Raw genomic sequence first — 288,358 nt, 5'->3', positions numbered from 1 at the left:
ATTTATGAACAAAAAGTTGGAAAGAAATTCACAGCATAAGTGCATCTAGAAGAAGGCTAAGAGCAGCAGAAAACCAGATGACACATTCTGGAACGGGAGCAATCAAGGTTCTATTCAATCCATTCCCCCTACCCCTCGTGCATCAGAATAGTTTCCCCTTTGAGACTTCTTGCACAGTTGCACAGGTGTATTGAATTCACACTGCTCCACCAAAAAAAAAAAAAAAAAAAAAAAAAAAAAGGCAAAAAATATGTTCCTCTGTCAACAGCTCTAGAAATTTCAGCAAATTCTTTAAGAGGCAAAGATTAAAAATAATCCACTGAGGATTGTTTCCTACTATCAAGACAATGGCAATGCTTTTCAGCTGTGAAGAGTCTCTTGATCTAACGATAAAGAAAAAAAATGTGTCTACGTTGGTACCATGTACTGGGAAGGTATGTGGCTAGGACAGGAGTCAGAAAACTTTTTGTAAAAGGCTAGCAGTAAATATTACAGGCTTGGCAAGGTACCCAATCTCTGTTGCAACTACTCAACTCGGCCTTGTAGCTGGAAAGCAGCCATAGACACTACATAAACAAATCGGCATGCCTGCATTCCAATAAAACTTTATTAACAAAAAAGCCTGCAGCCATAGTTTGCCCAGGGTTAGACTCTATGTTCCTTGACTGGAGTGATCATCTCTTTCTTAGTAACCATTGCTAAGGTTGGAGCAGAGTCCAGATTGTGTCTGACACATAGTAGGTGCCAAAGAAATACTTGTAAGTACAAAAAATAATTATTTAACATTTTTAAAACATATTTTTTGTCTTCAGCTCACCATCTAGATTTTTGTGGAAGACTAAACGAGGAAAATGTAGAGTAAGAACAAAAAGATCATGGATTGTGGGTTCCGCATCAGTTCTTAATTCAATATCAACTTTTTCTACCAACTTTAATGAGAGTTTATATCTCGACATCTCAGTGACTCAGTTTTCCTAATTATTGAGATAGGATTTAGACTCAGTTCAGGTCATTTTTGTGAAGCTCAGCTCATGTCAGAAATCTGAAAGGAGCCCCAAGAAGTTCACAAGGTAAAAGAGATTGCAGTTGGCCAGATGACCAAGCCCCCCCCAACCCCCCCCCCCCCCCCGCGCTTCTATTCACTTTTATCGATCTCTTTGTCTGTCACTTCTGTCACTGTGCCTATCTCCCATGGCATGGAAGATGGATCAGACCCCATTACTACCATCAGCAAAGCTCTAGCTGGGCTCCTAAAAGGGGCTACCTAAAGGGGATATAGCAAGAATGGAGGCACATTCTGAAAGTTAAGTGTTATTTGATGGGGAATTTTCTCTCTAGCCAGCACAGGTCATCTCTGGGGGCACTGTAGCTGGATCTTGATTTGGACAATGTGAGACTAGTATATCAGTTAGAGTCCCAAAATAAAGTAGATGGCACATTCAGGATAATACAAGGATAGTTAATTTACAAAGATGTGGATGGGGCATAGGAAAAACACAAAGCACGGTGCAACACCCTAAGGTTAATAAGGAAAGAGGGTCATCACCCCTAAGCCCAAAGAGATGAGGGAGGAAGAGTTGTGTGAATCCTGAAGGAAAAAGTCATCTAGAACTGGTCACCATGTGAGGAGCAGTGACCTTGCGTTGGGTAACAGAGCTAGATGGAGGCCCTACAGAAAGATGAGAAGGGAAGTAATTCCTTACCGTCACTTCCCTTCCTCTCTTTGATTCCCTTTGGAGGTCCTGATTGGCTGCACTAAACCATCAAAGTGCAAGGGTGCCTGTTGGTGTGGTCCACACAAGTCAGTCTCCAGGGACAGTGAACAGGGTGAAGACAGTGGAGAGCAGATCTGGAGAGACAAACAGAAGATGTCCAGCACAAATGGAGCCCAAAGGCACAGAAAGCTTATTACACTGAGGCCATCCTCTGTGAGGGTTGTTAGGTACATCAGGGTGGCATCAGATTGATTATTCACACACTCCCATTTTTCTTCTGAATGAGATTTTCACTGTCTACAAGGAAATGAATTGAGCAATTTTTTGTTCCCTGCAGTGTAAGGAGAATCTTTTGCCAACCACCGTCATTTAGCAGATGGTAGGTGACACTGTGAGGCCTGCTTGGCACCTTCCAAGGCAATAACCAGGGAGAGAGCACTGGAGTCAAGAGTCCCAGGTCCCAGCTCTGGCTTTGCTCCTAAGTAACTAAGTGACTGAAGAAAAGTCACTTCTCTTGGGGCTCAGCCTCACTTTCCTAATCTAAAATAAGTGGTTATTGGATCTGATAATCTGTGATCACAGTCCTTAATCTAGAGTCCTCTTGAAAATATTTAAAACCATTGAAAAATTTGCATGGTGCATAAGAGCATTTCCTATCAGAATAATAATGGTTCCCTCTTATCTAACACTTACTACCATCTAGGCACTTAGGTACTACTATGCTTAGCTCGTTCTCTGTCTCTTCTTTCTCTTCTCTCCTCCCTCTAGAAAATCTCATTGAATCCCCACAACAACCTTGAAGCTCATGAGTCTTTTTCTATTTTATCTTTGAGTAACTTGCCCAAGACACATGGTTAGGAAGCAGAAGAACCAGAATTGTCACCACTCTCTTTAACCCCTAAGATCATGGTCCACCTACCCCCATGTTCCCTTGACCCCAGAGTCAGACATGTGTGGTGAAGGATGCCAAATGTGCATTAACTGCTCCTGTAGAAGAGGCCTCAGGCAACATGGGGGCCACTTCCTGGAAAAGGTGTGAGAGTTGGAGTGTTGAGGTCCTCCCTGACGGCCACAGTGTGGGAGAGGTTAAGGAAGGACAGTTGAAGCTGAGGGAGTCAAGTCCTGCTGTGCTGAGTCCTAGGGGTAAAAGAGATGCCTCATAGAGCAAATCCAAAGGCCAAGGGTCTTGGAGCTGAACAGGAGTACTTCCTCTTTCATTGAAGATGTTTTTTCCTGTTAACCATCTATAAATCTTGTTGGCCCATCTGATGAAGGAAGTATTGCCCCATTCTATAGTAGCCTCAGAAGGCTCTGGAGAATAAGCTCCTCCATTCTAAAGGGAGAACCCATCATACTTTCCAGAGAGCAGAGGCAACAGAAGGTTGGGGTTCTTGGGGCCCTGTGATCTGGCACATTCAAGCCACTTAAGCCACCAGAGCTTCATGCTGGGATTGCTGCTGGCTACCCTGTCACCATCTGGAGAGCCTTTCAACCAGGCCTTGGCTACCCTTTGAAAGCCAACCTGTTCTGTTGCTTATTCCAAATGGAGCAAGTGCCTAAAGAGCATCTGTGAAGCCAAGATACCCCATCTGTGAAGCTCCTAAGGTACTCTGAGTCCAAGAAGGACTTTTCGGATCCATCCTCTGAGCTCCAAAGTGGGAGAAATCCCTCTAAGCCAACTTGCAGCTTTTTTTTACGCCTGGTCAGTGCACATCACCTACCGTGGAACCCCAGGGACACAATTCCCCTGAGGAAATCCCATTTCTGGGAGGAAATGATTTGCTGGCCTCTCTGCAAGGGCAATGGGGACTTCAGAGCTCTTCAACACCGCACCTCAAGGTGGGGGACTCTAGTGGGTGCAGGCGGCCAGCCAGCCAGGTTTATTTCCTCTGTGCTGGCACAGCCATAGCAACAGCAAACCTTGGCAGCCCTGCCATTTGACCTGGATCACGAATGCGAAATGCTCTGCACGGCCTGGCGAATCCTCTAGATTCCACTTTGTTCTGCCAGAGGCCTTCTCTGCACACTCCATCAATCCCTGTAATCCCTTCCTTATTGCCTGGCTGCGCGGATGGCTTAACTTGCCTCCGAGCTGCCTGAAGCCTGCAGTCTGCTGCCGCTGCTGGTGCCAGAAACCCCAGTCCAGTACCCAGGGCAGGAGGGACTCTGAAGCTTTCCATCTGGGCACCAGGATGGAAAGGGATATTGGCCCCACTGTTCTTGACCAGAGAAACATGAAGAATTTTTTGAATAGCCCAACAGTAAGGAATCAGTGGATGCAGAATGTAATCCTGCTCCCGATTTGGCCTTGGAGCCTATGCCGATGTGTCAGCAAAAAAGACATGTTTTCCTTTTGCTGGTTTGCTGAATCCCACAACTTCCTACCAATGATAGTGACTTTGAGATACCAGGGAACCTCCTTTAAACTTCGGCACCTGGCTACATGAATTATTTTCGTGGATGGCATTTCACAGATAAAGAAACTGAGATACAGGGAGATGAGCCAGATGCCTCACAGTGGCCAAGCTAGAAAGCCAAGAACAAAACAAGACTGGACACAGCACTTACTATATGATGAGTGACGTGGGACTAGCACTCTATGCACCTTCCCTTCAATCCCCAACTCGCACTTGAGGTGAACATCATCTCCCCTCATTATTGCCATCACTGATGAGAACGTATGGTTCTGGCCTTAAGTTTGCAGTCCGACGTTCTCTCTGACACACCGATTTGTGTTTCTTCCACCTATTTTAAAGACCTGCGTCTTTCATATTCCCTTCTTCTGAAAGCTTCCTTCTTATTCAGGAAATGAAATCTATGGATGATTTATCTTGCACTTCACTTCTTCCTGTAAAGGCCAAATTCAACCAGAAACTCATGAAATTCAATATTAACCAATTTCCTTCCAATGCTTCCCTTAAACCAGCTTTGACCATGCACTCTGTGGGAGGCAATAATAAGCACCCAAGAGAAGAGACCCCATCCTCTAGAAATGTATCAAGTAGATGACAATGATCCAGAAATTTCCCTTTTGCAATAACTCTTGCAATTGGGAACCTGGAGCCAGTTTCAAGAATGGTCAATGAAGCATGCTAATAATTATTTTAAGTGAAATAACCCAAATATATATCAGTAGTAGAATGTACACCTAACGTGTGGGAAAGTGATACTACCCAGCAATGACATCTGAGTGAACTATAACTCTAGGTATCAATGAATATAAACCCCAAAATATACCATAGAGTGGAAGAAGTAAGGCACAAAAAAATGCAGGTGATACACATATTTACATGGAATTGAAATGTAAAAAAAAAAAAAACAAATAGAATAATATTTAGTGTTCATTACATAGGCGGAAAAACTAGAGGGGCACAAGCTACTAGCCAAGGTGATTCCTTCCTTTGGCATCAGGGGAAATGGAAAAGGATGTGACTGAGAAGGGACACATAAGATGCTTCTAGGAGAAAATGTTCTGTGTCTTCCCTTGAGAGGTAGGTACCAAATGGCCTGTCTCATTCTTTAAATTGTATACCTGTTTTTGTAGACATTTTTATGTCTGTGTCTGTCTCATTCCCTAGAATGTGAGCTCCATGAAGGCAAGGTTTTACTTGTTTATCGCCAGACCATCAACATCTAGAAGGGTGCATAAAAAGCCAATATTCAATGCCTATTTTTGAGCAAGTGAGTGAATTCATTACTTAATGAATATTTTCATAATATAACTTTTAGTAAGTTAATGTTTGATATAATAAAACCCATAGACAAGAGTGCTTTTGCAACAAGGTCCACAAATGCTGAGGCCTGAAGAAACGGAGTGAAATGAAGGGAGGGGTGTTCACTGTGACCAGTGTCATCTGGGGAGGATGCAGCCAGACACTGAAGATGAGAAGAGAAGACAGGGGAAGGGAACTCCGAGCCAAATGACCAACACCAGAATTACTACTATTAACTGAATTTTTTACACTGTGCCAAGATCTTATTGGACTTTCACTACAAGTCACTAAGATAAATACCATTATTACGTCCATTTCACAGATGAACTCATGGCTTTCATTGAGCTAGTAAGTGGACTTGTGGTCCAGTATGTCTGACTCTAGTAGATACACAAGCAGAAGAGGGAATATACAGGGAGTCTTCAGTAGGGTCATGGAGACTGGCTTCTGCTGGGCAGGGCTTACCAAGTTCAGCTCTGACTCAGCTCCCAATGAGCTCACTCTCCAACCAGGCCCCATTGCTCTGTGCTGGGAGCCAACTATTTGTGGGGAGCACTGTTCCTCTGCAGTGGAAGTGAGTGAGCAGCAGATGATCAGTAGTGAGTCACCTGCTTCTCATTCCGTGGTGGCAGTGTAAGCACCATTATCTTGACAGAGATCCTCCTCCTACAAAAGGTGGGTACAGGCAGAGGAATTGGGGTTTTGCAGCTCAGATTTCCATTCGATGCATGAACACCACCTGAGGTCAATGGGATTGCAAACCAAGGCCCAACTTAGACATAACCATCGAAACTTCTGCTTGTCAACAAGAAATCCTCATTTTCCAGGGGAAATTAATATTAATAGTCAACATTACTATCATCAAAAAATGGCAGCACTTATCCAATACGAAGCCCTATGCTAAGTGCTTCATAAGAAGAACCGAATTTTCCTAAGAGTAATGTGAGGTATTTAATACCTCCATCTTAGTGATCTGAGATTTTAAATGACTTGACCAAAGTAATACAAACTGTCATCCATGTCTGCAAGACTCAAATCCCTGTTGATGGGCTACAGAACTTAGGTTCTTAACCACCTCACTCTATTGCCTCTTGGGCAGAGCAATGCAGTAAAACGTTCAGGAAATACCTGGGAAGGTGTCGAGAAAGGGCATGACAGTCTTACCCATCATGCTTAGGACTCGGGAAACAGATCTCGTTGGGCATCCTTGGAGCACTTTACCAAGATCTATCTCTCTCTTTCTCCCCTCCACCTGCCCCCAGACCTCAAGAAAATGTGAGCTTCTCTGAAAGTTCATCAGATTAGCAGGAGGAGCCTTAAAGGCTGTACTTCTCCATGCAAGATTAACAAGGATATGTGTTAAATTCCCTCCTCCCCTCTCCGCCCCCCCCCCCCCCAGAGCTCCCTGTGTTTCCCTTTTGTGTCAAGTTAAAATTCAGGCACATTTTCATCTTCATTTCACCTTGAGCTTCTATTGGCAGTGGCTCCTACTGCCTCAGATTTCAGTTTCCCTGTTCTTTCCTTCACACCACCCTAATTCCTGTAAGACTTGAACAGGGACTTAATGCTCTGAAACAGATCTGTAAGGCACCCAGGAGAGTTTGCAGCTTTAAAAAGTTAGAATAAAATTTAGAATCAAATGAAGAAGCAAATCAACACTTTCTGCTTTTATCTTATTTGTAACTTTGGGTTTTCTTAAATCATGACTCCTTCTAAAGCAAGACGGAATTTGAGTTATGAGCAAAATATGATTGGAAAAAGAAATCCTGTAATTAGAGAAATAGGATATTCAAGGTTCATAATGCAAAAATCCTAGCCCCTCTTCTGACTATATCTTTTAAACCTGAAATGCTAAATTCCATTAAATTGCTTCTAATTTATATATTGGAAACAGAACCCAGACAGACTCAATTATCCAAATTAAGATTCATCTAGTCTCCACCCTGGGCTCAGACCAAATTGGGTCTCCTAGCTCTGCCTCCCTCATGCGCATAGCAATCACACCATTTCTCTGGTGGGTTTCGCAGATGTGGTCGGACAGCACTAGGCATTGCCGGCTGCCCCGACTCAGGAAATTAACTCTGCATGGTTTGTCCTGTGCCCTGTCATTGCTGGAACATGGAACACAGGTGAAAAGAAAACAGACCGGCTTGGCCTCATCCTGCCTCTCTCCAGTGCCACAGAGGCCTTTCAGGATGTTTTTGGTATCACATGGCAAGAAAATTGCCAAGAAGAGACCTTCAGAAGTCGCTGGGAGACTTAAAACTGTGGTCGGATGGAAAGCTATAAAAATGAAAGAAGAAAATCAAAACAGAAGGTCAGACAGTACAAACAGGGAGTCTCAAGAGGGTGTTAGATGAAGATTTAAAATATTTGAAGATGGATGGTCCAAAAAAAAAAAAGAGGAATAATTTTAAAGAATAGACAAAACTGAAAATATGTACCATGAGCTGCAGGACAAAGAGAATTTTTCTAACACCTAAATGCTTAATAATACTTGGTGTCTGTTTGACAGGTGCAGGATTTTATAATGAAGTTTCCACCTCTCCCCACCTCTCCCTATACAACACTCTCCCATGCATAGATGAAACAAAAAGAGACATAGGTATTTGACCTTGCTAAGATTTATACCTTCCCTTGCCTGTGTCTAGAGTTTCCACTTTAGTCCATTGATTCTCAGACACTTAGCAGTGTAAATCAAGGACAGATGATACTATTACTACTCTTGACTACTACTGCTAATAACAATAGCAGCTAAGATTGAGTGCTTACTGTGTACCAGGCACTGTTCTAAGCACTGGATGAGTATGAACTCATTAATCCTCATAGCACTTTGCTCACAGGATTAGATTTCCACATTGGATATGAAGAAGCTGGGACATAAACAGTCTACTGCCTGCCTATGGTTACACAGCTTGTAAGCGATAGCATGCTGGAGAAGCTGGAGGAGAGATCAGAAGACGGAGGCAACTGGGCTCAGTCCACATACCAGCGGCCTGCGGTGGTGAGGGAGGACGGGAGAAAAGCTAAATGAACTGGGAATCAAGAAAAACTTCAGGGACGCCAGAGCAACAGCAGGTAGGAAAGAATTAAGGAGGGAACTGCTTTTCAGAAACATTGTGATAGATGATGAATTGGATCAAATTTAATGCTCTTCAGGGGACGTAAGTATAAATTTGAGATTCCTATTAGAATATTCTACGTTTTGGAGCGGGTTCTCAGATTGCAATTCTGCAGAGACTGAAACATTTAAGGACCCTGCTTGTATGGTAGTCACACATGTAAAGTGCTTAATGATTTCACATATGTGATCTCACCAGTTAAGCACAATCTCATGAAGATAAAACGTAGGGATGATGTATATTTTTAGGGAGAGAGCAGGGAGGTGTGAGGTGCTTCCAAACAGCTTGGAAGCAAGATGGCTCCTCTGATAATTAAACTATGAAATCAACAGTGGATTCTTTTAAGGGATATTTATGGAGCACCTACTATGTGGCAGGAATTGCTCTATACAATGGGATATGGCACTTAACAAAATAAACATTTCTTGGAGCTTACGTTCTAGTAAGGAGAGAAAGAAAATAAGCAAATAAATAAATATTTACCATAGTGTCAGTTAGGAGCTGACACAATGGTTCTCAGCAAAGACATGAATGGACATCTCCAGCTCTACAAGCTCCTGCTTTCACCTCCAGGATTGAAGGTGTCACCCACCAGGAGGGGAGGGGGTTGGGAAGTTACAGAAGAATGGAAAAGGGAGTGCTACAAGAGCCCAATACCAGCAGAGTCCATAAAACAATCAAATAAATAAAAACAAAAGTAAAAACTGTAGGAGAGACATATTTCAAATCTAGCTCTGCTCCTTTCTAGCTATGTGACTTTAGGCCAGTTATTCACCCTCCCTTACTTTGGTTCCTTCCACTATAATAATACTGCCTGCATCTTAGGATTGGGGTATGCATTTAAAAAGGCAATATCTATAAAATTTCTACCACAGTGAGCCCAGTACCTGTTGTTCACTATTAACAGTATGCAGTATCCCTACTGATAAAGCTGTTGGTTCTAGGAGAATCAGTGAAACTCCTCAAGTTGACTGCAAAGACTAACATGTATCATAAGAATCCAACCTGGTGACAGTGGATCCTTACTGCTGATGACAGTTGGTGGTCCTTACTGTTGGTGACAGTAAGTGGTCCTTACTGTTGATCACAAGCCCCACTTAGACTGAAGTCTGGCACAGAGCCCAGCATAGACAGAAAATGCCCTCCAGAGATACCAGAATCAGGTGGTCGTACATTTCTCTATATTCAAAATTCTTTCTTTTCTTTCTTTCTTTTTTTTTTTTTTTTTTGAGAGACAGAATGAGAGAGAGAGCAAGTTGGGGAGGAGCCCAGAGAGACAGAGACACAGAATCTGAAGCAGGCTCCGGGTTCTGAGCTGTCAGCACAGAGCCCAACGCAGGGCTCAATCAAACCCACGAGCCATGAGATCACGACCCAAGCTGAAGTCAGATGCTTAACTGACTGAGCCACCCAGGCACCCCTCTATATTCAAAATTTTTATTTAGTTTTCTTATTAACCAAAAGAGGCATCAGTAGTCATTACCAAGCACTCATTGGATGCCAGCACTAAACCCATGTTCTAGAGAATATAAGGGCAAAAATAAACAAAAGGTCAAACTCAGTTTTCTGCCTTAACAAACTGCCAACTAACTTCAAGATTTACATGAACTCTTGGATCAAAAATCTCTAAGCAGCACAAAATAAGGGCAAGCCTTGGGGTTCCCCCCAAGTACCCCACAGGAGATTAAGAAAGATGTTCCCTTCAGAGAAGGCTGAATCATAGGAGGATGAAGGGGGCACACTTTTGTGGAGTACCTCCTATGTGCCAGCCACCAAAACACACATTCTCGTTACTCCTCACATGCGCTGTTGGGACAGATTCTTAAGCCCATTTTATAGATGAGAACATTCAGCTTCAGAGCAGTTGAATGATTTCTTCAAAGTCATCTAGTTAAACAGAGACTGCCCCAGGATGCAATTCATGTCTGACCTTAAACTCTGTTATTTTCTCTGTTACAAGGAGGCAACATAGGGTAAAGGTCAAGAATGCAGTGGGCTCTGGGGACATAGCTGGGATTTGAACTCCTCTAACTATGAGGTTTAGGAATACTATTTTATCTCCTTGTACCTGTTCTCTCAGATACAAACTATTTTTCATGACAAGCTCTCTCATACAATGTTGTTGGGAATTCAATGACATAATCTTTGCTTAGTGCATAGGTGGTGCTCTAAGTGTTATTTGTGATATCAAATAAGATGACACCTGTTTATAAGTCCTCTTCCCACTGGGACTTATAATGACAGCTTGTTTGGTTTCTGAATAGAGCTTATTACACAAACACCCAGTTTGCTTATAATAGGGACTGTAACTGAATCAGTGTCACCAGCCAGATTACCAGTTTTTCACAAATGTTTTCTCCACTGCCCCTAACCTTGGCCTCCTGTGCGGCATGGGGTCCTCACACCCTTGGTTATCCTGATGCTCTTCTCAGGAGAGGACTGGAGAAAGCAGTCAATGTCTATATTATTTCTGAACTAAAAAGTGTTTGAGCCGAGGATTTAGAAAAAACAGATCTGCTGAGTCAGCAAAGGTTTAGGGTAAAGCATCCTTTCACAAAACAACCCACTGAGAATGGACAGCTTCACCGTAGCAGCTTAAGAGATATCTTGGGGTAAGAGACAAGTTGTAATCTTTCTCATTATCTGAGTCTAAGTACTTAGGAAAGTCTTTATGCTGACAACTGGACTTTTAGCATAGTGCAAAACAGCCCTTTGTAAAGGTCTATCAGATGTCATTGATTCATTTAGAAAATATATAATGAGCACCTACTATTTGCCCTGACAGGCACTGATCTAGGTAATGAGGAAAGAGTAATGAAAATAAGCAGGGGCGCCTGGGTGGCTCAGTTGGTTAAGTGGCCAACTTTGGCTCAGGTCATGATCTCACAGTTTGTGGGTTCAAGCCCTGTGTTGGGCTCTGTGTTGACAGCTCAGAGCCTGGAGTCTGCTTTGGATTCTGTGTCTCCATCTCCATCTCTCTCTTCCCCCCCCCCCCCCCCCCCCCCCCCCCCCCCCGCCATGCTCTGGGTGTGTCTCTCTCAAAAATAAATAAACAAACATGAAAAAATTTAAATAAGAAAAGAAACAAACAACAACCAAAAAAACCCATAGTCTCCGCCCTCAGGAAGCTTACATTCTGCATTATCTATGGTTCCATAACAAGTGATACCAAAACTGGCTGGCTTAGAGCAGTAACCATTTGTTCTCAGTTCTGTAGACTAGCAATTTGGGTTCAGCTCGGCTGTCCTTTTTGTCTCGCCTGGAGTCACTCATGTAACTGCAGTCATTTGGTGCTTCTACTGGGGCCGCATGGTCTAAGATGGCCTGACTCACAGCTGACAGGTGGTATTAGCTATCAGCTGTTTGGTCTAGAGTACCTCCACTGGGACACCTTATGTCTGCTCCACAAAGCCTTTCTTCCTCCAGTTAGGCTCGCCTCAGATGTCCTACTGTGTCATGTCTACAACATTCTATTGGCCAAAGCCAATCACAAGGTCAGCCCAGCCCATCTCTTGATGGGAATACTTCAAATTGCGTGTATACGGTTTGGGAAGAAATTTGTTGCCCTCTCCCTTTTTTTTTTTTTTCAATCTACTATATTTTTGAGTAGTTGAGACAAACAGCAAACATATAATAATGCTTAGGCTGAAGTTTGCAATCCTGGTTCCACGTAAGAATTACCTGGAGGGCTTCTTTAAAAAACAAAAACAAAAACAAAAAACATATCCTCCACCACAGACAAATTAAATACCATGGATTGGAACTTGGGGATCCACATGATTGACCAACGCCCCAAGTGATTCCAATTTGCAGCTGATTTTAAGAATCACTGGTTAAAGTGCCCTGAAGGAAACATAAGGAGGGGTGGGGGAATCTAGAACAATGAGAGAGTTGTGTCAGATGCAGAGGCAAGGAAAACCTTTCTAAAGAGGAAACGTTTGAGCTAAGATCTAAATGAAGCAGGAGAGCACTGGAGCCATCGGAAGCAGAGAGGGAAGTACAAATGAAAAGTAACCCAGGGGCAGAGGTAAAGAACCAGCTGGGGCAGCAGGAACAGATTTGGTAGAAAACATATTGGAAGCATGTCCCACGCCACGGAGGCAGTGCCTTGGAGGAATGTTCTACTCGCTTTCCTACAGTCAAGTCCTCATAGTGTGATCACTTCTCTTGGTTTTTGTAAAGAGATGAAGTCATGAATAACTGAGCGGATAATAGACTGTGGAAGAACACACAACTTTTAAGAAGTTACTTTCTTAAGAGAACTCACTAGTTCAGGAAATGGGAAACAAAGCTGGAGGGGAGAATGTGCAATAGGGGGAAGCAAACCACAAGAAAAAGCATTGCGTCAGAGAAGACAAGTGTTGGAAAAAAATAACTCCAGTCCGAGAGTTCACCAACAGTGGGTTCTCTGACTCACAGGAGTGAAGGGAAGCCCTGAGAACAAAGGCTGGTACCCGTCCCACAGCTCGTCAGAAGTTGAAAGGAGATTAGGATGTAGGGACTCTTGCTCCTGCTTCACTTTCAGGTCTTCCCTCCTCCCACCGTTCCTTGCCACCCCCTCTCCCTGCCCAGTCTGTCCTTGTCAGTGCAGGATTATGAACTGCCACCAGGATCCTTGGCATCTTACCTCCCAACACCCTTCTCCAACAAAGTGGCCAACTTACTGCCTAGGCTGTAGCTTCCATGGAAGAAGCCAGCTCAGCGTGGAGTTGCTTCACCCCTCAGCATTTTGTCCTCTCTGGGAAGCAGCAGGATCCATCCCTTGGTAGAGGTGAGAAGGTAATGACAAGGTGGTGTGGCCCAATTCCCAATGATGGTGCCCCTAGCAAGAAGGAATCCTTCTGGAGAAGAGAAAAGGAAGGCCCAAACAAGGAAATCCAAACGCACCAAAAACTGGCCACCAAATGAAAAATGGCCAGTGTCACTTCCTCGAAACTATATGTGTGGAAATTCTACTGGCCTCTTTTCTGCTCATGGTGGGATCCAAGTCAGCAACAGAGTTTTCAACTGCCCTGAGAGCTGCCAGTCCACAGCCTCCCCCAGCCCCCCTCCTGCCAGACTCCTCCCCAAGGGCCCTGTGACCCTGCACCAGAATGAAGCAGGAGGATGACTGTTAAATAGGCAGAGACCCAGGGCCCTCTCCAAACCCACTGCATCAGAATCTATGGGGTTGGGACCTTAGACTACTCATTTTAAACAAGCTTCCCAGGTAACGCTGTTCCAAGTTAAAAATCACAAATGAAGGGCGCCTGGGTGGCTCAATCGGTTAAGCATCCAACTTTTGATTTCAGCTCAGGTCATGATCTCAGGGTTTGTGAGTTTGATCCCCACAACAGGCTCTGCACTGACAGTGTGGAGCTTGCTTGGGATTCTCTCTTTCCCTCTCTGCCCCTCCCCCACTCATGCTCTCTGTCTCTCTCAAAATAAACTTTAAAAAAAATCACAAATGAAATTTTAAATGCAATTCTCAACCTCCCAACAACCAAGCACATTTCTCTCTCAGCAACTTGGTAGGAAATCTCAGAACCCAAACACTTTTCCAGAACATATCACTAAATAGGAGGTCACAGTTGTGAGCCCCAACTCTGGCAGAAAGAGGACATTTTCCCAAGGAAGCACTTTGAATAGGCTTGGAAAACAATTTACTCTCCAACCTACACAGCTCCCCATGGATGAGAAGGATCTTACTAAACTTGAATGCGGAGACCCTCATGACCAGGGGTCTTAGCTGGCTTGAGCCCACTCCCTAGATGTAGGCCTTGACATTGTTGACAGAAATCCCAGAATATAGTTCTGGGAGAGGAGAGAAGAAAGACCTGGCAAGAAAGGAAGACCTTTCATCGGTGAAAAGGCTTAGCTCAAGCCAGTTCTGTTGGAGAGGCCGACTTCAATTAAGTGGTGGTGTTGATGGTGGCGAAAAGCTAGGAGGAAACAGAGAACCAGAGAGACAGGCAGGGCCTATTCTTAACCTCTGCCTGGTTCGAGGCTCACCAGATCTAATTAAATCTTGAATTTCTTCCCCAACACTTTATCCTGACTGGGTGCATTTGGTACCCCTGCCTTCAGATTTGCCTCTCTTCCCTGAAGTCACCCACGCCCTTGGGTTGGACTGCATGGAAGTATTTTGTTTTCCAGTATTTCCAGCCAACATTTACCTAGTGATGCCTCATTACCATTTAGAGAACAAACTTCACAATGTATATTGGGAACCATTACTTATTTTCCCCCTCAGAAAGAGGAGGCGTTTTGATATATTGCACTCTTTTTCAGACTTCGGCTCCAAGTCTGATCCAAAGACACTTTAAACAGATGTATTTAAGAGACATTTGCATACATTCCTACTAATTTCATTGGTCAGGGAGATGATTCCCAGCTGTCAGCAAAGATGGCCTCAAGGCATCAACAGCAATACCTTCCTTCACCTTCACAACTAAAACCAAGGGAAAAGTAAAGGTTGCCTCTCAACATCTTTTTCTTCTACTGCTGAACCTAAAGACAGACTTTGCTCTGATGGAAATCGTATTGACTCAACCTTGCCCAGTGGGGTTCTTTGAAGGAAGGGTTACTTGGCTGTAGAAATGGGATCCTGGAATATTTAGAGAAATTACTATACACTGTTATCTTTGGGGAAGATGCTTTGAAATGTGTGCACTTCATCTTGTTTGTATAGAAGAACCTACCTACTTGTTTGCAATTAGAATAAATGAGGAAAGATATCCGCAAACTTTAAAATCTGCTCTATCCAAAAAGGTAGAAAGAAAAGATGTTTGCCCTCTAACAGGGATGCCTGGTGAGAGAGATGAATACTAGTGCAGCAGCCTGTCCTCAACTACAGAGATGGGGCTGAAAGGCATCCTAATCCCCAGAACCTGGCTGAATATCATAAACACAGAGACTAAGAGAACTAGAAGATTATCCTGCTCAACCTCCGGTTCTAGAGATGAGAAAATGTGGACCCAGTGGAGACAAGTGACTTTCCCGAGTCACGTAGCAAATCAATGGCACTGCTGAGATGAATCCCCAAGATGATGTGATCTTCTACAAAGAACTTTCTTGGCACCAGGATGATCCCTGATTTATTGTCTTTATTTCGTTAATTCATAAGGACTCAGCTCTATGTAGAGCCAGAGAAAGGAAATGACATGGGCCCCACACACAAAGAGCTTTTGATTCTTCTAATCATCCTGAAACAACATTATCACTCTTTTTGAGCTAGCCAACTGACCAGAGGAGAACCCGTTAGACTGTATTTAATACAACACCTCCCTTTTCAATAAAGAAAGAAGCTTACTTCACAACTACTATTTCTTCACCATTTACTGGGATCAGTGGGAAATAATGGTTTTAAGTATGGAGAACAGAAGCTGACAAGAAGGGAGGCACTTTCTTCTCTCTATAACACACGAGAAATAGCAGGCAGGAAACTAAGTTTGCATCCATGTACATGAGTGGTATGATACGGAGTGTGGTGTGTGTGTGTGTGTGTGTGTGTGTGTGTGTGTGTGCGATTTTAGTCTGAAATGGCGCATATCTAACACATCTAACACATGCAGGGATTTTCATTTCAGACAGATTGGGCTCAAATATCAACTCTGACAACATCTACCATGTGATCTTAGCCAAAGTAGGTAACCTTTCTTAGCATCAGTTTCCTCATGTCTGAAGTGGGAATCACAATCTCACAGTCACTGACATGAAGCCTCGGTGTAAATATTCAGGGAGGCAGAGAATGGGAAGTCCCTGCACCCAGCAGATGAAGGAGAGGTCAGTTTCTCTTCAGGAGAGTGGAGAAAGGAGCTGTATACTTTCTCTTTCCCCCATATTCTTTAAATGCTTAGGATTAAGATGTTTTCCATTGTGAAACAGAAGGGAGGAGACAGGAGAGAGACTTTATTAAGGATGAAAAATGGCTACAATTTTTAAAGCAGCCTTGTTGACAGAATGTATGTTTCCAGAATAATTAACAGGAAATCCAGGACTGAGGAAATTAATTACTATTGGTACAACTGCCTTCCAACACTCACTGCACAGTGAGGCCTCAGTTTCTCAATGGGGTCAGGGAAGGCTTCTGTTGATCAGCTGCTGGCTGCCCTGGGAGACAAAGGAGGTGGCTCTGTCCATGACCACAATATCTCCCAAAGATGGGAATGGATATCTGTTAAGCTTCTACTATGCGCTCACCGATACCAGCTGCTTTTGCATGCACAAATTTAAGTATCTTATTGATCTTATCAATTAGGTATAATTAACTCTGTTTTACAAATGAGGGAATTCAGAACTGGGAACTTAACTTGCTTGAGGACATGCGTTTGGAAATTGACAGTCATTTACAACCCAAGCCTGCCTAACTCCAAAGCTTAAGTTCTTTCCTCTCTACAAGACTACTTTCCACAAAATATGTGGTGAATGTGAGGGAGATTAGCTTAGGACACTCAAGGCCAAGGGCTTGTTTTATTGATGATTATTCCATTTGTCCTAGGTTTGAGAACCACCATGTAGTAGCTGGGTGAATTTGGCATATTACTTAACCTGTCTGATTTCCAACCTCAATTTCCACATCCGCAACCATTTTGTGACTTTGAAGATATTGTTGCCATCCTACAGGGATACTAGAGGTTTAGAACCTATACACCGCCCACCCTCACTCAGAATGTGGCCAGAGCCTAACTTCATTGAATAAAGAATGGGTAGGGGCGCCTGGGTGGCTCAGTCGGTTAAGCCTCCGACTTCAGCTCAGGTCATGATCTCGTGATTTATGGGTTCAAGCCCCAGGTCGGGCTCTGTGCTGACAGCTCAGAGCCTGGAGCCTGCTTTGGATTCTATGTCTCCCTCTCTCTGTCCCTCTCCTCTCATGCTCTGTCTCTCTTTCCTTCAAAAATAAAGAAAAATAAAGAAAAACATTTTAAGAATGGGTAAAGATGCATACAGCAAAGTATGTGTGTGTCTCCAGATAGAGGGTGTAAAACTCAACTTTCATATTATTTCCTTGCCTCGGAGTCAACGAGACCCTTATCCACTCACTTGGGGCTAAGCCATCCTTTCATGTTTTGTAAACTTCTCTGTCCAAATTTTCTAGAATCTCCTGTCTGCAGGAAGCCAAGAGAACTGAATAAGTGGCTGAGAGCCTGGTAACTCTCCAGATCCAAGATTTGATGAACAGTAGTGAACTTGAGAAAAGCTACAACTCTGAGTCCAGTCCTTGTGGAAAACACAGAGAGAAGCCCCAGCTGTCAAGGGACTGCCAATTCTAACTAGCAGATGAGAACCTATAGCACCTATTGTAGGATGGAAAAAGCATGGACATTGGAGACTATAGGTTGGAAACTCAATTCCAAAATGACTGGCTGAGTGACCTTGGGCAAGGGCTTTTCTAATGGGCAACTTTGCTCAGGGATTCCTCACTGATCTCGCCAAAAATTCCTCAGAAGTACATGGTCTGTACTCTTTTTGCCTAAGTCCTCATTTCTTCCCTCTCCTTTCTTAGATATCAGCTCCAAAGGCTTTTCCTGCCCTTCATTTCCCCTTCCCTCTCTATCCCTCATAGCTGTTCCTTCCCACAAATTTCCTCCACATATGATCACATCTTTGTATCTGCTTCTCAGAAGACCTGAACAGACCAGGGTATTGGAAGTGGTCTGAAAAAGCCTGAGGATGCACACATTCACTGCCTAGCTGGTAACAAGGATCTCATCCTGAGACATAAGACACGAATAGTCTGGCACAGGGTGGTGGCCCCTTAGCTGAAGATTCACTGAAGCAACCTGAGAAAACATCTTGATGGAGGGAAATGTCCCTGCCAGATTGATCATTCAGGCTTTTTGAAGATATGGTAAAACCGATGCCTACAAGGGTAGCAGAGGTGGCTGGACACTGGTAAGTTGTACTGATGCTCTGCAGAAGGATAAAGAGAAGCTAAAGATGATCAACAAACAGCTAAAGGCTGAGTGTAAGAGCCAGTGTCGGAGTGTAAGAGCTAAAGGATCTATTTGGTAGCTTAAAGGAGGTTCTTATTTCCTGCACAGGAAGCAAAGACAATGCCATTCACTTATGGTTTTGCCCTAGGCCTGTATTAGCTGTCTTTCCCTCTATAATTACATAGTCCAATGAGATCTAGACCTTGTGGATTACCTACCGAATGTCACCTTGATCCATTACACTAATGTCATCGCATTGATTGAGCAGTACAAACAAGAAGTGCCACCAATGCTAGAGACCTTAGTACCACACATTGCTAAGGTTGATGGGAGAGAAATTCTGTATTTCAGGGATCTCCTGCTACAGAAAGGTTTCTAGGGGTTTCGTGGTCAGGGCTACACTAGAATATTCTTCCAAAGTAAAAGACAAATGACTGTGTCTTGCATCCCCTACTCCAGAGAAGCACAGCATCTGGTAGACCTCTTAGAGTTCTGGAGGAAGCACATCGTCCCCAGATTTTAGTCTTGTAGGTGCTTTGGACTTTAGCTGTTGGCAGGTAGCTAGAGTAGGGCCATAACACCTTATTCCAATGAGGAGATTCCCTCCTTTCAGGCTCAACTTTACACATCACAAGGCTTGCCTAGCTTTGATCTGATGCTACTTACTTTTATTTTGTAGTTCTTAAAGGGTCTTACCTGAAGTCCTTGGGTGTTTTCCAGGATCCTTCATCCTTCAAGGTATTGAACTTCAACATTTTTTTTTAAATCTCATTTGTAGTGTTAGGCCATTTAGCTTTTCAGCTACATTCTGCTCTATTTCTCTGTCTCTCTCTCTCTGTCTCTGTCTGTCTCTCCAGCTTAAAAGCAAAATGGCAAATACCTCAAGGGGTTAACTATATCAGATTCACATTCTTGCATCTGAGTCCCTCAAATTCTGATAAACTTAGGCTCTCCCCAGGGCTTTCAAGTATATTTGCAAATTTTATCCAACTTTTCCCACCATTCTTGGTGAGAATATTGATGCTATAAGCCATCCAAATATGCATCATACCGTATTTTTTATTATCTAAAATCTTCATCAACCTAAATAGGAAAATTGAAAAGACTCCACAACCAAGCAGAAGGATATTTTGGTCCCTGCTACACACTGGGAGGGTACAGCCTCTTATGGATAGGCCTTTGTTCCAGAGCTCCAAAGAAGAACTCTACACTGAACCACAGCAGGCCTGGGAGAAACCTGGCACTATGCCTGTTATTAAAAAAGAACTTCAGGGGCACTTAGGTGGCTCAGTGAGTTAAGCATCCAACTTCGGATCAGGTCATTATCTCATCATTCATGGGTTCGAGCCCCATGTCAGGCTCTGTACTGACAGCTCAGAGCCTGAAGCCTGCTTGGGATTCAAGCGGGGGGGGGGGGGGGACTCTCCCTCTCTCTCTGCCCCTCCCTGCTCTCTCTCTCTCTCAAAAATAAATAAATAAATAATAAACATTAAAAAAAAAAAAAAAAGAACTTGCAAGTGCCCAACATAGAACAGGTAATATAAGATCAAAACCTCCCTTTGCTTACCATAGGATACACACACACACCCACACTCACTACATACAGGGGCTGCTCACTCTGAAGGAATGGGAAAAGCCGATGCTTAGATTACATAGTTAATTAATGGAATGTATAATATCTTTCTTGAAATCTGTATTGTGTGTCAAGAGCGTAATCTTCTTGATGGCCAAGACAAACTTGCCTTTGCAACGCTACAATCTGATTAAGTAGCTCGGTGCTTGGCATCTAGTATGCATTCAGTAAATTTTAACTCTATTTTGGAAAGCACAAACAAAGGAAAGGGAAGAGGCAACTTGAAGGGAAAGTGCCCCTTAGAGAAGCAGTAATATAAAAACAAGCCACAATTATCAAAGATTCTTGAAGCTGAATGTGTCTGCACTGAGTGTAATTGTGAGACTGCCCTGGAGTAGAAATCAAGCATTTCTGAAACTTAGCCATCTGTTCATTTTCCATCCTTCACTTTCCATATTCCTCTGTCTCAGTGGAAAGGGGAAGGTAAATCTCCTCCTATTAGAGACTCCTGGCCTCACTGGATTTCATGTGGTATTGAGTGGATTGTCAAAATAAAAATCGAAAGGGAGACCAGGGTATTGGTTTATGGGAAGTAACTGTAATATTCAAATGAAAGCTACAAATCAGCTATGCAAATGAGCCTGTACCCAGGGCAGAATTGCAATCAAACAGCCGGCAGAAGGAAACTTAATAAGCCCTGCCTCTCCTTCTATTACCTTGTGACTAAGTTTCCTGAGAGTCCAGGTCTTGTGAGGGCACTGAAAGAATGTAGCTTCGGGCACTCCACTGGCTGTCACAGAGCTGCACTGGGACCTGGCAGCGCAAAAGCTCCGGGAAGGGCTGAGCAGTTTGCATCTGTGTCTCCATCAAAAGGCATTAAATATGCATTTGATCAAGATAGTAGTTAGGAATAGGAAGCACCTATGGGGGAAATTTGCTTAAAATGATAGCCATATGTACATACTTTGCCTCTGAAATGGCTTTAGGGCTAACATTCTCACAAGAGAGTTGGTTAAAAGAGTGGGAGATTGGGGCACCTGGGTGGCTCAGTCAGTTAAGTGTTGAACTCTTGGTTTCTGCTCAGGTCATGATCTCACGGTTTCATGGGTTCAAGTCCTGTGTAGGGCTCTGTACTTGACCGCACGGAGCCTGCTTGGGATTTTCTCTCTCTTCCTCTCTCTGCCCCCCTTCACTTGTTCTGTCTCTTGTATCTCTCAAAAATTAAAAAAAGAGAAGGCAAGGCAAGGCAAGGGAAGGCAAGGCAAGGCAAAGGCAAAAGCAAGACAAGGCAAGGCAAGGCATGGGCAAAGGCAAAGACGAAGGCATAGGCAAGGCAAGGCAAGGCAAGGAAATTATGGGAGATCATCCAGAGACAATCGATTGGCTGTCAACAGTTTTGGAGAGGGGATAGACCAAAAGTCAGGATTAGTGACCAAGCTGGGACAGAGTCCTACCCATGGAATTTATTTTACCATGTGTTGGTGGCCATGGATTCATAGAAGCCAAGCAACAACACCCCCTGGTTTGCCCAAGAGAGTTCTGTTTTAAACCTATTGTTCTAGTATAATTGCTACTAGCACCCACTTTCGTTCTTAAACGTGTCGTGGTTAAGATGATAAACGATATGGCCACCCTACAAAGTAAACATCTTCAAAATCATTGACCCTTCCGCTAAGTCAAGCCCTAAATCCAGTAGATAGGAACTGTCACTTCTATAGCCCATATCTATGTCCATTAATGATGAGGCTGGTAGGTTTCCCGTCTCTGGAATGATTCAGGCAAAGGCTAGATAAGGAGATGAGGTAAAGGAGATTCCACCAGGAAACAAGGACCTAAGACAATGACTTGATAGGGTTCCTTCTTTCCCTGAGATTCTACAAGAATCAGAGATTCAGCAAGAAACAGACCCAGAGTGGAAACAGTTCCTCAAATTCCTGCAAGAATATGCCAGCTGAGGAAGGGTCCTGAGTGGAAGTTTTCTCCTCTTCTTTACAAGATACTGCTCAGGAGAGAAGAAGTGAGACAGAGGTAAAAAGTGAGAGTGGTTACAAGAACTAGGCACCCACCTCACCTGCAACCCTGATCCAGGCTCTAGCTTCAACTCCAAGAATGGCAAATTCTTGCCAGATGCAAGAATTCATGTATGTGTCCACAAGTAGGAGTTTGTCTTAGTTGGATAGGGCAGGCTTTACTGGAGTATTAAAATTTCAGCGGCTGAAGACAACAGTTTCTTTTCCTCTCTGCCACACTTGCCATCCTGTGTTGGCTGGGCACTCTTGCTCATGTTCTACTTCCTCGGGAACCCCCTATTTTCATAGTTATTGAAGCAGGAAGAGGGGAATGTGGTGACTCACCCACTAGCTCTGAAAGTTTCTGCCCACCATGACACACGTCACTTCTACATCTCGCTGGCCACAGGAAGTCACGTGCACATGGATTCGCCTAATTTCTTACGAGAAGGGAAGTTCATGGAAGTCAGGGGAGAGGAAATACGCGGAGGAAGGCACCAACTACAGGTGTAAAAAGAGCATGCCAAATTGCCTGGTACACAGCAGGAGCCAAGCACATGCCAGCTCCCTCCAGTGAAGTGTCCCTGTCCTTTGGAGTCCTTCACTGCCGGCTCCACTGCTCATCCGTTTGAAGGAGACTGCAATGCAGAGATGGTTTAGCCTGGGGATGCAGAAAGGAGGAAAGAAATCTGGACAGTCCTCCTCCGTCAGGTGAAGAGCTCTTACCTTCATCGTAGGCGAGGCCTTCCTTGTCAGATTCTGGCCCGAGCACATCAAAACAGCAGCTGCAGCAACACTAGTATTTATTTCCATGGCACGAACCATGTGCTGGGCACTGTTCTCCTCTTTTCGCACGTGAGAAAACTGAGGCAAAAGGGGTAAAGTAACATCTCCGAGGTCAGCGGTTAGTAAGTGTCCAAGCTGGGGTGTAAACCCAGGCCTTTTGCTCCAGCGTCCGTGTTCCGTGACCTGTGCACCAGACAGACTGGTTGAGGAACCAAAACATGCCTGTCTCAATGCCATTAAATGCTATTGGATAACAATAGATGCTATTGCCTAACAATAGCTTCTAATGGCATGATGTGTACTAGAAAGTTATTTCCCAGGGAATGGAACTCCTGGAGGCTTTGGAAAGGATTTTATTGATTCCTTAAGGGCATTGAACAGCATTGAATCGCGTGGTGACACGTGCATTGCCTTTTTATTGCTTTTTTCTCTTTGTTTCCCAATCCTTCTGATTATGTCAGAAAGAAAGCTTGGATGTCAAGGACATACTGGCACTACCCATCACTTGTTAATCTCGCTTTGGAAGAAGAAAAGGGCCTGGGGCACAGAGCCTTCTGCGGGCCACAGTGTCCACCTAGAATTAAAGGGCGTCGTTTTGCTTACATTGTATATATTTATACCGTTATTTTTCTATTATTGGAAGGTGACGCTAGATTGCCACTTATGGCAATGATATAGTTTCATTTGAAAACATATTTGTCTAGGTAAAGAAAAAAGTGAGTTGATAACGGGAAAATGGAAAATAAATAGCATGGGTGGTATTCAGACATACCCAAAAGAGCGAGGTGGTGAATCAGTTTGCGGGGCAGCAAGCTGGACTTAAGCTAGACGGTAAGAAACTCTTTTCTTTTTGTTAGCTGCTGCTTGGTGGTCAGTAAACAAAGAAAACAAAAAGAACCTCCTCTTTCCCACCCATGACACATGTTAAAGCGTCCCCACGCCCTACAAATTTAACACGCAATGAACCTAAAAGGAAGCAGTGCCGTGAAGCCTGTTGGATCAGGCCGGGGGAGACGTAGACTTAGATCAGTAACTAGTATCCATGTGACCATGAGCAAGTTTGCTGCCGATCCAGAGCCTCTGAGCTATGGTCTACAAACTGGGAGAAATGAAATCTATGTCCCGGGGTTCTTGAGATTATTAAGTCCGATCATGGGGAAAATATTGCCTGGCTCACCTTGCTGGCTGTCGTGAAGATCAAGCATTCATTCCACGCTTTTTAAGAGACCTACCGCGTGCTGGGCAGTCAGAAGACAGCCTCAGCTTTTGCCCTTGCCGAGCGGGGGTGAGTGGGAATTTACACGAACAACAGCAATAAGAGAAACAAAACCGAGGCACTGCCATTTGTGGAGGATTCACCAGAGGCCAGGTGTTGAGCTAAGTGTCTCACACACATAATCCCGTTTCACCGCAACAATAGCCCCAAGAGCATAATCATTCCCGGCTTATAGAGGAGAATCAAAGACTTGAGGGATAAGGAACTCACTTAAGGTTATGGAATCGGTGCCTGGCAGAGCCGGGACTCACCCCCACAACTGTTCTCTTCTCAAAACAGATGTTATCCAGGAAGGTGGAGGTGGGATGGGTTTTAGCAGAGATGGAACTGTGCAGAAGGCACTTAGAGAGTCGGCCCTGCATCCACCCAAACCCTTTGTGGATTGTGGCGCATTAATGGCGAAAACTTGCTGGCGCTCATTATTCCTACTGCATCATTTTTAGTCAAATCCTCCCCGTGGGGCATTTGAAGTTCTCCAAGTGCCCATGTGAGCATGTGGGAGAATTCCATTATTAGAGCAATGCTCCTTGATGCCTCCCAAGCCTTCACAAATGCAGGAATCACCCCCCGGGGAGCTTGTTAAAGCGCAGATTCGGAGTCTGGAGTGGAGCCTGAGAGTCTGCATTTCTCCTAAGTCCCCAAGGTCTATTCTAGGTCAAGGCCACAGTTTGAATAGCAAGGCATTAAAGCCCTCAGAGCCCACAGAGTAGAGGTCCTTTCCCAACCTTCCCATGCAAGTGAGCCCTACAAAGCTCTAAATCAAGAAGCAGCGTCTGAGGCAGGTGGACATTCTCCCTGGCCTGGTGGAAAATGAGCAGGACCAAGAAGGGCTGGAATCCCAGGTCAGAAGCTTCAGCTCTGAGAGGGAGAGGCGGGTGGGGAGACTGATGGCTCATAAATTCCCAGCAGCAATTAGCCGGAAGGAAGCTGGTCTGAGGAGCCATTAACATTTACAAGTCGCCGCAACAGTCCTCCCCACACTCACTCTAGGGCACCACAAAGGGCATATTATTGAGCCTAATGAAAAAGCCTATAAAATGTGCAGTTAAATTGCTCTTCCTCAGGGACCGGTAGCTTATTCGGGGATAATAAACTCCCTCCACTTCGTGGTGACCTGTTTGCTTGGTTATTTGGTTGTTTTCCTGTCTCTGGCTGGCCAGGTACGGGGCTGGTGCATATTGAGCAGAAAGGGGCATCAGTCTCTCCGTGGGAGCATCTCATTTCATCCTTGCTCCTTCCCAGACTGATAGAGAAGGATGCTGAGCCCTAGACAAGTAGTTGATGACTCAGTTTCACCCCCAGGTTTCTGCACTCCAACCTCTAGCCTGAAAATGGACTGTTCGGGGTGATAGAGGGCTATCTGTGAACTACTGAAATTGTATGCGAAGTTGTATGTGTGTGGGTGCGTGCAACTAGGCTTGTGCGTGTGAAGAGAACAGCTCTGTTTCATCAGATTCTCAAAAGCACCTGTGACTCCCCCAAAGGTAAGCTCTCTCTGGCTAGATGGTCCAACCGAAAAGGAATCTCCCTGAGCTGTGGTTCTCAGTCTTTCTTAATGAGAGGTCCCGGTTTTTAATGTCAAATTTTCCAATCGTTCCCTCAAGTGATAGTCGGGATTTCAGAGTCTATTACTTGAGAAAACACATAATGACAAAAGGAACTCAATTCAGGCCTTCTTTCCAGTGAGTCTGTGTTTTAATCACTGTGCAAGCCTCTGCAGGCACTTGGTAAATAAGAGTAAGCAAATGTGCAAATATTGTTTCTTTTCTTCTCTCTTTATTCTCAACTGGCTTGTGGCAGGGTTGAGTCTAAATGACAGAGATCCCTATCAAATTTTGATCCCTAATCAAAGCTCACACCCTGCTATCACATGCCCACAACAAGCAGCTGCAGGATTTCTGTGTCTTAATCACGAAAGGCAGCTCATGACGGCGATTAAGTGCACCAGCCATGTTCGGAGCCAGACAGACCTGCATGCAAAACACAGTTGTCCTACCGTTGGCCAATCACTTCAGTTTACCAATCCATAAAATGGGGAGAAGACTAGTCAGCAGCTACCTTCTAAGGGGTTTTGTAATGACTAAAGAGAGGATCTACACAAAGCATCGTTACCATTAATCCAACACTTTCCAGGTGCTGGTCCCTTCATATTATCTCCTTTCATCTTGAGGGTTTGAAAGTTTATGTGCCTTGTTCAACATCCCAGGAAGAGCCGTGGTTTGAATCGGGTCTATCTAGAATCCACACCCAAGGGTGGCAAGCATTTCACTGTCTCGATACTTTATGCACTCAGTGCCACGAGCTATGCACACACAGGGGTTTGATAGATAGGTGTTCACTCACATCGGTCTAAGTAAGTTCTAACCCAGTATACTTATTTGGAAATGAAACACCACGAATCAGCCGGAGGCGCTCTCTCGGAAGGTGGGCTTGAGGTACAAACCCGGCGCTGCTGGGAAACAATGTCCTATTGTCACAACAAGGCTTGTTGACAGGCATCATAGAAAAGAATCTGAGGAAGGCACCAGATAATGCAGACCCTTGTCTTGACTGGATAACATGGCCAAGACTTCACCTCTCTGAGCTCAGCTATAAGAGTGTTAATAGCTGCTTTGTCTACCTTTCAGAGCTGGCTGGCTGGAAGGAGTGATGAGATCAATTCTAGGAAAGTGTCTGACATTGTAGATGAGCTTTTCTCATCATTGCTATTACAGGTGTAGTGACAGGTAGAAAAGTCCCAGGGGGGACTCTAAAACAATTCTGCTTTGGAGGAAAGTTGCATTTATTTATTTATTAAAAATCTAATGTTTATTTTTTATTTTTAAAAGAGAGAGAGAGAGAGAAAGAGCTAGCAGGGGAGGGGTCAGAGAGAGAGGGAAACACAGAACCTGAAGCAGGCTCCAGGCTCTGAGCTGTCAGCAAAGAGCCCAACACGGGGCTCGAACCTACTAAACGAACCATGAGATCATGACCTGAGCTGAAGTCCAAATCTGACGCTTAACCAACTGAGCCACTCAGGCGCCCCCTGGAGGAAAGTTGCATTTAAAGAGACAGAGGACAAGAAGGAAACAGGACTATGGAAAGAGTCATTATCTTCGATGGAAATCTAAATGTAGCATTCCTGGTCTTAAGGCCACTATAGGCCAGCGGGTCGGGGGGCGGAAGAGGGTGGCTAAAATTCATGGCCTTCCCAAAGAGTTAAAGTGTTTTAAATAAGAGGTTTCCCAACACTTAAACTTTACTCCCCAAACTGCCCCAGTTTTCCTGACAACATCTGTAGCTTAGCAGCAGGGGGACGGGAGGAGCCCCCTCATATAGACAACCTGTCTAAAAGAACCCATAAAAACTTGGAAGGCCCCATCAGAAGCCCATTGAAAAAGCTCTGAATTGGCTTTGTGCAGCTCACGAGGCGGCAGAGATCAGTAAATGGTTTTCCAACAGAAAACAGCACAGTGAGTCTGCCTTTTCAAGTTGCCTGAGCAAAACCTCCAGCAAAGCTCATCAGAGCTGGACAGCTGTTCCCAGAGAGAAGGAGTAGGGAGGCTCAACTCCAGCTAGGGTCAGCCTCTCAGCACACCCACTTGGGTCCCCAAAGCTGGCCAGGCCACCAGCTTTAGTAATCAGGCTGCGAAAATCGCAAGCGGCCCTTTCCTCGGGAAGCTTTCCTGGCAGTAACAGATCGGTGCCCTGTCTGGAGCCTCAGACTTTCCTGGTAATTCATTTTCCAAGGCATGCTTAGGGATCACAGCAAGTAGATCTGTATCCTCCTCATCCCTCTGTTTTCCAAGCGGAGCTTTCCTTGGAATTAAAAAAGGTATAATTAAAGGACCTTATTTGGGCATGCTGTAATCAGTCACCAATTCAGCGTGCCATCAAATGTAATCCAAATATAAACACCAGGGCTGCGGATGCCAATCCCCTGGTGAGTTCTGGAAGCTAGTGGGCCCTACCTGTCTCTCATAAGACCTTGTCACCCCTGAGTGACTCACCTCCGGAGGCAGAGACTGGCTCTGACCACTGAGAGTGAGCCCCGAGGCAGTCTGTCTTCCCAAATATTTCTAAGCCCTGGGTGGTGGACTTCCAGGGGAGCAGATTTTGTGTCATCACCACAGAGAGAAACTTGGGGTGAAAGCGGCTTCTTTTGTCAACACTGCAAAGGGAGTAGTGTGTCTCCCTGATTAAATGCAAGCTTTGGGGCGACTTTTTATCCATTCAACAAATGTTTACTGAGCTCCTGCTGTGAAGGACACTGGGGATTCAGTAAGGAATAAGACAGGATAATCTGCCAGAAGCTCCATGGGACAGAAACTGTGCACTTAAGCTGTGTGACCTTGGGTAAATGAGTTGACCTCTCTGAGGCTGTTTGCTTGTCAATAAAATGGAGATAATAGCATTCATCTTACAGTGTTGTGGTGAAGACTGAACATGAGAAAAGATGTAAACATCCAGGACTTTGCTCAGCACAAAGCAGAGCTGGGATTGGAAAGTCATTCTCTCCAGTTAAGGACCTGGAACTGTGGGTCAGGGTCATGTGACTGCTCTCTCCTCATTTGGAGCCCGTGAGTTTTTCTGTAGCCGCTGGACAAGCGTAGAGTTGGCCATATACGTGCAGGGCCTGTCCACTTTGTAGAGGGAATACCTCTATCTGACATTACTTACGGGCATGGCTATTTCCTGCGGGACCCTTAGCTCCAGAAACCTCCTCCCCTCTCCTGCTTCTCATCTGTCCAGGCATTTCCCAATTCTGTGGAGAATTTCGCCCACTCAGGGTGCCTGGCTGGCTCAGACAGGAGAACATGTGACTCTTGATCTCTGGGTCATGAATTTGAGCCCCATGTTGGGCACTGAGACTACATACATACATACATACATACACACATACATAAGTAATATAAAGTAAAATAAAATAGAATTTATGCCAATGTCCTGTGCATAATGGAAGCAAGCCTGGCTGTAGTAATTCATTCAGCCAGCCCCAGGAGGCATGTCAACATTTATTCTCAGAACCCCTGGGTAGACTTTTCCTTTCGAGTACGTGTGGTTACCTTTCTGGCCCCAGTACTTAGCTGGCTGCTCAGTCAGTGCATTTCTGCGAATATTTACTGAGGCATCTACTACATTACATACTTCCAGGACTGCTTCACACACTGTAGTTTATTTCCTCCTCAACACATGGCACCAGCAACTCCCAATTATTTAAGTTAAAAAGTTCAGATTCCATCCTTGGTTTCTCTGCCCACAAACATCACATCTAATCTATCAGTATGACCTTCAAAATGCGATCCCCCATCTGTCCATTTCTTCCCTTCTTCACAACCACATCTGTCCAAGTCACCTCTTAGACTCCCTGTTTCTGCTCCTCATGATCTGTTCTCTACAGAGTGACTGAGAGATCTTTTTAAAAACACAGATCAGATCAGAGTATGATGACCCCAGTCAAGATCCTCCAGCGGCTCCCATCACACTTAGAATCAAGTCCAAACCCCTTGCTCTGACCTCATGCCCCAGAACCCTGCTCCTCTACCCCTGCCTTTCATGGCTTCTGCAACCACAGGGTATTTGCCTTAGCTGTTGACTCTGCCTAACTCCTTCACACATCACGACATGGATGGAAACATCCTGAATGTTGACTCCTCAGAGAAGTTTTCTTGGCCAGTCTCTTCCCAACCATTCTCTGCCATATCAGCCTTTTAAATTTTGTACCCATCAATGTCTGATAATCTGTTGATTTCTACACTGGATCTTAGCCAAAAGGCCAAGAAGCGATCTGTTTATTTCTTTAGACTGTCTCTCTCCTGCCTAGAATGGAGGCTCCCTAAAGAAGGTTCTTTCTTTTTGTATCCCATCTCATCGAGCAGAGTCTGGGACACAGTGGACACTTGGTATATTTGTTGAGCGAAGGAATCTTCATAACAGTTTTCTGTAAAATGAGGATAAACCCACCTGAGAGAGGTCAGGTGATTTGTGTGACACATCCAGTATGCCACAGAGCCTCGATTCAAACCTGAGTCTTTGCTACTCTAAACTTGGTACTTTTTCCACACTCGATGACTTCTATTTATTTCTCCTTTCCTGACACTGCCCCCAGCAGCAATGACATTTCAGATTTATGATAAATGCCTGAACATAAGCCTCTGCCTCTTTTTTCTTCACTGGCTTATGGCTCATGCCCAGATGTTTGTATTTTCAGCCCCTACTGCTTTTCTGAATCTTAGAAAACACTCATTCAAAGAAGACCCTGCCAATATCCTTTACCTTTTATCAAGAGATGCCCACCACTCATCAAGCACCTGGCATTTCTGTCCATCATGACTGCAGAAAAGAGGCATCCACCACTCTGCAGATCAGAACGTGGGTGGGAAGTTTATCTCCTTGAGGAAGAGTCAACCAAGATTGCCACCCTGGGGCTAATTGGCCAAGCTTTCTGGAATGGAGGCACCGTGACATAATAGGGGCAGAAAGTTGGGGTGGGAGTATGGGGCCATTTGCACAGAGAACTCATAAAGGGGGAAAGGGCATGCCTTGGGGGAGTGCCCAATATTCCTGTAGAACAGAAGTGAGTGACTGGACACAATCTGCACAAGTCTACATACCTGTACTCACCTTTTACAGCAGAAATGATTAGCTCTGGCCTGGGAGTCACAATATTTACCTGTGAGCACTGTTTATGATTTGCTTGCTGAAGGGCCTTGGACAAGTCTCATGACTTCCTGTCTCAGAATCTTTATCTCATAGGGTTGGAGGGGTGGGGGTGGGGGGGTCAGCAACCCTGTCCTGTCCACCCCAGAGCTTTTGTGGAGACCATTCCAGATGATCAGTGGAACAGGACCTGTGCAAGGGAAACTAATTATTATTGTGGTTCTTGTGCAAATGGATCCCACTCTGCAATTCAACCCACAGGATATAGTGATGGGGGCAGGGCAGGCAGAGGCGGGAATGTTGGGGTTTCATCCCCATCTCTCCATCTATGCCTTTTCATCCCTCAGCCCACCCTATCCACTCCCCAGTACTGAAAGCCTCCAGTCCCCATGCTCTGCCCCACCCATTCTGCCACCTTCCCTAAGACTCTTCACTCATCCAAAATCTGGCTCTTGAAATCACACCTGAAGGTCCCTGAGGGAAAGAAAAACAGTCCTTGCCTCATTCCAATACGAAAGCATTAAAAGAGACTCAGCTACAGAAGAGGGCTTACCCTGAAAGTTGACACCAAATCAAATGCCAAAAACCTAACCCATTCCACAAGACCGAGGCTGACATCTCTGGAGGCAAATGGGAAAGGATGATGGGCAGGAGGAATCTCATCACCATACCAATTAGGCTTATGACGCACAGAAACCTAGCCTTGTATTTTGGGTGATTTTCTTGGCACCACATTTCATGACCCTAAAGTCATTTGGTTAAGAAAGGGTAGGAGATCATATTAGTCACCTTGTTAGGAAACTAATAACAGTACCACTTCTGCCCTGAAAAACACATTTGAACTTCTATGGGAGGTCTGAGAATTCATAGCTCTGGCCCACCTGCATATGAGTCTGTGAAACCATTTGAACAACTAGGGGACCAAAACCATATTCGGGGGAGATATTAAGCCTCTCTGCAGAGGGAACACCCTGTAAAGGGCTGTGGAGGCACAGTTTTGTGTGGGCCTCAGCCTGTCTATAGTGAAGTTATCAACTGCAAACACCTGTGGGCACACACCTGGGCCTGAGGTGAGCCCCCAGACATTTCCCGGACCACAGCCAATGTTGGGGCGGGATGGCCCTGTGGTTCTTATCGTGACTGCAAACATACCTCAGCAATAACCATCAGGGAACTTTGAAAAGATAGGTTTATTACTCACAAGCCCTAGAGGGGTACACACCATACCCGGGGCCACACAGCAAAGTTGAAGAGAGAGCAGGAGAGAGCCTGGACCAAGGGTTCCACCTTTATTGAGGTCAAGGGAAGGTGCCTAGGGTTGCATGGGCTCACTTTGGTGAATTTAAAACGTAAGAGTAGGAATTAAAGCACTGGAAGGGAAAAGCAAGCCATCTATTGGTTCTTTATGTTGGGCACCCAGGACCTTCCAAAAGGGGAACTTCCTGGGTGGGGGTGGGGCAGGCTAGCTCTTTATCTACTTGGGTCAGCTGACAATGAATTTATTCAAGATGGATGCTTTTGAAATGGGTGCTTCGGCAATCAAAAGCTTGATGTCAGGCACTTAAATTACAATCAAAAATGCTAATTGTGAGGCACGAACACTACAAGCACACTGTATTCAGTTCAATTCAACCCATTTTTATTGAGCACCTGCTAAATGTGGCTAGATGCCAGGAAGATGTTCTTACAGCTTTAAGGCCACGTCTTGGTTTTATTGTTTATTACCAATTCCGTAGGATCACCATCACGTGGGTGACTTCCCTTCTCCAAGCCTCAGTTTCCTCATCTGTAAAATTAGGAAAAATAATGAAATTTAACTTGTGGGACTTGGTGTTTCAATAAAAATGCATATAAAAGTGATTGTAGGGGCAGCTGGCTGGCTCAGTTGGAGGAGCATGTGACTCTTGATCTTGGGGTTGTGAGTTTGAGCCCCACGTTGGGTGTAGAGATTACTTAAATAAATATTTTTAAAATGTAAATAAAAATGCCAGTGAGCTGTTAAATAACCCCATAGATGTCAGCAGTGGGAACAGGCTGCATATATTGAGAGGGGAGAGGACGGTGTCTTCCTCAGCCAGTTGAAATGACAGCATGTCTTGAGGAACCTCCTTGATTTCTATAAAATGAATTACCTCCCTTGGTGGGCTATGTGGCAGGCAATAGATTATGCATCACAAACCCTGGGGCCACAATGACTGATTACCTCACCACTACTTACTGGGTGACCTCAGGTGAGTTACTCTGCCTGAGCCTGAGTTTTCTTATCTGTCAAACAGGGGTGTGCAGATTACATACATTAATATATATAAAGTACCAGAACAGTGCCTGACACAGGCAAGTTCTGCATGTGTCTTTGCTATTTGTTATCACGTATTTATTTTTATTTATTTTATTTATTTATGTTGAGAGAGACAGAGACCCAGAGACCATGTGAGCAGGAGAGAAGTAGAGAAAGAGGGAGAGAGAGAGAATTCCAAGCAGGCTCCCCACTGCCATGTGCGGAGCCCCGACTCCTCGGGGCTAGAACTCATGAACTGTGAGATCATGATCTGAGCTGAAACCAAGAGTCGGTCGCTTAACTGACTGAGCCACCCAGGTGCCCCTTATCACATAGACATTTAAAAGGTAGATGGCTCCCAAATTACAAAGGTCTTAAAAGACAGGCCTTCCCTGAGGATCCTATTTGATATTGCACTCACTCACTACCCATTCCTTGGGTTGTCCGATAAAATACAGGATGCTGAGTTAAATCTGAATTTCAGATGAATAATGAATCATTTTTAGTACAAGTTTATCCCATGCAATATTTGGGACATACATATACTGAAAAAATTCATGCATTGCCTATCTGAAATTCAAATTGAACTGAGCGTTCTATATTTTTATTTGTTAAATCTAACAGCCCTCCCAACTCTTACCCTGTTAGATAATTCCAGGCAGTGAAAAGTACCTATGAAAGTGTCATTTTTAAGTTACTTATCATAATGTCTTCCTCCCTAGGGTGTACACTCCACGAGAGCAAGATCTTGTCTGTGTTATTTCTGTCTGAATTCCCAGGATTGGCAGTGTACCTGGCCCATGGCAGTCATTAACGCAAAGATGTTTTTATAATGACTGAAGAAGGGCAACCTTGCAGTGCAAGGGAGAGGGGCCTTGGAAGCATCCAACTTCCTGCTTTTCCGGTCTTTCTCAAATGCTGCTTTAAAACATCTTTCCAAGCAGCATTCCGGTCCTCATACCAAACCAAGTCTGAGCACTTTGTGTTTGCAGTCTGAGGACCCTGATCCTTCTCAGAGCTTAGACTTCGATCCAGGCTTCAGCGTGGGGTTAGGAAACACGTTATATTTTTCCTTTGAACTGTGAACAATCAATTCTCTGCATTCCAATTCTGTCACAGTCCTGGGCTCCACAGACTACAAGAAATGGACTTGCCTTATGCTAATGGCATTTCATTTATCATTATGGTGCTGAATGAGGGGAGACCATTAAGCTGAGAGTGATGTTTTATTAGTGTGTTTTTCTGAGGTCTGTGACTCTGCAGAACACAATGAATAAAAATGACCTAAATTTCTCTTCGTGAGACGTATTCAGGCTACACTTGCTCAGCCACCCAAGCCTGATGACGCCTTTGGTAAATAGCTTCAGATTTCAAGTCTTTCCTGCTAGAGCATTAGTGCAGGTGTGGCTGTAATTCCATTTAATTTGAATGTTTTGTTTTGTTTTTTGTTTTTTTTTTTTTTGCTTTTAGCAATAACTCTGATTTCCCATAAAGTGAAAATCACTCAACTTTTTTTTGACTGCTAATTTAAGACTATCTAGACTTTAGGGACTTAGGCACCAGAATGTCTACCCTATGCCTGAAACTGACAATGTTTGCTGCAGTGTTAAAAATGGTGTTTCTAAGTGTGGTTGAAATGTTCATAGCCCTTTCTGATTCAAAGTGTCATATTTGCTTGTGTCTGACGGACTGCATTTAGACAGAAATGGCTCTCTCTTTACTTTGGAGTTGAGTTTTAAATTGGATGGGTAGTTATTCAAGCAGCGCTGTTATATGTTACAGGGAAACACTGGTTTGTAAGGACCCATGAGGAGTGGGGGAAGGTCCCACTGCCTTGCTTCCTGCATTGGGCATTAGGAGAACCTAATTAGCTACAGAAAACTGATCTACTTTGGCCTTATGCTCCTGTAACATAATTTTTCAAAGAAGAAAAGAAGAGGGACAGTAACATAAATTGCACTTGCCAAAAAGCCTTTGGACGGTTTTCACAGGTCACTTCAAAAGAGACAGATGATAGGAACTGTGGCCCAAGCCTTCCTGTCTCTCTGGTCACAGGAAGGGATATGCAGCTTACACACAACCATATTCTGAGGATGTAAATACTGCTTTACAGCTTCCAGCAGGTAGTTTCAAAACACACGAAGGCTCCCCCTGCCCTTACTAGTCAATAACTCATCAGACGGAAAAAAAGTTATACGCATACAGTGTTAATTAACAACATTATCAACACTGGCAAGAAGAGATTGGAAGCAAGCTGTATGTGCAGCATTCTGGAAATTGTTAAGTAAATTATGGTGTGTGGACTGTGATGAAATGATAATTAGAAAGACTTGGATACATGGAAAATGTTTAAGCTAAAGTATCAAGTGAGAGAAAAATTACTGAATTCTATGAACGTTTTGATTGCAACTATATTAGCATAACTAGGTAGATAAATACAAACTGGATGAGGAGGCAAAAATGAAAAGCATAGTTGTATAGAATTAGGTGGATTAAAGGTAATTAATAACTTTTATTTAAAATTGTTTTCTAGGGGTGCCTGGGTGGTTCGGTCAGTTAAGCATCCAACTCATGGTTTCGGCTCAGGTCATGATCCCATGATTTGTGGGTTCGAGCCCTGCATTAGCATGGAGCCTGCTTGAGATTCTCTGTCTCCTTCCCCCGCCCCTCCCGTGCGCAAGCTCGCTCTCTCTCTCAAAATCAAAAAACAAACATTTAAAAAATAATAATAAATTAAATCATTGTTTAAAGCCAAAAATTATTTTTTAAATAATGGTTTAAAAAAAAAAACACAATGGCAGAAACATGCCATCAGTTTAAATCTGTGAATCTAATGTCTACTCCTTCATTCATCCTGGAGCTCATTATTAAGGTAATATCCAGCTTATAGAATCATTTAAATTCTCCAAATATTTAGAAGAATGAAGTTGAAACTATTCAGAGGTAAAGACTTCCAATAAGGAAAAAAAAAAAAAAAGCCACCCTATTTTAGGATGAGAAGCTCTCAGAGATCACCAAGGATGTGCTCCTTGTATTACTGTTGGGAGAACTCCAGCTCAGGATTGAAGACTCGGGCCTAGGACAACGGGGCAGCCCCTGGTGTGGGACACATCTATCAAGTGAGTCACAGAGGCCTCCCTCTGGTGGGGGATTCCAGCAAGTTTCCTACAGCCCATGGACAAGGCCAGACAAGGGCTCAAGTTCAGCCCCTACTGCCCCCACAGCCAGCACACGCTCTAATTGCACTGCTGTGCTCGGCCTTGATGCCGGGGCTGGGGGAGGCTGGACAGTGTTCCCTTGCCTTTCCTATGAGTGTCGAGTGATCCTTTCTCTTCCCTGTTCAAGGCAAGGTTGCCTGTCTGTCACCTTCTCTCTGCTCTGCCCTTGACCCACAGCTGAGCACAGTCTTCTCAGTCCCTGGAAAGCTTTTCCTCTTCTTTGACAAAGTGCTGTCCTCATAGGTCTGGGCCCCTGGCAGAATGGGCAGGGACTTCTCTTGGGGGCAGCCACCCTTTACTGTCAAGAAATTCTAACCCTAGAGCCTAGGTGGCTCAGTCGGTTAAGTGTCCAACTTCTGCTCAGGTCATGATCTCACAGTTCTGGGCTGACAGTGCGGAGCCTGCTTGGGATTCTCTCTCTCTGTCTCTCTCTCTGCCTTTCCCCTGTTCACTCTCTCTTTCTCTCAAAATAAATAAATAAACATTTTTAAAAATTAAAAGAAAAAAAACTGCAGGACAGTTCCTGGCATACAGTAAACATTTGCTATGAGTTAACTATTATACTTATCCTAATCTTGATGAGGTAGCTTGGGGCAAGCCGAGGGCAAAATATAGGCTGGCACACTGTCCCCACCCCCACCAGGTAGAATATGTGTGATATTCCTCTGACACTCCTGGCTACCCAAGAACAGAGGAAAGGGGTTTTAAGGGCTTGCCATGGTGGCGTAGGGAACTAAGGCAAATGAAAAATTAAATTCCCTTACTGCCTACAGCCCATTGACAAGTCTTTGAAACAGGCAGACTGACCTCCCTCTGGGAGCTCAGCTGCCTGATGATGACACTTTGCTAGGGGCAAAAAGAGAACCTTTGCTCAACATCATCCTGACCCCTTGAGAATCCTGTAAGTCTACTTCCTTTATCTCAACTGTCCCAAGATATATGCTGGCAATCATACTCCAGGCTTATGGCTCCCCTCAATGTACATCTGAAGGATCTCATGACTGAGGTTTCATTAAATGGTAATAAATGGTATTTCCCTAGCAACACCTAGCCCCTCAATGTCCTGGAAACCTTGCTTCCAAAATACCTTAGAGACTTATGCTGTCCCTGACCCTCTCCCAACCTGAGGCTATATAATGAATTACCCATCACAACCCCAGTGCAGCATTTCCTGCCCATGGGTCCTGTCCCCCATGCTTTAATAAAATCACCTTTTTGTACCAAAGACATCTTCAAGAATTCTTTCTTGGCCATCAGCTCCCGACCCCATGAACCCCCATCATCCCCAAACGTCATCAATCTCTTTGCAAAATAGGAAATGTAACACCTGTCTTCACCACCACCTTTAATGGTTGTGGCTATCAAGTATGTTCTAGAGCTGAGCCTGCTTAGGGCAAGAGTAGAGAACTGGGCAGACTCAGCAACATGAGCATCAGGGTGTTGGGTCATGGGGGCTCTTAGCATGAAGCAGCTCCCCCACTAGGACCACTCTCCCCCATCAAAGATGAGGAGACTGAGGCAAGTGGGCCAGAGTGTTGATGGGACATGTCCAAGATCACCAAGCTAATTAGTGACAGGACCTGTTTTAAAACCAGATTTATCCAACTGTAAAGCCCGTATTCTTAGCCACTATTTTGTAGCACCCTTATGCCATCAGTCAAAAAATCAATTCTGCCATATATTACATGAAAAACATGTCAGTTACACTAAATGTCTATAGAATCCAGGGTATATACGACAAATTTTGGTTTTAATATGTGAAGTTTTTGGTTTTTGTTTGGTCTTACTTGATTTGTTTCTATTTGACATCTTTATTCTGAAACAGAGCACGGGTGAAGAGATGGGGATGGCATGGAGGAACCTTCCAGATCATAGAAGACCCTCGTTACCCAGACTCTCTGTGGCTGATGATTACTGCAGACTCTTTCATCAAGACTCCAGGACCCAGGGAGGCCGTGGCTATGCATCTCCTTTGAGGAAGGGCTTGGCATTAAAGAATCCTCATAGCCCATTTGACCCAGTTATCTTGCCCTGGTGGTCAGAGAACATCTTTACCTTAAACTCTACCTCTCCGAGTCCTGTTAGACACTAATGCCATCTCTCTAAATTGCATTCAGAGCCTGTCAGTCATACTGGATTCAGATTTAAAGCTCATATTAATGAAAATTTTATTTTAAGAATTGGAACAGGGGAAATAACATATGCTTGCACTAATGGGAGAAAACAATAGCAATTGCATCTGCACGTTATGGTTGGGTCTCAGATTCAATGAACTCTGGAATGAGATGGAAAATATAATAAGCATGATTCTGAAAATTGAATAATCAGCATTCCATGTGGTTCCAATTGTAATGGATGGAAAAACATAAGCAAAATAAAAGGATTGTTTGCTCTTAAACTTTTCTGAGCCTGTCACCCTGAAGGTAGACTTCTCTCTTCAAACAATTGCCCATTGTACTGTGGGATAAGGAGCACAAACTGCATAGTTGAAATATCACATTTAAAGTCAAATTTTGAAAAAAAAAATCCAGACACTTTTAAATTTATAGGATTAATCTTCTGTCTTTCCTCCAATAACAAGTAAATTGAATCTGCAAAATTACGTTCAGTATATTATTTTCAACTGTATAATTATTGTTTAAAGATACATGTCTTCAATTTCTTCTGTTCCCTTTTGAAACTCAAGTCCATTTCAAATCTTTTGTTAATAAGCAATTTAGTTCTCAGAGAATGGTTTCTTTGTGTTGGTAATTAAGTGTTATATTTACACAAAGGAAATAGTGAAATACAATCTCTTCCAAAAAGAACATTCTAAAACATTCCACTGAATGCAAAAGCATGACCCTACAGTGTCAGAATTTCTTCTGGGTATGCCAAAAAAAAATCCTTGAGCAATTTTACAAGGAACTAAAAAGAAAGTCTGATTCCTCTGAACGATATGGCACTATAGCTGTGATAGTTGAGGAAATACTGACACCCTTCATTAGCAATTGTGAAAGTGAATAAACAGCCAGTACGAGACTTGCCACCATGGCAGGAGTTTGCTTCTTTGGCAGCAAATACCTTCAGTGCAAGATTTTTTTCCTGCACATTTAATATAATCACAGATGTGAATTTTTCCCTAAGGGGAACAATGGATGTTAGTTAATATTCCAATAAGCATGCATAGGGGTACGCCCTGACCATGTGACAGGCATTCTTCCCACGAGCTGCAGAAGCCTTCCAAGTCTGAGTGACATGAGGCCCCCCTCACTGGTATCCAGTCTGGTCAGGGAAATATGGGCAATGGAGCAGCAGGAAATGCAAAGCATGTTTAGGAAAGAAGAAGTGAAATATATATATAGATATATAGATATATATATACACACACACACATATATATATATATACGAAATATATATATATGAAATATATATACGAAATATATATATGAAATATATATATGAAATATATATATAAAATGATTGTTATCATATTTATTATGTGCTAAGTGATGTGGGAAACAAAGGCAGAAGGAAATGGCAGATAAAATTAAATTTCCTTCTGACCTGCAGCCCATTGACAAATAAGGCTGGCAGAGTAAAACGTTTCTCCAGGAACTCCCCACTGCCTTAATGTTAATGTTTTGCTAGAGGGAAAAACAACCTTAGCTTGACAACAGCTAGGCCTCCAGTCTCCTGTGAGTCTACTTTAGCATATGAAAATCCCTTTGGAAACTTCCCCTTGACTTCACCTCCCCCAACTCCATAGTGTATAACCAGTCTCTGCTCATGGTCAGAGGCAGCTCTTTTCTGCCCACGGGTCCTGTCCCTGTGCTTTAATAAAGTCACCTTTTGGCACCAAAGGCATCTTCAAGAATTCTTTCTTGGGGGCACCTGAGTGGCTCAGTTGGTTAAGTGTCTGATTTCAGCTCAGGTTATGATCTCATGGTTCGTGACTTTGACCCCGCGTCGGGCTCTGTGCTGACAGCTCAGAGCCTGGAGCCTACATCGGATTCTGTCTCCCTCTCTCTCTCTCTCTCTCTCTGCCCTCCCCAAATTGCACTGTGTCTCTCTCTCAAAAATAAATAAACATTAAACAAATTTAAAAAAAAAGTTATTTCTTGGCCGTCGGTTCCAAACACCACCATCACCTCAAAACTTCATCCCTAAGCACAGTTGTAAAGGTTTTATTTGTGATATGTCATAGAGAGTGACCAACTCATCCCAGTTTGTGCAGGATTGTCCCTTTTTGGCAACTAAAAGTTCTGCATACTACACATGCCTCTCAGGCCTGGACAAACTGGGACTTCTGGTCCCTATATACAGTCCTTACAACGACCTTATGAGATTTAGCCTATAATCACCCTCAGTTTACAGATGTAGAAATGGAAGGTCAGAAGGCATGGGAACTTATCCAAGATTGTATAATTGCTAATACATGGGGGAGGGGACTGAGATATGAAATACAGTGCTCTGAACTACTAGGGCAAGACAAATCCCTCAGCTAAAATGGAGCGTCTTCATTGCACAGTTCTAAGTGACCAAAAAAAAAAAAAAGTTGGTATGGCATCGTGGTGGGATCCAAATTCAAAGAGTTTTCCTGTGGGTGCTGGAGAGCCATTAAAGGTTTCCAAGTAGCAGAACATGGTGGAAACTTTCCTGATTAACTTCATACAGAAGACACCAAAAAATTAGTTCAAATCAACAATTTGTCCAATCACTCTTCCTGTCTCTAGAAATCTGTAACCTTACCCCCACCCCCCCCCCTTAAGGCTACTTCTCCCAAACAATAAACAAAGCAAAGAAAACATTTTGAAGATGCAATAAATATTCTTCTGTCCCAAATCCACTTCAGGATTGTTTCTCTTAACTTGTTAGAATTTTTCCCATGTTTCCCTCTAGAGCAGAAACTAGAAATACTTGGAAGGCTGTAAGCAGTTTGCTTAAACACACTTCTTTTATAGTTTATCATGCCTCAAATCTCATTTCCTTAGAGAAATAGCAGGTAGAAAAAGTGCTAGATCTAGGTTTTCCTCTGAGAGATGAGAACAGAAGTAAGCAAAGAAATTGTGTGGCGTGATTTAGAGTCTCTGTGTGTGCATGCATCTTTCGTCATTCTACCAATTTCCTGTGAGTCTGCTTATTCCCTTTCATTGCCTTTTATTCTGAACTGTCATATGGTTTATTTTGAGATGGGGACTAAGTGGGGATCTACACATCCTATCTGTTGAGATGTATGTCGTCTGAGATCAGCATAATTCCATAGTCCAGTGCAGGACAGCCAAGCAGAGAAATGTCCATTCAAAGGGAAGGTGGCAATTTTCGTGACATGCCTCCCCCTGTCTGATTTAAGGAGGTACATTGTGCAGAAATCTGAAACAGTGAGCCTTTGTCCTGGGAATATTTAACTACATTCCATAATGTTTCCTGCCAAGTTGCCAGGTTCATACATTCTCAGGCTCTTGCTTGTTGGAAATTGAGATCAGTCCCTTTACAGAAACAACCTACCCTTCTCTGTGAGGTCTTGTCCAATTGGTCAGAACTCCTGTCCCAGGGTTTATTTGATGATACATTATATCAAGAAATTAAACAGAAACATCATTAGTAACGTTGACAATATTCCCCGCACACATGAAATATTTAATGAAAATTAGGAGCTGGGGAGTTGAATTTTGCACGCAGAGAACCTGTGTAAGATGGATGTTCTCTGATTGCAGATGCAAGCATTTTCCCCCCAAAGATCTTTGCAAATGCCTAAGAGCTGTCCCTTGTTTTGCTTTTAGTGACAGGGAAACATCCATTTAGTACTCTCTTGCCTCGGTTGATCCCATCCAGAATAGGATATCCAGAGAGAATTTAAAAGTCCAGGGATGTTTTGAATATGGAAGCACAAGGGTAGAACCAGCCCAAATGGTTGGTGCCATCTGCAAAGGAGTTGGCAGTATGAATGACCAAAAGAATCCTTATTCTTCAGTGGATGAGTGAGCTCTCTCACATTCAAAAGAAGGTTGCTAAAGGAGAGTACACGTAGCTAAAGGAATTATTTACAGTGGGGATAGCTGAGGCTTCAAGTAAGAAATAAGAATTAAAAAACAATGTGGTTTGGTCCCCTAGGTGATTTGATGGGGCAGGTAGGGTTGAGAACCACTGACTACAGAAAGCTATGACTTAGGACTCTGCTCAGGCATTCCTGGTTTGCTTCTGTTTTGCCCCAGTCCCCACTCAGGGGACTGCCCATGATCAGCCTTCTCCTTCAGTCTTCATGTGTGTCTTTGGACTCTTGCCCTTTGGGATCCCACAATTTTCCCAGCTTTGAAAACCTCCAGCCATCATTGGCTCTACAGAACCCAAGGCTAGGCAATTAGAGAAGAGGGTTGGACTTTGATTTCCATGGAGTTTGTTTGGGCTTATGATTTCAGGGACCATATATACCTGGAAGCGAAGCTTTTAGTTCTGATGGCCAGTCCCAGCAGCGGTGTGCTGCCATGGGCTTTGATGAGAGCCTAAATAGGAAAAATCTGTTATCCTGTGAGGTGTGGGTAAATGAAAATGTCAGATGTCATGCCTCTGCTTTTGTTCTCTGGTGAGCCTAATTGGGTTCTTTCTATTAAAGGTGGAGTTCCTCACTTACAAAACACCAACCTGGTTAGATCACAAGAGATATAAGGCTAGTCCTTCTCATGCTGAGGACCTCCCACATACGTGAAAACACTGTAACTCCTCATTCAAACCATTAGAATAACTGTCATCAGGCTTCAGCCATTCATACAACAAATAGATATTCAGCGCCTAGTGTAAGCTAAGTACTGTTATAGGCACTAGAGGTATTGCAGTGAACAAAGCAAAGGTGTTTCCACATGGAAGTCACATCCTACTTGGGAAGAGAGACAATAAGTAAATAAACAAGTAAACCTATAATGTATGAGATGGCATTTTAGTTATGTATTACTGTGTAGCAAATTACCCCAAATTTAGGAAACAAAGATTTATTACCTCAAAGCTCTTGAGAGTCAGAAGTCTGGGAGCAGAGTAATTGCATGGTTCTGGCTTAGGATCTCTCTTGAGGTTGTAGTCAAGTTGTCAGGAGGGGTGCAGTCTTGTCTAAAGCTTTGCCTGGCTTGGGGAGATCTCCCTCCTTCCTTTCCTATCATGTTCCTCACCATGTGGACCTCTCCAGAGAGCTGCTCTCAAGTTGAGAGCTGGCTTCTCCACAGTGAGTGATCCAAGAGAAAGAGGGGTTAAGACAGAAGCCATGGTATCTTTGATAACCTCATCCTGGAAGTGACATGTCACTGATTCTGTTGTATTCTCTTGTCCCTAACCCTGATAAAAGTGGGAGAAGGCAACACGAGGGCAAGAATACCAAGACGCAGAGATCTTCGGGGCTCTCTCGAAGGCTGGCTTCCATGGATGGTAGTAAGTGCTCTGGAGCAAAAAAAGCAGAGTAAAAGGACAGAAAAGGCTGGGGGTTGGGATGGCTACTGATTGTTCTTGAGACAGATGGTCAGGGAGGACCTCACTGATACAGCGCAGAGCCCTGAAGGAAATGAGGGAGTGGTTTTATGACTTGCTTTTTTAAAGGTTTCCACCAGGGTTCACATTTTTGGGGAAGACTTCCCTCAGCTCCTGTCTCACCTATCAGGTTTGCTAGGAACCCCTAGGTATTCTCCCAGGGATCCCACATCTCTGAAAGCTCTTGTCATCCTTTGCTGTCCTCTTTCTTCCTCTTCCCCTACAGGGGGCATTTCTTAGTGCCATGGACAATGTTTTGTTCATCTTTGCATCCCTAGTAAAAGATCAGTAAATGTTTGATGAACAAATGAAATAAATGAAAAGATGCACTTACTCTGCAGTCTTTTTTGGGGATTTAGCTTGAACCCCTCTTTAACAGTACATGGGATTTTTCGGGTTTTTTTAAATTAAACATCAGTTATCTTTTGTCTAAAGCAAAAAAGTCCTTTGACATGGATTGCTATAGCTACTTGAAACATCTAAGTCTCCCCCTCTGCTGCTAAGTCAATTGCATTGCCTACAGACACTGTTAGTTTATAAAGCACCATATGGAACAAAACTATGTGGCAACTTATTGAAAGGGAACATTTTGTGAGAAAAATATTTTTGTTCCCATGCGGTAACGTTTCTATTAAATAGCTTCTAAATATGTAAAAAGGAAAAAAAAAACCCTCCAAGTGGCAATAGAATACCCTAAGGAATCTAGAAAGCATGCAAAACAGCAATATTATTTTATAATGAAAAACAGATATGAGTAATATTATTTCTTCCTACCCTCCTTTCTTTTGGCAATCATTTTCTTTCTAAATATATGTCCTTTGTCCACTAAATCACATGCTCTGATTCACCCACAGCCCTGGGCCAGAGGCAGCCACTTATACAAAAGAAGGTCGGTCACTCACAGAAATATGTCCCCCTTGTGTTTGGGAACTAAACCGTCATTCAGAACATCAGCAGTCGCTCTCTGTGTGGCTCTAGAGGTCTAGTCTGGCATGTAATTTAGGATTGCTCCCAGATTTCAGCCCTGAGAACTCAAAAGTACCAAAGCCATAGAAATTGTAATGCGCATAAGAATCCCAAGAGTACCTTGTGAAAAGCAGATTCTGGGGGGGATCCTAAGAGTCAGCATTTCTAACAGACTCCTGGGTTATTGTAGGTAGCGGGCTGGTGCTCATAACATGCTTTGCATAATATACTAAAATAAGTTTGGAGAGTCCGAAGTTTACCTGTCTGCCTACATCTGTACATGGTTTGAGATTCTTGTTTCCTTTCTTTTACTTTTCTTTTCTTTCTTTTATTATTATTTTTTAATCATCCTAACGAGAGGGGAGCCTGGGTGGCTCAGTCAGATAAGCGACCAACTCTTGATTTCAGCTCAGGTCATGACCTCACGGTTTGTGAGTTCGAGCCCCTAATCGGGCTCTGCACTGACAGTGAAGAGCCTGCTTGGGATTCTCTCTCTCTTTCTCTCTCTCTCTCTCTCTCTCTCTCTCCCTCTGCCCCTCCTGTGTACTCTCTTTCTCTCAAAATAAATAAATAAACTTAAAATTAAAAAAAAATAAATCATCCTAATGAGGAATTCCCTAATAATTAAGAAACAAATTTATTTATTAATTTACAAAGTGGTTAAACCATATATTCTCCACAAGATAATCTATATTTCAGGTCTCTGTTCCCTTAAAAGATTAGTTTGAAAAACGTGTTCTAAAAAACAAAAAAAAAAAGAAAAAGAAAGAAAAGAAAAACATGTTCTGCCATACATTTTCACTGGAACAAATGCCAATGCCAAGGAATCTATACTTTAGAATTCAAACCAAAACTAAATCCTTGCCTCTTATCTCCACATCAAATGTTCTGTGTTTCAAGCAAGCATACACCACAATTTCTCAGTCTTAAGATGTTTTTCTTGGACCAAACACCCAGACTTTAAAATCAGAAAACACATTAGGGTGCCTGGGTGGCTCAGTCAGGTAAGCCACGGACTCTTGATTTCGTCTTAGGTCATCTTGTAGTTTGTGGGATCGAGCCTCGCATCACGCTCTGCACTGATGGTGAGGATCCTGCTTGGGACGCTCTCTCTCTGTCCCTCCCCACTCATACCCTCTTTCAAAATAAATAAACATAAAAAGTTAAAAATAAAAATACAAAAATGAAATCAGAAAATGTATTATCAGAATCCAATTCTGGGGAATCCAGAATCCAATCCTACAGGGGTGGGTTTGGGGAGACACCACAGGAAATAAAGGGGAAACTAAATTTGAAGAGCTCTCAGTTACTCTTTTCAAGTCACTTCCAGCTTTTTTCTATTTTACATGTTGAGGCTCAATTTTTAAATATACCCACTCATAATGTAAAGTGGAGAGGAAGCCAGGAGACTTAAACCTGTGTTTAGCACTAGCTTAGTCCCTATGTCCAGTTAGCCTGGGACACTACCCATGGCCTCCCCATGACTCGGTGTTTGGGAAAATGGACCAAACACTTTCAAACACTTTCACTCAAACTCTTGTGAGAGCAAATGAAATACTACAGCATTACTTGGGGAGTAAGTGCAAAGTATTCTCACATTCATGCCCTTTCTGGGGCAGGGGCAGGAAGGGGGGTGCTGGGGTCATGGTTAGGATGAGAAGAAACAGTCTAGAGCCCAGGGCATGGTAGAACCTGCAGGGAAATTGCCATTGCTTTCCCAAGGATCATCCTGCCCTGGGAAAAAGTTTGAATGGTCCTATAAAGAAACTGGACCCTTTTCCTGTTCCCCATTAGGAAAACTGGCGTCATCAAAAGAAATGGAATCTTTGGGGAAAGGGAGAGTGTTTGGCGTGTTAACATTCAGTTCTTTCCCAGCAGGGACGATGAGAAGACCATCTTAGAATATACCTCGTGGGAATATGCTAGAGAGTGTTTCCTGAACTGATAGCCTGGGAGCAAGCAGGACATCAGAAGCTGGCTTAAGTGAATTCATAACTCATTGTAACTGGAATCATGTCATCTGACTGGGATACTTTTTTTTTCTTTTGGTCAATATAATTTCAACCTGAGGAGGAAGCATGGAAGAATAGAAATACAAGGAGCCTGGGTCGAATCTCCACGTTTAAACTCTGGTTTAATCCCTGCTCTGTCATTTACAAGCTGAATGAATTCAATTTCCTCACATATAAAATGAGCATATGTTGGGATTTGAGCAGGTCAGTAAACAATGCTTTTCTTCTCCTCCAAATGAGAATCTGAATAAAATAAAACCAGACACGAGTGGAATTGAGGGGTCAACGTCAGTTTAATAACTGGCACGTCAGGATTTGGGAATACAGCCTGGATTCATAGCCAGTAATTCCCAAGATTCCTAATATTTCACCCTTTCCAAAAACCAAACCAAATTAGGGCAAAAGAGCTAAACAGTCATAACCATTTACCTTCCCCAAAGGTTACTCTTGGCGACATAGAAAAGGATAATGGGCATCAGACAGATCAAGTCACTTCCAAAACAAGAAGAGAATCAGGGATTCTATGGTCTTAAGTCACCTGGGAAAAAACAGTGGGCCAAAGGCTGTGCAGACCCTTGGCCATCCTACCAACTGAAACAAGGAAGCAGCTTCTGTAAGAGAGAGGCTGGAAGGGTCTGGGATAGAAGCCTGAAAACATGAGGACAGAGGAAAGGGTTCCCCAGATACCATTCCTCTCCCCCACCCACCTCACAGCATTGGTGAAATAAATGCGATCAAGGAGACGGAGGAGTACGAGAAAGCCAGTGAGCGAGGCTTGGTGATCATTCCTTCTTCTTTCTTCTCTCCCCCAACCTGCTTTAGGAAATGAGAGAGGCCAAGTTGCGAAGCAGCTTCCTGAGACCCTTTCCGGAGGGCCGCACCATCTACCTCAGTCTCCCATGTCCAGCTGGAACCAGCACACCTCCTGGTTCCACCAAGCACCTTGGGCTTACACCACCGTGGTCCCCGGTCCTGATTATTTACTGGCCGAAAGAATCCTTGCTGGGTGATTCTTATCCTGCTGCTGTCTTCCCAGCAGGAAGTTTTTTAGGCAGAGAAACAAGTTCTCCTCCCTTTGTTTCCAAATTACTGCTTTTTCTTGCCTCTTTTCTCTTCCCAGTCTCCTTTGCTGAGTTCTTTTTAATGAAGGTCGGCATTTCCCAGGTGTGGTTCTTTCTCTTTTCTTATTTCCTTCTGCTTGTTGCCTCTGGATGGTCCCCTCCCCGTCCCATGTTTTCAACTACACAAGCTGCATTTGACCCAATTCCTAATCTGTGTCCTGCCCTACCTGCCCGGCTCACAGCCTCCCATCTTCAGCGGCTGTGCCCCCACCTTGATGCCCTTCCAACACCACAAAGGTAGCTCCCTTTCTTACCTTCCATCCCTCAAGCTCCTTCTCTTTCTTGTATTTCCCGGCTCTAGTTTTCCACTTTCCCCGAAAAAATATCTTAAAATTATCCTCAGTTGCCAATTCTTTCTTACCCCCTGCCTTTAATAGACACTCAGTTCTGTCAGTGCCTCTTCCATCTGGCGCTTCTCACCATGATGGCTGTCACTGGCTTAGACTCGATCTTGGTCTTGCACCTGCCTCCTTGCAATGGCCTCGGAAATGATCTCCCAGCTACGAGTGTCAGCCTCTCTAGTATATCGCCCACCCTCATCGACAGGTAAGGTTGTCTGCAAAATCTATGTCTCCCCTTCCCTCACACACACACACACACACACACGCACACACACACACACAACTTGCAACACACCCTTGAGTCTCTTCACCTCATGCTCTGAGTCTGAACTTCTCAGAATGACCAACAAGCTTTCTGGCATCCAGTTCCCGTGCCTTGTCTCCCATTTATGCACCCTACACATCTTAGGACCCGACGGCACTGAATTTATATCACCGTTCCCAGGACAGTCCATGCCCTTTAACACTTCTCTGTTTATGACCTTCCTGTGCCCTCCATTTTGAGTGTCCTTCCCCAACACACACCCCTACTCACTGCCTTGTAAACATGTTTTTCTTTTAAGGATAATCTCAGATGTCTCTGCCTTGGCAAAGCCTTCCCTGACTTTCCTGCTGGTTACCTACATGCCTTCTGCATGCCCTCGATATTTAACTGCTGTAACAGTCATGCATAATCAAATTGCTGGTCATCCATTGGCATTTACGATTCTCCCATTATTAATGGTAGCTTCTTGAGAACGGAATCATTTTTTTCATCTCTTTGTTTCCAGCACCTCGATATTGACCCCCTGTTAGGTATAGTCACTCTGTCATTCATTGCATGCGGAGATAAATGGAAGAATGAAAATTGATTTACTTTAGTGTGATAAAGTGTTCCCATTAACTGCAGGTCTGAGAATCAGGAAACACAGCCCCAGGCATTGGTGTTGCCTGCACCTAGCCTTGTGAACTTAGACAAGTCCCTCCTCCAGGTGTTTGGTGTTTTGGTTCTTCAGTCGGAACAATGGTCAAATAATAACTAAACAACTCTTTTTTTTTTTTCTTAACAACTCTCTTAATGGGTATTAATGGCAACATGAGAAATTACATGTTTCAGTATATTTCCATGTGTAATACACAAGTTCAGTACGATGACATATATCAATGTTACATAAAATTCACTCTGGCCAAACATCTAGGTGAGTTATGTGAGATACTTTGTAATAAGTGAGTAAAAAGATGCTATATATGCAGAAAAAGATTTAAAGAATTAAACAGAACTCAGTTTACGGTTTTCTTATTAAGCCATATATATTATCAATTAACAGTCAGTAACATCCTGACTTTATAGATAGGCTTGCTTAGATTCTTTTTTTAATTTACACAAGGATTTATTTTTAAGTCAGACCTCTCCTGGGCTGTGAATTCGGGCCAGCCTGTCTTCAAACTTCTTCCCGACATTCTGAGAAATAAAGAAAATAAACAAAGAGAGAAAATAGAGGCGAATACACTGCTTTGGTACTAGAACTCACTCTATGTTAAAATCTCTCTGAAGAAAATAATTCCAAATACAGAAAACTCTTTAGGCTCTGAGAGTTCATCACAATATTTTCTCCTGCAAGAAGAAAAAAAAAATAGAAACAACCGAAACATCCAACAAGAGAGCAATGGTTAAATGCGTTACAGCATATTTGTGCCACGGAAACAATGCAGCAGTTATATATTCTGTGACAAGATTTGTAGCAACGTAAGCAGTTGTGTTACAATTTTATGTGAAAAAGCCAGGTGAAGAGCATGTGTACAAGATGAGGACAAGCATCTAGAAAATAAGCATAAGAAACCAGAAGTACACCTGCATACCCTTGGCTATTAAGAACCATCTTGTTTTCAGGAGTAGGAACACTGCACCCAGAGCTTTTCACCCATCGGCAGACTCCCTCCGCCAGTTTCCCCTGTGGGAAGAGGATTTCAGTACTCTCATATTCCCAGCCTTACTTCATTTCTCAGAAGGTTTTTTTTTAATAACTCATGTTTGATTACCAAAGTAATTTATGTTCACTTGAAAATCTCCCTCATTTTAAAGTTCCTTAACCATGTCTGGTGTGAAGTGAAATTGGAAAGTGATTGTTCTTTCAGCGACCAAGACTTTTGGCAGCTTGCCTCTGAACAGAGCTCGGCATTACATAACCCTCAGTTTTGTAGAAAAACTTTCTAAAAGAGCCAACTTCTAGAACCCGTCATTTCAAAACGGCTCTTAAGCAGATTGTAAATGTATTTTACCACCACCGTGGTGTTACTTCCAGCATACACACTTGGAAGTGTGATACCATTTATGGGTTGCTTTAATGCCTTGTAGTAGGTGGTGAATTCTAGATCAACAAAGGGATCTTCCTCTCTCCCCCAAGAGGGCTATTGGTGAAAAATTACCAACTAGAGGGAATAAAAAGAGAAGAGTAAAGCCTACTTAAGAAGAAGATGTGGGCCGGGGGATGCCCATCTTCTCGGTGAGTCAGGCAGCAGATGGGTGAATACACCTGACATGTAACACTCATCCCAGCTCTGTCATATGTTCAGAGGCTCTGGGGTCCTCACTGGTCTGAATAAATCTTGCCAGGGCCCCAGTGTAGATAGGCTTTCATACCAAATCACCTGGCATGACAATTATAGTCTGCAGGGCCTCACCCCAAACCCACTCAACTGCAATCTTTGGGGTGGGCTTCAAGATGCTCCATCTTAACAGTGTTTCTCTTCTTTCTACATAAAAGAAATCTGAGTACCAACCTGGGAACTTGACTTGCTTAAGGTCACACCACTGGGTGGTAGCAGGACCTCCTGACCTCCAGGTCAGTCCTTCTCTATGGAGAAATTAGGCCTTAGGACAGACCTGTGTAAAAACAGAGGGCTGCACGTTATGGGTGCCCAGGCCAGACACAAATATATATACCCTAAACATTGGGCTACCACCACTCCCGTCCTCCTTGGTTCACAGAGGTGTCTCTCAGAGGTTTTTAGAGGGAATGAAAGAAGAAAATTGCAAATTGAAGCTGGGCTTCTGCAAACACATGTCTTAGAAAACCACTCCTCACAAGGTAATCCATGAAAACAGAACTCCATCACTGAGGAAGTCACCTTATCCTTTCTTACTATCTTGAATCATCTCGAGAAGTCACTTGTCATGTGAGCCTATAAAGGCACTGAGAAGTCCCCCAATAAATAAACCCATTTAACTTTCCTTATTCTGGTAATTCACTGACATATTTGACAGAAGTGTGTGTGTGTGTGTGTGTGTGTGAGAGAGAGAGAGAGAGAGAGATCGTTAATATTTTTGAGAAACTAGTATTCTAGAGAAACCATCCAATCATCCAGAAGTCTCCTTAGTCAAATCCATGTCACCAACATGAGCTGGCTAGTGTGGTGGGAAAGCACTAAGCTCAGAGTCTGGAGCGCTCTCTAACACTTGCTAGTTTTGAGACCTTGGGAACATCTCTTGCCTCATCTTACAACTGGAGAAGCCGAAACTAAGAGATACATGCCTTTTCTGTCCACTCTATGGGGTTGTTTGTATGACCACACAGAACTGCCCACAGAATAGGCAGCACTATACAAGTAAAGTTCCATCATCGCTTCTCTTCTACCCCTCCTCGTCCTTCTCTTCCTTCTTTCTCACATGCTCATCACTTACGAGGTCATCTCCATCCCGGAGACCTCAACCTGTCTTTAATAGCAGGGCCTTGACAAGATGACACCACGAATTTGTTGTGATACAAGTATGTCACCCAAGGGTGACCAGCTGATTCTGGAGTTGCTATCATATCAACATTCTCTTGTCATTCATGACAAACTCTCAAAGTATCGACTATAAATGGTAGTGACTCAGGGGTCAAATCTTTCTCACTGAATTACAGGTCGGTTATTCGCATAATTGATTTCCTCTCTAGAGACACTGGCATTGCTAACACTGTTCCAGTCAAATGGCAGAGGATAGAATCATTTTCCTTGGTCTGTGTTCCAGTGGGTTGTTCTCTGACCAACACACTTTTATCAGGAGCAGCTCCTTCCCTCCTCCCTAAGGGAGGGACCGTACTATAGAGGAAGGGGATGAAGGCTAGAAATGGAGGCATCAATCTGTCACACACGGACCTTAGGGAAATAGTCACTCATGTGTGTCATTGGCCTGATGAAGTGTGACCAGGCACCATGCTTCATTCATTCCTGTGCCCCTCAATGTTTGGCACGGTTCCTGCTACCTCCTAGGTTCTCAGGAAGTATTCCTGAGTGAACAGACGAATAAATGAATGAACTATGTCCTACAATGCCCAGCATATTTTCTCTGCTTTAATGGGGCCTCCATGAGCCATCCTTCTCACCCATGATTGGCCACACCTTATCATGAGGTTGAAACATTAATACACTCAGAAAACGAGAAAGTAGACGTCCAGAAAGGAATAGAACAATCTTTGGACTCTCAATGATCTCACTGTGCAGTAGGGGAAATTTATTGGGCCGCAAGTATCCCAGGGTAAGGCATGGCAACATGGGAGGTCATTTTATTTCCCCCAATAGATTTTAAGCTCCCGGAGGGTAGGAGTCATCTTCGGTGTCATCACCAACATCTTCATCTTCCTCTTCATCCTCATTGTGTAAACTCCATGAGGACAGGGAGTTGCATGCATTCCAAGCACTCAACACAGCCCCTGGCACATAACAGGTGCTTTTTAATCCTCAGTGAAGTGAATAATTAGTATCAAGTCTAACGTGTTCTGCCTGCTTCTTTCCAGGCACTGTGCCAAGTACTTTATGTTCATTATTTTAACAACAGGAGGAAACTAGGAGCAGAAATAGGTGCAGAAATGTCCTAAGATGGAGACACACTTCTTACCTAGGCAATCTGACTCCAGAGAACATGCTCTTACCCACATCCCTCCACATTATGAATATCCACAGCTCCCTCTCATGCTTTGCTATGTCCCTCATGGTTCCTTGTGGGATGAGTGGCGAATGTCAAGTACATGAAAGGACAAGATTCCAAACCAAATTAACGGCCTTGGACTGTTGACTATACCTATCCCTGCACTCCTGTCCAACACCAAACAAAGGTTAATAAAGGAACAGACACAGGATTAACCAGATAAACATGCCAATCTTAAACCCTGCCCAGTCAGGCAGCTAACAAGATTTTTACTGACAGGAAAATAAAGACTTCAGAGAGAAATATGATGCATTCTGCCCTGTCTTTAAGTGAAAAATGAGTTGGTCCAGGGACGTAACAGATCATTTCCCCTTTCAAAGACACTCTCTCTAGTTTCTGTCCAGTGATACTGATGCAACCAAGCAAACAGCAGGACCACTGGTTCAACTGGGACAGGGGGACAAAAAGCCACTGGGACAGGGGGACAAAAAGCATGATGGCTGGGGACAAAAGGGAGGGAGCTACACAGCTTCCTAGGCCTGGAGAATGCCCATGCCACTGGGAGGGACATCTCTGTATGTGCCAAGAAGTGTGCTGAGCATTTTCCCCTTGAAATGCAAACAAGAATGTACCTGGGCAAGGGCTAATATCTGGTGCCAAGCAATATTAAATAGAAAAATATTAAATAACAAAGCCTCCTATTCTCAATAATTATATTTAATTCATGTCAACAAATATCTACTAGTCACCTACTCCGAGCCTGGCCCTGTGTTAGGGATTTATTTCCTTTATGCCTGAATTACCTAATAATAGTAGAAACACCTAATAGTATGTGACACTTTGCAATTTACAATGTGCTGTTAACATCTGCTCATTTTGATTTGGCACCCAGGCAATGGGATAAGCACGGCAGAATTCACTATGCCTGTTTTACAGTTGAGGACACCAGGGTTCAGAGAACAGCCACTAAGAGCTCACACTTATTGGGTGCTCAACCTATGCCAGGCACCAAGCAAAGAAGTCTGCATACGTTATTTTTACAACGACCCTGTAAGGTAGTTACTTTATTATCTCCACTGTACAGATGAGAAAACTGAGGCCTTAAGTTTCCCAAAGTTGCTCAAATAGTAGGTGACAGAGTTGGTATTTAAACAAAGGAAGTCCTATACCCTTGCTCTGAAATCCAAGGCTCTTCTGTCTTCAGAGGTTAAATAATTAGACTAACATCATGCAAACTTCCAGAGGTAAGGCTCTCCTCCTACTACAGCTCTTTCCTTTATTCCTGCTGGTTGAGGGAGTTATTTATTAATATTGGAAAGGGTCCCTGCTTTAAAGGCATTTGTCATCTGGTAAGGGAGACAAGACAAACGTAATACAGAGATGATATCAAGGCAGGGCCAAAGTCTAGCTTTTCCTCAATTAATAAGATCTCCAGGCATAAAATACTGTTTGTGTTCAGAACAGAAAGAAAATCAATAGGTATGCAGTCGACTAGGAGCAAACCTTCCTTGAGAATTTAGTTGCACTAATATTTCACTTGCCTTGGTGGAGGCATCTGCCCCTAGGGAATACTTAGTTAGATGCCGCCCACACCTCCTTGCCCCCTTTGCATTTAGGCAGAGCCATGTGATTCATTTTGGATAATAGGTTGCAGTTGGAGGTGACATGTATCACTTCCCAATGGAAACAAAAAGAGCACGTGAACTTTCTACATGCCCTTTTTTCCCAGCAACATTCCAGGTTATGAGGGCCTTATCAGCCTATGTTCCTGAGTTTCTTTGAGGAGAAAAGCCTCCTGCTGAACTTCACTGGATATTTATTCTGGAGGAGAAATCACTCTGTTGTGTGTTAGCCCCTGCAATTGGAGGTAAATTTGTTGCTGCAGCAAAACATAGCCTATCCTAACTAATGCAGAGGGATGAAGCCATTTAAAAGGAAAACACACCAAAGAAAGGTTGGGATTTAAGTTATGCCTCAGAAATTCTACACAGGGGTAGGTGAACATGGGAGGCTGGAAGTCCAGAAGAGAGAACAGCCCCCAACACTTAGCAGAGGGTGTGTGTTGGGAACCAGGATTGGCTATAATGGGATTGGGGAAATAGGGTAAGGCCAGAAAGAGCTCTCAGTGCCACACCCGGGGGTTAGAATGATAGCTTGATGAGGCTGGGAAGTGCCTTAAAGATCATCTTATAGTTGAAAAGATATAATCGTGTCATTGCTTATTATCTAATTATAAATCATGACAATGGTGCTGAGCAAGAAGCACAGAGCACTTTGCAGCCCATAAGAGAAGGCCATGGTCAAGTTTGTTGGATAGAGGAAGACTTCCAGGAAGCACTGGGAAGCTGAAAACCAAGGACTAAGCTAAACAGAAAAGTAGCAGCACATCCCAGGCAGAGAGAGAGGCAGTCTGCAAATGCCAGGAGGAAAGGGCAGGACATTGACAGTGCGGAGAGACAGAGTCAGGGAAGATGAGACTGAAGAGGATGGTTTCCCATTCCTTGCCATGACCTACCAGGCTGCAATAACAGCCCCAGTGAGAGCGATGGGGAGGCCCTGGCCAGGTTGCAGGAGCGAGGGCAAAAATGAGCCGTAGATTTGACAGCAAACTAGCTGACCCGTGGGGAACAGATGTGAGGGAGGTCAGACAGCATGGGAACAGTTAGGAGCTACTGGGCTTATCCAGGGAGGGGGTGGCAATGATTTGGTTAGGGGGCTGGAGGGAAAGGTGGGAAGAAGGGGATGGATCTGAATGATGTACATGAAGTTACAAGGTCGATTGGGAATGGAGGGTGAGGGAGAGGAGGGGCCAAGGATATCTTCTAGTTGTACAATCGCACAATTGTGTGGATGGTGTTGATGTTGACTGAAGTAGTAGAAAAGAGAGAAGAAGCCATGTTTGTGGAGAGGGAAGATAGTTAGGTTTTGAGCCAGTTGGAAGAATCCAGATGGCGCTGTATAGATGCCAGCCATCCAGGAGGGCCTGGGGATTGAGGAGAAATGGGTCCCTTCCCAGACTCCCGATCAGAAGAGTGGGAACAAAGCTGTCACACTCACCCTGCTGGCCACATTTCCAATGAGCTGACTCAAAGATCAGAGCTACAGTGTTTGACCCTTTAATCTTCTCAGTTTTGCACATTTTATGCTTTATTAAGCCCCAGTTCAGCAGTTGACTTAAGATCCATAATAAGAACTTTTTACAGGAATAGACACACAGAGATCATACTGAACTTGGGCGCTAGGGCACAGTTAAGCATCTGGGGGTTTCCACTGTTTACAGGAGAATCCCATCAACATCCCAGAGGAACACAGGATTTCAAGGCTCAGGAGGAGGAATAATTGCTTCTGGCTGGGAACATTAAGGAAGAATTTGCTGTGAAATTTGCATTTGAGTTGCATCTTGGAGGATGAGTATGATTTAAACAGATGGAGATAGAAAGGAAGAGTTTCAGCAAAGGCAACAGGGAGGTAGGTAGAAGACATGTTTCCTCTCCTGGGCATCCTCCACTTTGGTGCCTTGTCCTGAGCACAGAGCCCTTATGATCCTTAGTTGGCAAGAGTGATTGCCACCTGGAAAGGGGGCTTCTGATCAATCTGGGGGTGACTCCACTGGCTGAAGCGAAGTGGCTGAAGACAGGAAAGGCAACACAGAAAAGTCATTTCATTGTTCACCCATGTTCCTCTCTTCTACATCCACACATGTACCCTGAGCCCTAGAGTGCCTGTCCATTATCCCCTACATACACACCCCCGCTGTCCTCTGTCTCCCTTTAAATATGCTGTTTCTTCTGCCAGAAATGCCTTCCCTCCTCCATCATCATCTGTCCAAAGTTTCCATATGCTCCGTGAGCAACTCAAAGGCTAGACCAGTACTCCTCCTTCCTTCTCCAGCCGGAGGTGATGCTTCCCTTAGGGCAGCTTCCCTGCACCTCTCATTCGGTACCTCTTACTTTCTGAGCCTACATTCAGCTTCTTTGGGGTCATGCTTTGATGCTCCTTGAGGCAGGGACTATATCTGGCTCCTCTTTGGAGACCCAGAACAGCCTAGGACATGCATGAGAGCTCCACACAGGTAAGACAGAGGACAGAGCCTGAATCTAGAACTCCTGGGTCCACTTTCCAGTTCTGAGTTGCAAAATACACAGGAGCAATGCAAAGCCAATTACACTCACTGAAGAATTTTATTCCATAGCCTGAAACCATGAGAGTGCAACTTTGAGCACCTCAAGGCTCTAGAGCTAAATTTGTTATTGCTTCGTCTGAATCTCACAGCTTTATCTTGTGGGACAAATTGCTTCCTGCCAATATATTGGTAGTTTCTCGAGGGCCCAATATGCTCCACCTGGTGGTAGAGGAAAGATGACTGTGACAAAAAAAAAGTGTTCCTCTGCCCAAGCTGAAGTCCAAAAGCCACTGTGTGAAGGTGTCTGGGCACACCTGTGCATGTGTGTGCACATGTGACCGAGGGCATGGGCAGAGATGTGGGTGTGGACGTGAGCATATGTCATGGCCTTACCAGCTCAATCCTCTATTTCAGAAAATTTTTGCAGAGATGATGAGTGATGAGAGACACAGAAAGAGGGAGAGAGATCTATTCCCCAGGGGTAATCGTGTTACTGAAAACCACCAGCAGTCATCGTGTTTATCTTTCTCATTTATCCAAGCCCCAAACAGCCCTCTGCAGCAAATCGCATTTCAGCAGAGAAGATCATTCTGTCTGTAGCATAAACTTCTCACTGCATCTCTCTCAGGAGCGGCCTCTCTAGGTAAATATAAATCTATTCTAATGGCAACATTTGCAGAAGTAATGTTATTTGCCCTGATTTAGAGAAAACACAACATAGGCTCTGGCAAAGCTGATCTTTTTTCCTTAGAAATTAATCAAAAGCACATAATTCAGAGGCAACACGAATGTTCCATTGGCAGAGTGGAGCACTGCTGTGTGTGTGTGTGTGTGTGTGCACGCGCGTGCGTGTGTGTGTGTGTGTGTGCACGCGCGTGCGTGTGTGTGTGTGTGTGTGTGTGGCGGGAGGGGTGGGGACTGTGATGAATTATTCCAGCCTTCTAACCCCTCCTCTGGGGAAGAGGAGTGGGCTCCCCTTTTATTTGTTTCCTGTCATGCAAGTGGCTTCTGGAGACCCAGTTCATGAGATTCATAGAGTTGAGAGAGTTCAAATGGCTATTTTCCACTGAAGGACCAAGAAGCTGTACATTTTGCCCCAAGGGAATATAAAAGCTCAATCCATCAGTGACCTCTGGTGCCTCTGCAGGAGAGCCTCTGAAGGTGCCGAAGCAGGCAACTACCTGGCGGGGAGAGGGGAGGGGGCGGCAGGGGAGATAGGGTTTAATGCCCACAGCACTGTGGGAGAAGGTGGGGGAGGGAAGGCACTACCTTTCAGGGTCCATTCCACTGCTAGCCCCTGAGGACAGGGAGACAGAATTTGTAATCAATGATTTTTTTAAAAATTACAGTACAGCCCTGTTTTAAAGTGCCATTCACTGCAACCAGGACAGTAAGGCATCATGGCTCCAGAGTCAGACTTACTATCCTCAAATCTCACTTGTACCACTTACAAACTAGGTGATCCTGGGCTAGTTACTTAGCCTTCCTATGCCTCAATTTTCTCATTTGTAAACTGATTTGGTAAGAGTTGTGAGGTTTAAATGAGTTGATGCATGCAAAGGACTTAGAAGGGCATCTGGTACAGTAAGCACATGTGCTATCATATATTATTGTTATTTGCAGTGTTGATTAAACCATCATGTGAACCTCTTGCTGGCCCATGCTCCTGTAACAACCACATGACAGGAGACAACCAAATTTGTGGATTTGCAAACCCCATAGGTGACAAAAACAAAAAACAAGCAAACAAAACAAAACAAAAGCTCAAAGAGCTCAGGACGGGAGGGTGGTAAGAGTTAATCCATCCATCCCTTCACAGTCTAAGATCTCTCTGGATCCAGGCCAGAGACTTGCTGAAGCATTCTATTTTTCTTGGGTTGGTTGTTAAAAATCAGCTTTTATTGTCAGAGGCCATTTTCCATCTTCTGAGCAGAAGCAGGCTTCTAACTACATTTAGTGTTGGAAGGAGAATTCGATGGAGAATCAAGTCCAAATTTAACATCAGTGGGTCATGTGATTTGTCCAATTCCCTTCTCCCCCTACATGGCTTCAGTTTCCCCATCTGTACAACGAGGAGGTAGTGCCAATGGCCTCTAAAGAATCATCCAGCATCACCCACAGTCCATTTACAGCCCTGGTCCTCTGGGTAGACTCAGTGTGGTAAGAGACTTTGGCATGGGCAACGCGTTGGGGGTCACCACTGGCCCAGGACTCAGGCCAGAGAGGTGAGCAGAGTCATGACCTTTTGGCTGTTTGTATCTGAGTGGTTTGGTTTGTGTCTCAGCAGACAGTGGAATCATAATGACCATAAGCCTCCTGACTGATCCTTACTTGAGTGCTTTTATAGTGAGACCCGTAACAATGACCAAAGTAGAGGAACAGGCTTCTGTGGATCAGCCACTTCCCTCCAGAGGGCTGGTGATTATCAGACTTCTTCACTGTGTGACCCTCCAAGAGTCCCCAGAGTGCCTGGGCTCTGGTAATCTCACCTTCCAGAAGACACCGTTCATGGTACAGGCCTCGCCACCACCAACAGCCTCTGGGAACTCGGCACTTCGTCTCCGTCTTGTACTGTGGCCCTTGTCAGTCCCGGAGCTGGTGACCACCCTTGTAGAGCTGAGGCTGGCCCAGTTTCCCCTGCATTTCTGTTTCTTGAAACCACTGGTTTCTCCTCCATTGCAATTTCAGAGCACAGTCTGAGGAAGCCCATGTTTCAAATGCAGCAGGAACAGTGCCATCTAGATAAGGCAAGAGGATTGAATATGTTCTCAGCTATCAGAGAGTGGATCATTCAATAAATCTTCTAATAAGGATGGAGTACTTGCCATGTACTAATAACAGTAGGGGAGCTTTGGAATGTGAACCGGTACTCAATATTGTGGAGACCCTTTACACTTTTTATCTCTTCAAAATTGACAGTAACCTTATAGAAGAGTTACTAGTACAGTTCACATTTCACAACTTGTGACACTGAGTCTCCAAAAGCATTAAGAACATCACCAGGACTTAACCCAGAGATATTACAACACAAAATACAAAGAGGCAGAAAGCGTGGCCTCTGCCTCATAGAATGCACATCCTGTTGGAGAAACAGAATGTGGGCTCTGCCTGGCTTTGTCCTGTGCTGCTATTTGGTGTTTTAATTCCTTTGATAGATAAGATAATATACTATGCAGATTATGAGATATGAGAGCCCACTCGCTGGAGCCTAGAGAAGTGGGGAAAGCTGAGAGGGCTTTTAGGCAAGCTTTGCAGGATAGATGCTCTCAGCAAGAGGAAACAAGATTAGGTGAGAGAAATAGCACTAGCAAAGGCCACCCAACTGGGCCATTCAAGATCCCATTTCCTTCTAGTTATCTTGGCCTGAGGATGCTGATTTGGCTCATGAAAAAGGAGTTCAGAAGCAAATGCTGGGGTATTCCCTCTTGTTCAGAGCTACTGCTGGCCTGGAGAACCAAGGGCTGTCTGCATAGAAATGTGTTCCGGGAAAGAGCACTAAGAAAAGGTCTTAATGATATGTGATAAGGCTCAAATTAAAGTCAAGTGGGATATTCCTAAGAGGCAGCTCTTTAAACATTTGCAGCAAATGTCACTAGTGGTAGAAAATATAAAGTCGCACTCCCAATATGTTTACCTGTTTGGATTTTTAAAATTTTATGCCATGCTTGTGTGATTCTAAAATATATCCATGTTTATTTCAATTGACCTGTTTAATAATTCCACAGACATTTGTTGAGCCCCTATTCTGTGCTGGGAACTGTCCTGGGCACTGGGGGGAAAGCAGTGAATACACAACAGTTCCCATTCATGACATTGCATTCCAGAGTTTCTTCTCACATTTTGGTAGAAAGTGATAGTTCCTTGGAGATGTAGACATCCATCCTGAGCTTCCTGTAACCCCAACACCTTGCCTGTGGGGGTAAGATGAATCTTGGATTAAAGAGGGGTCTGTAAGCAAGGTGAAAGGAGAAATGCCCTCCTGGTAGGCAGCAAAGAGTATCTGATACCTTGGCTTCCTCTTACATGTTGAATTTCAAGATGGAGCTATTAATAAATGTAAAATGAAAGCTCCTGTGTTTTGATTGCCTCCTACCTGACAAACACTGTCCTTGGCACAGTAAAAGCCATTAATTCTACTTGGCCCCAACCCTATGTTTTCTTCAAAATCCCTCTCATATCCTAAGATTACTTGTTGTAGATTACTGCTTGTTTATTGTGTTGCCTCCCCAATTAGAATACAAGCTCTAAGAGAGCAACACTCATGTTTGCCTTGTTCATTGTCCCAACATCTAGCACAGCACATGGCAGGTAATTGGTTCCCTAATGAATATTTTTGAAGAAGTAAATAAATGAGCTCCATTACAAGATGAGAGACTTTCCCAATTCTTCTATAGCCGTTCTTCCTATCTTGCATTTGCAGATAAAGGCTAGGTAACTCTCTCAAGGTCACTTGAGGAGCATGTGACACAATCGAACTTTAAACTTAGTCTGTCAGATTCCACATCCTTGCTCTTGTCCCCAGTGCTATAAACCCTTGTCCTTGTAAGAAGGCACCCTTTGATTTAATGATTTCTCTTCTTAGACAACTACAAACAAGTAACTGCAAATTGTAGCCATTCTTTCAGTCTCCTCTGCTCGTGCTCTTTTCCTGGGTTAGAACCTTCTCTATCCCTCTGTGCAGAGCTTCCCCCAACATATACACATCCATGTCCAGAGTTCAGTTAGCACACCCACCTTTCTGAAGTCATCAATCACTCTATTCCCTGCCTCCACTGTTACACCCTCTACCTGTAGCTTAATTATCCCCACACCTAGACCTCATCTCCCCATGGAGAATGAAAATCCTCATGGGTCAGGAATACCCCATCACCTTGGGAGGTCACATAGAATAATGGTAAAACCTCAGATTCTAGAACCAGACTAGCTGTATGCAAACCCCAGCTCTTCCTCTTGCGGACTGTGTGATCTCAGGCAAGTTTCTTCACTTCTGTGGGCCTCAGTTTCCTCATCCGTAAAGCAGGAATAATAATGGTATGTAGGGCTGTTGTAAAGGTGAGTTAATATGTGTAAAACTTAATGTGAAGCACACAGTAAGAGCATGTAGATGTCAACTATCCCTTCTCACTTATCTTCTTTTCCTTTTCCAAGGAAAAGGCACCTAAAGAATATTTTTAAATTCCTACTAACATGAATCTGCTAATTCTCTGGCCACCTCCTCAGTGTGTAGCATTTCCCCCCTACTACACTGCAAGTTCTAAGGACAGGCATTGCTAGTGTTTTCTCCTTCCTCCCTTTCAGGGTCTACCATAGTGGGAAGAACTCAACAGGTACTTAATAAATCCTTATGGAAATGAACAAACCAAAAAGGCCTTGGGTTTGGGGGGAAAATTCTCATTTGATTTTCTTTTCTGCCTTTCCTCTCTCCTTTAATTGCACACCTCTCCTTTCTTCCTGAAATCAGATTAAGCCCCACTGAGCCTAAACCAATAGTGTTTCACGTCATTTTCCTAATGGATATGAATTGACTGTAATCCTTTTGTTTTGTGGCCACTGGCAGTTGGTCAGGCAGGTGACTGGGATGGAGATTTTAATCACTCCCAAAATATAGTATTAGCTTACAAAATGTCAGCCTTCCACTGCAGTGGAGAGTCATTTATGATGACATTGCAGCTGAGGGAAAGCGCCCCAAGAAACCTTAATTGGCCTTCAGCTGATTTTAGGAACCAGGCCTTCCTTGTAATTTGCTGCAAAACTCATACAATTCTCTGAAATAAGATCAGTCATGGGACACTGCAGTGAGAACATTACAGAAAATAGCTCAAGGACAGATCTGTGCACCACAAATTCATTAGGAAGCTACCACCAGACCCAACCTCCAATGTACTTATCTTTGGGAAGAACTCATTTCTAGTCAAGACTTCACTTTGAAAGGCAATGGAAAGAGGTGGTCCCAACAAGATTTCTCAGCTGCCATTTAATCCACACTCAAGGGAACCCAAACAGCAATATTGATAACAACAGAAAACAGGAAAGCTGATTTCCTTTGGGCAGAAAACGGTTTTCCCAAAAAGATGCATCTGAAATGGAAATTGAAAACGTGAGAGCATTTCAGCTGAGGACATTCCAAGTGCTACCTGTACTCACACACATACAGATCTTATTAACTTAGAACAGGGCTGGCAAACGGGTGCCATTTTGCATAACGTTTCTCTCTTTTTTAAAAAAAAATTTGTTTTTGAGAGAGAGAGCATGAGCAGAGGAGGGGCAGAGAGAAAGGGGGACAGAGGATCCAAAGCAGGCTCCCTCTGACAGTAGCAAGCCTGATGCGGGGCTTGAACTCACGAACTGTGAGATCATGACCTGATCCGAAGTCGGACGCTCAACTGACTGAGCCATCCAGGTGCCCCTTGCATAACATTTCTGATGAATTACAGTGGCTGCTAAGAACACCATATCCAAAAGGATTCTTCTGTTGCATTTCAGCTCAACAAGAAAGAATGCGGTAATCATTCAGCAATGTCTGCTGTGGCAGAGGAAGTGAAACCCATGTATTAAAGGCTTGCCATCTTCAACTTGGAATCATGGGGGCAGGATGGATTTCTGATGCAAGTGTAGAAATATCTATAAAGCTCTGTTTCATTATTATTTTCTATTATTGCTTTTTATTGCAAACAGTAGCATAAATCATAGATATGAATATCCGAAGTTGGAGCACTTATTTCAAAGTTTCAAATCAGTGGGCTCTCCCGTTCTCTGTTTCCTTTTCATGAGAGCCATTTTGACAAGTTTGCCAGTGAGAGAAACAGGTCTATGCTGAGGAGGTATTTTATGGTAATAAAGGAGAGAAACTTAAATGCCAGTGTCACTCATGACAAACAACTCCCTGAGTAAGACTTCCTTGAAGCAAACTTCATACACCCGCCCCCTATTTCCATAGTGGGTTTAGGAAGGCCCATAAAAGAGAGGTCTTGCTCATTCTCACCAATTACTGGAAGAATCAGCTGGTGAGTAACTTACCTGTCCCCTGAAACTTGAGATCTGTGTCACTGGTTCAGAACAGTCGAAGGGGACAGGGAGGAGAAAAGATCATGTCACCAAAGGTAACTCAGGCTCCCTGCTGACACTGCCCCCAGCATTGGCTCTGACAGACATTTGGCAAATCCACCCCTCCAGTACTGTTCTCAGTGACAGCTTGAGAGGGGGCTGGGGCAACCTTCACTTTCTTGAGAGGAGTCAATGCAGCAAGAGTCAACTTCTTTGCACATTTTATGGGGATCTGCAGTCTGATGGAAAAGGCATCATGGATTCAGGACAAGGGCAGGTTTCCCTGTGCATCTGAGACTGGAGTGCCAGAGACCAGCAGCAACTCAGGAATAAAGATGGTGCAAAGATTTCTAAAGACATTTCACTCTTGTCAAAGTTCAGTCCTATAAGTTTCAGTGGAAGTTTTAGATGTAGGGAATGTAGGATGGCTTTTCTGGGAAACAGCTGCCAGTGGTTCCACCTTCTGGCTGAGCAGCTCCCCTTTCTAGCTGATGAAAGCAAGTAGGCTTCTTCGGCATCACCAAGAAAGACATTTGGAAAAAGGCAACAGAGTCGGACTAGATACTGGTTCAGAAAAGTTATTGTCCTCCTTTCCCTCCCCACTGTGACATCAGTAGTCGCAGAATCAGCCCTGGTTTCTAACAAACTTCTTGATGGAAAGCTGAACAATTTTTTCTGTTTTACCTTATGAAGTGGGAAATCCCCAAAGGGGGAAGAAAAGGACTACAGTCTAGTTGGAAATTAAGTTAGACTCAATTAATTTACATAAATGCACTGGCTTGCTTTGGTATTGTAATTAATTCTTGGTTCGTAACCTGGAGTTTGTCCCTGCAGATTGTGTCCCAGAACACGCCATTGCTCTAATCTGGCTGGCAGCCTGGCTTCAAGGGCACCAGTGGATTGATTGTAAGCTCTCTGAGGACAGAGACAAGGCTGATACTGCTCTGTTGGATAAATATGTGTTCACTGGGCAAATATTTATAAAGCATCCACAGTGGTTGTACATCAGCACACGCATGGTGCCTAAAAGTAAATAAAATAGACAGGTGCCTACCTTCATGGATCTTATGTTCTAACTGAGGAGAGATAGATTATAAACAAGTAACCCAATCAATAAACAAGATCCATTCAGGTGGTGACAAATATTGTACTATAAAGAAATAAAACAGGGTATAAAAATAAAAAGCAATGCCACAGAAAGACGTCCAAGAGCTGAGAAGTAAATGATGGGGAATCAGCCATCACTCCTAGCAGGGGCAATGGTGTGCGAAGGTGCCATGGGTAGGCAACCTTGGCATGTTCCAAGGATAGAAGGCAGACCAGAATAACTGGAACCTGGTAAGTGAGAGGGAGAAAGATGTAAGAGGGGACTAGTGGAATAAAAAGGGACTTGGTCATGATACGGAGTCAGGATTCTATCCTACATCCCACGAGAAGCCTTTGGAAAGTTTTAAGTGAGAGAATGACATGATGTGACAAAAGTTCACACTGGCTTTTAGTTGCAAAATGGATTACACAGCATAAGAATGGATGCGTTTTAGATGTATATTCTCATTCCAAATCTGGGATGGGGGTTAGTTGTGGGACAAGAGTAAAGAGGCAAGAAGTTCTGCCATTTCACAGCCATGATAAAAGGGCAATGGGAGGACTACAGGCAGTCGTGTGCTGGTCAGTGTTTAATAACTGGCTTTCTTGGGGGTGGGGGGTTGAGGCCAGTGGAGGGAAGGGGATCCAATTTGTAGAATTTGCTGATGTTCACGGTGTAAATACTTCTACCATGGTTGATTTCAAACTATCAACATGACCTCGCTGAATTCAGAGTTAGAAAGAGATGCATACAGTGGAGTCTCACAGGTCATGATGGATTGATTCTGGCATAGCACTGTCTCCAGTGCAAAAGCTTCTACTATAAACTAATCTCATCTGGGGTCATGACAAGTTATAGCACACCTGAGAACACTAGGCTATAGTGTTTAGGGGAAGTCACACATTCATTAGTGCAAAAGGGTCCAAAGTTTTACTAAAACTCAGAAAAGGAAAACTTTAAATGATCGCTATGGGGGATTCTTATAGCAATAAAACTATTCTGAATGATACTGTAATGGTGTGTGCACGTCATTATACACCTGTGAAAGTTCCATAGCATGTCCAACAGAATGAATCTTAATGCAAATTATGGACCTTAGTTAATAATATCAATATTGGCTCATTTATTGTAACAAACATACCACACTAATGCATATGTTAATATGTATATGTTAATCAGAGGGAAGGGGTATCACGGAGTACGTGGGAACTCTGTATTTTTCACTCAAATTTTGTAAACCCAAAAGTGTTTTAAAAATAGTCTATTAATTTAAAAAAAATATCAAGAAGATATCAACACATGTACTTGTGTAAATGTGAATGTGTATACGTAGGCATTTGGAAAAAATCATCTTTCATGTCTCAAAATATCCCATTTCCTTGCTATTATATTATGGGAGGCTGAATGATGGCCCCTAAAGACTACACCCTAATCCACAGAACCTGTGAATATGTTCTTTACATGACAAAAGGGACTTTGCAAGATGTGATCAAGTTAAGGATCCTGAGATGAGAGATTATCTTGGATGATCCAGTTCAATTCAATGTAGTCACCTTTTATTTTTTTATTTTTTTTAATTTTTTTAATTTTTAATTTTTAAAATTTACTTATTTTTTTAATTTACATCCAGGTCAGTTAGCATATAGTGCTATAATGATTTCAGGAGTAGATTTCAGTGATTCATCTCCTATGTATAACACCCAGTGCTCATCCCAACAAGTGTCCCCCCCTAATGCCCCTTACCCATTTGGCCCATCCCCCTACCCACAACCCCTCCAGCAACCCTCAATTTGCTCTCTGTATTTAAGAGTCTTTTATGTTTTGTCCCCCTCCTTGTTTTTATATTATTTTTGCTTCTCTTCTCTGATGTTCATCTGTTTTGTACTTTAAAATTTTTTTTAATGTTTATTTATTTTTGACAGAGAGAGAGACAGAGCATGAGCGGGGGAGGGGCAGACAGAGAGGGAGACACAGAATCCGAAGCAGGATCCTGGCTCTGAGATGTCAGCACAGAGCCCTACGGGGGACTTGAACTCATGAAACGCGAGATTGTGACCTGGGCCAAAATTGGACGCTCAACCGACTAAGCCACCCAGGTACCCCCATCTGTTTTGTATTTTAAATTACAAGGGTCCTTATAAAACAGAAAGCAACATCATAAGGGAAGCAGAGGGACACAGAGAGAGACTGGAAGATTCGAAGCTGCTGCCTTTGAAGATGGAGGGTGGGCCACTTACCAAGGAACGCGGGCGGCCTCCAACAGCTAGGAAAAGCAAGGAAACTGATTCTTTCCTAGAGCATCCAGAAGGAATGCAGCCCTCCTGACCCATCTTAGCACTTTTGACTTCCCAATTATAAGAGAATAAATTTATATTGTTTCAAAACACTAAGTTTGTGGTAATTTGTGGCAGCAGTTTGTGACACAGTAGGAAGCTAATATATATTCCTTCTACCTGGGATTTGCCCTCTTTGTCCCATCAAACCACCAGGTATCTCTCTGGCTTATCCTGTTCTTTTAGCTCCTCTCTTACATCTGTGCCTCCTGGGCCAAGCCCAAACAGAACACATGCCACCATCTTGCCTCTATTCTTAGTCTGGCACAATTGCCGGCTGGCAGATGACGATACTCAACAAGCATTTGTTAAATGAATGAACGAATGTTGCTTCCAAATTCATCCCACACTTAAAAGGATGATGTGGGGGTTTTTGTTTTTTAGTATTTGTTTTTCAGTTGTGCTGTTTGCTTTAATCTACCCTCTATCCCATAAGAAACCACTCACACACATGGTGACTTCTAGCTGTAAGTACACATGGATTCATTTTTTCTTTTTGGTTTTGACCTGCCCCCGTGGTTTGAGCTCTTTATGGGGCTCCTGTTCCCAGGACTTCCTGCTGGTAAATTCCATCTCAACTTCTTTTTATGTGGGGCATCAATCTAAAGTAGAATCAGATGGAATCTCTATAGAGCCCCAAAATATACAGCTGTGGGTTGGGGTCAAAAAGAGACAGTGACTGATCTGGCTGGGCTAGCACAATGGTTAGCATGTGGAACTAATAAAGAAAACCGGGGAGCTACACAGGCTTGTTGGATTCATAAAGAGGAAAACACTCCCAAGTCACAGATATTACCCGTGACCCAGTCATCCATCTCAGATATGCAATGTCCTCGGTCACAAGGGGACAAGGCGACAAATTGTAAGCAGATGAGACCTCGAGATGAAAAAACCACTCAAAGGATGTCTCCTTCTGAGGGTGGGTCATAGAGTCTAGGAGTACACGAAAATGCATTGCAAAGAAATGTAGATTCCCGGTAGTCCCACTTCTCTTTTGAGTTGGGTGAGTTACTTCTCCTCTCAGACCTTGTTTTGCTGAAGACCACACAGAAAGCAAATGGCAGCATGAATACAACAAAAGAGGCACACTCGTTTTTCCCTCAGGATAAGTCGGAAGGCAGTGAGATGATGAAATGATCACATCGACTCTCTAGATTTTAACATTGAATCATTTTGCTGTTTTAGTTATCTGCAAAATGACTGAATGCAATCAACCAAGAACACACGCCCCCAATTGGGAGGAGCACTCACTGTTCCACTGAGGTGACAGTGGCCATGGGATGATCAGCACTCCTCTCCCTTGCCTCTCTTGGATTCCATCCCATGAAGCTGGGAAATGCCAAGTGTCAAATAATTCCAGTTACCTAAGCCCTGCAAGATGGAGCCTTTATTTCCTGAAGATAACACTAAGAAGAAGACTTCAGAGAAGGTACCATTTAAATGTCCCAAATTGGTTTGCCTGACGACAGGAGCAGAGAAGGAGGAGGAAGATACCAATTAAACGGAACCCTCAGGCACAGATGTCTCATTAGAGGCATCTGTTGAGTAGAAACTGCTCAGGACCACCTCCACTGTGCCGGACCTCATCTCCAGTGATTGCCCACCTCTCGGCATGACCCCCAGGCTAATGACAGAACATTATTTCGGTCATCCCAAATGAGACCCCCACTGCTGTAAGCAACATTTGGCATTTCTGTAGGGGTTCATTTAAGACTGGCTCCCCACAGTTCTAGGCAGAAAAATTTATATCAGCTTAAATACAAGGAAATGCTCCCAGCTCATGCATGTCTAAGGAGGATTGGCAGAGTCCATCTGATAGGAAGAAAGGCACTTGTGGCTTTGTAGTACTGTTTTGTACAGAAAAACCTCACACACTGGTTTTCTCGTGGCACTGAGCTTCCGTCCTAAACTACCACCCATGAAATTATTAGAGGAGAAAGTTCACAGAAGCAGAAATACAGGTTGACAACCATAGGGAACAAGTTTGATCTCACTTGTAATCAAAGACGCCTAAGTTTTACACAACAAGGGGAAACCACTCTTGTCTGCAGGATATGAGGGGATATGTACATATCTTATTTATATATCAGAGCTGTTGAAGTTGGATGTAATAAACATTCTCGTAGTGTGCTAGGGACACTATTTTACAAAGAAAACCAGTCATTTTTATCAAGAACCTTAAAAAAGAACACTCCAAAATCATACCATTTCTGAAAAAAGTATTTGAAGGTAAATACCCAACACTTAATGCACAAAAATCATCAACGAAGTATTATCTACAGCAGCAAAAATAGTAAGAGGAAGCATTCTAGAGAGCCCCTAGATAACTATGGCACACCCACATGATGGAAAACTATGCAGCCCTTAAAGTGGTATCCAAATACCATCTTAAAAACATCTGAAGATGTTGTGAGATATAAATATTGTTGAATTTAAAGAAAAGGATAAAGCTGTATATACAGTCTGCTGAAGACTTCTGGGGGGAATACTGTGTAGTAACGTAAGCACATCGAAACGCAGCTGGGAGGTAAGGTTGTGGAAGATGTCTTTGTTCTTATTACTTGGCATTTTCCAACTTTCACAAGCACATACTATTTTCATAATCAGGAAAAAAAAGGAATTAAAGAAAAACTATACTTCACAACCCAAGTAACAATGAAAGTGCAAGGAAAAACGTTGCACATTTATACCTCTACTCTAGGGAACATAAACTACAGGAAAACCCACATCCTGTTTTAATCCATATGCAAATAAAACCCCTTGTTTTTTATATGCAGATATTCATGAATACGGAGAATCTGGCAGCTGAAGCTAGTACTTTGATGTATGCCAATGCACGCAGAGCTATTAGAAAGAGGATTTGTGATAATCCTGTTGACACAACCCAGAGAACCTTACCTATTCCAGAGCTCAACTGAAGCCCAAAAATATCATAGAAAGCCAAACAGCATGGGGCAATTTAGCAATTAAGGGAATTGCAGTAAGCAGATTGGAGGATGGGCTCATTTATCCCCATTTCCAACGTTTCAATAGCAGATTTCTTTGGAGGCTAAGAGAGAGTAAAATACTGCAAGCTAATATTTGCTTTGAGAAACAGTAAGGGGCAGGAAATGTTTCCTTTGCCAGTTTGGAAAGGTTAGGGTAATGAAAAGCTACCAAAAATGCTTTGGGATCCCACAGAGCGGCACGTATCACAGGACAGATCGTGGCTCTGGCCGTGGAATGGTCCTCTGAGATGAGACCCCATGCACAACCCCAAACAAACTTGCCCACAACAGATTCGGGAAAACTCTTTAGATTGTTTGCAGGAGGCAGTTTTTACTTCCCTGCAAGAGTACTGTCCCATGGAATCTGCTCTGACTTGAGACTTTTGATAACATGTTTTGCCAGAAAATACACAGGATGATAGAAGAGAATATATTTCAGGAAGTTGCCAAAGAAAAAATTCCTACGAAGATGCAATTTTGTTTTAAAGGCCCCGTAAGCAAGTAATGTGAATGACAGTGGGCAGGGGGCAGTACAATGGAGTTTCAGCACTAAATCTGAACATTTCATGGCTTTTCCTCCCAGAGACTTTGTTTCCATAACTATAAAGTGGGAGGCAGGAGTATAGAGGGTCGGGAGCAGGGAGGGGTTTGCATTAGGTGAGTTCTGTGTCCCATTACAGGGTTAACGTTCCGCTGACCCTAAGGAAGAGGATGAGAAATCTTGCTTGGGGTGGAGGAGAAGCATCTCGCAAAGAAAGAGATTATGCAAACCATACAACCAGCCTGGGCAGCGCTGTCCACATCATTGAGTCGCAGTTGATGATACTGCACAGGACCGTGTGGGTGCTATGGTTTAACCACACCAGCACTCAGTTGCCTGATATGAGGCACTTGCCCAGGAAACCAGAATCAATTGCTCTGTCTCCCAGTAAATCTCAAACTGCACATTACTCAGGGAATCATCCCTGAGCTCACAGTTGTTGGTGGTCAAGCTGTCAGCACTGGGTGGCCTCATTCACATTCAGTGTTGGATGCCTGCTCCTTCTGTGGGCAGGGAACAAAGCTGCTGCCCCAGGCAGGTCATGGCCCTGCATGCCCCCATCAGCCTGCTGTCTTACTTAGAAATTCCCCCTGGTGCTTAAGTCTTTCACTGGTTCCCGGGCCTCTTTCCATCTTGGGGCAACAAAGCCCCCAGGTGACAGAGAGAATCATGGATTCATCAAACCAGCTGTGTTCACAGGCAGTTGTTTGTGGTCAATATTTTGAATATAACCCCTGGCTACGCGTCACTAAAAAAACAAGTCCCTAAAATATGGAGAAGGTAATACTAACTTAAATTCTTGCCCCAGTTCTGTCACACAATGAACTACTGACTTCTCTGGGCCTTGGTTTTCTTTTCTAAAGAGTGTCTGGGCCTGTTGAGAAGGATTTTGCTGTTTTATTTTGTTTTACTTTAATCTGTGTCAGGGTTAAAGCAAACCCCGTGAAACTGTGTGACAGATGTGGGCATCTGTGCATGTTTTTCTTACAGAGGATCCACAGCTTTTCAGAGTCTCACAGGGATCCGTAATCCAAAAGTCGATTAAAAGCCACTTCTTTAAGCAGATCCAGAATTTGTACACAGGAGGGGCCTGGTGGCAGGATGCTGGCTGGCAAACAATTGTCTTGAAGCTGTGTTTGCCCAGCAAGCACGGTAATTTTATTTACACCATATGACACAGATCGATAGGAGAGGCAGAATTTTCTAAAGATGCATTACATCAGTGTAAGCAAATGGTGTGTATTTGTCCCTGTCGTTGGTGCCATTTTTTACCAAGAGTATCACTGCCTACTGAGGATGACTATGGGGATGAAGGAGAGGCCAAAGCACTCCCAGGTCACTTCTTGGCTCTCAGACCTCAAATGTTCCATAATTTCCATTTGGGATTGTAAGGTCTAGAGAAGATCCAAAGAACGTGGTGCCTGTCCACAGAAGGCAAGTGCAGGAAACCACAGGGTACAGAGGCATGCCACCAGCAAGGCCAAAGAACCAGACGGATGGGCACCTCAGCAGAATCCGCCCCATCTCATAACTGTCTCTTTAAAAATCCCCTAGCCTCTGCACCCTGTCTCAATGTCACTTTTTGAGAAGACTGCAGTGACTTTACCAGCCTACTGTATTCAGGTGGTGGTAGGAATAAGGCATGGAATGAATTTAAAAAGATGGTAACAAATTTTGCCAAAAAGAAAAGTTTGATTAGATTTGCATAATCATGATGCTTTCAATAATGATAATCCCCACTTTAGGCTTGAGTGTCAACTCTCCTGGAGGTGTTAACATCATTATTCCAAGGAACCATCCACAGGAAAATACACAAAAATAAGAGAATATTGTGTCCAAACCTCTGTTGGGTGATGTGAAATCAGCACTAAGTGAGCTGATGGCACATCATTAAATAAGAAATCTTGTTTCCCCATAGGCTTCCCTGGAGAACGGCATTAACTCAGAAAACTTAGTTGGGGGAAGGCAACTCTTTCCTGGAAAGCATAAATGTGCAAAGACTATGTTTAAAGTTCTTGTGGACCACTGTTCAGCCATAATGACCTCCTAGGGGAGTTTCCCAGGCGCTCACATGGTATCATTACATGACAAATACGTGGAAATTTAGAATGGCTATCCAGGATGGTCTTAGGATGATGAACACGTTGGTGACCTCCCAGTGACCACCATAAAAACAAAACCACCATGACAACTACCAGGCACACAATGAAACACAACACTGGAAAGAAGTTAAATGTCCAATGTTAGAAAAATGGTAGCAAATTATGGTATGTCCATAAGGTAATAATGATGCTGTCAATGAAAATTATGCTCATGAAGAATATCTAAGGGCAGGAGAAGAAAGCTTCTGATGTGTTAAGTGAATAAATCAGGATTAAGAGCTATATATAAATAAAGCATGATCCCAGCTATGCTTAAAAAATAATGATCTAACAGAGTAACCATTAGTAACATTTGTTATACAAATGACTTTTCTATACAAGTGACTTTTACTTTCTTCTTTACCATTCTGGTGAAAAAGATAAACAATTTAAAATACGATCTTTCTGATCAAGAAAAACTTTTGAATTTAAATATCTAAAAGTAGAGTTTCTCCTAAAATTAGGGGGACATATGCCTTTTATCCCCAGGATGTTAAGCTGCTGTATCTGATGAACTCAAGGGAAGGAATATCAGGTCTACTGCCAGCAGGAACTTCAAACTCCTTACCAGCCTTCTCTCCCTGTTCCTCCCCCCCCCCACCCCCACCCCCCACTGCTCTGAGTCCCCAAGACAGAACACAGTAGAATACAACAGCCTTTGTCATGTTCCTACCCAGTGAATTTTGGCACAGTTGCAGGTACACATAGTTCCCCTACTTGCGACCTCTAATGGGCCCTGAGGTAGAATGCCATTTGTTGCTGGCACTTAGAAGCCAACCGGAAGCAGTGACACATGTACAGGACGGAGAATGGAAATCGTTGCAGAGACAAGATTCCATTTCCACTATCAATTGTCACTGAGCCTGGCTTTGAGTACTCTTCTGCCAGAAGCATGTTCTCCAAGTCAGGTATAGGAGAAAAGGCACAAGATAAAATCCTGGTAGAACCCTAGTTCTGCTCTTATGAACTGTGGGGCTTTGGGCAGATGGTTCAACCTCTCTGACCCTCAATATCCTTTCTGTAAATACTATCTACCCCTAGATAGTTGCTGCAAGGATTAAATGAGACCACATATATATATAGTACTCTGGCCAAGGCCATCTGTGTGCTTTGGCATGAGTCAACCATCACAACTAAAGTGAAGGCTCACCTGGTGCTCCTGCTGTGGAAATATATTGATCCTAAGGGACAGCATCTATCCCTAGTGAGCACAAATCCCTCTGCAGAAACATGGGAGGAAATGGCACTAATGAAAGACAGTCTTCAATTAAGGGCTCAAGTTAGTGGTGCCAATTCCATAGGGAATTCAGACTAGAAAAAGGCAAAATAAAGACTGCCATAATCAGAAATGGCCATGGAGGAGGTTGCATTTGAGCTAGGCTTTGGTGACTAGGTAAGAAAAATATTTTTTCTCTATCTTTCTAAGCTAACACAATTATTCTTGGTAAAATGCACCCAAATGACCATCCTGCAACATTAAATATGAAGTCATAAAAAGGAACAGCCACATTTGTTTTAAATAGCTATCCTTTCCCTTCCTCCTTCCCTTCCTTTCCATCCTACACCCATTTTTCATTTTAAGGAGTTTAAGGTTAATGTGTTTGGGGAATTAGGTGATCAAGAAAAAATATCACAAAAAATGGGAATATTTTGCAGATTATAGAAGTCTACAAGTTATTATGGTGGACTTCTCTTTTAGATGGCAGATGTACTTGGTAGTCAGATGGTCAGATGCTAGTCTAAGCATCTCAGATTTTACCCTGAGATGTATCTGGTTTGATAGCAACTTAGCCCATTTAGGTACTCACAGTCATTTTCAAGTCCTGTGTAGAGTTCCACCGTCCCACAAATATCCCTAAGAGAGGAAGCTGCTAATCTAACTGGCCCTAATAATTCTTGAAGTATGTTCCTCATTGGCTTTATTTTGTCGACCAACAAATATTTACCAATTTGTAAATATGGGAGAACACAGCATGCATGGCTTCTGTGCCTGGGGACACAGTGGTGAATAAGGAAGTGTAAATCCTTGCCTTCATAGAGCCACATTCTGGGGAGAAATATCATGCACACCCATGTAAACAATTAAATGCAGAAGATGATTTCAGATGGTAGAATGTGTCACAAAGAAATAAGGCAGAGCAACAGATGACCTGTAGATGGGTACTCACCGAGCAAGGCCTCTTGAAGGAGATGTCTTTTGAGCAGAAACCAGAGTGACAACAAGCAGACTTGTCTCCTTAATGACTTCCAGCCATGTTCCTCACTTCTTTAGAGGAATGATAGACTCCGTGGAATAACACTCTCTAGCCTTTTCTGTTTACCTGCTACTCTTTTTCAACAAGTATTGAATGAGGCCCTATCATAAATGATTTATAGGTAAAGGAATAGTACTGCAATGGCCAAAGCACAGAATGTGCAAAAGCATCATTTATTGCACTGTGCGGGGTTTCCCTTCTAAAACCTCTACCTCCCCAATTATACTAGGGTCAAAATGACAAACTGTTATGGCCATGTAAAATAGTAACTGGAGAGAGCTCTCTGAAGAAATATACAAATACTTCTCAGAGAGAGTGTGCTGGTTCATAAAGGAAGACTTGAAATTCTCCAGGCAGAGAAGGGTAGAACCTTCTGACAAAAGAAACATCTTAATTCATATGACTAGAATCAAAGAAGCATTTCTGGGAGAATGAAGAAGCTGAGACACAAAATGGAGGTGGGAAGACCACTTGAGTTATAACTACAAACAGACTTGGATGCTTCACTAAGTCATTGAGACATGAATCCATTGGCAGTGATGAGAGGAGGCTAACCTGTTGTGAGACATGGCCTGATGATTGCACTGGGAAGATCACTATGGGTGCTGGTTGAAGGTAGGGGATCCAACCTATCCAGGGGAGGGAAGGTCTGACTGGGCCACCTGTTTGCTGGACAACATTAAACACCCAAGCCTGGAAGATCTTACCTGGTAGATTGGGCTGAATGAATTGTATGAAAGATAACAGGCAGATGTTCAAGCAAGATGGCTAAGTCGCGGTCATCATGGTTTGAGAAGACTTCACTCATTCATCTCATAATTCATCTTTCATTCAACAAATTTAGCTAAATTAACACTTCCTGTGATCTAGCTGCAGGATTTGGCACTGGGTGTGGAGCATCAATCTTGATACTGTTTGTCCTCAAGGAGCCTTCAGTCTTGAGAAGGTGGTAGACTCCTCAACAGACCAGAAGAGCAGCCAATCCACCCAGGAAATCCCCAGAGAGGGGGTTATGTTCTGAGCAGTGAACTAAAGGATGAGAAGGTATCATCCAGGTGAGAAGCAGGGAAGGCTGCTCCAGACAGAGCGCAGCACAATTTGAAGGACACTTCAGGGAGTCACTGTGACCAAAGTGTGGGCTTCAGCACAAGGAGGGGTAGAAGAAAAGCCCAGAAAAATAGATAATGGACATTTTCTGAATTTCTGTGGAAGAAACAGAGGGGAAAGGAGAGAATTCAGGCTAATGATACAAAGCTTATCATGCATTTTCCTGTAGGCTGAATTTCCTGCTGCCTATCCCGAGGCACGGTAACCACCAGGTGACAAAGGAGAAACCAGGAACTTTTTAAACTTTTCTTTCCTTTTTTTAATACCAGACTGATGAATCAATAACATGTCTGGTTCCCAGGGCAAGCTCTCTATTTTCTTTTCAGTACATTTGTTTTATAGTTCGAAATGTGTGGCTGGGGGATCTTAACCTTCTCTTGATCTGTGTCCATCCTCTTCAAGGCCGGCTGTTGCTCAGCCAAGCAGGATTACTTTTCCAGGGGAAATCAAATTGATAGACTCTCGCATGCCCTGCAATTTCACCTGCCATACATTCCAACCACCAAAGAGAACGTCCATCATCACCAAGTGGAGGAGCTTCACTGTAGGCATTGCCAGGGTTTGGAGAGTACACAAAAAGTTGGGGCAGCACTGAAGGCAACTCAGAGCCTCTAAGAATTTGCTCCCAGTGGCAAATATGACAAGTGTCAATCATCTGCTTCCTTCAGATACTACACAGTGTGTTAAATTGTCCATAGATCTCCTTTTCTAAAAACAGCTTATCAGTGCGTAGCTAAAACAAAAAGCCAGGGACATCTGAATAGTCTGAAATACTCTTTCCTCCTGCTACCCCACTGGCAGCATTCGTTTTGCAAATCAAGGATAGAGATGGAATCACTGACCTGCACCAAACATTTTTATAATCTTCTATCTCTAGACAGCCCATGCAACTTGAGGGAATCAAGCAGGGGGAAGAAAAAAATCTACAAGAACCAACTTGCTAATTGTGCCTTAATCTTCCTTGTATCCGAGAGTCTGGCATACAGCCCGACTTACAGAAGTTAATTTTTTTTTCATTGAGTGTCTTTTTGAGTGATGACAGCTTCACGGGCAGGTAGCTGTGGATATAGGGTTGAGACATAAATTAGGCCAATGGTTTTTAATTATTTGTGGCCATAAAATTCTTTCTTTAAAAATAAAAATGATAGGACATGTGGGTGGCCCAGTCGGTTAAGCCTCTGACTCTTGGTTTCTGCCCAGGATATGATCTCATGATTTTCTGAGTTGGAGCCCCACATCCGGTTCCACGCTGACAGTGCAGAACCTGCTTAGGATTCTCAGTCTCCTTCTCTCTCTCTCTGCCCCTCCCCTACTTGTGCTGTCTCTGTCTCTCTCAAAATAAATAAATAAACATTAAAAATATCTTTACTCCCTCTCTCTCTCTGCCCCTCCCCAACTCATGTTCTGTCTCTCTCTGTCTCTCAAAAATAAATAAATGTTAAAAAAAATTTAAAAGAAAAGGTGGGGGGCACCTGGGTGGCTCTGTCAGTTAAGCTCAGACTTCAGCTCAGGTCATGATCTCATGGTTCATGGGTTCAAGCCTCACGTTGGGCTTTGTATTGACAGCTCAGAGCCTGGACCCTGCTTCGGATTCTGTGTCTCCCTCTCTCTCTCTCTCTGTCCCTCCCCCGCTCATGCTCTGTCTCTCTCTGTCTCTCAAAAATAAATAAATGTTAATTTTTTGAAATCTTTAAAAAATAATAAAAAATAAAAAAGACAAATACTAGGAATTTCTGATTAAGTAAGGAGTGGGGCCCTGAGTCACACACACCCCTCTCCACCCATGTCTGGTTGATTCATGCTAAGCACACATGAACTTAGTTGTGCTCACTGCTTTAGTATTGATGTTAATCTTTCCACTTTTGTTTTTACCCACCTTTCTTGTCTTATTACTTAAATAAGACACAAAGGATAGGTCATCGGCTGCACTAAGTAGACTTCCAACCAGGAAGTGTGATACCTGTCCCCCTCTTAGAAATACCCTCATCCAAGGGGTGATTCCTCTGGAACTAGAGTCTCCCCGTCACTTGCTACAACTTTGGGTATGACTACATCTCTCTACATCCCCAGTGAGGGGAGAAAGGCTGACAGTTTACTATGCTAACAATTTTCGTTGAGTCCTTCCCTCATCCCACACCCCACCTCCAGTTGTCAGATTTGTATACATTAGTACAAAATGGAGGGGGGTGACTAGGTGGTAGATGTAGTAGCAGAGCTATTAAAATCCTCAAGAGGCATTGTCCTTCCAAATGTTTTAGGCTCCCTATAGAACTTGCGGTACAGAACTTTGCCCTTTTCTTGGTCCTAATTGTCAATTTCCAGACAATTTTCCAGTTAAATAGGAAAAGTCCCATTTAACATCCTCATATACAATGAATATACTCTCGTGACTACAGGAGTTTTAAGAAGATAGGTGATACATGGCCCTTCACTTAAGAGAACGTCTAGGTCAGTTGGAGGTCAAGGCACACATGCATATGTATACACACTCACACACATGCACACACACAAATGCTAGCAAGACAAGTCAATAGGCTCTGAGTTCTTAAAGAAGTAATTCTAGAGCATGGAATAGACTGTCCATGTTGTGGTTCAGAGGAAAAATGAACACTTTGGATTGGGTGATCAGGAAATGGTGGGCCTGAAACTGTACTGTGAAGGATCACTGCCAAGGTTAGGGTGTTGTGGCAGAAGACAATGTGAACAGAGCATGTTTGGGTGGCAGATCTGCCATCTGGCTGGTCTGGAAGGATCACACAGGGGAGTTGTAGGCAGTCAAGGTTGGAAAGTCTTGGTGCCTGACTGTGGAGTCTGGAACCTATCCTCCAGGCAGTGGGAGAGCCATATGGGTTCTTGAGCTGAGACAGGACAAGATGAAGGCACTAAAAGGGGAGACATAGAAAGGCAGCAAGTCCAAGTCCTTCCTTTAGTTCTGTTTCAGAGTTGGGGATGTGATTTCATCATTTAAGCAGTCATGAAAAGACCATCCTTAATGAAAAGTCTGGACAAGAGAGTCACATGAGAACAGGTCAGAAAACAGGAGATGTCAGAGGGCATTTGCAAGACACCTGGCAGGCACTCATGGGAAAGGCTGGCCCAGGTACAGGGGCCAGAATGAACCAAACCCCAACCTTCTGTCTTACTTCTTTTTGCCCCTAAATCTGGATATGCTTCCTCCTAAGCCCTGTTTTCCATTATGTGCTCTAGCTGACAGATGTCATGACTCAAAATAGACTCCATTAATCACACCCGATGTTTTCCTTAGCAGTTGCAGAGATGTTGGATGTGTGAGCCATGTGGCATAAAACTCCACATGACTTCTCAGGGCCTGTCAGAGTGACGCAGTGATGGAAGAATGACAGAACACTGAGGAATGCAGGAATGAGGATGCTGCTGAGATGTCCATGAACATGGTTCACAGAGCTGCCACATGAGGTCACTAAGGCCCACAGTTATTCATAAGAGGCTTGAAATCCTTTCATTCACATGTGATTCTGACTTCTTCATCTCTGGAGGCTCAGATGACCAGTAGCTATGCCCTGTTCTTGGACTCTGGGATCTCATCCTCTTCAGCACAGCTGCCTGCCTTGGAGATTATGAACAATACATAGAGACTGGAGATGATGGTGGCAAAGACCTTAGCCTGGAGCTGTCTGACCATTTGATGGAAGAGGTTGTTTCTAGATTCTCTGGTCCCAGAAGTTGGGCCTTGGCACTGGGCATAATGGCACCCATCAGCTGAGTAGGAGACATGGACTGGTTTTCCTATTAGAGAGACTTTATTTCCAAGGGTAGATTGTCTCTGAACTAATAGATAAGGAGAGAATGTCCCCTTAACTTTTGATATAAGGAATTTCTTAATTTCTTAATTCCTTGAGTTGGGCTTCTGCTGTCAAGTCAAGTGAGGGACAGGGGGGCCACAGCACTGAAGCGCCATCCCTTGGCTCATGCATGAAATAGCTGATTGCTGAAGGCTGGGACTTCAGCCTGGTTCAAGATCAAACTAAACGTCTCTGGTTTGCTGCTATGTTGGTAGGAGTTTCTGAATTCCAAATGGACATGGTTGCGTGTATAACAGACCTGGTTTCTGGTGAGGCTCTTTTATACCATATACTCCCTTATACACACACAAAGAAAACAGGTGTCTTTTTAAAGGCACACCCCTTGCGGGATAAACACTGAACACAAAAAGAAACGCTAAAAAACAAAAATCTAAATTTTAAACTGTTTACAGTAATCATATTGTTAGTTGAGGTAGTTGAAATTATTATTTTGAGACATTTATGTGTATTGTGAGATAAAACAAATAAGTAATTATGTGATATTCTAATTCTTTTATTTCAGGTGTTCTTGAGAACTGGATTCTCAGAGTAGGAGAAAGATATGGTTGTGAGATAGCAGACCTTAAGAAAAACAGTGTTGATTTAAAGAATTGGTATGAGCTCAAGATGTATTTTATTTTAAATCAAACAAACAAAACAGAACATATTTCTTAGTTCTGCTCACTAAAAAGACTTATAAAGGTCTAGAAATATTGAGCTATTCCTACAAGCAGAGACAGAGAAAATGACCTGGGTTCAAGTAGTTTTGGTGGAGTGGGGAGGAGTGATCCCAGGAAGCAAGAGTGAGGCATCAGGGAGAGTACAAAGAGAATGAGCAAAAAGCCAGTCAAAGGGTGTGTTATCAGGGTCGCAGCAATGGACAGTGGGGATTTGATTCTATGAAGCCCTCTGAGAAGGGTACAGAATGCCCCCCAGAATTGTCCATCTGCACACAGGAGGCCAGGACATGATCTCCCATTTCCATTTCCCATCTGACGAGCTGATAATGCCAGTACTGATAACTCCCTATATTTCAGAGAAGACTTTGAGGCAGAAAGGGGAACCATGCATGGCACACCCTTGACCAGTGACACTTACACTGTCAGTGAGAGTCTGAGATCCCACAGAAATTCTGCCATGGCGGCAGTTGAAATCAGAGACAGACAACCAGATGTGACACAGGGCACCAAGAGCTACTACAGATTCATGTTGTAATATTTACAGATGAAATGCCATATACCTACCTAAGACTGGTTTCTAAGTAATATGGAAGGGGGTACATGAGGCTATAGATGAAATGAGTGTGGCCAGAAACTCATAATTGTTTAAGCTGAGTAGAGTACATGGTCATTTGTTAAACTATTATGTATTGGAAGTGTTTAATATTTGCCATAGCAGAAAGTTATATGAGTGGGGTGGGGAGGCAGTGAGGGAGGAAGCAAGGAAGAAAGTAAGGGAGGAAGGGAGGGAGGAAAGAAGGAAGAAAGGGAATAAAGAAGGCAGGAAGGAAAGAAGGAAGGGAGGGAGGGAGGGAGGGAGGGAGGGAGGGAGGAAGGACAGCAAAAAGAGTGGGGTGTGAAAGCAAAGAACAAGATCTAAGGTTTTTCTGGCTCCACTGAATTGGGCAAGTTAAATAATCCTTCCTAGTCTTGGCTTTCTCATCTAAAATGGAACCGGTAAAAAGAACCAACTTCCTAGAATAAATATATACATAATGAAAGTGACTCACTGTTCAGACAATGCCATATACACAGTAAGTGCTCAATAAATGTTAATTATTACCTTATTATTATGAAAACTCCAAGTCCTGAGAGAACAGGAAAGGGTAAGCACACTAATCCTCGTTGACCAGGGAGTGTGTCCGGAGCAAAGCGATTTTGCAATAATGCTGTGATTCTGCTCAGCTAACATAGTCTGAAATGCTCAGAAGAAAAAAAAAAGCCAGAAAACTGCATTGTATGTGTGCCTCTGAGGGGGAAACTTGTCACTGAAATAGGAGGCCCCAGCTGCCCAGCATGCTAGGGTGCTCCCCGTAAAAATGTGGGATGTCACCTGCTTCTCTCCTGTCAGAAGGAAACAGTACCTGAGTAATCTCATTTAGAGGCTGAAGGGGAAAAGCACAGCATGGTTTCTGCCATGATGTGCTCCTGAAATGGTGGTCATGTTGAAACAATTTCTATTGTGTTGGCTGCTGCTGTTGCTAAGAACCATTTCCCCGTCTCCTGACATTGAGGCCACCATGACTCATTCACCTCAAATTCTTAAATGAGATCATCCCTTCCTCATCAAATGCCTTCCAACCTCAAAGGGCTAGCATGAGAACTAAAAAAAGTAAATGAAGAATATTGTGAGATATTGAGAGCTATAAAAATACACTCTCTTACTGTGAAAACTTCACCAACTAATGTTGTTCAGGAAACAAGAGACTAAACTTTCTCATTCTTTGTGAGTTAACCGGAAACCTCCTTATTTCCACACTTGTTAAAATCTTTATAACGTGCATTAACCCAACTTGCTGCTTTCAAAAGTTTAATCTTTGAAGGCTTTGATCATATTATGCTTCAGGATCATCTTTCTGACCATCTCTAGTTCTGTGCAAGAGGAACCAACAACATGGAAGTCACATGACCTCAAAATATTCCAAAGGCATTGTGTTGACCAATAGGTAATAATTTTCTTTCTTCTCACTTGCCTCCTATATATGAAAAATTGAGTGCTGGAAAACAGTTGGGTTACTTGAGTATTCAAACTAATTAAATTTTTATTCCATTTTATTGGCTCATATGAATCTGATGTTAACTTAATATAAAAACCCCCATGGGTAAAATCCAAGTTCGTAACCTACCATTTTACAGTCTCGAATAGATATGTTATAAATGGTGCCTGAATTACACTTACTGACTAAATCTTGTCACCTTTATTGGGCTACTTTGAATATTTTCTCTAAAATTGGAGAAAAGTACCCTTAATATAAAAATTCTTGAGCTCTCTTGGGTCACAGCTCCCTTTAAGAAGCTGTTGAAAACCATGGACCTTCATCCCTAGACAGAGAATGTATACATACACCCAAAGAGCATCCATAGACTCCTAGGGGGTTCCAGGGACCCCAAGTTAATAGCTACTGGCTTAGATTTTCTTTCATCGTTGAATGGTTAAGCCCTTCATTAAAGAGTGGTCCTGGATGCTGAAATTGAAATTGGATAAGTAAAAAATAGTGGGGCCCCTGGGTGGCTCAGTCAGTTTAAGCATTTGACTTCGGCTCAGGTCATGATCCCATGGTTCACAAGTTTGAGCCCTGCATCAGGCTCTCTGCTCTCAGTACAGAGCCCACTTGGGATTCTCTGTCCCGCTCTCTCTCTCTGCCTACTCCCACTTGTGTGTGCTCTCTGTCTCTCCCTTTCTCTCTCAGAAGTAAACATTTAAAAGAATATTCTGACATTTATAAGCCTCACATAGAAACCATTGACTTTAGGCTAACTGAATGTTTTTAGGCCATCAAATTCTGCTGAGAGGTCACTTATTAATTAACGAAAGATAGGCTCTTTCCTTCCTATAAGTTGGCCACATTGGAACATGCCCCTATCTCACTCCCTGAAAAAATATGACGTACTGGTATCTGTCACCTTTGTCCACACTCGGTTGTTCTCCAGCCACCGTGGGAGCTTCCTGGTATCCTCGGGAGGGAATATGTTTCACATCGAGTCAAATGAAAACTTCAGAATAGAGGGGGGGAAATGGACTCCTAGATAAAGAAGCACTGAACAGAAAAAAAAAAAAAAGAAGAAGAAGAAGAATTTCCAGGAGAGGAAGGACATCACAGGCAGAAGGAATTCATTGTCGCATTTTTTGAAAACATTCATATCCAGCTGTATCTTTGTAGTCGTGAGACTTAATTTCTAATTTTAAAAACGGATCAAAAGCACATGTCAATAACTGGTTCAGATGATCTCTGAACATTTGGGATTTATGAAATAGATGGGGAGTTTTATTTATTTATTTATTTTTTCAACGTTTATTTATTTTTGGGACAGAGAGAGACAGAGCATGAACGGGGGAGGGGCAGAGAGAGAGGGAGACACAGAATCGGAAACAGGCTCCAGGCTCTGAGCCATCAGCCCAGAGCCTGACGCGGGGCTCGAACTCCCGGACCGCGAGATCGTGACCTGGCTGAAGTCGGACGCTTAACCGACTGCGCCACCCAGGCGCCTAGATGGGGAGTTTTAAAGCCAAGTCTCCTCAGCTGAGATGCTGCACATAGCCATTTTCCTCTTCACTAGCCTATAAACCTATCAAGGTGAAATACAGTGACACTGTCTCATCTTCTTCCCCAAATTTAAATTCTAGCTGATTGATCTTGAGAAAACGATGTAATTCTTCTAAGTTTCCCTTTCTTCACTGTTAAATGAGGGTGTTAATACCGACTTGACCTGAAGCTTCTGGGCAATCAGATTATACTTTATAAGGTACCTATCACTTTACTAACATGAAGTAGTAAAATGTCATTTGAAGGTAGACAGGGGTCAGAAAAAGAGGTATACTCCAAACCTGAAGCAACCACTGAAACAACAAAACATTATAGCTAATCAGTCAATAAAAAAGACTTAAAAAAAATTAATTAATCAAAACGAAGACAAAAGAAGAGAAAAAAATAGTGAAGATGGATATGTCGAAAACAAGTGGCAAGGTGATAGATTTAGACCTGGCTGTAATAATAATCACATTAAAGGGAAATACTCTAAATATCACACTTGGAAGGTAGAGATTGTCAAAATCAATTAAAAAAAAAAAAGTAAGACCCAACTATACGCTGCCTTCAGGAAATGAACTTCAAATGTTAGTACAGAAATGGTTGGTATGGTGTAAAAATGGGAGATGATATACCATGATAGTAACAATCAAAAGGAAGTTGGTATATCAGTGTTAATATCAGACAAAGCATATATTAGAGCAAAGAATATTACCAAGCATAAAGTCATTTCATAATGATAAAAGGATTAGTTAACCAAGGGTGCACAACCATTCTGAACATTGATGTGCCTAGTAACAGAGCACCTAATAAAGGAAGCAAAAACTGATAAACTAAGACAAAATAGACAAATCCACTATTTTATATTTATACAGTTTGATGGAAGGGTATAGTTCAATATCCCTTTCTCAGTAGTGGACAGAATAATCAGACAAAATCAGTAAAAATGCAGGAGATCTCAACAATGCTGTAGATTAACTTGACTTAATTGACACTTACAAAGTTTTCCATCAAACGGCAGAATACACATTCTTCTTAAGTGTGTATGGAACGTTTACCAAGATAGACCACATTCTAGACCACAAAAAAGCCCCAATAAAAATAAAGGATTTAAGTTATATGAAATACAGCTTCTGAACACAGTGGAATTAAATAAGAGATAAATAACAGAATGATCTTTGAAAAAAATCTCTGGATATTAGAAACGAAAATTATACATTTCCCAAAACCCATACACTAAAAAAGAAATCAGGGGCGCCTGGGTGGCTCAGTTGGTTGAGCGTCCGACTTCAGCTCAGGTCACGATCTCACGGTCCGTGAGTTCGAGCCCCGCGTCAGGCTCTGGGCTGATGGCTCAGAGCCTGGAGCCTGCTTCCGATTCTGTGTCTCCCTCTCTTTCTGCCCCTCCCCCGTTCATGCTCTGTCTCTCTCTGTCTCAAAAATAAATAAATGTTAAAAAATTTTAATTAAAAAGAAGTCAAAAAGGAATTAAAAAGCATTTTATACTGAAGTAAATTTTAAACGTATGAATTTTAAACACATAAAAATTTGTGGGATGCCGATAAAGCTAAAAATGTGTGCGATACTGCTAAATTTACAGCCAAAAACTTTAAAAAGAAGAACAAAATAGGAGAATTAACATTACCTGCTGTCAAGACTTAATATATAGTAATCAAAGACAGGGTGGTATTGACATAAAGACAGACAAATACTATTGATTCTCATTTTTCAGATTATGTATTTGCAAATTCACCAACTTGTTAAAATTTACCCAGGGCCAGGGGGAAGCTTTTGAGATAAAAGATATTTTCATTGCCTTGATTGTGGTGATAGTTGCATGGATGTATCCACATGTGAAAATTTGTCAAATTCTTTAAATATGTGCAGTTTATTGTATATCAGTAAAGCTGTTAAAAAATTAGAGACTCACCCAATATTTACACCTACTTTCTACCATGCTGGACTGAGATTTTCACACATCCTTTAAGAATTTCCTGATTTTTCAGAGAATTTGAAAACAACAAAATATGCTAAATATTCCACTGACCAGATGATAAACTTTTCTGTGATGTTTCAGAGGGCACATTGGACTTTGCTTGTATCTCCAGTCACCAATATATATATATTGTAGACAAATTAACATTTTCTTACGGAGTCGGAAGTTTGGGATAAACCAATGATTTTTTTTTAAGATTTCCTCGTGGACACTCAGATACATGCAAGAGGGTCTAAATTCTTCTATATACAAATAATTAAACTATGAGAGATGTCAAAATCTTTTCTCTTCTGAGATGTGCCTTTCAGCATCAGAGAAAGGGAGTAAGGAGAGCATGAACCATCTGGCACTTGATTAGTCAGACATCAGTATGAACTCCCATGTAGCTTAATATATACAGAGAGACATGCACAGAAACAATTATAGATATGTGTACATACACTGGTTACTAGGCATATATAAGTTTCCTAGCTCTGTCCTTGAGAGGGCCTAGGAGCAGTGACAGTCTGATGGCAAGAAGCACATCTGTGCCTAGATCTTGGTTTCTAATACCACCATCCACTAAAAGGAACCAGGGCTCCTTGGAGAAATGCTTTATTCTGAGATTGGGATAAAGAAAATACAACAGGACCCTGGGGCATTTTATAGTGCCAGAAAGCAAGAAAGGATTCAAAAGAACAAAAAGGATGGGGTCTTATCAAAGGGACACAGGAACCAACCTGGAAGAGCCTCCGATGGCTAAAGCTGAAATAATTTAAGCAACAAAATAAATACATAGCATTGAATAATAACTCAAAGTATAAAATATACATGCATCCATGTTAATATAAATAATATAAATAACCAAATAAATAAGAGAGCTATATCTTCTTTCTAGAATTCTAAATAACATATATAGATATTCCCCTATCCAGAGAGTGAAGTTTAATTCCCTACCTGAACTTAGTGACTGACTTCCAAAGAACAGAAAATGGAAAACAAAACATAGTAACTTTCAATGGAGAGTCCTGGAAAAACACTATCTTAACTAAGTAATCAAAATTGCCATCATCAGTGATAAGTCATGTTGTTAGCGTATAACCCCTGATATAAAGAGATAAGAAGAACACTTCACTTTTGTGGGGTTTTTCCCCAAATTTTCATATTCCCAGTATCTGCATGAGGAAAACATCAGAGAAAACCAAATGGAGGGACATCCTACCAAATATCTAACCAGTCACTCCTCATAAGTGTCAAGGTTTTAAAAACAAGAAGGACTGAAAAACTGAGAAGGACCAGAGGAAACTAGGGAGACATACAATATAAATGCAGTGTAGTACCCTGGATGGGGTCCTGAAATAGAAAAAGGACATTGGTAGAAAAACAGGTGGAATCCACACAAAATTTGGACTTCAGTTAACAGTTGTGTACCAATTATTATCTCTTAGTTTTAAGATTGAACCATGGCTTTTAAAGAGATTACATTAGGAAATATTGGGTGACGGATATTTAGAGGAACTTTCTTTACAATTTTTCTATAAGTCTGAAATTGTTCCAAACTGAAAGTTTATTTTAAAAAAAATTTCCATCCTCTCATTAAATTGGTTAAAAGCCTTCAAAGAGTGACAGAAGGTTATCATCATGAAACTGCTCAACTGGACAAATGAATGCTGAGATTTGATTCTGGCCTGTGGCGTTGAGAATGTCACTCTGAGTAGGAGATGGTAAGTCAGTTCTCTTCTCCCTAGCCCCAGGAACACCAAAAACTGCAACTTCCCTTGCCACCTAGCCACCTCTCAGAGAAGAGGTGAAGACCTTTAGAGAAGAGAGAAGCCCACGGTCTGGAACAGCATGGATGGCATGTGTCATGATTTCTCATGACAACTGAGCAGCCAAGAGCTCTGCCTGGCTGCGGGGCGACAGCACAAGGTTCTAGAAGCTTAGGTATTGGCAGGTAGGGAGGTAAGCTCAATGAATATTTTCTGTGTAAGCAATCTGAGCCACCCTGCCAGCTTGATATTTTAAATGCACCAAGAATTTTAAAAAACAAGGCTTAGACATACTGAAATGTATGTCATCCTTCCCAAGAGGCAGAATCACAAGCTTATCCAATTTGCCAGCTGACAATTTGGCCATCTCACTGTCTGTGTCTCAAAACCAATTCAAATAGACACATTGCTCATCCTGACTGATGCTAGATGGACAGACGTGTCAGCAGCCAGACTGTTCTGAGGCTCTCATCGGGCAAGCTCTTCTGTTTTATTTTTTTAACATTTTAAGAGAAGAGCGTACCTTCAAAGGATATGAGATCTCCAATCATCTTCAAATTATGCTGTCTGGAAATGTCACCAATCTCACACAGGCTCCAAGAATTAATTCATGACAAGCTTGAAAGAATGCCTAGCACTCATCCCTGTAATTCATCACCATACTTACCAGCTGATCTCTTCCATGACTCCCTTAAATGTCTTTTCTCCATCACGTGACCCACACTACATGTAAAGATGATGAAAAGATTCATGAAACATCATTTCATCAAATGAACTGTGTTTAATTCTGCAGAAAGAAACAAGCGCCTCCAAGAGTGAATTCTGATTTCTAAAACCTACAGCTAAGGAGGCATCAGGGACTAGCAAGACAAGTTTCACAAAAAACCCTCAGAGAATGTCTACATTTTACCCCTGCTGATGCCACCGGCCTTCCTGGATGTCTGGGTGTGACTCTCCCTAGATACCAATCCCTGGTCCCCTCACCCAATTATACCAATCCCCAAACAGTTTGTCATGGGTTCAGCACTCTTTTGGTGACCATATGTCCCCATACTCTGCTCACCTGCCAGACTAGCCTCCGCATCAAAGCCTACCACATAAAATAGAAGGAAAGTTGGGGTAGAGGAGAAATCCACATCTTTGGCTTGGGTTTGCTGATCTACCATCACAATAGTATATAGGAAGATGCTCAGTTCTGGTATGTGTTGAGGATAAGCTGTTGTTCTAGGCAAAAGAAACCCATGTCTCCATGTGGCTTCAGATTTATCTAGAGTGACACAGCCCTTACCTCAGGTAGCATTGGCCCAATTTAAAAGAAGCTCACGTTCTTGGCAGACAAGACTGTGTATCTCCAGACTGGGGTATGGTGGCAGGGGTGGGGGTGGCAATAAAACTAGGCAGTACCACAGGAAGAAGTAGAAGAACAGTCTTGCTCTAGACTTCCTGACAAGTTGGTTAAGTAACTAGAACCCGCTTTCCCTGGCAACAGGTACTGACACTTGATGCTCATCCAAGGAGCACATCTTCTGTCAGTCTGGGCAGAGTCACAAGAAAGGTAGTGTATCTGAGACAACGTGTTAGGGGTATCAGGTGGGGTATAGGAGACAGAGGTAGTATATCCAGGGTTGGCTGCACGCAGATGTCCAGGCAGTCCATTGTTGTGGGTAAGGTGCAGCAGATACTCATCAGAACCCATGGAGCACTTGCTCTAGAAAGAGGCTGCAAAGCACCATCCATTCTGATGATTCTGTTTTTGTTGGTGTATGCCATTCCATTTGTTGTCTTTGTTTTATAGTGATTATACTCCATGGTTATTTAGCTATTCTAGCCTGAGAGCTCATGTCTCCTAGGACAACTAGTCTTTCCAGTAATGTGTAGAAGGGAAGGGCTGAAGTTCAAGCTCTAGTCTATGAAGTGAAAGAGAGAAAAGAGAAAGATAGCTCCAAGCACTGCAGAATCATTGCAGGCTCCTCCTATTTGCCACCTTTCCATCAAGCAGTTCCTCTGATCACAGATTCATTTTTTTTTAATTCGGTAAAGACAAACAGAGTTGAGAAAAGGTTTACCCCTAGACGTCAGCCCACCGGCCCAGGGTGGCAAGAGGAGGAGGAGGTGGATAGATTGCTCAATGGAAGACAGCCAGCCCACAGGTTTTGTCCATCTTTTCACCCCAGAAACCCTTTTATGTTGCCTTGCTATTATCCCACTGTTGATGATAGTGACTGTTAATGTCAACAGGTGACTAAAATAGGGGCAGACCATGGCTGCCTCAAAATAATCCTGGGGAGAGGAAAAAGCAAGCATAGAACTCAAAAACTTTTTTTATCCAATTTGCCTTCTGTGCTGCCTCTAGCTGTTGTCCGCCCCACAGTACAGACATCTCCCTTCCAACAAACAGCAGAAACACACACACAGGCACTCATACACCCATAGTATTTCTGTCACTTCCTCTTAGTCATGTTTTCTTCTTGCTTCTATAATTTTGCCAAAAGTTGTGTTTCTTCAGGGTTTGTTTTATCATTATGTAAATTCAAGTTTTATTTCAGGGAAGTTTCTTGAATTGCATCTTTAAATATTTGTTCTGACAATTATTTCCTTTTTATTCCTTAGGGAAACAACAATTGTACATATGTTGGATTTAATTTGCCTGTCCCATCTATCATTCTCTCTCTAACTTGCTTTCATCCTCTCTCTATTTCAACTTAATGTTGTTTACTTTCTGTATTTTGACTCCTTATGTTATTTATCCTGTTTTCAGCACAATCTATTCTCTCTTGTGAGTTTTCTAATTTATTTTTCATTTCTGTGATGAGTTATGGCTTCTCTCCCTCACATACACATGCATACTTCTTTCTTGAGTTTTGACAACACATGTTTTTTTCTCTTTTAAAAATCATAGTTAAACTTTTGGCCACAATTTTTACCAGTTCTATGGTAGTATTTTTCTGATTTTACCATAGTTTTTCCTAACTTTTCCCTTTTATTTTTTTCTTGTAGTATCTTATATAGATCATGGGTTAGTTTCTTTTTTATTATTTATATCTAAAGAAGATAAGACTTCTCTGGACCAGCTATTGACTCTTTATGCTTCCATATTTTTCACTAGTAATATGAAGATAAAATGAAATAGGGCAGGGGTGCCTGGGTGGCTCAGTTGGTTGAGCATCCGACTTCAACTTATGATCTTGCAATTTGTGGGTTCAAGCCCCATCTCAGGGCTCTGTGCTGACAGCTCAGAGCCTGGAGCCTGCTTCAGATTCTGTGTCTCCCTCTCTCTCTGCCCCTCCCCTGCTCACACTCTATCTCTCTCTGTCTCAAAAATAAATAAATGTTAAAAATTTTTTAAGAAATAATGCAATTATTAGAGTTTGCCCTTATAATTATATAGATGTCAGTATTTATAACCTGATTTGTTATTTAGATTTTTTCCCTATCTATTTCCACTCTTCTCTTTAAATGCCAAATTCATAAAAAGAATTCATAAAAGAAGATCTGGAGGAAATTCTAGCTTATTTAGGACCAATGTAATGGGATCTCCATGACAAATCTGATGTCTTGCCCTGCTCTGTGGCACATAATTTCTTCTTCTCTGAATTAGAAAATGGCTCAGGGCACTTGGATGGCTCAGTCAGTTGGGCATCCAGCTTCGGCTCAGGTCACGATCTCACAGTCCATGAGTTCAAGCCCTGTGTAGGGCTCTGTGCTGATAGCTTGGAGCCTGATGCCTGCTTCGGATTCTGTGTCTCCCTCTCTCTCTCTGTGTTTGCCCCTTCCCCACTCACACTCTGTCTCTCAAAATAAAATAAAAAACATTTAAAAAAATAAAAAAAAAAAGAAAGAAAATGGCTCCCAAACTGTGCTCTATGCAAATTGGTCTTCCATGAGATTTGAATAGACAAATCACCAAAGAAAACATACTGATGTCAAATAAGCACACGAAAAGATGTTCAACATGATTGGCCATTGAGAAAATGCAAATTAAAACCACAGGACACTACTTCTCACCTATGAGAAGGGTTTCAAAACACTTGATTGACAATACCAAGTTATGGAGAAGACGGGAGCAACTGAAATGTTCTACCAAATATTGTACAGCCACTCTGATAACCCCCTTGGCAGTTTCTTATAAAATAAAATATACACTTATCATATGAACTAGAAACTGCACTCCTATCTTTCTCCCTAGAAAAATGAAAACTTATGTTTACACAGAACTCTGCAAAAATGTTTCCAGCAGTTGTATTCATAATTGCCAAACTAGAAACAACTCCAATGTCCTTCAATATTGGTCAATAGATAAAATAACTCTGGTATATTCATAAAATGATTATTGCTTAGGTATGAAAGAATTTGCAAACAACAATATGGATGAATATTCAAAGCATTTTACTGAGTGAAAGAAGCCAGTCTCAAAACATGACATATCACCACTCTACTTAAATGATATTTTGGAAAGAGCAAGACTGTAGGCACAGAGAAGAGAGTGGTTTCCAGGGGTTAGTGTTGGGGAAGGGTATGTCTACAAAGGGGGAGCAGAAGGGAAGTTTTGGGGGTGACAGAACTGTTCTGTATCTTAATTGTAGTGGTGGTTGGATGAATCCACACATGTGTTAACATGTGAACACATTTATATGAACCATACACCAAAATAAAGTTAACTTTACATTACGCTAACTTAAGAATACCATTCATGCTGGGAGAACTGGACAGCAACATGCAGAAGGATGAAACTAGACCACTTTCTTACACCATTCGCAAAAACAAACTCAAAATGGATAAAGGACCTGAATGTGAGACAGGAAACCATCAAAACCCTAGAGGAGAAAGCAGGAAAAAACCTCTCTGACCTCAGCCGCAGCAATTTCTTACTTGACACATCCCCAAAGGCAAGGGAATTAAAAGGAAAAATGAACTATTGGGACCTCATGAAGATAAAGCTTCTGCACAGCAAAGGAAACAATCAACAAAACTAAAAGGCAACCGACGGAATGGGAAAAGATATTTGCAAATGACGTATCGGACAAAGGGCCAGTATCCAAAATCTGTAAAAAGCTCACCAAACTCCACACCCAAAAAACAAATAATCCAGTGAAGAAATCGGCAGAAAACATGAATAGACACTTCTCTAAAGAAGACACCCAGATGGCCAACAGGCACATGAAAAGATGCTCAACGTCGCTCCTCATCAGGGAAATACAAATCAAAACCACACTCAGATATCACCTCACGCCAGTCAGAGTGGCTAAAATGAACAAATCAGGAGAGTATAGATGCTGGAGAGGATGTGGAGAAACAGGAACCCTCTTGCACTGTTGGTGGGAATGCAAACTGGTGCAGCCACTCTGGAAAACAGTGTGGAGGTTCCTCAGAAAATTAAAAATAGATCTACCCAATGACCGAGCAATAGCACTGCTAGGAATTTACCCAAGGGATACAGGAGTGCTGATGCATAGGGACACTTGTACCCCAATGTTTATAGCAGCACTTTCAACAATAGCCAAATTATGGAAAGAGCCTAAATGTCCATCAACTGATGAATGGATAAAGAAATTGTGGTTCATATACACAATGGAGTACTACTACGTGGCAATGAGAAAGAATGAAATATGGCCTTTGTAGCAACGTGGATGGAACTGGAGAGTGTTATGTTAAGTGAAATGAAATAAGTCATACAGAGAAAGACAGATACCATATGGTTTCACTTTTATGTGGATCCTGAGAAACTTAACAGAAGTCCATGGGGGAGGGGAAGAAGAAAAAAAAAGGGGGGGGGGGTAGAGAGGGACAGAGCCAAAGCATAAGTGACTCTTAAAAACTGAGAACAAACTGAGGGTAGATGGGGGGTGGGAGGGAGGGGTGGGTGGGTGATGGGTATTGAGGAGGGCACCTGTTGGGATGAGCACTGGGTTGTATGGAAACCAGTTTGACAATAAATTTGATATTTAAAAAAAAAGAATACCATTCAGAGAAAACTATAGTCAGATGTTATCTTTTGAGATATGTTCATGCATTCACACACATAATCTTAAATACATGCATGTATTTTTGTTTTATTTTTAACTGAACAGTAATATTATACTTTGAGATTTTTATAGGATCCCCTTCTCTCAAAACCAGAAGTTCTTTTTATTCATTTTTGGTGGGGGAGGAGCAAGGAGACAGGGAGAGAATCCCAAGCAGGCTCCACACTTTCAGCCCAAAGCCCGATGCGGGGCTCGATCTCACAAGCCATGAGATCATGATCTGAGCTGAAATCAAGAGTCAGAGACTTAACCAACCGAGCCACCCAGGTGCCCCAGACTTAGAAGTTCTTAAGTACATTGGATCAGGGTGTTCTCCTTTAAAGATTCTTGTTGCTGTTACATAGACTGTATTCACCTTGCAGTTGGGTAACTACATTGAGACCACACAGAATCAAACCCCCCCTGGGCAGGAGCAGTAAGGAGAGCTTCCACAGTCATGTACGATGAGCCTTTCCGAGAGGGACCCAGTAGACACTGCTGGCAGCATACTCAGCCTTCTTTTCTCCCTTCTGCCTTCTCAGAATCCTAATTTTGTTTAGACACCTATTCGAACTCTTTCAAAATCCTGTTAGAGGCTCTGTAAGCAAAAACTTCATACATTTAAGTTGACTTCTAAAATTTGTCAATATATGTTTAAATAGCAACAAAGAATGAATTTTCCAGCACATTGCAAATATTGACATCTTGCAATAAAACCATTAGGTCCCTTTTAAAAATCCACTTGATGGGACTTAATACCACAGAGATTTGGGCCTCGTCACTGTCTATTTAAAAAAAAAAATAGCTGAAAAATCTCTTTTTTATATAAAAGGCAGAAATTAAATTTTTATTTTTATGTTTTACACTTATTTATTTTTGATAAAGACAGAGCGCAAGCGGGGGAGGGGCAGACAGAGAAGGAGACACAGAATCCGAATCAGGCTCTAGGCTCCCAGCTGTCAGCACAGAGCCAGACACGGGGCTCGAACTCACAGACCGCGAGATCATGACCTAAGCCGAAGTCACACGCTTAACCGACTGAACCACCCAGGCACCCCAATAGGCAGAAATTTTATACCATTGATTTATTTCCTTGAAATCCTTTTTCCTTTCCACTTCCACCATAGAACTTTATCCTAATATATTGACTTAGAGATCTTTTGTAATGCTCATAACATTGACATTTTCCTACAATGAAGACTTATAAATGAATGTCCTAGTCTCCCAGATAGTCTCCCAGATTTTTATTTCAAGTTGTATCATAAGGTTACAGTAGACGCAAAATAAAATGTTCGCTGATCATTCTTTCAACATTAATAATGGTATTTACCAAAATGTAAACACATTCTCATTTTAAGGGTCAGGAGCAGGACTTGACAACCAGTCCCAGAGCGAGTATATTCAAGACTCTTATCAGCAATGAGAAAGCAACCCTGGGTGATGAGCTGTAGATAGGATAAAGCCAGGAAACTCTTACGACATGGAAACTCACAGGGTTTGGGGGTAATAAAGAATGTAAATCCAAACATTTAAGAAAGAAATCCTAACAATCAAATACAAAATTTTTTTAATAGAGAAACTCTTCGCAATTTGTTTTCTGAGGCCAGAAAAGTCCTGATAACCTGAAAAAGACACTACGAGAAAGGACCATTATGGGCAAATATCTCTTATAAACACAGGCATAGAAATTCTAAACAAAAAACAAAAATGCAAACAAATTGACTCCAGCAATGCACAAAACTATAATATGTAGGAGGGGAATTTTCTGACCAAAAAAACCAAAAACAAAACAAAAACAAAAACAAAAACAAAAAACCCAGATTAACAAGAGAAAAGCATACAAACTTTTAAAAAATGTTGTTAAATGTTTTATATGTCAATAAATGGGGTAGAAGTCCTTCAGAGAAAGAAAAGAAAACCCCCAAGCCTTGGAGACTTTTAGATCATTCTAAGAAAAGATAAATTTATAGAGATAACAAGTCAAAGGAAAGAAGCTTCTGGACTTTTTAGGGGTGGTAACTTGTGGGAGGGTAAATTTATGGGGTACACTAATGGTAGAGAAGAGTTATTTAGTAAGATTTCTTATGTAGACTTTTCTTGGTGCCGACTCATCTTAGGTGATAAGCTTTTCTTCCCTTCCTGGCACAGGAAAGGTAGAGTCAGGAGAGGAACCTTAACCAGGGTAATTGATACCCCACTTTTCAGGCAGGTAGAGGGGAGAACAGGGGACTCACTCTGTGTTTGCTTTTTCTCAGCTGCCTTCAGCCCAAAATGATCCTTCTGCAGTGTGGCACATTTGGGGATGCAATCTTCTGATCCCCTACAAATACATCATGATCAAGTGGGCTCATCACAGGAACACAAGGTTACTTTAATACTTGAAAATCAACCAACATAAACAACCACATTCACATAATAAAAGAGATAGCTATATGACCTTCTCAACGGAGGAAGAAATGGTCCTTGATAAAACTCAACACCTGTTCAGGATTAAGGAAAAAAGCTTGTAGTAAATTAGAAGTAGAAAGAAAGTTCATTCATCTGTTAAAAGATATGTACAAAATATCTATAGCCAACTCTACACTCAGTAGTGAAATATGAAAGTATCTCTCCTGGAGGTCAGGAACAAGAAAAAGGTGTCCACCATCACCATATCTCTTGACGTGGCACAGGAGGTTCCTGGCAATGATATGAAGCAGGAAAGATAGAGACACAGAGATTAGAAAGTTAGAAGAAATATTGCCATTACTTACCTATGATATGGTTGTGCACATTCCAAGAATTCAAAACGACATACACACTGCTGTCATTAACAAGTGGGTTTGTCAGGGCTGCTGGATTCAAGGTCAAGAACAAAAGTGAATATACATGTGCATGTATATTTTGAGAGAGAGACAGAGTGCAAGTAGGGAGGGGCAGAGAGAGAGGGAGACACAGAATCCCAAGCAGTCTCCAGGCTCTGAGCTGTTAGCACAGAGCCCAAGGCAGGACTCAAATCTACAAACTGCAAGACCATGATGAACCGCGAGATCATGACCTGAGCTGAAGTCGGACACCCAACTGACTGAGCCACACAGGTGCCCCAAGAAAACAATCTTGAAATAGAGCAAAGTCGGAAGACTTCCATTCCCAAGTATTCCATAAAGCTACGGAAATTAGGACAGTGTCATATTGGCGCAAGGACAGAACAGAATAGAAAGTCCAGAACCAGATCCACATATATACGGTCACCTGACTTAAGATCAAAACATCATTGCATTTATACATACTATGATTTCATTTATAAAAATTGCAAGAGTGGGAAAAACTAATTATTGATGACAGAAGTCAGAATAGTGGTTACTCCTTGGGAGACAGGTAGGACTAGAAAGGGGCGTGAGGGAATCATCTGCATGCTAACATAGATAATGCTAACATACTATGTCTCTTCTGGATTATGGCTACACAGGTCTATTTGTATTTAAAATCTTGCAAGCTACATGCTTAATATTTGTGCACTTACTGTGTGTGTTGTACTACAATAAAAAAAATTAAGAATATAAGCTAGATCCTTACTCCATTTTTTGATGTTTGACTGCTGATAGCTTTTAAGTCTCACCGCTTTATCTTCCCCTTCTGCCCCACATGCCCTATACCTGGGAAAGCTGATAAGAAAGATGGGTGCTCCCTACTTTGGCCCTGACAGGAGGTTCAAATCACCCAAGCCCCTGCCCACGCATGGAGGTCCTTATCTCATCCCCATCCCCAAACCACCATAAGAAACCCCAGCCAGGCTCCTTTCCTGGTTCTCTAAAGGAGAACCCACTTTTGGACCTACTTGAGAGCTTTCCTGCTGTTCCCAGAAAGTCTCTTTATGTGAATAATGAAATTTTCATAACCTCTTGATACACATATGGCATTATCAGTCTCAATAACCAAATTTTGACTTGAAAGTCAAAAGTCCTCCTTCCACAAATAACCACAACAGAAGGGAAATGATTTTGCTTTGGTCTTGTGTTTGGTTTGCTGCTGCACCCTCAGCTACTACACCAATGCCTTGCGCATAGCACTTTCGCAACAACTACGTGTTGGATAAATTCTCGTTTGGTAACTGCAAGGATATGCAAGGGTAGAAGGATAGACGGAATGATGTCATCAGATATCTCAACGTATATCTCTAAACCAAGAAACTAGATTCTCAAATCAGGGGTGTTCCATAGGAGGCGCCAACTACAGTAGAACTCCACCCATGGTAAAATAAATCGACTTAGAGTTATGAAAAAAGAGGCCAGCTGGTAAGTGAATAAAAATGGCACAAGTTCTGGGGTAAAATATGTCAGGAATTTCACTTCTCATTACATGAAACAGCAGGCAAATAGGTCTCTGTGGAAATACTCCACCCTTCGGTGAGCACAGTGTGGCTCTTGCTTAAAAAAAAAAAAGGGAAAAAATAAAAACAAACAAAAAAAAATCCAAAAATGCTGCTTCTCTGTAATCATTCTCATTGCCTTATCCATGGGATGTTCTGTTCAGGCTCAGCTTAGTGATGCTTTGTAAAGAAGGACTGGAATCCAAGAATATCTCTGATTGGAAATAACTTGTCAGAAACAGGGGGCTCCTCTGAGCTCCCCAGTGAAGCACAAGTAGTCTAGAGTCAAGCTTCTCTGGAGAACATTCTTTGGCGGGCTCCAGGATTCAGCAACACAGCCTTCCCTGGGTTCCACTGCATTTTCTTACCTAGAAATGGAGCCCCAATGTAAGTAACCCTCTGTCTTAGAAAAGTTTAGCCTTCCCCTAGGGGTCAGGTGGCTTCTCTGTAATTTCAAATGTATGTCTGATATGCTGGTGTTGGACATCAGGGAACATCCATCCAAAGTCCATAGGGCCTGGCTAGCTGTGAGGAGAGAAGGAGGTCCAGGTCTTATCAACTGATTTCATGTCTGGGTCTTTGTCTTTCTACGGAAGAAGTAAAGTCTGTGCCTATGAAATGAAAATGCTCCACCTCGCTGGGAGGTGTTCTTAGGATGTCTCCCAAATGAGGTCCATAATGATAGCTCACAAGTGGTCTTATCTGACCAGTTATTTGGCCGGGTGTATAAGTATGGGCCCTTTTTCACAGGTAAGACAGTAGGGTCAGAATTTGTAGAACTGTAAGAGGGAAGGAGTTCTCCTGCTTTGTCTCTTGGTCTCCATCTCAAGCTGAGAGAAAAAGCAGAAAGAACTACTTGAGAACAGTGGGGGAGATCATCAAGGACGAAGGCCACACAGAGGCTCCCAAAATACAAGTCATTCTCCTTGTAGCTTCCAATTTTTACCATTTTATGTTTCAGGGTGGGATGAAAATCTACAGATTCTGTCCTTGAATGTGACTAAGATGCAGGATTTGGGGGAGGGCAATATGCAAATAAGGCTACACCAAAATTTTGCTTTCTAAAAATAAATAAAACAAAAGCATTTCCAAGGATCCTGTCAGTTAATAGCCACTAATGAAAGCTCATTTTCTAATTATTTGGAGACTAGATAGATAGATAGATAGATACACACACACATGTATATTCACTTTTGTTCTTGACCTTGAATCCAGCAGCCCTGACAAACCCACTTGTTAATGACAGCAGTGTGTATGTCGTTTTGAATTCTTGGAATGTGCACAACCATATCATAGGTAAGTAATGGCAATATTTCTTCTAACTTTCTAATCTCTGTGTCTCTATCTTTCCTGCTTCATATCATTGCCAGGAACCTCCTGTGCCACGTCAAGAGATATGGTGATGGTGGACACCTTTTTCTTGTTCCTGACCTCCAGGAGAGATACTTTCATATTTCACTACTGAGTGTAGAGTTGGCTATAGATATTTTGTACATATCTTTTAACAGATGAATGAACTTTCTTTCTACTTCTAATTTGCTACAAGCTTTTTTCCTTAATCCTGAACAGGTGTTGAATTTTATCAAGGGCCAGGCTACTTGTAGTGCCAGGACTCTTTGAAAGGGATTGAAATTATCTGAACTACTCACTAACTCTTAACTATTCCACCAGCAAACGAGGGCTGTATCTTAATTTTGCTAGCATTTGCTAAGTACTTAGCTATTGTAGTCACTGTGTTAAATTTTTTATATGCTCTACCTTCACTACACCTCACAACCATCCAATGAAGTTGGAACAGAGGCACAGAGAGGTTAAGTGACCCAATAAATAAAGTGTGAAGCTGGGATTTGAACACAGAATCCACCCTCTTGACCATTACTCATTCTACCTCTGTTGGTACAATGGAATATTGTTGATACAATATTGGGATTGAGTTGGAAAGGTAGGAAAATTCAACCCATAATTACCTAAACATTAACAACTTCATTTTGTGTCTCATTTCAGCATCTCACATAACCCTCCTTGGGCCCATTTCCTTTGCCTAGAGGAAAGGTCAATATTGTGGTCAACCTGTGGAAAAAGGTGAAGACGACCTGAGACCTCAGCCCAAAAGTATGCCCTGTCAGATTGGCAGTGTCTAAGGGTGCGAGTTGAAATGCAGGTAGCATACTAGCCAAGAATGTCCCATCCTTGATCTAATCTAGTATTAATTCTTGATCTAATCTAATCTCCATCCTCTCCATCTAATCTCCTTGTTGTACAAACAATGAACTGTTTAAGGCCACATGCCAAACCCCACCAGACCTCAGGTCTTCTTGATTCTAATTTTGCCACTTTTTCTATAAAGTCCTGCAGCCTTCTTCTTGCGAAGCAACATCCTAACCCCTTTCCCTATTTAACACTATTGCTGTGAATAGCCAAAATGATAATGCTCATGAAATGTCACTGAAATCCATAAAGCCTGATTTTCTAGCAGGGGGTTATAAAGATAAGCAGCAATATCAAGCCATTCCTTACTTGTGAGTTTTATCTTTTGGAAAGTTTCATTTTGAAGGGAATTATATAGAACATTTCTTCCAGTAGAGCTTGCTAGGTCTTCATCACCATAAAGACCTTTGCTAATTATTCTTACTGGGGCACCACTTAAGAGTCATGTGAACACTTAAGGGCCCACTTAGCAATGGCTGTCTAGTGGCCAAAAGTAGTTAATGCAGCTACCCAAGGTGCCTAAAATTACCCCCAGGAAACAGTTTTAACACTAGGAAAATCACCCTCACTCATGTAACTATCTAGCAATTTGAGGAAAGAAATCCATCAACTCTTCAGGGTACCATGATCATTTTTGTAATTTACCATTTGGGGCAGTAGCTAGCACTTGAATGCACCAAAAATGAGCCTAATTTTGTTTTGTGCCCCATCTCTCACTGCATCATCTATTACAAATCCAATTTGGCAAAAAGCATCATCTTAATGCAAGCACTACTAAGAAAAGAACAGACGGACACAAAGAGAGAGACAGATGTACCTTTGGATGGAAGTTAGGTGTGGAACTTCACGCTACCAAAAATAAACAGTAATTTTGATACCAAAATTAGTCATGTAGAAGGGCATCCAAGGAATAGTCAAGGAAGTCAAAACTTCCACAGATGTTGGAGAAATTGCTCACATAGAACTCTCTTCCTTCACACACGTAGCTTGAATTTGTTATAAATATTAAAGGACTTTTATCTGGTGTTCTGTTTTACTAGCCGAGAAGGTCAACAGTGACAACAAAAGTCTTACTTTTTTTTTTCAAGACAGACTTTGACACCTCAGAGGTCAGTTTTGTGCCTGACACAAGGTCTTCTATACAGTAGATGTTCAGTAATTATTCTGTATTGTATAACATAAATTAACATTGACTCTATGTTTAGCACACTAAGTGCTCAGCACACTATCAAAGAACTTCCCCACAACAGTGCCTATTGCACATGAAGTTAGAAAGATTGCCTTCGTCTTACAGAGAGTAAAATGAGGTAACTCAGCCCAGATCACACTGCTGGTAAGCGATGGAGCCAGGACTCCAAGTCAGCCTCTCTAGTTCCTAGACATCCTAAGCACCATGTTGTGTTTTATGAGTATGATAAAATCAGACATTCTAGTCATCAAATATTTGGAGAAGATTGCATGTGAATTGTGCTCAATCGTGAGATATGATGGCCCGATGTCACGTGGCTAGCGTACAATGTGTTTTAGCTTTGACCTTTGAAGCCAGCTTTACAAAGGATTACACTGTTCTTGAAATGTCGTTTCTGATCAGTAATTTAGGTGTCATATGAGGGCTTGTGTCTCTCACAACCCTCTGCCCTTTTGGATTGTTTGCTATTCAATTTACAAACTGGAAAACAGATCAGTGAAGGGAGGGGAGGGTGAAATAGAAAAGAACAGTGGATATAGAGGTTTGGCAAGTAGCTAGGCTACATATACCTACCCCACAACCACCAAATCATGTCCTGCTCTATTATACTGAGAAAAAAAAAAGCTCTAAATCATCTTTCTCTGGGAAGCTTCTTCATCATTAACATGAAGACAACAAGGAGAAATTCTTAAGGAGTCTTCTTTTTGAAAATTTGTTCCCTGGGCAACATTCATTCATCTCCCCCTCTTTGATCTATCTGCAAATCCTTGGTGCAGTCTGCTTCCTGCATCAGAACTCAGCACAAGCATATCATCCTATCATGGACATTAAAGCCCCACTGAAAAATAACAGTGGAGATAAGAGAAAGTTTCCTTGATTCTTGTTCTAGGTTTTGGGTCCCTCATCACAGAACTATTCAGGCTTTGCCAAGATAAATAATGAAAAAAAAAAAAAAAGCATTAGCCTGGCTCAAGAAAGTTGTCTTTGGAATGAGAGAAGAGTTTTCTCTATGCACTGTGCTCTCCTCTGTTTCAGTGTCTGCTCACCTTGTACTGTAACCATGTGATCTGGTAAGATCAAGTTGGAAAGAACTCAGCACAGCATGGTCGTTTGGGTGGCCAGAACTACTAATTCATACCAAGGCAAGGGGTTTCCCTCCACTTCATCGAAGATCAGCACACTAGTTTAGTATGAGGACAGTTTTCCTATCGTTGAGGGGAAACCCACCTATTTCTCAATCATGCTCAGATTGGGTCAACCAATGAATATGTTTACCAGAGACTGGGAAAGATACAAGTTGGCAATTACTCAGCAGCCAATTCGTGAGAACAAAATGTTTATATCCTCCAAATTAATAGGTATCAGGGAGGTTTGGCCCAACATCAGAACTAGGAATCAAGGACCTCATGAGCAACACAATACCAGGGACACCTGACCCAAGATGCTTTAAGAAGAGTCCATCAGGATTAACACTACCATGTTCTCCAAATGCTATTGGCTTGTATGAACTGACAACTCTGTTGGAGACAGTGTAAGAGCTGGCTTTGTCTCCAGAGAATTTTAACATGGCCTTTGTCCAAGAAAAGTAGAAAAAAATACCTTGTATACTTGGATTCCCAACCCTCAAAGTGCCACCACTGGTCAAGCTAAAACAGATTACAGCAGATATCTCAGGAGTCACTCCTGAAGTTCTTAGGCCATCTGTTACCAAGCTGGCTGCTGCTGGCCAACAGAGGCTTCAACAATGTGGCTAAAAATAAATATAACTTAAAGGTAATAATGAATATTTATCCAATCAGGTGATATCGAGCCTCACACTTACAACATGTTCCCCCTAAATTACCCAGGCTTCAAAGATTCACAAATACTCATTCCAAAATCAAGTGCTATTTCAGTTCCAGCCAAGACCAATCTTATGGTGGCATGCCCAATCATCACCACCACCTTTGAGAAGCAGTTCCCTTTCTCCAACCATTCTGTGGTCAAGCCTGGGGTTTGGTCACTAAGGCCCATGAATGCTTGGACAGGATGCTCAAACATTTGGCACAGCTCATAGGAACCCCAGCAGTGTAATACAAGGGAGCGGCCACCAGTGTGTAGGAATTCTTCAACTTAATACAAGTAAGCAAAAGAGTTTGAAAAAAGTATCACTCTCAGGTGAACTGAAGCATCTCTTATAGGGGACACCCATGGTTCATACAATCAAACAAAAATGACACAATGTTACAGACAGAGATGGATGCTCATTATATAAACCCCATGAAATTCATTGTTGGAATCATTCCATTTACAGGAGGTCAGGGCTCCCTCTCAAGTTCCTCTGAACAATCTGAATGGTCCCTGCCTTTGGTCTTAAAGCATTTAGATCTTAAAGCATTCATGTAGTTTCCCCAGAATTGAGGGAAATCAGCACATATGACTTGGAATTTTTCCAAGTTCACCTTTTTGTTTTCTTTCTTTTTTTTTTCTTTGCATATTATCTACACAGATATAAAGAAAAGGATTGGAAGCTTCTTCGTGCCTCAGCGCTGACACTTTGCCTTTCTGCCTTACCTCTTGCTCTACTAAACCATTTCCAAGCAAAATTTCCACCTTTCAAGCCTCAGCCAGAAATCAGCAACCAAATGTCTTTGGGGGATATCAAATGCTGGGGTTTGGCAAAAACCTTTGCACGTCTGGTCAATTTGTTTTGTGTTGGAAGGACATTTAATCGATATCTGTCTTATTTGCTTACACATGTATCATCCAAAAGTCATTTTGAAAGAACCATTTCCCTCCCCGGAAACTTTTATACATCTGTTGCTGGATATATAAGAGATATTATAAATTTTCTTGAATCCAGAGAATGACCATTCAAATCCTCCACACATCAAAAGCTTCAGGAAACGCAAGATTTAGGACTGCTCTAAACATATAACATCGAACAAATTTTCCCGTTGCTCCTAAGTGCATAAATGACCCCATCTCCTTATTTTTATAGAGAACAAAAGGCAGCTATTAGACAAAAGTGATGGTATTGACCAATGCCTAACCAACCAGTTTCCCAAATTTCTTAAATATAAAACTTTGCATGTTCCCTCACATCGCCAAGAAAGGACCAGTTCAGATTATAAATAGACAGAAATAATCCCCTTTTATTCCCCAAGGAAATCATATTCTCAAAACTCTACAGTTTTGGCACAACATTCAGGCCCCATCTTAATCTACAAATATATTTCTGTCACAAAAAACCTACTTAAACTTTGTGTTTCAAATGAGAAGTATGAAAACTTAGAGCAATAAAGAACCTTACAGATCATTCAATTTGCCTTTCTTTCTGTTTAAGTCGGTGTCTAGAAATATATTAAGATTTCTCATAAAATAACAACTAGCATTCACTAACAAATTAAACCCAATGCACTGTATGAGCACTTACCTCCATTATCCTATCTAGCCTTCACAATCGCCTTATGAAACATATCCAATTATCACTTGCATTTGACGCAGAAGAAAACCCAGGGAATCATACTGCTTATAAGTGACCACAACGGGATTCAAATCTTCTCTGTCTGACACCACGGCCAGGTTCTTTACACCAGTCTGCCTCCAAGGAAAACAGTAACATAAACATATCTCAAAAACTTCAGAAAATAGGACATAAACAACACATTAATCCACCCTAACACAACATGTTGGAACATTCGGTGATTTTCTTCTATGAAGCTCTCTCCTTACCTGTATAATATGATTGTCTTTATTACTTAAAAATGATTTTTATGAATATTTCCCTGTTTTCTTTTTTTAATATAGTTTATTGTCAAGTCAACTAACATACAGTATATACAGTGTGCTCTTGGTTTTGGGGGTGGGTTCCTGTGATTCTTCGCTTACATACAATGACACCCAGTGCTCATCCCAACAAGCGCCCTCCTCAATGCCCATCACCCATTCTCCCCTGAATATTTTCCTTTTTTCCACTAACATCATACCAAATATTTTCCATGTTACTATAGAAACTTCATGACAGCTTTTTTATTGGCTGCATAACATTTCACTGGGTAGACAACCATAATTTATTTAACTATTATCCATTTGACTTAGCAGTTAGGTTGTTTCAATGTTTCACTCAATATTAAAAATTTCACCAAACATCTTCCGTACATATATTCATTCTTAGAACATGCTTACAATTGATTCTCAGAAACAAAATCACTGTGTCAAGAAAGGAAATCTATTAATAGCTCTTACTAACCCACTATATTCCTTTCCAAAAACTTATACCATTATCTGAGACTGCCTTTTTTATCGCATCCACATTAGCATTAGACATTATCTTTTATGTGTTTGCGGTGTTTTAACAAGTAAAAATGAAAATGGCTATTCAGTGGTGTGTACAATTGCATTTCTATGATCACTAATGAGACCCAAGGTCTTCCATGTTTAGGGGCCTGGGTGGCTCAGTCAGTTGAGTATCCCTACTCTTGATTTCAGCTCAGGTCATGTTCTGGGCACTAGGTGCAGAGCCTGCTTGGGAGTCTCTGTCTCCCTCTCTCTGCTCATCCCCTGCTCATTCTCAATCTCTCTCTCTCTCTCTCTCTCTCTCTCTGTCTCCCACAAAAAAGGGTTTCCATATTTAAATTATTAGATGAATTTTTATAACTCTCATTTATCAGATGAGGAAAGAGAGACTCAACATAAATGACACAACTGGCATTAAACTTGGTCACAGGATCATTTTTTTCCAGTCAATATTTGTTAGTTAAATAAATAAATGAAAGAGGAAATGAAGAAAAGAATGAGTACCTCATTCCAAGTTCCTGTCACCAAGCACACTGCTTTCCTTACACGGCTCTTGTTCTCTTCAATTCTACATGATTTTCTTTCCAAGCCTGCCACAATCGAGTAAGAATATTATGAGTTATCGGCCCCCTTCAGTGGAGCAGTACCTCTGACATCATAAACAGAGTATTGGAACAACCTAAATAGGCCAGAGTCAGTCTGGTTCTTACTCTACCTGTATTGAGCGGGACTCCGCACAAGGCACCTGCCACATTTTCCTTGACTATGAAAAATGAGCAAAAAATCATTTCTCAAATCTTTGCTGTTTCCAACTGATTAGGGTTATGAAATTGCCACATTGGGCATCAAAACAGATCATAATTACCCCTATACCCTAATGACACAAAGTCATGCCACCGAATAGTAAGACACAAAACATGATTTGAAGCCCCAGCACCTTTTCTCCCAGACCAACATGGCAAATTGGAATGCTTCCCACCAATCACTCATAAAAAGGAGAGATACTTAGCCAATCAGTGCCCAGTAACACTGCTTCCTGTGACTTCACATAGTCAGTGGATGGATTAATCCCTTTGTGTCTGAAAGGAAAGAATGTGACCTAACAGAATACAGACCTGGGTCAGATGGACTTGGATTTGAACCCAACCGCTGTACCTTCCCAGTGGGAAACCCTGGGAAAGTTACCACCCAACCGAGGCTTAGTTCAGGCTCAAATATCTGTAACATATGGATTAAAAATTTTACCCCCTTATGGAGTGGTTTTAAGCATTCAAGGTAATAACACTTTATAAATTCTTGCCACATGGCGTGCATTGTGTAACATGTTCCATAAAGGTCACCAGTGGTTGTTATCTTCACTATTAATTAGTAAACCAGAAGATATTCCTTAGAACCACATCAGGGAGAGTGACAAATGGACTATTTAGAGATGACTTGGCTGCGCCCTCACCGAACAAACTCTTTCAGCCCGTTACAAGTGGCCTGCTTCCTCCTTTCAGGGAACTCAGGCTTCAGTAGATGCTAAAGCACGGCTTTGGGGCATAATTTTCTGGGGCTGAGGTAGCTGCTCTCTCTCATACAACAAATATTTCTTGATGCTAAAGGAAATTTAATCTTTTGGTACTTAAACTGAGCCCTGAGTCCTGGACCCAATCTTGGCTCATTATCTCAGACTCCACCTGGCTCTTTGAACTGTTACTACCCTCAACCTTCCACTTAGGCTCCAGAACGTGGTTGCAGGTGTTTTCAAAGGAAACTGCTACAAGCTGATTCTGGAAACCCTCAGCATAATTAAACACCAGAGATTCACTGAGAACCAGAGGAGCTCCAGGTCACAAATTGCCACAGTGACTGTTTACATGATATTTCACAGAATATTCATTTCTATTCCACAGAGGCAGAAGTATCCCTTTGTTAGCAAACATGCCTGCCTTCATCGCTTGGCCAAATTATTTCTTTGGATAATTGGGAGACAGAGAACTAGAGAGAAGAAACTTGGAGGTGCTTGCTGATTAATGATTAGCTACAGAGAACAGAAGGTCTTCTACTCAGTGGCAGAGGGCAGAGGATAATAGCAAGAAAAGTCCTCTTCGGTCTCACTGAATAATAGATGCAAAGGCTGCAAAGGGACTCGGTTGCCAGGGTTTTGTTGTCATTGTTTGGGTCTGGTCTAATTTGGTGTAGATTGATAGAGCTTGGTTTTGACTTTTTATTTGCTTTATTTTTGCCTACATGTAAGGACAGTGTCTGCTTCAATTAGTTCCCCTCCCACCTGCCTTTCTCTTAACATAGATGGAGCACCAGCATTTGGGGCCCTGGGTCAGGAACTTGCCTAGGTTTATTCTCAATTGCTTCCTTCCCAAACGTGTTCAGCACAATAATGCCTACTTCGCAAAGTAGTGCTGAGGTTAAAGTAACTCGCTGAAGGAGACGGAAATAGAAGAACCAGAGTCAGGATTCATATGTAGAGCCTTCTTTCAACCTCCAGCAGGTGGATGCTCACATAAGAATAGGAAAGAAACAAGAACGCTGTTCCAAACTTCATATATCCAAGTCATAGGATTTTTATATCTACTCAGATATAAAGCCTGTACCCAGACTGGATGAGAGGGAGAAAATTCCCCAGAAGTCCAAAAGATGAGGGGTGAGTAACCCATTGTTGTGTCCTTTACAGTGGCCAGCACAGAGTCTAGGCACATGTTTCGTGTGTCAGAGCAGGTTCATTGGCAATACTTGCCTGAAACCCTGTCTTGAGAAGGATTCTGGAGCCTCTGAATGGCTCAATGGAGAAGAGTTTTGTAATCATTTATTGATGGCTGCTATGGGAAACAGGCTAAGGGGGAGAGACCAAAACAAAGCACGTCATGTATTTGCCACCTAAAGGAATCAAAGCTGTTATGCTCGAAAAAGACCTTGAGATGTCCACTTATAAGATAAATAATTTCTTATGTATTCAGGGATATAATTTACAGCATGGTGACTACAGTTAACAATACCGTGTTACATATTTGAAAGTTATAGTACACCTGAAACAAATATAATGCAGTATGTCAATTATATCTCAATAAAACTGGAAAAATAAATTAAATTAAAAAGAAAAAGGCCCTTAGGTACTATTAGGAATGGTGAGAAAGGTAATTACCTCCTTCATCTATTCATAAAGGCAACTCTTCTGCTAAATGCTGTTCCCACTCCCCAATACACAGTTCATGGGCCTCATGCCTTAGATCAGTCTCCCGCTCTCCGGCTTTTCAGCAAGTTTTTCAGGAATTTTACTCAGGGCAAGTCCTTCCTCCAGCTGAATTTCTAAAAAGTCACTTGCAAAGCAGAGAATAATCAGGGGAAGTGGGGAAGAAGAGAAATGTTTTTTCCAAGTGTAACACACAACACTACAACATGACTTTGACAGTCTACTGTTGAAATAGTTTTGGATTATAGCAACTCAAAGAGTTGGCCCCTTAAGCCAAAAACAAATGGATTGCATTTCTCTGCCCCACTGTAGACATGATGCAGGCTTTAATTCATTCAACAAACATCTATGCAACTCTTGTGGTTTCCCAATATTGTCTAGGAACTAAGGACACAAAGACATATGTTGACAGTCCCTTTTCTTGAGGAGCTCATGTCTTAAGAAGGCAGATAGCAAACAGAAAACCAAATTTAATAAGGTAAATGCTCTGATGGAGTCTGTCCCTGTTAGAACAGCGAGAAGAAGGCAACCTACTCTATCTGATGAGAAGAGCCAGGGAAGGCGTCACAGAGAAAGAGACCATAAGACCCACAGAACTGGGTCTTAAAGAATCACAGAAATTTTCCAGATGAAGAGGAAGGATGAACACACTGAGAGGAAGAAACAGCATGTACAGAAGCAGGGAGGGATGAGAGGAGAGAGGGAAAATGAGTTTATTTGGCTGCTATTTATTTTCCCCTCTTGGGAAGGGATTGGATGGGAACCAAATTGGACCAACTTATAATGGGCACTTCATAATCAAAAGGTGATATGTAGGGGCGCCTGGGTGGCGTAGTCGGTTAAGCGTCCGACTTCAGCCAGGTCACGATCTCGCGGTCGGTGAGTTAGAGCCCTGCGTCAGGCTCTGGGCTGACGGCTCAGAGCCTGGAGCCTGTTTCCGATTCTGTGTCTCCCTCTCCCTCTGCCCCTCCCCCGTTCATGCTCTGTCTCTCTCTGTCCCAAAAAAAATAAATAAACGTTGAAAAAAAAATTTAAAACAAAAGGTGATATGTAACCTTTCTCCCCTGGAGTTCTGTTAAGTCCTCTGCTGTATGCCCAACCACTTTACCCTAAATACCTATAACAAATCTGAGAAAATAAAATTTACCAGGATCCCTTTGAGGGACAGCAGTGCAGGTGTCCTGACGAAATTCCTTGGGTAGACTGCATGAAGCTAAGATCCCAAGGAGCTTAGTAAGTGGGGAAATTCAGGTGCAAGAGAATGGGGAGTCTTTTGTACTAGAGATGAAAGAGAGAGAAAGAATAAGGGAGAAAGAGCCCGTAGCATATAGGTAGTCAGGCGCTCTGTGAGGAGACCCCCTCCCTGTGTCCCATCAGCAATGCGTACCAAAAGGTAAAATAAAGTTATAGATAACTCCTTAGATCAGAGCAGATTCCTTGGAGGAGTTGAGCTGTTTTCTGGCAACTGAGGTTGGAATAGGAACAGCCCATAGGTGGAGACAGAGAGAAACATGAGAAAGCAGGAAGATGCCAGATGCCCCACAGGCTGTGGAATTTCACCAGATCTCAAAGGGGCAAGAGACCTCAGCTGACATCTGAATTATAGGTCCTATCCTCTGAAGTGTGGAAAATACAAGCGAGGAGGAAGCAGGATGTTAATCCTGCCAACATCCCTGTTTCTATCTGAAACTGTTTCAGTTCTGATGCCTTAAACAAATATGAACAATATCTTAAAACAGCCAAGTGACTTAGGCTCACTCACTTGGATATACAGTGAATCCTGGGGATGTTGGACTTGAGAAACAGTGACCTAGGCAGCATCACTAAAGAGGTATGTCCGACCCAATAAGCAGGACAGTACAATGCGGAGATTTATGCCAAACTTCCTAGAGACTGGGCCACATGAGGCCCAGCCTCGGAGATGCCCATTTCCTCTTCTAAAGAACTGGCCCCCTCCACCAGCGCTAACTGTAAGAACAAGTTCATTAAAAAGCAATGAAACAACAACCGCAAAGCCTGTTGTGATTAAAAGGTCCGCTGAGTTCCTCTTGCTGGTTGGCACTGGGACCCAGCAAGAAGGAGGCAGAATCCAGAGTAATGAGGATTTTTAAAGCCCTTTGCAAATTGCCTCAGATCAAAATACTTTATTATCATAACCACTCCCATTGCCAATTTGGAAATGACAATCTGGAATGACAAAGTGCTCTTTAAATGTTTAAAAACCAAAAATCACAGGGAGGAGGGGCTTGGCAGAAATCTGCATTCTGCTTAAAGCCATAAGTCATATTTAGACTTTGCCTTCCAGAACGTCTACGGGGTGTTCGGTTTTATCGTACTGCCAGCAGCTACATATCTTTCTTTCTTCCGTTTTTCTTCCTTCTTTGGCAGCATTCCTAGAGGGCTGCTCATTCCCAAGTTCAGAGGCCCTTCTCGGTTGTTCACTTTCACGTGGTCTTAAATGCAAAGATTTGCTGCAAAGACACTGTCACCTCCTGGCTTTCCCCTCCTTCTCCCAGAATGGCGGAGCACAGGAGAGAAGAAGAAAAGGGAAGAAAAAGAGGGTCAATAAGGTGGTTGGTTGATGGAACCATGGTGAGGGCGAGCTAATCGGAAAGTCAAAGGGAATTTTGTTAGGATTCTGCTCTGTGGCGGGCAGCATGATTCCTCTTCCAGAGCCCCTGAAAATTCTGGGTAAAATCTCCATTTCTTATCCAGGCTCGTGGAGGTAGCACCCCAAGGCTTCAAGGCAGGAATGGGATGAGGAGAGAAACTGCCCCAGGGAAGGTCTGCCACATCCGGATCATATACACTGTGTAGACACCACTGAGAGAAAGCCCAAACCCCGCAGCCTGGCATGCAGGGCTGGCCCAGTGGTGGGTGCCCTACGGGGTAACTTGTTTCCGACCTCACAGGCAAAGTCACAGCCTGATCCCCCTGCGAAAGGAAGCCCAGTGGCCAATATCACAGCCTCACAAACCAGCCCCGGATCTGCCTCCAGTTTGCCCTTCCAGATGGACTCTGTCAATCTTACCTTCCACTCCAACACTTTGCTCACGTCATGCTATCTTTCTCCTCTTTGCCTCAGGACCAGCTTTCCGCTTTCCCCCTAAGATCAGAGCCCTCTTTGTACTGTCCCCATAGATCAAGCCTATACTGGGGACACTTTTTTTCGAGCAGGGAAATTTGTTTTTAGTATAGTTGACACACAATGTTAGTTTCGGATGTACGACATAGTGATTCAACAAATCTGTGTGCTGTGCTCCACTCACGGGTGTACTCACCATCCATCGCCAGACAACTGTTACAATATCATTGACTACATCCCCTAGGCTGTGCCTTCAATGCCCATGAATTACCCATTCCCTAACCCAGGCCTGGGTCTCCCACTCTCTGTCACCCATTTTGCCTGTCCCTCCACCCCCTCCCCTCTGGCAATCATCAGTTAGTTCTCTGAAATTTTTAGGTCTGATTCTTCTTTTTGTTTGTTTATTCATTTGTTTTGTTGTCTAGATTCCATAGGTGAGTGAAACATGCTATTTCTCTTTCTTGGTATGACTTATTTCACTTAGTCCATCCATGTCGTTGCAAATGGCAAGATCTCACCCTTTTTATGGCTGCATAATACTCCATTACATAGATCGATCAATCTATCTGTCTATACGTCTATTCATATCTTTATTTCACATATATTCCATATATATCTATATTCCATGATATAGATCTATCTACCTTCTTTATCCATTTGTCTATTGATGGACAGTTAAGTTACTGCCGTATTTTGGTCATTGTAAATAATGCTGCAATAAACATAGGAGCACAGTTACCTTTTTGAATTAGTATTTTCAATTTCTTTAGGAAAATACCCAGCAGAATTATTAGATCATAAGGTATTTCCATTTTTTAATTTTTTTTAATATTTATTTTTGAGAGAGAGAGCGTGAGCAGGGAAGGGGCAGAGAGAGAGGGAGACAGAGGATCTGAAGTGGCCTCTGCACTGACACCAAGCAGCCTGATGTGGGGCGTGACCTCACGAACAGTGAGATCATGACCTGAGCCGAAGTTGGACACTCAACCGACTGAGCCACCCAAGTGTCCCTTTTAATTTTTTGAGGAAAACTCCATACTATTTTCCATAGTGGCTGTACGAGTTTGCATTCCCACAACAGTGCATGGGGGCTCCTTTGTTTCCTACCTCCTTGCTAACAGTTGTTATCCCTTTACCTTTTTTATTTTAGCCATTCTGACATGTGTAAGGCGATATCTCATTGTGGTTATGATTTGCATTTCCCTGATAATGGGGAAGCTCACTTGATTGCATACTCTGTCCAGACCACCTTTTTCGTTCTCTGCCTTTCTTCCTTCCACTCAAGATGCCACCTTGAATTGCCCCTTTGCAATATGCTGCCATCATGGACCAACCCCCGTCTAGTCCTAGCCAACCCCTAACTCTGATCCTGACCTTCAGTCCTCCACTTATGAGGAAGGTAAGTAGAAAATCCTCAGCACTCCCTTCCAACCTTACCTCCTAATTCTCATTAGTGCATTGTTGTGCTCCAGCCACATTCTTTTCTTCCAATAAATCACAATTCTTCCCAATTCCAAGCTTTCTCACACTCTATCACGCCAGCCAAAAACACTCCTTTCCCTCCCCTTTTTTTAATCAAAAGCCTGCTTATCCTCCACAGTGCAGTGTAATCCTCATCGCCATCACCAATCATTTCCCAATCAGTCCATGTTCAGGCTACGGATACCGACTTCCTAGGAAATGCATCCAAAACATGTCACTTCCTGTTAAGTAGTCGATGGTCTCTAGACCTTGTACTGACTCTAGTCTGTGGCAGGCATTGCCTCTTTCTTGAGAAGCTCACTGTCTACCAAGAGATAAGAAACACAGGTGTGCAAATGACATTGGCGTGTATACAAAAGAGGAAAGGTATAAATTAGCCACTGATATGGAATTGTATCAAGTGTCTATGTTTCCTGGGAAGGACAAGAAATACTCGGTTAGACTAAGAAGAAAGAATCGACCACCTCTTTTGAAAATGACTGCTCCTGGTGTGCCTGGATCACAAACAAAGAAGCAAGAGTTATCAAGAATGCAGAGCTATTAGAGGCCAGGAAAAAATGTTTAAACCCCAAGTCCTGCCTCCCTACATCATTTACTTCCCACTTTCTATTCCATGAGAATCTTAGCTCACTTGTTTGGAAATAGTTGTATAAACAGTTGATGTGGGCCACCTGTCACTCCCTGGTCCTCCTCCCCCCTGATCAGTTGGTGCTGAACAAAGGGAGGTGATTTAGCTAGAGCTATGAGACTTCCTACCCTTCCTACCCTGCTGCACACACAACCAGCAGTCAGCCATTTTAAAATGAAGGTCGTGGTAAAATACACTATTCCAACAAGTCTAAGTCGCCATTAATTGTAGCATTGTAGGTAATGACGATTAGATTCATCATGCTATACAATAATATTATTTAAGTTACTGCCAAAGGCAAGAATATCAGTGAATCTTCAAAAATAATTCCTCTTCCACTCATTCCCCTCCAGCCCCATCTCCCTCCTTGCAGTTTCTCAAACTCTCCAGGCACTCTCAGATCTCAGAACAATTGAACGTGTTCTCCCTACCTAGACAGAGCTAGCTTGCACAAGACCTGTGTGGAATATTCTCTGTTATCTGTCCCTCTGTTTCCACTGCCCACCACTCAGCTTCAGGACCTGACCCTTACAGACAACATTACTCACACTCCCTTGCCTTCTGATTTCTAGTTGGGTTGACCAAAGGGAAGCACTGGCAAGAATTAGAGGTTGGAGAGAAAGAAGGTTGGGGTATTCTTCCCTCGGCTCCTTCCTGTCAGACACAATTTGGCACTGGCTATGGGGATGCTCAAGGCCAAAGCTCATGCAAGAAGGGAGAGAGCAGGCTGAGCACTAAGCATAAGAAGATCTGGTAATCTTCTTAGAGATACTCAGAGATGAATCCAGGTGCGCAGTTGTCCCCTAGTTTTTAGCCAGAATCTTGTATTGAAGAGTCTCTTTAGGACCACCCCACCCCCCGCCAGTCCTGTGAACACAAAAGGTTACAAATCAAAAATTCAAATTGGATTAAAAAAAGGATTAAAAACAATTACAAAGGAACTTTGAAAGAAGCAATCTCTTCTTCCTCTTTGTCCTTGAGTTCATCACTGTGCTCATCCAAGACCAAATGAGGGATACCAAACAACCAATATTTACTCATTCATTCATTCACTCATTCATTCATCCATTCGTGTATTTGCCTGATATTTATTGAATGTCTTTCATGTGCCCCACACTATGATAGTCATTAGCAATATATTGGTGAATAAAGTAGATACACACCTGCCTTCCTGGAACTTCCAAACTTGTTGGGGATCATAGACATTTTTATCTTTTTAAACTATAAAATGATAAATGGTGAAAATGACATAATAGCGAACACTGCTGGTTTTGTCTGACTGGCATCCATTTTCCCTTTTGATAACTGCACCTCCTCCCCCATTCATAGTCCCTGTCATTTGGGGAGCTCCCACTCTAACATTCTAGCTGTAGGGTGGGAACCCACGCTTGGCCAATAAGGATATGGCCTCACCTCACCTCAGTGATTCATTCTGTTCAAGGTGTGAACATCACCCAAGCCAGGCTCTTCAGAGCCAAGAGCATCAGATGTGGGAGCCATAATATTGCAAATGGTAGCTCCATTTCCACTAGTATTGTGGAACTGGTGGGATGTAAATGTGAAGCCATCTTGGGACCATCTATCGGGAAGGACCTTCAGGGAAAGAATCAGTGTGAAAGAAAGTAGAGCTAAAGTTAAAAAGAGGACAGATTACAATGGTTGGATTTAATATCCTAGATCCAATCATCCCTGAACTGCCAAGTTACATGAGTTGATTCCCTTTACTGAGTAGTCTAGGTTGAGTTGGGTTCTATCGCTGTGACCAATACTGTTCAGAGGGCAGCATGCAGGGAGCTAGGAAAGAACAACAGGTAGGGGACTACATTATTTTAGGTAGCAAGGGGAGGTCTCTGCTGACTTAAGAATTTGAAGAAAGGCAGATGAAGGCCCCTAACACTGATTAAGCACCACATAAAAATTCTATTGTGTCTAAAAGCAATTACAGTTAAAATTTATTTTTGTTTTGTTTTCTAATTTGGGATCTATTCCCTATCCCTGCCAAATTGCTATAACTTGGGTTAATCATTCCTTCTCTACTGTCATGTTTTGTAGTCACCAAAAAGGAGCACTCAACTGGAGTCATAAAGTTTATCTGAGTGACCAAATGGACAGGAAGCTGTCTTCATGTCTGAGTGCTTACTTCTTTTTAAGTCTATTTATTTACCTTGAGAGAGGGGGGGTGGGGAAGGGCAGAGAGAGATGGAGAGAGAGAATCCCAAATGGGCTCTGCACCATCAGCACAGAGCCCTATGCAGGGCTTGATCTCACAAACTGTGAAATCATGACTTGAGCCGAGACTAAGAGTCAGTTGCTTAACCGACTAAGCCACCCAGGCACCCCTAGAGTGCTTACTTATAATTTAAGAATTCTCCAAGGACCTGGCACTCAGCAAGTCGGTATTTTTTTAAGACCTCAGGAAAGGACAAATAAAAGTAAGAATGCCTGGCTTCACCCATACTCAGCCGCTGGCAAATACAGCACAACACTTCACCACTTGAGCAGCTTTTTAAAGCTGCTGACATCTGGATAAGAGTTATTATAACAGACAAGAAGCACATGGTTGTTTGATTTGTATCTACCCCAGATCTCTTCTGGATCAAAGATAGATGGATGGGTCTCTCCTGTGTGTGCATAGCATCTTTACACACACACACACACACACACACACACACACACACACAATCACAATTACAAAATGACATTTTACTTCTCAGACTTGAGATTGTATTCCTGTAAGCAAGGAAACCCTAGTTTTAGATTCCTTCCCTAGAGACTCTTTGTCTCTAGGGAAGGAATCTACAATAGATTCCAAATTAGATCCCAATAGATCCCAATAGATCCCAAATTCCAATAGATCCCAAATTAGACAACATAGTTGCTTATGTGGAAAGCAACTAAAATCCACATAAAGCCAAAAATTCAGCTCAGGGCCAGCTCAGGGAGGGGGGCATTGCTCTGGATGGTTTAGCACCTGCATGCTGAAAGCAGGTTTCCTTTCTCTTCTTGATAATCTAGAGGGTGGTATCTGAGTAGTGCTGGGGTCTTTCCACCTAAAGGATACACACTCTGTTCAAAGACAATGCCTCCTTTTCCTCCTCATAAAGAGAGCCAAGAAGTTGAATTCAGTCACAGGCCAGGTGCTCCAGGCCCAAGTTCAACATCAATTGGAAATAAATATATTGCACAGCCCCAGGGATTGTTCCCAAGGTGACACTAGGATTCCCACATGGCTCTCCTCCCTGACAGGCACCAGTGTCCCCAGAGCACATCAGAGAACACCTGACAGTGAATAGATTGATCTGCTCTGGGGAGAGTAAACAAAGATTGCTTTAAGCCAAAAATTCCTCCCTTCTAGCCAATCAGTTGTCAGTTATAGTACATTGATCCACACATTTCCAATGCAGGATTACTCACCCCAGGGAAATGCAGATACCTCATTGACACAAGTGGCCTTAAGAATCTAGCCAATGTCAAAGGCTCACCACCCCTTGAGTCTATTGCTGAACTGCTTTGCTTACAGCAACTCCAAAGGCATCTGTTTTTACATTCCTCACACAGGTTCCTGATAAGAGAGACCTGGGTCCCATTCCAGCACTTACTGATAGAGACCGTGGGCAAGTTAACTAATATGACTGAGCTTCAGAGCCTTCCTGTGTAGAATGCGGTTCGAAATACCTGCCTCATGGACATTTATGTGGGTTAAATGATGAATGCAGGTAAGTGTCTAACAGAAATGGCTATATAGTGAAGGTTCAAGAAAGATGGGACTCCTGCTTTTACCTCCTTCATCACTATGGAAACTGACAGGTTTACTCCAATCTGAGATAGTCACAGCCATGTAACTTGTCTATATGCCTAACACCAAGATCTTATTGGAGTGGCTGGGGGGTTATCTTGTTGTTTCACATGGTTTTGGTTAATAGTGCCCCCAAAGCCATTGAAATAATAAAAGAAATTAGTTCAGATAAACAATACCAATATCAGAAGTACCAGTTGACTTTCCTTTCAAACTGGGCCCAGCAGGCTGGTGAAAATAAGGACCGTTATGCCACCATTGAGGTGGTGCCCATGAACACGCCGTCAGTATTCACAAGGGCATCCGTGGGGCAGGCTTCAAGAAGTATGCCTTCGAGCACCCAAAGAGACCCAGAAATTTGCCACGGAGGAGAGGAGAGCTCCAGATGTGAGCATGGACACAAAGCTCAACAAAGCTGTCTGGGCCAGTGAGTAAGAAATGCCCCCATACCATAGCCCTGTAGGGTTGTCCAGAAAAAGTAATGAGGATGAAGGTCACCAAGCAAACTTTACACATTAGTTACCTATGTACCAGTCACCAGTTTCAAAAATCAATGTGGATGATAACTAACCCTGATTGTCAAATAAAGTTATGAAACTGCCAGAGGGGAGGGGTTGGGGGATAAGCAAAACGGGTGAAGAGGAGTGGAACGTGTAGGCTTCCAGGTATGGAATAAATAAGTCGCAAGGACAGAAGTCACAGGGAATAGAGTCAATGATATTGTAGCAGCATTGTATGGTAATAGATGGTAGTTACACTTGTGGTGAGCATAGCCTAACGCATAGAGGTATCCAATGACTGTGTTGTGCACCTGAAACTAACCTAACATCATGTGCCAAGTGTACTTCAGTTTAAAATACATACATACATACATACATACATACATACATACATACATAACAAGGCTAAATTTGCTATGAAACTGCCAAAAAAATTAGCTTAGGGAGGTGCCTGGGTGGCTCACTCGGTTAAGTGTCCGACTTTGGCTCAGGTCATGATCTCACGGTTCATGAGTTCCAGCCCCACGTCGGGCTCTGTGCTGACAGCTCAGAGCCTGAAGCCAGTTTCGGATTCTGTGTGTCCCTCTCTCTCTGCCCCTCCGCTGCTCACTCTCTGTCTCTCTCACCTCCAAAAATAAATAAACATTTAAAACAATTATTGAAAACAATTACCTTATGTACACAACAAGTTGCTCTCCATGTAGCCAGGTGTATATCTATTCGCCAAATTCCTTGATAGGGAGAGATTTAAACATTGTTCTGGCTTCAACTAGCTTCACATAAGCTCCTAGTCCTGATTACATTCTGCATGTGGCAATGCAGGTTGGCCCCTGCTGAAGTAGGAGCCAAAATCCAGTCCAGGCTTCACTTTCCAACCCAAAAACAGCTGCTCCAGGTTCCGTCTCCAAAAAGAAGGGGTACATTTTTTTCTACTTCACACAAAGGCACTGCATAGACCAGCAGCAGCCCTGGTCTGGGCCACAGTCCTGCTCTCTCATCATGGGCATTCCTTGGCCCTTGGGTCCACTTTCTGGTTTCGTGTGGGCCCACACCAGTTCCTTTCTGGAGTCCTGGGGGTTCTTGGGCACCACTCTGTTTACACTTGAAGGTGATATTTTCCTGTTAAAAGAGCTTGTCACCATTAACACACACACAAAAATTCCCTCCTGCTCCCCCCATCCCTTTGTTGTAGTATATCTGCCCTACCTCTGCCCTTCCCACGCACTGTTCCCTCAGCCTAGAACAAGCTGTCCTCCTGTGGTGGAATCTACTTTGTGTTTCAAGTATTGGCCTAAACATCAACTCTTTAGAGGGGCCTTCCCAGCCCCCCTAATTCCAGGGGGGCTCATCCTCATCCACACTTTCTGTCACTTTATGCCACTTGTGATAAGTGCCATGTAATACACAAAAATAATTTATAATCATATACTGATTATTTTCTGTCTTATGCTTTAAACTCTAAACTCTCTGAGAAAAGCAGCCATGTCTGTTCTATTCACCAAGTAACACTGTATTTCTAGAACATTCCCGGGGACAGCCTTCACTTTTGTATTTATGGAAGAATGAATGAATGAATGAATGTTGAAGTTACTCTTCCTCAAGAAATCTTCCCTGGGCTGCACTGTACCCACTTCTAAGGCAGTTCATTCTCCTTGGATATATGAGACTTAACTCCCACAAACAGGCAACCAAGCTCCAGAAGAGCTTTCCCACTATGTCAGTCAGGCCCAGTTGGGAAAACAAAGCACTCTAAGTTGTATGGAGATAAGAGTTTATTAAAGAAATTAGAATCTACGCAAACATGGGAGGAACTGGGAAAACGAATGTCTGGAAGGGGGAATCAGAAAAATCAGAGAAATGGTTACTCACCAGTCACCTAACGTGCACTTGCATCAGGTGGACAAGTTGGAGCAAACAGGATGTTCAAGAGGCCAAGTCCACCTGGCCACTGAAAAGGACCCAGAAGGGGGAATTCGTGGAAAATCCGTGGAGCTGCTGCCTTTGTGGCTCAATGGCAGGCAGCCAGCAGTGGGCCTGGGTCCGCTGATGGTCGGAGAGGCCAGCAATCAATAAGATGAGCTAGGTATAGAGTGAGAACATGGCCAAGTCAGGATCCACAAGGCCTTGGGGTGTCCATCTGTCACCAGGGACAACCACAACCACCCTCCGAGAGGAATGCTCTCTCTCCACTGCCACCTTTCAAATCCACACAAAGTACTCCTGGGCCAGAACCCCACAGTGAAGGGGACTCAGGAAACATGACTCCAACTTTGGCCAGGCTAACAAGACACTACTCAGCAAACCCACCTGGCCCTGTCAATGCCACTACTTCTCTGACCACGTCTCTGAGGGACCTGCTGACCTGGATGGCCCAGTCCTGCCCACACAATGACCAACATCCTTTTCTGCCCCTTATGACGGGCTTCCACAGCCTCTGTGACCAAGTTCCACCAAGATTTCCCTTGAGTCTGCAGGTAACCCAGTCTGCCTGAGCCCCACTAGGAGCAGGAGGTGTTTAGCCCATTCCTGTGGTTTGGAGAAGGAGCAATGTCTTCTGGGTAGAGTGCCTCAGAAAAGACTGAAGTAAAGGAATATACTCTCTTAGGGAAGACATGATCTTTTCCTATTTCCTCATCGGAACTGCCCCTCAGCTGCACCAGGTAATCAAGGATTAAATCCACACTTCTGCACCAATCACAGGTTTTCCTGGTCTGTTTGAACACCCTTTGTTCCTTCTAAAGTCTAACTGACCCTCCCAACTCCACTCTCACAAGGAGGTCAGGTTCCCACTCACAGGAAAAGCCAGATAAACCAAACACAGCATCTGTCTGGTGCTTTCTCCTGCTCATCTGCACATCACTCCTGAGCCCTAGGACGGAAGGGATTTTGCTACCTGTTCATCAGCCCTGCCCTTCAGCTATTGGGCACAGGCTCTGCTCTTCCTGCCTGGCCTCCCAGAGGCCACATGCGACAGCACCCCTGATGCTCGGGAACAAAGGAGAGCTTCCAAGGCAGCAAAGCACCCTGCCTCCTCTTTCATTTCCAGGGCAGCTGCCATGACCCCGCTCATCTTGTCCAGAGGTGACGAGCTGTCTGGCTCAGTCCATCATCCCACAACTCCAGAATATAAATCACAGGAGGTCTCCTGTCTGAGAAAAACAATTAACAAGAAATACTAGGATTACCGTCTGCCACATTCACAAATCCCTCCAGCTCACATTTGTCTCTCCCGACAATTTATGCCTTCACAGTGTCAAGCTGTTCAAATACCCTGTGTTTTCCCTAAACGGACTGACTTGTGGTTCTTGGCACTGTTGGGACCATTTGCTGTAAAGCCAGAGCTATCAGCAGCAATGTCCCATCAGAGGTGCTCGTGCATGGAGAGGGTCGGCATGTTTATCTTCCTTTGTCCCACCAAAGTGAAGGCTCGTGTCCTCTTTCCAACGAAAGGGAAGAATAAGCTTCCAAACCTTTCTTTTTTTTTTTTTACCACATGGTTTGCACAGACCTTTCTGAGCTACTCCACACGATCGACTCTCCGTGCTCTAAGTCATGAAGACAAGAAACCATCATCACAATGGGTGTGTAACAACCCAGTGTTTCCCAACCAGTGGTGACTTTGACTCCCTAGGGGACATTTGGCAATGTCTGGAGAAATCATTGACTGTTACAACTACAAAGTTGGGAGTGGGAGTTCCTTCCATTGGCATCCGATGGGTGTAGGGGCCAGAGAGGCTGCTAAACATCCTACAATGCACAGGACACCTCCCTCCACCTACAACAAGGAATTGCCTTCCACAACATGTCTTTAGTGTTGGAATTGAGAAACATCACCAATAACCCAATGTGGGCTGGCTTCTCTCACATTCTGCTTTATGTATCAGAAAGCTTTGCCTCAAAGCAAGATGGCATTTGGAGGGGAATGAGAGACAAAGACCCAAGTTAGATGGCTCACTGCTTCCTGATCTCTCTTATACCTCCAAGAAACTTCGATCTGAGAGCATGATTGGGCAGAAAGAACTTTTTACCAAAAACAAGCTATGCACATTTGGCCAGTCATCCCCTGGAGGTTCAGGTTCCTTATGTGCATAATGTGGCCATGAGACTTCCCTGCCTGGCTTGCCAGGTTACTGTAGCACTCACGAGAGGTGCTATATTAAAAAGTTCACTGAAGCTCCAGCCATTCTAGGCATTTTAAGTGCTAGTTAGGAGAATGCATTGTGGTAACGATGAAGTGAAAGGAAGCATTGTTAGCAGCTGGCACAAGAACTGTTGAAAAGAATTCTCTTTTCTTCTCCCTCTTCCTCTTGGTTCTTTGAAACACACGTTCACTAGCACACACACACACGGACACACACACACACACACACACACAATTGATGAGTATACTTAAAGCAGAAGAATCATAAAGCTTTTAGAGGAGAGCTATGAAATAGCACTGCAGAGGACCAAGAGCCAGATGTGTTGTTCCTCACTGGACAAACTCGGCTGGACCTAGATGGGGTGAAGAACTCCATGGAGTGACGTGGATATCTTAACACAGTGATGCCCACTTTCCCATTTGAGCTTTTTTGGGGTGATGTAGTGTGAATCCACCTACTAGCCTGTCCTCAAATTCTCATAAATGCTTTGAGAAAGTGTGTGTGTGTGTGTGTGTGTGTGAAAATCAAGTGCTGAGTTTCACAGCTGAATCAACACAACGTGGGGCAGAGGCTCGTGAACATAGGAAAAGCCATGAGCATGTAAGTCATTCCCTACACACACACACACACACACACACACACTCATTTGCTCACTGTCATAGAAACCTTGACAAAAATCATAGGAATTTAAGGAGGAAGGCGTTTGAATTAAGGATGCCCAGATCAAAGCAGGGACAGGAAAGCACTGTGCTCAATTCTAGGTGTATTGCTGATGTTAGAGTAAGATTTTTTTGTGCATTTTTAAAGTTATCCTGCATTCCTAGCTAGGCCATGGCACACATTTCTGGTTCACCAACTCCCTACCACCAGGTGCTATGGATAGGTCACTGCAGAGATGCCAGTCACAAAATCTTTCAAAGCATATTGAACCAACAGTGTCACATGGGTTTTGTCAGTGCAGAGATCCTCTCCCTCCCTGAAGAAGAAATGAAAGAATTCTGGAAACTCAAGTTTGCTTTCTGTCTCCAACCAGCCTTGGATGGACCTGATGATATTTGTGATTTTGTCTAAGGAGCCATTGTTGGTCTTAATTGGATGGCAGCCAAGATGGCCTTTAAGGAAAAAAAAGTTTTTAAAAGATCAACATTCATTAGTTTGGTTCTACATTAAGTGAAGCACATGTGGTGAAGGGAATAATTAGTGAAGTTAATTGCAGCTTCTCAGAGAACCAAGGGGAATCCACTGAAATGTCCTGACATTCATGCAGAGCAATATGTTCAGTGCTCCTGTAACTAATTGCAATTAGCAAGTGAGAGAACATACGTACAGTCTCTATGTGTAATTAATCACACGCCTTTATCACAGTAGACACAGGCTGCTGAGTGACAGGAGACACCTGCCTTGTGCTGTGTCTCTGCACTCCTGGGTTAATTCCCGCTGTACTTCTTACCTTCTTTGCACCTGTTTTGTGCCTCTTGCTTATCCAAGTCCTGCCTCTGTGGGGCAAGATTTCTCAGCTATCTCCCCACTAAAATACATATTTATAATCTTCCTGGCATAAAGGAGGTGCTCAGTAACTATTTGATTAATGAATGAGCAAATGAACAAAAAGCTGGAAGGGACTTTCTCCCCGTTATGTAGATTACAGTGGCCAAAGGCTGACTTTGAGAATACAGGGTGCAGACAAGGAGATTTCAAATGAAGGGACCAGGATGAGGCTGCTTGTCTAGAGGCAGTAGCTCCCAGGATGCTTGGGTTAAGTGAACAAGATGTCCTTGAAGATAGTCCCCTCCTGTGTTTTCTGGCACCATCTTCTCAAGCATGACTTTGAATGGACAAATGCTGACTTTCCCGTTTCTACCATTTTTTGCCCCCAAATCATCTCTAAACCTCCCCACCACCAAGAAAAATGTGATCCACTCATATGTAAAATATAGATAATTGCTTCTTCATTGATCTTGTAAATCTAAGATTAACAAAGAAGGTAATGCACTGGAAAAAGATTGCATCTTGACTCTTTGACACCTGAAGACATGAGAAATTATTTTAGTTTTGAAGTGTATAAAATCGTAGATATGGAAGAGGTGAGCTTGGAACCAGCATTTGTCTGACTCCTATAACTTCAGGAATCTCATATGACAAACAAAATCTTCTAATTTTCTACCAGTCAAGTGACACTTTTATTATTTTGAGCTACCCTAGAACCTCAAAAAAGTTGTGACTACTTAATTTGTTACAACAGAAGCTATAATAAAGAGATCCCCAAATTCAGTGGCTTGGAGTACTTAGAAGTTCATTGCTTTCTCATTTGCGAGGCCAGGGCAAGTAGCCAGTAATACTCCATGGAGTTATCTGGAAAAGCAGACAAGCAGGGAGTTTCTGTTATCCTCAACAATCCCTTCCAAGGTTGCCTGGCATTGCCTTTCCAGACAGAGGGGAGGAAAGAGTGAAAATTCATAGCAAGGGATTTCCTTTAAGCAAGGGACACAGAAGGTGCACCCATCACTTTTGCTCAAGTTCCAGTAGGGAAAACTCAGTGACACCAAGTTGCAAGTGACACTGGGACATGCCACCTTTCTCCAAGTATACTTTCTTATGTCCAGGAAGAAGGGAGGATAAAGTAGGGTGGGAAATGGATACCAAAAAAAGAGAGGTCTTAAGATACTTCATAAAAGTAGTTCTATCTCCATCATTTCCATTACATAGAGACACATATCACATGGCGCATACTTAGCATTACTCCACTGTATCATGAGCTCTTTGAGTCAAGGACGGACACAGTGCCTACCACACAGTGCCCAAGGAAACGTCTGGGTATGAATGATGAAATGGATTAATGAATTGATCAAATAACACCTAGATCCCTCCAGCCTTGTTTGGAGGACATATTTCTAAACATCTGACACTTCTTCTCTTGCTATGCTTCCTCTGCCTCTGAATAAATGAGGCCCAGAGTCTAATAATCCAGCAATCCCTTAAAGATTCACTCACTCTGGAGGTTTCTGGACTCCACCCACTCTCCATTCAACTGGTCCCTGCGCCCTGGAGTCGCTAAAGCCTCACTCTCTTCTCAGCTCTATTGACACTTGACCTTACCTAGAAAATCCTGTGATGACAGAAATCCTGGGAACACTTTAATTATTAGTATCAAAAGAAAATCAATACAAAACAACACACAAAAAGGCCCGACATCAAACACAAGAGGAGAAAAAAAGAAAAGGATGTTTATTGGGTACCTATTGCATTGAATGTGATAAACATCAAGATAAATCCTGAGTACCCAGAACATTCACACCCTCCTGAAGAGGCAGTTATTATTGTCTCCAACTTGCAGATGAGAAAATGAGGGCTCAGAAAGGCTGATAACTCTCCCGTGGTCACCAATTAGTAAGAGACACAGCAGAATTCAGACCCAGAATTATCCAAATGAACCAGCTCGATTCCCGCTGAAGAAAACCACTCACTGAAAAGCCAGCAAACCCAGAACTCATTTCTGAGTTGACCTAAGTAACAGTGACTCATCACATTCACTTAGGGCTAAAGACAAAAAAAAAATGCCCCTGCAAAAATGGCCTAAGCAGAGCATAATAAGAGACCTTTGCTTCAGTCTTGTAGAGGGAATTTTATTAAAAGGATGGAGATACCACATAAACCCTCCTCAAAGTCATCAGAGCCTTTAGACCAGGGGACTTTGAGAACACATCAGTGCAGAGCACAAACAAGACAAGATGTTCTTTAGCAATCAACCCAAGAGTGACAGGTGGCATCTTCCCAGCTGGGGGGACACCCTTCAGGAAGCAGACAGTCTGATTATTTTAAAAGAAAGCCAGCCAGGCTGAGTAACAAATCTTGTTCCTTTCTTACTTAGTTAGGAAACTACTTTTTTTTTTTTTTTTTTTTTTTTTTTTTTTCAGAAATTCCCATGGCACAGGATAGCTGACAAGAATGAGAAGGCATGAAACAAAGTCACATCTCCCTGGGTAATTAGAAGTAACGCCTAATGCCAACATTTGCATATTATCCTCAAATGTAAGTGTAATAGCGCTGAAAATAAGGAAAAGGAAAACAACATGTGGCACCGAGTCTACTGGGCTTAGGTCTGATGACCCAATGCCACACTAGTCTGTCAAGGCATCTTCTGCCTTCTAAGGCTGGATTAGGGATGACAAATATCTGACACACGTGCTTCACTCCTACACTCTTAGACATAATTTATGAATTTTAACCAAACTTTCGAATCAACATATTTATCCCTCAACCACTAACAATTATTCTGCATTGGCCAAAAAACAAAAACAAAAACAAAAACAAAAAACAAAATAAAACAAAAACCTAATTGTCACCTTTTGCCGAAATCAACTTCTTCATAGAGTATCTCTGATTAAGGGGAGCCAGAACAGCCCTAGGGAGCAGGGAAGACTGAGAAAGTGCAAGGGAAGGGAAAAGCTATCCTCCTACAGTTGGTCAACAGCTGCAAAGCCTTCTGGGAAATGGCCATAATTCCAAACCTCTAAGGAAAATCCAAAAAACAGCCACAAGGTTTTCCCCCAAGATTGTCTAGAAGGTAAATGACATCAAGAATATGTCCTAAAGCATTTGAAACTTTGAGAAACCAGAGAGAATTATCACAATGTTTACATTCTCCTAAAACCATTTCTAACACACCCAAGGCAGACTGATGACAAGCTTAGTCTCTTTTTCTTAACTAAAGGACTCCCTTGGCCCAACAGTTTCCTCCTACACATGTTAATCCCATTCACAGAGTTCTGATTTCTAAATGGCAGCTGAGTCACATTTTGCTTCCAATCAATTTATCTGTCAGGAAGCCAACACGTTTTAGAGAGGCCATGTGACAACAGCATTTGAAAAAATATATATTAAAACTTATCAAAATGCCCCTTTAACTTAATGACCAAATCTGTACTAATCCCCAACCTTCTAACTTTCTACTCCTTAAATCAGCATCATTAGCATCACTAAGTGCTCGTTAGAAATGCAGAATTTCAGCTCTACCAGAAGCCAGCTGAATTAGAATCTGCATTTTACAAGATCCTCAGGGGATTCTGATGCACTTTAAGTCCGAGAAGCACCCAACTAGAACAGAGACCATTTTGTCTCAAATGTTTAATTGTTCTGTTTCCAAAGCTTACTGACTCTTGTGTATCACAGTGTGCTGACTGGTTTGTTACCCAGCCACAGAGACTAAATGTGCAAATGTGAAAGAAAAACTATAGCAGGAAATCAGTATTAGTAACAAGAGAAAAGGAACAAGAGGATAAGAAGAAAAAGTGATGAACACACAAAGAAGCATACAACACACATACACACTTCATTATCAGACAGTACTATCACAGAGCTCCTTATGAGCATCCTGATTTTGGTGAAGTACCCACACAATATCGTCAAAACAAATATTGATGAGCCGCTGCTGATTAAATCAAGTTTGCCTATGGTCAGCCTCATTTTTAAGGAGCTAAGAAAGTTATTTTCAAATTCTAAAAGAATGCCATTAACTAGAACACAAGTCATTTGATACATGTTAAATGTATACTAAACGAATTTTCTAGAAATCTAAAGTTGGCCACTTTCTTTTGGGATAACTGGGACCTTACAATACACACACATGCACGCACCAATGAGTAAGCAAAAAAAATTTTTTAATGACCTGAAAAGTGTTAAATGATCTAAGTAAAAGTAAGGAAGAAAACTAGGAGGGAAAAAAGTGAAAAAATAAAAAGCCTGTAATCAGCTTTTGTTACTACATGCTGATCTAAATTTATGAAAGAATATGATTATCATATTTCTTTTTTTATCATATTTCTTTTTTTTAATGTTTATTTATGTATTTTTAGAGAGAGAGAGTATGTGCACAAGCAGGGGAGGGGCAGAGAGAGAGGGAGGGAGACAACCCCAAGCAGGCTCTGGGCTGTCAGCACAGAGCCCAGTGTCAGGCTAGATCGCATGAATCATGAGATCATGACCTGAGCCAAAATCAAAAGAGTTGGACACTTAACAAACTGAGCCACCCAAGCACCCCAATAATCATATTTATTAAATAGCTACATACTACAGACCCTCTTTGGATATTTCTCTGTGTTCTATGGCTTCTCATTTGAAGATTAGGAGGGCTCAAACTCACAGACACCAGTCATTATGGATCCACAAGTCTCCGGAAAGAGTTTCAAGGTCTCAGTTGTATGTGATTTTGGTGCAAGCTCTGCCCGGGCCCAAATCTCAGAAATGGGATGCACATATACACGTGCACATGCACAGTCCTACACGCAGAAGCACAAGCTTTGCTATCTTAGTCTCCTTGGACTTCCGGTCACCCTCTGAGAATGGGCCTTTGCAACCAGGGAACTAGCTCTCCTTCTCAGTTCTGTCCTATTCTCTAGAGGCACAAAGGCCTCTTTGGCAAGACATGACTCTTGCCTTCAAGACATATGGAACACGCACAATAGAGCCACATTTAAGGTAGTCTGGGAACACTGAAGAGGCAAATAATTTATCCTTCCTGGGGTGTGGGAAAGACGTGGGTCTGAGATTGTATGACTCTGTCATCTTTCTTTTTTATATTGAATTGTAATCGATATGCAATATCCTATTAGTTTCAGGTATATATCTTAGTAATTCAATATTTTATACACTATGAAGTTATCTTCATAAGTCTAGTTACCATTTGTCACCATACAAAGTTATTACAATGTTATTGATTATGTTCCCTATGCTGTTCATTCCATCCCTATGACTTATTTATTTTATAACTGAAAGTTTGTACCTTGTAATACCCTTCAACTATCTTTAAATCAAACATTGACAGTATTTTTTATGCTCCAGGGTTAAAGAGTAACTCAGTCAATATATGCTCTCAAAAGCTTCTCTTCAAGTAAGTACTTACTTTTGCTTTGTCCTCAAAGAAAACAAATGCCAAGGTAATAAGAAACAAAAACTTAATTTTCAATTAAGCCAAAAAATACTGTAAGTCCAAACAATAGGATATGAAGATTGAAAGCTGGTGAAGGCTAGATCAGCCAGAGTCCCAACAGAAATCAGATAGATCACACAAATAGGGCTATTGAGTTTTTTTAAGGAGTAATTTACAAAGGCATCTACTAGGTTAAGAGAAGACATTAAATACAAAATCAACTCAAAATGGGTCATAGAGAAAAGCTAAACCTATGGAAGAAAATCTGCTAAAGAAAACATAAGACAAAATCTTTGGGACCTTGAGTTCAGCAAATCTCTTAAATTAGACGAAATGGACAAGGAATAAAAGAAAAACTGACAAACTGAACTTAATAAAAAAATTTCTTCAAAATGTACATTTTGCACTCCACTCTCAGAAATTCTGGTTTAATAGCTCTATGGTGATGCCCAGAAATCCTTATTTAGCAAGATCTTTGGGTGGTTCTGATGCAGGTGAGCCCCAGAACATGCTTCCTATCCCTAGTCTGGTGTTTCTCAAAGATGGACCAGCCACTCTGCCCCCTGGCCCCTGCCAAGAAGCTGATCTCTCATAGTCACTTCCAGTCAGATGAATTTCAACACCATTTGTTTTACATCTCTGAACCTCGGTTTTCCCACCTTCATAATAAAAATAATAAAACCTAACTCTAAGAGTTTGGGAAGTATTAAATAAAATAGAATATATGAGAATGCTTTGTATTGCGTCTGGCCCACAACAGATGCTCAGAGGACTATTTCCAGCCCATCTTTTTTCCCTGATTGGCTAGGCATATCTTATCCTATACCTTATGATATTCTCATTTTTAATCCTTGTGTGACTGTATTTTTAATCCACATGTTTATGATCTAGGTCCCTGAGGGCCACCTCCTTCAAGGCACAAATATGGTTTGTATGTGGCCTCCGTATGAGAGAATGCATATTATGGTCATGTATCTTAACTCATTGATTATAAAAAATGCTACTATAAACTGCCCATCCATCCATATGCCCCAGGAGCCTGCCTGAAATTCCTCCATCACCAATTAGTTCCTCAAGTTGAGCCAAAGTTGCAAATGGGAAAATACCCATGGTGGAAAGGGGTGGGTGGTCATTCTCAATCTTCTCTACCTAATGAAGGAGTCTTTTGTCCTTTGCTGGCTTCTTCTTCACAAAGCTAGAGATCCAGATCAGGGAAACCTTGAGGAGGCAGGAGGGAACAAGAGATTAGGTACATAGATTTAAGAAGGGGAAGAGGTCGAAGTCTAGATCGAGTGAAAGGAAGATTAGGTCATAAGGGGGAGTTGGGCACCTAAGAGGCAATTTAAGACTGAGGGTAATGTGGTCCCTGTGATCAGCCCAGGACAACACAGAGTCCTGGGAAGAGATGGGGGTAATTGGTAGGTGGTAGGTGTAGTAGGAAGGGGAGGGAGAGGCTCTAGGAAGCCCACCATGCTGCAGAGACACCCATCCATTTGCCCATTCCCCTAACAGCCACTCAGGTGGCTCTGGCTCCTCCCAGACTCTGAGCAGCAGCTCCATGTGGGTATTCTCATGGTGCCTCCTCCCGCCAAGGCAAGAGGGCATCTGCATGGAAATTTGGAAGCTTCCATCCTAGCATGCATGAGAGGAGTCAGCCATCGGGACATCTAGTTCCCTCTGAGGTCAGTGCTCATGTCAGCATGAGCCTTTCTTCATGTTCTCTGAGCTCAGAAACCAGGGTATGGAAAAACTCACAGGCTGTGTTCTAGCTGAAGAAAAGTGAATCGTGGTATTTTCCAGAAAACTCTGCCAGGACCTTCAGGCCTGTGGGTACAAGCTGGGTCACATAAGTGGCATTCCCCCACCCCACAGTCTCACCATATGCTCACAGCCTCAGTGAAGAATGGCACTGAGCAGAAAGGATGAGGTCTTTGTTCAGGCTTTTGCAGGAACCAGATTTCTGTGATGAGGAAATGCATACCCTTCTACATCTGAAAGTCAACCTCTCTAGAGGCTTCTCCTACTCAATGCCAGCCCCTGAATCCATGGCTCTTTTGACCCCTGCCAATGGCTATAACTCTGTCCACATGAGGGCTGAAGGTCAGGGCAGCTCATCGCAGAGGAGGTCCATGGGGCATTGCAGGAGAGTTCACTGCTGGTCATGCAACATAATCCAATTCTCTATTCCTTATTATATTTGCATGTATAAGATATTTTTGTTTAATATTAATACGCTGTGAAGGATACCTGCTTGCTGCTAAGGGATACAAAGCTAAATAAGCATAGTCTCTGCTCATATTCCAAGTACAGATTTTTAGGGAGGTTAATAAATTTACTGACCAAGTGCTAGACATCTCATTATGTTGTAGTTTTAAATCTTTCATACATATAAATATATACACATATATATGAATATATGTAGTTATATGCTTATTCAAATTTCTTTTTTACATGTATGGATATATGTATCATTTCTACATATAAATATATTTTATACTTACACATATCTTATAAATAACAGATGCATTTATGTATGTGTCTTCATATGTATAAAACATATATTTGTGTTTTGGAATGACAATGGCCTTTTTTTCCTCATAATAACAGGAATAAAGGAGTAATTAAGGGTACAGGATTTAAAGTCAAGCTGCCTCTGACCTTGGGCAAGTTACTTATTTGTTAAAAGAAACGAGTCATGCAATTCCAAGAAGGCACAGAGAAGGAAATGAGAATAAACCCATCACCCCAAAGTAAAACAGTTAATATTTTGCTAAATACAATTCATGAGTATTTTCTATACAATTCACTTCCCTGCTTTTACAAAATGACATATTCTACTTACTGTTCATATCTGACTTTTCTCCCCGACGTGGAGCAGTCATCCTTATGAGTCAGTACACAGAGAACCCTACCATCTTTTTAATGGTTTCACAGTGGTTCACAGTCTGTAAATCATGATATTGTCTCCTCTCCTCTATTTCTAATAGAGTTGACACATCTGGAAAAAACACTACCAAATAACAGTTGTGACAATGACTAAAATACCCTACCTCCCTTAGGGTATTTCTGGTCATTTACATCTTTTCCCATTTGGGGGTGAAATACTCACAAAGACCTGACTTTAATGGGAGTTTTACCACCGAGCTGAGGCCAGCCATGGATTATAAATACATATTTAATGCTATAAACTTTTCCATTTGTTGATATTTTATTGAGAGTTTTTGTATCAGAAATGGATATTAATTTTTATCAAATGTTTGTTCAGCTTCTATCAAGATGATCAGTTATACTTTGCTGCTAATAACCTGAATTATATTGATTTGCTAATATTAAATAATTAATGTGGTCCTAAAATGAACCTTACTTACCTTGTCATGGTGATTTTTCTCTTAACATACTGCTGGATTCTATCTGCTATGATGCTTACAGATGCCCAAATCCCAAATAAGATAGAAAATATATATATAGTCAATGTAGACAATATATATAACTATTATATACAATATAGCTATTATATATATATAATATATATGTAATACAAGCACAAGGAGTACACAAAAGGATTATATAATATAAATATATTTTCTATTTTTTGTGTCCTTTTTGTACTTATATTGGAGTTAATGCTTTTTTTTTATAAAAATAACTGGAAATATTTTTGTTCTAGCTTTATACTTATAAGGTTAGGTAGGTTTGTCCCCTGAAGGTTGAAAGTAATCATAAGAAAAATAATCCTTTGACAAATGTCTCAATTTTTAACTCTAGATACTATTTGTACTTTAATTTTCTACCTCCCTTAGGGTATTTCTGATCATTTACATCTTTTCCCATTTGGGGGTGAAATACTCAGAAAGCCCTGAGGCTTTTCAGCTGTTTGCTAGAGTCCATGTGTTTCCCTCCGCCACACACCTTTGTCTAGTAGTGTTTCTGGTTCTCTGCGAAAATGGCTTTTCCCACCTCTCCTATTATTTGCTGAAACCTCTGGGTTGCAGAATCATTCCCCCCACAACATCAGACTAAAATCAGGTGGCTGATGAGAAGCTGAATTAAACAACAGAACTAAGCATGTGATGAGGTGTGATATTAAGCTATGATCTCTGGCCCCAGTCATAGTACAAGAAGAAGGCTGGGCATTGTTTGCTTCCCCTGCCTTTCCAGGCCGCCAGTCCTCACTTCTTTTAATTCCAGCAATCTATTTTGTCTTATTGAATGCCCACCTTAGGAGGACATACCTGTCACCTCCATTTTGCAGAGCAAAATGAATGTGAGAGATTTCACAGCCAAGCTGAGCTCACATTGGTAGTCAGTGGTGCAGATTCAGGACTTGAACCCAAGGCTGTAAGCCTCGCGTCCATGGCCCTTCCACCACTCTCACCAGAATATCTGGGGTCTGGGCTCCGGTGATTCTTGAAGTCTTACTGCACTCTGTGCCTCCCACAGAGTTGGGGACATATGACACCAAGAGACAGTTAAGTTTCTATCACTTGCAGGCAAAACAAGTCCAATTAATGAAGCTGCTAACGTGTATGCCCATCCCTACTCAATTACAAATTCTTTTAATGCGGCACTGTGCTTTCTCTGTAGAGCCTGCCTATCACAAGAAGTCCCGTAAAAATGCAACCAAAAAGATCAAGTTCAAGTAAGTCTACCGTCATTAGATTGATTCTGAGTTCTAACTATAAATCATAGGAAAACAAACGTAAAATGTACAACATAATTAAATATTAATAATTATGGTATGTAAATGGAGACAAACAGTAAGCTAGAGGGGCTGAATCTTAGCATTCTACACAGGTACTACATGGTCAGTCCTGGCCAGTTTGGTTATCTCTTTGAGTTTTAATTTCCACAGCTATAACAGAAATCACTGGGCTTATGTGGTATGAAATGTATGTGAATCCTTGAAGATTAAAAAGTGCTGGATGTGAGGGGTTCTGATTCAAGATGATGAAGACTCTGAATTCACCTCCTGCACAGAACACAGGAAATTACGCCTATTAATAGAACAATTCCTCCTGAAGGAGCACTGAGGGCTGACTGAACAGCTATTGAACAATGAAGATGGAGAGAACGGCAGACCTGTCTATCCCTGAAGATAGAGAGAGTGGAATATGGAGACACAGTAACAAAGGGAACCCCCACCCCCGATGTCGTGAATGGCAGTGAGAAGGGCACTTGGGCACAGAAAAAAAAGCCACGGTTTAAAAGAGCAATTAGCACATGAAAGAGACGATACTTGAAGTCTGCCAGGTGTGGGGGGGGGGGGGGGAGCTGAGAGAAAGCTCTCCAGGTGAGGGACTGAAGAATGATGAGATTTATGTTCCCAACCCTACCTTAAAAATCTAGACTGGAGTAGGGTCCAGACACTATAACAGGTAGGTTCAGTTGTCACAGGGAGCTTGTGACCTCAGTGAGCCCATAGTCCACAAGCCCATACCAGCTATCCTGTGGTGCTGGGGCACAGAAAACAAGCTACAGTTCTGTGTGTGTGTGTGTGTGTGTGTGTGTGTGTGTGTGTGTGTGTTATAATTTTTACTGTTTTATTTTTACTTTTTAAAATTTGTCTTGTTTTATTTTTATTTTTTTCTTTTGGTTTTGTTCTTTTTGTTCTTGTTCTCTTTTTCCTTTTCTTCTTTTTTCTTTTATTTCTTCCTTGATTCCCTTATATTTTCTTTATTATTATTATTATTATTATTATTTTATTTATTCTCTGTAAAAAGCTATAGTTTTAAAGAGTAGCTAGTATATACAGGGGCTCCTAGGTGGCTCACTTGGTTAAGCATCAAACTTTGGCTCAGGTCATGATGTCACAGTTCATAAGTTCAAGCTTCATGTCAGGCTTTGTGCTGACAGCTCACAGCCTGGAGCCTGCTTCAGATTCTGTGTCTCCCTCTCTCTCTCTGCTCCTCCCTCACTTGTGCTCTGTCTCTATCTCTCAAAAATAAATAAATGTTTAAAAAAATTTTTTAATTAGGATATATTAAGAGATCTCATGGACAACATCAAGTGAACTTTCACGTTATAGGAAGGAGTTCCCAGAAGAAGTAGAGAGAGAAAGGAAGAAAACTTATTTGAACAACTAATAACTGCCCCAACCTAAGGAGGGAAATAGACATCCGAGTCCAATAAGCCCAGAAAGTTCAAACAAGATAAACCCAAGGAGGTCCAACCACAGCACATAAATTTTTAAATGTCAAAGGTTAAAGATAAAGAGAAAAATCCTGAAAGCAGCAAGAGAGAAACAAAAAATTACCTAGAAGGGAATATCTATAAGACTATCAGCTAATTTTTCAGTAGAAACTTTGCAAGCCAGAAGGGAGTGGCATGATATATTCAAAGTGCTAAAAGGAAAAAAACCTGCAATCCAGAATACTTTACCCGGCAAGGTTATCATTCAGATTTGAAGGAGGCAGAGTTCCCCAGAAAAAGAAAAGATAAAGGAGTTTATCACCACTAAACCAGCCTTATGAGAAATCTTAAAGGGAATTCTTCAAGTGGAAGATGGATGGCCATAATTAGACATAAGAAAAATATGAATAAAAAGATGCAAAATGTGACAACATACACATAAAATGTGGAGAAGGGCGTAAAAAGGTGGCAAAAAAGAAAAAAGATTTCTTCATGCTCAAATAAAAATACACAGAGTGGTGAGATGGATTAAAAATCAAGGCCCATCTATATGCTGCCTGTAAGAGACTCACCTCAGACCTAAAACTCATAGAGACTGAAAGTGAAGGGATGAAAAACATTCACCATGCAAATGGAAACAAACAAACAAACAAAAACCAGGGTAGGGGTGCCTGGGTGGCTCAGTTGGGTAAGCATCCAACTTCAGCTCAGGTCCTGATCTCATGGTTCATGGGTTCAAACCCCACATTGGGCTCTGTGCTGACAGATCGGAGCCTGGAGCCTGCTTTGGATTCTGTGTCTCCCTCTTTCTCTCCGCCCCTCCTCCACTCGAGCTCTATCTCTCTCTCTTTCAAAAATAAATAAACATAAAAAGAAAAAGCCAGGGTAGTTATACTTATACCAGACAAAATAGACTTTAAAACAAAGACTGTAACAAGTGACCAATAAAGGCATTACATAATGATAAAGGGACCAATCTAACAAGAGGCTATAACAATTATAAATATCTATGCACTTAACACTGGAGCACCTAAATACATAAAGCAAATATCAACAGACATAAAGAGAGAAATTTATGGTAATACAACAATAGTAGGGGACTTTAACACTCCACTTACATCAATGGCTAGATCATCCAGACAGAAAATCAGTAAGAAAACAATGTCTTTGAATGACACATTGGACCAGATGAACATAACAGATATATACAAAACATTCCATCCCAAACCAAAAGAATACACATTCTTTTCAAGTGCACATGGAACATTTTCCAGAATAGATCACATATTAGGCCACAAAACAAGCCTTAATAAATTCAAGATTGAAATCATACCATGCATCTTTTCCAACTACAACAGTATGAAACTAGAAATAAATCACAAGGAAAAAAACTGGAAAAAAACAAACACATGGATACTAAACAATCAATAGGTCAACAAAGAAATCAAAGAAGAATTAAAAAAAAAAAATACATGGAAACAAATGAAAATGAAAACATAATGGTCCAAAATCTTTGGAACACAGCAAAAGCAGTTCTAAGAGGTAAGTATAAAACAATACAGGCCTATGTCAAGAAAAAAAAAAAAGACTCAAATAAATAATCTAACCTTATGCCTACAGGAACTAGAAGAAGAACTAACAAAACCCAAGGTGAGCAGAAGAAAGGAAACAATAAAGATTAGAGCAGAGACAAATGATGTAGAGACTAAAAAGAAAAATAGGAAAAAGTCAATGAAACCAAAAGCTGATTCTTTGAAAAGGCAAATACAATCGACAAATATTTAGCCAGACTTATCAAGAAAAAAAAAGAGAAAAGACCCAATAAATAAAATCAGAAGTGAGAGAGGAGAAATTTGTGATACCACAGAAATACAAAGAATTATAGGAGAATACTATGAAAAATTATATGCCAACAAACTGGACAACCTAGAAGAAGTGATTAAATTCCTAGAGACGTGTGATCTTCCAAAACTGAACCAGGAAGAAATAGAAAATCTGAATAGACTGATTATAAGTAACAAAAATAAATCAGTAATCAAAAAATGACCTAAAAATAAAAGTCCATGACCAGATGGATTCACAAGTGAATTCTACCAGGCATTTAAATAAGAGTTAATATCTATTCTCAAACCATTCCAAAAGATTGAAAAGAAAGGAGAGCTTCCAAATATGTTCTATGAAGTCAGCATTACCCTGATACCAAAAACAAAGACACCCCAAAAGAGAAAGCTACAAGCCAATATCCCTGATGAACACTGATGCAAAAATCTTCAATAAAATATTAGCAAGCTGCGTACGACAATACATTAAAAAGATCATTCAGCACGATCAGATGGGATTTGTTACTAGGGGTGCAAAGATGGTTCAACATTTGCAAATCAATCAACATCATACACCACATCAACAAAACAAAGGATAAAATCATACAATCATCTCAATAGATACAGAGAAAGCATTTGACAAGACTTAACATCCATTCATGATAAAAACTCTCAACAAAATGGGATTAGAGGTAACAAACCTCAACATGATAAATGCCATGTATGAAAAACCCACAGCCAACCTCATCCCTAATGGTGATAAACTGAGTGAAAAACTGAGCACTTTCCCTCTAAGCTCAGGAACAAGACAAGAATGTCCACTCTCACTACTTTTATTCAACATAGTACCAGAAGTCCTAGCCATAGCAATCATAAAGATAGAAATAAGAATTATCCATATTGGTAAAGAAGAAATTAAACGGTCACTATTCACAGACAATATTATACTATACATAGAAAATCCTATAGATTCCACACCAAAAAAAAAAAAACAAACAAAAACAAAACAAAACCCTACTAGAAGTAATAAATGAATTCAGTAAAGTGACAGGATACAAAATTAATACCCAGAAATTGGTAGCATTTCTATGCACTAACAACAAAATTGAAGAAAGAGAAATTTTAAAAATACCATTTACAATTGCACTAAAAAGAATAAAATACCTAGGACTAAATTTAACCAAAGAGGTGAAAGACCTGTACTCTGAAAACTATGAAACACTGATGAATGAAATCAAAGATGACACACAAATGGAAAGATATTCCATGCTCATGGATTGGAAGAATCAATATCATCAAAATGTCCATATTACCCAAAGCAATCTACAGATTTAATGCAATCCCTATCAAAATATCAACAGCATTTTTTTGCAAAACTAGAATAAATAATACTAAAATTTGTATGGAACCACAGAAGACCCTGAGTGCCCACTTGAGAAAGAAAAACAAAGCTGTAGGTTATCACAATTCTGGATTTCAAAATACACTACACAGCTATAGTAACCAAAACAAGATGGTACTGGCGTGAAAATAGACACATAGATCACTGGAACAGAGTGGAGAACCCAGAAATAAACCCATATTTATATGGTCAATTAATGTATGACAAAGGAGATAAGAATACACAATGCAGAAAAGAACAGTCTATTCAACCAATGATGCTCTGAAAACTGGGGAGCTACATGCAGAAGGATGAAATTGGACCATTTTCTTACACCACACACAAAAATGAACTCAAAATGGATTAAAGATCTAAATGTGAGACCTGAAACTATAACGATCCTAGAGGAGAACACAGGTGGTAATTTCTCTGATATCAGCTATAGCAACATTTTTCTAGATATGTCTCCTAAGGCAAGGGAAACAAAAGCAAAATAAACTATTGGGATTACATCATCAGAACAAAAAGCATTTGCACAGCAAAAGAAATCATCAACAAAACAAAAGGACAATCTACTAAATGAAAGAAGATACTTGCAAATGATATATCCAATATGGGATTCATATTCAAAATGTATTAAGAATTCCTACAACTCAACACCAAAAAAAAAAAAAAACCAAACAATCCAATTTAAAAATGGGCAGAGGACCTGAATAGACATTTTTCCAAAGAAGACATCCAGATGGCCAACATACACGTGAAAAGATGTTCAACATCACTAATTATCAGGAAATGCAAATCAAAACCACAACAAGATATCACCTCACCCCTGTTAGAATGGCTAAAATCAAGAAGACAAGAAACAACAAGTGTTGGCAAGGATGTGGAGAAAAAGGAACCCTTGTGCACTATTGTGGAAATATAAATTGGTACAACCACTGTGGAAAACACTAGGGAATTTCTTCAAAAATTTAAAACTAGAAATAGCACATGATTCAATAATTCCACTATTGGGTATTTACCTAAAGAAAACAAAAACACTAACTGAAAAAGATATATGCACCCTTATGTTTATTGTATAATTATTTACAATAGCCAAGATATGGAAGCAACCTAACTGTCCATTAATAGACAAATGGGTAAGGAAAACTGGGGTATATACACAATGGTATATTACACAACCATAAAAAAAAAAAAGATGATATTGTGCCATTTAAGACAACATGTTTGGACCTAGAGGGCATTATGCTAAGTGAAATAAGTCACATTGAGAAAGACAAATACCATATGATTCCACTCACAAATGGAATCTAAAAGAAAATGAGTAAACAAAAAAGCAGAATCAGAACTATAAATACAGAGAATTGATGATTGCCATGGAGGGGGGGGTGGCGGTTGGGTAGAGGGCTGGGCAAAATGGGTGAAGGGGAGAGGAAGACACAGGCCTCCAGGTATGGAACGAGTTAAGTCATGGAAATAAAAAGCAGAGCATAAAGAATTCAGTAAATGATATCATAATAGTGATGTAATGGACAGATGGGAGCTATACTTGTGGTGAACACAGCACAATGTATAACCTTGTCAAATCACTAAGTTGTGCACCTGAAATTAACATAACATTTGGTTGCTGGATGCAACCAAAAGTAACCAGAGAAAATTTTTCTACCAACAGCGCCCAAATCTCAGATTCCCTTGAAGACAGCAAGAACATGATTAAGAAACCTATTATTGCCATTTCTTGGATGAGAAATCTGACGTTGGGCAAACTTCCTTGCTAAGTCGGTCTATCTGAAACAACACAAGTCCTATCTTAAACAATCCCTGACTTCCACAGTGTAACAGAACCCCAAATCTCCCGAAAATTCCTTCCCCCCCTTCTCCTTTTTTTACCCATCTGGATTGGTCTAGATATCTTACAAGTGTGCAAAATTAGTGCTCAGGGAACACTGACATTTTTCCAGGGTTTTCTCTTCTACTGGGCAGGTATTTTCATGTTTAGAGTTCTCTGTCTTCTCCTCTTAGAAAGAAGAATTTGTCATCCAGAGGCACGCTGCAGTGTTTTATAGTTCTCATTTTGCTGACCTTGCTAAGCACTGTCATTTCCTTTAATAATATTATTCATAAGAACAGCAATTGCCTCTCAAATGGCAAAATGCCCTATTTTCCCTGACACAGTAACAGTGCTCTAATGAAATGTGCCCACCTCCAAATAATGAAAGGAGACCCTTCCCCACTTGGAGGATATTTAACACCACGGGCTCATTGTTAACTACAAATGTCCAAAAGAATCATAGAACGGTGCTGGTTATTGGACTTACTCATTAAAAACATGTAAGATCTGCTTAAAAATTGAACAGCTGTCTCTACTTCGTATCTTCAGGTTTGAAAAAAAAATATTTCCTTGCAACTATAACTGAGCTTCACTCATCACCTGATGTGCTGGAAATTAATTATGCACCAAAGATTTTTGCTGCATCAGGGCTTTCTTTCTCCAATCCTAAGATATAAATGTTGTCTATAACTATATAAAGGAAAAGATTATATGATGAGCTCAGCTTTATTTCACCAATATCCGCAATGGAAAGAAAATAAAAGCACATTTCTTGAAAAACAGTTTATCTCCAGGGGCTAACTGTACTCTCTATGCCTGGAATAATATAGGGGATGTTGCTGGGAAAATCATGAGGATGTCCTTGCCTTTTTCTGGAAAACAAAACAAAAACAAAACAAAACCACTATTGAACATAGCTCCTAAGCTGCAGAAGTCAAAATGTGAGTCTAGCCATTTAGTGGCAACTCTAAGAGAAACAAAATTTTCTCCACATTCCTGCCCCCACCCCTGCCATTCCCCAACTCAAAGCCCATCTTCTGAGTGATAGGAAACCCAATCCACCCTGTCGCCATCTACGGTCTTCCTCCTACAGAAATGGCCCAGTGATGGAGAGCCTTCTGTGGGCTAGGTGCCAGGTCCTTTGCCTGTGTGACTCTGAATGCACTGCACAGGCAAAGAAAGTGAAGTTAACTATCTCAGCTCCTTACCCAAACTACTCAAGGGTTAGAAGGAAAGAAGGCAGCCCCCAACATCCGGGAACTAACAGCTGAGCCCTAAGGATATTACAAACAGATCTGATGCTTATTGCCAAGTCATACTGTTCTCCTGTAGGTCATAATCTCACAGAATATCCACTTAGGTCACTGCACACCCCAAACACCAAATGTCTCTCCTCTCCTTGGCAAAATGAGGTACTGCTGCTTCTGTACCAATTACAACTTTATCCTCTCTAGTCTGCCCTCCTTATAGATGAAATTTATTAATCAATTATAGAATAACTCCATCAAGAGAGAAACTCTGCTTCCTCAGACACTTCCCAAATGTTACCCACCCAAATCCAAAACCCTATAATAGCTCTTTCCAACACTCTCTTATTAAGATGCCCCACGATCCCCCATGGTGTGTTTTCTCCCACTCTTACAATGAGGAATAGACTCCACTTTCTCAACCGCAAATGTGTGTCTGTGGTCTAAAGCTTCTGGTTTCTAGTCACTCTGCCGCGTCTTCACTTGTTCTCTGAACTGGCCTAAGCCTCTGTTTTTCTCATCTCTAAAATGGGAATGATCAAAATATCTAACGCTTGGGGTGGTTGTAAAGATGAAATGAAATGATAAGCTTACTGAAGCCAAGCTCCATCTATTACCATTCCCACCATGATCATAATTACTACTGTTTTCATTACCATGACGCCTTACTGCTTCGTGGAGATCTTTTCCTAAAGCCCAGTTTCAAAGGAGTCTCTGCTTCTTAACATCACATATGTATTAAGCTCCTGCTGCATGCAAAACACTTTTCCCTCCCTCTCGGAATTCCTTTCTGCTGAAAACTTCAAAAAATTTTCAAGAAGTAGAATGTCTTTGCTCACCATTAAAAATTCTTTACATGCTGCCTTGTATATTACTTCCATTTTTACCTCTTTGTCTCAAACAAGATGGTTTCTGCCTTTAAGAAGCTTACCATACCCTGGAGTTATAACCCCCATAGCTCCTGGCACATAGTAAATGATCAATAAAACATGTGTTGATTGACACCAAAGGCAGTATGGACAGAAATGTACCACTGAAAGTGTAAAGGAGCTAGTTTTTATTAAAGTAAATTGTACCCCGAATGTGGGGCTCAAAATAATGACCCTGAGATCAACAATGGCATGCTCTACCTACTGAGCCACTAAAAGCCTTAAAGGACGTGGCTTTTAAAAATGCAGGTTCTTAGGCCTGGGGACAAGTAGGTAAAAGAAATTCAGGTGCCCTCTGGGGACAAGTAGGAATAAGAAATTCCGGTGTCCTTTGGCTTAAGTCTGCTCCTTACTGACTGTTTCCTCCTGTCAGCTGGGGGCAGGGGTCCTCGTTTTTCCATCCTTCAGGCTAACAAGATCACACTGCTTTAAGGCTTTTTCCCATCCAGCTAGGAAAGAGTCTTACAAAAAGAGTAAATTTCATAGTGTTCCCTTTCAGGAATTTCTTTTAATACTCCTTTTCTTTCCCACTCTACCACCAAACATATTTTTCTTGGTTCCAGTTAGCATAAATTTCTATGAGCAATGAGGAAGTTTCTTTCCAATCACTCATGTTTAGCACATAAACTTCTTCCAGGGTTGTCGTTTTTGTTTTTGTTTCTGTTTTTGTTTTTAATGACGGGGTGGAGTCGAGGGGGCAGGCAGCTTTCAGTAGAATATGAGTGTTTAATTTGCTACATGTAGCAAGCATTCCTTTGACGTCCAAAGACTACAGTATTAGATTTTTAGTTATTTCTTAGAAGGTGGGGGTAGGGAAACCCCTTTCCCACTAGTAAATATATCATTTTCTTTGAAAATTAATCGGCTCTACTGCTAGGGTAATAATTTTTTTTTTAAGTTTATTTCTTTATTTTGAGAGACAGAGCCCAAGTGTGCACAGGAGCATGAGCAAGGAAGGGGTAGAAGAAGAGAAAGAGAGAGAGAGAGAATCCCATGGAGCATGGGCACTGTCAGCACAGAGCCCGAAGAGGAGCTCGATCTCACCAACCATGAGATCATGACCTGAGTCAAAATCAAGAGTCAAGAGGTGGAGGCTTACCCGACTGAGCCAGCCAGGCACTCAATAATATTTTCTTTAAAACTGAAGAGCAATGCTCCCGCCTCAAACCCTGAGCAGCTGTGAAATACCATCACAAGTACATTTGGCTGGGCAAAGATGTGCCACCACTGTGACCCAATTCAAGTAACAAAGCCTGCCCCCCTTCCCCACTCCCCACCATACCTACTTGCAAGGATACCCCTCTCCTAATCCCCCACTGTTGGCATTTCTTCCTCACTCAGTTCCAAGTAGCAGAGGCTTGGAGGACAGTATCCCTGTCACGGCATGTCCTGCGGCTACTTGTGTGAATGCATTCCATCAGTATCTGTGCATCTCAGACATCCTCAGTGTGTTACTTTATGTAAGAAAAGCAAGATGCAGTTACATATACAGTGTGTTTCCACTTGTGTAAACTCTCACAACCCAAATTCCTATATGTGTGTTTCAGTGTTCGTGCATGACTGTCGAAACATGAGGAAAGTATAGAGAGGTATGTGATAAACCATATTGGTTAGCCCTGGGGCAGGGGACATGTTGGAGCAGGGGGAATAAGACAAATACTTATATTTTACTTATACATTTTTTCACTTTTTGGAGTAAAGAATATGATTTTTTTAATAAAAAATTAGAAGATACAAAAGCTCAAAAATATCTTTCAGTCTTTTCTGACTGTTGAAGTTGTCCCTGCAGTGCTCAAAAACTCCTTCTGGCAAGAGTAAGAAATAGGAATCTCAGAAGACCATAGTCTGCTGGAGAAAAGGGCCCTAGGCTTGAAGTAAGAACATCTGGGTATAAGGAAATCTGACGTAAGCAAAATAGATTACTGGGTGTCTCCAAAGGAAAATTATGCATTGTTTTGCTCATACCCCTCAGGATTATCTGATTCTCGTCTTTCGTTACCTTTGAGCAACTTTACAACTCTTTAAGTTGTCGCTAATCGAGAACAATGCAAAAGAATTTTTTCTATAGGCAAGCACTTGTGGTTTTTTCTGCCCAAGGAACGAGTCTCATTCCCCAGGTCCCATGTTTTCCTGCTATCAGTGTGTCTGTTCTTTGGATTTTTATTTGAACTCCTTATAAAATCTTACCAGTTGCCTCATTAGTGATGATTTAAATAAAATATTTATTTTATATCTGAATGAGAGTCATTGTAATTTTACTTTTTTTTTTTTTCCAATTAGCCCTTAACATGAGATTGAATCCCATGGCAGCTGGGGCGAGAGCGGCCAGCTCCTTCATTGCTCTGTCCCCATCCATCCATCTCTTTGCCCTTCGGTCTGTTAAATTCTGTCTCTCTCTTGCTCATATCCCTCGGTCCACAGGGGATCAGAAGGCAACATTTGTCATGATGCTTACTGGCGGTCTCTGGGTGGTGGCACTTGAAGAAATCTGTAGCCTTTTTTCACTTACCTGCATTGCTTGAATCTCTTATCGTTGACATCTGCCAGCTTTATAAATCAATAAAGCATATGCAGGCAAAGTCTGACACTTGTCCAAATTTGTTCAGTGCTTTTTTTTCTCTCCTAATTCTTTATATCTTTGATCTCCAAAGAACAAGAACAGTGAGAAATCTGACATATTAGCAGTGGCCAGTGAACTTTATCAAAGGAGATATTACAAGATGAGCAATGCTCACGCAGCAAAGTTTCTGAAAGGCTGTCCCACCTGCACAGAAGCCTCTGGCATGATGCAGACTTTTCACAGGGAGGTCCAATCCCTGAGGCACTCCCAGAGCTCAGCCTCCCTGCCCCTGAGTTCCTGCTGCACCACTGTCCCCAGGAGGCCTTTTCCAGGTGGCCAGACCTTTCTTGGGGGCAGGTTTGACTCCCTGATATATCCAGCCCTGTGCACCTTAGAAATTGGCACGTCCATTTTGTAACAGCGACCACCAAAGGCATTTGAGGGACATACACCACTCTGAAAAGTATGTGCAGCACACCCAACTTGCCAAGGACATTGTAAGAGGTCTAGCAGCATCCTGATCCTCCCCGCTACATGGCAGTAGCACTCTCCCCTCTCCCTTTTCCCATTTGTGATAAGCCAATGTCCTCTGGAGAGCACAACTGTTCCTGGTTGAGAATCACAGGTCTAGTGCATTTGAGCTTGTGCTCTAACCAAGGACTGTGCTAAATTCTGGAAGTAGAATGTCGCATACAACAGTCAGGAAGGCAATCACAAGAGTGTTCTCCACTTGTGGACCCTGATCACCATTTAGCTGAAGAAAGTAGGTAGGACTTGTCTTTCCATAGGACTCTTTTCGAAGAATACTATTCTGCTGCAATTCCAAGCAGAGACCCAGACTCTGACGCTGTCTGGAACACAATGCCAATGCTACAAGAAAAACAAATCCCTTATGACATCATTATGAACATAATTCAGCACTAGATCATGCGTGACTTTCTGATACCAAACCAGATGAAAATAGTACATGAAAATAGAACTACAGACCAATATCCCTCATAAACACGGACACAAAAATCTTCACTGAAATTTAAGCACTTTGAATCTGGCAATATATCAATAGAATAATATCTCATGACCAGGTGGAATTTATCTCATGAATGCAACATTGATTTAACGTTCAAAAGTCAATTGATAGAATTCAATGTGTTAACAAATTAAAAATTAAGGGGCACCTGGGTGGCTCAGTCGGTTAAGCATCCGACTCAATTTTGGCTCAGGTCATGATCTCATGGTTTGGGAGTTCAAACCTCACACTCCACTAGGCCCCACACTGTCAGAGCAGAGCCTGCTTGGGGTTCTCTATCTATCTATCTATCTGCCCCTCTCCCACTCACTCTCTCTCTCTCAGAATAAATAAATAAACATTTTTTAAAAATTAAAAATAGTCACTTACATATTTTTCTTTCCACATAGCCGTGGAAGAAAATTCTGCGAAACTTCTGCCGCCATGTAACGGGGTCTATCTTCCTCTAGTTTCCAAAATTATGCTCATCACTTTGTTCCAAGCACTTGGCCTTCTCAATGTCTACTACTCGGTAATATTTCAGAAAGTCTTTTCAAAGTGACTGGGACGTTTTCTATTTTGTTCTTTGGAAGTCTTCCAACACCTCCCTGATTCCAAAGCCGTTCCCACGTTTTAGGTATTTGTTATGGCAGAACCCACTTCCAGGTATCAAAATGTCTATTCGTTTTTTATTGTATCTAAAAAATTTCCACAAGCATAGCAGCTTAAAATAGTGTTAAAACACTCTTTCAATACCTCCGAGTTTTTTAGGTCAGAAGCCCAAGTAAACTCAACTGGGTTCTCTGCTGAGGGTTTCCCAAGACCAAAATCAAGGTCAAGTTGGGCTTTTCTCTGGAAACCTTGTGGAAGAATCTGCTTCCAAGCTCCTTTAGATTGTTGGACGTCCTTGTGTTTGCAGAACTGAGGTACCTGATTCTTTGCTGGTTGTCAGTCAGAGGTCACCCTCAGTTTCATAAGGCCACCTGTAGTTCCTTCTCACGTGGCCTCCCCCATCTTCAAACAAGCAAAGGCAGGTGGAGTCCTTCTCATGTTTTAAATCTCTGATTTATTCTCTCTGCTTTTAAAGGGTTCATGTGATTAAGCTGAATGGTCGAGCTGAACGGTCTCCCTTTTGCTGTATAACATATGTAACCATTAGAATGACATCTCAATATCGGCAGGTTCCACACACACTCAAAGAGGAGGGTGTTATAAGGATGAGCTCCATTAGGGATTATTCTTAGAATTCTACCCACCAACCAATTTTTGGATGTGACGGAAATGGTCATTATCTTGACGTTAGAGGTGGTTTCACAGCTGGATACAATGGTCAGACTCACTGAATTTACACTTCAAATGGATACAGTTTATTGTGGGTAAATTTTATATCTCAGTTAAAGTTTATAAGTTTCTTACCTAATATCATATTGAAGGATGAAATGTGGAAAACATTCCCCCAAATAGTAGAAGCAAGATAAGGACACACTCTATTGCCCTGTGTATTCAGGATTGTACTAGAAATCCTAGCTAGTACAGTAAAAAAAAAAAAAAAGTGACATGAAAGGGACAAGGATTGGAATTAAAGACGTACAAATACCATTTTGTGCAAATGACATGATTGAATATGTAAAATTCCGCACAGAATCTACAAACATGTCATTAGAATTAATAAGTAAATTTAACAATTCTGCATGACTGAAGTCAATATACCAAAATCAGTTGTATTGGTACACACTAACAAGAAATATTTGGGAAATGAAATCTTTAAAAAAAAAATACCATCTACTGTAGCATTTAAAAATGCCAAATATCTAAGAATAAAGAAATATGTATAGCACTCTACAACGAAAGCAGCAAAATATTGCCAAAAAATTAAAGAGCTAAATAGAGAAATATACTGTTCTTATGAATTGCAAGAGTAAATATTATTGAGATGTTAATTCTTCCCAAATACAGTTCCCAACAAAATCTCCAAGTTTTTTTTGTGGAAATTGACAAGCTTATTATAAAGTTTATATAAAAATGCATAAATCTAAAATAACCTAAACAAATTTTGAAGAAAAAGAAATTTGGGGGACTTACACTACCTAACTGTAAGACTTCGTAAAAATGCTATTCTATTAATGTGCTACTATCACATGGATGGATATATAGATCAACGGAATAGAACAGAGAATCCAGAAACAGATCACACACGTATAATCACTTGATTTACAATAAAGCCCTAATTGCAGTTTAATGGGGGAATGGATATTTTATACTGAATGGATAGTGCTCGAAATTAGATATCCATACGGGAAAAAAATTTGACCTTAATCTCTATTCATGTCCTATATAAATATCAATTCAAAACTAGGCCTAAATGGAAAGGCAAAATGGATAGAACTTCTAGAAAAGACATAGGAGAAATCCTTATTGCCTTAGAGTAGGCAAAGATTTCTTAAACAATAGGACAAAACTGGACTTCAACAAATTAAAACATTTTATCAAAAGTAATCCTCAAGAGAATTAAATGCAAATCTTAGATTGGAAGAAGATATTCTTAATACGTGTATCTGACAATCTAAAAGGATAAAGGGGGTGTGGGTGGCTGTCGGTTAAGCACCCAACTTTGGCTCAGGTCATGATCTAATGGCTTGTGGGTTCGAGCCCCACATCAGGCTCTGTGCTGACAGCTTGAAGCCTGGAGCCTACTTCAGATTCTGTGTCTCCTTCTCTCTGTGCCCCTTCCCTGCTCGTGCTCTGTCTCTCTCTCAAAAATAAATAAACATTAAAAAAATTAAAAGAGACAGAGAGAGAGAGAGAGACATGCAACCCACATAAAATAGGCTGAAGGTATATCTCCTTCGCAAAGGAGATACACCCAAATAGCAGATAGACTTGTGAGATGGTGCTCAACATCAAGGAAAGATTTAAACTACAATGAGACTGCCGATATATACCCTGTCAAGTGATTCAAATTAAAAAGACTGAAATCCCAAGTATTAGGAGAATATGGAATTGGAACTCTCTCCTACCCTCCTGCTGGAAATTGGTACTACCACTCTGGAAAACGTGCTATCTAACAAAGTCTGACATAGGCTTACTGTATGATCCGGGGTCTAGGCATTTACCTAAGAGAAAATCTCAAGAGGCAGACTGGAACTGATTCAAATGCTCTCTTTGTCCATCCCTCTACTACATACCCCCAAAACTCTAGAAACAAAAACAAAAACATCATTTGGGATAATGTATAAGCAATCTTCAAAAAAGAGGAAAGAATATTGAACGAAGAGTCAGTTCACATGGGTTTCAGTCACTTTCACATGACTCAACCTCAGTTTCACCATCTTAAAATCTGGAAAGTGCCCTGAGTCCTGTCTCATCATGGGAGGTTTAGAAGAGGAAGACAATGTAGTGAGGGTGGCTTTAGGGGAAGTGGGAAGGGCTCTGGGCTTTAGGATCAGGGATCGTCCCCTCTCTCTGCCACTCTGGACTAAGCAATCCTGTAACACGGTAGCTTGCATTTCTCTATTTAATAAACACAGCCACTGAGTTGTTACTGATTTATTCTACACCTCTCCCCTAGCTGATAGTCACATTGTCGGGTAACCTTGGACCTATCTGCCTGCTGAAATATTAATTCTGGAGAAGAAGCAGAAGCCCACAGGCAAAGATGTCTTGTGAACCCAAATTCTTTGGTGTTTATGCTCAGATACTGAAGGTGCCAGAAGTTCACAGGAGAAGGTGGGCAGGGAACTCCCAGGTCAAATGTCGAGGTCATTGCAGCAAATGCAAAGATCCACCTCTCCCATTAATTCTCCCTCTGACTTCCCATCTCTCATCCTGCCTTCTGGTGATATCTGAGGAAGGGGGTAGAAACGTAGGCGGACAATGGGGAAGTTCAGCTGAGAGAGTGACTTCCAATGTTTTACAGGTCAAGCTTGAGCCAGTGCACCAGTACACCTCGTAGTTGACACAACTATCACTTCTTAGATCACTTGCCAACTCTATCTTATGTTATCCCGGAGCCCAGAAAGAGTTGCAATACTTGAAAGACAGGTCATACCTAGCGGGTATCTCTGAAGTTAAAAACCAAAACATAGCAGGCACAGGTGGGATTTTTACAATCGTATTTCCTTTACCTGCACACACATTTTTACCAGTGTAGGAAACTACCCTCACACGCTGGAGCTTGCACCAAAATAAGATCGACGACTGAAGGGCAGCAGGTCAAAGAGAGGAAAGGACCAGTCCTGACCTTGCTAGCTCTTTTTTCCCAGTAGTACGATGGCACTCCTAGAGGAGATGCCCCTGCCCTTACAGCCAGACAGTGATACTCTCCTGAAGCTAGATTCACTGTCTCACACGTCGACAGCCTACCCCTGGTGGCCTCCAGAGCAATAATCTTTGACCCTCTAACAGAGATGGCTGCAGGAGGTGTTATGAAATGAATAAAATCCTATACCCAAGGATGTGTGGCATGTGGAGTGCAGGCCGAACAGAAGATGATAATTTAACTCCAAGTCTTGGGTTTTATATAGAGATGAGTTTTCTTCCTCCATGAGCCTATCACTTCATGTACACTAATCTGTCTTCATTTCTAGCACAGAACCTGCTACAGACTTTTAAATTGCCATCAGGGACAGGAACTAAAGTGGAACATGAACCAGAAGCTGGAATGAATATACTCATTTGCGAAATCCCACAGTGAATCCAAATATTAACTTTCTAATTGAATTGAAAGTTTTTAAAAACAAGTGAACCAGCTCAAATTGAAACCGAACCTATATTTTTTCCAAAACTACTAAATGGAAAAAACCTATTCACATGGAAAAAAAAAAGGGCGAATTTAAAAAGTCTCAGGGGTATCTACCCCAAAGAAATAAAAACAACTGTCCACACAACTATTTGCGGGCAAGGGTTTACAGAAGAAGTGTCCAGAATAGCCAAGAACTGGAAAACAATTCAAATGTCTACCACCTGATGAAGGTATAAAAAAAATGTATATGTCAGTGTGATGAACTATTATTCAGCAATGAGCAGAAACAAAATCCTGATATATGCTACAACGTGTATGAAACTCAAACACATTATACTAAATTAAAGAAGCCAGACTCAAAAGACCACATGATATATGGTTCCATTCATATGAAATGTCCAGAAAAGGCAAATCCACAGAGAAAGAAAGTAGAATTGTGGTTGCCTAAGGCTGGGAACAAATGGGTAAAGGGGATCTTCTGAGGTGGCGGAAATGTTTAAGAATTGAACCACGGTGATGGTTGCATAACTAAAAATCAATTAATTGCTTGCTTTAAAAAGTCTCAGAACCAACAACTATTGTTTCAAGTCTCTGACTCCTCCATCTGCTAGTTTGCAAACACTACATCTGGGCATGCTTTGCTCCACTAGGGCCTGCCCATCGATCCACGAATCTCTGGCTGCGGTAAAGACATGTTGCAGAAGCAGTTTACAACTGTTTCCCCAGTGATCACATCTTCTGGTAAAAAACTAGTTCCTGACACCATCAGGGTGGACACATAAGCAATGTTAAGCCAATCATAGCATCTCTCAGGCTGGACTCCAGGGAGCTGTCCAAGGAGTGAGCATAGAATCCAAACCCAGCCAGTTAGAATCTTTCCTAAGAGTTTTTAAATTGGAACCTGCAAGCATCCCATTTTCCTCTCAGCCCAAAGCTGGAAGATGTGAGTTCAAAACTACCTGGTGCCATTTTCCCTGATGCACAGTGCAAGTCCATTTGCAACAGAAAATGAAACAATCCATAAAGAGGCACAGACATGAAAACTAGCAAGCTAGAGGCTGGGAGCATCCAACACCAGGAAGCAAACCAATCTCACTCCATTTCCACCCCCGTCTTCCCTGAAATTTGGTTATATTTGCCAGGAACTCTCCCCACACCTCCCGGCTTTATTTGCTTGAGCTAGTGTGATTTGGGATTCTGTTGCTAGTAAATAAAACACCAGCCACAGAAACAGAATTCAAGGTGACCTGTCTTAGGGAAACTTTTGAGTAATCCCTTCCCACTAGAAATATCTCTTCAACCCCAATACACTCAGGTGTCAACATTTTCTTGTGTTGATCCCATGACTAGGCTCCAGTGCTTGCCATACTCATCCACTATAGCACAAGTTGGCAAACTTTTTCTGCCAAGGTCCAGAGAGTAAATATTTTAGGCTATCTGGGCCATTTGGTCTCTATCGCAGCTATTCAATCCCGCCATACTAGCGCAAAAATGCCATGGATAATACACAAATGAGTGTAGCTGTGTTCCAATAAAACTTTATTTAGAGAGCAGGTGGTGAGTCAAATTTGGCCCTTGAGCCATAGTTTGCCAACCCCTGCTATATAGGATTCTTTCTTTCTTTCTTTCTTTTCTTTTCTTTCTTTCTTTCTTTCTTTCTTTTCTATCTATCTATCTATCTACATATCTATATAACACCAGGTTTCCAGAATTGGATTAATCATAATCCCTAATTCATGATACACTGTCACCATTGGTTGCTGATAGGTTTATTTTATTTGAATCATTGATAGATGTTAATAATATAATGAACACTAGTGAAGCCATCACCCACCTAAGAACTGGAGCATTATTAAGAAAACTGACCTAGGTCTGGTGATCAACAGAGGCTTGACTCTCTAAGCAGCGGAAACAGCAAGTGTGAAGACAGTAACATAAAGACACGTAACTGACTGTTCCATTCAGAGCACAGCTTGCTTGAAGTGCACAGTGAAGTGTGGGAAGCAGGAGGAGATTTGGTCCCAGGTAATGAAAGTTTGCCTAAACATTGCTATGTATATAGCAGGTGGGCCCTACATGTATATTATATACAATTATATAAACACACACACACACACACACACACACACACACACACACACACACACAATTAAATCCTTGGAGGACTACAAAAAGGCCAGCCCACCCATCTACTCAACCAAGAAAATCCTTTGGCCCTAGTCCTTCCTGGGAGTCTGGAATTTGAAAACTTGAAATATGAAACTGGAAAGTGAAGATTTAAACAGGTGGGCCCATTCATCTGTGGGGTAACTCACCCTCTAATTCCAACGGGTTCTGGCAACAGCAAGGAGGTAGGGTCCAAGTCGGGGCTCCATCCCAAGTGTCCTGAAGGCACCGGGAGTGTTACATAGGCCAGGCCTATTGGAGATGGGCTGACTTGAGGATGTGGAATGAAAGGCAGGAAGCAAGAAGAGATAGGGCATCTTTTTAACTCTGGCCTCCCCATCTGTGTGCTCATTAGTGCAAAGCGCCCACCCCAGAATTCTAGTCCTCCCTCTGTGCGAATAAGATTACACTTCCCTATCCCTTTGGAATTACCTGTGACCATGTGTCTTGCATTGCCCAGGGAACAGTGAGTAGAAGTGACACGTGTCTCTTCCAGGTGGCAACCTCAAGGGCCATGTGCAGTTCAACCATCTCTATTCTCCTTGCCAAAGTGATGGATTGTAGAAACTCTGTTGAGAGGAAGCCACCATCAGCCCAAGTCCCTGAGTGACCATGAGAGCAGAGCCATTCTTTTGACCTACACTAGACATGCAATATAAACCTTTTGTGTGTTAACGCGTGCGATATGATGTCAGTGTGGGGGTTTTGTTTGTTTGTTTGTTCATACCAAGAATAATCTCAACCGGGGTCAACAAACTATGGCTGGCAGGCCAAACTTAGCCTACAACCTGTTGTTGTAAATCGTTCTATTGGAACACATCCACGCCCATTCACTTATGTATTGTCTATGGCTGCTTTCACACACTAAGTAGTTGTGACAGACACTGTATGGTCCACACAGCCTAAAATATTCACTGTTTTGCCCTTTATAGAAAATGTGCACCGACCCCTGACCCAGACTCTTCAAACTGGGGAGCCGAGAAGGACAAACCACCTGAGGAGCTTGTCCCCACTCCCCAATGTCCTCTTCCTTCCCTTAGGTTCTCCCGCCCACAGGTGGGACATGATTCTCTCGAGAAAGGATTTGCTGTCTATCATTCGCACCTCGGTGGGAAACATTTGAGGTGCAGTGTGACCTCTTCCAGGAACAACACGAGGCCATGCCTTTGAAACTTTAGACCCCACTAAAAAAGGCATTAATGAAATAGATGGAAGGATTATTTTAGGGAAAACACAGGGGTCCTTCCAGATGTCCCTGAAACTACCTCATGCAGGTGACTGCCTTTGTTAACTCAGCATGCAAGATCAGTCCTGGGAATAACCTAATAATAGGTGTCTTTCAAAATCTCACCAGGCTACCTTCAAAATAGATACATTCAGTTCTTGAACTGTTTCGTCCACCAAGCACATAGCTAAGAACCAAGAAGTAAACCAAAAATGCTTCAGGGCAGCCAAAAAAATGGAAATTTTACCTGAGCACAAGGAATTTACATCTGGACAATTTACTACGCGTGCACACACAATTCTAACTTGAGGATCTGGCTTATTTTACCAAGAACCAGCCCCTACAAATTCCCTCGTGAAGTCCACCCTTTCATTTATCAGTCTTGCATTCAGTCAGCAACACATTTGCCCAGTGACTCCTGTATTTTCTTTTTTTTATGTTTATTTATTTATTTTGAGAGAGAGAGAGCGAGAGCATGTGAATGGGCAGGGGCAGGGGTGAGGGAAGAGAATCCCAAGAAGGCTCCGCACGATCCACACAGGGCTGGACGTGGGGCTCGATCTCACGACCAGCAAGATCATGACCTGAGCTGAAATCAAGAGTTGAACAGTCCACTGACGGAGCCACCCAGGTGCCCCAACTCCTGTATTTGCAAATGCAACTTGACCTTTGTAGAACAATGTGTAATCTAACACGCCTACACATGCGAGCTGGCTTCTGCGGGGAAAGCAAAGATGAGTGAGACCGTGCCTGGCCCTCAAGGAAATGATAATCCACTAAGAAGGCAGGGTTGTCAACTCCTGAGCCGGACTCAAGGCAGACGAGGGAAGGAGCCCAATAAAGATAGAGGAGTTTCTGTGGGGAAGTAGAGGAGGAACAGAGTCTGACTTAAAGATCTGAGAACTCAGCACGGCAGGACACTGGCACCAGTCAGGAGCCAGAGAGCAAACGGAACAATTCGGAAATCCGGACAGGGCGGATGCAAGGTCACAAGGGTGTCCAGGCATCCCTCCTGGACCGCTACACATGGGACCCTCCTCTGTACTCTTCGATCTCATTCCTCACCTGCAGTCGGAGAGGCCTTTCAAAGTGTAAATCTGATCACTCATGCTGGCACTTAAAAACCACAGTGATTTCCTAGGCCTGGGAGGCTTTCAGTCCAGGACAGGGAGCCCACCTGTCTGTAACCCAGCCCGCATCACACACACCCTGGCTCACTAGCCCAGCCACGGCGCTCCTTTTCCAGCCACTTGTCTGTGACCTGTTCCTCTAGCAATGGACCTTGAGGACATTTCGTACAAGACTAGAGCTCCTGGGCCTTTATGAACCCAAAGATATCATGACGGTATACTAGAGTACAAGCGTTAATGTTTAGTATCAGCCTCTGCGTTTTCCAGTTGGAGAAGGAAAAACAAAACCTGGTGTGCAACGGGTGCTCAATAAATTCCGCACCCTCTAATCTGGGCAGTCAGGAAGAGCTTCACATTTCAGAAAGATTTCTAGCCAAAGAGGCTCAATTATTTTAAGTCCTGACATTTGAAAGAGCAAAGGGCCCATTTGAAAAATCGGGCTAAACCACACTGATCCCCCAAGGCTTCCACACTCGTTTTCCTCTGAGGCTGGGTGCCCTACGAAGTTGTTTGGATTCATAAATGTCCCCACCATGCCTCTGCCCTTTCCTTGTCGTCCGTACCCCAAATATTGCTGAGCAGAGAAGCCTTTTCAGTCCAGGAGAAGAACATTGATTCAGGTGGGAAATGAATTGTGAGAACAGATGTTCTTGAAATCAAATCTCTGGTCTCATGCAAATATTGTCAGAAATAGACAATGAGAGAACCACAGAGGAAGTGCAATCGACACATAAACCTTGTTTCTAAAACAAATCTCTAAGCCACCCACAGGCCTGAAGTGAGCCTCCAGGCGTGTGATTCAGAGGCAGCCTGAGATGCAAGCAAAATACTCAACTGCCTAAATTATGCTCTTTTAGAGATTCCAAGAAGTGCTTCTTAATCTCAGATAGCCAGACTGTCCTAGGACCAAAGCACTAGAAGTTTCACAATTAGAAATTCACTCCTTTGGATATATTTTCTCTAGTCCATTTTTTAAAAATGGCAGAGCCAGGGAGAAGCTATCGTTCTTGAGCAAATAAAACACTAAACTGGGGCGCCTGCATGGCTCAGTCAGGTGTCTGACTCTTAATCTTCTCTCAGATCATGATCTTGTGATCTTAAGATTGAGCCCCATGTCAGGCTCTGGGCTGAGCATGGAGTCTGCTTAAGATTCTCCCTCTCTCTCTCTCTCCCTCTGCCTCTCAAAAAAAACAAACAAACAAAAACAAAACAAAACAAAAGCAAAAAAAAAACGCTAAACTAATATACAAAATGTTAAATAACAGGAGTAATAATGTTTTATATTTATACAACATACTATAGCTTCTAATATGGGAAGTGGGTAGAATATACACTCTTTCCCCACATTTTATAGATAAGGAAACTGAAGTTCAAAGAGGCAAATGACTTGCTCAAAGAACAAGAACACATAAAGAAGGGCAAAGATAGAGCAGAAGCAGGTCTCCTAGTACAGTGCCTTTGCAGAGATGGCAAACAGCCACAGAAGCCACATCTCTGCATTTACAATCTCTACAGTTGGAAATATGCAGTTTCTTCCATCCATGGGGACCAGGGAGCATGAGAATGATGTGCACACAACCCGCATGCCCGTCCTTCCTTGCCATCTGCATATAGTATCTCAGTGCCCCGGGGGCACAGAATTCAAGTGGACCCAGGATGCAGGAGTTTAACGAGACTCAAAGGGAATATAAGGTAAGCACATTACACCTAAGAAAGAGTCAGCAGGGCACTGACATCACTTTCCATGTGAATCAGAACTCCCTCTAAACACAGAGAGGGTAGTGGCATGCTCAAAAACACTACTGAGCAAGGAACCCCATCACGGCCTTTCTTAGCCAAGTACTCACACCAAATGCCCATCGGTATATTCCTAGAACTGTAGAAACGCCACATATCAAGCTCTCCCAGTGGTCCTGCTGCCGCCCACTCTTAGGCTAATGGGAGAACCAGTCAACATAGACCCTCTCCATCATGAAATCATCTTCACAAATGTTCCTTGAGAATCCTGCTGTCCAGTGAAAACGAAGTTCACACAAAAATAAACACAAGAATATTTATGGCAAATATTTAACAGCAACAACAAAATGGAAACAATCCGGTATTCTCAACCTGTACGTGGAAAAACAAACTTTATTACATCCTTACCGTAGAATACTACTCGGCAGTAAAAAGGGACAAACTTTTTACATACGACACAGATGAATTTCAGATGCATATTTATGCTAATGAAAGAAGCCACACTCAGGAAGACCGTATGGAAATCTTCTGAGATGGGCTCCATCTGGAAAAACAGAGGCTCGGAGAGAATAAACAGATTTTCCAGAGGCAGGGCTCAACCTTCAAGGGGCCCGGCTACAGGGCTTTCAGCTGGCAAGGAAGGGCAATGTGCACAACCCAGGTGAAGATTCAGGGAAAACAAAGCCCTCAGCCCCTTTCACCCCAGGCAATCCCAGAGCAGAATCAGGTGAATGAAGCAGGCAGCCGTTCACAACAGCTATGCGATGCCACTCTCTGCTGCATTAACTCAACCCATATTGATCTAGCTGACAAGTCCAGAACTAGAACTTAGCCTTGATGATGCACTGCAACTTATCATGGTCAGTAGTAACTAATACTAAGAAAATCTGCTGAGCCACGAGATTTCATTTTCCATCACAGGGTGACTGAAGCTATTTTTATTCGGAGTAATTTGAATTCGAAGGCAACCATAAAAAAAAAAATGGACAAAGAAAGAGAGACCCTTATCGCAATCCATTTTTTCAAACGCATCAGAAATTATGAGAAGTAATTCAAGCATTTCAGCTAAAACAAGGCTAAAGATAAATCTTGGCTGCGGCCCCAGGTCCAATATACCTGCTATCCTTAATCTGTTTTTTTAAAAAATCTCCTTTAAAAAGGAAACTTTGTTCCTGGCATCATTAGAGTGTGCCATTCTCTTGACCTGGCCTCAGCCCAGCACTTTCCAAGCACTAGGCCATCAAACGGAAATTGGCACTGATCGTGTTCTTTTTCTGGGCTGCAACTATAATCAATGCTTACACCAAGTAAGCATCTTCCGTGGGTTGGTGCTGACCTGGGTGGAGTGGGGGTTACAAGTCCTCAATACGTACCTTATGTACGTATTGCCTTTGTGCATGGAAAACTTTTCTCCAAAGGGCAAATGATGGGAGACCATATAAACCCAAGTGCTAAAAATTCACATTCAGGTAAGAATATTGAGTTTAAAACCAATGGTTCTCCAGCTTTATTGAACTTCAGCCTCACTCAGGGTGCTGTTAAAAATTCAGACTTTGAGCACCACTACAGAAGTTCTGTGTCTATAAGTCTAGAGGGGTCCTCAAGAGTCTGCATTTTTAATAAGCCTCCCCCCAGGTCCAGTAATTCTGATGCTAATGGCCCCAGACCACACATCTGTGGCCTCCACTGACTAGTGTTTCTGCAAACAAGAGGACCACTGCCAAGAACGTTCAGGAAAGCCACGTGAAGAGGCTGAGCATCATTCGGGTAAGTCAGAAGTCTTTCTCTTATGAAAAAACATAAAACAAAACAGGACCTGGCAAAAAGGAAACAAGTCAACACCCCCTCCTTTCTCATTTCCATCAATTTCAAACATCCAAATCTCTGGTCTCATCTCTTTGATGAAGATGTCCTGTGATATGGGAAAGGTCAGTCTCTGGGCCTGCAGCTAAGAAAATATTTGCACTAGGAACGTGATGGCCAAGAGGGAGGCCACACAGGAACCCCGAAGGTCAGGGCTGCGGTTAGTTGATGCCACTGTTGGTTTGCTTCTGGGTGGAGCGTGCCTTGAGTTTTGGCTTTGAGTGAGGAAAGTCCCCAGGAGGCCCATATAATTGTGGGAACCACCGTGGAAGCTCTCCACAGGCTCTGGGAGAGGCGAAGGAGGTTAGCGCGATGCCAGAACAGCTCCCAAGGACACCGGCAGCCGTGTCCTCAGCCCGGGCCAACTCTGTGGATCTCACAGCTTCCTCGCTCACCTTGAGGTTTCCCTGGCAACTAACTGAAGAGAACTGGCAGAAAGACGGCTTCTCTGTGAGAGTTGCTCCAACAGATCTGCATACAAACAGAAGAAGGGACAAATGAAGGCAAAAATCCCTGTGATGGTTGAAACCAAAAGAAGAGTGGCAATCTGCTGGTTTCTGTCCGGGCAGAGGAAGATCGAACACATGATGGTTCACTTGTGAATATTTTTGCAGCATTTTGGTTTCAGGCTATATGCATGGCCGGTCAAAAATGAGTAATGATAGGGGCACCAGGGTGGCTCAGTCGGTTGAGCATCCAACCCTTGATTTCAGCTCAGGTCATGCTCACAGGGTCGTGGGATTGAGCCCTGCATCAGGCCCCATGATGAGCATCGAGGCTGCTTAAGATTCTCTCTCTCTCTCTCTCTCTCTCTCTCTCTCTCTCTCTTTCAATTCCTGGGGAGCTCAGTCAGTAGACCATCCAACTTCAGCTCAGGTCATGATCTCACAGTCCATGAGTTTGAGTTCTATGTCAGGCTCTATGCTGACAGCTCAGAGCTTGGAGCCTGCTTCAGATTCTGGGTCTCCCTCTCTTTGCCCCTCCCCTGCTCACATTCTGTCTCTCTCTCTCAAAAATAAAACATTAAAAAAAATTTTAAGATTTTCTCTCTCTTGGGGTGCCTGGGTAGTTCAGTCGGTGAAGCATCCAGCTCTTGGTTTTGGCTCAGGTCATGATCTCTCAGTTCACGGGTTCAAGCCCCACATCGGGCTCTGCACTCTCTCTCCCACCCTCTCTCTGCCCCTGCTTTTGCTTGCTCACTCTCTCTCTAAAAAGATTTAATGAGTAATAATAATATGTATAATAATACTTAACACAATCTGTCATGGAGTAAACCCCCATCAATTAGTTGGTCTCAATCCGGGCTGCACGTGGGAATTACCTGGGGGCAAGAACAACAACGCCCAGGGACACCTGGGTGGCTGAGTAGGTTGAGCATCTGACTTCAGTTCACGTCATGATCTCACGGTTCATGGGTTTGAGCCCCACTTCAGACTTGCTGTCTGCACAGAGCCCCTTCAGATCCTCTGTCCCTCTCTCTCTCTGCCCCTCCCCTACTTGTGCTTTTTCTCTCAAAAATAAACATTAAAACACACACACACACAAAATACCGATGCCTGGATCCCACCACCAGAGAACGTGATTTAATAAATCTGGGTGTGCCTGGGCATCGCAACAAATGTCACCATCTCCTTCAGTGCATATAACCCTGCAAGTTAAGTACCCTGAGCTCCTTTCTACAAGGAGAAACCAATATCTCAGAGGTTATGAGATGTGTCCAAAGTTATTCACCTACTATGTGAGTAACGTGAAAGTGATTCGAACCTGAGCCTGTCTGACCCCCCAAATATTTACCACTGTGGAGCTATTTAGATACTGATCCACTATGGCAATATTTAGAAAAAGAGGGACTTTGGGTCTGGGGAAAGCCAAAGCCAATGAAATGCAGCAGATGTGGAGGTTTGGGCAATCAGGCCCGGAGAGAAATGAACCAGGGTGGGGAGAGTGAGGCCAGGCCGTCAATCAGCAGTCTCTCTGAGGGAAGGTGCCTGGCAAAGCTCTTCCCGTGCAGCTGTCCCAGGAATTCTGCCTCCTACACAGCTCTCGAGTGTCTCTGCTTCTCCCCATTTCTATGGCTGCCACACTGCTTGCTCTGAGCTACCATTTTGTCTCACCTAAACTACTTTAACTTACACTTAACCTACATTGGGCTGCTTGCCACACAGACCCAACGGTGGGGCTTAACCAAACAAGAGTCTCTATTTCTCAGTCACCAGAGACTCTAGAGGTTAGCTATGTAGCGGGGACAGCATCTACAAAGTCATCAACGGCCCAAGTACTCTCAAAGTCCTGGGTCCACATTCCATGCAGAAAGAAGAGCGGCAAAAGAAGGAACAGGTGGCGTCCACCCCGGGAGAGCCAAAACCTGACCAGAAATCCTCAGCAGATTTCAGCATATGTCTTGTTGGTCAGGTCTGGGTCACATGCCACCCTTATCTGCAAGGGAGTCTGAGCAGATGAATAGCGTACCAGATGCATTTTCACTCTGAAAATAAAACCAACGAGCAAACAAAATACTGAGGTTTGGTTGATTAAGTGAACTGCCTAATGACTAGCTCCCTGTTTCCATCCGTTCCTCTCTCTGGTCTTTTTCCCAAATAGTAAACAATGTATATCTCTAAAGGGCAAACGTGAACCCACAACCGCTCCAGAATAAACTCCTTCAAGGACTTCCGCTGCTTTGGTGCAAAAGCAGGGTGCCGTGATACAGTCTACCAGGCTGGACCACGCAATACAGCCCCTGCCGCCCCTCCCCCCAGCTGTCAGCTCCCCTCCACTAGCCTTCTCTCAGCCTTTCCCATCTACCAGGTTCCCACCAGCCTCCAGGCCCTTGAACACTCTGTTCCTTCTGCCTGGAATCCTCCTAAATGTCCTTTCTTCCATTTTGTATCCCAACTCCCATGTCCCGTCTCTGACTCCCGTGGCACCCCCAGACTTGATCTGCTTCTTGTGGTGTGATCTCACATCACCTTGTGCTTCTGTTTTGTTCTTCTTGCCACATTTCATAAATTGCAAAAGGAGCTGTTTAAGGTCTCCTTTCCCTCTCACAACGTGACCTCCATGAAGGCAGGGTCCTCATTGGTTCGGTCTCCATGATACTCCTAGCTCAATGCCTCACATATGAGAGGCACTTGAAATTTTTTGGAAGAATGAATGGACGGGTGAATAAATGAATGGGATAAACTAAGGTAAAACAACCTTGAGTTTAGGGAACAACTAAAAAAATATAGCCAAGACAAATAACCAAAATTTTTTGTCTCAAGAATCCACATCACTCAGTCCTTCATGGACCCTTGGTGAACCCCAGGAGGAGCTTCTCACAGGTAGGAATTAGTGAGCCCAAATCATAAAAACCAAAAGCATTGGGCTTTCACAGGGAGAACCAGACTCCTAAAAATTGCATCACATGGATGTTTCTGTCACAGAGCAAAATAAATATATAAATATCTTGTCAAAATTGTAAGAGAAGAAAATTTTGAAACATTCCTAATAAGCAAGTGATAAAAAAGAGAAAGTAATTATCCATTCAGGATACGTAAAATTTCGTTGATATGCTCTGTAGTGTACAGTTACTATCATTTGATTTTAACACACATTAAAAAATGTATGAGGGGCGCCTGGGTGGCTCAGTCGGTTGAGTGTCTGACTTCAGTTCAGGTCATGGTCTCACCATTCGTGAGTTTGAGCCCTGCATCGGGCTCTGCAGCATTGGTGGTGCAGACAGCCTGCTTGGGATTCTCTCTCTCTCTCTCTCTCTCTCTGCTCCTTCCCCACTTTCTCTCTCTCTCAAAATAAATAAACTTTTCAAAATATGTATGAGAATATTCTTAAATTCACTCCAGGCTTTGTTCTCACAGTTCCCAACCCCCTCTTCGCCCCCCTTTCTCCAGAATCATATGCTCTTAAATAACTCGTTCTATGAGGTCTCCATGAATGTAAGCCTGAGAGTTGGAACAAAACTATAACATTTCTTTAAAGGAACTGAGATGAGGAAGGGCCAAGAGATAATACTGCGAAGAGAGGACGCAAGCCAGACAGCACTTAGGCAACTTCAGTGATTATTGTTAATCGGCTTTGCTGAAGTATTTTACTTAAAATTCACAATTATAAATGTATAGTTTTGACAGTTGACTAGAGTTGGAAACCAGCACCATGATCGAGTTCAAAAACAATTCCTTCACCACAAGAAGCTTTCATAACCATCTACAGCCAATTCTCTCTGTCAACCCATGGCCCTAGGTAACCACTCATCGGCTTTTTATTGCCATAGCTTTGCCTTTTATAGACATTCACATAATCATGAAACATGTAGTATTTTTGTCTGGATTTTTTCACTTAGAATTATACGTCTACAAAACATTTCTGTTGTTGAATATATAAATAGTTTGTTCTACTTTAAAGCTAAATATTATTTTACTATGCTGGATATACCACAATCTATATGTCTGTTCACCTATTGATGGATATGTTGTTTTTCTAGATTTTTGTGATTATGAACAAGGCTGCTATGAGCATCTGAGTTTTTGTGTGAACATGCGTTGTTATTTCTTGGGTAAATACATAGGCATGGGATTGTCAGACCATATGATAAATGGGTATGTTTAACTGTATAAAAAACTACCAAACTCTTTCCCAAGGTGGCTGTACCATTTTGTAAAAGCACCAGCAATATATGGAAGTTCATTTGTTCCAAATTACAGCCAACATTTTGTATTGTCAGTCTTTTTAAATTGTAGCCTTCCTGGTGACTGCGTACGAGTACTTCAGCAAGGATATAACTTGCCTTTCTCTTCAATGACTAATGGTGTTGAGTATCTTTCCACCTGCTTATTGGACGTTCATATATACTCTTTGCAGGAAAAGTCTGTTCAAATATTTTTCCCATTGTGATAGAGATGTTTTTCTTTTTATTAGTGAGTTGGAAAAGTTCTTTATATATTCTGTGTACAAGCACTTTCTTAGACGTTTTGTAAATACTTTCTCCCAGTCTGTGACTTGGATTTTCATTTTATAAACAATTTTCTCAAAAATCATGAGCTTTTAGTTTTGATGAAATAAAATTTATCATTGTACCCTTGGTTCTCATATCATATGTAAGAAATCTTTGCCTAATCCAAAGCAATAAAGATTTTCTTCTTAAATCTGATTTTTAGGGGTGCCTGGGTGGCTCAGTTGGTTGCGTGTCCAACTTCTGCTCGGATCATGATCTCACAGCTCTCGGGTTCAAGCTCCACGTCGGGCTCTGTGCTGACAGCTCAGAGTCTGGAGCCTGCTTCGAATTCTGTGTCTCCCTCTCTCTCTGCCCCTCTCCCAGTCACGACCTCTGTCTCTCTCTGTCTCTCTGTCTCTCTGTCTCTCTCTCTCTCTTCCTCTCTCTCAAAAATAAACCTTAAAAAAATTGAAATGTTCTGATTTTTAGCTTTTACTACTAGATTTATAATACAGTTTGTACTCAACTTTGTATATGATGTGAGATAAGGGTTAATGCTCTTTTTTTCCATATGAATATCCAATTATTTCAACACGATTTGTTGAGAGACTGTTATTTCTCTTACTGAATAAACCTTGGCACTTTTGATTTATTATTGGGGGTCAATAACTGGATTCTCCTCTCTGTTCCATGATCTGTATGTCTACTTATCTGTTAATTCCACACTAACCTCATTACAGTAGCTTTACGTAAGTCTTACAATCAGGTAATATACATCTTGCAACTTTGTTGATTTTAAAAATTATGTTCTCTATTCTAAGTCCTTTGAGTTTCCATTTATTTCAGAATCAGCCTGTTAAATTTCTACATAGAAAAAAATTCTGCTGATATTTGGATTGTGATTATGTCAAATCTGTGTATCAATTTAGTAAGGATGACATCTTAACAACATTGACATTTCCAGCACACAAATACGGGGTATCTCCCTATTTTTTTAGGTCACCTTTAATTTTTGTCAGTAATAGTTTATACTTGTCAGCAAACAACTTTTACACATTGTTACAAATTTTTTCTCTACGTATCTCATGTTTTTGACGATTTGCAAATGTTGCTGTTTTTTAAATTGCAATACCCAGTCATTCATTGTTAGAATATATATATAGTTGATTTTATATGCTGATTTTGTGACCTTGCTAAACTCACTGGTTCTAATAGTGTTTCTTATTTATTTGTTTATTTTTTTTTTTTCCCAGGGGTGGGGGGTGGCAAACTGCATTTTCTACACTGACAATCTTGGAAGGAAAAAGCAGTTTTACTTTTTCCTGTCCAATATGTAGGACTTCAGTCTTTTGCCTTGATGTGTGTTATTGACTAGGACCTCTAGAATGATGCTGAATAGATATGGATAGAGGGGACACTCTTTTAACTCCCAAATTCAGAGAGGATGTATTCAGCCTTTAACCATTAAGTGTGATGGCACAGACCAGACATCCTTTATTACACCTTAGTAGTGAGGTTAAATTACCCTAAAGGCTGCTCAGGACCTACCTCAAGAAAGCTTGACCAAATTGTGGAAAAAGCCTAAATGTCCATCAACTGATGAATGGATAAAGAAATTGTGGTTTATATACACAATGGAGTACTACGTGGCAATGAGAAAGAATGAAATATGGCCCTTTGTGGCAACGTGGATGGAACTGGAGAGTGTGATGCTAAGTGAAATAAGCCATACAGAGAAAAACAGATACCATATGCTTTCACTCTTAGGTGGATCCTGAGACACTTAACAGAAACCCATGGGGGAGGGGAAGGAAAAAAAATGAGGTTAGAGTGGGAGAGAGCCAAAGCATAAGAGACTCTTAAAAACTGAGAACAAACTGAGGGTTGATGGGGGGCGTGGGAGGGAGGGAAGTGTAGGTGATGGGCATTGAAGAGGGCATCTTTTGGGATGAGCACTGGGTGTTGTATGGAAACCAATTTGACAATAAATTTCATATATTTAAAAAAAAAGAAAGCTTAAAATCAAACCTTGTTAACACCACACTGATCCACAAGTAACTCACCAAGTAACATATCAACTTACTAGAGTAAATTCTAACACTCAGTAGCTTTTAATTTAGAGTTGACATGCTATCTCTCAGACACTCATTTATGTGACAAACATGTATGGTTGAAAAGTTTATTTAAGACATGAATTACTGTTTGTCCCCCTGATATCCCCTACCCTACTTTTCAAGCCTGTCCTTTAGTTCTTTTCCAGTTTTTCTGGAAGACTTTGTCCGCCCCCTCCCCCAACTTGGGAAAAGGGTGTAAGATGCTGGGAGTCAGGTATTCCTATCTTTTGTAAAAATCCACTGAAGAAGGTGGGTGCATGAAGGGGAAGAGACATGTTTTTAACAGACTAAGAAGTGGGCAGAGGACAGGGGTCCCAAGAGCAGCAGGGCCCCTCGCGCTGCTCCCCAGTGGGCTTGGTAAGCCCTCTGAGGGGGATGGTTGTGTGACCTGTCCAAGGACATTGCTGTCAGGTGCCTAAGCAGTCAGCATTAGCACGGCTTCCTGTGCCCTTGGCCTGGCCTGGAAGTGGAAAGCTTCATGCTCAAGGAACCAGGCAAGCTGGGGCATTAAGGAAATCAACAATGAACTGACCAAGATCAGAGGCTCCTCCCTTATTTCCTAGATTCATATGCATCCAAAGTCAGGAACTGAAATAACGAGAAGGTGTCCATAGCCAGCTTGGGTAGAGAGGAGAATTCAGTGAGAGAGTTGCAGTGAAGCTGCTTCAGAGGAAAAAATCATAAATACCACAATTCTCAGACCTAGCTATATAGGTCTTGAAGACCTGCACATGAGTATGTTGGTCTTAAAATCAGTTTTTACGTGGTACAGAGCTAGATTGTAGCACTTTTTCAGACACCCACTAGCCTTATTCAGCCACAATATTTTGGAATGAATGCACTCTCATGCAGTTGACCTTATGCAGACATCCAGAGAGTGACTGAAAATGACAGGTGACGGTGCATCCAGTATGGACAACTCCCGTGAACACCTGGAGGGTCTCCCTTGGGACTTTATAAGAAGAAATAAAGATTTGTTGTAAAGAACTGCACCCACACCTTCAGAGCCATCAGTGCCTCTGAGATGCCTTTGAATGAAGGTCCTCTGCTCTGTACCAGTGGGGCTTGTGGGTCTATCACTCACCCATTTGAGCAAGTGTTAGGATACTTTCCGTGCTGAGCTGCATGAACATCTCTTCTACAGTATTCAGAACCATTCCTTTTGGAAGATTTTTCCTGTCCTCTCAATCTTTCTCCTCCAGATCAGGCCTAGTTGGGGTACCTGGGATGGAAAGACACTCGTCCTATTTCTCTGAGTATATTATGATTATTTTGGTTACAAGTGACATCAATTCAATTTAATTAGCAGAAAAGGGGATTGGTGGCCTCAGGGGGTCCAAGGACAGAGTGAACTAGGAGAGGGAAGGACAGGGATGCAGCCAGGACCTACAGCAGTCCAAAGTTGGTTTCAGACTCCTCATGACACCTGTCTATTCTGCTTCTCTCTGTGTCAACTTGCTCTGTCCCTCAGACCAGACCAGCTCCTTGCACGTGATGGAACACATGGCAGCCAACAGCATCCAGACTTTCTACCATATAATTTGAACTACCAGAAACACTGCTTCGTTGATCTTTCTGGTCTTAACACCAAAAATCACAAGGAAATACCTTATTGGCCCAACTTGGGTCATGTCCACCAATGGATCAATAAACTTAGATGCAGCCAGCTAAGAAGATGACAAGTCCTGTGGGGATGATGCCGATTCGATGGCAAAATGATGGGGGGTGGAAGGTGAGAGGAACAATACTCAGAGGAAGTGAGGGCCAGGAGCGCTGGCAGGCCCCAGTGTCCCAGTGTCCTAATAGGGCCTCTGCAATAACATGTTAGGTACAAGTTCAGTAAATAGCAAATTCATGCAATGCCCATAGCTGAAATACCCACAAACACACGGAGACACACAGAAAACGAAGGCGGTAAATTGCATCAAGTCATAAATTACTAAACTTTTGATCATTTTCTTGAGACTAATAAGGCCAGAGAACAACTTTCCTCAGGAATCTTCTCAGAAGACACAGGCCTTAGTTTCCATTTCTGCCAACTTCGGCCAACAAAATTGACTCCAGAGGCCCCTTCGTATCTAGCCTTCTATCGCTTTCACAAAATCTCACCCATGGGGAATAAGGCCAGATCCAGGTTACCATTTTCATTCCAAAATGAACACCTTCTAAAATGTGACATTTGGGGCTTTTGCTAAAGGAGTGACACATTTCTGGGGTTTTCTTCCATCTGGGAATCACCTAAAGGTAGGGGGAGCAAACCTGTCCTAATTAAACAGCTCTTTGGCAAATTCATTTACATATGATTTGACTATGTTAATAAAAACAGATGATTCTCTCTCTCTCTCTCTCTCTCTCTCTCGTTTGGGGTCTCAGTGCTTCACTGAAATTAGAGCACCAGAGGACAAAAGGAAATAAAATGTGATTCCCAGAACTCTATCCACATGAAGTTGACTCCAAGAATAAAGAAGGGAGGGCATCAAGACAAGGTAAACAAAGAGGGATGGGCAGGTCAAAGGTCGGGGACAGTACCTTCAAGTCCATTTTCTCAAAGTCACTAAGTGGACCAGAAACTGGCCATCACTCACTAGCTAATTTCTTGATAATCATACTATTCTCATTTATACCAGTTACCTTGGTGTTGAGATTATAGTAGGCAACTCTGGCCTTGTTCCAGAATTTCTTTCCAAAATGATAGAAATCACTGGCATAACTAGAACCATTTGAACTGAATCTCAAGTTCAAAAGTTCAAGTTCAAACTTAGGCAACTGCTGATCTTCTAGGAGTTTGAATGCTCTAGCTTTAATAACACCTGTGAACATTCACTGAACTCATCCTGTGCAAGGCACCGTCGTATATGCTTTACAAACTCAAGACTCCTTTCATCTTCTCAACAACCCAGTGAGGAGTGTTATTATTACAATTATCACAAAGCAGTATGGTGGCCCTGGGGTCAGACCTCCTAGCCTCAGATCGTGGCCCCACTACTTTCCAGCTCTGCGACATCAGGTAAGTCAGTGAGCTTCTTTGTGCCTTGGTTTTCCCTTTGATAAAATGGGAGTGGACACAATAACACCCACCTCAAGTATTGTTGGTAGAATTATTAAGTTAATAAATATAAAGAGCTTGAAGCAGAGTCTGACACTCGGTAAAGTGCCCCATAAATGTGAGCCACAGTTAGTAGCTCCGGGTTATGTATCAGGCACAAGGAAGGCTAAAGAATTTGCCCTAGGTCACTCGGCCAGTAAATAGCAGGGCAGGGATTGAAATTAACCCCCTACTGGGAGTCTCTTTGCCATGCTTAACAAAACTGACACTGCACAAAAGCTACATTTGTTGCTACTAGTTTGTCCAGCACTAAGGGCAAACTTGGAACAGCGTGTGCTTTCGGGCGGGCTCCAGCATTTTCTTTGCATGCCAATTTGTTTCTTCATTAATGACTGCATGGCCGGAATGCTTTTCAAGTGGCTTGGAATTGATATTTGAGTTCAAACTACAGAGAAATGTTTCTTTAAGAAACTAGATATTGGGCATAAATGTCTGCTATTCTTCACAGATTACTGAAGAATGGCTTTTTCCATGTTCAATTCAGTTTATGTCTGAGTAGATAAATTCAGAAGGGCTTTGAGATGCTATTAAAAGGGGAAAAAAGGATGCTCAACTCAGAGAAGAACTGAGGTAAAATAAATGTTCTGCTGAGCAAGTGATTGAAGTCAATGCAAAGTATAAGACAGCAAAACAAAGGAAGGCTAGTGCTTCCTCCAGCTCCAAAAAAATAAAAATAAAGGGAAATTGATGCAGCCAAAGGAGGAAAGCAAATTTGCTGGAGGGCAGGGAAGAGCTGGGTCAATCCTGGTTTTACTGAATCTTAAATGAAGCAAATAAACAAGGAACACCTCCCCACCCCCCACAAATTATATTTTCCTCCCAGGGAATTTTTCCTCTGTATCTCTATTTTCTGGCAAGTGAAACAAGAAGAGTCTGAAATGCCCTCTAGGGGATATCTCTGTTTCGTTTTTTTAAAAAAATCACAAAAGGCATCTGCGTAAAATGGCTCTGTAACACAATGCTTCTGGCCTGAGATTGGGGTTGCAAGTTTATAAGGCTTCACTTCACCTTTCAAAGCCTCCCACGTGACAGACTTGTCACCGGTTCCCCCTTTGCATTACATTCATCTCATGTCTCATTAGGCAGCTCCTGTCTCTGCCACTCAGGGTGCAAATCAGCACAGCAGGCCCAGACTCCACACAAAAAAAAAAAAAATGCTACCTGGGTCTAGACTACACTCCCAGAATATGGGGTCACCTCCTCCCCAAAGCACTTCCGTATTAACCCCACCTCATCCCCAAGCCACATCACACACTGGGGTCCATACTTTCTTCCTCATCCCCGCCCCGCCCCCCCCCCCCCCCCATCCCATACACATTGAGGGTGATGGGAAAACCACAATGGATTGTTTCCCAAGCAGGCAGATGTGGTCACACATCTCCCGGTTTTACAATTCATAATTTGGTCTCCCACCTGTTTTATCAGCAGGAGATGCAGTATGTGTGTCTTCCTCCTGCAAATCATACCCGCTTTGGGTTTACACAATTCAATGATCTCTCTAGAGTTTCTAAACAGCGACGAGCCACCGTTGTTATAACTTCTTCTTGCCACAGGGTGTCGCTGTTGGAAACCAGACCCATGCAGTCCTGTGCTGGTCCAGGGCCTCTAAAATTCCTCGCTGGGGTAGACATTCCCACACGGGCTGCTGTGGTTCTTCCAGGGAGGAGAAAGCCCGCCCTCCCTGCTAACCCTGGCCAAGGTTCTCATGCTTGGACCCCCATGCTTGCAGCTCTTACTGTCTGGTTTTGTCAATTCCCACAGAGAGACTGGAACAGCCCAAACTGGAGTCAGGACTGAGCCAAGACAATTAGCCTACACCCAGTTTGGGACACAGCACAGTTACCTGGCAAAAGTCATGAATCCAGGAAAGGGTAAAGGATTAGGACCAAGTGCTTCAGTTCACCACAGCTCCAGAGCAAACCATCACACACCATGTGTGACCACGTAGAAGAAGGAGTTCTAGATATCTGTATGGGATTCCTTATACTGAGTCAATCCAGGCCTGAGTATTAATATGAATTTACATAAGACATTCAATGCCAAGAATAAAACATTCATGACCTTTTCTATTTATATATTCTACTTATTTCTAAAACCGGTTTGAAAACCTCCATTTAGAAAAAAAACTCAAATACAATAAAAATTAAAACAAGAACTAAGTAATAATGGCAAGTAAAGGAATAATTGCTTTAAAAATCCTAGGGTATGGAACATCTTGCAATTGAGCTCCAAATTAGCTCCGAGCTTCCTGGCAGCCAAGGCAAAGAGGGAAACACAATGGCTGACATATTTCTTTTGTGTCATAAAAGGACAAATCCCACTTCATCATGACAAACATTTTCCCACCTCTAAGAGCTGAGAATGTGAATATGATAATAATTTGTTCCATTAAAAGTAAATATTTAAAACATTTTCAAAGGTGATAGACCATGAGGTTTTAGACAGGGTGACCATATAATTTGTTGCTGAGACCAGCACTTTTACTAGTGAAATGCAGTGCTATAGACAATGATGTTGGGATAATTGTGTTTTAGAGCTATTCTGTGAAAAGTGAGCTAGAGGCTCATCTTGCTCTAGGACGTGTGATAGTGCATTAACTTGGGATTAATGCAGTTGGGTTCAGCACAATTTCAAGAGATAGTCTCAACAATTAGGTGCGAACCTAATTGGGCACAAGCTACCCTCCCCATAAAAACCTGTTATGCACTTATACCGCAGAAGATAGAGAAGTTTTATTTGCCCCCAAATAGTCATGTTAAAAATATGACATTTATCCAGCATTATGACCATTTCAGATGACTCTAGCTATTTATCCAAGCACCTATAAATATCCCTCTCTATTTTGCCTTAAGGTAGGAAATGGCTGGGCCTTTCTCAACTGCTATATCCTCTTGACAAAATGTAGACACACTTTTCTCCATGTTTCAAGTCCAACATTAGGACAATTGTCTACAGTTTGTCAATGTATATAGCCTGTTAATAAAAGGATTTCTGAAAGTCATATTACCGTTCACTTTGGAAAAGTAGAGACTGCCTTACAATTTATGAATTACCTTAAAAATCCTGTCCCCTTGGGGTGTCTGGGTGGCTCAGTCAGCCAAGTGTCCAACTCTTGATTTCAGCTTAGGCCATGATCTCACAGTTGTGAGACTGAGCCCCACGTTGGGCTCTGCGTTTGGATTAGCATTACCCTTCTTTTGGAGAAATTGCTTTTCTTTGTCATGTGGTCCAGTAGGACCTGACATATTGAAAGATAATCGTGTCTCTTTAGTCTAAATATAGGCATTTTGTCTGTATCCGTTACCTATTACTGCATAAGAAATCTCACCAAAACTTAGTGATCTGATATAGCAATGACATTGCTTTCACTATTCTGTGGATTACCTCGGTGGTTCTTGTGCTGACCTCACACACATTCGCTCATGTTGCTGATGTCAGTTGATAGCTTGAGTGGGGCTGGAGGGTCCATGATAACTTGGCATTGGCAGCCGTCTGGGCCTCTGTCTCCATGTAAGTCCATCCTGGGCTTCCTTGCATGGCAGTAGCCGTTCAAAACTGGAAGCTTAAGCCCTCTTGATGCCAAAGGCTGGGCATCAAACAACTTTACTTCTACTGCATTTTGGTCAAAGTAAGTCACAGGGCTGGCCCCAATTTCAGACAAAGGGAAATATATGCCACCTCTTAATGAAAGGGACTGCAAAAGCATATTGGAAAAGGCAAGAATCATTGCACTAAGCTTGTAAATAACCTACCCTATTCCTGAAGCTGGAAACATTTGGGGCCCAGGTCCAGTAGCAGCCGTTGTTCCAGCAGCCTTGTGGAAGGAACTAGGGTGCTGTGGACCAGAATGGAACTGACTTCTGGAGAGAAGCGGAAAGAAGAGCTGGAGAGCTCTGTCTGTTCCAGCCACTCTGTGTTCTCCTTGCAGTTTGGGTTACATGAGCAGGTTAGTCCTCTTCGCCTCGCTCCTAATCTCGTTTCAGGTGGGTTTCTGTCATGTGCTCTCCAGGAGACCGGCTGGACACATACTTACTGCCTTTCCCTTTGCTTTCCTCCCCTAGAAGATGGAAGAAAGGGTTGAAAGTGGAGATCTGTGGATCTTTAATTAATTATGTACACGGGCTCAGCGGCTCTCTTTCTATACGTCTGCCAGCTCAAAACGGAATAGTTTGGTAACACTCTTACTGCCAATATTCCCTCTTAACTTCTGAGAACAAAAACTGACTGTGAGCTCCCTGCAAGCAGCATCTTGGTGAAAGACCAGGTTGTGAATGGCACCATCAGAAGAACATGAGAAAGGAGGTTCCTTCGTCTCTTCTCAACAATGAGTTTCGATTTTGGACTTGGAAAAGCTCTGGTAGCATCTGTGTCAACATTATGGCAGAATCTACAGTCTTGTTACCATTTTGGATTCGCTTCTTATGGCAGCACGTAAACCAAACTTGATCTCGAAGCGCTCTCAACAAACCACTCCCAGCCCCTTCCTGTTAGAGAGATACCTAGCATGAGGAAGGAGCTCTTCAGTCCAATAACAGTTATTCTATCCAAAGTGGGAGACCAGTGGCCAATCCAGCCTCTTAGCCAATGGCCAATGCATGTGGCCACTATCATACTTTCCTCCCAGGGCCTCCAGGTTAATGGATGGGATTTATTGGCATAGTGTGTTAATAGATCCATCACCAGTGGCCATTCTGAGGACTAAGCAAACAGCAGAAAGGCAGAATAATAAATCACAGAAATAGGGAGCTCCATTGTATTAAGGTACAAAACTGCTGCTGCATTGAAAAGAAAAATTATTTCAATATACACTGAAAATCGAAGCCCCTTCAACGGGAGCCACCGAGGAAGGATCCATTCTGTGATATCACCTGGTGCCCCAAGATGACCAGAGGCAGAGCAAATACCCACGTGCCCAAACATCTTCACAACAACAAGCTCCTTCCATTTTTTTCCTCCAATAACACTGGGCTTTGAAAGTTTGGACTTCCAAACATACTGAAATGATTAATTAACAATTTATTTTCTGGTTTTTTTCTGCATCAAAGACATGTCTAACTGCAAATTAAACAACCTAATCAGCATGAGATAAAGGGTTACCACACTGAGTTGCTATAATTTCAGACAAAAGCAAAGAAAATTTTTAGTTCGCATATTTATCCACAGATTTCATAGGCTATTTCTCTAAATATTGGCAAATTTCCTCTAAATATTGAAAACAGTTTAAGGACTTTCACTAATACCTTCTGTGATGTATAAGGGTCCAAACTATCAAAAAGAAGTAAGAAAAGTAGTAAAAACAAAAACAATCAACACTTTTTGATTGTCAAGTATTCATAAATATTCAAATATATATATATATACACACACACACGTATATGTATATGTGTAGAGACAGAGTGTTATTTAAATATATATATATTCAGAGTGTTATTCAAATATATATATATATATATATACACACACACACACACACATGTATATGTATATGTATATGTGTAGAGACATCCAGAGTGTTATTTAACACTTCCCTATTGCTCTAAAATTGTGCAGAAAAGATTGTAAAATTATTCTTTATTAACAGGCACTCTACCTAGTACCCAAGAGAATTTGAGGTAGTTTCAAATACAACAGTTCTAAAATAGTAAATAGAAAAATAAGAACCTCAGACACGTATTTTAAAATTGTAAGAGAGGAGGGGAAAAATAATCAAAAAACAAGGTTAATACAGTTGCCTTAATTTCTGAGCTTCCCATTAGCCAAGCAAAAAAGGCAAGAAGAATAGGAAGTATATTTCTAAGGAATAAACCATTATCACTGAATTGGGGGAAAAAATAACTGTGTACTTAAAGGAGGGCCTTTTGTATAAATACTAATACATATCTAAGGTAAGTTAATAACAGCCTTAAGAAAGGAGGGGTATTGCAAACTTACTATGGAAAATCTGGAAAAGACAAAAAAAAAAAAGTAAAAATGGGGGAAAAAGTTGCCCATAACCTATTAGCCAACCAAAAGAACTATTAGCTTATACTTTGGCAATTTTCTTCAGCCTTTTTCCTACATGTGAGGTATTTTTAAGATTAAGTTTAATCCAAGTGCTTATGCAATAATACATTCAATTTTTTCATTTTATTTTTCAATGTTTTTAAAGTTTATTTATTTTTGGGAGAGACAGAGAGACAGAGCGTGAGCAGGGGAGGGGCAGAGAGAGAGGGAGACACAGAATCCGAAGCGGGCTCCAGGCTCCCAGCTGTCAGCCCAGAGCCCGACGCAGAGCTTGAACCCACTAGTTGTGAGATCATGACCTGAGCCGAAGTCGGATGTTTAACCAAGAGCCACCCAGGCGCCCCTATTTTTCCATTTTATATTATGATCATCACTTTGTCTTATTGGTTAGTAATGTCCTCAAAAACAAGGATTGAAAAATATTCCATCGTATAAATAGTCCACATTTTACTCAAACATTGCCCAATTGTTGAACACTTTACCAATATCCCACTCTTTTAAATAGAACAGAGGAACTTTGTGCATAAAGCTCTTTCTAATTTATGTAATAATCTTTAGGGCACGTTCCCAAGAGTGGTATAACTATAAATGAGCATTTTTGTTTATTACTTGCTTTAAAAGGACAACTTGGCAAGTTTAAAGACGTATGGAGAAGAAGAAGGGATAGCTTCAACCAGATACACCATCTGCTCACTGCTTATCATGTGTCTTTCAGGCACACTTCTGTATAGCTGGGGATCATGGCATCTCAATGTGGCGCCTGGGTGGCTCAGTCGGTTAAGCTTCCGAGTTCAGCTCGGGGCATGATCTCGGGAGCCCCGTATCATGCTCTGTGCAGACAGCTCAGAGCCTGGAGCCTGCTTGGATTCTGTGTCTTCCTCTCTCTCTGCCCCTCCCCCACTCATGCCCTTGCGCCCCCCCCCCAAAAAAATAAAAAAAAATTTTTTTAAATGTTGTATCCTGCTGTATTCACTAATTATACCATAACTGTTTTCCCATCACTACGGATGGTTCTTCAATAATGGCATCACAATATTCCATCATATGGGTCATCATGATGCAAGGCACAAAAACTTCTTCAGGCCAAACCTCAGAAAGGTCAAAACCAAAACTGTCAATGATTCTTTATATGAGATTGCAAATTGGAAGCAAGTTACCAAAGGTGGCCCAGGGACATGTTTTGTTTGGCTTGTACCATGTTTTACTTTGGGGTTGCTTTTTTTTTTTTTAATTTTTTTGAATTACCAAAACTTAAAATGTGAGCGATTCCATTTAAAATGTAGACTTATGGGGGCGCCTGGGTGGCTCAGTCGGTTAAGCGTCCGACTTCAGCTCAGGTCACAATCTCACGGTCCGTGAGTTTGAGCCCCACGTCAGGCTCTGGGCTGATGGCCCGGAGCCCGGAGCCTGGAGACTGCTTCCAATTCTGTGTCTCCCTCTCTCTCTGACCCTCCCCCATTCATGCTCTGTCTCTCTCTGTCTCAAAAATAAATAAACATTAAAAAAATGTTTTTAAATAAATAAATAAATAAACAAAATGTAGACTTATGGATCTGAGGGTGATCTGGCTGGGACCTCTGTCACCCCACTGATCACCGGGGCTGATTCAGCTGATATGGCTATGTAGACGGGTGCCCGCTTCCTCCCTCACCATTCCATGTGTGTCCCTCCAGAAGCTGCATGCTCCATTAAAGAGGATGACCTTCCCCAATAAAAGAGGACGCTCTTGGGGCCAAAGGTATACAAACAGCTACACTTTTCTGCTAGAACCTCCAAACAAGTTCTCAAGGTGCATTTATAGGCGTATCAGGGCAGTCAAGCTTCCAGGACTCATATCTTCCTTGGGAAAACAAAAAATCAACCAAATAAAATCTAGACTTTCTAGTTCTCTAACACAATCAGAAGGTCTGAGCCTACATTTACACTCGACAGCAATAGGCCAGAGTTGAGGAGAAGGTGGTGACTTCAATGGACACATACGATTTGGTCACCTAAGTCCTTCACCTGCCGGGGCCCCAGGGGCATTTGAGTAGGTTTTTGGTTGTGGATTTGTCTGGGTAGAAAGTGTGGCTGTGTCTAGCTACACTTATAGAAAGTTGCCTCATGGGCCTGGAAGGCAATTTTCCAAGTATAGAACCAGGATGACAGATTAACACCCTGGCTTCTATTCTAGATTCTGTCAACCATTTTCTGGGTAAACTTAATCCACAGAGTCTCTCTGAATCTGGTTTTTGTATTGATACCAGGCGATTAGAGACAATTTATGGTTCCCAATGCCCATCCTGGATATAAATACACTAATTAGTCAATGAAGATAAAATAAAAAGTGAAATAAATTCCACGGTCAGTCACTTCTCAGGCAAATTTCTGATAGGGTCATGCTAGGCCGGCAGGGCCTGTGAGGACAGTCCCTACATCTGCAGTCCTTTCGTCCAGGCCCAGAGGCCTGCACAGACACCATCTCTCCACACACCTGCAAAGGAAGGACAGAGAGACAGTGGGCTACTTCTCTAACATTTAGTTCAGATTGCCCAGAACACTACAAACTGAGTGAAGATAACTTCGCAAAACAGAATTTCAACAAACTACCCAAATTTGAGAGCTACTTTCCCAGTGCACCATTGGATATAGACTTCCCCCCACCCCAAAGCACACCCCTGTATCAAGGAAACAAATACGTGTCCCGTGATATCAAATAATTAAGGAAATACAGCATTGGTCTCTTTTCAGATGCAGGAAAAACAAAACTCATTTTGCTTTAAAATCTCTAAAATTGGGATACATCCTCAGTTGTGTTTAAATTAATTGATGGCATGCTTTATAACTGCGAGCACCTCAGAATTGAAGAAATGGTGAAGAGAACGGCATTTCTCTTAAAATGCCAATAGAGGGATACTTGGGTGGCTCAGTCTGTTGAGCATCCAGCTCTTGATTTTGACTCAGGTCATGATCTCACAGTTGTGGGACGGAGTCCCACGTCGGGCTCTGCACTCACAATGCGGAGCCTGCTTGGGATTCTCTCTCTCTCTCTCTCTCTCTCTCTTTCTCTCTCTTTCACTCTCTCCCCCTCCCCCACTCATGCAAGTGCTCTCTCTCTCTCTCAAAATACATAAATAAACTTAATAAAAAAGTTATTTAAATGCCAACAGAAAGTTGCCAACTCTCTTTTACTAACAGAAACTATTCTCTGCTCTTAATCTCTATCTTCTCTAAACTTTTTAATGTTAAAGTACCGTTCCATTTAAGAAATGCCAGTGACAGTACATGTAAAAAAAAATACCTTCACTAACAAAACTAAAAGTTATCAACTCAATCAGTCCCAAATACTTTTTTAACTAGCCTGGGAAATCAAAGCATCTGGGAGCCACTGAACTGGTTGATCTCCCTGCTCCCTTCCAGACCTAATATTATATTATGTTCTTCCTGCAGTTGGATGATTTATTTGATAAGTCCTCTCAAACCTGCACTTGCAGTCATCTGCTTCACTAAAGCATTTCCATTTTTTAACCAAGTGGTTAATCTCCTAAGGTTCAGGATGATTGATACTTTACTAAGTACTACTACTGAATGAAGTCCCTCCAGAACCTCAGGACTCCCAGGACCACAGACAGTGCAACAAATCTCTCTCTGTTTTAACCACTTGCCATCTTGGATACACGGGAATGCCCTAGTGGTCTTCACGATGTAATAGCTCTTTCCCGCTCAGCCTGAAGTTCCAAGATACCATAAGTGTATTGGTTCAAGCCTCAGTGAAGCCATTTATAACACCTGTCATCTGAGACAAATCCCTCGGCCTCATGTGTAGAACTGAGAGTAACATTAAATCATACCTCATCAGACGGGGAGAAAGATTAAATAGACAATGGTGACAAAAATGCTCAGAAAAGTGCCTGGCACATAGTCAATTCTCAAATGTTCTACAGAAACAAATTAACTTCTGAGATTGTTCCGGGTAAACTTCAAATGCCCATGACTAATGAAGCCAATTGATCATACACTTTGAAGGAACTACAAACGCTCGTTGTTTGCTGTTATCTCCCATGAAGGCTGACTGACACCATTGGTCACAGCTCGACATCTGCTCAACAAGCACAAAAACTTGATCGAGGGGCATCTGGTGACTGTTCAGCTGAAATGACTCCTTTGGGGGAAGGAGAGAGCTGATAGTTCTTAGGAGGCCATTCTTTCTTCAGTGCTAAATGGCATCCATTCATTTCTTCCTTCCAGTCAATCATTCACCCAATGCACAAACATGGAGGGACTGCTTCCCAAGCTCCAGGTACTGTGCTAGGCACGGAGGACATGAAGAATTAGACACAGCCACGGCTCCAAAGGAAGAAGCATCATCAATGCCAACTCCTGTGGGAGGGCTTGGGTGCCATATGTTCATTCAAGTCCTAGTAGACACATACCAGGTAGGAAGAACAATTTTAGTAAAAACCTTGATATTCTCTCCTTTAAGGAAATGTGGGCATGATTTCCTTTGCTACTTTTCTCTCTTGGAATCACAGAAAGCAACACACTGTGGATAGGAAGCCCTTCTTTTCCAGGGGAGCATTAATAATGGGGAAGCACAGGCTGCCTCTGCTCCACCGTATTCATTACAGCTGTGACTCTGTCAATGTGGAAACTGTAGGGTTTTGTTTATTCTTCTTCTAGTCACATTGAAAGGGCCAGATTGCTTATTATCCTGCTTCTACCATCAGGCATTTTTTTTTATTTGCAGTTATAAGGCAAAGTATATAACTGGTTATGTAATGGTGGGTTCATGCAGTTTGCAAAACTTGGAGAGGGAACAAAGAAACAAGGTTGCAGAGTGGCCATTTAAAGCAGAAATTACAGCAACAAGGGGACCATCGGCCAAGACAGCAAGAACACGACAGCCTGGGTGGAATGACCATTAAAGGGTAATCATTTCTCAGTTCCCGAGCCAGATCCTGGCAACATGAGCTGATCCCTTCTCCCCACATTCTCCCAACTCAGCGTGTACTTCCAGCAATTTCTAACACAACTGCCATGGTGAGAGCCAAAAATAATATGGGAGCATCCACTTGCCTGCCATTTCAGCTTTTGTGATTTCTCTATGATCCTTACAAACCTCGTTTCAGAGACACCAGGTTTGTCTTCGTTAGTGCGTCCGCCACAGACACAGCCACTGAGCAGAACATAAAACAAATACTTGCCCCAAGGACTTCTTAAGCTCCTCTTAAGTTTCTGAACACACAGAGATTGCCACTTGTCTGGGTATTTCAGAGACCAGAGAGGGCTAAGCCATAACTGTTTAGTTTTTCGTTTTGCTTGCAGCTCTCAGAATGTTGAAAATAAAGGGGATGTTGTACCGTGGCTACAAAACTATAACATATCTTAAATGCTTACATTTCACAAATTGTCATCCAATAAAGGGACACAGTTTTAATATCACACGACGAACACCCTCTTTCAGTCTGGTCAGAGGAACTCAAGGACCGCATGTAGAAACATGTGGCAACAACATCGGACTCTCAGCTTGAAACCTTGATGAGTGTGAGGCCCTCCTGACCCCATCTGGAGATTCGTCTGGCCACGTCCAAATGCGGCTCTCTGGAGCCTGCACTGTTAATTCACTTGAGACACGTGTCCATCTCCTCGGTCAGATGTCTTGATTTCTTTTTTGCCTGGAGCCAGGTCCCAGAGGAAGTGCTCAACAAAACCACAGAGGTGGGGTTCCTCTGCGTCTCCTGGGGGCAAACCAGGCTCCAGGGACTAAAGGGAAAAGACAGGAGTTGCTATTGCTGCATGGAGCTGCGCCCCGACACTGAACCTCACTTGATTTGACTCCTCACTCCTCCCAGTTATGGAGGTCACTGGATATCCCAGATTTCCAAGAGGAGTCAGGGGAAGGCAGCTGCAGGGCTGTTTTCTACAAGAGATGCATTTAGGTTAGGCCCCTGACTTCTCCGTGCAGAGGTGGTGAGCAGAGAGGAGGTTGATGAGGCCAGAGTGTGGGCTTTGGAAGGAGCACCAGTGAGAAGGGTGATCACACAGCCAGGAAGCCACAGGGCATTAGCACACAGCACTGTGTGACATTCCTCAGTGCAATCTGACACACCATGTGGCCAACACCTTCACTGGAGGTGTAGGAATTTATGTGTGGCAGAATTTTTCATTGGCAACCGTGCACCAGGCAGAGTCTGGGTTTTTGGACATGGACCTTTCACAGCATAGCAAAGCCTACATAAGGGTGTGGGGCTCTCAGATATCCAGAGGAAAGGTTTCAACCACATTGGGGTTCAGAGTAAGTGTATCCAGATCTCTGAGGGGCAGAGGGCATTACCCAACATCTAGATTCTCTGAATCACACATTCCGTCTTCCTTTAATAACATGTGTTCCCCTTCTCTCCATCTTCTCTACTTTCTGTTCTTTTCTCCCTTTTCCTACCAACTACCCTTAAATCCAGTGAATCTGGGGCTGGTAGGGAATGGGTCCATTGGTCAGCTCAGTAAGAGAATCTGGCCAATCTCCATTTTCCTGGAAGTCTACACAGTCCTGGCCCCAGAGAATGACAACCAGAGGACCCACAAGGCTGGTACAGCAGGGAGGACCATTGGTTACTCTCATCCCCAGAGGCCTGCCCACTGCCTTAAGAATAGTAGAACCTCCCTAAATGGACATCTTCAACTCAACACCTGTACTCACCTTTCCTCCATGCTGGGGTAGGGGCCAGGGGAACTCATCCCACGGAAGGAACTATGGCCCCAGTCATCTGACATTAGCAAATGTTGATTGAGCTTCTGCTCTATGCTATATACCAGGCAGGCACACAGTAAAAGCTTCTTGAATTAGTAAATGACTGAATGAAACACCATCCTCTCCTGGTGAGTTAAGGAATGTGGAAGTGTTTTCTAAATCTTACTCTATGTATTCTCCTTTGATTTCAATTGATCTTTACCACAAATCTTTAAAATGGCATTATTAGGCACCTGGGTGGTTCAGTTGGTTAAGCCTCCTACTTTGTCTCAGGTCATGATCTCGCAGTCCATGAGTTCAGGCCCCACATCGGACTCTGCGCTGACAGCTCAGAGCCTGGAGCCTGCTTTAGATTCTGTGTCTCCCCTCTCTCTCTGCTCTTCCCCCATGCTCGCTCTCTCTCTCTCTCTCTCTGTCTCTCTCTCAAAAATAAACATTAAAAAAATGTTTTAAGTAATAAAAATAAAAGGTCATTATTACAAACAAAAGAGCAAACTGGGACGTCTGGGTGGCTCAGTCGGTTAAGCGTCCAACTTCGGCCCAGATCATGATCTCGCGATTCGTGGGTTCAGGCCCCACATCGGACTCTGTGCTGACAACTTGGAGCCTGAAGCCTGCTTCGGATTCTGCATCTCCCTCTCTCTGTCCCTACCTGCTCATGCTCTCACTCTCTCTGTCTCAAAAGTAAATAAACATTAATAAATAAATAAATAAATAAAATTTAAAAATTAAAAATAATAAAAAAGATTTTAAAAAACAGCAAACCAAGCTTATAGCATTTTTCCTATCATGCATAAAATAGTTTAACTAGAGTTCAGACCATTTCTTTCTTCTTTAAGGCAGAGCTTGGCACAATGCTTGGCACAGAGTAACTATCAGTTAATATTGGTCAAATCAATGTAATAGCACCAATCTCACTATGTGCCTTTGTCAAATCAAATATCTGCTCAAAGACAAACTATCGCATCAGATAACTCAAGGGCTAATTCCTGCTCTGAAGGGCAAAAAGAATATATTTTTCACAAAGGATTTCACAAAGTAGAACTTTCGCCAGTAGGGAAAAGCCTAGCACACCGAGATCTCTTGTAGGAACAGTTGTTTGTTTCCACTTCTAATATGCTGAGATGCCCCCATTTCATGTATCAAGGAATTCAAAAAAAGAAGAGTTTCACATGTGAGAAGCTTAGCCAACAGTGGTGCTAAAAGTCATTACACTTAAGAAGGATATTGAAGCCACAGTGGAAAAAACATTAAGGATATACAACGTGAAGGGTCATACAAATGTTCCAGATTTCTGATAAGGAAGATCTGGGTTACTGTCTCCATGAACTCCTTTCTGTTCTGAATCAAAGCCTTTTCCCACACCACTTAATGCTCCACAAAATCTTAGTGCCATGCTTCCTACCACAAACTCTCTCTCTCACCCACATAGCAAAGGATTTTCTGCAAAGGCCACCATTCACCCAAAGACCCATACTCCTCTTCCTCAGCATCCTACTAAATCTGGAGTGGAAGACAGCATTGGGCCATTCCGGTTCTTTCCCCACAACAGAGAGACTCCACTCTGCTTTGGTACTTGGCAAATAACTCTAGATGGCCAAGTCTTTCAATCCATCTATATGCTAAACAAAGGGCTATGCCATAACTTCTTACAAGGAATCCCTTTGGTCCAGACTTCTCCCCAGGTAAAACTCTTGGGTACTTATACCATCTGACATGTTTTGGAAATGAGGAGCAGGAAATTAAATGATACAGCATTTTCCAGTTATCTGTTGCTACATAATAAACCACACCAATTGACATACAATAATAATAACAACTGTACAATGCTCACAGATCCTGTGAATCCAGAATCTGAAAAGGACTCAGAGGGCAAACTCCTCTCAGGTCCATGATATTTGGGCTTTCACCATGGATGACTCCACTAGCCCGAGGAGTCTGGAACAGGTAAGGCTAGAACAGTCGGAACAGTAGGAGTCCCCTCCATGTTGGCTTTTTCAATCACATGTCTGGAACCTAGGCTGGGACGGTAGAAGGACCAAGAGCACCTACATGGAGCCTTCCCAGCATGGCCAGATATCCCAGGGCAGTTGGAAGTTTTACATGGAAGCTGAAGGCCCCAAGAGCAAATGTTCCCAGCAGCACAAGGAGGAAATTGCATGGATGTTTACAATCTGGTCTCTCTCTGAAGCCATCACTTCCACTATACTCTATTTTTCAAAGTTGTCACAAGCCCATTGCAAGTCAGAGGAGGGGACAAAGATATCACTTCTTGATGGGAGAAATTACAAAGAATATGCAGCCATGTTTTAAAAATCAATGCAGTCCTTACTCCAACCACCAATCACATATATTCTTGGGAACATACTTGCACCCTTCCAAGGCCCCTAAGAGTTTCATCGTATCACAGCATCAGGCTCAGGTTCAAGGTTCAGAGTATCATCTTCTAAATCAGGGCCACATGCAAATGAGGTTCTTCAAGTTCAGCGCCTTGGCTACAGTTTCTCTTGATCTGAAATCCTATCAATTGTTTATCTGCACTCTTGCCCCCCAACACACCATAATGGTGGAACGGGCATGAGATAACGAATATAGACACTCTTGTTCAAAGAGGGAGACAACTAGAGGCACACAACAGTCACTGGTTTTTGGCAATTCTACAATCCTTCTGAGCATGTATTGCCAGTTCCCTTTCTAAGGCTCAATTCTCCTCTTGGGGAGTGATCTTCCCAAGCTCATGGCTCCCCCTGAGCCATCTTTCTCATCCATTAAAGCCACTCTTCTCTGTAGCTGAGTAGTTTCTCACCTGCCTCCTGCCATAAACTTTGGGGGAGGGGGAGGGGAAGTGGTCCAAAGGACTCTTTTCATTTTGTGTTTTCTCTTTCCCTTTCAATCAGATCCTTTAAAAACTTGGTGAGTCTCTTATGATCAATTTAAAATCTACTCCATTAGGCAGAAGCTGTATCTAAATATCTGTTCCAGATAAACCCTCCTGGGCTCCCTGGGCTCCCTATGAGGCCACTGTGAGACGGAACCACTAAGATTCTTAGGGCCTATGAAGTGTGTCATTAATATCCTTAGGAGATTTTTGTCTATTTCAAAATGTCTATGAGGCATCATTTTAAACCATTCTGAAGTATTTCCTGGGAAAAAAAGTGGTGGGGGGAGAGAGATTCTTAGCTTCATCTTTACCCTAAGACCACATTTTCCTGACTGCACCCTGGATTTAATTTTTCTCCTGGGGTTCTTTGTTAGTTTGAGAACATTCTCCTGGGTGGAAAGACTGTCCAGGAGCTTTTATGTTTGCTCCAAATTCCATTCAAAATCTGAATGGTTAGTCTTTAATTCATCTGTCTCCACACATATTTGATCAGAGCTGTAACAAGGAAGCCAAGTGGCCATTCCAACACTCTGCCTGGAATTCTCCCTAGTTGTATTATCAAGTATATTCTTGATCTCTACATTACCCCAGGTCTCAGTGCTGACCAACTTTCAACCATTACAAAACAAGCCTCCCCTTTCCTCCAGCTTCCAAACATTGTCCTCATTTCCCTTCCAGCTCTTGCAACAGCCTCCTCAAGGTCTATCAAGCCTCTGTTAACCATTCCTGCAAGGCCCTTCCAGCTTCCACCTACCATGGAATTCCAAACCAATGCTACTTATTTTTAAGTTTTTGTTACAGTGGCACCTCACTTCCAGGGGGAGGAAAGTCATGCAAGTATTGATAGCCTATGAGTCTACGTCTTTAAGGAGAAAAAAAATCACACAAAAAAAGTCTGTTCTGGCTTTTCGTTTGTTGGTTTTTGTTTTATTTTGTGGTTCTATTAAACTAAACTAAGATTTCATTCTATACTACTAGAGGAACATTATAATTAGATTAGAACATTATAATTATCTATTTTTGTGTAACAAACTACTCCAAATTAGTGGTATAATACAACACTACTTTTTTATGCTCAGGATGTTCTGGGTCAGAAGTTTGGAAATGGCACCATAAGGGTTGGCCCTTCTCTAGTCCACAGTGTCTGAGTCTTAGCTGAGATGACTCATAAGACGAGGTGAGACTCAACAGCTGGAGGTTAGAATAGCTGAATTTGGAGGATTCATTCTAAAAGAGCCTCTTCACTTCTATGACTGGAGCTTGGGCTGGAATAGTGGGAGGAAGGCAGGTAAGGCTGGGATTGTTCTAGAAAAGCTGGTTGTGGCCTCTCTAGCATGACAACCTCAGGACTGTACTCTTTCCGTAGCACCCCATGACTCCAAAAACAAGTATTCCCAACAGCCTAAAGCTTTTCATGACATTGTCTTGGAAACCACATAGCTGCACCTCCAGTATACATTACTGTCAAAGCAGGCACAGTGTGCCCAGACTGGGGAGAAATGGACACGGACCCCATCTCTCAATGACAGAAGTGTCAAAGACCTTGGGGCCATATTTTAAAATTTCCCGGGTGCCTGAGTGGCTCCGTTGGGTAAGCAGCTGAGTTTGGCTCAGGTCATGATCTCATGGTTCATGGGTTCGAGCCCTGAATCGGGCTCTGTGCTGACAGCTCAAAGCCTGGAGACTGCTTCGAATTCTGTGTCTCCCTCTTTCTCTGCCTTTCCCCCCCTCGCACTCAGTCTCTCTCTCTATCTCTTTCTCTCTCTTTCTCTCTCTCTCAAAAGTAAACATTAAAAAATTAAACTAAAATAAACTAAACTAAACTAAAATAAAATAAATACAACTTCCAACAGCATTTATTGCCAAATGTATAGTCAGCAATAAAGATGAAAAAATTGGAGGGGCACCTGGGTGGCTCAGTTGGTTAATCATCCAGCTCTTGGTTTCAGCTCAGGTCATGATCTCACAGCTTATGAGCTTGAGCCCCATGTCAGGGTGCAGAGCCTGTTTGGGATTCTCTCTCCCTCTCTCTCTGGCCCTCCCCCACTCACACTGTCTCTGACTCTCTCAAAATAAATAAATAAACTTTAAAAAAAGATGAAAGTGTTGGAATGAAGAGGCTACTTAGTTTATAAGTAAAAAGTTCATTATTGGCCATCTGAAGAACAAATATGGGACCAAATCCAAGGAATCGAAAGGGTTGAAATAAATCTTCATCTCACAGAGACAGAAGTCATAAAGAAACCTTAAAAGGGAATAAAATCACAAAAGAAAGATGGGTTTTCAAAAAAAAAATTAAGACTACCTCTTGTCAAAAGACGTGCCATCAAAAGAGAGAAGGAAGGGAAGATTATGGAGAAAGGGAGTGGGGGCACAGGGGGAGGAAAGTCGTGCAAGTATTCATATGCTGTGAGTCTACATCTTTAAAGAGAAAAAAAGTCTGTTTTGATTTTTTGGTTTGGTTGGTTTTTGTTTTATTTTGTGGTTCTATGTAAGGAAGATTCACCCTATACTACTAGAGGAACAAGCAGGAAAATATTTGCTAAGATTGAGACCTTGAAAGAAACTTCCTATCAGGAAGAGTGATGGAGAGAGGTAGGGGCATCTTCTCAGGTCAGGCAGGGTGGTGATATACTAAAAATACATCACCTCGAGTTTCAGAACCTGGGTCCTAATCCTGGCTGCATCCTGATATACATGAGGACACTAGAGCCTGGAAAGAAGTGATTCACCTTAGGTGATCCCAGGAATCAAATTTCTCAAACTAAGGGCCTATGAACAATCAATATTCCTTGAGTATATAGTGGCATTCCACTACTAAAATCAAACAATGATTTCCTGGTCACATAAGATTTAGTTAATGTATGATATTTTCTCAATTTAAAAGCTTTATTCCATAAATTTCTCTTAAGCCATGGGTGTATATTTTACTACTTTGCGATATCTGATTTATTAGACTCAGTATATTACAAATAATATATTGCACGATGTCCCAAAAAGCACCATGAATTCCAGATACTTCATTGCTGAGCCAAGCTTGACAATGATGTCAGCACTGATACCGTAGATCTGAGATTCTATTATTATTCCAGAAGCGTGACCTGGCATGGCATCTCATAAACTGGCACCAGCAAGAGAATAATAGATAGAAAAGATACTCTAGGTGAAAGCAGGGGACTGGCTTGGATGAGCTGGGGGAGGATTTTAGGTATCTGTTTTGGATAAAGTTACCTATTTAGTAATTCTAATTGTCAGCTCCCATTATCCTGCATCTCAGAACCATACACATGTATAATCTCCATTCGGGCTTCTGTAATAAAAATTCCATAGACTAGGTGGCTTAAAAACACGTATTTCTTATAGTTCTGTCGGCTGGGAAGTCCATGATCAAGGCTCTGGCAGACTTGATCTAGTGAGGGCCTACTTCCTGGTTCATAGATGACTGTGTTCTCACGGTGCAGGAGAACCCTCTGAGGTCTCTATTATAAGGCCACTAATCTCATTCATGAGAGCTTCATCCTCATGACCTAATCACCTCTCAAAGGCCACACCTTCTAATACCATCACATTAGGGGTTAGGGTTTCAACTATGAATTTTGGAGGGCCCCAAACATTCAGTCCATAACATATACCTATAATGGCTAATTTCACATTTGGAACCAAAATGCTAGCAATTTTCCTATCAGCAGACAGAATATTGGGAGATAATTCACCCTGGGTCTGTGGGTCTCTCACATTTCTAAACATCTTATGAATCTGGCCCTCTTCATATGGCATGGTTGGAACCGGGATTCAGAAAACTGGCATAAATGCTAATACTTAGACTACTGTCTTTGCTGTGAGTAATAAACTATTCTTTGTTTCTGATCCAGGAGTCTCCTATCTTCTGCCAGCCTCCATGAAACTACAGCAGGCTTACTTGTTATCTTGCAAAAACAGTGAAATTTCAGACCCTTCACAGCCTTTAACACAGAATGCTCAGTGACAGAGCTTGCTGCCAAGGAAAAATTCTTCGCTGAACATTCGGTGCCAAAGCATCTGCTTTCTTGTCAATATTCTCTATATTTCTGTTTAGGGCCTTAGCTATGAAAAGGTATTGAGCAATTCTTCCACCTCAAGAAAGATAGGAGGCACGTGCAAAGTGATGTTCACTGCAGCACCGTTTATAAATTTAACATTTTAGAAACAGGTGAGCTTCCCAGGGTGCCTCGGTGGCTCATTCAGTTAAGTGTCCAAATCTTGACTTCAGCTCAAGTCATGATCTCATGGTTTGTGGGATCGGGTCCCTCATCGGGCTCCCTGCCGACAGTACAGAGCCTGCTCAGGATTGTCTCTCTTCCTCCCCTCTCTCTGCCCGCCCCTTTGCTCGTGCATTCACTCACTCTCTCTCTCAAAATAAATAAATAACCTTAAAAAAAAAGAAAAAAAAGAAACAGATGAACCTACCAATAACAAGATGTTGGTAAAATTGTGGTCCAGCCATGTAATAAAGGCTTTGCATCAAACTATCTGTAACCATAGATGTGTGCCTGTTTATATGGCATGACACTCAATATGTCATGTGGTAAAAAGCAGGTTATGAAATAGAAGTGGTCCCATTTTAGTACCAGGAAGCATGTCTTTATACAGAAAAAGAATCCCAGAATGAGATGCACAAAGATATTAATGGCAGATATTCTGGATGGGGGAATTTCAGAGCTTTTTATCTCCCTTTTGCCTCACTCATATTTTTCTTATTTTTTGCAATGAACATGTAGTTCTTATTGTTCAGAGATGGAGAAAAATAACCTGATCAATAGCTCTCTTCCCTCAACACCTTTTTCAAAAGTATTTAAAGTCCAGAGTGAATGGCGCTAGCACCAACACAAGCAGCAGCAGCAAGGAGACCACTGGGGGTAAACACTAGGAGCCCGGGCCCTCAGGAAGGGGCTCTGCAGTCTGAGCAGAAGCACAAAGCTCTCCAGACACGGTCTGCCGGGTCTTTTCCGGTTTGTGACGGCTTGATCTCTAACCAGCCAGGCTGTTTTTGTGAGAAGACCCATGTGCTATCTTTCTCCAGCTTTATCGCTATCACACTTCAAGATTGCCAGGATTTTAATGTGCTCAAGGAGATCAAGATCTATAGATATATCAAGCAATAGCCCCACTCCCCACCCTCCTTACCTTCAGCAAACTAGCTGTACTATCATGAGTCCAAAGCCAGCTCTCTGCTCACTGACTTCTCCAACGCATGAAGATTATTGTCAGTAGGTTGTTGCCTGACCCAAAATATGAAATTCATTTCTATTCTGGTCAAAAGTCTCCAAATTGCCTCTCTACTATGACTGATTCCTAGCTGATTCAACAATCTGGATCTCCCAAATCAGCAGTATGTAGGATCTTTGGTAGCATGGCCCCTGACCCTGAAGTACAAGATATACTAAATTTTGAGCCCTAACACACTTGGGGTTAAAGTCTGGTGCTGTTATTTACTGGCTATTGGTCCTTGGTAAATCAGTGAACTCGTTGACTTCCTTCTCTGTAAAATGGGTATTATAACACTCCCTACGTCACAAATAAATGGGGTACTATGAACACAGTTGCCCAAAGACCAAGAAAGTCCTAGATGTACCCTTAGGGACATTTCAAGCACTTTATAAGACCTAAGCACCTTCACTTCTAAAGGACACACCCCAACATGCCATCAAAACTAGTAAATTACAGTTACATCCTATAATAAACATAAATATACATGTGAATATAAATAAGCATTTGCCATAAAAATATTTTGAAGATTTTTACAATTTTGCCTTTGAAATTCAGTTACGAGTCATTTGTCATTGACTATGGCTTTTTAACGATTGCCATGTATATTTAGAAGAAAAAAAAATCTAGCCCACAAATCATCCTCAAATGTAGTGAAAATCTTATAAATACCGAACTTAATAATGAATACAGCTGGCGTGTTATGTTTGGTAGGCAACTTTGATTTTGCAATTGTCTACTCTTAATATGGAGCCAACATACTTTTTTCCAATCTCAAACATTTGTCAGCCCCAGAAAAGCTTTTAGGCCCCAGACAGTGAGTCTAGAATGCCCAATAGATAAATGACTCCATGTCCCCAAGAGGATCCCAGAAGTATGGTAGAGCAGTGGTCCATCAGCGATACAATGCATACTCTTAGGCCCCGCCCTACACCAGTGAACTCAAATTTCTGAAATCTACATTTTTAATAAGCTCTCCAGGGGATTATTTGCCTACCAACATTTGGGAACCAGTGATCTGAACCCATGTACAGGGAAGGTAAGAAAAGCCAAAAGAAGATGGGTATCTTGGCTGCCAGCGGAGCCCCACTTAACAACCTCTCTGCAGGCAGCTGGCAGGGCAGAGCAACCTCAAGTTAAGGGAAAACAGCAGCATATGCACCTCGATGGAAAGTGAATTCCATTTTTATAGAAATAGCATAAGCGAACAGTACGCGGCATTCAGCCCCCAGATGTTGAGTCGAGTTCCTTTTTTCAACTGGGAATGAATAATTTATAATCCCATTGTGTTAAATCCAAAATAATAAGCCTGTCTGTTGAAGCAGTGCTGAAGTCCACACTTTGAGGACATACTCATAAATCCTTGAGCACTTTTCTAACTAGCTGAAAAAAAATTTATGAAGTGGCTTCGGAGAACCTCTGAGCTGGGGTTCTGCAACAGTGGCATCTGGAGCATGTCTGCAACAGAAGCACCTTGCACTTGTTAAATACAGATTCCCGGATCCCACCCCAGACTGAGCAAACTAAAATGTTAGCAGGTAAAGCCCAGAAAACTTCATTTTTTTTAAGCTGATTTATTTTTTTGAGAGAGAGACAGAGAAAGAGTGCAAGCAGGGGAGGGGCACAAAGAGGGAGGACAGGATCCGAAGTGGGCTCCACGCCGACAGCAGAGAGCCAGACACGGGGCTCAGACTCACAAACCATGAGCTCATGACCTGAGCGGAAGTCAGATGCTTAACTGACTGAGCCACCCAGACACTCCAGAAAACTTCATTTTCATTAAGGGCCCTAAGTGACTCTTCTGACAGCTTTGCCTTCTGGGCCCAGATTTGAGCTGACCCCTGAGGGCCGATTTCCACCCTGACTTGATTCCCTTTTCTGGGTATTGCTGAGGCCTCCACCAAGAGGTCAAACCTATTCCCAGGGTTGCAAGTAAAACTTCTCCTTTCCTGGAAAACACTAAAGGTGTAAAAAAAAAAAAAAAGCCAGCAAATCTCCAAGAGACCAGAAAAATGACCAACTATCCTCTAGAGAATCCCTCTGTCTCCAGGAGCCACTTCCCAGCCTTTCCAAAGACAGAGGCCACGTCGTGGACTGCCTGATGCATGCAGAGGTTACACGGGAGGTGGGGAGGCTGGAGCAGGGCAAGGGACACACTAGCCCCCAGCCTTCTTCTTTCTGACCTATCCTTTTGGCCTAGAAACAGCCTAGGTTTGGGCTAGGGGTGACTAGCCACACCTAGTCTGGGGTGACTGGCCACAAAGCTACCCCAAGGGCTTGTGCCTTCTCAAGGGGGGCTAAGTGGACCCAGACAAGTGATCTATTTTTCAAGAGTAGCTGCCAAAATCTCAGGTTTGGTACCATGGGAGCAAAAAACAACTGGTTCTTGCAGAAGAGTATTTTACTGCACATTCTAGAAGGCATTCTTTGGGGCCCTTACTGTTGCCTTCAGTCTTCAGGGCTACGCCTTTTGACTCAGGGATGTAGATGCAGGTAGGGAAGGTATAGAGAGAGAACAGAGAAGAGCCAGTATAGCAGTTATTAGCAACAAGGACAAAGTCTCACTATATAAGTCATTTCTTTTAAGACTGTCCTCCTAAAGAGGAAGGGAATCAAAGGCATCTTTAAAATGGCAGTGCTTCCCCACAAGCCCATTTGCATGTATAGAAAACTGACCACTCCACCCTGCAGTCAAGTGAAATCAAGTTACTTAGTCTTTTGATAGAAACATGGATATAGATAAATATTTCCCTATTATTAAAAAAAATAAATAGTGCAAGCAGAGTAGCAAAGAGTAAGGGGCCCTTGGCTCAGTGCTGAGGAGCAGTGGGGGCCTGGGGCTAGCAGGAGGGTACAGGTCCTGACTAGGAAGGGGGAAGCTCCCTCTATGTCCGTGGGCTATTGGCATACAGGAATATGGACTGGGCCTCGCCAGATCTTCCCAAATTGCAGAAGATGTTAAGTATTCCGATTTTCAAGTGACTTCTCCCAATTCTTAATTATCATCTCTACTATATTTTTAAAACACTGTAAATAAAAATAAGTGTGTCCCCTGCAATCTGCCCTAAAGACTAGGGACTGAAATAGTAGGTCCCATGTTCTCTGCAGAACTTAGGGATTAAGGGAACAAGGGACTGTCCCTGTCCAACTCCCTCAAGATCCATCCTAGGACCGAGGACTCTGTCCTGTCTGAAGTACCAAAGCCAGTGTTGGTTTTGAGCCATTTGTGGACATGGGGGATTAGAGCTCAAGCAGTTAATGCCCAGCCTCCTGCAGCCGATCCCAGAGGTGAGCTCCTTTCACCTCCGGCCAGGTGAGCTATAATCACCCAGGACAATGCCCACAGTGTCTGTTTTCATTCTTCCTTATCTCAGTGAAATCCTAATCACTCTTTAAGACCCAGCTCATATGTCATCTTCTCTGGGATATCTTGCCCGATGCTTCCCATTGAACTTCGTCCCTGACACCCTCCCTCTTTTGTGTCCTGCAACAGCCCAGATAGATCCACCAGCTAGAGAGCAAGGTGACAGAAGCTACAACATGCTGGGAACCCCATGAGGGCTGGGGTGGAGGTCGGGACGGGGACCACCATTACTAAACAATTATCCTGGTGTTTGCAGCCATTGTCTTATTTGCGTCTCATGTGCTCTGAGGTGGGTAGGCTTTCTACAGAGAAGAAAAAGTGATGCTAAGAAAGCTTAAGTAACTTGTCTGAGGTCACACAGGTGGAAGAGACAGCTGAACTCTGGCTCACCCAGAGCCTGTATTTTTCATGCTCCAGCTCAGTGCCACAAGTATTTGTAATTCAAGAAACAACAACAAGGAAGTTCTATTCCTTTTAAGACTGGTTTAGAAAATGAAATGTAAATTTCTGCAGAGACTGAGCATGTGGGTACCCTACATTGAAACTCTAGATAAACAGACATATCAACACTGAACAACCATCATGATATCTTGTCAATGAGGAAAAGGAGGGTACAGAGGAGCGGGTACAGTGCATTGCCCTTTGTAAGTCAAGGATCTGTAGGTTTAAGTTAGGTTCCCCCAAGAGCAGAGCCCAAAGCCAGGATTTGAGAACAAGGAGTTTATTTGGAAAGAAATTCCAGGAAGCCCCATAAGAGGAGAGGAGAAATGAGTGAGGGAAGTGAATGAAGCTAATGAAGGGTGTGTTTGTGAACAGGTTTCCAGTCTGGGCAGCAGAGACTGGATCTGTGTGGGGACCTCTGGGAGACATGTGAACACATGTCAGCAGCCAGGAGAAAGCTTTAAGTTTTGTTTCTAAGAGTAGGACAGGGGAAGGAGAAGATGTGGTTGGGGCAAGAAGGAGGAAAAGAGGGAAGGGGAGGAAGACGGAAGGAGAGAGGAGGAAGAGGAGAAGGGGACCCTCCTGGCTCCCTGGGCACACACACCCTAGAGACCATTCCAAACCAAACGCTCATTGTAGGAAATCCAGGGCTCCAGCCATTTGAGGCTATACTCACTTCTGAAAGAGAAACTCCCCACAACAGACACAAATGCTTGTATATTTCAGTTAAGGGAAGCTCATGTCTACTGTTAAGACCCGGCATGGTCAGCTGCTCCATCTTTCATACCATCTCCAGCTCTGGGGTTTATGCCCCCAGACTCCAGGGGCCATCCAGGGGGACAGGTTCAAGTTCCCACAGCAAGTTAGTGCCGAAGTCAAGGTCAAAAGGCACTAGAAATCAGTACCATTGACCGTAGAGAAGCTTCATCTTAGCAGCTTAGATACTAACATCATTCCTGGCCTCCTTTCTTAGCTATTCCTAATAGCCTGTTTAAAAAGCAACAACATCAAGCCAGTATAATGCTGAGGATAACTTTGCCTAAATTATGTTTGTGCTTGTTTATTTTTAAGGAATATCTGTAATAATGCAGTATTATAAGCCATTGCTCATCTGTTCCCCTGCATGGGCTTATCTCTTTCTTCTCTCTTAACGTGGCTAAACAGTCAAATCCTTTACAAATTGATCATTTCCTTCTTTCCTTTGTAATATCTCAGTTCATTTACGAAAACATGAATTCACTGTATCTGCTTTGGTTACTTTGATCCGCCCTTTGGGGAATCCCAGGTAATATGGTTATGGTTTTTAATGGGCAGGAAGAATCTAGAGAGTAAAAACAAACCAGAGGATAAAGGAATTGTAGGGAGACTTCAGCACCCCCATAAGATATCTCCATTGTATCTGGGACCTCTTTTCATTCACCACTGCACACTGGTACCTAGAATAATTCCTGGCACATCGTAGACCTTTACTCAATATTTGGTGTAGGAATAATCTTCATCAGCAGCATGCCTTGCCCCCAAATAAACTTGAAGTCCAAGTAAAAAAGATTAAGTTTGCTCTGCAGACACAGGGTGGGGACAAGATCCCTGGAACCCAACACCCTTCCCACTTCCAATCAGACCACTCTCCCTCTTACTGAGTCACACACACATGCCCACACCTGTCCCAGACAACCTTCCATCCCCATTCATACACTCCACCCTCAGCAGGCCATCCAACATGAAAAGAGCAAATGGAAGTTTTTGAAATGTCTCAGATGTTGGATTCCTAGAGCTAGAAGTTCCCTCCTAGACCTGTCTTCTCTTGCATCCTCCAGATCAAAAGTCTTACACCAGCATAACCTAGAGCCTGACATAGCATTAGGCAAGAGAAGGTATGACACCAAGTATTCACAGATTCCAAAAGTTCAACATTTGCAGAAAATTCTAGATCTAAAACTCTTTTTTGAAAAAATCATCAGTTTAGATTAACAATTAAGTTTCTGGGGTGACTGGACACTTGTGACCATTGTCTTTCATACCTTAAAAAATTCTGAGCCAACTGCCCCCAAGACTCTAGAGGCCATATATGGGCAAACTGCTTGTTCTGGTTCCCACGGCAAAGACAATGACAAAATCAAGACCAGAAGGCACTGACTAGAGAGGAAGCTAAATTGGCTCTGAAACAGTACCTTGCTTCTCCAGTAATCAGGTTCCATACAGGGCTGAACTGCTCAGGAGAGGTGGAAGTTTGGCTACAATTTTACTGCATACACTACTGTTTGTTTGTTTTATCAGTGCTGCAAGTCTCCAGAGAGCAGGGGCCACATCTTCCTGCTGCTGTATTCCCAGGATCCCACTCAGTGTCTGGCATATAGTAGACACTCAATAAACAGGCATGAATTGAACAAAATCTACCTAAATCAAGAAAGGAAAGCAGTTGAGGGCCTTTTAGGTACCAGACCAACTGATGGGATTTTTTTTGTTATTTCAGCCAACCTTTGTATCACCCATAGGGTAAATATCATCCCCCTTTGGCAGAGGAGAAAACAGAGATTCAACAGAATTGACACGTTGCAGAGGCAGGACTCAAATCCAGATCTGAGTGACAGCGAAAACACTTCTCTTGCAAATATTCACTGTCGGTTTTAAATATTCCGATCCCATGGAGCATTGCATCCTCCAAGGCGCTCCTGGCTCTAAATGCATTTGGGGCACTATGTAATTTGGAACATTAGATAATTAGATGCTGTGGTGGTTCATCAAAACGTGAGGGCACCTGGCCCAAAGAGGGATGATGGAAATAGTGTTTTTGCTGGCACTAGTTTGGGTGATAGATGGGCAGTTCACCCAGCGGGACCAGGGCTGGGAGAGAGCTTTCGTGCACACTTGCATTTTGAATAAGGATCTGAGCGCGATGCTGGACATCCCTCCACATGAATTATGGGTGAGGAGAGAAACACAACGAAGCAATTTGCCTCCGTAACTAATTCCTCTTGTCTGTAGCACTGAAAGAGCAATACTTTAGCAGCCAGTGAGTTGGATAATTGGAAATAAGGGCAACTCTCTGAGCGGGCTGAGGAAGGCTGAGGAAGGCTGGTTTTTATCAACCTTGGAGCTATCTTTTATAATCACTGTCTATGTGCAAAAAATAAAATAAATAAATGCAGAGGAAAAATAAGCAAGCCTTCCTCATCCACCAATACAGACAAATCTTTTTTTTTTTTTAATACTATCTTGAAACTCCACTAAATAGCAGTGAAACTCAACTTCTTGGCTTTGGCAGGAATCTTGGAGGTAGGTTATTGAACTAACACTTCTGCAGATTGAGCAGAATTTTGCCAGAATCAATGTTCTTTCCAATATAGACAGAGAGGCGACAAGGCCAAGACTTCTTTGTAAGGATTTTTGTCTTCTGATTGCTAAGCAAGATTCAAGCTCCTCTTTGCTTTTGCAGTCACTTGCTGACTGGAAAACCTGGAAGATTTGTGCCGCATACACACAGCGATTCAAAAACGTGTACACACACACACAAACACATATATACACCTGGCACACTCAGCCCCCTCCTCCACATGCTATCCCATATTTTTATGCCATCCAACAATTTGCACCCAAACCTAGCCAACATCCAACCCACCATTTAATAAGCGTTGTGGAGTCCCACAATAAGGATCTGCATTTATATCCATGACAATTTCCCATTCCCCATCAAGTCATTTCTGATTTCTGTGGGCACAGATTTATAAGTGTAAAAGCCATGGGCAAAATTATAGACTGGGGTCTTCCCTTGGGTAAATAATGAAGGAAAACCAGTCCTGGGGCAGGAGTCTTTTTCCAATTAAAGATTTTACAAATAATAAAACAATTCAGGCATAATGTTTGCTACTGCATATGATACACAAAGAAAGATGGAGAAAATTCCATTCACCAAAAAATCCCTTTGGAGTCAACACTGCATTTACTCTGAAGACATTGCTTGTGAAACTGCTTCAGGTCAAGGTAAGACTCCCAGAGCAAGCCCAAGACAGGAGGTGATGAAGAAACTACTCTGTGTAAGAAAGGAGTGGGAAACTTGACTTTCTGGGAGAAATCCTGGAGAAGGGGGGAGAAGGAGAGATAGTTGATGCTGCTTGGCAATAAGGAAGGAGGGAAAAAAAGGAAGCCCCAGGTGACAGTGTAACCATGAGTAGGCTGGACACAGAAAATGTCTAATGGGGAATTTTCAACACCGCCTTGCCCATTATTTTGAATAAAATATCAATATTATAACATGGCTCCCTGATCCGAAACCCTCAGTGGATTCCTGTTGCTTCCAGGATACAGAAAGCCTCAGCCTGCTCTCCAAGGCCTTCCCACTCCAGGTTGGCTCCAACTGTTCACCAACTCCTGAGCCAGTACCCCATTACTGAGGATGCTGAGGCTCCAGTCCTGGTCCAGGTCCCCCCGCCTGGGGCAGTCCCTGGGAACCTCACCCTGCTCCAGTGTCTAGTGAGAGGATTATGCCAACTGACCTCCTCCTCTCCACACTCCAGGAAGGTATGTGACTTCCCACGGACCTCCACTTCCTCCAGCTTCCACTGCTCTCGCTCTCCTTCCTTGTCGTGAAATCACACTACCACTCACTCAAATGACCTTTTCCTACTTGCCCCTCCCACCTTGAGAACAACCCATCCTTTGAATGCTAGCAAGTTCACACCAACTCGAAAATCCCCAAATGCCACCTTGCACAGACGTCAGGCCCTGCTGGGACCTGCTGTAGCTCTCACTGTGCAGATTGTCAGGGTTCTGCTTTGCCACCGCTTTGTGTCATCATTCAATGCTTCATTCAATGGCCATGTCCCACTTAACTGGATCCTGAACGCTCTGAGGCCTTGAACAATTGAACTTTATTATTACTACTACTCTGGTATCACCAACACACTCTTGGGCAGTTCTGAGCACCAAATAGATATGAAATGAACAAATGAACAAAAGCAATGAATTAGCTTCTCTCTACTGAGTTCAGCTGTTTTGGCTCATATCCACAGGCTCCCTGTACGCAGAACTCTCCCTTTAACTTTCTGGAACTCCACCTGCTGGAGAAAAACATGGTTGCTTTTTCACCGAGCCTCTTTATCCCAGATCTGGGACAGCAAGAAGACCTGTTTTCAGCCCAGGGCATGTATTTATATGTGTACATGCAAAGTGAAGGAAGCAGCCCTTTCACTGACAGGCGACTGAATAAATAGCTCATTAAAGGTCAACAGTGGATTCCTGTAAAAGCTGGAGTCTGATGCCTTGCCTATTTTGAGGGTCACAGTAAACAGTGAAGGGGGTGTCTTTCTTCCATCCCTTCATTTGGGGAAGACATGTTCTGCCAGTAGAATGTAAACTCCTTAGGAATAGAAACCTTGTCTTTCTACTTCATTCACCACCATGTCCCCAGCACAGATGGGCACTTGATCTGTGGGGTGAAGGACTGAATTAATGAACAAACACAAGCACACTGAGAACCCTGGAGGACGTCCACCGCCTTCTCATTGACAGCCCCCATCAGATGGTGGCTTTCATGGGGCTTCTCTTGAGCAGCAGCTGGGGGACAGTAGATGTTGAGCATGTGGGGATGTTTAACATTTGCTTGTTCATTTCCTCATTAGCAAAATGCTACTGCTGATTCCCAGCTCACCTTGCAGGAACCAGAGGATATAAGGCAATACCTCATGCATGGTCCACACCAGGCTGTAGCCAGTATGGGCTCTGAGCTCCCAACATCCAAATACATTAAAAACAAGCCCTGGTGAACTTGCAACTCCTCTGAAGTGTCAAGTAGGGTCTCAGGAGACCTCCATATATGGGGATGAGATACAGCTTCTCTCACACCTGGAAAAGGGTCTGAAGCACACAGCCCTTCGGGTGTAAGAAGGCCACACCCTGCCAGGCACGGTTTCTGAATGGTCTGCCCAGTGGTGGGGTTTGTTCACATGAGACACACTCACCCCTACCTGTTATTCCTCTGCCCTGAAACACAACACCTATGGGATGGCTGGCCAGGGTGAGCAAAGTATAGACTTGGTTCTGGCCACACCCAATCAAACCCAGGACCATGATACTATAAGCTCTAGGAATCTCTGTCAGGGCAGAAAAAGCAGTCACATCCAAAGGATATAGGAGAATCTGAGTAGTAGAGCATAGTGGTTAGTTCAAGCATGGACACTGGAACCAGACTGCCTGGGTTTGAAACCCACCTCCACCCCTGATAGATATGTGACCTTAGGTAAGTCACCCAGCCTCCCTGAATTTTTTTCCTCACCTGTAAAGCTCTTAGCTTTCTAGATGTTGGGCCAAGTTATGGAAAAAAGGGTAAATTTACCATACTTACCCAGGGGGGCTGGATCCTACAAAGGTTGTCATGAGAGTAAATGCAGTAATACATAGTATAATTGCCTTCATTAATCTATTACTGTGTAACAAACCACCCCAAAAGTTAGTGACTTAACACAATAGTCATTTATTTGCTCATGATTTTGCAACTTGGGCAAGGCTCAGCATGGATGGCTTGTCTTTCCTCTGCATAGTGTCAGCTGGGTGGCTCTTTTGTGCCAGAGAATCAAAGGCGGCTTCACCCACCCATCTGGCATCTAATCTGGGAATGGCTGGAATGGCATGGGGCCACTTGACTTTCCCTCTTTCTTCATAGTCTCACCCTCCTGACTACTCAGACTCCTTTGTATGGCTTTCAAGGAAACAAAAGCAGAAGCTGCCAGGTCTCTTATGGACCAGGCTGGAAACGGGCACTGCAGAAGTCCATCGCATGCTCTTGGTCAAAGCAAGTCACAAGGCCAGTCCCAATACAAAGGGAGGAGAAAGGCCCCATCCCTCTATGTAAGGAGTGGCTTGTGCATCCAAGGAGGGCTGGAATGGTGGCCACTGCATTGACAACAATGCACCAGAGCACTCACTATTCCTACATTAGCAGGAGGAGAACCAAAGTCTAGACACTTAGATGGAGTAGAGAAGTAATAATGTTCTTGACCTGAACTATCTCAAGTGACCACCAGCTAAATACAAAACACCAGGCTATATCCAAGTGATGTGCAAATCCCAGCACTATCACTTACCAGCTGCGCCATGTTGAATGAGTCACCTTGTACTTGAGATACCCCAATGTTCCCCTAATCTCGTGTGGGGTAATCACTGCACCAGGACGCACATAGCAGACACCTTGCCATTCATAGGTACTCAGCATTTCTGGATTGAATACATTCTAACATGGTCTGTTGAATGGATAAACACATGACTCAATCAATAAATCAGTGAATTGAATTAGTGAATAAATGTAGAGAAGCTCCAACAAACAGCCCCTCTCCAGGGCTGATGAACTTTATCAGAGGAACAATTTGTACCAAGGACCCTCTGGTGACCAAAGCTGAACATCTCTCAATCCCAAGACCCTTTTATTAACTATGTGACCTTGGGGAAGATAAGTGTCTTGCACACAGATATTCAATTAATACTGGTGAAATGTGTGAATTCTAAAATGTTTCTTGATTGTTGAATGAACAAAAAAAAATGATGCCAACAGACATCACTATCCCTCCCCCACTGTACAGGTGAACTCTATCCCTTAAGGTCCCTCCTTTTTGGGAATACTATTTGGTAGAAATTTCCCCTGTTCACCTCCTGCTTCTTCCCTAATATAGCAGCTGCCACACTTAGCCAGACATTGTCAGCCCCACTGGGTAAGTGCAGTTCTTACTTCATTGCAGGTATAGAACACACCTTAACTTATGCTTCATTTTTTAGTATCCTTGCCCTAGCCCAGCATCCAGAAAAGCTGAAGCTCTGAGTTTTGCATGAGAGCTTTCCAGACATCCTTGGCTATGCCTCCACCCTAATAAGCACTCCCTTGGGCTGCCTCCACCAGCAGCAAGAGCAGCAACAAAAACACCAGTTAATTGCGTTCCCTAACATATATATTGTTAGTTCCCCGAGAGGCGTTCTATGAACTTGGGGCAACATCTGTCTAATGCAATCATATCTGCTACTACAACCACCACTAATAGGACTTCTACTACCAATACTAGTAATAATAACAATAGTAAGTCTTAGCTACTGTTATTATTATTATTATTATTATTATTATGGTTATAATGTACCAAAAATTATACTCATTTTCTTTAATCATCTTAATAACTCCATGAAATAATCATAATTATAATCCCAAATATATAAATTAAGTCCTAAAGCTCAGAGAGGTTCGGTAATTTACCCACGTCCCACAATTTCTCAGGGGCCAGGCAAAGATCTCAGTCACATCAGGGCTCTTGGTCACATCACAGCCATTACCACACTGTTCTCATCTATTTGTCTGTCTCTCCCTTTAGTTTGGGAGTCACTTGAGGGCTGGGGCCACTTGTTCCTCATCCCTGAGGACTCAGTGTTCAGCACAAGCCTAGCACAGAGAAGGTGTCCATTGGAACATGTTAGCTGGATGAATGAGGACTCTGTGACCTGACACATGGGGCCATTCATTCAATGGTATTAACCATTTGAGGAAACATCCCACCTATCTGTCAGGCCTCATTGCTCCAGAGGAAAAGGCATTCTAAAACCTGGTCCAGAGACATAATTATCTTTTGGCTCTAGGAGATACTCAATTCATCACTCTCGGTCAACACGGGAGTTGGATTGAGTTGGGTTGACATGCAACAAGACAGATTAGATTCAAAAAAATCACCTTTACTTTTTTAAGGTTCTTTGCTTCCTCTCCTGTCTCTCCCTCTCTTTTCCCCCCCTCTCCTCTGAGCACACAAGTTCCAAATAGTTAAGTTTGATGCACTGGAGTAAACAATGACTGCTTTAATTTACACCCCTCGGGCATTTCTGCCAGGAAGCACTCTACTCCCTCTTCTTCCTTAATCTACTATTTCCACACACAACTTGATGAGGCTGGGAGAAACGTTCAGAGGAAACCCAGGCACCTGGGTGAAACTCAGCCACTCAGGACAGATACCACAGGAGGTAGTCTGGGATGATGCCCGAACACCTAGAACGTGTCAGGTGAGCCCCTCAATGTGCTACAGACGTTGGCACACGCCATTTCCTGTAAACCCCAGACAGGCCAGGGTGTTGTCAACCCTTTGTGCATAGGTGTGAAAGCTGAGGCCAGGGGCTCACAAATCCTAAGACGGGAGCACTTAGACTCTACTGAAGTAGCCCACATTCCAGGCTCATCTTGCAGAGTGTGTGATGAAGAGGAGGCCATTTCTGGGTATGTGAAAGTACCGACAGGACAAGGCGCAAGTGACCAAGAGTACAACTAGGTAATTACCTTGGGAAATTGACCTTATTCTGGCACAGTCCATGTGGGGAACGATGCAATTTTTTCAGTGGGAGAAATCTTCCAAGAACCCTAGGTGTGACCTATGAATCACCAAGGGAGCTGGTTAAAATGCAGATCCCGGTGTCCCACCTCAGATATACTGAATCAAAACTTCTAGGGGCCTGGAAACCTGCATGGGTAACGTGCCTTTCCCACCCCCACTCCAATATTCAAGTTTGAGAGCTTCTGTCCAGAGGCAAAGTACGAGGTCCACTGCCCGGAAAGATAGCAGGCACTGGGGGAGAGTAGAGGTGCAGGGAACACCACACACCTGGCTCTATGGATGTTCTCCCAGATCCTACAGGAGGTTCTTGAGTGATTGGCCCAGAGAACCTTTCTCTCAACCATTTTCGGCCTCTCTCTTCAGGGAAATGGTGAGCTGAAGTTTTCTCAACGCCAGAACCACTGACTATGTGCACCTGCCAGCTTCAGGCACATGAAGCAGAAGATCAGAATGTCCAGAAAAGTAAATTATTTGGCCTTAAGTTAGAAGTATCTTATAAATAGCATTTTTTAGGGCTAACTCATCTCTACTCATTCTGCTGGCTATGTGGTGGGGGAGCTAATAAGGAAAAGGAAAAGTGTCAATTCATGAACTATTACTCAAAGTTTCAAGGATTTACAGCCTGGTACCCTCTGCCAAGGAAGTTTCTCAGTGAGTCTCAACATCCATGCATCAGCACAGAGTAACCTTTCATTAGATCTTCTTTGGATGCAATACTGAAATTCCAGCAAACCATGGAATAATAGCGTAACATTTTTTGACTCAAAAATTCATTTCTCAGTTGACTGGGTGCCCAGTCAGGTAAGCATCCAGCTTTCGTTCAGGTCATGATCTGGCAGTAAGTGGGTTGAAGCTCCACATCGGGCTCTGTACTGACAGCTTGGAGCCTGGAGCCTGCTTTGGATTCTGTGTCTCCCTCTCTCTCTGCCCCTCCCCTGCTCACACTCTGTCTCTCTCAAAATATAAAATAAAATGTTTAAAACAATTCATTTCTCTACGTAGGCCCTAATCTTCTCATTGGTAAATGTCTCCATTCCCTGCTGTCCCAGCCTGCCACTAGCCCATGTGATGTCAAAACTGGTCAGGAAGCACTTTGATCAAAAGCATTTCTCGTTCTTCCTTTGTCAGAGAGACGTTGAGGCTTGGCTTTTAAAATGTTCCCCAAGTTGAAAAAAATGTGACATATAAGCCAGCACCCAGGGAAATGAAGCTTGCTTTAGTGAAGATTTAGCCATTTTTTTTAATTTGTGGGGAAGACAAAAAAATATATTGAATTTCATACAATTTTTATCATGTCTTACTGTGAAAAGCCACTTGCCATTTATAAGAGGAACTTTGATGGTCTCCTGGATCCCCAGGAAGAAGACAGAAGCCAAAGAGCCAAGAACAGAGCAGGGTGTTCCCAGAGCTGCATCGACATTTCCCAGAAAAAGGAGACTAGAGAAAATGTTTCGGAGCAAGGTACAACGTGGTGTAGAAAAGTGCAGGCCACTTCCTTTCTTTGGAAAGTTATGTCTTATAGGTTGTCAACTGATCTGAGATGGTGATGTGTGGACTTATTTTTTCAGTTGCATGTTGACCATTTTAAAGATGCGAATGCTCTCATGGCAGGATTGGTTGGCCCAGTCTCTCCTCTGGGATGGGGCTCCTGGGGCTTCACAAATTGAGCTGATTCAACTCTCTGCCAGGTGCCAGGACCTCTACTCAGGGATGAAGACCAGTTCTCTCACCTCTGGAGCCATGCTCTGTTGGCATGGGTTAAAAGCTTTGAGAAAGGAACTCCTGCTGCGCCCACGTGCTGGTTTCTATGGCAACAATCATCTAGGTTTGGGCCAGGTTATCAGATTTAGTGAGTCCCTACAGAGACTAAAGACAACTCTCTGTCTGGTGCCTTCTCAAGAACAAATTTTTCTCTTCCCTGAGCTGGCTTCTGATAGCCATTGACAACTCAGTGTTAAACACCCATGCTTCTGCTTCCCAAATACATCCCCCAAATTCCAGCTTCTATCAAGCTGTTTTTCTGCCCTCAGATAAGACTACATCACAGTTTAGCAGGTCGCAAAGCTGGTGTGCTTTATTTAACTTCTGGCTTTCTTGCAGTCAAAGTTTATTTACAACTGGTATTATTATTAACCACCATTTAGTAATTTAGTACCCCTGATGCCAAGCACCGTCCAAGGTGCTCAACATACATAATTTCATTCTTTAAAATAGTCCCATGAACACAGTGTCATAATCCCCATTTCACAGATGGTAAAACCGAGGGCCAAAGAAGCCAAGTAGCATGCCTGATGTTCCAAAATTATGTGTGGTGGATCCAAGACAGGAACCGGGTCTCTCTGATTTCACCAAACCTCCAACTCCTACCTTTCCATCACTTACTGCTGCCTACCTCAAATGACAGGTTACCTTTATCTTTCTTCTTAGAAGTCTTCATAACTTTTCCAAAGTCTTACATTGTTTCCAAGCTTCTCCTCTGTGCTTTTAAAAAAATGTTTATTTAGAGAGAGTGCAAGCCGGGGAGGGGCAGAGAGAGAGGGAGAGAGAGAGGGAATCCCAAGCAGGCTCAGTGCTGTCAGTGCAGACCCTGACTCGGGGCTCAAACTCATGAACCGTGAGATCATGACCTGAGCTGAAATCAAGAGTCAGGTGCTTAACCAACTGAGCCACCCAGCCGCCCCTTCTCTATGCTTTCAACTATCATATCTCCTTTGAGCATTTCCACTCAGCTATCTGTTTTAGTTCTTTTTTTTATCACCCCTTTCTGAACCATCCTAACTATCTGACCTTTCTTGGTGAAGTCCTAAATAGGAAATATGGTCTTAAAAAGACTAACAGCAGTTTTCAAATTTGTGTTTTTAATGCCACAACATGCCAAGATCATGACCTTCAAGATGTCTCATACAGACTTCTTCGGGTCATATTTATTCTGACAATTATCATCTGGGTGCCAGTCTTCTGAAGGAAGCAGTTTTTGGGGTAGGACTGAGGAAAGATGGGCAAAAGAACAGAGATAAACTGTCTGGAAGAATTAAAAATCCAATGTATCAACATATAGTGGAAATAATAGGAGCTCATCTTTTAAAATACTCTATGGCAATGAATGAAGAATGCTCACTGAATATCATAATTCACTGCTCATCTATCATTTGGGATGAAGGCTGGCATCTTTACCTACTTGCAAAATTTTCCCAAGTGCCAGCATCCCAAGCCAATGGTCATAGCAAATAGGCTGCCTCCTAAGTAAATTTCACATTGGCAAACTCGATTATTGCATTTTTCAGGTATTAGCGTGCAAAAACGCTGAGAATATTGAAGCCACTTCTCAGTGCAGTGGTTATAATGATAAGGTTAGAGCTGGTTTCAGGTTTTTCTCAATTTTCAAATGCCTTTATAGAGTTTACCTTTCTCTAGGCTATGTGTTTATTTATTGGTCCACCCTCTTTTTATTGGGCTTTTTTGTTTTTGCTTTTGCTGACAGCTTGGTCTCCATTTACTGGGCCTCAGCAAAGGTCATCCTCCAAGCCTCCCAGAGAAACAATATACACCTGGATACAAAATCAGGAACATAAAAATTATCTGTAGCTTGGGATAGTCAAGTTCTTTCTACAAGGGGCCAACTTTTCAATTCACAGTAAGCAAAGAATGACACCAAATCGGCAACAATTTAATCCTTGTTAGAGTCACTAACCTTTTTTTTTAAGTTTATTTATTTTGAGGGGGTGGGCCAGAGAGAGAGGGAGAAAGAGAATCCCAAACCGGCTCCACACTGTCAGTGCAGACCCCAACACGGGGCTCGATGTCACGAACCATGAGATCATGACCTGAGCCAAGATCAAGAATCAGACACTTAACCAACTGAGCCACCCAGGCACCCCAGAGTCACTGAACTTTTTAAAGCAGAAAGTAAAATTCAGATTTCTTACTCTGGTTTCCAAGCACAGAGCATTTGGATCCATCCAATTTCCCTACTCTTCTTTCTACTCCCAAGTGAAAATAGGTAGGTTCGCTCTGACCTAATAACGAGTCATTGCCCCAGTAAGGCTATAAATAACCTTGTATTCAAGAATCCCTACTCATCGCTCTATAATCAAGTCACACACATGGATAACTGTCGAAGGGCACTTGACTGAAGTCAGGAGTCATGACTCCATTAGGAACTTGCTGCATGCCCTGAGTGGATGGGTCCTACTTCTCTCTCTTGTCTTTCTCTCTCTCTCCTTCTCTCCCTGTTATTTCCGATTTGGTGAGCAGAAAGCGACACTCATCAGGGCACCTGGCTGTCTCAGTTGGAAGAGCATGCAAATTTTGATCTCAGAGTTGTGAATTTGAGCCCCATTTTGTGTGTAGAGATTACTTAACTAAGTGAAGTTAAAAGGAAAGGAGAGGAGAGAGGGGAGAGGGGAGACAGAAGAGGGAGAGGGGAGATGGAAGAGGGAGAGGGGAGAGGGGAGGAGGGTAGAGGGGAGAGGAGAGAGGGGAGGGGGAGAGGGGAGGAGATGGGAGGAGAGGAGAGGAGAGGAGAGGAGAGGAGAGGAGAGGAGAGGAGAGGAAGGAAAGGAAAGGAAAGGAAAGGAAAGGAAAGGAAAGGAAAGGAAAGGAAAGGAAAGGAAAGGAAAGGAAAGGAAAGGGACACCCATGGAGACCATCACAGTAGTGGGGCTCCTGTGGTTTCTGGTAACCAAGAGTTGATTGCAGCCAGTTGGGTGTTCTTGTAGTAGTCCAGATATGCTCTTCCTTATGGGTAAAGCTAGGCTAGAACCCAAAGTCTGGGGGCTGATTCAACCTAATTAGCTGTAAGAGCTCCTTAAGTCAACTCTTGGTTGATATGGTTCAAACTTTTGATTCCAAAGGGAGAAGGCTTTCCAAGCCCCAAACAGTAACCATCTAATTCACTCATAAACTCCAGGCCCCCTAGAAATCACCCTTCCATGAAATAGCAGTTATTTGTAGCCACAGATAAATAGCTTAGAGGTAAGAGCATAGCTGTCCAGGCTCCTGGCTTAGATGCCAGATCAACATTATTCCACTTGGGAACTAAGACATCCATGCCCCCATGCCCACCCACCCCAAGGCTTGTCATCTCACAGCACATGTGACTGGTCCCTAAGGAAGTAGGGAGAAAAAGAAGATTCATTTTAAACTCATTCCCACCAGCCAATGTGCTGTGCTGGTGGTAACTCATCTTCATTTGCAATGTCATAATGAAAAAAATTAAGCAGGTATACAGATTTGACCCAGTCCCTGACTTGCTCAAAAGCTGCCAACTATCCAGAAGATAAGTTCCCAGTTCCTTCACTTGTAGGACCTACCTTTTCTCATCTGGCCCCTGCCTTCCTTTCCAGGCTAATTCTTGCCAGCTCCTATCCCCTCACATTCTGCACACCAGTCCCACCTCCAGTCAAACCTCTTGCCACCTCCCAATACAGGACACTGCTTTCTCCCACATGCCTTTGTTGTTCCTCTCTCCCTGCCTTTCTTCACTTTGCCCACCTGTTAAATTCCCTCTTGGTTCAGGCTAACCTCATAAGTAAAGCCATCCCATAGTTACCCCAATAGAGTTGACCACTCCCCTCCTTGCTCCATGTGGTCCTGTCCTACCCCTCTGTAATGGCTCCTACTACTCTCTAGGACATTTACATTAGAAAGAGAGCAGGTGCCCCCAAGATACATGGGTGCCTACCATGTACCTAACATAGCAATAGGCACCTTGTGTAAACTCTTTCTGTCATTTGCCTAATGTTCTTCCCCTGCAATGATAAGAAAGTTGAAGGCAGGAATCACTTCTTCTTTTATCACAGCATCCCTAATGCCTGACACTTTAGAAGTGCCCAAGGATGTTTATAAATTTAAATTCAACTCACACAATAGTTGACAACTGAATGACCAATGACTACTATAAAAGTGTCCAATGGTTAAGGTTTCATGTAGTAAGACCAGCAACAGAGAGGTTTCTATGGCTTAATTATTAGGCTGAGCCCAGGAGGCCCACTTTCAAGCTCAGCTTTCAGGGATGGAAATAATAGAATAAAGAAGGTTAAAAAAGGGGGGGGGCCTCTCACTTTAGTGAAGTAAACAAACAGCAACTGCAAAAAGAAGGCAAGAGATAAGAGAGGCATATAAAGATTATAGTGATATCCTGGAGAATTCTAGCCAAGCAAGCTTGTCACCATGCTCCCCTAGCTGGATTGGCAAAAGCATAATTTATGTGCCCAGGCTTCATCATCTTGAATTTTTTTAAGGTGATAAGTTGTTTTAATCAACCTGGCTTATTCTTTTTGCTTCATGTCTGATACAGTCGTAAGCTAGAAGGCAGTTTCATGCAATTCCTCCTTCTATTTGGTTGATATATTATGCTCTCTTCCAAGTTTTTCTCTTGAGAGCATCCTTTCTTTATTACTTTTCTTCCCAGTTCCTATAATGAAAGTTTTGCAAAGCATGACTACTGTTTTTTATTCCTGATTGAAAAGGGAGATGGTACAAATAGAAAGAATATGAGTACATCTGGATTGATTTTTGACCACAACATTGTGTTTTTAATGGATGAACATCATTCCAAGTATAGAAGCTGGGGGTCTTTGCAATTAGGGCACAAACCTCTCAGTTGTCAGAAGGTCCTAAAAAGAAACAAAATGAAACCAGGAGGCAACTTGCCTTTCCTTATGTAGGTGATCTGTCTTCTCCTGCTGCTTGGTAGATTACTGCCTTTTGGTTTTTATGGAGACTGCATCCACATCCTTGTTTGGCATTATGTTAGCCACACTGTCAGCACCCAGGAAAGTGTTATCTTGATTAATGGTAATAATAATTATGCAAGGTAAAAACGTTGCCATCAATTTCCCACGTTTTATTTACCAGTTCTTTGTGCCTTCCCTGAAATAATTGAAAGGAAACAAGCCTTCATTTGCACACACATACCCCCATGCCTCAACCATTCTATCTTCATTATATGCCAGAAGAAATTCCCAGGAAGGCAAGGTGACCAGAGAAAAGGCCCGCAATCCTGAAACTCTATGCAAAACATTTGTCTAATTCGGCTGCATGTCCTGCAGCAAATCACCCACATTTCTAAGGTGGCTCTGCTCTCTTGCCTGCAAAGACTTGGGCCCCCCCACTGTGGTTTTCAGCCTTATCAGATGGTACTGCCCTGGGATCAACTGAACTGAAATGATGCTGTTCCTCATGGTCTTCCAAGTGGTTTCTTGTATTTGTCTTCCCTCCTGCAGGGAAAGAGTTTGAAATAATGCTAATCAGCTATCTGCTACCTGAATGACTGAAACAAACCGAATTGATCATCTGGTTTTTCTTCTACTCACTCCTAAAGGCTCAGCCCAACAGTTATCCTTTCCTTGAAGCCTTTCTCATAGGACCACTGTGCCTTACACACATACACACACACACGCACGCACACGCGTGCGCCTTCTGTGCCCCCATAGCCCAATGTTTGTACCTCAATTTAACACTTGCTTCCTGTCTCTTTCCCACTTGAGGGCAGAGACCATGTCTCATTCCTCTTTGGATACTCCATAGCAATTTCACACAGGGAGGACACATAGCAACCCTCGGGGGGGAGGGGGTGGCTACAACGTTCAAATAGAGATCAACTGTAGAAGCCAAAAACATTATACACAGGGAGTGTCCAACTAGTCACAGGGAGTGACTATACACAGGGAGTGTCCTCCCATCGCAGGGAAGTTTGCCTCAGCCAAGCTCTGGAACAGAAACCAGAAACCACAATGTAAAACCAGATAGGACCAGAAGACAGAAGCAGGTGAACTGGTATTTTCTGTGGTTCCTTAATTTTCTGGCTCTTAAAAGTACACTGCTCATGGCTAATAACAGACCTAAAGGTGGAATAATGGTTCGTGACTGTCCTCAAGAGAGGATGGGAAGGTATCACATCAGGACAGAGACAAGAAGGCCAGAACAGAGGTGAGGCCACCAGAATCAAGAATATTGCTCAAAGTAGGGGTGCCTGGGTGGCTCAGTCAGTTAAGCGTCCGACTTCAGCTCAGGTCATGATCTCACAGTCCATGAGTTCAAGCCCCACATTGGGCTCTGTGCTGACAGCTCAGAGCCTGGAGCTGGCTTTGGATTCTGTGTCTCCCCCTCTCTCTGTCCCTCCCCTACTCATGCTCTGTCTCTCTCTCTGTGTCAAAAATAAACATTAAAAAATTAAAAAAAAAGAATACTGTTCAAAGTAAAGAAAGATCTATGAACACTATGGAAATCCTAGTAAGCCTGTCCAGGTCTGTAGCAATGGTTACTTAATAAAAAGATCTCACAGGTGTACATGGCTCATAAGTTCGAGTAATACGAATACAATTATTACTTGATCAATTAGAACTTCTTTAGTTGTAAGGAATGAAAAACCCCTAAGTAAAACTCAAACTACTCTAAGTTTAAAAAAGAATTTATTGCTCATGAAAAGGCCTTTAGACCTAAAACTTCAGGTAGAGCTACATCCAGGTGCTCAAATCAAACCACCAGAAATCTGTCTCTCTCCAGTTGCTTCTCTGTATTAGTTTTCTCTAAGTGGAAGCAAGGAGAGACATCAAGAGTCGAAGGCTTACAGGCCCAAGGGAAAGAGAGCGTGATTCTTTCCATTAGCTTCAGCAAAAATTCTGCAATTGAGGCTCATTGACTGGCTTAGATCACATGTCAACCCCTGAGCCAAACACTACAGTGACATGGAAGAAATGTCTTCATTGAACAAGTCTCGATTATACATCAGAAGAAGGAAGAATGGATGCAACCAGGTCAGAACAAGGAAGGTGAGATGAACAGGCAAAGCTATCCATCTCCCTCATCAGTATTTAGCATTTATTAGGCACCTCCGGTTTCCTGGTCATAGCCAAGAAATAGCGGTCTGTGTTGTGTTGGCTTTTTCTAAGCCCTCAGCAAAGAGGATCATAAAGAATACCACCCCCTCTTCCAAAGTTTCTGTAAAAATGGAGAGTAATTTATTCCAAGAGAAGTGTGACTTACATTTCCCAATCATTATGTTTGAGACATTTTAGGAACCAAGATCAAAAGATTAGCAAAAAAAAACTGGGGGGCTGGGGAAGAGGTAAAAAGATCTCTACTTACAAATTATATAATCATAAAGCCCAAAAGAATCATGGGTGAAACTACTACAAATAATAAAAGCATTTCGTAAAATGGCCAAGTAGAAAATTCGCATGGCATTCCAGCTGTTAAGCTATTGTCCTTCAGCTCCAGCCACATCTGTCTATACCCATTGTGATGCAGAAATGGGACTCTGCAAACCCAATTTCAGTTTTGTCCACTGAATGAATAATGTATTCATTGTGACTAGAACTTATGGACCACATAAACCTGTGAGATCTCTTTAGTAAGTGTCCGTACTACAGACCTGGACAGATCTTTCTCCCTGTGTGGTTTTAGCAGCACAGGACCCTGGAGGGTGACCCTGGAGGGTGACTGCAAGGCTGAAGGGAAAGAAGGGACTTGTTTCTTCCTGTTGACTTTCTGCAACTTCCGGTTCCTGTGAATCTCTCCAGGCAGTCGCGCCTCACTCCAGTAGTAGCAGTGGGATCTAGTTTTCAGTTTCTCTAAGAATTGCAGAATCAGCTCCAGTCAGCCAATGTCCTCCCCTTAGAGGTCTGCCTCCCATGGGATCTTCCTTCCAGCTTGGAGAGGCCGGCACCAGCTGGGCAGCCCCTTCCTGAAAGTCTGAGGGTTGGCTCTGCAGGGCACCTCTCAGACTTTTAGATTTAATAACTCCATCCTCTATCCTTTTAACCCAGTCCCAGGGCTAGTGGTTTGTGCCTATAGTTTCTTCCCCTGTGATACCTTGATGCTCTCTTTTCCCCTTTTCAGTTACCCACTTAACACCTTTATACCAGTTAACAATTATTTGTATTAAATACTCTCTGTTAAAATAATTGGTACTATTTCTGTCTCCTGACTGGACCCTGACTGATACCAATGCAGAAAGCAATAGACTTCACATATACAAAATAACCAATTAGAAGAGAGGAAGAGAAGAGAAAGCCCCCTTCACAAAAGCAAAAGGAGGAAAAAGCAAGATAAGCATTTAACTAACAAGAAGTGTGAATAACCTCTACAAGGAAACCCATTAAATTCTCCTGAAAACACAAAAATAGTTTGAACCAATAGGAAGACACCTGATCTTAGATAGGAAAACTCAATAACATAGGGATGCTTATTGTGATCCAATCAGGCTTTTTTTTTTTCTGGAGCTAAACAAGTTGATAATAAAATTCATATAGAAGAATAAAAACACAAGAATATCCAAGAAGGTTCTAAAAAACAAAGAATAATGGGAGGTGGGGCTAGACCTATGAGTATTAAAACATGTATTCAAATAAAATAGTGTGCTGTGAACTCGCTTTGATAGGGAGGCCGACTGACTAATGATCCAGAATAAAAAAAACCCAAAATAGACCCAAGCATACATCATAAAGACAGTATCTCAAATAAATTAGAAAAGATAGGGGCACCTGGGTGGCTCAATCAGTTAAGCCTCTGACTCTTGATTTTGGCTCAGGTCATGATCTCATTGTTGTGAGATTGAGCCCCAGGTTGGGGTTTGTTCGGCACGGAAACTGCTTGGGGTTCTCTCCCTCTCCCTCTCTCTTTCTCTACACTTCCCCCACTCACTCTCTCTCTAAATAAACAAATGAACATTTTTTTTTAATTAGAAAAGATAGAGTTTTAATAAATGATGCTGAAGCTACTGGATGACCATATGGAAGAAAAAATATATTCATTTTTCATACCATACCTCAAATAAATTCTAAATGGGGTAGAGATTTAAAAGTTTTTAAAAATAAATGAGGAAAATCTGTCCTATGACTCAAAATAAAAAAGCAATAAAACAAAAGATATAGAAATTTGAAGACATTAAAAAAAACCTCTTGCACAGCAAAAAGAAAAAGAAATCCATAAAGTCAACAAAATGGCCAACAGGGAAAACTATTAGAGTGAATATCATAGGCAAAAGACAAATATTCCAGTATATGAAAATCTCCTAAAATTAAGATGAGAAAGACCAACAACCAAATTTAAAGTAGGCAAAATTTATAAACTGGCAATTAAAAAAATTCAATGGCCCTTAATTAAGAAGAAACTCAACATTTTTCAAAATTAGAGCAAATAAAACTGCGTATGTGACAAGAGTCATATCTAGAATATAAAAAGAATTCCTAAAATTATTAAGAAACAGGTAAACAGGGGTGCCTGGGTGGCTCAGTCGGTTGAGCGTCCGACTTCGGCTCAGGTCGTGATCTCACGGTTCGTGGGTTCCAGCCCTGCATCGGGCTCTGTGCTGACAGCTCAGAGCCTGGAGCCTGTTTCAGATTCTGTGTCTCCCTCTCTCTGTGACCCTCTCCCGTTCATGCTCTGTCTCTCTCTGTCTCAAAAATAAATAAGCATTAAAAAAAATTTTTTTTTAAAGAAAAAAAAAGGAACAGGTAAACAATCTAATATAAAATGGGCAAAAAAAAAAAAAAAACTTTCACAGGTATTTCACGAAAGAAGATATTCAAAGGACTATGGAAAGGTAGTTAACATCACTAGTCATGAAGGAAAGGCAAATATGAATCATCATGAAATATCATGACACATTTACTAGAATGGCCACTATTTTAGGACTAAGAATAATTGTTGACCGGGATACAGATCATTGAGAGCTCTCCTTGGCTGCTGGTGAAGTGTAAACTGGTACCAGTATGTTGGAAAACTATTTACAGGGTCAGCTAGAGCTAAACCCATGCCTACCTCATGCCCCAGGAATTCTCCTTTTAAATAAATACCCAAGAGAAGTAAGTGCATGTGTCCAAAAATGTTCGTATCAGTGCTCTTTTTTTAATCCAAATGTCCATCAACAGAGTAAATATGTCATTATTTATTCACCCATTTAGTGAAATACTACATTGCAATAGGAAATCACTAACGTGCTACATATAAACCACATGGAGAAATCCCACAGATGTAATGTTGAGTGAAAACAGGCAGAAATAAAATAGTGCATGCTATGCGATTCATGTATTTGAGGTAAAGATTTTTGTGTGTGTGCTAGAAATCAGAATACTAGCTACTTGTGGCAGCTATGTTGATTGAGAAACAGGAGAAAGGAGTTTTCTGGGTTCTGAAACTGTCTTATATCTCAGTTTCAGAACCCAGAAAACTCCTTTCTGCTGTTTCTCAATCAACATAGCTGCCACAAGTAGCTAGTATTTGTATTTGTAAACAGAAATATATCAAGCTTTATATTTAAAATTAGTTTGCTATACACATTTTGCATGTTAGACCTCAATAAATTTCAAGAATACAAAACAAGTAAACTGAAATACCACTTCTGACCTAGTAAACTGGCAAAAAATCAATAAATTTGACAACACTCTCTATCGGTAGGGTTATGGTGAAATGGGCGCTCATACATTGCTGATGTTGATACATACAACTTTTACGGAGGACAATTTGGCAATATCTAGCAACATCATTTATGTAGGTGTCCTTTCACATAATAATTGCACTTCTAGGAATCATAACTGTCAAAAAAACAAACAACATATACACACAGATATTTATTGGGGCACTTTTTACAATGGTAAGTGATTAGAAAGAAGACCGATGTTCATCAAATGGGGCTTGTTGAATAAATAGTGAAGCTTCCATATGAGGGAGGATCACGCAGTATAAACAGGACATAGAACACTCTGGCTACACCCTTCAGTGACAAAAGGTGAGTGACTTGACGGGCAGGAACATGATGGTTTAAAGACAGCTATGTATTCTTTGATGCCCCCTTTTGTCCAGAGCTGGAACTACTTTCCTTCCTTTTGAATTAGGGCTGGCTTGTGACTACTTTGACAGATAAAACGTGGTGGAAATAAAACTAAATCAGTCAGAGCCTAGCCTTTGAAAGGACTGGTGGCTTCCACTTTACTCCCTTAGAACCCCAAGCCACCACGAGAGAAGTCCTAGTACCTGCTGGTAAGAACACCCTGTAAGAAGGCCCTGAGACTACTTGGAAAAGAAGAGCCCGGGGCGCCTGGGTGGCGCAGTCGGTTAAGCGTCCGACTTCAGCCAGGTCACGATCTCGCGGTCCGGGAGTTCGAGCCCCGCGTCAGGCTCTGGGCTGATGGCTCAGAGCCTGGAGCCTGTTTCCGATTCTGTGTCTCCCTCTCTCTCTGCCCCTCCCCCGTTCATGCTCTGTCTCTCTCTGTCCCAAAAATAAATAAACGTTAAAAAAAAAAAAAAAAAAAGAAGAGCCCAACTGAACCCAGAGTTCCAGCTGCCCTTGTGAAGGCATCAAGTATGTATGTGAGCTGTCTTATATTCTCCTGGCCAGCCCAGCCAAGGCCAGCCACCACGTGAACGTCATTGCCACCACACAGAGCAAAAGAATCACACACAGTAGTAACATGCATATGTTTCAATTGTTATGTGTGTTTTGCAGCAAATTATCAATTTGACACCGTTAGGAATCTAAATGTTGAATATAAAATAGTATAAATCAAAGAAGTTAAAGGAAGACCCTATAAAGTTAAATTTGAATGGAAAGTATCAGTATATGCTCATATTTTTTCTGTTTCTAAAAGTATGTATTTCCTAGTTCTAACTACTGGAAGGGCTAGAAGCAATCGCACTACTAGGTATTTACCCAAAGAATACAAAAATGTTAATTCAAAGGGATACATGCACCCTGATATTTTATAGCAGCATTATCTACAACAGCCAAATTATGGAAGCATCCCAAGTGTCCATATACTGATGAATGGAGAAAGAAGATATAGTGTGTGTATGTATGTGTGTGTGTGTGTGTGTGTGTGTGTATATAACAGCTTGTAATATATATATATATATATATATATATACACATATATATATAATTGTGTATATATATGTATATATATATATATATTTGAATATTACTCAGCCATAAAAAGGAATGGAATCTTGAAATTTGCAAGACATGGATGGAGCTAGAGAGTATTATGCTAAGCAAAATGAGTCCATCAGAGAAAGACAAACACCATAGGATTTCACTCATGTGGAATTTAAGAAACAAAACAAACAAGCAAAGGGATAAAAAAGAGAGAGAGGGAGGCAAACCAAGAAACAGACTCTTCACTATAGAGAACAAACTGTGGGTTACCCGAAAGGAGGCGGGTGGCAGGATGCATGAAATAGGTGATGGGGATTAAGGGTGCACTTGTCATGATGAGTACCAGGTGATGTATGAAAGTGTTGAATCACTATATGGTACCTGAAGGTAATATAACACTGTATGTTAACTAATTGGAATATAAATTAAAATGTTAAAAATAATAAATAAATGAATAAGTGAGTCTAGAAGCAATGACAAGCATAGCAGTGAGCTACTCTAGTGTCCAGAATGGGCTGTCTTAATATCATTCCCCACAGAAAGACACCAAGACTCTTCCTAGGAATGACTGATTCCAAGTTTGGGGTTGGAATACACAAAAGGAGCCCAAGACAGCTTTCACCAGGAAGGCAAGAAAGCCACCGAAGACAGAGTCATGCCAAAAGGTTACAGGGGCCAAATCACAGGCACATGCTGGCGTAAGATGATATTATGTGTGAGAAAAAAATAATGACTGCAGTGAAGCAAATCATATCAAATATATAAAAATTCATGAGTTCATTATGACACTAAAAAAATTAAAATCTCATTCATCACCACTGGAGGTTGCTAAGGCACCAATTTATTGCTCTAAAATTTGATAAAGTAAAAAGTTCTAGAATAGGCAAAACTAATTTATGGCAAAAAAGGTAAGAAAAGTGATTGTCTCCGGAAGGGAGGTTGACTACAAAAGGGCAGGAGACTGCTTTCTAAGGTGATGGAAATGTTCTACATCATGGCAGGGATGTGAATTAAGAAAGAGTATGTATTTGCCAGAAGTTATGCAAATGTACACTTAAGGTCTGCACATGTTACTCTAAGTAAATTTGACCTTAAGAAAAAAGAACTAAAAATAAATACTGAACTCTAGCCAACAGGTTTTTTCACAGTGGTGGGTATAAACAATTCTGAAACCACTTTCTGTGTATTATAGGCTTGAGCAATTTATAAGTAAATACATTGAGGATAACACGGCCAGTTTTCACAGTGTTGAAGGATGGAGATACAAATGTGAAACAGGAAACAACTAGAAAGTTCTGATTGGGACTAGAAGCACCCATATCAATTTAGAGCTTTTAATAGAGCCTGTAACAATTTCGAGTTTTATAAATAAAATAAATGTGTGTATATCTATTTCCTGTCTCTGTCCACTGAGACAGCAAAGAAGCAGTCATGTAACAGTGGCAGGGAGGAGAGAGCTAGTAGCCAGAGCTTGGTTTCTAAATACTATTCTCCACTAAAAAGACTAGGAACTTGAAAAAGCTGATTCCAGAGCTGGAACAGAGTAAATACAGGAGATCCTGGAAAACCTCATTGCACCAGAAACTAAGAAGTTCTCAAAGAACCCACTAATTATTTATCAACTGTACAGTGAAGATACTTGGAGACACTATCTTTTTTGTTTTTTGTAGTTTTTAATTTTTTTAACGTTTATTTTTGAGAGAGAGACAGAGTGCGAGCAGGGGAGGGGCAGAGAGAAAGGGAGACACAGAATCCGAACCAGGCTCCAGGCTCCGAGCTGTCAGCACAGAGCCCGACTTGGGACTCGAACTCAAGAGCCGCAAGACCATGACCTGAGCCAAAGTGGGATTCTTAACCAACTGAGCCACCCAGGTGCCCCAACACTATCTTCACCAAATGATGCAAGTTGACATGACCAAGACCCTCTGATATGATGCACTGGGGTCAACACAGCATCACGGCTTTGACATTGCTGCCAAAGAGGCATAACTTAAAAAAATCATGGGGCGCCTGGGTGGCTCAGTCGGTTAAGCGTCTGACTTCGGCTCAGGTCATGATCTCACACTTTGTGAGTTCGAGCCCCGCATCAGGCTCTGTGCCGACAGCTTGGAGCCTGGAGCCTGCTTAGATTCTGTGTCTCCCTCTCTCTCTGACCCTCTCCCCGTTCATGCTCTGTCTCTGTCTCAAAAATAAATAAAAATTAAAAAAAAAATCATAAGGAAACGTTAGACAAACCCAAATGGAGACATCTACAATATAACTGACCTGTACCCTTAAAAATAATGACAATGTCAAGAAAGACAAATAAAGATTAAGGAACTTTTCCATATGAAAAAGACTATAGAGACCTAATTAAATGGGTGATCCAGGATCGGATCTGGACTGGGAGAAAATACGTAACTATAAAAAGAGCTATTAGGAAAATTGCCATATTTTGTATGTGGGTCGAGCATAGATAATAGTATTATACCAGTGGTAAATTTCCGACTCTTGATAATTATACTGCGGTTATATAAGAAAATCTCTTTGCCCATAGGAAATGCATGCTGAAGCGTTTATGAGTAAAGGGATATGATCTCTAATATACTCTCACATAATTCAGAAAATATGTATGTAAACAGTAAGTCAAATAAAATGTAAGCATTTGATGAATTCAGGCAAAGGGTATATGAGAGTTCCTTGTGCTGTTCGTATAACTTGTCAGTCTTCAATTACACATTTTTTTTAAATAACAGACCAAACACTAATTATTTGATAAACCAGAAAAATGAATATGGACAGGATCTGATGATATTAAGCAATTCCTGATAATTCTGCATGGTATGATAATGACATGCTGATTGTGTTGTTTCTTTTTTCAGCCCTTGCTAGTTAGAAATACATACTGATTTTTCTGTGGGTGATATGATGTGATGCCTGAAATTTGCCTTAAAATATTCCAGTAAAAACAAAAGGTGTAGATATATGACAAAAGGGATAAATAAAAGAATGGGTGGTGGAATGCTGGTAACTGATAAATCTGGGTGATGAGAACAAGAAACTTCAATATGTCTTTCTCTTTCTTGTTGCCTATAATTGAAATTTTCCATTAAAAAAAATAAATAGTCTGCCAGATACATAAGGAAAGAATTCTCTAAGTAATGGAAAAAGAATGTTATGCCCTGGGTCCCAGTTCCCACACGGTGGTGGCCTCAGCAGGAGCCTGGACCAGGCGACATCCATGTGATCATCCGTGCCTGGTCATCTGCAAAATGAGTCTTCCTGCCAGGGTTCTTGTGAGGCACAGAGTGAGGATGCTTTGTGAAGTCTCCCAGGCAGTGGCCACATGTGAGAGGGTGAAACTCTTGTGAACAGAGCAAGCGGTGCCGGGCCGCCCAGTGCCCTGCCACTCAGCCCAGCCAGGCGGGTTCTGCTCAGCCAGGTGGACCCCACCAGCCGCCAAGCCACGGTCTTCACAGACCCTGTAGAAGCACTGCACCCTGCACACAAACCTCGTACATTCCAAACACTTGACAGCAACAGATGTGGGATGGAAAGCAGAAGGGGGAGCTTGGTAAGCCTGCCTTCTTATGGAAAAAAGAAATATATCAAGAATTCTTTTTCTCTCTCAGGAAGCAAGAAACTTCTAAGTGAAATGATGAATTTCCTGAGAGTCATTTGCAAGACTTGGGACCTGTCCTGCTCTCGGCTTGCGACTTCCACAGGCTGATTAACTTGCTCTGTCGTGTCTGTGGATTAACGCAGCCCTCCACCTCTTTCCCTGGTGGAGATTCCCTGGCCATCTGCAAGCCCTTCTACGTGCTTCTCTGTCTGGGAAATGGGATAAGACGTCCAATTAAAGTGAGGTTCCAGGAGCACCGGCTCTGGACACATGGCTGGCTTGCAAGAAAGGCCTTCCAACTAGTGTTAGGACAAAGGGCAGATCATTTTGTGGACCACTGACTTTTCTGTGCTTGAACGGGTCATTCTCAGGGCAGCTCTGGATGTGTGCAGCTGTGAGACAAACAAAATGTGGCTCCCTGGCCTCTGGCAGGGGCCCTCAGAAGGCTTCCTTGGACAACTAGACTCACTTGGGTGGGTAGATGTCTTACTGTTGTGTGTCCCATCACCAGCTTCCTTCAGACTGCTTCTGGCCCAGCCACTGAGGCCACACTAGCAGGGGGTGGGGTGGGCAGGGAGCTGGGTGACTCTCAGGCAGAAGGAGCACCCCTCCACAGAAAAAAAGGTAGGACACAACAGCTGTGTCCATAATAAAAATGATGATCACGTATCATTCATTAAAGGTTAAGAGTTTGAAACGCATTATTCACTTAACTCCTCTTTTAAAAAGTCATTTATTATCTCTACTTTTGTTATATTTATTTTTAAAGTATTTAGATGTGTTTATTCTCCACAGGAGAATCAAAACTGAAGATCAAGTGAGTTCCAGAGGCCACAGAATAAGTGAGGAAGTCAGACTTGAACCTAGAACAGATTGGAGTCTTGAGTCCCCACTGTTAACCTCTGGACTATACTGCTATCAATTCTCAGGAACCGAAAGTCAAATCAAGTGGCAATTGCCCAGGGGACCTCCAGCTCCAGGAACAGAGGAATCAGTCAAGGGGGGGTCAAGAATTCTGGGGCAGGAAATGTACCCCTGGGCCTGGGGCACAAGGCTGACAACTGGTCACTTAGAAGGCCAGCAGGCAAGAAGCCAGGGAGGTAGAGATGAAAGTCTTAGGGGACAGACATCCAGGACAGCCTTTGAACCAGAAAGTTGCTTTTTCTGAAGCTGAGGAGAGAAGAATTGGGCCATAAGGCCACTTTGGAAAACAGTGTGGAGGTTCCTCAAACAATTAAAAGTCGAACTACCCTACAACCCAGCAATTGTACTCCTAGGGATTTGTCCAAAGGATACAAAAATGCTTATTTGAAGGGGCACATGCACTCCAATGTTTACAGCAGCACTATCAGCAATAGCCAAATTATGGCAAGAGCCCAAATGACCATCGACCGATGAATGGATAAAGAAGATGTGGTATATATGCACAATGGAATATTACTCAGTGATGAAAAAGAACGAAATCTTGCCATTTGCAACATGGATTGAACTAGAGTGAATTATGCTAAATGAAGTAAGTCAGTCATAGAAAAACAGATATCATATTATTTCACTCATAGGAGGAATTTGAGAAACCCAACAGATGAACATAGAGGAAGGGAAGGAAAAATAAGAGAAAAACAGAGGGGAAGGCAAACCATAAGAGACTCTTAAATACAGAGAACAAACTGAGGGTTGCTGAAGGTGAGGAGTAGGGAGAGGGTTAAATGGGTGATGGGCATTAAGGAGGACATTTTTGGGGATGAGCACTGGGTCACTTATGTTAGAGATAAATCACTGGTTCTACTCCTGAAACTAAGACAACACTGTATGTTAACTAACTTGAAAATAAATTAATTTAAAAAAATCTTGGGTGCCTAGGTGGCTCAGTCAGTTAAGCGTCCAAATTCAGGTCATGATCTCACGGTCTGTGAGTTTGAGCCCTATGTCATCTGTGCTGACAGCTCAGAGCCTGGAGCCTGCTTCAGTTTCTGTGTCTCCCTCTCTCCCTTGCATTCTCTCTCTCTCTCTCTCTCTCTCTCTTTAAAAAATAAACATTTAAAAAAATCTTTATGAAAAATCAATTAGGGGCCACTCTAGGTGGGTGGGGCTAGTTGAATTCAGTTGACAATTGGAAAAGGGAATAATCTCTGAGGGCTAAGGCAGTCACAGAAGGCTTCCTGGAGGAGGGGGGCAATCCAAATCACCCTTGAGAGCAGATCCGATTAGAACAGAGTGAGGAGAGAGGGAGATGCTTTCAACTGGTCACCAGGATGAACAGAGAAGATGTGCTTAGTATGTCCTCTTCTGGCACCAAGTGAGTTTCTGATTTTCCTTCTCTCTCAAAATAAAAACTCTGCCACTGGCCTTTCTCAAGGGAACAGCACTCTACAAAGTACCTAGCATTTCACAGAGGAGTGATCCTAAGCTCATAGAAAGCGACTCTGTGAGTGCGAGCACTTAGCTTATGGAAAAAACAGTTAAAAATCCAGCTTTTAGAGACGTTAACCCCTGCCTTTTTGGGCACAGGGTAGGAGAAGGCCACTCATTGATGGATTTGAACAGGCTTGTTGTGGCAGAAGAAAGCATTATAAATACTGTGGTTTCATCTCATTTATTGATGTCACCAAGCAGAAGATCAGCATTTCTGCTAATGGGTGGGAGCTGGGTCCCAGGCAAGGCAGCAGCGACAGAAGAGAAGGAGTCATTCACTAATGCATCCACTCACTCATCAAATATGATGGGGCACCTACTATGTGCCAGGCTTTGTGTTTGGCTCACCTGCAGTCCAGTTTCCAGCACACAGAGCCCCTGTGTCAGGAAGTGTGCAGTTAGGAGAGGGGTGACAGATATTGATGAAACAACAGCACAAACATAGAATCACATTCTGGAGTAAGTGCTATGGGGGGAGAGTACAGGGAGGTTACCAGAGTTGTAAGATGGGCTTCGACCTAATCTGGGAAGTAACAAAAGGCTTCACCAGAAAGTGACATGTAAGCTCTAAAAGATGAATTGGAATTAATCTGAGAAAGAGTAGCTTCAAGAGCATTCCAGGAAAGGCCGGCAACCAGGGTCAAGGCCAGGAGGCAGAAGGGAGCTATGTGAGGCCCCCGGAACAGGGGAGAGAGTAGCCTTGAGGTGACACTGGGGTGTCAGAGCCAGACAGTGGTGGGCCTACAAGGATGGGGGCCTTTATCCCAGGAGCATGAGAAGCTATTATGAGAAGTTCAGGGTTGCTTGAATAGAACCGTGTTTTTAAACATCAGTTCAGCAGCTATGCCCATAATGAATGAGATGGGGACAAACGTAGAAACAGAAAATAGAGAATTCGTGCAGAACAACAGGTGGGAAGTGAAAGTGACTTCTACTCAGGTGATGACCATGGACACAGATATTGACGGATTCAAGAGACACAAGGGAGGCGTTAGCAACAGAACATTCCCCAGCAGGAGGACAGATTCCACATGACACTCTTGGTCACCCAATCCCCACAGGGTGTTTCTTGGTTCATGGAGGAGGAACTCTGAGCCTGAGAGGTGACCTGAACTGTCCAAGATGACCCAGCCATGGACAGAACCCATATCTCTAAACCTGTTTCCAGAAATCCCCTCACAACCCCCCCCCCCCCACCACCACCACCAGCAGACCTCTTGCCAGGAGAGCAGCTGGGGACAGCACCATCACGAAATGCCTCTCAGGGCTTAGTTTAGCCTTTTCATAAAACCAGACCCATGGTCTAGTGACGTATTTCACACTCCATATTCAAAACCAGTCTTCAACACGGCCCATTCGCCAGCAGTCCTTGTAAATGTGGCTTCCCTGGATCCCCACAGGGGGATAATTCAGAAGTCCACATAGTTGTTTCCTATTGCTGCCGTAACAAATTACCACAAACTTAAGTGGCCTAAAATAGTGCATACTTATCCTCTTAATTTCTAGAGGTCAGAAGTCGGAAGTTAGTTTCAGTGGGCTAAAGTCAAGATGCTGGCAGGGCTGGTTCCTTCTGGAGGTTCTAGGAAAGAATCTGTCCCACTTCAGGAGGCAGCCTACGTTCCTTGGCTCATGGCTCGTGGCTCCTTCTTCCACCTTTACAGTAAGCAGCACAGCATTTTGCTTCCATTTTCACATTGCCTTCTTCTGTGTTCAAATCTCCCTCTGCTTCCCTCTTTTCGGAACATTTGCAGTTAGGGGCACCTGGGTGGCTCAGTTAGTTAAGCACTTGGCTCTTGATTTCAGCTCAGGTCATGATCTCAGTTTGTGGGATAGAGCTCTGCATCAGGCCCTGCACTGACAGCACAGAGCCTGCTTAGGATTCTCTTTCTCCCTCTCTCTCTGCCCACCCTCTGCATTCTCTCTCTCTCTCTCTCTCTCTCTCTCTCTCTCTCTCAAAATAAATAAGCTTTAAAAAATTTGCAATTATATTTGGGGTCTACCTGGATAATCTCACCATCAAAAGATCCCCAACTTAATTATATCTGCAAAATCCCTTTTGCCACGTTAGGTAACATCCATAGATTCTATGGATGGGGACTCGAATGCCTTTATGGGCCGTTAAGCCTACCACAGTTTATCCACAATGAAGGCAAGACAGGGCTCAAAACCCTCCAGACAATCTTCTTAGGAAAACTGTGTTAATATTAAAATTACTGTAGGGGCGCCTGGGTGGCTCAGTCAGTTAAGCGTCCAGCTTCAGCTCAGGTCATGATCTCGTGGTCCATGAGTTCGAGCCCCGCGTCGGGTTCTGTGCGGACAGCTCAGAGCCTGGAGCCTGTTTCGGATTCTGTGTCTCCCTCTTTCTCTGCCCCTCCCCTGCTCATGCTCTGTCTCTCTCTGTCTCAAAAATAAATAAAAACATTAAAAAATAATAATAATAAAATAAAATTACTGTAGAAAATTTATATTAAAATTACAGAAGCCCATCAAGGCTAAACATTTGCAATCAAATGTACAATCAAATGTACACTCAAAGCAAACTTAGTAGATCTGACTGTGCAGTTGCCACATCCCTAACTCACTCTTGCTTAGTTCACTTGGTCTATGCTGATTCTGTCCTGGGTAGCTGCACACTAACCAGAAGCAGCCATTAAGCAAGCAATGTCTTACGGCCTCTGCTGGTAAAAGCTCAAGCTACAGTAGACCCCCTCCCCCACCTTCCCCTCTCCTTCCTCTTCCCACCTCCACAAAACAAAGAAATTCTGGAAAATCTATAGGTTTAATTTTCATAAACTGCACAGTGAAAATGTATACATTTGACTGGTTGGGGCCATTTCATTTTCAGAATCCATCGCATGAGATATAGTCAGACACTTCCTTAAAACAATTATATATACCATCAATCAATCAACCAATCAACCAATCAATAAAATACAATAAATAAGATAAAATGAAGTTACGTACAATATAAAAAAAAAACCCAAGAGAAAAAATAATGAGCAAAGACTTGAGCAGAGCTCAAAAAAGAGAATAAATAGGTCTCTATTTCACTAGTCATCAGGGAAAGGCAAACGAAATCCATGAGATAGTAAGACACACCACCAAGTGGTCTAACTGAAAAAAAGAGAGCTAATTAGGATAAAGTGACAATTAGGGACGTTGTGCGAGGGGAACTTTCACACGACTTTGCAGGGGACACTTGTGCTGGTACCACCACTTTGGAAAACTGAGGGCAATATCAACTAAAGCTGAACGTCTCCACACTGTGTAACCCAATCATTCACACAGAAATATGCATACGTTTATCAAAAAGACACGTAGGAGAATGTTCCTAGCAGCACCATTATGTTTTACTTTTCTTACAGTGTGGTAGAATGTATATAAAATTTACTTATGTTATCCATTTTTAACCACACAGTTCAGTGGCATTCAGCATATTCACATTATCGTGCAACTGTTACCACCATTCATCTCTAGAACGTTTCTCCATCTTCCCAAACTGAAATTCCAAACCCATTCCACAGGAACCCCCATGCCACCCTCCCCTAGCCTCTGACAACCACCATTCCGCTTTCTGAATCTATGAACTTGACTACCGTTGGTACTTCACATAATTTTCTAATTGAGCTGTTTGGTTTTTTATTGGAACTGTAGGCATTCTTTAGATATTCTGGATAGTTGGATATTAACCCCTTATCAGACACATAATTTGCAAATATTTTCTCCCATCCCACGTGTTGCTTTTTCACATTGTTGATGTGTCCTTTGATACACAAAATTTTTAATTTACTCCAGATTATCTGTTTTCTTTTTTTCTCCTGTTGCCTGTGCTTTTGGTGTCATATCCAAGAAATCACTGCCAAATCCAACTCTCTGAAGCTTTTTCCCCCTATATTTTCTTCAAAGACTTCTATAGTTTCAGCTCTTATACTTAGGTCTTTTATCCATTTTGAATTAATTTTTGCATATGATGTAAAGTTAAACTCCAACTCTGTTCTTTTCAATGTAGATATCTAGTGCTCCCAACACCATTTGTTGAAAAGACTATCCTTTCCCCATTGAAAAATCTTGGCACTCCTGATGAAGATCATTTGACCACAGACGGAAAAGTTTCTTTCCAGGCTTTCTATTCCATTGCTCTATATGTCTGTCAGAAGCTCCATTTTTAATAGCCCAAAAGTAGAAGCTAACTAAACATCCATCAGTAGCAGAATAAATACGTAAGTCATTAGCTAGTTGTACTGTGGAATTCTATACAGTAACAAGAATGAAAGATTTACAACTGTTAAGAACAACACGGATGACTCTCACAAGCATATGTTGAGCAAAACAAGCCAGACACAAAAGAATATTTCCTGTAGGATTTCACTTACATAAAATATAAAAACTAGCAAATTTGGTTTACACTTCTGGAGGCCAAGGTAATCATTACTCTCAGAGGAGGGAAGCAATAGTGACAGAAAGGGGTATGGCAGGGGAAGGAGGGGCTTCTGAGATGCTAGTATTGCTACATTTCTTGGTCTGAATGCTAGCTTCCTGAGCATGCTGAATTAGTAAAATTCATCAAACTATACATCTATAATTTGTGCATTTTTCTGAATGGGTATATGGGCATATGATGGTGCAATAAAAACATTTTTTAAAAAACAGGTGTTCTATAAGTATAAAGTCTAAACCACATGACTTCCCTGCAAGAGCCATTCTCACAGCCTGCCGGTCTATCAATACCAGCTGACCTGTCAGAAAGCTCAGCCAATCCAAACTCAGCAATGCCGGAGTGTCCCAATCACATAATGGAGGGGTGGTCAGCTAAAAACAGCTTATAAAGTTCCCAGCATCATCTACTCCAGTTCATGTTCTGAGTTCATAAAGCTGCTATAAACAAAGTGCATTATCCCTGATCAGTGTCTAATAATAAAACAATAAGATTATACCTGTTGCTAATATGTCTATGACTGGGAGACAGCATGACAAGGGCAGACAATTAAATCAAGATATGCAATAAGTTAATCCTGGGAGACTCTGGAAGAATGAAACGTGCCTCATCTATGACTGTCATCAGGAGCCTTATGAGTCACTCCAAAGCACCTCTGGCTACAGGAGCCTCTGGAAAGATGCCTTTCAACCCTTTTTGTCCCCTTATACTGCTTCACACAAGGCTGTCTCTCCTTGGCTCCCCTCCAGCCTTTCAGATAACTCCATTCAACACCTAATACTTTGTCATGCAGTATAGACACAGAGCAAGCATTGTAGGATAGGTGCTTTGTAAGTGTGTGTTGACTGAGAGGGAGGGAGGGAGGAATTGTTCCTCTGACAGGAGACAATGGAACATTCTGGAAGCCATCATTGCTCTCTGAACTCCAAACGGCTAGAGAGACAGTGCCACTCCATCTAAATATAGGAATTCGAAGGCTGAGTTTAGGGGGTGGCTTGGTGCTTTCAGATTTTGTATTTACTTAAAATTACTTAATAGTTTCTTTATCACAAATCTTTTTTCATTAACTTTTATTTTTAAAAATATCTCATCAAAATATTACCTTATACAACACCCAAATAATAATAATTCATTTTTAAAATGGGTAGAAGACATGAATAGACATTTTCCCAAAGAAGACATATGGATAGCCAACAGACACGTGGAAAGATGCTCGACATCACTCATCATCAGGGAAATACAAATCAAAACCACAAGGAAATATCACCTCACATCTGTCAGAATGGCTAAAGTAAAAAACACAAGAAATAACAAATGTTGATGAGGATGAGAAAAAGGAACCCTCCTGCACTGCTGGTGGGAATGCAAGCTGGTGTACCTACTGTGAAAAATAGTATGGAGGTTCCTCAAAAAATTAAAAATAGAATTACCATATGATCCAATAATTCCACAACAAAGTATTTACCCAAGGAAAACAAAAACACTACTTTGAAAAGATGCATACATTCCTGCTTATTGCAGCATTATTTGCAATAGCCAAAATATGGAAACAACCCAAGTGTCCATCGATAGATGAATGGATAAAGAAGATGTGGTATGTATATGTACATATACATATGCGTACATATATGTATATGCATATATACGTATATGTACATATATACATATGTACATACACACATGTGCATGCGCACACAATGGAATATTACTCAGCCATAAAAAAGAATGAGATCTTGCCATTTGCAACAACATGGATGGACCTAGAGGGTATAATGCTAAGGGAAATAAGCCAGTAAGAGAAAGAAAAATACCATATGATTTCACTCATATGTTGAGCTTAAGAAATAAAATAAATGAACAGAGAAAAATGACACAAACACAAAAACAGACTCTTAGATATGGAGAACAAACTGATGGTTACCAGAGGGGAGGTGGGTGTGGGGATGTGTGAAACAGTTGAAGGGAGTTAAGAGGACACTTATCATGATGGGCACTGAGTAACGTACTGAATTGTTGAATCATTACATTGTACACCTGAAACTAATATAACACTGTTTAATTATACTAGAATAAAATAAACAATTAATTTAAAAATGTTTTATGTAGGGGCGCCTGGGTGGTTCAGTCAGTTAAGCGTCTGACTTCGGCTAAGGTCATGATCTCACAACTCATGAGTCTGAGTCCGGGTCAGGCTCTGTGCTGACGGCTCAGAGCCTGGAGCCTGCTTCGGATTTTGTGTCTCCCTCTCTCTCTGCCCCCACCTCCCCTGCTGTCTCTCTCTCTCAAAAAAGTAAATAAACATTAAAAAATGTTTTATGTTATTTATCTTGATCTCTGGGTCTCGGCACCCCCTTACGTTTGGCTGCTGAGGTGAGTGCCTTGCTCTCCTCACCCTAACCCTGGAGCTGCACTATTTTCACACTTGAAGCAAAAGTCACACTCAGGACACAGCAATCTTGTGAGTCCAAGCACAGTGCTCTTAGGTTGCAACCACAGTTTGTGCCTGGAACTTTCCAGCTCTGATGTCCCCAGGCAGTGCAAATACATTTGTTGGCAACTCCTCACCAGATTTGTACAGTGTTTCGGTGTTTAATTAAATTCCAAGAACACCTGTTTCATCAGCTTATAAATTCCAACTAAATTTTAAGAGGCTTCTGTTTGGCACGCAGAGTTTTTATTTTCTAGGCTGTAACCACAGCAACATTTTTTCTTTGAACATCCATCCTTGGCTCCTGCCACACACACACACACACACACACACACACACACACACACACACCACACCTTCATCTCCTGCCCTTGGTGGCGTGGAGAGCTCGAGGTGGCTTTGCACACTCCCATTCAGCTCTCTGGAGGCCAAACAACAACAGCACGATAGCATTCTGGGTTGTTGATTTTCCTTTTCTTGATGGTTCACCTAAAGTATGGACATTTGTACAAGAAAGCACAGCACATACACTGAACTTCCTTCACCACCTTGAACCCAGTAACTGAAACTGCCGCCCTTTGGTTCAGCCTCTCCATGCCAGAGCCCCAGGCTGGGGGCCTCCCATGCATCTGCTTCTCTCTGAGCTTCAGTCCCCACTCTGTGAAGGGCGTTAATGACGTTCATCCCACAGCACTGTAAGGATCAGGCAACTGTCCCTGAGGCCCCACAGCTAGGAAAGTGTAGATAGGAGTAGGGACTGGAAGCCAGGCCTCTCATATCCCAAAATCTGCCCACCTCACCAACTTCTGGTTCTAGGACACCAAAGTGACTCTGTTAAGGGTCACCTGAGAATATGGTAATGAACAAATATCAAAAATGGCAGTGGTTAGGATAACACACACAAAAAAAAAAACCTTAAAGAAACAGCATCACCCACGTGAGGGGCTTCATTGGAGGGACAGGAGAGGTGTCATTAAATAGGTCCCACCTGGGGCTCCTGGGTAGCTCAGTTGGTTAAGCATTTGACTTCGGCTCAGGTCACCATCTCATGGTTCCTGAGTTCGAGCCCTGCATTGGTCTCTCTGCTGTCGGCATGGAACCTGCTTCAGATCTGTCTCCCTCTCTCTGTGCCCCACCTTCTCATTCTCTCTCTCTCTCTCACTCTCTCTCTCTCTCTCTCTCTCTCTCTCAAAAAAAAAAAAATAGAGCCCACCTAAACTATGAGGAGGGAGACAGATTGTACAATAGCAATGACATTGGGTCTGAAGTCAAGTGGACTCTACACTGACTGGCTTAATTTCTCTGTACCTCAGTTTCCTCTTTTAGAAAGTGGGAGTCATCATTTCTAGCTCACAGGCTTCATCTATGAGTTAGAAGAATGAATTAAGGTAAAATGTTTAGACTAGGGCATGATGTCTAGTAAGAGCTCAGTAAGTATTTATTATTATTACTGCCATCATTGTTGTTGCATATCATTAAAGTGCTCTTGTCATGCCTTCCTCAGGAACTTCCCATCATCTCCAAGACAAGTTTCAAACTTGTGGCAGTTGGGGCCGGCATCCCCCTGGGGTGCCCTCCCCTAACCTGGACTTTTAGAGCATATTTGAGCCTGTCACCTCTGTGGAGCCTTCTCTGACCACTCCAGTCTTCAGGGACCTCCCTCTCTTGCACTCCAGCCAACACATGCTGCCTCATTTTCCCCTTCATGTGACACATCCGAAGGCGTCCTTGCTTTTTCTATCCTTCTGTGGAAGGACACAGACGGGGACCATCCTGTGTCCTGTTCTGAGTGCTCGACTCAGCCCCACCCAGGTCAGATGCTCATTCATTCCTGCCTTCCCCAAATCGTCTATCGCGTGCTTTGTGCTAGAACCTGGGAATACAGCATTGAGCAAAGCAGATGCAGAATGTGTCCTCATGGAAGATTATAATAAACAGATTATTAGAGAAATAACTATATAATTTGACATTGTGATGAATGCAATGAAGAAAAATAAGAGAAAAAGAACTGTCTGGGGACTGATAAGCATCCTGCCCCTCGACACCAATTTAAACTGAGCACCGTGTACAACCTCACCCCTCTTTCTAAGGATCACTTCCCCTGGCACATCAGAAGTTACCATTCTAAGCACAAAATCCTCCAATCACCGGGGAAGGAAAAGACCAAATGGGCCTTCCCCATCTTTCTTTGCCTTGGCACCCAAGTTCCTGGGCCCAGGCTCTGAGGCCCAGGCTTTAGCACTGGCCTCTGGTTTGCAACGGAGCCTCAGGGAGAGAGCAGCTCTCTTGGAATTCCAGCGAGGCCTGCAGGAGACAGCAGTGCTCAGATTCCCTTCGACTGATTTTTTTTCAAAAAGAAAACAGTGGTTGGGCTTTTAAAAACCACCACACCAAGAGAGCGGTGGGGAAAACAAAAAGATGCTGCAAGCAGCAAACGGAGGCTCAGACCACTCCTGGGACCCGACCTGTGCGATCTCCCAGTGTGCCGTCTGTTCCAAATGTGCATGGAGTCTTCCAGGTGCTCTCAGGGGATGGGGATTATATTTTTCTATTCCAAGCAGAGCACTCTCTGAAGGCATTTTCGGATAAGACTGGCAATTCTTCCTTCCTTCCCTGGGATAGAAGGCAGCCAACTTTCTCGCACCTCTATGTACTGGGAAGTTGAACTCAGGGTCCACATACGCCTCTGGTTGCTTTGCCCCCTGACTGCAATTACTGCGCGCAGCCACAGCCGACTCTCCTCTCGCAAGCCAGCCTTGCTACTGGGGGAAGGGGCTCTTTTTCCCACACAGCCTGTCCGTCTGCAGCGATTCCTGGTGGGCTCCGGCTTTTCCTACAGGCCTCTGATCTCTGTAGCCTCTCCTCCCAGGCAAGGATGCAGCCAAAGCAAACCCAGGGCTTCAGCCTCACTTGCTTCCTGGTGCCGCCCCGGTAGAGTCTTCTGACACCTGGCCTCCAGGAATGTTTTCCTACATGGGTGATACTTGCTGCTTGCCCTGCCTTAGCTGGCTGTCTTTACCCCCTCCATTCCTGTTTGTTGAATGCTTGCCAGGCAGGTCAAACTCCCCGTTATGGCTGTGGGGTGCACCGCAGAGAAGTTGGCCTTTGAAATCAGGCAAATCTGGATTTCAATCCCAGCAACGCCATTACCAGCTGAACTCCACTTTATCCTTCTGCAAATACAGAGTTCCATCCAGTTTAAAAAGAAGAAGAAGAAGAAGAAGAAGAAGAAGAAGAAGAAGAAGAAGAAGAAGAAGAAAATAATATATTTTACTATTTTGCAGATTGAAGATCTGTCCTCCATGACATTATATACAGTGACCTAGAGTTCCAGATTTAATGGACTTCCTGTAGTGATGGTAATACCAGTCCCCTGGGACTCTATAGAGGATTAAAGGGGTTAATATATGCAAAGTGCCTGAATTCCTGCCAGGCCCTTAGAAAAGACTCAGTAAATATTTTATCCCCTCCTCCTCTAGCCCAAACCGCTGCTTTTCCCACCTATACCATTATAACATGTATGGCACTACATTTTTTACATGCCTTCCAGCCCCACGATAGGTAGTCTTAATTACAGTACTTTCCATCTTTCTAGGCACCTGTCGATCAGAAACATCCACTTGCTCAGAGGGAAGCGAAACCAGGGCTGGCTTCTGTCACTTTCACCTTGTCTTTAAAGTCCCATGCAGCTTAGGACTTTCACAAAAGTATATCTTGGCACTTGGAACCGTCTCATGCTAAAATTAAGAAGTCAAGATGCTTATTTCGTAGAAGCTCAAATTTCTGGCAACAACCTGTACCTTGTCTATTAGGAGAAATGAGTGGGTCTATATATGATTTGAAGCCTCTGCGGAGGTTTGGTTTAGATTGCAACTACCCGAGAAGGTACATTTTCCGAGCCCAAGAATTTATCAGCATCACCTACATCTGCAAACCTGTCATTTACATATGCTGTACATTCCTTTGGAAAAAACAAAAACAAAAAACTCTGCTTTGTAACTAGAATTTTCCTTTTACTTGATAGTGGCCGTGGGCTGAATTGATGTGACAAATGGGGTTGCTGGAGAGACCCTATTATAAAGGTGTGGTAATGATTGCTTTCCAGAGGAAGTAACTGAATACACTCCCGTCTTGTTGAAAAGTATACAGCCGATGAAATATACATGTGATTTCAATGGACGAACAGCTCGAATTTGCTTAGGTTTTTAAACAACAAATTCAATTTAGTTCAATTCTTCTCCCTACCCCCATAATAAGAAGCTCATAGACTATTTCAGTGTCTTGCATCCCAAAGACAAGATGTATATACATCTGTGCATAAGTTTGTCTACATGTGCATGCACTGCCCACACTGTTCCATTTTAAATCTCTACTTTTCTCTGCTTGGGAGCAAGACAAACTACCAGGTAATAGATCCTAGGCAAGGCATAAGAACATGGCAGTTATTTTATAAACATCAATAAGTCCCTAGGAAGCTGCCTGACAGGGAAGGTTCGGCAACATTTCTCCTATCCCCTTTCAAGTCTAACCTTCTTGGGCCCAGGGAGGACACAGAAAAATAACAAAGACCACACAACTCTGCCCCCTGAACTAGCCCCCCACCACCAAAGTGGTACACAACTAGCTATTGCAAGGAAAAATAGCATACATCAGCATGTGTTGATCTCAGGACCTCTTCTGATGAATCACAGGATTAATATATTGCGAATCGGTTTGGGAATCGTTGCTTCACTAAAGATGTCTTGGCTAAGAGAATAATTGAGAAGAGAAAGACAGGCCATCCCAATATACCCTTACCTCTCATCATTTGGCAACCTCGATTGGTTCCTGGCTTCTCCCTAAAGGCAGAGGCATAGAGATTTTAAAGAGCTTAAGCAAGCTCTCCTAGGGAATTCAAATTCTCTAAGAAATAATTTAAGACCAAATGGCCTCCTAGAGATAGAGGATGGAATGCTCCCTCATTTGGGGTCCCCATAGCTAGGACAGACTGCTATACAACAGTAGATGCCCAAGTATGTGTTGGATTTCTTGATAGTAGATAATTCATTTATGAGAGAGGACATCCATCAGCCATCTTTCCCCCTCCAGAGCTCAACAGGCACTCATCTCTGGGCCTGAAACCTAAGTACTAACTTGCTTTTCATTGTCCAAAGGTCACCCAGGGTGGGCCAAGGGGAGCCTCTGAACCTTTGCTTCTGGTCATTCATGGGGGACAGTCTCTGGGAGAAACCTTATCTGCACTGGGAGAACCCTTATCAGGATGGCCTATGACAGGAACTTAACACCTTTCTTACCCTTGGAGAATTAAGTGGCAAAGCACCAAACAGGACCTTGCCCTCTTTCCCCGGGGTTCTCCTGGACCAGATACTATGTGCTCCAACTCCTCTGCTATTCATGCCAATTCTTCGGTAAACTTGAATTCTGATTCCACATTTTCCTGGGCCCCAAATCCCAGGAACAATAACTGAAGATTAGGAGGTCCCAAGACTAATACCAATTGAATCCATTCATTCCCTTGCCCCATCAGGGACAGGATCAGTGCCAAATGTAGAGATTAGGGGATTACCATTCAATTCAAAGCCAGTCCACCCTGATTAAACTGAGTTAACAAAGGCACTTAACAAAAGAAAAGTTCACTGAATTTGAAGCCTAGAAAATGTTTCTGTTAAATTGGTGGTTAGATTTAAAATAAAAGAAAAAACATCAACCTGGGGGGATAAAAGTTCCTGGAAGCAAGTACATTCAATTAACTGATATAGCTATATCATCTTTTCCCTCTTCCAGTGAGGCTAAACAAACCCAGAACAGAACATAGTCATTTAAGTAATGATTACAAAATAACCATATTAAAAAGTTAAATTTGAGAGCTCTTCCTTTGGGCAAAGCATTCTGCAAAGCCTTCTATATGAACTATTTTATTTAATTTTTACAATTCAGGGATGTCCATGGTATTTTATTCTACTCCATAGATGAAAAACTGAGGCTTTCAGAGGTTAAGAGACCTACTGAAGATTACCCAGCTACTAAGTAATGAAGCTGGGATTTGAACCCAAATATGTGTGAATCCAGAGTCAAAACTCCCAACCAGTATACTCAATGAGACACAGGCTACAACTTCCTCCTGAAGCTGCAGCATTTAGGGGAAACCAAACCAAAATTCCATTCTCCTTCCCACACAGCTAGTGATTATTATGTGCCTGCCATGTTCCCAGCACTACGTTGGGTACCCTACCTGCATCACCACTGAATCCTTACAGGGGCACATTGAGGTGGACCATACCTGCATTTTACATAGAGATAACTGGGGCTCAGAGAGGTTACATGTCCTATGTCACCCTGTTAGGAAGTGGTAAAGCCACTGCCCCACCCCAAGCCATGTCACTCCTAAATTCATAACTTCCACCTCCAAGTTAGCTAACTTGGTGCCGAAAGTTTCCTTTACAAATGTGGGAAAATGCGAGATGTGTGGAACTATCGGGTTATACTGAGAATCATGACAGACTTCCCTCTGCAGATCTCTAGAGTAATCTCTTTGTCCCCCAATTTTGAAAACCAAGCAGCTGGCCCCAAGCAACCAGCATCATCAACTCAATATGCCATCCATCATGCTGAAAATTTTCAAGAGAACATTGGTGGCAAATGTTCTTCAAGTTATAAAAATTCCCTCGAGTGGTGTCACAGAACATGGAGGGTTTTGTGCAAGTCTGGGCCTTTCTCCAGCTCTTCCTAGGGTTCCTGCGTCAATTACTTCACTCATGAATTGTTAGCTTTTAGAGCAGGTGTAGGGGAGCCCTGCAGAAAGCTGAGATAGTAGGTGCCAGTTGTTTTAGCAACTAATAGATGTGCCCCTCCCACTTGCCTCCCCTCAACACCCAAAACACATGGATTGAAAACCCTTCTCTCTAGTTCCCAATAACAGCACGGGGTAGCTCCAGATCCAAGCTTAAGGCCCAAGTGGACGCCTTGCAAAGACTTTGGCTAGTTTTCTAAGAACAACTTCTTCTCCCCAAGCTGGCATCATCTGCCTGCTGGAAAAGCATCAGCAACTCTTGCACAGTCCTGGGCTTTCGTCTCAGAGGACAGCTTCGCAGTAAGTTTGATCCAGCTCGCTTTCCACCCTGTGCATTTGCCATCATCAAATATTCGAGTGGAACTAATGAATGCCTTTTACTTCCCTTGAACATAAAGAGTCTTCAAGAAATCAAGCCACCAGGGCATGTCAACTTAAGGGAATTATCCTGGTCTTTGAGAAAATGAGTTTGCTATCCCCACCCCCCCAAAACAGTTCTGGGTTTTTTGTGCCCACCTAAAAGGATAATAATATCTTCACCATTACTATGCCAGCAAGAAAAATGTTTCTTTCCCCAGGAGACAGAAACACATTTTCTGACTGAGCCTAGGAGACAAAATGCTAAATTTGAATTTATTTTCCTTAGAACATCTTTAAAATATCTGGGATCTGCCCCTGAGTTCTGTGCAATCCACAGTTCCCCCTCCTTGCCCAATAAACTCATTTATTTTTCGATCTGACTAGAATTGGAGATTGATTTTCCCCAGTCCCATTCCTACCTCCGCTGGAAACTTCCAGAAGAAGTACCCTGATATCTAGGAGAAGAGCAGCTTGGAAAAGAAGTATGGAAGGCATGGCCATTGAACAGCCCACAGCAGTTTCCTGAGGAAGGCGACATTGGACAACACGTCTCGGTGACTGTTCTCCATTTCCTTTCCTGAAGTTCCCCAGATTGATCAAGTCCCTGCAAGCATTCTGGGGAGAGAGCTCTGAGCATCTGCTTGTAATGCTTCATTGCACCATTTCACAACTGTATGAGGAAGAAACCCACTGCAGTGCAGTATGGAACTGACATACTCTCTGCCTTTGGGAACAGGGTAGTCTGCTATTGAGGGGAATCAAAGGGAGCCACAACAAGGTTCTAGTCAAAACTATGAAAGCATTGGAGTGCCAAACCCAAAGGATGCTCATGAGATGAGCCCTAAGGACAAAAAGAATACACCTCCCATACCTCTTTACCTGAGCCCCAAACAACCCCTGCACCAGAACTGTAGGGTTACTTTCTCTCAAATTTTGGAGAGTTCTGAAAGGACAGGACTGAGCCTATGTGAGGATCAAAATTCAATCCACCATCAAAGTATGAAACGGCTCTCAGATTAAATAGGGCAGCAGTAGTTACAACTGGACCAAGGCATTGGAGCTGTACCAAGGCTGTCTCAATGGCTACTGTAGAATCTTGCCCCAGAGAATCTTGGGGCCCCAGAGAATCTTGCCTATTGATCTGTCCATGTGCAACTCCTTCCCATTGCTCTTCTGGTTATATAGACCCAATCTATGACTTCACATCCACACCGGTTCTTAATCTGTGCATGTTCTGCAACACTTCCCAATCTCAGTGGACCAAGCTTTATCTATTGTTTGAGATCCTCTGACCACAACCCAGCCCATCAATACCTCAGATCATCGAACACAAACACATATGGCGGCCATTGAAGGGGTTTAAATACAGGAATAATGCCAACACATTGGACCTTTAGGAAGGTCACACTGACCTCAATGCAAGCAATGGAAAAGGAAACAGGAAACTAGGTAGAGGCTGATGTATTCACCTAGGCAAAATACAATAGACTAGATAAGGCCAATGAAAGAAGAACTAGGGAGAAATATTTAGGCATGAGGATAAGTAAGATGTGGGTTAGTGTGATAAGTGAATGTCACAGATAACCTGAAAGTTTCTGGCTGCACAATAATACATAGGATAGTGCTGCCAGATATTGAGTTTGGAACACCAGAGAAGAAGCAGATTTGAAGGGAAAGGATGTCAAATTCAATTTTGTATGTATAGAGTTTGGGGAATCTGTGGGATATCATCTGGAAACACTAACTGGACAGTTAGATCTAGATCTGGAACTCCAGAGACACATCTGAACTCAACATAAAAATGTTAAGAGTTTTTAGATGCAGGTGGTATCAAAGGTGTGTGACTGAGTATGAATGCTCCAAGTCAGGGGAGATCCAAGGACAGAACTCCAATGCACCCAAGACTTGCAACTTTGGAATATGGCTTCTGAAAGTGATTAATTAGTGAAGTGACAGAAAGGAGGTGTACCCAGAGGACTGTGTGTCAGGAAAGCCAAATGAAGAGTGGCCCACAGTGTCACATAACACAGAGATCACATAACATTAGACTTTGAAAACTGTCTGCAGGATTGAATGACAGAGATCTTAGGCGACCTTCATCTGGCTAGCTTTTTGCTGCAGAGAGTAAGTGAGAATGAAGCCAGTTTTGAGTGGGCTGAGGAGAGACTGGTAGGTGAGAAATTGGAAGAATGAATGGATGCAACTCTTTCAGAAGTTTGACTACAAAGGGAAAGAAAAACTAGGGCAGGTGGGCTGAGGACACTGTAGACAGCTTTATTTTTATTTTTATTGTTAAGATGGAAAAAATACATATTTAAAAGCTGACTCCATTGAGCCAGTTGAGAAGGTTAGGTTAAAGAAGACAAAGGAGATAACTGGCAGATAAAGATCCCAGAGGAAGCAGATGGAGGGGATCTGGGATCCAAAGCATGAGCACCTCTTCCCTGGAAAGAGGTACAGAGGTCAAAACCTGCAGAGCTCTAAGCAAGCAGGTTGAATGAGTGGCTGGAAGTTAGGGAGTTCCTGCCAACCTTGCATTAGATGCCAGCAGTAACACACTCTCGCGTCACCATTTTATCATCCAAAAGAAGAAATAAATTTGTTCTATCGGGAAAACTGGAACATATTGGTGGGTGTTAGGAGGAGGCAGATTTTGAGTCAAGAGTGGAAAAAATTTTCTAACAACTGGAGCTGTCCAGCAACAGCACAGCAGCTATGGTGAGCTATCTGTCAGAGGCAGTGTATAAGCAGAGAACAGAATGCTGTAGCCTTCCTGGCCAATCTCAGTGAATCTTGTACTGGAAAGAGGTTTGAGCTACAGAATGTCTAAAGACCGCTTTCAACTATAAACTACTTCTGCTTTCAAGGTAACCCCTGACTCTTTCCCAGGAATCCTGGAATTGGCTACTCTTTTGCCTATAAGGGATCCTAAAAGTTCTTGGAACACCAGTGCTAGAGCTGGTATTTGCAGAGGTGCCCCCAGGAGGTGTTCAGGAGAAAATCTTGGCTGCTAATAATCCACCCCATATCCTATCATTTCACTGTTGGAACTTTATCCCATGAAGCCTTGCTTACCCTCAAGCATTCCCTGGGAAAGTATGAACATTCTTAGGAGAGTTTCCATCTTCTGTTGGCATCAGCCAACTTCTGGGAGCAGACTTTTGTGGGAATAGGCAGTCCACTGTCATGGCTTAGATCTAGATTCTAGCATCCAACTCCATTGGTGTCAGTGGGTTGACCATTGGTGAGTTACTTAACCCTCCTATACCTATTGTAGAGGGTCAAAAATCTAATACTTAGAAAAGTGCCCAATGTAGTAATCACTCAATAAACAGTCATTAAATGCACAAATGGAGCAACACTGCCAGGAATCTTGGACAGAGTAAAGTCATGGTTGGTGAGAAAATATTGAAGAAATAACATTTACTTCATTATCCTCCATTGAAATTTATAATTTGAGATTTGCCCAAATCCCAGTCTTTTAGAAGATTTTCTTTCAAGTTATAATTATTAACTGTCCAGGAAACACAAATGTATTTGTATTTCCAATGGAAAATGCCCTGAGATATAAAGATTGACTGAGAAAATAGGTTCAGATTCCTCTTCATCATGCTCTAGGGGAATCATTTCAGCTCAGCTAAGGATGCTGTACTGATTTCCACCCAAATCATATTAGTAACTGACACTTATTTAATATTTACTATGAGTCAGGCAGCGTAATTACATATGTTATCTGTAATCCTTACCAAAACCCTGCAGAGTAGGTGTTAGTCCCATTTTACAGATAAAGAAATGTGGTTTAGGGAAGTTTTAGCAGTTGTCCAAGGTCACACAGCTAGTAGCATGGTCGGGATTCAAAGTCAGGTCTGTCTGGCCACCAAGCCCACATTTGCTACTGTGCCCCATTTCTTCTCCATGAAAGACCCTACTAGATGGTAAGATTTTTGCATCCAGCATAACACCTTTGTTTCCCCTGAACTGCCCACTTCCATCACATAGGAAGTGCTTAGTGAATGACTGTTAAACTCCCAAGTGCATAACCAGAGCTTGGTATTTTCCATGTTGTCAGCTACTATTGCTGTGTCTTGTGCTTCCCTAACTTCCAACGAACAACAGTCCACTAATAAGTTTGAGTCCCAAATCTCTTCACTTTCCATCCCTAAGAAATAAACCTTGGACACCCCAGAGGCCATAGGAAGTCATTCTACTGCCTTGTCTTTAACTTCACAGAGCATCAACACCTCCCATAGTCTATAGTAACCAGCACTGGACACATAATATTTGGTATAAATGGAATCAAGTAAAGTCAAGATCAGAGGGATCCAGAACAAAGATAAATCCTCTAATATGGCTGAGTCAGGAAGATAATCTTACACTTTCGGCTCAGTCCAGCACATTCCAGGTTCTGTATCACCCAACCTTCCCCCACTCCATGCCTCTGCCTTCCACCAGGATGCTTTGCAACCTGGCCTCTACACACAAGCATTTCTTCCATTTCCTACTCATGCTTCAAAAACCACCTCCAGGAAGTCTTCCCTGATGGTCCAATCCCTCTCTAATCTTTGTCTCTTCATTTCTAACCCAAACTATAGCTTGTATATAGCTATGTATAGCTTCTCATTGGCCACCACTGCTTCATGCCTCTTTTCCAAGTCTCCACAAGTAGACTGAGCCTTATTCACAAATAAGAATGGTGTTTTCCATTCTTTCCCCCCATCCCAGTGCTGAGATCCTTGCTCAATGAGCCCAAAGACCCAAGATATCCCCAAACCAAGTTTCTCATGCTACAATACTCAGAATGCTCCACCCTGTCAAGCATAGGAGGTGCCCTTTCCATCAAACCCAAGCGCCATCCTCATCCTATTGGCTTTCCTAAATTATCTCTAACCAGATTATCCTTCTTCCCACAGAACACAGAATCCTCCAAGGAGGCCTGGATGGATGCCGGCCCCAGTTCTTCAGCTAATTGCTCTCATCCTCTTCCGATACAAGTAAGGAATTATCCCTCCCAAAACAGTATAGTCCTGGAAAGACATGAGTGGTGATTCATGCATGGATGGGAGTGGGGTGGGGGCAGGAGAGAAATGGCAAAAAGAATAGAGAGAGCATAAAGGCTGGTTATGGAGCCACAGAATGAGGCGCATTAACCAATTTAGTCAATTATGCAGCTGAAACAATTAAATAACCTCGCAATGGTAGAAGGAAGTGTAAACAGAGCCCACAACACTACCCTGTAGGCCAACAGAAAAACAAGCTTGGCTGCTGTGGTGGAAAGTCACTGTGTTCATGTCTTCAGCATCATTTTCCTTCTTTCGTAGATAATAGAACTCATTCTCCACACGGGAAACCTATTCCATGTATTTGGAGTAGGGCTCACCTCTAGGTGAAATGGGCATTGTACCAGGATTAGTTGAGTTTGCCTTCCCCCAACTTCAGTGTTTAATTCCAGGATGGGCATAGCATCCTAACAGAGATTATTAGAATCATGCCTGAGAACAGAAATATAGATACTGAAGGAAGTCAGCCCCTCTTCCTTTTGGATTGTGAACTTTGAAGATGCCAGGTTTGGAATACCAGTAGCCATTTCTCCTTCCAAATGAAAAAAGCTTGCCTGAGAATAAAGGCAATATGCTAAGGGGAGCAGATCCAAGAGGTGGAGAGAAAAGGGAGTTTTGATACTTCATTTGAGCCCTAGATCCAGCCATGCCTGAAGCTTATGGACTTAGCCCTTACTACTTTTCCCTCAAACTAGTTAGATATGGGTTTCTGGGTTTTTGTTTTGGTCTTGTTTTGTTTTGTTTTTATGAAATAGAAACCCAACTAATATATCCGCTGAGACAAGGAGTGGATATTCCAGGGGAAAAAGATGCCAAAAATCAGACAGATCTTTGAAAGAATATCATCCCCAAATTTTATTGAAACTGTAATTTACTTCTGGAAAAAAAAAAAAAGAAAGAAAGAGACTGCAATTTAGCAGGACTTTTAGCTTCCTGCACACTGAAATCAGCCTACCAAACTATACTTCAACCAACAAAAGAGTGCCTTAAGTATAAAGTTCAGAGAACAAGGCTGGAAAGGGAATTATCTCAGTCTTCCCTTAAAATCCAACCTATTCCAATCCAATGATGATGGTAGGAAGCACAGTCTTAATTTGACCAGAGACCCACCACTAGCCACTATACACTCCAATTCTGAGTCTAAACACCTTCCAAAAGGCTCTCACCTAAACCCTGACGCTGGACGCTAACTACCATGCGAGAATTACCACAACCACCTTGGGGGGGTGGTGCACAGAGCCAGAGATGTTGTCAAGTCACTCTCCTGATGGCCTTCCAGTGTGTTGTCTTCTCTCGTTTCCCAGGAAGAATGTCAAGGAGGCATCCACAGCTCCCTCAAGAGTTGAGAAGCAAGTTATTAATTAAAGGAGGGATGTATACCTTCGAGGTGACTTATGCAGGGACCTAGTGTTCCTGTGGTGGCACGCACACAGACACTCGCTCCAGAAGAGGTGCTCTTGGGAGAGCTGGCATTTGATGCAAAACTGCTCCGGTCCACTAAGTTGCCTTTCATACTCTCTATGAGAAGTCCCTGAAGGACTGGAGGTAGAGTACAATGTGTCCTGTGGTGCCACCAGCACAGAGTGGAGGCAGAATGTTGATTCTACATGGGACTTTGTGTGGACTCAGAAAACAGGGAACGTGAAAAAGACAAAAGGACACACCATTTTCTCCCAAGAGCTGATCCTTGGAGCTCAGCTTGGGACCTGGCACTGTCTTTCACAACCACAAATTAATGCCAAGAGGAAGGTTCTCAACCATGGCTACCCATCAGAATCACCAAGGTAGCTTTAATTTTTTTTAGTGTCTCGGGGCGCCTGCGTGGCTCAGTCAGTTAAGTATCCGACTTCAGCTCAGGTCATGATCTCGTGGTTCACGAGCTCGAGCCCCGCTTCGGGCTCTGTGCTGAGAGCTCAGAGCCTGAAGCCTGCTTCAGATTCTGTGTCTCCCTCTCTCTCTGCCTCTCCCCTGCTCCCACTCTGTCTCTCTCTCTCTCTTAAAAATAAATAAACATTAAATTTTTTTTTTAATTTTTTAGTGTCTGAACCCTAAAATCAAGATTTTTACAGAGAGGGAGGCAAACCATAAGAGACTCTTAAAGACAGAGAACAAACCAAGGGTTGCTGGAGTGGGGATAGGCTAGATGGGTGATGGGCATTAAGAAGGGCACTTGTCGGGACGAGCACTGGGTGTGGTATCTAAGTGATGAATCCCTGGATTCTACTCCCAAAACCAATACTTATGCTGTATGTTAACTAACTTGAATTTAAATAAATTAATTTAAAAAACAGATTTTCAGGGATGCCTGGGTGGTTCAGCTGGTTATACATCTGTTTCCGGCTCAGGTTATGATTCATAGTTCATGGGTTTGAGCCCCGCGTCAGGCTCTCCGCTGTCAACACAGAGCCCACTTAGATCCTCTGTCTCTCTCTTTTTTCTCTTCCTCTCCCTGACTCTCACCCTCTCTTTGTCTCAAAAATAAACAAACATTTTTAAAAACATAAAGAAAGGATTTTCAGAGAAATCACCCGACAGGATGGAGAACCATGGAGTCAAGGGAGCACCATTCTGCCATCCACTTCCTGTCACTTCCAAGGCACCATCAGTACAAGTGGTCCAGAGGAGCCAAGATGACATCAGGGTCTCCCTTCCTCAATCCTCCCTTTGCTTCCTTGAGACACTCAAGTTTCTAGGTGGCATTAAGAAGGATTTCACCAAAGGGTGAGGACCCTAGAAACCAGAGGCAAGTGGCAGGGAAAAGAAAACAGACTAGAACCCAACTGGTGAACAGCCCTTCCCGATCCTGCTTCAGGACAGTGACCATAGAATGGACATCTTAGAGGGGTGCACAGATGGGCAGAAGCACTAACTGAGTGGGGAATGGGCTTAGTGCTTGGTCACCCCGTCTCCAGCCATGGTAGACTGGATGGAGTGGCCAGTTCAGACTCTCTCCCTGGGATTGTAACACAGCTCCTGTAGCCAATCTCAGTTGGCATTTAAATGGCAAAGGCATTTTGACCCATGTACAGAGAGGATTAAGCTGCCAAGAAAGAGAAGAGAGAAGCAGACACTCATGAGAAACAGGAATAAGCTAGAATGAGGCAAGTTGTACCATCTCTTGGTACCTTTCAGGCTTTTGCTCCAGTCTGTCATGAAGCCCAGCAGCCATTGCTGCTTTGGGCTCCAAGAAACTCCCCCAGTGGGGAGCGAGGTAACTGACAGCCTCTTCTGGTTGAACACACACCCCACCCCTCCTCTTCTACTCACCACAGAAGCCTTGTAGCACAGCAGAAAGAGAGAATCTGGCTCAAAAGTCCAGATAAGTCCTTTCCCATAAGAGACCTTGGGGGCACATTTCTTCACTTGTCTGTGCCTCAGTTTTCTCATCTACAAAATGGGGGACTGGTAAGCATTAAAAATTAATACGTGACACTGTCCCCAAACAGTATCTAGCATGTTTGCTTTCAAATAAATTCCAGTAAAAGTCATATTTTATTTCTCTCTAAAATTAAGTACTTTTTCCCTCCAGTCCCAGGAAGGAAATCATGCTGTCCAGTAACCCAGTGGACAGGTGTACTGGCTTCCCTGAGTGTGCGGTGGTGTTTCACTGTATTTACCTGTGGGAATCACACTGTCTGTAGCTCGAAGGTCTCATTGTCTAGAGTGGAGTCACATAAGTTACGATCATGGCCCTTAAGAGTTTTGCCTCTTAATTAGGGAAATCAAGACAAGAAAAAATAGTAACAAATGCCTAGTGACATGGTAGGTGATATTACCAAAGGGGGATGATGGAGAGTGGTCACTGAAAACATCAGGCCTGACCAGGCTGCACATGGAGTCTTCATAAAGCAACTGGGACTTGACTCGCCATGCTATGGGATGCCGGGCCCCACGGTGGCCACAATGCCCCTCCACCAAACTCCCCACACCATCCCTCCTGGGAGACTGGAAATGCCACCAAAAGTTGTTCTTCACAGTCTAAAGATTTCTAATGATCACATATCCACTGAGGGCCCAGCAGATTCTATTTTTAGATGAGGAAGTTTGGGTTTGCAGTTAATCAGAGACCAATGTCCTTTTTGCTACTAGAGGCAGAGTAGACTTGGCCATGCCCATGCACTGGCCCCAGGGCCACCTGAGGATGGTTCCCATAGTTGCTGGGTTCCTGTGTCTCTACCTGGGAACATGCTCTGCCTTGGGACCTTGCTCAACCATGCTTGAGAAGCCACAAGCACCAGAGAGTCAACAACCAGGTACAAATCTCTACCGATGAATGATAGGAGTTCATGGTAAATATCTCCTTGTTTTCTCCTCTCAGTGTGAGGGGAAAAGCCTATTCAGAGATGTGTTACACATAGTTTCTCAGAGAATATCCAGAAGGACTGAGCCCTAGCAGCCCACAGTGGCTCATAGTCATTAGCCCACCCTCCACTGGGGGGCCCTCCACTCTCCCACTCACTTCCCCACTCTCTCACAGTGATTTCTGAGATCATCTCCCAAATGGACTGCTTATACCAAATCCTCATCTCAGAGTCTATTTTTAAAGGAACCCAAACTGAGCCTTACAAGAGACCCTAAGAGCCAGGTGGAGTGTGGGTCACTCTGAGAAAACATTGCTCAACTACCGTCATGCCTGCTTCTCCTGGTACAATCTAGAAAGTCTGCTCCTGCCTCTCTCCTGGTGGTTCTAATCATGTTTGTTCCTGTCCTCTGCTAATCAACACCATTTGGTGCTGCTCGGTAGGTCTCTGCTCCTGCAAGTGAATTAGCAATATTTCCTGGATGTTTTTCTAATGTACATCTTGGGGGGGGGGGGTGGTGGTTATGGTATTCAGCAGCTATAGTTGAACCAAATGAACTGTTAGACATAGGGAAGGGAAGTCAGCCGAATCCCTGCACAGGCCTCTATTGGCCCCAATCAGTGACACATTGAGGATAAAACAAAGCCTAAGTTAGGCATTTATGTGGACTGAATCTCCTTGCAGATAAATAAACTGGCCAACTTCCCTGCTTGGCATGTGACCTGGGTGTTGGTGAGCAGGGGTAAGCCATTTGCCTAGCCACTGCAACACCTCAACTCCCTAGTGAATGGCAGACCCACAGCCCAGCCTACTGGGTGGGAAGGGTCAGGATGTTGGCGCATCGGAGACGGGACAGGTGAGACTGTCACGAAGCTGCACATAATTCCCTCAGCAATACTCTGCTGATAGACTTCAGCCCATTTTCAGTAAATTCTATCCCCCTTCAAAGACTGGAATGAGATTTTCTCGGAAGGAGCAAATCAAAATAAAAAATAAGCCATGCCTCCCAGTTAGTTCAGTGGCAGGATCATTTGCCAGAAGGATTTGGGCATCCAAGACAAGGGGGAGAACATAATCAAGCTGGGGCACAGCGATCACTGGAAAGCCAGGCACTCAGCCCATGAGATGGAATTGGTTTCCTTCCTCCTGCTGCATCCACCTATGGGCAGAGGAGGTTGAAACTAGGTGGCTTGAGGTGGGAAGCAAAGGACACTCCCCAGTCACACAGGGCCCTCCAACGTGGCCACACTGGAGAAGGAGAAGATAAGAGAGACAAGAGAAGGAAGAAAGAAACAGGCAGCTGAAGAGGCAATAGAACTAAAGGCATCCCAAGGACAAAATCCATGTTGAGCAGATGCTCATCAGAACTGCTGATACAAATCCCTTCCTTCAACAAATACTCACTGAGCACCTAGTGTGTGCCAGTCATCGAGCTGGATGCTGGGAATTTGAGGTAGGTGCACCTTCTCAAGCTTCTCCCACCAAGCAGAGAAGAAGAATTTGGAAAAAAGTAAGTATTGCTGATGAATGTCAAGGGAGTGTCACCTAAGTGAAATCATAGGGGACATTGCAGAAATACAGCTGTGAAGCAACTTCCCCAGAATCCTAGAGGGAGGTCTATAAAAACTAGGAAGGAGCAGCCGTCATCCAGAAGGAGAAGGCCGGGGGAGAGGGATTGTTTCCAGGCAGAAGAAACAGCAGGTGCAAAGGTCTCAAGGCCAGAAAGCATGGCTTCTCTGAAGAAGCTGAGGTGAGAAGGCAAGCAAGAGGGTGGTGGGAGAAAGTTCTGGAGAGGCAGGCAGAGACTTCACCTGGTTAAACTGTACACAGATTCTACCTAAGAGGGGCTTCACGAACAGACATTTAATCTGTAAAACTTACTCAGAACGCACATAAAGAGGTACTGGCAGGGAATATGAATGAGAAGTTAGGGGGCATGCGAGAAGAGCAGGCAGCGAGGAAAACAGACAATGGAGGAAAGGCTAGACCCAAAGACATGATAGCAGGGAATTTTCCAAGGTTAAAGAGAGATTCCTCAGATTGAAAAAGCATTAGTCACGAGCAGGATACATTTAAGTGGTGTCAGATCTGCTACCTGATACCCTTGTGAAAAACCCCAGTTATTTGGTTTGTGTGCAATCCTTTTTGCCTTTTTTTTTTAACTAGACACAAAGTGTGCACTGTTTTCCCAAGATCACTTCTGTCCACTCCTCCCTTCCCCAGACGCCGCAGTGTGATACCATGATTTGTTTTAAATATAGTCAGACTCTGGGGCACCTGGGTGGCTCAGTCGGTTGAGCGTCCGACTTCGGCTCAGGTCATGGTCTCATGGTTCGTGGGTTCAAGCCCTGCCTTGGGCTCTGTGCTGACAGCTCAGAGCCTGGAGCGTGCTTTGGATTCTGTGTCTCCCTCTCTCCCTGCCCCCGCCCCCACTCACACTCTGTCTCTCTCTCCTTCAAAAAAATAAATAAACATTTTAAAAATTTTTTTAAATATATTCAGACTCATGTGTTCTAGCCTGCATTCCAAACCCCTCCCCACACACCCATCCCCCCTCCCCAAATATACACACACATCTAGGTTGTTTTTTTTTTAATTTATATACAATAAAATATATTTTTGTAGTTTGTTTGCTGTTCTATGCATTTTCATTAATGCATGATCATGTACCTGCCACAATTCTGTACAGAACAGGTTTACCTATAATCTAGGGACCATAATGGCTGCCCCATTTTACATATGAGGAAATGGAGGCATAAAGGGATAAGTAACTTTGCCTGAGGTCACCCAACTAGTAAACAAAGAGCTGGGCTTTTGCTTGAGGGGTCTCGGCTCCAGAATACCAACTAAAATACCCAATGTCACACTGTCTTGATTTCCACACCCAGCCCCAGTCTACACGAACATTTGATTGCCAGGAACCCTGCCACAAAGAAATCCCACATGTGCCTCTGCTGGAATCCTCAGCCAATAATACCACTAGAGGCATGTGGAAAGCCTGGCCCAACTTTCTGGAAAAAGAGTCATGAGGACAAAAATAGTACCCCTTTTTCCAACTGTCAAATAAGTTGAGGTTAAAAGGGGGATATAAAGGGGACAGATCTTAACCTCTAGCTTAAGATTTACTGAGAATTATTTTAATCCTCCAACTTGTGACCCTTTGAAGGCACAGATCATTTCACATTCAGCTCTACAGACCTAGTACTTAGCACATGGCAGGTGTTTAACCAACATTTGTTCAATGAATGAATGTATGTATCAATAAATGAAAGATTTCAAATTTAAATATCAAGAGGTACCAGAGAAGATCCATTGAGCCACAGGACATGTGCCCTCTTTCAAGTGAAGCCTTACACTCCAATCCTCTTCGTTTTTTTACTAACAGGGTCTCAGGCATCATGGTCCCCTTGCAGTGCCGCAGAGGCCACAGACATGTCTGATCTGTCATCTAAACTACGGATAACAGCGTGGACCTTGGTGTTTCTCTGTAGCCCTTTTAGCTACAAGGAACTACGTGGCGATGCAAGACAATATGAAGAAAACACGTGAACGGACAATGGGTGGTGGATGGATGGATGGATGGACGGACCTAAAGCCTACACTAAATTTCAGTGAAAGCTACACTTGTATGCTCCTGGGGACGGGAGGAGAGCCTGTTCTCCATTCCAGCCTTCAGTACAGCCTTCCCTCGGATCATTGCTTATGCGGGATCATGCTTATTGAGTCAACGAGAGCATCATACTGTCCTTGAAATCAGTGTGAATATGCTTGATTTAAAAATAACCGGAGTGTTGCTTGGTCCCCTGGGCATTCCCCAAACTCCTGCCAAGGAAAGGCTCTGCTCCTTGGGGGCAAGAATTTATAAGAGGAGACTGAGGTTCATAAATCATAAAATTATTTCCACAGAAGCAAGCTTTTCTCCTTAGGATGTGCCAAGACCACAATGAATAACCCAGCTTTGAATAAAGTTCTTCATAGAGACAGCATGCAAACACTGACCCTCAGAATCTGCAAATTTGGATTTGGGGCAGTCTGTCTAGCATGGTGGAGCTGGGCTTTGTTAGCAAGGTTTTGTCCAAACCATCAGGTGCACACCCGTGAGTCACTCACACCCACCCTGTAGAGCCCAAGGTGCGTACAGTTGTCAGGGGACTCCCCGTCCTGTCACTCTTTCACTCGCCCTCCACCGGAGTATTCTTCTCTCCCTGGCCCCTCAGAAAGACAAGTCCCTCTCAGAACAGAGGACTCTGAGGCTGAGGGGACACAGGGCATGACCGCAAGCACTAAATTCACCACCAAGTACACAAAGGGCCAGAAAGCCTTGAAATAAGCGAAGGTCTTGCCCCATCACTATCCCCTACGCTGGGCAGATGGAATGATCGTGTAGTTGGGTTGTGTTGGCCATTGTCCGTTTGTCTCCTCAGCTCCATCCTCTGTCCCGCTTTGCTTCTAGGAACTGCATCACCAGTGCGGGGTCACCACCTGCCTTCCAGAGGGGATCCCCTGAAGGAGACACTGCCAGAAGATTAGAGTGTGGGAGGAGGCTCAGGTCCACCTTGTGCTACCCCCTCCCTGCTTTGGGCCACACAGCTGGCAGGGTTCCCTCCGTCCACCCTTCATACCTCAGCCCCTGCCAGCAGCCATCTCACACACAGCTCTCCTTGGGTTCTAATGACACTATTCTCCACCCTAGACTCTTCAAGCCTATGGAGGGTGGGCGCTTCCTGATCCTGCTTTTTTCTGGGTGCCTCAACATCCCTGGTTGATCCTTATAACCCTACCCATTTATCTATGGTTTTACCCTCATCAAACCACCCAAGAGGCATTGTGCTTCTTGGCTGGTCGGGAGGTACAAGGGGGAGGGTGTTAATCTTGGATTAAGGGAAGCCAAGGTCGAGATGCTGCTCTGCTTCTGACAAGCCATGCGACCTTGAACAAGTCACTTTGCCTCTCTGGGCTACAGCCCCCTCACCTCATCAGCAGAACAGGGAGGCTGGATCCATGCGGGGAAGCCCACACCACCCTCTGGACCTCCTCTTTTTCACCAAACACCAGAAGTCCCCGGGGCATCCCTGGCTCTGAAGAGAAGTGTGTGAAGGCTAGAGATATTCGCCACTCTAGATCTTTTAGCGACTTTGATATTTGGTATACGGAGATTAGATGATCTTCTCTGGAGAATTAGCACGACGATTACAATAGCAACTCACTTAAAAGGGGCTCCTTGGGGTTCACAAGGTGTCCTGGAGGGGATGTTTAGACACCCACTGCACCGCAGACTGGGCCCTCCTGAAGTGGAGGAGGGCCAGAGGGTGGTGGGCTGTCTGTGACGCAGGTCCTCTGGGGGCAGCCACACACCCTCGTGGCCGACGCTCACCGTGCTGGCACCAGGGGATCCGAAGAGGGCACCGGGCATCCAGCGCATGGCCCACGTGTGTCCACGCACCTCCCGGCTCTCTTTCCCATAAACCATCACCCATTCTCGCAGCCTCCCTGTGAGGCGGGCAGAGCAAGGATGTTTGACAATTACATTTGACAAGTAACAGACAGACACATCCATGGGAGGCATTTCCCATAGTGGTACGCACGGCTAACAACGAGGGAGCCGTAACCAAAATCCAGGCCTTAAGTGTCTTTTACAGAACCATATATTCAATTTATGTAGATGATTAAACTAAACTACTGGCCTTAAGGACTTCGTATTTGGAACGAGGCCAACTTTTACATGTTTCTATTCATGATTAAAAAGCATGTCCTCTGGCTGTTCTCCATAATGTCACAGGCTTACCAGGAAATGAAGACAACTTTCTGGGAACCTTGGCCTCTTATCTCTACTTTCCCACGTGCTCTTGGGAATGAATGCTATTTATCTCACACAGGTGGGGCTGTCTGGGCTAAGGTCACATAGCTGTTTGGCCCCCTCCAGTCTGCTCTAGCACTCATGTCCCTCAATTGTCAGTCTGGTGCTGTCTCTACCTTCTCGTGATCATTTAGTCATTCAGCAAACATGTGCCAAATCCTACTGCAGGCCAGGCCCGTGCTGGGAGCAGCGAAGGAACAGAAGTGACAAGGCCCAGCCTTTGTCTTTAGAGGGATTTAGACTATGATGGGAAAGTTAGTGCAACGAGCCACAGCGGAGGCCCGGGGATGGCCGTGAGTACAGGGTGTTCCCTGGGTGTGCTGGGAGCACTGGAGGAGGTGCAGCCTCCCTTGTGGACCCTGCACAGTGGACCAGGGTAAGAGCTGAGACTGAAGTCTGTGGAAGAGCAAGCCTGGGCCAGGCTAGAGCACTGTGGGAGGAATCAGCATTCTAGGGGCCAGAAGGAGGGAGCTCCATGGGCAAAGGCAGGAGTGAGCCCGGCACACCCAGAGAGCTCAGCAGGGCAGAAGCATCGGGTGCAAGGGACACACCCATGACAAACCAGGACAAGTCAGCAGGGGCCCAGGGACAGAGGGCACTCTCCAAGTCCAGACGTAGAGCAGTGCTTTCCAAGGGAAGGGCCACAGTAATGTTTGGGAGTTGTCACAGGACGTCAAAGTGAGCCACAGCAGTCTATTCTTGGCAAGACCTGTGCGACGGTGGACCTGCCTGGGAGCGCGCTATCTGATGACTTTCAAGTGCCTCTCACTAAAAGGGATGGAAAGCAATGACAATAACGGTACTTACTAGAGCAGCTGCCTAGCATGGCTGGTGCCACAAAGAGCCCTTCCTAGTGTCAAGAATAGAGTCAGAGTTTCACTGCAACACCTGCTTGACTCGCCTCACTCTGGGAGATGAAGATGTGGACATGTTTCAAAAAATAGAACCGCCCCACCCGCAAGGCCGGTCAGGCTGGCTCCTGCAGGAAGCCGCTCTGAGCCCAGGCGGTGACCTCAACTCTGTGGGGTCCCCACACCCAGGCAGGGTCCTACCCCCACCAAGTCTGGCGTGGCTGAGGGCTTCCTGGGTGCTTGGCCCTGCCTCCTGCATGGTCCTGGGGCTCCTGGGGCCAGGGACCACAGCTGTTCCCTCACAGCCGCTAGAGCCACACTGCACATGTTAAGGGTATGGAATAAACAAGAGATTTATGGAGGCAGCTCCCTCCTCCCCCTGAACACGGTGGCATGGTACAAGCTGTGCGTGCCCTTCCTGGCAGCATGTCTATCTGTGCACCCTCCGGGGAGGGAGATCAAAGGATTCCCTGGCTTCTTACCTTCCCTGTGAGCAACTTCTGGCATTTGTCAGATTCTAACACCTCCTCTGTGGCCCTCCAAGGGCGGCCTCTGTTCACGGAAACTGTGAACACCTCCCATCTGAAGGGAGAGGCCTTTTTTTCCCCCCCACTTTTCAGTGGAGAAAAATCCAGGCTGAAGAGACCAGAGAGAAGAGGAGCACAAAGTAGAGGGAAGACCCAAGGATGCTGGTGCAGGGTCCCGAGTGACAGGTAGGACAGGTATTCTCAGAGGTCACAGGAAGCTGGCCCAGGAAGAGGCCGCAGTTCCTACACAGTGACCCACATTTGATAAAAAGCTGTGACTTTCTCCCCTGCCCCTGACAGAACATGTCAGGCAAACAGACCCAGGGATTCTGAATGTGTTTTCATCTCCAAGTGTCCCCTTTCTTCCACCAATAGCCAAGAAAGGAGTTACTAAACTGTAATTCTTAGTAGCCAAGATCTCAGAAATAAGTTAATTTAGCAGATACTGCGGATAATTTGGCCCCAGGGAAGTAGGACCAAGGGATGACCTACAGCGAGAGTGAGACTCCAAGTCATGGAAATATCAGAAGGGAGAGACTTTCAACTCACCCTAAGTACCTATCCCATGTCAAATGCGTAACATACACCATCTATTTCCACTGCAATCCTTGCAAGAGCAGGGGTTATTATCCCTATTGACAGATTTGGTATCTGAGGCTCAACAAGGTCAATTTACTTGGCCACGGTCTTACAGCTAGGACAGGGCAGGTAGGGATTTGATCTCTGCTAGTGAGCATACCATCACGCAGGAAGTCCGTTAAAAACAGATCTCCTAGCCCCACCTTTAGAGATCCTGCTGCATCAGGGTGGGTGGAAGCCCAGGAATCTGCATTTCTATTCAGCACCCCAACGTGACTCCCATGCTCATGGATGTCAGGTGGTGGGTTATGACATAAGGTTTGAAAAGACACTTGGGTTAGAAGCCCAGCTCTGTGACCTTGAACAAGGTACTTAAACTTTGTGAGCCTCAGCTTCCCCATCTGCAAGATCTAGAAAATACACCACATGGGTTTGTTATGAGGTTTAATGGGGATAATGTAGCAATAGTGCCTGGCATAGACTCACCTTGAACATTTGGAACTCTTGCCTGAAGCAAGAGTACAAGCAGAGGCCCTCTGGCCTGCAGCCCGTTCCTCCACACTTCCCACCCAGCTGTCACTCTACAACACCAGGCTCTCCCACTGTCCAGGGTGGACATCCCAGGCCACACCACAAGCTTCGTTCAGAGCCCTTGAAAACAGTGCCTCCTCCTTGCCATGGCCACCCTTTGGGGCTAGCCTTGTGCAACCTGGAAGCATGGTCTGACCTCAGGAATATGGATTCAGGGAAGAGGCCTGCCCACATAGGTAGGGAATTCTAGGGTTCCCGGCACTAGAGGGGATGAAGCCTTTAGATGGGCACATTCCCCAGGCCCAAAGACAGGGGATCTAATGCACGGCAGTATGATTAGACACAGTGATACTGTATCACACACTTGAAAGTTGTTAAGAGAGGAGATCTTCCATTTTCTTACCACACACACACAAAAAAAAGGTAATCATGTGACATGATGGTGGTGTTAGCTAAGGTGATAATCATACTGCAATATAGACATGCATCAAATCAACACATTGTAGGAGCACCTGAACGGCTCAGTCAGTTAAGCATCTGACTTCAGCTCAGGTCATGATCTCACGGTTTGTAAGTTCAAGCCCCGCGTCGGGCTCTGTGCTGACAGCTCAGAGCCTGAAGCCCGCTTTGGATTCTGGGCCTCCCTCTCTGTCTGCTCCTCCCCGGCTCACGCTCTGTCTCTCTCTCTTCTTAAAAAATAAATAAACATTAAAAAAAAATCCAGCCCTGGGACCAGGAAACACAGTGAACCGAGCAGAGAGACCCTCTCCTTGTTTTTCCTCTAGAGAATGACGCTCAGGGCTTAGTTGGACAGTGAGACCACAAGCGCGTCACAGTGGCCACGACTGAAACACGGTGTCCTGCGGGAGGCAGGAGCTGCCTGTGAGCAAGCAGGCTTCTCCCAGCAACACAAGCAGGGTGTGTGCGTCTTCGGACAGGAAAGGTCAAATGGACTTTCCTCCTCTTTTCTTTCTGGACTCCAACCACAATCCCACCAGCAAACAAATATAAACCACCTGCCTCCCCTGCGGCTATTAAAACACTTCAATGCCCTGTGGGGAGGACGTCAGGGCAATGATTCTCATTTTATGGATGAGAAACAGAAATGAGAGAATTATCACTCTTATGGCAGTTAGCCCCTTTTGCCTTTTAAGGTTTGGGGTCAGATGGCTCTGAGTTCAGCTCCTGGCTCTGGCACTAGACCCTGAAGCAAACTGTTTACTTCCCCTCACCTCAGCTTCCTTATCTGTGAGATGGAGAAGTATACGCCTCAAGTGTTCTAGAAATGGAAGGCAAGAATATATGGAGATTATTCAATACAGAGTCTGGCAAGTAGTGAGGGTTTAGTAAGTGTTACCTGTTATTTGCCTTGCACTATTTGCCTTTCTTGGGAACATAGCTTATCCCTCTAACTGAGCTGCAATATCCTGGCTAAGGGCCAACATCCATATTCAACTCCAGGCCCCACTTCCCTCTAGGACTGAGCACAGTGTCTGGGACTTAGCAAGCAACTAATAAATGATAGAATAAATAACATAATTTAAAAGTGAGTGATAAGGGGGAGAAGAAAGCGTGGCCCACAAAACTCAGCACACCCTGACCCAAGCACTGCCCAATCAGTCCAGAAGCCCGGTGAAGGGACAGCACGAGCAAAACTCTAAGCCACGGCCCTAATTGCTTCCGAGACAGACCTCGTGCGTCTCAGGCCTGACTCAGGCTCCAGTGAGGCTGGAGAGTAGGTTTGAGAAGGCTCTGGGAACACAGCTGACATTAAATGACTCATTTTCAAAAGCCATCAAGCTAAATTCGAACCGTATAGTGGATTACATGAATAATATAAATTTTTATGTGCATATATATATGCATATATATTTTTTTCATTTAGTTTCCTTGGACAGTTTGACAACTCCCTGGGAACCCACTTTATGACAGGAAAGCTATTTTCAGACAGACATGTTAAGAAACTAAGTTTTTGCTGAGGTCCTTGGTGTGCACCCCTGGGGCTCATTGGACTGGGTGGGTCCTGCCATTGGCTCCTCCAAAGTGATCTGGGCACGGCCTCCCTTTTCCTCATTCAGAGCAGGGCTGGGATTCTAAGCCAGGAAAACGTTCCCAGAAAAGAGATGGGTCATGAAGGACGAGGGCCAGAAAACTGGAGGAAAGATCAAGTATTTGAAGGAATCTGGAGAATGAAGTGACTTTGTTTTCACAATAAATTAATTTAGGCAGTACACACATTTATTCTCCTTCAAGCCTACTTTAGAAAAACATCCATATTAGCCCTGGCATAGAATGATCAGGATAACGCTCACGTGGTTGCAATGTGGTCCACACCCCCAGCGCGGTTTCCAGATATAAAGCAGGGACAAGCAAAGGTGAGAAGTCATAACTGAAGGTTCAGGAAAGGAACAGGAAAAGTCCCACCCACCTAGAAGGGGGCCTATCCCTATGCCAGCTCTCCCAAGCACACAGACAGGTCTTCTGCCTTTCGTAGGCCACACGGCCCCCAAATCCTGCTATCACTCTTCCTACTGGGGACACCCTGTCTGCTGGCCCCTCCTTGCACAGAGCTCTCCCCAGCCAGCCCCATCCATGATCTGCCCGTGCTTCTCCTCCAATCCGACTTTCAGGTCCTTCCCCCAAAATGTACCAAGATCTGCTACAGTAGGTTCTATCCTCAGAGGAACCTGAGGGAAGAAAGGGGGAAGAGACAGAAGGGAATTCAGGGAGCTGGAGAGAGAAGAAGGGAAAAGAGAGAAGGAACAAATCTTTCTTGAACATCATCACAGCCACACGAAGTGGTCCGTTTTATACCCCGTTTTACAGACAAGGAGGCTAACGCCTGGAGAGATAAAGTAACTTTCACAATCACACAGCTGATCCCTGCAAGAGCTGAGAGTTTAACCCAACACTCCCTGGCTCCAAAGTCCACACCCTATACGTTTTCCTGAAGAGTCAAAAATGAATCCATTTCTGACATTAAAAAAAAAAAAAATAGCACATTGACTGGGAGTAGGAAAATCCTCAAACCACACAGGGTGGTTTCAAACTCACTGTGCTTGGGGCACCTGGGTGGCTCAGTCGGTTGAGCGTCCGACTTCGGCTCAGGTCATGATCTCGCGATCCGTGAGTTCGAGCCCCACATCGGGCTCTGTGCTGACAGCTCGGAGCCTGGAGCCTGCTTCAGATTCTGTGTCTCCCTCTCTCTCTGACCCTCCCCCGTTCATGCTCTGTCTCTGTCTCAAAAATAAATAAAACATTAAAAAAAAATTAAAAAAAAAAAACTCACTGTGCTTACTGTCACACCTGCACTCAGCTGGACCCCAGCTGAGGATGTTTGAAGGACCAAGGTCACAGCAAAGACAGGCTACATGTCTCTACTGTGAGTGACAGGGAAGCCTTCAGCTGTTTGCCACACCACCCTGTGCCTTTCCATATATGTGGAAAAGGCCAAACCTTTCCAGAAAGATTCATTTTCCCATCCTTATTCAATAATTCTGGGGAGGGAAAGGAGGCTGAAATATGTCTTGGTACACATTGCAGGGTTTGAGTTTTATAAAAGTAGTCAAGACCCAATTTACCCAAGATCTAATTAAAACTCTGAGGTCTCCGTTGCCACTCCAAATGTCATTTTGCAATATGTACGCATGTATGTATGTATGTAGAAACAGATCTTGAAACAAAACGCACATGAGTATCACTCTATACCATGTATACCTGCATTTGGTTTTGTTTTAACATCTACCCGTATTACATAAGTTTGTGTTTGTAGATGTAGAGATATTCTGACCGGGATGCCTCTGTCTTGTTGACACCTTAAGCATGCATTTAGCCTGCCCGCGGACCACGCTACACCATGTTGCATAGAAGCAGCACGATAGGACCTAAAACTTTCTTCGCAGGAAAATCACAAGAGGTCACAGGAAGATGGATGGAAGAATGCGCCTCATCACATAGAAGAACGTGTGGCCCAGAAAAGCCTCTTCTCTCGTCTCTCCCTCCTTTCCCTTCTGGGTACCTAGGAAGTTCTGTCGCCACTTAAATCAAGGCAAGATACTGCTGGGTCTTCTCTCAGGAACCATTTTATCATGGCTTGTTTTCTGAGCACACGCTGCCCAGAGCCTGGATGCAAAAAGCCCAAGTAAGAGTGCCATCAGGCACGGAAACACAAGGTCATCACTGATGATGCTCCCCCTGCACCCAGAGGAGCCAGGAGCTCATGTGAAGTCACTCCAACTTGTTCTTATAATTGAAAAAAACATTCATTTATGATGTTCCAGGCCCCTTTGGAAGCAGGCAAACGTGGCTTCCCTACAGTAAGACTCCTACGTTATGGTTTTGGCATGAACTGCAGAGAAATCATTACGACAGGAGAAGCAAGGTGATGTTATAAACTATTAATAAGCTTGGGATTTGTCTTCACAGGACGTTCATTTTTAATTCAGAGTGTATTACCTGAGTATCACTTTCCCCATAATAAGAAACTTCTTCCCCATCACTCACTTTTCTGGGGTGGATTCAAAGCCAATAAACTCACCTCCTTTGAGGCTTCCTCCCCTCATCTCTACATCCTCTTTCAGACCCACATACCTGGTGCCTTAAGAAAATACAACACATGGAAGTAGCATTGGAAGGAGCTAATGTGAAAAAGCAGGTGCGTGACAGTGTATCTAATGCAGAAGGGAAGAAGATCTTCAAAATATCCTGACAAAGAAGAACCTGACAAGTGACAGAGTTAGGAAGCTGGCTCTCAACCCAGGCTGGTAACAGGTAGGGATAGGAGATTTGAAAAATCAACCCGAGTTGCGACGTAAAAAGAGCTGAAGGAGTGTCGCTTGATCTAAGGCTGGCTAGATTTATGAGGACACAGGTCGAAGCCTCTGCCGTAAGCCACCGTGCTCTCCAGGCTAGGCCGCAGAGGTCACCCGGGAGACCCAAATTAATGGAAGCACATTCAGTAATGCAGGACTGCATTCTCAGGGTCTCTGAATTTAAATATTGCCTGCTCGAAACATTCTCAACTTAAAATCAGGTTGAGTTACAGATCAACCAGGTTGTCAGTATCGCCATTTTATAATCAATGCCTGTGTGCCAAGGCACCCCCCAAGACAGCATAAAGCTCGCCGTGACCTTCTGCCCAACACCTGACTTCCTTAGACCTGGCAGCTGTCCTGTCCTACCTGGATACACTGGCAGAATTTGCCTTCACACCTGGACTCCTTGGCCTAATTTGAAACCACGTGTGTCTTTGCGTGTACTATCTCTCATCTAGACAATGGTGACACGGAGCGAGATGGTAGGGGGTGAGTTCCTGAGAGGAGGAGGCAGGGAAAGGTTACAGACAGGTCTTGCGCTGGAGGGGTGTGGGGAGCCAGCACTGCAGGAAAGGGGAAACCGTTCTCCCTAATTTTCTCCCTGAAGCAATGATGTCTGCATGAGAAATGAGACCCCTTGGGCAGGGACACCAGGCTTACCTCTCTCTCCAGCTTGGAAACTTCTAAGCAGCGCAGGAGCGAACCCTCCCAGATAATGTGCATTCCAGCTGAGCCAAATAAGGAGAGAGCTGTAAAACAGACACCCCACGATCAACAGCAGGCTGCCTTTCTTCTTGAGGGGCTCCAACCAGAGGCAGCAGACATAAAAACGAGACTTGCAATTTTCCAGAACCACCGAAATGGGTGACAGGTGTGAGTAATGAGCCATTAGGATAAGGAAGTCCAGGACAGTTCACTCAACAGAGGAACAGACAAAATGAAGATGCATCTTTAAAGAGGAGAGACATAGGAAAGACTATCTTCTGGTCCCATGAGAATTAGAAGTGGAAGGTAACATCTCTCCAGTGTTTATTGTGACTCCAAAAGATATGCTTGGAGACATAGCAAGAACCATGTTGAGATTCATATCCTTTATCCAGAAATACCATCCCAAGGATTTTTCTAAAGGAAATCAGTACTGAGACAACAAGCATATTATATGAAAAAAAAGACATTAATTACAATATAGTTAACCCTTGAACAACACAGGTATACTTATATGTGGATTTTTTCTGATAAATACAATATATTACTATAAATTATTTTCTCTTCCCTATGATTTTCTTAATAGCATGTTCTCTTTAGCTTACTTGATTGTAAGGACACAGAATATAACACCTATAACATACAAACTATGTGTCAATAAGCTATTTGTGTTATCAGTAAGGCTTCCAGTCAACCGTAGGATGGTAGTAAAGTTTCTGGGGAATCAAAAGTTATATATGGGTTTTTGACTGCATGGGGAATTGTGCCCCTCGACTGCATTGTTCAAGGGTCAACCGAATTATCTAGAATGGTCCAAAACTGGAAATAACCTGTCAAACCAAATGGAAGTTGGTCATAGTGGTTTGTATTTGCTTTATAGACTATCATCCAGCCATAAAAATGACAGTTATAAAGATTACATAGAAATAGGAGATAATGTTTACAATGCAAGTTAAGGTTGAAGAAGGGTTTCTATGTAGTGAGCACTTACTATGAGCTCAGCACTACGTTATGCAACATACATGTTAGATGCACATGGTATCTCTTCTCATCCTCACAGAGCCCTGTGGGTGGGGAGGGTGCTACCACTACCCTCATTGTACTGATGAGAAAATTGATACAAAGTTGCTTGGTAATTTTCCTAAATTTGCAGGATTCCAACATAGGCTAACTGACACCAAAGCCATCTTTCCTTATCCAACATGCCACACAAGCCCTAAACGCCAGAGAATAAGCAAAGGTTAGTATGGATATGAAAATAGGAGTTATCACAGATGGGACCAATAGAAAACAAATAGACGGTGGTAGATTTAAACCCCAATCATATCAATAATAACATTAAATGTAAATAGTCTAAACAGTCCAATCACGAGGCAAAGCTTGTCAAATTAGATAAAACTAAGTAATATCTAACTATATACTGTGAAATTCATTTTAAAAGTAAAGACATACATCAGTTAAACGCATGACAAAAAATCAAGTTTATTTCTATATGTTAGCAACAATGGGAAATTGGAAATTTTAAATACCATTACAACAGCATCAGAAAAAGAAAGTATTTAGGAATAAATCTAACAAAATATTTGCAATATCTGTACACTGAAATCTACAAACTTTACTATGATAAAGAACACTTAAATACATGAATTAGAAGCCTCGATGTTAGATAGATGTCATTTCTCAACAAATTAGCTTATAGATTAAATATCATGCCAATCCCAGTAGTATTTTGTGTAATAAATGGTAAACTGATTAAAATCTATATGGAAATGCAAAGGAGTAAGAAGAGACAAAACAATTTTTAAAAAGAACAACAAAGTAGGAGGATACACATTCACAGATTTCAAGAACTTATATAGAGCCACAGAAATCAAAACAGTATGATAATAGCATAAGAATAAACATAAAGATGAATAAAACAAAGAGAAGCCAACTGATTTTCAACAAAGATTCCACAGTAATTCAGTAAAGAAAGTAAAGTCTTTTCAACAGGTATACTGGAAAGTTGGATATCAATAGGTGGACAGACAGAAAGAATGAAGTAAATAAAGACTCCCAACCCTTATCTCACACTACATACATAAACAATAAAGAGCTAAAACTATAAAATTTTTTAACTGTACCATTTTTTTGAAGAAAGCAAGACAAAATTTTATGACTTCAGATTACTCAAGATTTCCTAGATAGGACAAAGAGCATGATTCATAAAGAAAAAATATGTTAAATTGGATTTCACCAAAATGTATAACTTCCATTCTTCAAAAGACTGTTAAGAAAATTAATACAGCAGCAGCATACTGAGCAAAAATGTTCAAAAAACACATATCTAGCCAAAGATATGATTATAGAACATATAAAGAACTCTCACAACTCAATAAGAATTTAAAAAGGCAATAAAAATATCTGAAATATTTGAAAGTAAAATATTTTAAAGTTCACCAAAAAATATATACAGATAGTCAACAAGCACATGAAATGATGCTCACAGCTCTCACTTAGAGCTAAAATTAAAAGGACTGATACCATCAAGTGTTAATGAGGGTGTGGAGTAACTGGAATTCTCACACACTGCTGGGTGGGAAGGCAAAATGTCCTCTTTAGAAATCAATTTGGCAATTTCTTATAAAGTTCAACATACTCTTACCACACAACCCTGCTTCTAAAAATCCTATTATTTACCTAAGAGACGTGAAAATCTATGTCTAAACAAAAACCTGTGTGTAAATGCTCACGGCAGCTTATTTACAATAGCTGGAAACAGCAAACTGTCTGTCTACCAAATGGATAAACAAATTTTAGTGTATCGCCACAATGGAATAAAGAGAACTACTGGGGGTGCCTGGGTGGCTCGGTCAGTTGAGCATTTGACTTCAGCTCAGGTCATGATCTCCGGGTTCAGTTCATGAGTTCGAGCCCCACATCGGGCTCTGTGCTGAGAGCTCAGAGCGTGGAGCCTGCTTCATATTCTGTATCTTCCTCTCTGCCCCTCCCCCACTTGTGTGCTCGTGCACATGCGCGTTCTCTCTCTCTCTCTCCCAAAAATAAATAAACATTAATAAAAAAGAACTGCTGATCCATGCAACAACATGGATACATCTCAAGAACATTATGTGAAATGATAGAAGGCTGACACAGAGCTCCACAATGTATGATTCCATGTATATCAAGTTCCACAAAAGGTCAAATGATAGGGATAGCAAATAAATCTGTGGTTATTGGGTCTCAGAATGTGAAGAGGGGACAGACCGCAAAGGGACACAGGAAATAAAAAGGTTCTGTATTTTTACTGTCGTTATGGCTACACAACTATATACATTTGTCAAACTTACTAAGTTGTAAACTTTAAAATAATGGATTTTGTTTTATGTAAATTATGCTCCAATAAACCTGACATTTAAAACAGTGATGAAGTTTGTCATGCATATTACATATAAATATCACTTTACTTAATAGCAAATAAAATAAAAATGGAAAAGGTTTTTTTTTTTGCTTTTTGTTTTTGTTTTTGTTTGTTTTGTTTGTTTTGTTTTGTTTGTTTTGTTTTGTTTTGCCCAGCTTGGAACTCTCTTGAACTTTCTGAATTACGATCCTCTGAACTAACACTCACCTTTGGGCAAAGTAGTTTGCTGTCTGCAGAAACCTTTCTTTTTTTATTTTTTTAAGTTTATGTATTTATTTTGAGAGAAAGGGGAGAGAGAGCAGGGGAGGGGCAGAGAAAGGGAGAGAGAGAATCCCAAGCAGGCCCTGCACTGTCAGCACAGAGCCCGACGTGGGGCTCGAACTCACGAACTGTGAGATCATGACCTGAGCCAAAACCAAGAGTCAGAAGCTTAACCAACTGAGTCACTCAGGTGCCCTGTTGCAGAAACCTTCCTGCTCTGCCTCCCTTAAAGAGGCTCAGAAGATCCAAATGTCTACCCGTCACCTACTAATCTGTGGAGTGATGTGTTAACTGTAAATAAATCACTAGCATGCAGACCAAAATGCTCCCTTGAAACAGAGACTAATATTTAAAAGAGAGAAAAGAAAAAAAACGTATGTTGAAAAAAATCTATGTAACTTATGTAGCAACTGACCCATGAAATAATCCCAGAGAACAACGAGACTCCTCCACAGAGTCCCTCGCCCTGCCTCCCAACTCACTCTGTGAGAAGATACCCATCATGTTGAGGGTGGGGATGGGGAGGATAACAACAGCATCAGCACAGCACCAGTATACCTCAAGCATTCAGTAAATTTTCATTATGAGTTTGATATATGTTCTCATTCAGGCCACAAGACAACCCTATGAGTAAGCACTTTAATTATCCCACTTTACAGAGAGAGAGAAAATGAAGCACAAAAATGTTAAATAACTTGCTCAAGTTCACACAGCTCCCAAGTAACAGAGTTGGCATGATGGTCGATTTTATAGATCAATCTGACTGGGCCATAGGCTGCCCAATATGTGATCAAACACTATTCTGTGTGTGTCTATGAGGGTGTTTCTGGAGGAGATTAACATTTGAGTCGGTACCCAGTAACGAAAGTTGCCCTCCCATGATGGGGGTGGGTCTCAGTCTGTCAACTGAAGACCTGGATAGAGCAAAAAGCCCAAGTAAGAGGAAACTTCTCCTGTCTGACTGCTTGAGCTGGGATATTTCATCTTTTTCAGCCTCTGGACTCAAAGTGAAACACTGGCTCTTCTTGGGTCTCAAGCCTACTGGCTTTTGGACTAGAACTTATATCATTGGCTCTCCTAGATCTCCTGCAGCTTGCTGATTGCAGATCTTGAGACTTCTAAACTTCCATAATTATGTGAGTCAACTCCTTCTAATATAGGGATTTACTTGGAAGGAATTGACACAATTAGAAGTATTTAACAGATTGCAGAGGCCAAGATATCCCAAGATAGACAGATGGATAAAAGGTTGGATGGATGGGCAAATGGATGGAAGGAAGGAAGGAAGGAAGGAAGGAAGGAAGGAAGGAAGGAAGGATGGAAGGAAGAAAGGGAAGGAGGGAGGGAGGGAGGAAGGAAGGGAGAAGGAAGGAAGGCCGGCCTGTTGGTTCTTTCTGGAGAATTCTAACATACCGGGGCTTTGAATCCTTGTATCTCTGAGTCCCAAGCAAGAACTCATAATAACGTTAACCATTCTTAAGACACGATATGTCAACAAAAAATCAATTTGCTTTCCTAAAAGGTAAACACCTTCTGCAAGTTCTAGGATGCCGAGTACTTGTTGTTTTACGTCTATCCTTTATTTTCCACTTCTAAAACTCAAACATAAAATGCTTTGATCATACTTGGCTGTCCTCAATCCCAAACTGGGACCCACCATTTTGCATCCATTTGTAATAACTGCAAAGTTCTCCCTGAGTCCCAAGTCCTGAAAAAAATGATGGTTTCTGGTTTAAATGGCACTTTTTGTCCAAAGCAAGCACATAATAAGAAATCAAATACTGAGACAAGGAGGCAAGTGATTAAGATCTAGGACAACATAAAATTATAAAAGAACTAGAAAAACAACTCCCATTCAGCCACCTCTAGGCTCTGTGACCTATAATCATCCCCATCAATCTCCATCCTCACCAACAAGATGTACATGGAAGCAAGAGAAGAACAGGGATTAGAAAACGTTCAGGAAATGAACCAGGAAGAAAGCCCAGTTCACCACCTGGGTCTCTGAACATGAAACATTTTCATTTCAGCCAGATCCTCCCAACATGGTTCCTCCAGCTGAGAGGCCTCTCTGCTTTCAGTGGTGGGAATCTATTATTCATTAATATATCTAGTCCTTCTGAAAGGGCCTATTTCTGGATGCTCCCACTCGTTAGGTCGTATGCTTACTATTGACTGGATAAGGCTACACCTGCTTTAAAATCCTGTGAAAAAGCAACTGAATCTATGCAGTGCTTTACAGTTCACATTTTTGTATGATCTCACTGCCTCTTTTCTATGGCCCATGTGACTAGTTCTGGCCAATGAGTTATAAACATAAATGATGTGTCATTTCCAGGCCAGAGCATTATATTGCTGGGTAGGATGCTCCAAAGTTCTCCTTCCCTCTGCTAGGAAAAACACAGGGTTTAGGATGAACTGTTCCATCAGCCAGAGTCTCAGGAAACACAGAGCCAAGTTCCCAGAAGTTACACAGTAGACATACGATGTAAGTTGTTACAGCCACTGAGATTTGGGGGTTATTACTACAGCAAAAAAGAGCCTATCTTAAATGGTACAAGTAGTTACAACTACTTGTTTTATGCCTCCAATAGTATACTCAGGAATTAAATTAGCTAATCTATGTTGATTTTTCTGAACCATTCATGAGTTGTAGGGATGGCCTCATCCCTTATCAGGTCTGGTATTTCCGGTCTGAAGTACCATAACATTAGAATCCATCCCAACTTCCTCTACCATCATCACTGCTGGCACACTCACACACACACTCATATACATGAATGCACACACTCACTCACACATACACATACACACACACACACACACACACACACACACACACACCTTGTGCCATTTGACAGTACCAGCTTAGCGAGGGCTGGGCAACCAATTTACATTGGTTGAAAGTCACTTCATAGAACTACAGAAGGGATTTAACATAAAAGGAGTGGCCTCCTGCTTTACAACTACGTGGTTAAAAGGGAGAAAATACAAAGAGAGGACATGGACTGCTGAATCAGATAAAGCAGACAAATCATGGGAGGACTAAGATGAGCCCTGGGGTCCAGAACAGAGACGGGACTACAGCTGTGGAGCCTTGAACAAATTCCTAATCAGGAGAACCACCAGATATTCCCAGACCAGGCTATCAGAATCCCTAGCTAAAGCTGATTAAAATGCAGATGGCTGGGCTCCATTCCTGATGTCCAGAATCCAAATCTCTAGGGATAGGCACAAGGAATATAACATGTTTGCAAGGCTGCAGGAGATTCTGATAAGGACCTTGTAGATTAGGGAAACTAGGAAGCAGACTGATTGTGCAGTCTCATAGTGTATAAGACAGGAGTATAAGGAATCAGTCTTCCCAGGTATGAAAACAGATGCTAGTCCGTGTTCAGGTGAACCTGTACTCACTAGGTGCACTAATGAGAGGCTCTGATAAAAGTGAGTAGCAAAATCTTTGGAGAAAGGGTAAGAAAAATGGCATCTTTGGGCCAGGGTTAGACATGAGGTTGGAACTTCCTGGCAATGAAGATGGTCTGCCAGAAACTAAGGCTGCATGTGGTAAGAACCTTCATTCCCTCAATTATATTCTGTATGTCTAGGCGGGACCAGCTTCATGTGTGATGACCTGTGCAGTCAGAAAGGGACTCTCTCAGAAGGAGTCCATGCTTAGTTTAATGCTCTACAGTTGCTATCTTGAAATTCTTAATAATTTTCTCTTTGTGAGTTAAGCAAGTGAAATCTAATGAGACAATGGAGCATGTGTATGAGCAGAGATGATACACCAGGCAGCAATAACACACGTAGGCTCAGACCTTCGGGCAAGGCAGGCCAGGGCAGCCAGAACCTGAGCCCAGATGCGTGGCAGCAGTGGCCATGGCCGGGGGAGGCGGGCCCGCCTGTCAGCGTCTGGAGCCCATCCCTGTTGTATCTGCAGAAATATGAACTCTCTGTCCTGAGCGCCAGGACAGAAACTGCTGGTACTCAGGCAGTAAACTTTGTCAGTAAATTACTACGAAATAAAAATGTGCACATGAACACTGCAATACTGCATTTCCAGGAGTTATGAGGATTCTTCAAAGAGTTTAGAGTCTCCAGTTTTGAAAACTGTTGCAAAAAGCAGAGCAAATATCCTCAGGCTTAGAACTACAAACCGAATTTAAAGCTTGCTGCATTCAACAGAAGAAAGCACCATTTTCATAACGAAACTTTAAATGAACCACTTATTAGCAAGGAAAACAATTTTTAAATTAATGTTTCCTTGAGGTGCCTGGGTGGCTCAGTTGGTTAAGTGGCTGACTTTGGTTCAAGTCGTGATCTCAGTTTGTGAGTTCCAGCCCTGTGTCGGGCTCTATGCTGACAGTTCAGAGCCCGGATCCTGTTTCAGAATCTGTGTCTCCCTCTCTCTCTGCCCCTTCCGTGCTCATGCTCTGTCTCTGTCTCTCAAAACCGAATAAACGTTAAAAAAAATTATTCAAAAATTAATTTTTCCTGGTATGAAGAAACACATTGGACTCTATAAACAAGTATTTTGAATTATACACAAAATTGTGAAGGTACTTTCAGTTGCTCGCAGGACGCCTACAAGTTACGGGAAATGTCAGAGAAAACATTAAAATGCCCTTATATAAATTTACTTTAAAATTAACTTCAAACTTACACAAAACTTATTTGTATGAAGAATTAAATTTTTTTAGAAACTTTGTTAATAATCATTAGCTCTAGACATGCTGACATCTGTATTTCAAAATAATTTTTTAGAAATTTACCCTAAAGCTATTATATCCAATAAGATGTTCTTAAACTCCAGTAATTCCAATAACTCCAGGAACTCAGCAGAAAGATCCTTCTCAAAATTAAAAATTATCAAAAACTGGGGCACCTGGGTGGCTCAGTCTGTTAAGCGTCTGACTTCAGCTCAGGTCATGATCTCACGGTTTGTGGGTTCGAGGCCCGCATCTGGCTCTATGCTGACAGCTCAGAGCCTGGAGCCTGCTTCGGATTCTGTGTGTCTCTCTCTCTCTGCCCTTCCCCCACTTGTACTCAGTCTCTCCCTCTCTCTCTAAAATAAATAAACATTAAAAAATATTTAAAAATTAAAAATTTTCAAAAATTATTTGATTTAGTACTTGCAAAAGAGATCGCTTTCAATTATATCAATTGAAAATGAAATTGCAGGGGCACCTGGGTGGCTCGGTCGGTTAAGCGTCCGACTTCGGCTCAGGTCATGATCTCACGGTCTGTGAGTTCGAGCCCCGAGTCGGGCTCTGTGCTGACAGCTCAGAGCCTGGGGCCTGTTTCAGATTCTGTGTCTCCCTCTCTCTCTGCCCCTCCCCTGTTCATGCTCTGTCTCTCTCTGTCTCAAAAATAAATAAATGTTAAAAAAAAAAATTAAAAAAAAAAGAAAATGAAATTGCTAAGAGCATAAATTTTGATAATCTCATAAATGAATTCACAAAAAAGAGAGCCAGAAAAATCTTACAGCCAATCAAGATATTACACTGATAAAGTATTTTTACTGTAGTATATAAAATGAAGACCACAACATATTATTTACCATTTATCAATTTTGTTACTCCCGTATTACAATTATATCATTGTTTTCTAAATAGTAAAATATTTTTAAAGGAAAAGGTTTATAATTTAATACCTTTAACTGTACTTTTTTGAACAAGCAGCCCTACATTGTCAACTTGCCTTGGGCCCTATGTATCACATCACCGTCCTGCCTAGTGGGCAACCATTCTGAGGCTTTGCTGGAAACTTCAGGGTAAGTCTGAGATCTGCATATTGCCAAAGATTTTTGGTGATTTAACAAGTACAAGAGAGTCCAGTGTATCCTATAACCCAGAGACCAGGAGCATTACAACAGCTACATTCTCAGTGTCTATGTTCTTAGGAGTTCTAAGACATCCTTGACTTTGTGTTTCTCCTTTTGGACTAAGGCCCGCCCTCATCTTCTGAAACAGAAGGAACTATATTTCAAGCTTTCACCCAATGATTCATGAGTGCAACATCTTTAAATAAAAACAGGGCAAGGAGGGGAGAGAGCATCAGACTTCTTTGAATTTGGGCCAGGGTTTCCAAATGCAAAATACTCAACAGCCAATTTCCCCTGGCTTTGTAGATAAACAACAAGATGACCTTTTATGTCAGAAAGGAGCAATGAAATTTCCATTTCCTTGTGGAATGTTGGGTTTGGAACAAGCTTTTTTTGTGTTTCTTCTCAAGACAACAACCCACAAAATCCCCCAATAAACACAAATTATGGGATTTTGTGGCCAATTCAGATGTTCAAATAAATGATCTTGTCTCTTTCCAAACGAAATATTACAAACACACCTTGAGGAACTTCCCCGAGCAGGAGTGGAAATCTCCCGTTTCCCTGTAATGTTGTATCCTGTGGCTCCGGAAAATGATGCTCAGTCCAGTAACTGGATACTGTGAAGGCACAGCATCCCACCTGCCCCCCCCCCTCCTTCCAGTCATTTCAGAATGAACTGTGGCCATTTCCCTGACTCCCTTTGGGGACAGGCTGAGGTGGGGGGTATGCAGTGAGCCATTCCCCCAGTGGAAAAAAAATGAAGCAAACAAAGCCATCATCCATTCTCTACAGAACTTTTGAACCGCTTTTTCTTTTCAGTATTCCCAAAGTTCCCTAAGAATAAAATCATGTTTCCCAGGCCCCACCAGTCTGGAGATAAAACCAGGAAGGCTGTAAGAGTCATGTTCCCACCCTCCTTTAAGAAATCCGCTGCCCCTGCTAACTCTAACATTCAGGGAGGTTCTGATTACTCTTTTTACAAGGTTGCTTTAAATAACAACTCTTCAGGGTGAACCTAAAATAGAACTTGAGTTACAAAATTCTGGTTTACATGCAATCTTCTAAGACTGGGTCAGTACATGCTATGAGGTCCACTCAATGATCACTTTGCTTTTAATCTCCTATAAAATAATTAGTTCAACAATAAAATAATGAGAAAAAATACTTTTTAAAACCTTTGCTGTGCTTCTGCTTAATTTTCTTTTAAAATAGCCCTGGTATAAGAGTTCTTTGTTAGAGTTGAAAACATGAGGGAGCTTGCTGCCAAAGCATCCGATAGTGGGGAGAGAGGGAGAGAGGGAGAGAGAGAGAAGAGAGGAGAGAAGAGAGAAGACCTTGACCTTGAGAATATGAGAAGAAATGGATAAAAGCAGACTGAGTGCATTTCTTTCTCTGACTCCACAACAGAGTCATGATCTTGACATTCATTCCATCTGCATCATCAACATCAACGTTCACTGCAAGCTCACTGGACCAAAAAGCTTCTATGTTCCTGCCAGCACTAACACATTAGCAGTGATTCAGGTACTGCTGGAGGTACAACATCCATCTATGGAATTACCAGAGGTAAGAGAACTCTAGATTGCTAATAAGCACTCCCATGACCATGTGAGTTCCACACAGCCAGGCACAGGAACAGTGCTTGGCCCAGAGCAACTACAGAGTATCTATTCATAGGGTGAATGAGTGAGTGGAATTTTAAAGAGCTTACCGTCTAGTAGAACATGGACAATTTTTACCCAAAATTCGGATTCAAAGAGCTGCAGGTGAGTGGGTCAACGAGCTGTGTCAGCTCAAGGAAAACAGAGCTTGGAAGGTGTTTTAGAAGGATGAAGCTAAGAAGTTCGCCCAGGGGCAGTTCCAGACAGAACTTCATTTGCTTCCTTGTCAGACAGAAAGCAGGGATGAAGAGAGGACATGAAGACTGCGGTGAAGTTGATCTCATGGGTGGCAGTACTTTATAGATGCCAAACAACCAGCTCTGCGGATAGGAGTTACCCCAGCATTGAAACTACCTGTTCCCCTTTGGTGCCTAAGTATAGAACTGCCTGAACCTCCCAAGGTCCACAAGTAACAAAAAATCATGATGAAACTGCTCCATTTGTGAAAACCTGGGGAACATACACAACATAGGAAACTGTCTTCACAACCAGCATTCTGGCAGCACCTGGGTGGCTCAGTAGGTTGAGTGTCTGACTTTGGCTCAGGTCATGACTTTGCAGTTCTTGAGTTTGAGCCCCGCATCGGGCTGTCTGCTTTGATCTTCCCTCTCTCTCTCTCTCTCTGACCCTCCTCCACCTCACACATGCTCTCTCTCTCTCTCAAAGATAGATATAGATATAGATATAGATATAGATATAGATATAGATACACACACACATACATACATACACAGGAACCAACATTCTGGTTACCTCACCAGAGGTGGAAAGAGGAGGCCAAGGAAGAACCTTCCCTCCCTTCCGTGATGGAGCAAAGTCCACTACTAACAGTGAGGCAAACTGTGTCAGTAAGCTGGGTTGGTGCCAGCGGCCCGGGAAGGTCTATGAATGGCTGGAGGATGAACTTTCTGAATTGGCTTTTTCTGAGGATGAGCTCCTTGTTCTAACCAGAAAATTGCTCTGTTCTTGAAAAATACGTAATCGATCTCTGTTTTTATTTTTCCCTCTTTTTGCTTTAGCAGCTGATAAATCATTTTAAATGAAAACTTTAGAGGGCATATGAGGTTATCATGTTATGTCCTAGCTGGGCACCCAGGAAACCAATCCATTTACCAAAGATACCTCCAGTTAGAGCCACAATGCTGAGTGCCATTTACATGGGAACATGTAAAATATTCACATGCCAACCCCTCTGTCACACACACACACACACACACACACACACACACACACACGAGTCATTTTATGCTTTGTTAAATTGGTTCATTTGTTCACAATAACCAGGATGACATTGGGAAACTGGAGGAAAGACTTGGAACTGGACCATCCTTACCTGCTGCTATCACAGCCCATGCGAACTGAAGTTTGAAAGGCAAGGACTTATGTCTCCTAAGAGAAGAAACGTTGGCTTGTTCTTTTAAATAGAGATTTAGGAAATAGCTATTTTACAGTCTTGCATTCCTAATTATCAGCCTTCTCCTTTCTATTTTCTTTATGCCAAAATTTGTTATGTTTGCATAACACAGAACTAAGACTAGGAAGTAGAATAAAGAGTTAAAAAGCCTGATACTTCAGGAAAAAAAATTCAATCTCTTCCCATGAAATTTTTCCTGCTTAACTGCCATTTATATATACTTGGTACTGTGTCATCTCCACCTTCATGAAAATACATGAAATTTCAGCATCTCTAAAGACATAAAACCAAAGGATTTTAAAATGATAAGAACCTAAGGGATCCTCTAAGGCTGATTATTCACTCTGTTAAAAGGATTAGCCATGGGGGTTCCTTAAAATGACAAGCCTATCGTGTGCCTTTAAAAGTGGAATCCAATTATAGCAATAAAATCCACACAGACATGCTCACACTTCCAGGAATATGCCCACTACATATTATGAGGTGGACCTATATTATTTGGTTCATCTTGTGAGGGCTAAAATGCCAAAGAATAAACTACAAAATGAGAGTTCTGTGATCATCTCATTCAGAAAAATATAGTGGTTACTGCCATCCAGCCTGCTCCCACCCCAGGGTCTTTTCCCTGCTCTTCCTTGGGCCCAGAACACTGTTTTCCCCAGATATAGGAATCATTGACCCTTCCCTTCATCCAAGGCTCTGTTCAAATGCACTCAGAGAAAGTTTCCCTCATGTTCCTCCCGTGTCACCTATTCCCTACTGCTGCTTTATTTCTATTCATCATGCTTATCACCAGCTGGCTTATTGAACCTCTTTAGCCACGAGCAGTTGCCCTGACTGAAGTATGTGCTTCATGAAGAAAGGCATATTTTTGTCTGTTTTGTTCACTAGTCCTATTTCTAGTATCTATAACAGGGCCTGGCACATATAAGTCAATAAATATTGAATAGACGAGTGAATGAAGGACCACACAAGCAAATGAGTACTTGGCCAGGCCTCCAGTACATTCTGGAGAACCTTCAGGATCTTGTCCTGCCACACACATCTGTGGCCATCTCAAATGTGATGTCCTTGTGATGTGGAGAGCTCTTCCTTCGGCTAGTCTCTCCCAGGTGGCAGTGGGCACTGAAGAGTTAGTGCCGTCCCTCTGACCCCTGCTATGAACCAGACAACACGCATGAACAAACAGCGAGCGACTAAACAGTTCAAGAAGAGCTAGGGCAGAGCGAATGGCAGATGTGAGCCAAGCTGGGGCCACATTCTAAAGGACAAATCAGGGTAGCCGGACTAGGATGAAGACAGGGCATTCCAGGAGGAGAGGACAAAAGACACAGAGGTATGAAAACAGCAGAAATGAGGAAAGGGTCAGGAAAGAAACTAGCCAAGCAAAAAGAGGAAGAACAACACGTGAAACTGCTCGTACTGCATGAAAAGCCTTCTGTAAAGGGCTAGTCCCCCACTGCCTATGACCCAGACAGACTAGTCTGTGATGATCCCTCACTGGCATAATAGGTGCAGCAGCTGCCACAGCCCGTCCCTGTTGTAGCTGCTAGCAGCCCTCATGCAAAGGCCGGAGGGCGGACCCACCAGGCTGTGTGCAAGGGACAGAAACAGCTGCCTGTGCAGCCAGTCCTGAAATTGTCAGATGAAGATAAGCCTCACCTGGCAGATTCACTAGACTTTCGCAACCATGAATCTGATGAGAGCCTAGGTAGAGATCATCTGCCTCGTTTCATTTTCTGGTATATGAGCAAAGGGAGGCAGGAAATGATACAGAGGCTCGTTTGGGCATTCAAGTCCCCTGCAGCTCACCTCAGGCCTGGATACATCCAGCCCATAGTTTTATACCTGATTTTTTTAAAGAAACCCTAAGCTAACTCAAGAAAACCTATCCTGTATCGGACATGACACCCAGTGCTCTTGAAGGTAGCATCTCAATTACACTGAAGGATAGCCCTGTGAGGCCATTATACACATTCTCCACCTTACAGGTGAGCGAACGGAGGCTCTGAACAGGTACCATGACTTTGCCAAGAGCATGTAAGTATTGAGTAAAAACTGAGCCGCAAGCTAAACATGTCTGACTCCAAAGACCGTACTTCTATCCAACTACCTGGAGGTAAGAAACCTACCTACAGAAAGAGGTATTTCTTTGACAAAATGCAAACGCAAGCCATGATTTGAGAAAAAGGATAGAAGTGCTCTTATAAGGAGGACACCACATTAGTCCTCATAAAACTCCAGAGCCCTGGTGTTTTATTTCCCATAGCCCAATTCCCCCATCTGCCAATGCCTTATCAAGACCTAGGCCAAGTCTCAGGGCCTCAATCTACCCCTTGCCTTGTTCTTCAGTCAAAATACACAGGCCGATACAATGGAATAACAGGCATCCATCTAAAACAATGTTCCTAAGGAGTTTTTAATGATGCAGAAAATGATTTTGAAACAAAGTGAATGAAACAAAGCAGATTCAAAATCTAGACACTATAGGTCTCAAATATATAAGAGTAAATAGGTACCCTATGATAGAATAACTGAGAATGCACATGCCCACTTACTATAAGCAACTAGAAAACTGGAAAAACACACAAACAATGGTTTCTGAATAGTGACAAACAGTCATTGTAGGAGTATGATCTCTGAAAAAAGAAATGGAAACAAGGTAAGCCCTGTTTTTGTCCTAGCTCTTGACTGGCAGAACTGCACAGACCATATACAGGAAGAGGAATCCTAAGCAAGTGGGCAATCTTGCTGGATTGAGGATACAGAGATCTGAATTTGAGTAGGCTGAGGCAGCTGGATGGGGTGGGGGCAAAATTCCAGAGAAGACAGTGATGCAGAGAAAGAGCTTCAGAAAACCCTGAAGAGTCCCCTTTAGCTTGTTGCCAAATACTAAGATGTGCGTTAATAGGGAGAAACTCCACAAAGCCAAGAAAATAATGACTAGGAATCTGTAAGCTGAACACTTTCCAGAACTGAAAGGGCTGAGAGAAATTTAAGTTCTGACCAGCCAGAGTAGAGACTCATCATTGATCACCCAGACCATTCAGTAGAGAGTCTAGAAGGGCCATGCCCTGGTAATGGAGCTAATCTAGATCCAGAATAAACACTACTGCAGAACTGCCCTAACAAAACTGAAAACAAGCCTTGAAAGAAATAGGCTGATCCTCAAGCAATTATAAATCCCTGCCAGAATAAAGCCTGGTACCTGTTAAAGGAAAAACAAAACAACAATGTTATGGACGGATTTGTGTTTCACCCAAATTTATATGTTGAAATTCTAACCTCCAATGTGACGATACGTGCAGATGGGGCATTTCAAAAGGGAATTAAGGGTAGCTTAGTTGGTTAGGCAGTTGGCTAGGCATCTGACTTCAGCTCAGGTCATGATCTCGTGGTTTGTAGGTGCAAGCCCTGCCTCGGACTCTGTGCTGAGAGCTCAGAGCCTGGAGCCTGCTTCGGATTCTGTGTCTCCTTCTCAAAAATAAATAAAAAACATTAAAAAAAATAGACAAATAAAAGGTAATTAAGGTTAAATGAGACCACAAACCCTAATCCAATACTACTAGTGTCCTTATAAGAAAAGGAAAAGACATCAGGGAAGCCTGTACACAAAGGAAAGGCCATGTGACTGAACTGGAGAAAAATCAATCAAATGAAACAGATCCAGAAATGATAGAAATAGCAGATCAGAATTTTAAATCATCCATTACAAACATGCTCAAGAATAAAGAATAATATGAACAAAATGCAGATATTTAAAAGACATGAAGAAAAGGAACAAAAGGAACTTCCACACATAAAAAATATATCAAAAATGAAAAATTTACCAAATGTAATTGTATTAGTCAGGGTTTTCCAGAGAAACAGAACTAATAAGATATATATCCACAAAAGGCCCGGAATAGCCAAAGTAACATTGAAGAAGAAGACTAAAGCGGGAGGCATCACAATCCCAGACTTTAGCCTCTACTACAAAGCTGTAATCATCAAGACAGCATAGTATTGGCACAAAAAAAAACAGACACAAAGACCAATGGAATAGAATAGAGACTCCAGCATTGGACCCACAAAAGTATGGCCAACTAATCTTTGACAAAGCAGGAAAGAACATCCAATGGATAAAAGACAGTCTCTTTAACAAATGGTGATGGGAGAACTGGACAGCAACATGCAAAAGAATGAACCTAGACCACTTTCTTACACCATTCACAAAAATAAACTCAAAATGGATAAAGGACTTGAATGTGAGACAGGAAACCATCAAAACCCTAGAGGAGAAAGCAGGAAAAGACCTCTCTGACCTCAGCCGCAGCAATTTCTTACTTGACACATCTCCAAAGGCAAGGGAATTAAAAGCAAAAATGAACTATTGGGACCTCATCAAGATAAAAAGCTTCTGCACTGCTAAGGAAACAATCAACAAAACTAAAAGGCAACCGACAGAATGGGAAAAGATATTTGTAAATGACATATCAGACTAAGGGCTAGTATCCAAAAATCTATAAAGAACTCACCAAATTCCACACCCGAAAAACAAATAATCCAGTGAAGAAATGGGCAGAAGACATGAATAGACACTTCTCTAAAGAAGACATCCAGATGGCCAACAGGCACATGAAAAGATGCTCAACGTCGCTCCTCATCAGCGAAATACAAATCAAAACCACACTCAGATATCACTTCACGCCAGTTAGAGTGGCTAAAATGAACAAATTAGGAGACTATCGATGCTGGAGAGGATGTGGAGAAACGGGAACCCTCTAGCACTGTTGGTGGGAATGCAAACTGGTGCAGCCACTCTGGAAAACAGTGTGGAGGTTCCTCAGAAAATTAACAATAGTTCTACCCTATGACTCAGCAATAGCACTATTAGGAATTTACCCAAGGGATACAGGAGTGCTGATGCATAGGGGCGCTTGTACCCTAATGTTTATAGCAGCACTCTCAACAATAGCCAAATTATGGAAAGAGCCTAAATGTCCATCAGCTGATGAATGGATAAAGAAATTGTGGTTTATATACACAATGGAATACTACTTGGCAATGAGAAAGAATGAAATATGGCCTTTTGTAGCAACATGGATGGAACTGGAGAGTGTGATGCTAAGTGAAATAAGTCACACAGAGAAAGACAGATACCATATGTTTTCACTCTTATGTGGATCCTGAGAAACTTAACAGAAGACTGTGGGGGAGGGGAAGGGGAAAAAAAGAGAGGGAGGGAGGCAAACCATAAGAGACTCTTAAAAACTGAGAATAAACTGAGGATTGATGGGGGGTGGGAGGGAGGGGAAAGTGGGTGATGGGCATTGAGGAGGGTACCTGCTGGGATGAGCACTGGATGTTGTATGAAAACCAATTTGACAATAAATTTCATATTAAAAAAAAGATGTATATCAATAGAGAGATTTATTTAAGATTTATTTACTCCCATGAGTATGGAGGCCAGCAAGTCCATAATCTGCAGGGTGGGTAGGCAGTCTGGAGACCCACAGAAGTGCCAATGTTGCAACTCAAGTTTAAGGCTGTCTGCTGTCAGAATTCCTTCTTGCTCAGGGGAGGTCAGTCTTTGTTCTGTTAAGGTTTTCAACTGATGGGATGAGGCCTGCCTACGTTTTTTGAAGGACAATTCATTTTTCTCAAACTCACCATTTCTTCACCATTTTATCAAGAAGACATAATCCTAATGTATATGTACACTATAAGAAAGCTTCAAATTACATGAAGCTTCAAATAACCTAAACAGACCAAAAGGAAAAATAGATAAAATCAGTAAGGATATCGAAGATTTGAACAACACTTTGAACCAACGTGACCTAATTGACAGTTACAGACACTACCCAACAACAACAAAATACACATTGTTTCCAAGTGTTCATGGAAATTTTACTGAGATAGGTCATCTTCTGGGCCATAAAATAAATTTCAATAAGTTTAAAAGAATTGAAATCATGCAGAGTATGTCTTCTGACCACACTGAAGTTAAGTTAGTAATAAAGAAGAGAAAATATCTGGAAAATCTTCAAATATTTAGAAATTAAACAAAGACACTTCTAAATAACTCATGGGACAAAGAAGAAATTACCAAGGAAACTAGAAAATATTTTGAACTGAATGAAAAGAAAAACCAACATATCAAAAACTGTAGGATACTGCTAAAGCCGTGCTTGGAGGAGAATTTATCATTTTAAACATGTATACAAGAAACGAAGAACAACTTAAAAGTCAAACATCTAAACTTCTGCATTAAAAGCTAGAAGAGGAAATGATAAGCCCAAAATATGTGGAAGAAGTAAGATAAAGAAGAAAAATTAATGACATAAAAAGGCAGACCAAAAAATAGAGGAAAATCAATGAAACCAAAGGCTAGTTCTTTGAAAAGATACAAATAAATTAATTTTTAAAAAAAGAATGCTCACAAATGCTAATATTTGCCTTTCTTGGTTAGATTATAAATGCTTAATTTTATTACTTATATTTCATATTTTCTAAATACTTTTAGTGAGCACAAAATCGAATTCTAACGGGAACATCAAAGCACAATTTTTTAAATTACCACTCCTGTGTTCATTTCAGAAGCACTGCAGTGCCTTGCTCTCCAAGAAAAGACAGTTGTCCTTCAGAAAGTCTGTTGATTAGATGATGTAACTATCTGAAAGAGAGTACCTCCCACCCAGGTTTCTACCGAAGGGAAGAGAGCCCTACTCTGCTCCAGATGGCTCCAGTCCCAGAATGAACACTCCTGTTACTGACCACCATGCACGTTCACCTTCCACAGAGCCTGAAATCCAATTGGCCCATGTAACCCACCAGCCCTTTCAAGTAGAATTGATTTCCTGCTCTGCCCTGTGCCCCCGTCTCACTCCCATACTCTCTAAGTCTGCTTTCTTCCTCACCTACATATGCCCCTCTCCACCTCCCCCACCCCCTACCCCACCACAAGTGAGATCTGCTGTTTTCTACCTCTAGCTCAGAGCACTGATTAAATTGCACTTGAGAGGATGCCCTGCTGCATTCTGCAACCCATCTTCATCAGTATCAAATGTGATACTATGATTTGATTCCCAATTGGCAACTTGCGTCTATTTCCTGTGGGTTAGATCTTGAGAAAAGGAGAGGCCTTACCAACTCTCCCTTTCAGTATATTGCTGGGTCCATAATCTGTTTCTATGAGATAACATAAGCCTTTTCCTGATTAAACCATACACGTGTGACAAATGAATCTTAACTGCATTACAAATGCATGACATAACCTCACTAGGGCTAGGGAAGAAAGGAACAGATCTAAGTCACCCTGGAAAACAAGATTTTCTCTAGATGCTGTAAAGTTAAAGACAAAGGTCTGTCAATAACACAATATTATAGTTGGTAAATTTGTTTCTCACAGGAGCACAGGTTAGCATCCTTACATATATACTAGGATTGGACAATACATATATTGCACATAATGACAGCCAAGTTTTTCACTATCAGAGAAAGAAGAAAGGAAGAATAAAAAATGAGCCCTGTGGCACTAGATTTGAGTCAGAGAGATCAGTAGAAACACATGTTTTATTCAAACATGTATACAAATGGACACATAAATAAATCTAGATATGGACTATTACATGTATGTGTATATGTGTGTATGCTATATCATTTCCTGCTCTGTCCACTGAGAAGCCCTAGAAGCAGTGACATCCCAACAGTAATGAACACAAATAATACCCAGATCTTGGTTTCTAAATACCATTTCCCAATAAAAAGAAAGGGTTAATTTTAGGTCTGGAATCTAAAAGATCCCACAGTGCCAGAAAATAAGAAAGTGGTGTAAAAAAAAAAAAAGTGGGATAAGCCAGTCATAGTAAGATAAATAGTGCATGATTCCACTTACATGAAATATCTAAAATAGTCAAGTTCATAGAATCAAAGAGTAGAATGGTGGTTTCCAGGGGTCAGGGGAGGAGGAAATGAGGATTTATCAATCACAAAGTATAAAATTTCAGTCAAGCCAGGATAAATAAACTCTAGAGATCTGTTGTACAACATTGTGCCTATAGTCAACAATAATTGTTGTGTTGTTAAGAGGGTAGATCTCATGTTAAGTATCCTTACTATAATTTTTTTAAAAGCATGTCAAATGACACAGGAGACTACCTGAAAGAGCTCCCAATAGCCAGACTCAAAAAATGTGAGCAACAAAATATATAACAATAGTGTGGGATTATAATCCAAAGAATAAATACTCATTAGTCCATAGTGATTTAATAAACAAGACAAATCCTTTTATAGAAAAATTCCAATTAAAAATTAGAAGGAATGAGAGAAATAGAAAAACACTATTAGAACACCACAGTAATAAATACTACAGCCAATATCCACTGACGAATGCTAAAATTAATAGGTGACACTTTAAGGAGAAACAGGATATTTGCATAGCCTCAAAGTATGTTCCCTAAAATATGTCTTAATTACAATTGAGGTTTTAATATGTCCACATATTCTTTGATACTTCTCCCTCCAGGAGGCGGACCCTACGTTTCCTCACCTTGAGTCGTGGCTGGACTTAGTGGCTCACTTCTAAGGACAGAGTATGGAAAGGGAAAAGTAGTAACTTTACAATGGAGAAACCTGGCAGACACTGCCTTAACCAAGTGATGAAAATTACTATCACCAGTATTACATCACACTGATCCAATGTACTCTGTGATATAATGTTAATGGGGAGTTATCATCTCTCTGGTATTCTTCCCCAATATCTGTAACCTCAGTCTAATTGTAAGAAAATAGCAGACAAAACCAAACTGACAGACATTCTCCAGAATTCCTGGCAGCACTCATCAAAAGTATCAAGGTTATGGGAGACGAGGAAAAAACCAACAGTCACAAACTAAAGACTAGAGAAACACGATAACTAAATGTATTATGCTATCTTGGATTGGATCTAGGAACAGGAACAAAAGAAAAGAATACTAATGGAAAAACTTGGGGGTGTGAATAAAGTCTGCAGGATAACTAAGAATAATAATATATTATTATATGTATAAGTAATATTATATATATATATATTATATAGAACTAATAATAGTATACCAATGTTAATTTTTAATTTAAAAAAATGCACTATGGTTATGTGAAATGCTAATATTAGGACAAGTTAAGAGAAAAATATATGGGATCTCCCTGCACCACCTTGCAATTTTTCTTATAAATCCAGAATTATTTCAGAACAAAACTTCCAAAAATTTTTTTCCCAAAGGGAAAATATATATATATGGTTTGAGTCAACAAAGCCAGAAGTTGAACTTTGAAAGGTTAATAAAATTGCTGAATTCCTAGGACAACTGACCAATACAAGAGAAAATGCAATTAATAATAAAACAAATTAACAACACAGAAGACCTCTACACTGAAAACTATAACATATTATGGAATAAATGAATGGAAGGTTATATCATGCTTATGAACTGGAAGAATCAATGTCATAAAGATATCAAACTCCAAACTGATCTACAAGTTGTATGTGTAATCCCACTCAAAATTCCAAATTTTCTTTTGGATATTGACAAGTGATTCCAAAATCTCCATTAAGACGTACAGAGGAGAAAAATAGTCTTGAATAACGACAATGGACTTACATTACCTGAAATCAAAGCTTCAGTAATTAAGACAGGGTGGCATTGGCACAGGGACGGACAAACTCACCAATGACATGGAAGACAGTCCAGGAATACAAATCCACAAAGATGCAGTCATCTGGTCTATGACAAACGTGAAGATGCAGTGTAGGGGAAAAGGGTAACCTTTTCAATAACAGGTGCTCATTCAATTGGATATCCATAAGAGGGAAAATTAGTCCTGACCCCTACCACAGACCATACACAAACATCAGTTTCAGCTTAACTATAAATCTAAATACAAACGGTGAAACCATAAGACTTTTAGAAGAAAACAGGAAAATATTTTTATGTTAGGGTAGGCAAAGCTTTCTTCAGTAGCTCACAAAAAGCACTAGCAGTAAAGGAAAAAAAATTATAAATCATACTGTGTTAATATTAAGAATTTCTGTTCATCAGGGCGCTTGGGTGGCTTAGTCAGTTAAGCATCTGACTCTTGATTTCGGCTCAGGTCATGATCTCATGGTTCATGAGTTCAAGCCCCACTGTCAGTGCAGAGCCTGCTTGGGATTCTCTCTCTCCCTCTCTCTCTGCCCCTCTACTGCTCACACACGTGCTCTTTCTCACTCTCTCAAAATAAATAAGCATTTAAAAAAAAGAATTTTTCTTCATCAAAAGACATCATTGAAGGAGTTTTTTTAAAGCCATAGATACATTGTAAGTCCTTGACTTACAATGGGGTTACATTCTGAAAAACCCATCATAAATTGAAAACACTGTTAGGTTGAAAATGCATACAATAGACCTAACCTACAGAACATCATAGCTTAGCCTAGCCTTTAAACATGCTCAGGACACATTACATTAGTCGTACAAAAGCATCTAACACAAAGCCTGTTTTATAATGAAGTGTTAAGTGTCTCACGCAATTTACTGAATACCAGAGTGAAAGTGAAAAACAGAGTGGTTGTATGGGGACAGGATGGTTGTAGGTGTCTCTGCTGTTTATCCTCATGATCACATGGCTGCAGCCATCACGGCCCAGCATCCCCAGCAAGTGTCCTACCACATAACACTAGCCTGGGAAAAGATCAAAATTCATAATCTGAAGAATGGTTTATACAGAATGCATATTGCTTTCACACCATCGTCTAATCAAAAAACCGTTAAGTCAAAGCATCCCAGGTCAGGGCCATCTATATGTGTATTTGCAACACATATATCTAACAAAAGACTCATCAGAAATATATACACAATTTCCAAAATCATCAAGTAAAATATGGTCCAATAAAACAGGAGGCCAAAGACGCAAACAGGTGCTTCACAAAAGAGTATATGCAAATTTGCTGAAGGAGATGAAAAGGTGCTTGGCTTCATTGGTCATCAGGAAAATGCAAAGTTAAAACACCACAATCAGACACCACTACGACCCCACCAGAATGGCTGAAAAGAAAACAGCAGACCATGCCAAGTGTTGGAGATGACATGGAGCAACTGAGAAGCCCACACTGCTGCTACTAGGGGTGTAAATTAGGACAACCACATCAAAAGATACTTGGAAGTAGCTACTAAAATTGGGCATATGCATTCCCTAAACGCAGCAATTTTACTCCTAGGAACGTACCCAGCAGATACGTGCACATATGTTCACCTAAACACACGTACAAAAATGTTCAGAGCAGTACTGCTCATAATAACCCAAACTTCAACTCTGCAGAATTTCCATCAATAGATGGTTATTCATAAAAATATACAATAAGCATGTTCAAATGACAAATAAATGCAATAACACTGATCCTGCACACCTAGAAATCTGACGTAAGGATTAAGGCAGCAAGCTACACAACCTGAACCACAGAACTCAGCAGGTACGCAGCGCAGAGAGGTGAACGGGGCGGGGAGAGAGAAGCCGCAGAGGGCAGGGAGCTGTTTTTGCTTGCGGAGAGAGGATGGAGATGAGGGGAGGGTATGGGAAAAGCAACCCCCCCACACACAAAAACAGCTGGAGAGAAAGTGGAAAAGTGGAAACAGCCTCAGGGACTGAACTAAAAGGGAGAAAAGAAAAAGGAGAGGGTTTAAATTCCATTAAGGCTCTATAAACAGCAGGAGCGCAGAGTCTGAAACTCCGCAGCTCGATACCTGGCAGTGCTCTGGTGGGAAGGGCAAATCCCCAGGAGCAGAGTGAAGTCCAGGGGTCTTCAGGCCACACGGGACAGGCGGTTCCCCTGCTGGAAGGACATCTGGTAGAGACGGTGTGACCTCTCCATGGGCAAAGGTCTCAAAAGACACCGGAGAAAGGCCACATCCACTGGTGTTGGAGCAAGAACGTTAAGAGTGAAGCCTGGTGCCAGATGTGTGTTGTGATTTGCCATAATCCCTGAAACGCTGCTGCTACAGGATCGCGTGAACTTTTTCTGGGGTGGGCTGGCACCCAGCCGCAGTCTCTGCATCGGCAACAGCACAGACCTACAAACGTTCCTGGGTGTGGCCGGCAGGCCATTGCTCAGTGAGACCCTCCCACAGAGGGACAGAACAGGTCAAAGCCGCAGTCCCTCAGAAGTGAGGGATCGGGAAACACAGACATCCCAGCTTTATCCTGAGATAAAGCTCAGGAGGGAGGTGCTTCCTGGGGCTTGGTCACAGACAGTGTAAAAGTGGGGAGTAGGTGGCAGCCGGAGACAAAGGACGGGTGCACGATTGGGGACAACAGAGTTCTGATACTAGAGACTGGGTAGCTGCGTAACATCATTTTCACCCCTCCCCCGCAGGCGCATATGCACCTACAAGCACCACAACAATCCACCCCAGTAAACTAAGCAGCGCCATCTAGTGGAGAATGGAGCTGTTACACTAAGCCCCGCCCAACTGGGCCAACCTTGCTCTTCAGGAACACAAGTCTCTCCTCCTGCTTAGTTTACAGACTATAAAGTGCAAAGTGCTTCATAGTTTGACTTCTAGGGGAAAACGGTATAATTTCAATCGTATTTCAGTCTGTTCACTGATCCATCTATTCAATTTTCTTTTTTTTTCTTTTTTGCTTTTCTTTTTCTTGAATACAGAATTTATTGAATTTTTTGCTTCTTTCTTGAATACAGAATTTATTGAACATATGTGCACATATTTTTATTTTCAACTTTTATTATAATATTTTTCTTTAATCTTTTTCTACTATATTTTTTATTTTCATAAAATTTTCAAATTCTATTTTACTTCCATTATTTCATTTTATTCTATTTCATTGTATTCATTTTTTTCAAAATTTCGAACGTTTTCCTTTTTTTCTTTTTCGTTTTCATTTTTTTTCTCTTTTTTCACTAATCTATCAAGCTCCTTTCAACACCCAGACCAAAACACACTTACGATCTAGCATCACTTATCTGATTTGTGTGTGTGTGTGTTGTTGTTAATTTTTTTTAATTTTTTTTACCTTATTAATTCCTTTTCTTCCTTCAAAATGATGAAAAGAAGGAACTCACCCCAAAAGAAAGAGCAGGAAGAAATGACAGCCAGGGACTTAATCAACATAGATACAAGCAAGATGTCTGAACCAGAATTTAGAATCATGATAATAAGAATACTAGCTGGGGTTGAAAATAGATTAAAATCCCTTTCTGCAGAGATAAAACAAGTAAAAGCTAGACAGAATGAAATTTTTAAAAATCCTGTAACTGAACTGCAATCTCAAATAGATGCCACGGTGGCAAGGATGAATGAGACAGAGAAGTGAATCAGCGATATAGAGGACAAACTTATGGAGAATAATGAAGCAGAAAAAAAGAGGGAAACTAAAGCAAAAGAGCACGATTTAAGAATTAGAGAAATCAGTGACTCATTAAAAAGGAACAACATCAGAATCATAGGAGTCCCAGAAGATGAAGAGAGAGAAAAGGGGGTAGAAGGGTCACGTGAGCAAATCATAGCAGAAAACTTTCCTAACCTGGGGAAAGACACAGACATCAAAAATCCAGGAAGCACAGAGGACTCCCATTAGATTCAACAAAAACCAACCATCAACAAGGCATATCATAGTGAAATTCACAAAATACTCAGGCAAGGAAAGAATCATGAAAGCAGCAAGGGAAAGAAGTTCCTAACCTACAAGGAAGGAAGACAGATCAGGTTTGCAGCAGACCTACCCACAGGAACTTGGCAAGCCAGAAAGGAGTGGCAGCATATATTCAATGTGCTGAATCAGAAAAATATGCAACCAAGAATTCTTTATCCAGCAAGGCTGTCATTCAAAATAAAAAGAGAGATTAAAAGTTTCCCAGATGAACCAAAATTAAAGGAGTTCATGACCACTAAACCAGCCCTTGCAAGAAATTTTAAGGGGGACTCTCTGAGGAGAGCAAAGATGGAAAAAAAAAAGAGACCAAAAGCAGCAAAGACTAGAAAGAACTAGAGAACACCACCAGAAACTCTACAAGAAACATGATGGCAATAAATTCATATCTTTCAGTACTCACTCTAAATGTCAATGGACTAAATGCTCCAATCAAAAGACACAGGGTAACAAAACGGATAAGAAAACAAGATCCATCTATATGCTGTTTATAAGAGATCCACTTTAGACCTAAAGACACCTTCAGATTGAAAGGAAGGGGATGGAGAACAATCTATCATACTAATGGTCGACAAAAGAAAGCCGGAGTAGCCATACTTATATCAAACAATCTAGACTTTAAAATAAAGACTGTAACAAGAGATGAAGAAGGGCATTATATCATAATTAAGGGGTCCATCCACCAAGAAGACCTACCAATTGTAAACATTTATGCTCCAAATGTGAAAGCACCCAAATATATAAATCAATTAATCACAAACATAAAGAAACTCATTGACAATAATAACATAATAGTAGGGGACTTCTACACTCCATTT

At 42.6% G+C, this 288,358-nt stretch overlaps 1 long non-coding RNA gene across 1 annotated transcript; it reads right to left on the bottom strand.

The window, feature by feature from the left end:
• Positions 1-101,058: 101,058 nt before the first annotated feature.
• LOC106984769 (uncharacterized) lies at positions 101,059-286,732 on the bottom strand. The gene is made up of 10 exons (XR_003421295.2): positions 285,617-286,732; positions 173,934-174,238; positions 160,427-160,502; positions 154,509-154,645; positions 154,226-154,328; positions 122,093-122,348; positions 121,069-121,278; positions 119,872-120,300; positions 107,023-107,108; positions 101,059-105,819 (listed from the first exon to the last, which is right to left on the bottom strand). It is a non-coding gene; the product is annotated as an uncharacterized LOC106984769 (long non-coding RNA).
• Between the last annotated feature and the right edge of the window lie 1,626 nt (positions 286,733-288,358).

The sequence above is a fragment of the Acinonyx jubatus genome, chromosome D2 (genome assembly GCF_027475565.1).
Source record: "Acinonyx jubatus isolate Ajub_Pintada_27869175 chromosome D2, VMU_Ajub_asm_v1.0, whole genome shotgun sequence".
Taxonomy (NCBI): Eukaryota; Metazoa; Chordata; class Mammalia; order Carnivora; family Felidae; genus Acinonyx; species Acinonyx jubatus.
The sequence above is the reverse complement of the archived record's forward strand: the minus strand, read 5'-3'. Positions and strand labels throughout refer to the sequence as shown.